Source organism: Natator depressus, chromosome 5 (genome assembly GCF_965152275.1).
Source record: "Natator depressus isolate rNatDep1 chromosome 5, rNatDep2.hap1, whole genome shotgun sequence".
NCBI classification, from domain to species: Eukaryota; Metazoa; Chordata; order Testudines; family Cheloniidae; genus Natator; species Natator depressus.
The window spans coordinates 110051813-110340170 of NC_134238.1; the positions used below are offsets into that span (position 1 = coordinate 110051813).

Sequence of the window (288358 nt, forward strand, 5' to 3'; positions counted from 1 at the left end):
TAATCCCCAACCCCAGCAGCAAGTGGGCAGGGAGGAGGTTCCATTCCCCAGCGAAAAGAGCTGTGGGGAAACTCTGTCAACCCACCAGTGCAGAGAACCCCCTCATGATGTGACCCACCGTTTCGGCAGTTCTGCCTAACTCCCTTCCTCAGAGCTCAGTGGTCTGGTATGGTGAGGACTTGAGCCTCCAAGTCAGGCAGTGCTGTATTTCCACCCCTTCTGGGGTAGGGACATTCGAAACAAGTAATGTCCAACGGAATAATGGTGACTAACATTTTCCACCCCACCTGGGCTCCTCTTCACACTCACTCTTCTTCCAGAAAAGCTGCTCCCACCAGGGCTGCTTCCCTGGAGTCCTTGCTCCTTTTTCAAGGCCCAGCACATGAGTCAGCACCACTCTTGTAGCTTTCCCACAATTTTCCTTCTGCCTGGCTCCACAAAGAAGGAACTGCAACCCACCTCTCTCCTGGGTCTCCTTCCTTTTAATTCCTCCCTGGGCCTGATCAGTGTCTCAAGGGAAAGCTAACAGAGCTCTCCAGCTGTAGTTAACTCCTTCTCGGTCAGTGGGGGTGGAAGTATGCCACACTCTGAAAACTATAACTTAAGCACAGTGCCTCTTGGGACTCCCTCTGGGTGGCATAGCATAGTAAGGTCCTGATTCACTGCACACGGGCACAGTGCCCCGCTGAATTCAGTGAGGCTCTATGTGGGCATATAACATTGCAGGATTGGGTCCTAAACTCCTCCTTAGCATGAGTAAGGGAGACAGAATCAGGCCCATGCTAATTATATCAATTAATGCCAGGGGTGAAAGTAACTTAAGGGACTTACCGGTATGCAGGGCCGGGGTCCTGAGTGGCGGGGGGGCCTCAACCAGAAGGGGGGGACCTCAGGCTGAAGGGGAAGGGCCTTTAAATCCCCAGGCCCTTTACATTGCCGCTGCTGCCCCGGGGCTCCGGCAGCAATTTAAAGGGCCCGGAGCTCCAGCTGTGGTAGCAGCAGCCGGGGCCCTTTAAATCACTGCCGGAACCCTGGGGCTCCCAGCTACCGCCGCCACCCCAGGGCTCTGGCAGTGGGGCTCTGGCGGCAATTTAAAGGGCCAGGGTCTCTGGCCGCTGCCAGGAGCCCAGGGCCCTTTTAAATTACCAGCCTGGGGAAGCTGCCCCCTGCTGGTACCGTTGGCTGTGTACCAGCTCTTGCCAGTACGCCATACCAGCTTACTTTCACCTCTGGTTCATGCAAGATTTTTTTTTTATATTTTGAAAGTGTCACAAATACATAGTTTGAAATGTAACTGAAGAAAAACTGGAATTCCTTGAGGAGTGAGTGAGTGTGTGTTAACATGTCATTTCATTCTGTTCCCAGGTCCTAAATATTTCCAATCCTTTTAAAATGACATTCTCTATTTGACCCATAGTCCATCAGTCCATGTTTCCTGCTTGGATACAGAGACTGTAACAGATATACAAAACTAAACCAGCCGATCGAAGAGTTCGAACAACCTTTTCTTGATCTGCGTGGGAATCTGAGCCAGCTGATGTCACTAAGTTCCTCTCTGCTTCTTGTCTCCCTGTTCCTAAATTGCAGCATGGCATTTATTCCCAGAAAGTGCACGCTTCTCTTTGCACTGGGTGAAGATGCCCTCACCCAAAGAAGGTGCACTTATAAGAGAGATTTAAGGATAAAGAAAGAAACTCGTGCCAGGTTTCTGCCACAGGGCGTCTTTCTTCATTTCAGTTCAAGAGCAGCAGACTGAGGAAGTGGCATGCGTGCGTGTGTGTGTGTGTGTGTGTGTGAGAGAGAGAGATAGACAGACACTCCTAGTCATTTAATGAAAGAGAGCAATGCCTCATAAAACACAATATGATGCCCCCAGGAAAGGGGCATCTGTAATCTGTCTAACAAGTGCTCATTTAGTACACTACACTATACTGTGTTCATTTTGTGTCATTTCCCAAATTGTGATGGACAAGGGTATATATTTCCTCTGAGGGAAAGGAATAATTCAACTTACAGGCGTTTAGTGTAAAGCACTCCAGAAACCAGAATAGAACAGCTGTCTGTTCTACCTGTACCAATTTGATTTAATCACATTTATTTAAAAAAGGGGGGGGCACTACAGAGAAAAATGTATAGAAAAGAGGAATGGCCATAAACACATGCATGTAGCTCTGTAGCTTTGTAAGACTATAGGTGCTTTATAACAGGGATGCAGCAAGTGTGTGTGTAATGGTTGGGCTGAGGGATAGTTTAGTTGGCTCTGATTAGACAGTCTTGCTCTTTGGCCTTCCTACTTTGCCCTCTCCTTTCAATTTGTCCAAAATACAGAGTCTCATACGCTGTCTGCCACTCCCTCTTTGAATCTGTCCAATAGTTTTCTCTTGCTTTCTGCCTCAAATTAAAGCTTGTTGTTCCAGTTTTCAAGGCTGTACCTATTCTAGCCATTTTTCAATCTGTAATTCGCTATCTGTGCAGCTCTGCTGGTGTTAGCAACAGTGGAAGCTGAATGTAGGCAGGACAGAGGAAACTAATATAAACTAGATGGAATGGTCATAAAAGCACACGATTCCTGTCTACGCTACAGCTCCCACCCTTGCTAACATCGGTGGTGAATTACAGTTATGAAGTTTGCTCGTGTGGAAAAGTTCCTACACCATGAACTGCACAAACTGGATCAGATACACTGAGAACCAGTTGGAACCTTTACCCATTTCGAGAATCAAATTTTGGCTGGAATCAATCATGTAAGAGGGTTGGTGCTCAGTGATGGAGGATATTTTCATATTGTTTTGAAACCAGAATTGGAAGTAGATGTGTTGGAAGTCTTGTGAATTTTACTCATGAAATATCCAGCCTAATTGTGCAGACTCTAGAGCCTTAGATAATTCGGATATCTTTGCAGAAGTATCTCAAATCTTTTGAGGGGTACCCATAAATAAATTTAAAATATATAAATCAGGGTGAAATCCTGACCCCACGCAGTTCAATGGCAAAACTCCCATTGATTTCAATGGGGCCAGAATCTCACCTTTAAATGAGGCTGTATCTGACATTACAATAAATTTAATCCTTGGTTAGGCATTGAGAAAGAATGTGCAATGCCAGCAAACAAAGGAAGTGCCATAGTGGATCAGAACAGTGGTCCATCCAATCTTGTATCTTGTTTCCAGCAGTGGCCAGTGCCGGGCACTTTAGGTGCAGGAAACCCTGCAATAGACAGCTATGGAATAACCTGTCCATAAAGAAAGTGTGACAGGATCCCCAGGGTGCAGCCTGGGATTCTGGGACCGCTGTGCCCCCTTAATTCTCCAGCCTGGGCTGTCTCTCACAATGCCTTGCTAGTGACAAGCAGCAAACCCCTGCAGGCGCTGTTATCACTCAGCACAACCACATGTGTAGCCCTACACCCAGCTAGATTGCATGAATGCTCCCAGAGCCACTCATGAATCACAGAGAAAGGCACCAGCCAAATCCCCCCAGCCTTGTACCTCAGGAATATACCGTCTTGCACTGCTCAAGACGAGCAGTGCAAGCTTCACCACTTCATCAATGGAAAGTGGACATACACTACCTTTTGTAAACCTGAGCAGATTTACCAAATATGTCAGGGAAACTCACTGGTAAAAATAAACAGTAAAACAAGTTTATTGACTATAAAAGATAGATTTTTAGTGATTATAAGTGCTAGGCAAAAAGTCAGAGTTTGCTACCAAAGAAAACAAAATAAGCGTACAATCTAAATCTTAAACCTGTAAGACACTAGGCAGTATTTAGATAAAGCAGTTTTCTCCCCCGACTGGATGTTACAGTTCATAATACACAGGTTTCACCCTTGAAACCTGGGCCAGTCTCTGTTGGAGTCTTCTGAGCATCCTTGTTGCTTGCAGCTTGGGGGATGGAGGGAGAGGAAAGGTGAAGCTGCATGGGGGCCACTGTGTTCTGTTTTATACCCTTAGTCTATGTGCTTGGAGAACACAAGTCCAAGCATGTCTGGTGGGCATTACTGAGTCACAAGGTGAAGCAATACCCCAGATGCATCTCCTGTGAGTGAGTCATTGAATTGTAACTCCTTGGCTGGACAATGGCTGGTGATGTCTGTTCAGCACCCACCTGAGTGTTGGTTACCTCCCTTGTCGTTGTCTCTGGAGAGCTAGTATCTGAGCACTTCCCAAACCCATAGTATATTTTAGTGAAAACCCTACAACACAATTCTTATAATTTCATATGCTTTGATGATATACATATTTAGATAGAACAATGGCTTTCAGCTGATCATAACCTTTCCCCTGGTTTACCTGACATGGTCTGGTTTAATGCAATATCACAATTATATGTACATGATGAATATGTGGGTTAAAGGGTGTACCCCAAAGGTAGAGTGCCACAGAAATTTTTCTTTTTAACCCTCATTAGTTAGACGTTGGCTTATACCCTGAAGCATGAAGGGTTTGTATTTCTTCTAAAATGGAGTGTTTTTTGTTGAAGTTCCTTGCTATTTTAACACTGTATATTGTCATCTATATAAATGCCCAGTTCTTTTTTTGAATCCTGCTAAGCTCTTGGCCTCAAAGATATCTTGTGGCAATGAGTTCAATAGGATAATTGTGTGATGTGTGGAAAAATATTTATTTTGTCAGTTTTATATTTCCTGCTTTTCATTTTCATTATTCTTGTATCATAATAAGTTAGTCTAGACATGCCCAAGTCTACTCTGTATCCTCAGACTGTAAAATGGCATTTCCTAGCTCATTGTTAATTATTCTTTTTTATTATATTTAAGACACTAAAATGCTTTTGCTCTGCTCTGTAATTAGATGCAGAGATTAGACAATCTTTTATACTGTACCGCAGTTTTCTTTTAAGAGTGTTAAGCCTTTGCATTTAAATAAGGAAATAATTCTCATGACTTTAACCACTTTTCTTTTTCTGTGTTTCTTCTTATTTAGTGCTAGAATTATTTATTATTATTTTCCCTTTTGGAAGCATGGATATTGTGTGAAGAATCATTGTATCTCGTATATGTGAATGATTATAATAAGAATCTAGAAACAATAGATATTACTGTGATGTAGTTAACTGCAAGGTTATGCAATTGAACATAAAATCAAGAGTTACAGCAGAGCTCAGATCTGGCTCCTGAGGATAGGGACTGTCCTCTTGTTCTGTGTTTGTATAGCGTCTAGCACAAAGGGGTCCTGGTCTGTGATTAGGGTCCCTTGGCACTACCACAATCCTCGATTGGCAACCTATATTGGCTTTGTGGCTGATTTGATGGAAACATTCCATGAAGAGCTTGTCTTTTTCTCTGTTCTTTATGTATTTGCCTTTCCTCAGTGAGTCTTCGAGTGAGTGGATGCATTTGTTCCTAGAAAATAAAATGAACCTCCTAATGGGACACTGTTTTTGGATTTTGTGGTCATGTGGCTTTGGCATCACGCGTGAATGCAGAACAGTGCACCTCTGATGCTTAGAAGACCCTGGACCTTGCAGTGTCCTAGAGAGTGATTGTACATAGTGTCTTCTAATGTTGGGGATCTAGGTAATTTATTTATCTAGGGGCCTATATGGATACCATAATATCTGGGTACCAAAGTACACAAGTGTCTGTAATAATATGACCCTCTAGTAGCTGGCCAATGTGGAGGATAAAAGCCCTAAATATTGGTGTCATCTAATGGAGCATCTCCTTTGCTATGGTGATGGTGGGCTATGTTTCTGGAACACAAGGTTTTGAGCTCCCGTGCAGCCATGAAGTTGTTATAACCCTTACCCTTTTCCCAGCATAAATCACTCAGCTCAGAGTGTGCACTACTGGAAAAGACAGCAAGCAATCCAGTGATACTGATGCTGTTGCTGTATGTGTGATGGGCATTCTGGGCATACTGTTTATCTAGACATGTCTCACCTTGTGGATCTAAAATACACAAAAGGCATCTCTTGCTTTCTCTCCAGGACCACAGCCAGAGCTGCCATGAAGAGATCCAGAATATGAGTATGAATATAGGGTCCTCGTCCAAGGACCAGAGATCATCCAGCACTCAATGTTTATTCCATGTCTGATGGACAGCGTACCACACAGTGGCAGTAACTAGGTGGAATTGGATAGGGTTCTTTTAAGCTTTTCATAGGCTTATTTCAAAAAGAGAGGTTACGTATGGGGAGGTAGTTTGTGAGATTATCTGCATCTAGCAATGGTTTCTTAAGCACCATTCAGACTATTGTATGTTTTAGGATGTGTGATAAACTTCCCCTCTTAAAAAGTGTTAATGATGTCTGTTACTAGCATCCCAGATGCTCTCAACTCTCCTCCATCAGACAGAAAGGACATGGATCATAGTCACAGGTGGTGGCTGGAATTCTTGCAGTGCTATGAATGCGACAAATTCTGAAATAAGAGGTATTGGGTTATTGGGCCTGGGTTTGGTATGTAGTCCCTGGTGTCCAGTCAGGCCCTCTTTGATGCAGGCCGTCATCTCTGTGAAGTAGACTGATCATTCTTTGCAGCAAGAGGTGCTAGGTTTTGGAGTCAAGTAGAGGTGTTCTGTGGAGCATGAATTAGCAGATGCTATGGCAGAAGAAAAGTAGACTTTCTTGGCCTCTTCCACTGTGTGGGTGTGCATGCCCAAGAGACAAGGATTAGGTCTGAGGTTCTGATGGAGGTCATTGGTTCTAATCCGGTTGTCTTTAGATTGATGAATTGCAAAAGTAGGCGGAAAAGGTCTGTGGTGCTGGAATGTTATAACTCATTTGCACTGAAGTTAATTCCTATATAGAGCATCTGTGTCTCCTCAGTTTGTCAGTCTGGGAGTTATTAAAAATCAACAGCAATAGAGTTTTCTAATTAGATTATTGATCAAAAAAAATCCTGTGCCGTCCCTGTTTGTGAGATACTTTATTTCTAATTACTTTATTTCACATGCCTTCAGTAAACAAACAATTAGATTTCCCTCTTTAAAACACTCACATCAGCCTTTTAAAGTGGAGTCAAGGAAAGTTTCCTGAAAGTAGGAAGCTGCTCAGTCCACTGTAGCCAAATTAAAATGGGATAACAAATAGGTATATAATAATTTACCCAGATCTTGTACCTTTTAAAAAAAATCTGTTCTTCTTTAAAACAAAACCAATTTCCCACCTCCCCCCCCCCCCCCCATGTATTCAGCTGCCACAATGATGCACATTGTATAAATATGTACACAGAGGTGGAGATAGTTACACGTACTGGACATTAAGGACTATTTTTCCACAGTGCAGAGGTTTCTTAGTTTCTCTCTCTTGGTAGGCTGATATACCTGGACTGGGTGCTTGAATTTCATACCTACTTTTCTTGTTTCTCCAAATTCACATTACTCCTGGGAAAATTCTGCACACAATATTTTAAAATTCAGTATATTTTATTTGTCAAAATAACACAATATAATCACACCAGTTTCAATTATTTTTGGTCATTTATTTCAAAATACCTGTCAGCAAGTATGTCTGTAACAATACAGACAACAAAAAAGATTCAGGAAATGTTTTTTGACAAATAGATTCCTTACTAGGCATATTAATACAGAACTCTGAGTAATAATTCATTTAAACTACAATACGGAACCGTATTTCCCGCATGCCTCAGAAGCACTGGAAAGGCTTGGGAGAGTCACGGATAATGGAGAAGGTGAGGGAGAGGGAAGTAAATTGCTGGGAAGGAACCTGGGTGTGAACGTGGAGAGTTGTTGGGTATGGGTGGGAAAAGTATGGAACAGGGCCAGGGAGGGATTGTTAAGGAGCTTCCCCCATGCAGACCCTGGCTGACCCCTTGCCTTTCCCATTCAGTCAGGCACATCTGCCACTGTCCTCATGTGTCCTTTCATCCCCTGTCCACATGTGTCCTTCCACCCCCACTCAGACACCCACTCCCCTGTATCCCTATGTGGCCCTTCACCCCTCCCCCGTCCCCAGGTGTCTCTGTGCCCCCACCCAGCCACTTCCCTGTACCTATGTAGCTCTACATCCTCTCCCCCATCACCATGTGTCCCTGGACCTTCCTCCCCCCTGTGACCCTGTGCCTCCACTCCCATTCAGCCCCTGCCCCAGTCTGTCCTCCCCCACTAGTCCTTATGAGGCCCTTTCTGACCCCCCAGCAGCCCCACGCTGTCTGTCTCCCCAAAGCCCCTGTCTCCTGATGTGGCCTGCTGCAAAGAAGGCAGGCTTTTTCTCTTCCCTCGATGGTCAGGAGCTGCTGCTGTGGTCTATTGCCACAGCACCCTCTGGTGTGGAAAAAGACAGAACTGCAGCAACATTTTGGCAGAAGCTTTTTTCTATGCAAAAAATTAAAGATATGCATGGCTCATTAATTATGTGCATGCACAGTAGTACAGAATTCCCCCAGGAGCATCACATCCTACATTTTTTTCTAGTTTTTGAGGAATGGGGTTGCCTATATGCCCAACCATTATCCCACATATGTTGCTGCATGGCCTAAAACTACACAGTTGGGCTCTATTCATTTTTTAAAAATTGGATCTGATTTTTTAAAGGGACCAGAGGTAATTGTGGGAGATTTGCATTAATTATTTATTAATAATCCAATTTTTTGTCTTTAAATGCACTGGATTGAGCAGCTTCATACTTTCGGGAAATGTCTTGATTCCTTTTAAAAAGGCTTATGTAACTGTTTTAATGTCAACAGTTATTACACGGCTGACTGCTACTTTTTGCTCACCTTGATAGATTGAATTTGAACAAGATATGCCTTTTGTTATATGGAGAACTATACATAGAGTTAAAATGCATAATTTTCAGGGATTGTGTATGCATGCATGTGTGTTCTCTTTTCCCCCCTCTGTATTAGTGGATTTGTCTTGCTTTCATTTCTTTAGATGCACTGTGGAAGTGGCCATACAATTGCAGGTGTCTCCCCTAAGATAAGAAACTGAGAAAGAGAGAGGGTGGAAGATCAAAGCAGCACAAAACTTGCAAGCACAGAGAGAAACTTTTCCTCTTTTTCTCTTCCACAATCCAAAGATTCCTAATACAATAATTCCTATAGGAGGATCATGCATCTGTGTGACATACACATATCTGTCTATGTGAGGATTTTGTCTTCCATATGAGGATGTTAACAGATTAAGCATCACAACACACCCTATGAGATTAGGAAGTATTATCATTGCAGATTGGAAGCTGAAGCACAGAGATATCAAGAATCAGCTTTTGAAATGAGGCCTGAGGTCTGGACACTCAAATATGTGTGCGCAATTACATGTGTAAATGGGGGTTTAGATACCTAAATAACTATTTGCATATGCTGTTGAGCTAACTGCACAGGCCAGGACCTCTACCCACTAAAACTTTGGCCCTGCATAACATATCCAAGGTCACACAGTGAAATGGTGGCAGAGTTTGAACTAGACCTCACATCTCCTAAGTCCCTGACCTACGCCTTAAACCAACAAGGCCTGACAATCCAAGCCAGACTTTTCAGATTCTTTAGCTAGCTGAGCTTAGGAAATGGCATTTTGGCTCTACAGACAGACCACTGGAAAGAAGGATGCGAGCCAAAGCTAGCTTATGCTCTCTCTTTAATGAAGAGTGCACTGCGCAGTGATGCAGCCCCCTCCTATCCCATACTCACTAAGGGTGTGTCGTGATCTTAGTATTTGTATTGGTGGTTTTCTCTGTCGCAGGATTTCTTTTCATGATCCACACGTTAACTTCCTCCAGAAACAACAAGGAGAGAATCTGCTGCAGTGGCTTCTTTATGTACATAAATAACTGACTCTTATCGGCACAAACTATAGTGATGATGCCAGTTCACATCTGACTTCTTTTGTGATACCACTTTATATCATGACATCTCACATAGTAACTCCTTTCAGCTTACTATCGGTGGGCCCAATCCTGCTCCTGTCAAAGCAGTGCGACAGGACCTTCAGAATCAGGACCTTCATAGCATGCCATGTTATCCTGTGCTATATATGGTGTTAGCTTGGAAGATGACTCATGTTGCATTGTAAAATTAAACCAACTGTCCCCACACAAAATCCAAGAGTGGTCAGTACAGAAGCCATGGTAGGGCGGGGAAAAAAGAGGACTAAAAGGGGGTAAGATGAAAGACCATTTCATACAGAAATAAAAATGCTCCCCCCTGAAATTGTGCAGTATTGTAACCATGGGATGAACACCACTACAGAGGTATTTCTGTGTTCTCTGTAACTTCGATCTGAGGGGTTTAAAGAATCCCGTCATCAGGCTCTGGTACCTCAACTTTCTCTCATTGTCCTTTTGACAAAACCATTGAAGGGAAACTGAATAAACATTTATTTAGTGCTGCTTAAGGGACTTTTTCCTGTGAGTCTCTGTACTTCTGGGCTTTAGCACTGCCTTTGACCCAGATAAGATCCCACACATAGCTCTTTCCAAACTAGTGAAGTCTGAGATTTTGTTTTCCTCACAGAGCCAAAAGAAATACCTTTTCCAGCCTCAGACCTTTAAAAAAGGAGCAGCTATAAGAATTCATAATGTATTTCTTCTGATAGGTTCTTGAGAGAGACAGATATAATTCACCAGGGCTCCTCTCTAATTGTCTTATAAGTAAACTAAAGTGGAATATAAAATGTGTTCTAACTATGTAACATTAATGAAGAGTAAATCAGATTTGTCTTAAACAGAAATATTTTATTATATCTCGAACATGTTTTAGCAGAGGAAATACATTTGTTTAATGGACATTTTATTGAAAAAGAAAGGTGCTCTAATTGAAATTATCAAGTAATTTTTAATGATTAACTTTTAAGTTTTGCCTTGATATGTGTCAAAGCTACAAACTGCTTTGTCCACAGTAGCATTTTACCACTTGTAGTTACCACATTGTTGAGATTCCCTCTGAGACCTTTTCTACTTGGCTTATCCAGACACCTTGCCCAGTTCTGGGAGAACACTTTATCCCGTTCTCAGGAGTCCAAAACACTCAGTTCGACTCTGAATTTTGTCATTCAGGTTCCTTTATTTTGCATATAGCAAAGCTACACCGAGTGGATCAGACTCAAGCATAGGGGGGTGGGTAAAGGGTGTACCACACATCCAAAGTTACATAGACAACCTCTTTCTTTATCTATACTTACACATTATTTTGCATTTGCTATACATTAAATCACACATTTTTGGCTTGGCTTGGTTACTTTGCAGGAACCAATCCTTGTACAGCATGCTCTGCCCATATGCTGTTCACGTGGAACCTGATTTTACATGCCAAATTTATCTTGTCCGTAGTCCCTAGCATGAGGGTGTTGCTGCTTAATTTAGCTAGCACAGACATCCTGACTCCAGCATACTGTTTATCAAGCCTCTGTTTATAACTTAACCTTCCATTCACCTTCCCAATTATGCTCACTGAGAAATGAGGCATGTTAGTTATGTCAAGACAGGCCTACTCACATTAGCTAACACCTGGTTTAAAAACAACAGAAAACCCTTTTTTCCTGATGAAGACAAGGCTTGTGAGTCCACTGAAGTTAAGGGACTAGATCCTTAACCTATTTAAATTGTCAATGGAGCTATAGCAGTTTACACCAGCTGAGGATCTGGCTACTCACCATGCATACAGTTAAGCATATGCATAAGTCTTTGCAGGGTTGGGATCTTGGTAAAAAAATTCATGACCGAGGCCTGGTTTTGTTGGCATAACTTTCAGGATGTGGGTTTGGTTGGTTTTTTTTTTGCTGACATAACTATGCTGGCAAAAGCCCTAGTATAGTTGCAGTTGCAGGTACACTGGCAAAACTGTCCTTTTGCTGGAATAGTTTATTTGGCTTAGGGAACTGGTATAGTATAAACTATACTGCCAAAAAGCCTTTATTTTTTTGTTGGTATAATTGTGTCTACACTAGGGCTTTTGCTTTTGCATATATAAAATGTAAAGAACTCAGAGAGTAAGTTTCCCAGACCTGAAGAAGAGCTCTGCGTAAACTCAAAAGCTTCTCTCTCACCAACAGAAGTTGGTCCAATAAAAAATATTACCTCCCCCACCTTGTCTCATCAACAAACATAGTTATAGCAGTAAAAGTTTTAAGTGTAAACCAGGCCTTGATGGCTGAACAAACTAAACATATAGTAAATGTAGTCCAACCTATAAAACATTGCATGTACAAAGAGCTCACATAAACCAGAAACAGCAATTTAGTTGAACCATATAATCTTTATATAAAATATTCAGTAATTTTGGCACTTTCAGTACTTTTCTATTCCATTGATATAATTTAGATATGAATTTTTAAAGGACATTGTAAAGTCAGGTTAAATCTGACCCTAAATTAAGGTTATGTAAAAACAAACGTCTATAAAACTGAAACCAATATAAATGTTTCCATCAACTACTTTTTTTTCCAGTGGAAACTATTTAATATAAACAAACCTTCCCCTGGGGTGTTGGCAACCCAAAGCAGAGTTGGACTGAGAATCTGAAAATGAAATTGACTGGAAATTGGCTAGAAATATAAATGCAATTAGAGCCAAGCAAAAAATGCACAAAGTAACCAGCATAGACAGTAAATTCTATTTTGAAAAATTCTTAATGAAATCCTGGCATAGCTGAAGTCTGGGAGTTTTGCTATTGACTTCAGTGAGGCCAGGATTACACCCATAAGCATTAGTAACTAAATGTTATTTATAGTATAGCTCTTGTCTATACAGAATTTGTGCACCTTAGAAACTAGTTAATTCAGTTAACAATGCTGTGGGGACACTCTTATGCCAGTTTGAATGCCTGAAATCAATGCATTTTAAGGTGTGTTTTTTTAAATCTAAATCAGTATAAAGCATTCTTAATCTGAAATTGTCTACTCGAGGGATTTGCTCCAATTTAACTACATCGGTTTTGATTTCATTATATTAGTTCATAAACTGTGTGTAGGCAAGGCCATCAATAAGGTAATTAAGAATGTTTATGTTTTTAGCCTGATAGCATCCCTTTAACATGTTTGTGTTTTGTGACTTGTTTAGGTAATTTTTGTGGAGAAAGATGAAGCCTCATAATCTCTTGGATTATATTTTCAATATTTTAAAATTTGCATGAGGAGAAATAGCTGAGATTTTGATCCTTCTTGACCCTGGTCCTTTCTGAAAAATTTTATTTTCCATTTCAGTATCCTGTGGTGGGTTTTGTTTTCTCAACTAAATCTGTCTTAAATCCGTATGTGTAATTCCCAAATGATGACTCACTATAAAGAAACTATTGTGCAAAGGTAATGGCATTGGATAGTCTGCATGTACTGATTTGCCTTTGTGGAAAATCCAGCTGAAACTGTCGGTATTAATTATTAATTAATTAATTAATGAATTACTGCAGTGCCTGGGAGCGCTAGTCATGGACCAGGACCCTATTTTGGTTACAGCTAGACAGCTAGATTTTGGAACAGAACAACACATCTGTTGGTCTGCTGACTCCTGAGGCTTCTGTTCCTCTAGCAAAAGTCCAGTAGAAACAGGCAGTTTGTCTAGACTAGAGTTGTTGGTTCTGTTTTAATGCCACTTAATGGACTGCCAGTTGACTGTTAAGTAACTAGAGTTAAAACAGGCCTCCAGCCTAAATATATGCGATTGGAATAACAGAAACTTGGTGGGGCAGTTCACATGACTGGAACGCTGTCATGGATGGGTTAAACTGTTCAGGAAGGACAGGTACGGGAGGAAAGGTGGAGGAGTTGCACTGTATGTAAGGGAGCAGTAGGATTGCTCAGAGCTCCAGTTTGAAACTGGAGAAAAACCCGTTGAGAGACTTTGGGTTAAGTTTAGAGGTGAGAGCAACAAGTGTGATGTCGTGGTGGGCGTGTGCTATAGACCACCAGATCAGAAGGATGAGGTAGACGAGGCTTTCTTCGGACAACTAACTGAAGTCTCCAGATCACAGGCCCTGGTTCTAATGGGGGACTTCAATCACCCTGACATCTGCTGGGAGAGCAACACAGTAGTGCACAGACAATCCAGGAAGTTTTTGGAGAGAACCGACTAGGGGGCGTGCTCCTCTTGACCTGCTGCTTACAAACAGGGAAGAATTGGTAGGGGAAGTAGAAGTGGGTGGTAACCTGGGCAGCAGTGACCATGAGATGTTCGAGTTCAGGATCCTGAAGAAAGGAGATTAGCAAAATATGGACTCTGGACTTCAGAAAAGCAGACTTTGACTCCCTAAGGGAACTGATGGGCAGGATCCTCTGGGAGGCTAATATGAGGGGGCAAGGAGTCCAGGAGAGGTGACTATATTTTAAAGAAGCCTTATCAAGGGTGCAGGGACAAACCATCACGAAGTGCAGAAAGAATAGCAAATATGGCAGGCGACCAGCTTGGTTTAACAGTGAAATCTTCGGTGATCTTAAACTCAAAAAGGAAACTTACAAGAAGTGGAAATTTGGACAAATGACTAGGGAGGAGTCTAAAAATACTGCTAGAGCATGCAGGGGAGTAATCAGGAAGGCCAAGGCACGATTGGAATTGCAGCTAGCAAGGGATGTGAAGGGTAACAAGAAGGGTTTCTACAGGTATGATAGCAACAAGAAGAAGGTCAGGGAAAGTGTGGGATCCTTAATGAATGGGGGAGGCAACCCAGTAACAGATGATGTGGAAAAAGCTGAAGTACTCAATCCTTTTTTTGCCTTGGTCTTCATAGAAAAGGTCAACTCCCAGACTGCTGGGCAACACAGCATGGGGAGGAGGTGAGCAGCCCTCAGTGGTGAAAGAACAGGTTAAGGACTATTTAGAAAAGCTGGATATGCACAAGTCCATGGGTCCAGATCTAATGCATCCAAGGGTGCTGAGGGAGTTGGCTGATGTGATTGCAGAGCCATTGGCCATTATCTTTGAAAATTCGTGGCGATTGGGGGAGGTCCCAGATGATTGGAAAAAGGCTAATGTAGTGCCCATCTTTAAAAAAGGGAAGAAGCAGAACCCGGGGATATCTTGGAGCAGGTCCTCAAGGAATCCATTTTGAAGCACTGGGAAGAGAGAAAGGTGATCAGGAACAGTCAACATGGATTCATCAAGGGCAAGTCATGCCTGACCAACCTGAGATTGCCTTCTATGATGAGATAACGGGCTCTGTGGATATGGGGAAAGCGGTGGATGTGATATATCTTGACTTTAGCAAAGCTTTTGATACGGTCTCCTGCAGTATTCTTGCCAGCAAGTTAAAAAAGTATGGATTGGATGAATGGACTATAAGGTGGATAGAAAGCTGGCTAGATTGTCAGGCTCAACAGGTAGTGATCAACGGCTCGATGTCTAGTTGGCATCTGCCAGTATCAAGCAGAGTGCCCCAGGGGTCAGTCCTGGGGCCAGTTTTGTTCAACATCTTTATTAATGATCTGGATGCTGGGATTAATTGCACCCTCAGCAAGTTTGCAGATGACACTAAGATGGAGGGAGAGGTAGATACTCTGGAGGGTAGGTATCGGGTCCAGAGTGACCTAAACAAATTGGAGGATTGGGACAAAAGAATTCTGTTGAGGTTCCACAAGGACAAGTGCAGAGTCCTGCACTTAGAAAGGAAGAATCCCATGCACCACTACAGGCTGGGGACCGACTGGCTAAGCAGCAGTTCTGCAGAAAAGGACCTGGGGATTACAGTGGACGAGAAGCTGGATATGAGTCAGCAGTGTGCCCTTATTGCCAAGAAGGCCAATGGCATATTGGGCTGTATTAGTAGGAGCATTGCCAGCAGATGGAGGGAAGTGATTATTCCCCTCTATTCGGCATTGGTGAGGCCACATCTGGAGTACTGTGTCCAGTTTTGGTCCCCCCACTACAGAAGGGATGTGGACAACTTGGAGAGAGTCCAGTGGAGGGCAACAAAAATGATTAGGGGACTGGGGCACATGACTTATGAGGAGAGGCTGAGGGAACTGGGGTTATATAGTCTGCAGAAGAGAGGAGTGAGGGGAGATTTGATAGCAGCCTTCAACTACCTGAAGTGGGGTTCCAAGGAGGATGGACCTCAGCTGTTCTCAGTGGTGGCAGATGACAAAACAAGAAGCAATGGTCTCAAGTTGCAGTGGGGGAGGTCTAGGTTGGATATTAGGAAACACTATTTCACTAGGAGAGTGGTGAAGCACTGGAATGGGTTACCTAGGGAGGTGGTGGAATCTCCATCCTTAGAGGTTTTTAAGACCCTGCTTGACAAAGCCTTGGCTGGGATGATTTAGTTGGTGTTGGTCCTGCTTTGAGCAGGGGATTGGACTAGGTGATCTCCTGAGATCTCTTCCAACCCTAATATTCTATGATTCTATACCCACATGAGGAAATCATAGTGTTGACAAGGACCAGCTCACATGTCTTTGAGCACCATTGTCATAAGGCTGCAATAGGTGCTAAATAGTGTTTAAAGGTGAACACATTTGCTAACCATGCCTACTTTTCCAAGGATAGATGAGGTCTCATTGGCTCTGTGGCTGGTTTACTATGGGTACGACACACACTAGCTCCACTCAAGCAAACGTGCTAAAAATAGCAATGTGGACATTGTAGCACAGGTGCCAGCACTGGCTAGCCACCCAAGTCCAAGCTCACCAACCCCCTGGGTGGCTAGTCTGTGTCGCTGCTATTTTTAGCATATTTGCTTGAGTAGAGCTAGTGTGTGTCTGTCTACCTGGGCTAGGAGGCATATTCCCAGCTGCAGTCTTGACATATTGTATGTGTCCTTGGGAAAGTCACTGTTGCCCATATTTTCCCAGTGCACCCAGTTTAGGCATGCAACTCCCTCAATGCATGCAAGTCAGGGTTTGCGTGCCTCTAACTAGGCCCTGGTCTACACTAGGACTTTAGGTCGAATTTAGCAGCATTAAATCGATGTAAACCTGCACCCGTCCACACGATGAAGCCCTTTATTTCGACTTAAAGGGCTCTTAAAATCGATTTCCTTACTCCACCCCTGACAAGTGGATTAGCACTTAAATCGGCCTTGCCGGGTCAAATTTGGGGTACTGTGGACACAATTCGACGGTATTGGCCTCCGGGAGCTATCCCAGAGTGCTCCATTTTGACTGCTCTGGACAGCACTCTCAACTCAGATGCACTGGCCAGGTAGACAGGAAAAGAACCGCGAACTTTTGAATCTCATTTCCTGTTTGGCCAGCGTGGCAAGCTGCAGGTGACCATGCAGAGCTCATCAGCAGAGGTGACCATGATGGAGTCCCAGAATTGCAAAAGAGCTCCAGCATGGACCGAACGGGAGGTACGGGATCTGATCGCTGTATGGCGAGAGGAATCCGTGCTATCAGAACTCCGTTCCAGTTTTCGAAATGCCAAAACCTTTGTCAAAATCTCCCAGGGCATGAAGGACAGAGGCCATAACAGGGACCCGAAGCAGTGCCGCGTGAAACTGAAGGAGCTGAGGCAAGCCTACCAGAAAACCAGAGAGGCGAACGGCCGCTCCGGGTCAGAGCCCCAAACATGTCGCTTCTATGATGAGCTGCATGCCATTTTAGGGGGTTCAGCCACCACTACCCCAGCCGTGTTGTTTGACTCCTTCGATGGAGGCAATACGGAAGCAGGTTTTGGGGACAAAGAAGATGATGATGATTGATGATGAGGTTGTAGATAGCTCACAGCAAGCAAGCGGAGAAACCGGTTTTCCCGACAGCCAGGAACTGTTTCTCACCCTGGACCTGGAGCCAGTACCCCCCGAACCCACCCAAGGCTGCCTCCTGGACCCGGCAGGCGGAGAAGGGACCTCCGGTGAGTGTACCTTTTAAAATACTATACATGGTTTAAAAGCAAGCATGTGAAAGGATTACTTTGCCCTGGCATTCGCGGCTCTCCTGGATATACTCCCAAAGCCTTTGCAAAAGGTTTCTGGGGAGGGCAGACTTATTGCGTCCTTCATGGTAGGACACTTTACCACTCCAGGCCAGTAACATGTACTCGGGAATCATTGTACAACAAAGCATTGCAGTGTATGTTTGCTGGCGTTCAAACAACATACGTTCTTTATCTCTCTGTGTTATCCTCAGGAGAGTGAGATATAATCCATGGTCACCTGGTTGAAATAGGGTGCTTTTCTTCAGGGGACACTCAGAGGAGCCCATTCCTGCTGGGCTATTTGCCTGCGGCTGAACAGAAATGTTCCCCGCTGTTAGCCACAGGGAGGGGGGAGGGTTGAGGGGGTAGCCATGCGGTGGGGGGAGGCAAAATGCGACCTTGTAACAAAAGCACATATGCTATGTATGTAATGTTAACAGCAAGGTTTACCCTGAAAGAGTGTAGCCAGTGTTTTATAAAATGTGCCTTTTTAAATACCGCTGTCCCTTTTCTTTTCTCCACCAGCTGCATGTGTTTCAATGATCACAGGATCTTCTCCTTCCCAGAGGCTAGTGAAGATTAGAAAGAAAAAAAAAATGCACTCGAGATGAAATGTTCTCCGAGCTCATGCTGTCCTCCCACAATGACAGAGCACAGACGAATGCGTGGAGGCAAATAATGTCAGAGTGCAGGAAAGCACAAAATGACCAGGAGGAGAGGTGGCGGGCTGAAGAGAGTAAGTGGTGGGCTGAAGAGAGGGCTGAAGCTGAAAGGTGGCGGCAGCGTGATGAGAGGAGGCAGGATTCAATGCTGAGGCTGCTGGAGGATCAAACCAGTATGCTCCAGTGTATGGTTGAGCTGCAGCAAAGGCAGCTGGAGCACAGACTGCCACTACAGCCCCTGTGTAACCAACCGCCCTCCTCCCCAAGTTCCATAGCCTCCACACCCAGACGCCCAAGAACGCGGTGGGGGGGCCACCGGCCAACCAGCCACTCCGCCACAGAGGATTGCCCCCAAAAAAAGAAGGCTGTCATTCAATAAATTTTAAAGTTGTAAACTTTTAAAGTGCTGTGTGGCATTTTCCTTCCCTCCTCCACCACCCCTCCTGGGCTACCTTGGTAGTCATCCCCCTATTTGTGTGATGAATGAATAAAGAATGCATGAATGTGAAGCAACAATGACTTTATTGCCTCTGCAAGTGGTGATCGAAGGGAGGAGGAGAGGGTGGTTAGCTTACAGGGAAGTAGAGTGAAGCAAGGTGGGGGGTTTCATCAAGGAGAAACAAACAGAACTTTCACACCGTAGCCTGGCCAGTCATGAAACTGGTTTTCAAAGCTTCTCTGATGCGTACCGCGCCCTCCTGTGCTCTTCTAACCGCCCTGGTGTCTGGCTGCGCGTAACCAGCAGCCAGGCGATTTGCCTCAACCTCCCACTCCACCATAAACGTCTCCCCCTTACTCTCACAGATATTGTGGAGCACACAGCAAGCAGTAATAACAGTGGGAATATTGGTTTCGCTGAGGTCTAAGCGAGTCAGTAAACTGCGCCAGCGCGCCTTTAAACATCCAAATGCACATTCTACCACCATTCTGCACTTGCTCAGCCTGTAGTTGAACAGCTCCTGACTACTGTCCAGGCTGCCTGTGTACGGCTTCATGAGCCATGGCATTAAGGGGTAGGCTGGGTCCCCAAGGATACATATAGGCATTTCAACATCCCCAACAGTTATTTTCTGGTCTGGGAATAAAGTCCCTTCTTGCAGCTTTTGAAACAGACCAGAGTTCCTGAAGATGCGAGCGTCATGTACCTTTCCCGGCCATCCCACGTTGATGTTGGTGAAACGTCCCTTGTGATCCACCAGAGCTTGCAGCACTATTGAAAAGTACCCCTTGCGGTTTATGTACTCGCCGGCTTGGTGCTCCAGTGCCAAGATAGGGATATGGGTTCCGTCTATGGCCCCACCACAGTTAGGGAAACCCATTGCAGCAAAGCCATCCACTATGACCTGCACATTTCCCAGGGTCACTACCCTTGATATCAGCATCACAGCAGCCCCAACAGTAGATTTGCCCACTCCAAATTGATTCCCGACTGACCGGTAGCTGTCTGGCGTTGCAAGCTTCCACAGGGCTATCGCCACTCGCTTCTCAACTGTGAGGGCTGCTCTCATCTTGGTATTCGTGCGCTTCAGGGCAGGGGAAAGCAAGTCACAAAGTTCCATGAAAGTGCCCTTATGCATGTGAAAGTTTCGCAGCCACTGGGAATCGTCCCAGACCTGCAACACTATGCGGTCCCACCAGTCTGTGCTTGTTTCCCGAGCCCAGAATCGGCGTTCCACAGCATGAACCTGCCCCATTAGCACCATGATGCATGCATAGGCAGGGCCCATGCTTTCAGAGAAATCTGTGTCCATGTCCTAATCACTCACATGACTGCGCTGACGTCGCCTCCTCGCCCGGTATCGCTTTGCCAGGTTCTGGTGCTGCATATACTGCTGGATAATGCGTGTGGTGTTTAATGTGCTCCTAATTGCCAAAGTGAGCTGAGTGGCCTCCATGCTTGCCTTGGTATGGCGTCTGCACAGGTAACTCAGGAAAAAAGGCGCGACAGGATTGTCTGCCCTTGCTTTCACAGAGGGAGGGAGGGAAGGGGGGCCTGACGATATGTACCCAGAACCACCCGCGACAATGTTTTAGCCCCATCAGGCATTGGGATCTGAACCCAGAATTCCAATGGGCAGCGGGAACTGTGGGATAGCTACCCACAGTGCAACGCTCCGGAAGTCAACGCTAGCCTCGGTACTGTGGAAGCACTCCGCCGAGTTAATGCACTTAGTGCACTTAGACCATTTTCTGTGGGGACACACACACTCGAATATATAAAACCGATTTCTAAAAAACCGACTTCCATAAATTCGACCTTATTCCGTAGTGTAGACATACCCTAGGCGTTTACATGCAACCCTGTACATGGTAACAGAGATAGAGAAGTTTCAGAGTAGCAGCCGTGTTAGTCTGTATTCGCAAAAAGAACAGGAGTACTTGTGGCACCTTAGAGACTAACAAATTTATTTGAGCATAAGCTTTCGAGAGCTACAGCTCACTTGAAAGCACTATAACCAGCCTGCCTGCTGCATTTATAAGGAGCTGAGCAGGCTGGTGTAGTTGTCTCCTAGCTTAGGGATTTTGCCATCTCCTTGTTTTCAGTAATTAGATCTCTTGCATGTGTCCATGAATGCACCTACTGCTAAGCATTTAGTTATTGACTTGATTCCAAAAAAGAGCGCCCCTGCAGCAGCTTTGCTGGTGCCATATATTAATCCCAGAGACGATAGCAGTTTGTGCGCAGTAAAGAGGTGACCTGCTGTAGCCGCCATGCCCTCTTTCTTGGCATCCTGAGATATTCAAGCCTCTCATAGAACTCATCTTGCCATGGATCTCCTTATGGGCAGTTTGTGTCCTATGGGGAAAGCTGGGTGTTGCTGGATTTTCCTTTTTTTGCTTCCAAGAAAAATCTGTTCACAGAGACCTTGTGTCAAGCTCTGTGTCACTAGCTTAGCTCAAGCTAAACCATGACAGATGTCAAAGCAGCCTTACTCTAATAAGATTTTTTTTCCCCCGGTGAGAGAGTTAGTTTGCCAGGGCCGACTTTCAGGTAGAGCAATGTGTGCTTTTGAGCAGTGTCACCTTTATTCTGGCACCCAAACTTCAGTGGAAACCAGAAGGAAACTGAGAATCTCTGATTTATACCAATTAAGCAAACTTTAGTCCCAGGATCACCGGTGGTCCAAAAAGAGCTGGCTCTCCTCCTTATTTCCAGATGCCTAACTTGCATTAAAGGCAGCTAAAAATATATATCCCAGGTTCGCAGCTGGGATAAATTGGCCTTAATCCATTGATTTGAATAGAGCTATGCCAAAGTACACCATCTGAGGCTCTGGCTCTTGTTATATACTTTCCTAATGTTGCTTTTCTGTGTAAGCAATTGCTCCAGTTGCCACAAGGATGTTACATGATTGCAAATGAGGACAGTAGAAAGAAAAGCAGTTTGTGCAATCAGGGTGGATTGATGTAAATCAAAGCAATTTTAAATTACCAATTTTAATCATGATTTAAATCATAAAGCAGGAAACATTGATTTAAATAGATTTTAATAGTGTTTTGCATTTGCACTTTAAGAAAATAACTAGTGCTGTCGATTAATCAGTTAATTCACACGATTAACTTAAAAATTAATCACGATTAATCACATTTTTAATCACACTGTTAAACAATAGAATACCAATTGATATTTATTAAATATTTTGGATGTTTTTCTACATTTTCAAATATAATGATTTTAATTACAACACAGCATACAAAGTGCTCACTTTATGTTATTTTTTTTTTATTACAAATATTAGCATAGTAAAAATGATAAAAGAAACAGTATTTTTCAATTCACCTCATACAAGTACTGTATGATGTACATACTCTTTTTATTGTGAAAGTGCAACTTTACAAATGTAGGGTTTTTATTTGTGACATAACTGCACTCAAAAAACAAAACTATGCAAAACTGTAGAGCCTACAAGTCCACTCAGTCTTACTTCTTGTTCAGCCAATCGCTAAGACAAACAAGTTTGTTTACATTTATGGGAGATAATGCTGCCCACTTCTTTTTTACAATGTCACCAAAAAGTGAGAACAGGTGTTCGCATGGGACTTTTGTAGCAAGCACTTACAAGGTATTTATGTACCAGATATGCTAAACGTTCGTGTGCCCCTTCATGCGTCGGCCACCATTCCAGAGAACATGCTTCCATACTGATGTCACTCATTAAAAAAAGAATGCATTAATTAAATTTGTGACTGAACTTCTTGGGAGAGAGTTGTATGTCTCTGGCTCTATTTTATCTGCATTCTGCCATATAGTTCATGTTATAAGAGTCTCGGATGATAACTCAGCACACATTGTTCGTTTTAAGAACACTTTTGCTGCAGATTTGACAAAACGCAAAAAAGATACCAATGTGAGATTTCTAAAGATAGCTACAGCACTCAATGCAAAGTTTAAGAATCTGAAGTGCCTTCCAAAATCTGAGAGGGATGAGATGTGGAGCTTACTTTCAGAAGTCTTAAAAGAGCTACATACCAATGTGGAAACTACAGAACCCGAACCACCAAAAAAGAAAATCAAGCTTCTGCTGGTGGTATCTGACTCAAATGATGAAAATGAACATGTGACGATCTGCACTGGTTTGGCTTGTTATCGAGCAGAGCCGGTCATCAGCATGGGCGCATATGCATGCGAACATCTGTTCTTACTTTCAGGTGATATTGTGAACAAGAAGCGGGCAGCATTCTCTCCTGCAAATGTAAACAAACTTGTTTGTCTTAGCGATTGGCTGAACAAGAAATAGGACTGAGTAAGCTCTAAAGTTTTACGTTGTTTTCTTTTTGAATGCAGTTTTTTTCATACATAATTCTACGTTTGGAAGTTCAACTTTCATGATAAAGAGATTGCACTACAGTACTTGTATTAGGTGAACAGAAAAATGCTATTTATTTTTTTTAAAGTGCAAATATTTGTAATCAAAAATAAAGTGAGCACTGTACACTTTTTATTCTGTTATAATTGAAATCAATATATTTGAAAATGTAGAAAACATCCATAAATATTTAAATAAATGGTATTCTATTATTATTTAACAGTGCGATTAATCGTGATAATTTTTTTTAATTGCTTGAGCGCCCTAAAAATAACTAAAGAAAGGTTGATTCTCATTGCTTGGTAACCATTAAAACATGTTGATTTGTAACTAAATATAGCCTTTACACTAAAACGTGTGTAAATATAGCAGCACCAAATTAAGAAATTATATAGCTTAATTTAGGTTTATTCAGATGGTTACATTTTTATATTCTTGTTAGCCAATGGTGAATGATTTACTAGATCAATTTTTTCTTGTAATTTGTGTCGAGCTCTATTTGGATGAAAATTTAAAATTCAATAAAAATACAAACAGCATTAGTGTTTATTTAAAAAAAACCTAATAGTAAATGTGCTTGATACTATCTTTTTTGTGTGTGAGAGACCATTCGTGTTGCCAATGCTCCCTAACTTATTGAGTAAAGTGATTTTTGACGCTGGCTGTAGGATCTCTCACCTCTACATCTGCCTGTTCCCCAGGCACCAATCAGTTTCCCCCACCCCATATTCAGCTCTGCTCCTCCTTCATCCCCCTCACCCAGGCCGGAGGGGCTGCAGCAGGCTCCCCTCTCCCTCTTCCAGACTGTCTTGTGAAAACTGAGTTAGCAGCTCCAAGCTGGGAGTTGCAACACCTAGATGCTATTTCTGGCTCTGCCATTGACTCACTTTGTGACCTTGGACACATCTATTGGTTTCGCTGTGCCTCAATTTAGGCATCTGTAAGTCAATTTCAATATTGTTTCCCTATCTAACAGGGATATTGTGAGACTTAATTGATTGGTTGTGTCACAGAACCGCAAAGCATTATTATGTGTTATTTGATATTTTGTTGACTTTAAAGTCTAGTTTAGAATTATTGCCCTCAGCTTCTTGAAACCTAAATTTATTTCAAGTGAAATTACCTTTTTTATATAATGTGTGTGTGTATATATTGCAGTTAACTTTCAGCCTTATGGGCAACTAGTTATTGGAACATAAGAGTCTCACACTCAATATTTTTGGCTTTGAAACTTTATAAATATAAATAAGTTGTTATGAAGTATTAATACACCTTCTCCAAGCTCAGGAAAAACAGACGCAATGGGTAAATTACGAGGAACCTGCCAGCATTTGTGCTCCTACACTTTGAAAAATGGGAGAATATATTAAAAAGAAAAACAACTCTCAGTTGTTGTTTTTTTTTAAATCGGAGACACAATTACCTTACAGAAAAAGAAAAGCTCAGTCACCACATAAATAACAAAATTTATTCATTGCGGGTGGGATTTTCCACTTATGTCATTGTTACACTGATGTACCATCATTGATTTTAACAGATGAATGCAATAGCTCCTATACCATTTTTTAAAAGGATTGTCTAAAGCATTTTAAAAATAGTTTATAAGTAACATACTTGACATTTACACAATACATGATGATATGATGTGGGGGTAAGAGTTTTTTATTGGTGCTCATTTGTATAATCTGCACCCACCTCATTATTGCAATGGCATCATTAATCATAATTAATGCAACTTTCTCAAACTCATGACAATAAATCTTTTAAATCAAACCTGCTAATCAAATATTCTTTTTTCTCTATCCAGCAAAGTGCTAAGCACCCCTGTCTTCTATAGATTGCAAAATAATGATTCCTCAGTCATTACATTATATTTTATTTACATTCCCCAGTTACAGCCATATGGTAATTCTCCATTTCCCTTATTACAGTTCCAGTCCCATTCTGGAAATCATATAGATCATATTATGCAACATACTATTTTTCGTAGAACATTTACTTCTCAATTAGATTTATAGTTTCCCAAATTCTACAATCACATGAAATGATGTGTATCTGGAGTGATTTTGTTCATCTCAGTGGAGTTACTCTGTATTTACACCAGTGTAGCTAAGAGCAGGATTTGGCCCATAATCATTAAACACTGCAGAAATATGTAGGTAACAAAAATAGCATGTCACCATTCGCCATTTTGGATATCACTCTGATGGGTCTTGGGTAAAGCACTGTGGCCTGTTCATTTTTTTGGCCGTTACTATTAGCCAATAACTAAATTACAGGATGTTGTTTTGTCTTGACACTTTTGAGACATGTATAACCTTCCTCCATAGCCACTCATTCAGGATGGACTGTTGGATTAATATGCAAAAACAATAGGGTAGATCCTCCACTGGTATAAATCTATTGGTATAAATCAGTGTAAATCTATTTAAATCTTTCTACTTTCAACCTTCCCTGGCATTATTTTCTACCTGCTAATGATAGCAATTGTGATTTACACAGCAAACGGAGGGAGTATGGTAATATGGGTGCTTTATACACAGATATACAGACAAGGCCTTTGAAGCAGGGCCGGCTCTAGTTTTTTTGCCACCCCAAGCTCCAAGAGCGCAACTGCTCAAGCAAAAATTAAAAAAAATAGGACGGCTGGAATGCTACCCCTGGAATTGTGCCGCCCCAAGCATGTGCTTGCTTTGCTGGTGCCTACAGCCGGTCCTGCTTTGAAGAGCTAACAGTCTAAAGAGGATGAAATCTATCCCTGCTGAGAGAGCCAACGTAGGGTCTATGCACCACTTAAGTCTCCCTTTAACCATACAAGTGGAATTTAGGTGCAGCATAGGCTGTGTGCTGGCTCTCTGCAGAGGAGCAAATGTCACCTATGATACCCAACAAAATTGTTCTCCAATTCCTTTTTTCAGAGGTACTCCAAAGCCTGAGAGCATGTGCAACGGATAATATAAAACCACAGAAGATTTAATTGTTGAATTCTGTTGCATGGACATTCATGCTTCTATGCAAAACAAAAACAAACAAACAGTTTCACTTATTTAAAGAGAACATTCCAAAGGCCCACAGATTGTTAGTAAGACATGTCTACTGATTAATCATTTTTCTGTGTCTGTGGGTATGTGGGGTGGGGTGGGGTGGGGTGGGGTGGGGGAAGTGGGAGTAGTAGTTTCTTATGTAGGATCTCACATCTTTCTCTTCCATGCAATATAATGTTGTTCCAGAGACATGAAATCTTGCTGTGGGCAATTTTGAAAAGTTGAATGCTGCTGAGGTTTCAGATCGATGCATTTGAATGCTGGCAAAATCTAAGCCCAACTGATTCCCCTCTGAGTAATTTCTACCTTGAATTTCAGACAAGGCCAGACACACTTAAATGCATGTTGAGACGACACCCCGACTCCACCTATTAAAGGTTCATTTGGCTTGAGAACATGTTTGTTCTTTTCCAGATGATTACAAATGGCAAGAAGGCTGAGTGCTTGCATAAAGATATACAGTGTGAGCTTAATGAGCTACCTGATAAGCATGACAAAATGAAAGCAATCCAGATTCCCATTTACATTTTATCACAGGCCTTTAGAGCAACTAGCATGTGAAGCAAGACAAACCAAACTGTCTTGTACTGGCAATACTTAACAACTGCTTTACAGTGACATGGTGTGCCCCTAAGAGCATCCCTATGCCAGAAGGCAAGGGACTTCCTGGTATTTAGCAGTGAATTTTAGCTGGCCTGACCATCTCAGTGTTCCCCAACTCACTATTGTTCATGATCGGTATCTAAAAGGTATCGTGTCCTATATCATTGGAAAATGAGTCACTCATGATCATTAATATTCTTACGTGGTGTATGTATGGTCAACCCACAAAGGATTACACAGATATGCTGGCATTATCAGTAAAATGTGTTGAAACAAGGCATATCAGGGGAGTTAATAAACAGGTTTTTTTCCTGACAAAGGAACATAGTTCTACCTGCATGAATGTGTCTCCCATGTACATTGAGTAAAGTGTGATCAAAGACAAAGAAAAGCACATTTGCATGCCAGGCAAACAAAGCCATCAGCAGAGCACATGGGAAAAAAGTGATCACTTGACAATCTCAACAGGGGATGGAGACTGCATACCCAGGAAGGCTTTCTGCCTCTTGAAGTAGAGCCAGTGAACTTAGAGAATATACATTTCAAAGGTAGACTAGACTATAGAGAGAGGGCAGAGAACCCCTAAGTTATCCTTTACCTGAAGAGACAAGGAAAACCAGTGCCTTAGACTTTGTGGAGATCCTGTCTAAGAGCTACTCAGCCATTGCTGGAAAAGGAAGATTGATGAGGAAACTGCCTTGAACAAGGACTGTAGCTTGTTAAATTAGATCTTAGTCATTAGAAAGCATATTTTAAATTTTGTTTGTAACACTTTCTACCTTTATCCCTTAAATTTGAACTCACTTAATACCCATCTTTTTGATTAAATAAATGTGTTTTACTTGTTATCTAACCCAACCCAGTGATTTGAGTGAATTGAAGTGAATATTAACTCCTGTCAAGATAACAAGCTGTCTCTTGAAAGAAGCAGCACGCTTAGTATGTTCTGTGAATGTGGGCTGTGCGTTGCAGAAAGATATCTCTGAAGAACTCGGAGGCTGGAATTCACTGATTGTTTCCTGCTAGGCGAAGTTTGGGCTGGGAGAGCCCTGAGGAGTTTACTGGCAAGACAGGCAAGTTGATATGTCAGGGAGTTGTCATACAGCTTAGCTGCAATAAAGCTTCTGCTTGCTGTGACTGAGCGGGGGAGCATGGTGCTTCACAGCTCGGGGTATCCCCAGCAGCTTGCCACACACAGGACTCAATATGCACCCACCTTCTTCTGAAATGAAGGATAACCTGAAGCTTGTCAGATCACTTTAATAGTCTCGTTATCCGTTTAAATCATCAGCAGGGGTGTCAGTCAATTCTCAGTACACAGGAGCAGCTCAACCAATTCAAACAAACCAATCCCTCAGGACTTTTGCATTTCATTTAATTTAACCAGGAGCTTGCAGGCCAAATGACTTTCATGGTTGTTTCATGTACCTTGTGCTGGGTCATAACTTGGGAGGACTATGGTTCTAAAACTAAAAACATAAAGTGGTTCTGTTTCCCACACCTGCTGCATCGTTATCAATTGGCTGGGCATTTTTCTTTCTGCTTTCCATGTTGCTTTCCACATTATATACACTATATTATATGATGCCTGCATTCTTGGTCAGTCTGTCTCTATCCTGCTTCCTGAGTTCCTTTAGCTTGAACATTTGTAAGTGTGCTGCACTAGTGACAAGCCATTGTTTAGACCTTTTTCCTGGACAGTTCGGCTGCCTTTCTGTTTGGAGGCATTGCTCCAGGGTCAGATCTGTTTCTCTCAGTGCTCTCTTCTGTAACACAGAATCACATGTGCCACAAGTGATTCCATCTCTAAATCAAGCATCTTTTATGTTGCCAAAGTTATATGTGGATGCTAGAGTTCTCAGTTCTGTAAGTATCTATTCCCTCTTCTGTTCTTGGTTTCAGGTAAAAAAACAGTGTCTTTCTACAGTCTCATTCTGTCTGGGATCACTATTCACCAAACACTTTTATCAGCTGTTCCAGTGTTTCAGTCATTTTGCCTCGTACCAAGCTTTACTCACTTCTCATCCTTTCCCTCAATAAAACAGTAAAAAAGCTTTCCTGCCTTTCCCCTGCCCCCCACTCTTTATCCCCCATGATCAGCTCTGTATACAGACTCAGCTTCGTGCTTGTGCAAGATTATTTTTTTTTAATCTGGAAATCCAGCTTTTCCAGTGGCCTGAGTCCCTCTGTGCTGTCTGTCTGCTCTGTTTCTAGGTGCTGTTTTGTTTTCCTGTTAATCACACTTTCTTCCTTGCTGGGGTTCTCACTAGATGTACTGCTGCCACCGTGTTTCAAATACCATGTTATTACCCAGCACATGACAGGACTTCATGTTTCTAAAAGTTAAACCAGCTCTTTATTATGAGAACAATTTACAGAAACCTTGCAACAACAGCTGGCATTCCAGCCATATGCAAACAGATTGCCTTCCTGGTGCCGTCTCTAAATTTTTCCCTCCTGCAACCTGTGCTCCTCGTTCCAAGTTCCATACAGGTTGCTACAATGCTGAAGGTTGAAGAAATTCTTCAGCCACTGGGGAGAGCAAGGGGTTGGGAGTCAGGAATCCTGGGTTCTATTTCCAGGCGTAGGAGAATGTGTATAGCATTAGGAGTGAAAAGCACCAGGCCTTTATGCATTAAATCCATCCTTGTGCAGAGAGCCATTAGCAGGTCTATGCACCATTTAAACCCTTCAAACACGGCATATGTGGTGTAAATGTCTTGTGCTGGCCTTATGCACAGGGGTGAATTTCATCCTGTGGGTCCAGTGGGACTGGGGCAGGCAGCTGTAGAGTTCAAATGGAATTAATTATGCCATTATCAAAATCATTCTTGATTTATGTGCATTTTCCAGTATTCAGGATTGGATTCTTCAGGCAGCCACGTTGCACTATCTAGTTGACACAAAATGAATTTCAGCCAACTAAGTTGCCCACAGGAGAATTCCTCCTGTGCAGGGGGAATTTCCATTGCTGTAAAGCTAGCACTGCAGAGGTGATGTAGTTGCCTCCTATGATTGATGTGCACCCTAATTCAATGTACGGGGAAGAACAGGGTGTGCTGGGGGTGGCAGGGAGCATGGTGGTGCTGAGCTCTACTACACTGATCCTCTGCTAGTGTGGACTCCTTATGGAGCTTATGCTACTAGCAGAAATTAGAGTCGGCCACCTGTTGCTTTAACTTCTGCCAGCGCTGGGCATCCAAGGTTCAGGGAGTCATAAGCAATTTCCTGCCTCTGCCATGGTCCATAACGTCTGCTCATACAAAGTGGAGAACCAGGGCCTCTGTCTTTGATAGAAACATATGCCTTGATAACGAACAAACATTTTGCATTCTTCCTGACGCAGTGATGCTTGCAGCCTGGCAAGTAATTATTTAGTCAATGTATTATAGTAAGGTATTACAGTCTTCTTTACTCACGCCTAATATGCAAAGTGATTTATAACCTTATCATCAAGGCAGAAATAAATAAATAAATACAAAATACAGCACAATGCTTTATTTACAGGGGGCTGTTGTGAAGGCCGAAATTATAACTGGGTTAAAAATGAGATAAATTCACGGAGGATAGGTCCATCAATAGCTGATACCCAAGATGATCAGGGATGCAACCCCAAGGTCTGGGTATCCTAAGCTTTGCCATCCTGTATCACCACAGGGCTTTATAATCTATAGATCATGTAATAATTTCATTTAGCAGCAGAATAAAAGTCAAATTAGTTGCACTAATTTGACAATTTATAGTAATCTGGATTACTGCAGCTTTCTACAGATTGTATTAGCATGATAATGTTATTTCTGCCACTGGGATTCTGGTGGTATTACTCTTTGTTTTGTTAGTTTACATTCATTGAATTATTATGAAAGTTGAGTACTTAAACCCCAAGAGAAATCGGTTTGTAAATATTTTAAGTAATGTGGAGGATTCATGGCCATAACATCAGATGCATTGCATTTCCTTTCCTGGCTCCTCCCCATTCAAGAGGACTTCAACTACTGTATTTTCAAAAGTATTCAGCTCACATACTCTGCTGCCTTCCCCAGACCTGTGTAGTTTGAAAGCCTGTACCTTCCACCAATAGAAGTTGGTCCAATAAATGATATTACCTCACTTACCTTGTCTCTCTTTGTTTAAGGGCTGGATGGACCTTTGGTCTGACCCAGTATGGCCGTTCTTATGTAGTGGTACAACCAAGAGAGGTAGAGTTGCTACCTGCTTTTCAGTTCCCTCTAGAGTTAGGCAGCGGCGGGTGGGTCGGGGACATGCTGAGAAGTTTGTTTATGTGCACAAGGATATCCCTTGAATCCTTCAGGGATGACACTTTCATGGAGGTACTCTACAATTCTCCATTGATGGTTTCTAAGCAGGACTGCCTTATTTCTTTTGCCAGGGTAGGATGCTTTCCCACACCACTCAGTGATAATTTCAGCAGAAACCATTACAGTACAGGTTTCAGAGTAACAGCCATGTTATTCGCAAAAAGAAAAGGAGTACTTGTGGCACCTTAGAGACTAACCAATTTATTTGAGCATAAGCTTTCGTGAGCTACAGCTCACTTCATCGGATGCATACTGTGGAAAATACAGAAGATGTTTGTTTTTATACACACAAACCATGAAAAAATGGGTGTTTATCACTACAAAAGGTTTTCTCTCCCCCCACCCCACTCTCTCCTGCTGGTAATAGCTTATGTCCAATTTATTTGAGCATAAGCTTTCGTGAGCTACATAAGCTATTACCAGCAGGAGAGAGTGGGGTGGGGGGAGAGAAAACCTTTTGTAGTGATAAACACCCATTTTTTCATGGTTTGTGTGTATAAAAACAAACATCTTCTGTATTTTCCACAGTATGCATCCGATGAAGTGAGCTGTAGCTCACGAAAGCTTATGCTCAAATAAATTGGTTAGTCTCTAAGGTGCCACAAGTCCTCCTTTTCTCATTACAGTACATAGGCTAGCAGCATATGGACCTGGGTGGCTTCAGGACGCCTGCAGCAGCTGTGTCGTCTTTGCCTTCTTACCTTATGGAGCATAGGCACCAACTTCTCCTGGTGCCGGTGCGTGCCCGCATCTCCCCACCCTGCCCCTGCCCTGCCCCCTCCCGCCCCTTCCCCGCCCCCTTCCGCAAAGTCCATGCCCCAAATCCACCCCCTCCCTGCCCCTATTGGATTCCTTCCCCAAATCCCTGCCCCAGCCCTGCCTCTTCCCCGCCTTCTCCCCTGAGTGCACCGCATTCCCGCTCCTCCCCCCTCCCTCCCACAGCTTTTTACACTGAGAAACAGCTGTTTCACGGCGGCAAGCGCTGGGAGGAGAAGCGGGGATGGAGTGCTCAGGGGAGGAGGCGGAGGTGAGCTGGGGTGGGGAGCTTGGCTGCTGGTGGGTGCAGAGCACCCACCAATTTTTCCCTATGGGTGCTCCAGCCCCAGAGCACCCACGGAGTCGGTGCCTGTGCTCTGGAGGGAGATCTCAACTACAATCATCACCACCTGTGGAAAACTGGGCCAATATTCAATGCCATTGCCCTATACTACTAGAATCATGCAACCGAGCAATTCCCTCACTTAGGAAAGGGATAGTTAATAAGATAGAAAATATCATAATGCCACTATATGAATCCATGGTACACCCACACCTTGACTATTGTATGCAGTTCTGGTCACCCCCATCTCAAAAAAGGTGTATTAGAATTGGAAAAGGTACAGAGAAGGGCAACAAAAATGATTAGAGGTATGGGAAGGCTGCTAGCTGAGGTGAGATTAAAAAGACTGGGACAAAAGAGATGACTAACGGGGTATATGATAGAAGTATGTAAAATCACGAATGGTGTGGAGAAAGTGAGTAAGGAAATATTATTTACCCCTTCACATAACACACTCAATTAAATTACGAGGCAGCAGATTTAAAACAAATAAAAGGAAGTACTGCTTCACACAAGGCACAGTCAACCTGTGGAATGCATTGCCAGGGGACGTTTTGAAGTCCAAAATTATAACTGGGTTAAAAAAAATGAGATAAGTTCACGGAGAATAGGTCCATCAATAAATGATCAGGGATGCAACCCCATGATCTAAGTATCCTAAACTTTTAACTGCCAGAAGCTGGGAGTGAACAACAGGGGATGGATCACTTAGTAATTGGCCCGTTCTGTTTATTCCTTCTGAAGCATCTGGCACTGGCCACAGTCAGAAAACAGGATACTGGGCTAGATGGACCATTGGTCTGACCCAGTTTGGCAGTTCTCATTTTCTTAATACATGATGAATGGGCAAGGGAGACAGTGGTGAGTCGTGCTCATCAGCTGCTGAACCATTTGCTCATGAATATAGGAGACTTTGCTCATATGCCACTCCCCTTTTCTCTGTAGGGGCCTTAAACCCAGCAGGTGTGTGACTGTGAGAAAAATCACAAAACATAGGGGAGGACTGCTTTGTGGTCCTACAAGGATGTGAAGCATTTTGGCTCAGATTGTGATTGGCCCTTGCACGGATATGCAAGGACAAAAGGACAAGCATGAAGGTGCACCCAGTCTCTCTACCCTTGTGTGGCTGTTCACAAGAGCTGCCCCCACCCTGAGGATGAAGCTGGTGAAAAGGGTAGTAAGAGTGAGGGTGGGGTTTTTGGGAGAATGTTCTAGGCCAACCTAATGGCTAACTGAGCTGCGTATCCCTTGTGTTCAGGGAGCAGTCCCGACAGGGATTGGGTTCTTGGAAGCACAGGTTTTCTGGTACTCCAGCTGAGCTATGTGATTCTCCATCTCTCCCTACTCAAGGCTGTGGGGTTAAAGCCACAATCTAGTCCTTCATAGGTTACTCTGACTTTTACGCCCAGGTGAAAAGAAGGCCCAAGCCTGTTATGTGACATCAGCCTGGACACCCTCCCCTGCTCCCAATACTAATGCACTTTCTAGGATTCCTCAAAATGCCAGGGAGTTCACCAAGTGTCCTGTGGTCTCTGTTCATCCACTGAACTACCCAAGAGCCTGTTGCATTATAGCTCCCAGAAGCTACTTCATCCTCGATGAACTTTATTTCAACTGGTTCTCACTATGGACTGTGCTAGAGATCTAAAGAGCTGGCAGCTGTCCAGAATTCCTACTCCACTGCCTCTCCCAGAGGAAGTCTGCCAGATGTCATCCTGCAAATAAATGAGCACTGTGCATTGCACAAGATAGAATGTTCAAAGTTGCTGCCATCCACTAGCTGGGTGTGGAAGTTTAATAGTCACACAAAGCATTAGAAGTTTGAGGTCTATAGAATTTGCAAGTGCATATTAAAAATTTGGAAAAAATTCAGCCTAAGGGCACTGAATCTATTAGCTTGCTAGTTCTCTGATCTTCTTTTGTAGAATAGGAGTGCCCAAGTACCTGTGCTCATTGCTCTATACAATAATACCACACCTCCACCTATATACCTATCTGTGCATTTTTCAGGTATAATTTAGGTCTGCACTTACCTGACGAAGGATGCTCTTTTGGCAAAGACATTGGACTGAGAGTCAAGAGACCTCGGTTGACTCCCACCTCCTGCCACAGATATCTTGTGGGATGCTGGGCAGGTCACTTAGGCTCTGATTCAACAAAATGTTTAAGTCTGTGTTAACTCCAAATTAATTAACTTTTCCCACTGACATCAGTGGGACTGGTCGTTAGTTGAAAGTGAGGCCCATGCTTAAATACCGTGCTGAATCTCGGTCTTGATCTCTGTGTGCCTCAATTCCTTATATGTAAAATGGGGATAATAATATCTCCTTACTATGACCCTTTGTCTGTATAGTCTACTTAGGTTTTAAGCTCTTTGGGGCATGGACTTTTGTTTACTCTGTGTATGCACAGAATGTATCACAATGGGGCTTCAGTCTCTGTTGAGGCAATGAGGTGCTATTGTAATGCAAATAATTAATAATTATCTATACTTATAATAGAAGTAATAGAAATGTAGGACTTGAGGAGACCTGGAGAGGTCATCGAATCCATCCCCCAATTCTGATATCATTATAAAGTAACAATAGATCATTTAAAATGTGTATTTTTCAGATCTGTAACGAGAATCAAGACAGAAAGAATACTAAAGAAAATGACATCCATTTAAGTCTTTTTTTTATATTTCACACTCAGAAGACTTAGTTACATAAAGTGACTTATATGAGGAGCTGATTATCAGTAGTACAAGGATGATACATTAGTGTGAAAGAGAGTACACAAGCACAGTGAAAAGTTCTGTAGTTATAGAGAAGTAATACATTTGACAGGAAGGGATTATTTCCAAGAGCCTATGTATAAATAAATATAGCTTTCATACTATGTACAAACTTGTATTCAGAGAATATATCAATGCAGAGTTATAGTACAGTTTCATTCAGTGAATAATGATCAATACATACACACCCACACACACACACACTCACAAGCTTGTAATTATCTCGGGGCTACATGAATCGGTTTTCCATGACAAAAGATTATTTTATATAAATAAATAAATAAGGCTAGGGCTCCAGATTTTTTTTCCTTTAAGTTAAAAATAAAGGAAGGAAGAGTTTGAAAACTGCTGCATTTAAAAAAAAATACTTTATTACAAAAATAACATCTAGTTGTCATTTATAACATACTACTAAAATTTTCAAGTGACAACATATGGGCCTGATCTTGCAAATTCTTACTAACATAAGTAGTTCTTACTCCTGTGAGTAGCCTCATTGGATTCAGGATTGCAGGAGGCTGCCCATTATGAGGAACTGAGACCAGATAATGAAAACAAAAAAGTAACATCTGCAATGCTTATTTTTGACAATAATTTCGAAGTTGTTGCGATGCAGCAGATAGTTTGACCCTGGAGAATTTAAGATACTCTAGGAATTATGTGATAGAAGTATCATAGTGTCTGTAAACTTAAAACACAAGGTGCTTATTTTACTGAGGTTTCATTTGGGGAATATATTAGAGTAGTGATGTGACTTAATTGCCATATTAGGCCTCAGGCTGAATTCTTTGCAAACCCAAAACATCCAGTTTTGGGTGTACAAGGACTGCAGGATTGCTGCAGGATTAAATGCCTTGCTGCAAAATAATGCATATCATTTTGTAAAGTCATGCTGCAAATATTAAGAATATGGGCAAATTCTGCTCTCTCGTACCTCATTGTCTTTAGTAAAGTTGTGCTTGTGTAACTGAGGGTAGAAGATGGACCAGCGTATATGTGTTATTCTACCTAGCTGAGGTCATTATGTTAATTACCACATTAACATTTGATTCCTGTTTTGTCTTTTTTTCATCAGAAGATAGGATTGTCTCATATTTGTAAGAAAGTGTCAGCATTTTGACAACATATGATGACTGACTTAACAAGATTTTATATTAAACATTATGTAACAGAGATGCATAATAGATTATTTATTTAAAAATTAATGCCCATATTCAGAAATCCAAAAATGAGCTGTCTTTTTTTAAATGGCTTTACTTTACACTAAGCAAATTATGCAACGTAAAATACTATAAAGTGCAATATCTTTAAACATACATACACATTTCATTTGGGTTACTCTGGTTTGATGATAGGGAGAATTCGCTGTAAATCTATACTCATGTACAGTAGCATTACCCACTCCTAACTCATATACACAGTGTGTGTGTGCGCATATATATGTGTTAGGAGTGGGTAAACCTACTGTACATGAGGTTTTATATATATAAACGTCTTATTCTGCAGGGCATCTTGTTTAGAGCTATTTAGTCTTCATGAAATCATGAATAAAAACACACAATAGGCCTAGTACGAGCTTTGTCTACATAAGGAGTATGGGACCATCTTATATATGGCATCTGTGTCGTATGGGTACAATGATTTGTATAACTTTGGTCTGGAAGATTTTGGTAGGCTACTTCTTGATTTCATTCATACAGGAAGTGATGAGACCGATACACTGACATTTCTGTACTTATGGTAACAAATTAAGAAGGATCATTTTGATGAGTGAAATTAACTCCTGTGCAGAAGGCCAGTGCAAAACCTATGCACAACTTGAATCCACCTTAAATGCTCAAATTAGGATAAAAAACTTCTAGGCTAAAGTTTCAAATTATTTTATACATTTGCAATACCTCAAGCTACCCATCTCATTAATATTAAGCTTCCCAGGAAACAGAAAAATATGAAACAGAACCAATTGGTCCAAGAAAAACACACACACTATCAATTTATTAACTGCTTCATCTTATTTACAAGGGAAGGAAAATAACTTCCCAAAATACAAGTGTTTAAACTATTACATCTATCTGTAATTAGTGTTGACTGTATGCTCTAAACTGTCCCTGTATATATTTTATGTTGTCTATTTTTCTCTTCAATAAAATGTACACAACTCCCATTACAATTACACCTATTTTGCCTGTGTGTCAAAACCACATAGATTCCAGGGGTAAAATCCAGGCCTCACACACGTCCATGGCAAAATTTCTGTTGATTTCAGTGGGACCTGGATTTCACACCCGGACATGGTGTGTCCTGATTCATACCCTCATGCAAATCCATTAGCTTCAATGAACTGACTAGTTAAGAGCAAGATAATATTAGGCCAAAAACAGACAATATTGAACTGGTCAGCATAGTAAGACTCAGTATCTAAAACCATTGGGGTCTAACTCTTCTTTCAGGGAGCATGCATAATTTGTTTACTCAACAAGATGATCTCAGTCTTTCCCAATTCCTTATAAAAATTTTTCACAATGTTTATATGGATAAACAGCATTTCTTAAAATAAATGTCACCCAAAATAATGACAGTCAAATATTTTATCTTTTTTGCTACATCCATTAGGTCCAATTCTTCTCTCATTTACACCTTTGAAACCCCAGTGATTTCAGCATGGGTGTAATGGAACAAAATTTGTCCCAGCCTGTTTATTTCTAATATCAAACAGCATATTAATGGAACTCCATGAAGTCAGAGCTCCAAGGTACTTAAATTTTTTTTTCTACTCCCATTAGCTTTGCACAGCCAATACAGTTATTAATGAGTGAGTTGGCTTCTGTTCCTTTCTGTGCATCAACAAGTGTTTACGACATTCCAATCCAACCTGTGTAAGGTAACATTACTGAAGGCAATGCGGTTGCCTAAATGTCACTGAAAGCCTAATTTGGCCTGCAGAAACTTTATTACAGGTTATGACATGTGAGAAAGAAAGAACTAAGCTTGAATCTTGGATCCTAGGCTGAGTTTTAAGGCTGACAGTTAGAAAATAAGCGTGATATAGAATCAATGACCCACAATAAATATGGAATGACATGATGCCATTTTTCAGAATCCCTGTTAAGCAGCCATATTTCCCATATTCCTTGAAAGATATAGTGGGGAAAAACGATAGCTGCATAAAATATCCCATTTAAAAAGATTTCTAGGTACGTCAAATCTTTATAGAATTCAGGGTAATCATATATGTAACTTATTTTCTGGTAGATCTTTACGTATAGTGATAACAGTAATACTGTATTAGTATAGTGACCACAAAATTCTTCAGAGTATGTGATGCAAGCTACATGGTAGGTGCATTACCATAACCGATATTATACATGACCTCTTGATAAGCATCTGAATAACTTGGTTCACCAGCGTATTTTAATTCTATGCTCTAGGAATATGTAGACAGTGAGATCAATTGAACAAACAAGCAGAATACAGACAGGCACACAGACACAGAAGGACTATCTGCATTTGGAAACTAAACTGGCTCACAGTAAAACATTACAGTTAATGTTGCCTGAAGTGTTTGTTCCTGTAAAGATTTTTGCATGTTGACACAGCAGTATCTCCAAGCACCACAGTTCAATGCATCCAAATTACCCACCCCAGAGTTCCCAGCACAGTTGTCTCCGCAACTGGTTTTTTTCTGTAACTAGCAAACGCTTGTAGGACCTAAGCAGAATTTTGCAAATATGGGGCCACAGCCTCAAATGGTAGAAACTGGCGTAGTTCCACTGAAGTTAGTGGAGCTATGCAGATTTGCATTATCTGGTAATCTGGCCCATGATACCATTTAAGTTCTATGGGAACTCAGGTGGTTTCTCGCAAGAATTGTGTCCATTTCTAGTAATGTCAAATGGAGTTGTGCTAAAGTAATGCATTTGGGTTATTCAACTTCACGTTTTAGGATCAGACTCTGATTTCACTTATACTAATATAAATCTGGAGTTGTTTGGGATTGACACTTCTAGAAATGAGAACAAAATTTGGGCCATAGTACCAACGTATATGTTAATTTATACTCAGACAGTCTCCATGAGGTAGCCAATGGGGTGTAAATCAGTGCAGAATTTTGGCTCTTTAGGCTTGATCCTGCAATTACTATGCAGGTTCAAATCCCCATAGAAGTCATTTAGAGTTTTACCTGCATGAGGCCTGCAGGAATCTATGTTTACTGTTCGGGGTAAAAAACTCAGAAATGTATATGGGAGTGATTAATTACCTTATTGATTGTATGATTGTTAATCATAATACATTACAGCCAGATTCTGAAACCCTTATGCACGAATAACAACTTACTCATTGAATAGAGTCATCGATTTCAATGGGACTGGTCACAGAATAAGGTGTGGCTTAATGTAAAGATATGAGAATTTGGCTCCTAGTAAATTTGCTACAGTTGTAAAACTGAGATTTCCTATCAGATATCATAAATTTTTCACAGAAATGAATCTGAAGCCTGGACTTATTTTGGATTTTCAATAAATTGAGTTACAGCAAATTTATGATGTCCTGTCAGCTCTCCAGTTTCAAGACTTTCAAACTCTTTCTCTGTGTGATGAAGAGACATGTTTCCCTTCCAATGCCAATTCTTTCCTTTCTGTACCAATAAAGCTATTGACTAATAATGGAAGAGAACATCACAGCCAGCTTCCATAAAACATTAGATTACTTCACAGAAAACACCCAGAGAGCAGAGCTGTCTCCTATTACCGCTGGACCAGAGCTGCCACCCACAGCACTATTATGCCATCCTTTGAATAATGATTTGCCTGATATACACAAGGCAGCAGAACCTGCGAGTTTTCTTGTTCTTGGGGCAGGGGCAGGGAATCACTTTTAATGCCTTCCAAGATGAATGTGTTGGCAGAGGCAATCTAACTCCACCAACTTCCTTGAAAGGGAAAGAATGAGTCAGATATTTTAACACAGCATACAAATGCCGTTACAGTATGCCAGTCACTAGGCCTCCTCAAAAACTCTCCTTAGAATTGTCTATGTGACCATTGGTCTGAAACATTTTCACTGAATACCATCTTGAAAAAATGATTGTTCTTTCTCTACCAGGCCCCAGTGCTGTACGATATTCAGCTGCTAATGACTTTACTCTCCAGAGCACGTCACAGCTCTCCTACTGCAACTCCTGTCGTAGATGTAAATCGGAATGGTGGCTTTTCCCCTTCTGTGTGTGGAACAGATTCTGATGGTAGTTGAACTAGTATAAATGTGGAGTAACTACACTGAGAGCTTTAGTGCACTGAACTGAGATCAAAATCTGGTCTTGTGTGTTTTATTGTTTTAAATGTCAAACAGGTGTCTTTGAATTTTTTTTTAAACTAAACAGCAAATGCCTTTGTAAGCCGGCTCCGTTGGTCACTTGGTATAGAACTGCCTGAACATTAAATACTTCCTGTCTTTATAAAATGATTTCTGTGCCATGCCTGAAAGATAATTTCCTATTAAATAGAAATCCATCATTACAATACATTACATTTACCTCTGTAGCCACTGCTTGCTTGTGAGTTTTTCTGCTAGTTTTGACCTGCATGATCCAGTTTATGCCTCATGTGGCTGTGCAAAGCCCCTTATCTGCATGTAAGCCATGCTTGGAAGGTCAGCCCGAATAAATATGTTTCACTAGTTTGTTTAATTATACTGGTCAATTCTAACTTTCTTTTGAATTAAAAATGTATTAATTTTTGTCAGATTTCTCTTCTCTCTCCTTCCTACCTCCCTGAATTTCTCCTTTCAGTGTTGTACCTGCACCAAGACCTCCTGGGTACTGGGGAAAAAGAGCTGCAGGAAACTGTTAGGCTTTTCAGGAGATGTGAGACATTGAACCTGGGGTATGTCCACCTGGACCAACAATTCAAGGTCAATGTCATTTTCTAACAGGGAAAGAATATCACTTGAAGGAGTGACTCACCTAGTCCAGTGTAAGAAGATTTTAAATCTCATTTGAAACATGATGTGTCTGCTTTAAAGTACAGTCTTGTGAGTTGTTTCATAGCATTGCAGAAAAGACTTTTTATCACAATGCACCTTGCTAGATGTTTCTGGTACTATTCAGATATGTTTTGTACCTTCAGCAAAATGCATGTCCTCTTGTGAGTTTGTGCAGCTCAGTATATTGTATATGATTACACACAGACACCTCACTTAAAGGTGCAACACACTCACAAAGTCCTGCACATACTCTTTGTGGTCACCAGCTCTTTTTATTCCTCTCATCTAAGGGAAGAAGCCCTGGGGCCACTTGAAACCTTTGTTTTTGTTAGATAAAGCTTCTGTGAGTATTGTCATCTAAGATATCACAAATGATTTGGTGGTTCCCTCAGGATACATACAAGAGTTGGGGCCAATTCTACCCTCACTTATACCTGAGAAAACCCTCTGAGATCAGTGGGATTTTAGTGGGATAACTGAGTTCAGAATTTGGGCCCTGCATTTTTTCCTCACAGGGACTTCCATTGCTTTCTGCTGAGGTCACTGTAAGTATGTACACCTGCTTTTACACAGGACTGTATCCATTTAAAAAATAGTGCATGGTGCCAGTGGCACCACTGTAGGTAAGACTGCAGCACAGATAAGGGGATTTCAGAGCAATAGGTGATATGAAATACACCGGGCAAACTTCTGCTCACCGTTACACAGGCACAAGTCCCACTGAAAATGCAAAGGGCACTGCAGGTGTATAATTAAGAGCAGAATCTGACTTTGTATGCAATTCTGTACCTTGGTATTAAATCCTAGGCACAAGAAGTGAGTAGCAGACTCTGTAGTAACTATAACTCCTAATTTTCTTGCTTTTGTTCATTAATATCTTAACTTTAATTATATAAACTTTTTAATTTTTATTATAAATATATATTTCTTACTATTTGATCCACTGTTGTTTTCTCCGTTTTTATGCTCTACGCAGATTTAGTTACGTAGAGATATAAACATACATACCAGGAATACAGTGAGGGGCAAAAGTGCTGAACGCATGGGATACAGAAAGAAAAGCCTGGCCATAACATCAAAACAATCAAAAAAACAAAATGTGCTGAACCTGCCATTTATAGTCTTGGGCATAATATTTCCACGGCGGGGGGGGGGATTTAAACCAGAAACAACTCTGAAATGGGTCACTTTTGGAAAACAGATACACAATGAAATTGCATCAACTCTAACCAAACACAGACCTTGGAAAAAACAAACAGGCATTACCTAAAATAATTTTTACTCAGGTTTCAAGTGTCCCGTTTTATATCCAACTATAGGAAATGTAAAATCTTTCTCTGTAGGAACACTGATTTCTCTCTCTTTCCTGGGCCCTTTTTGTTCTCGTTTTGGACCTACTTCTCCTCTCATGACTTCAATATGAGCAGGAATGGGCTCTCTTCTTTCATGAGCCCCCTTAGACCACCATAATTAAGACATGCTAACACTTCAGCGACTCTAGAAGATTCCTGCCTCGGTTTCAGACGGCAATCCCTCCATATTACAATTGTTAGATCCCCTGTGCTAAATTCTCAGACTTACAGGGGCAGATCCTCAGCTGGAATAAATTATCATAACTTCATTATGGAGCTGTGACAATTTACATGAGCTGAGGATCTGCCCCAAAGCTGATAAGAAAGTATGCAACAGTAAAGGACTTATTCACAGCAAATTATGGTGGAAAATAGTCTATAAAAGGATATTCAGTTCAGCAAGTAGGCAGCATCCCATCATGCAGCTGCATCTAAATTTTATATGAAATACTCCACACAAACAAATCCAGCCTTCTTTCTTATATGGAAAGGCAGGCTGATAGTGGTGATAGCATCAGAAAGACATTGGTACTCTTTACAGTAGTGCTGCACTATAGAAAAGTAGTGAATTCACTTAGCAGTTGTGTTTTCTACTCGCATGCTGGGATGGTGCTAGAAGAGGCCAGTTTGGGTTTCAAATCCCCAGTTTGGGTTTCACCTTTGACTATCATGAGTCAGCTTACAGTGCACAATCAGTGCTAGAACCAGAGTGTCTGGATGCTGCAGGGTTTAGCAGGATTCTATTGAAACATCATGTTCACTTTGCCAAGGGCTTCTGAAGGTCCGCAGTGTGGCTGTCCAAAACGTGTGCAAGCTCACAGCATATGAGTCCATCTGAATGAAGCGATGCGTAAGTCCTTTTCTATCTGTTACTCACGCAGATGCTGTTGGCTAACATCTTCCACTGATACATTCAACAGGTAACTAGATAAATCCCAAACTAGAGGTTTGTGTTTCCCCAAAATGGATACTAGCGTTCTCCTTGCAAGGTTATACCTGTATGTATATATTATTCTTTGTTTCCACATGTAGGCATATATTAATATAGACAAAGAGAGATACGGGGAAACATAGCATATGTGTAGTATATATAATAACTTGCATTGTTATAACACACATACAGGACCTCTGTCAGTGAACAGTGAGATCTTCCAAGTGACATGCAAAGAAGCCTAAAGGTAGCTGATCTCACCTCTTACATGTAACTGTTTTGTTCAGTAGCAAATGCATCAGCCGAATAATTTTTCCACTTCAAATCCAGCCCTTTTTATCCTCTGTATTTATTTATTTTTGTAAGGGTTGTGGATCCACTGTTTATTCTCAGGGGACGCTGTCCATTGCAGATATTTCTTTTGTTCGAGAAACGGCACTTCCTACTAGATGGAGACAGGGCACAAGATCACTTTGTCCTCCAGAAGGACACTGACGATCAGGAATATGAAATAGAGACCAAACATGGTGAAGCCCAAGAATTTATTCATCCTCCACTTGCAGAGCGCAATGGAGAGGATGACAAAAAGTAGCATAATGAAGAGGAGGACAATAGCACAGAACAATCCATTGCTGCTGACAGTCACTGGGGCGAAGCTGTTAATTGCAGCATACATGAGCCATGGAAAGGGAAGGCTGAAAAACACAAAGAGAGATTGGAAATGCCATAGAGAAACAAAAAGTGGTATTAAGAATGCTCTGGAGGCACTTCAACATAAAGCTGTTGATTTAAACATAACGAAGCCCATCTGATAGGCTAGTGCGGGGACACAATAAGAGCGGCATTAGGTAACATACTAAAAAGAACAATTCTGTACTGGGTCCTGGGGGAGGGACTAGACTGGGCTGAGCAGCAGGTGTGACTAGGCCGACACACACCCTGTTTCTCAGCAGCAACCTCCAGCAGAGGCCAAGGCACAAATTGGCAGGTTGCAGAAGACTGGGCCCAGTGTACAAAGTGGTGAGGAGAATGGGATTGCCTATTTTTTGTGCCTGCACAGCACCTAGCACAATGCAGCCCTTTGGGCACTTCCAAAATATAAATATTTACCACTACTTTTCTGCTGCCCTCTCCACTGTTGGGAGGTATGCAGCTGATGAGTGGGCAGGGAATTAAGGTAAATGAGTTCTCCATGCTCCCAAGTTATCCTATACTTTCTTGACTCTCTTTTCACATTTCCCCCAATCTTCTCTCTGATCTCTACTCAGGCTATTCCAATCACAAGTTTCCACAAAGGTGAAGGACCAGGCTCTCATAACTTGTGTGGAAGAAAACGGAGTCTTCACTCTTATTTTGGAAGCAACAAAATCAGAGACAGCTTTATCCGAGCGATTGCAAGGGAAGAATACAGCTGACAGAGAGCATCTCTGCTTCAGTTTCTCCGAAATACAAGCAATATCACACAAGCATTTATACTCTTTTGTGGCACGCATTAATTGAAAACATCTACATTTTGTTTATATTATGTCCTGTCTAATCCAGCATTTTCTCACTTTCACTTCTCAAAACATCGTTATCTCAAGGCTAGGTCACACTGACTCTGCACTGCTGTTTTCCCACCTGCTTCCTCCTGTGACAGGGTAATATTCTATCAGCCAAATACTCTCAGCCGCAGTATGCTGTTTGTCAGGAGTCTGACACACAGCACATTTAAGGGGACAAGGATCTGCCTAAAGAATTCCCAGAATTTTTTGGCAAAACACTTCACATGCCAGAAAGTGAGTGTGCAACAACATAGGAACGTCCCATTGAACTGCAAAAAGCAGAATTTGGCCTTTTATATGTACTCATCTGGAGGTGTGGGGAAGAGGATTGTGCCTCTTACCCTGCATTAACTATAATTTTACCCAAAACACTTAGTGGGGAATGGTGGTATATGTTTGTTCCTATGAGTCAGTACAGAAATGGAAGTTCTTGTATGGCGACGACTCAATCCCACGGTTTGTTTAGTCTCCACTCAAATACAATTTTAAGTTTCTCCCATGACAGCACTTTATCTTGTTAAAAGAAACTACACTTTATGGGTCATATTCTTTCCTCAGTAATGCTGGTGTAACTCAGTTGATATCAGTGATGTTGAACCGGAGGATGTCAATGAGAGGAGCATTTGGCTCAATAACCTGCTATTTTCACATTAGAATCTGATTATCAAAAATATAATGTGAAATCTCCTCCTGCTGACATCTGATGGCAAACAAATAACTTTGGGGATGGTGCTATTAGAGGTGGCCAGATTCTCAGTTCTTATTCTTAGGGCACAGATGGGGGGGCAAAGGTGACTTTAACCCCCTCCCCCACATCCTGTATTCTGAGGCAGCCAGGAACCTGCCTGGCCCTGATGTAAGTTAAAACAGCCTCAAGGAGCCTTTAACTTGTGCTCAGCTTTCTGTGGTCCTGATGGGGGCAAACAATGCATTACACCTGTCCATACCCCTGATCACCATTATACCAGGGGCTGGAAGCAGGGCTTTTGCTCTATAGGGACGCCCCCTGCACAGAGTGTATTCTCAGGGTGCCATTTCTGCCCACTTTAAGGCCTCCTTACACTGTCAGAACTATGTGAAGGGGCCTTAGAATAACAGAATCAGTGCCTGTATGTCTGGATTAGTCAGGACTTATCTGGAGGGTGGAACACCCAGTGGTACAGACTACAGCTGGGCAGGCACTGCAAGAACAAAAAAGCACTCATGATCACTGATCACACAGACAGCTGTAGTTTGGAAACAGTGAACAAAAGGGACCAAATCCCAAACTGCTGACTAAAGCAAAGCATGCTTTAAATACGACACCTGCAACAATATTCTTAAATATTTTTAAAATGTGAAATTTACCTGACTGAATGGTTCCTTAAACAAACAAAACAAAACAAACACACAAACAGCAAATTGGAGGCTCATCCAATTGATTTATAACAAGCTTATTTAACAAATATTCACTTTTGACCTGATTATACAGTAACCTTGATACAAATCAAGAAAAACAGTAAAGCATGTTGCACGTGTAAGATACTGTATTTTGAAATCTTCTATTTCTGTTACATGCAAAAGAACAGAAAGTAATGGTAGCCAACACTATGACAAAACAATGTAAGTTTTTATAACTTAGCCATAATTATCTTTGTGCAGTACTTACCCCACTGTGATGTCAAAGATGTTGCTTCCAACAGAGCTGGATACTGCCATATCACCTAGGCCTTTTCGTGCCACAATAACACTGGTAATTAGGTCAGGGATAGAGGTGCCTGCAGCTAACATAGTCAATCCCATGATTTCTTCACTAATGCCAATGGTCTCACCAACCTAAAAAGTATTGAGAAAAGTACAAAAGAATACAGAGAGGTCATGAGAGGAATGGGCGCTCTTTGCTGTAAATTTGGTTAAAATGGAAAATCACTTAGGGGTATATTCTAGCCTCAATCTTTGGTAGTATGCCAATGGAAAGAGAGTAGAATATGCTCCCAAGTTTTTGGAACATGACATTTTTTAGTTTTGGAATTAAATCATCAATATGACCCTACTGACGGAGTGACTTTCCTAACACTTACTGCTAGTAGGGAGAAAAAGAACATATTTGTATTATCAGTGAAGCAGTCAGTATGGGGAGAAGTGGTTGGTTGCTTCTTTAGGGCCAAATACTGCCCTGAGTCGCATGAGTATGTTCATGGGATGTAAGAGGAGAGGGGTCTGTAGGTAGCAGGGCATAAGATCTATGTGCTAACGACAGTACATTGCTATTGTGCCTGCTAGTGCCTCACAGCCCCAAGTGAGCATTTCCCGCCAGTATGGGCATGTGGTTAGACCCTCAGCTGGCTAACATGTTTTGCAGGGTCCTGGATGTGCTAGTAGGATATGCACACTGCTGTTTTTAAGGGCACAACAGAATGCATATCCTACTGCTTTATGCTACCCTGAGCCATCCTACCTTGTGCTGACAAGATGGCTCTAGGACCCACCACACAGCTAATAAAACTTTACTCCTCCTCCTTGACAACCATGGCTTAAGCAGCTAAGGGCAGCCCTTAGCTTCCAAGTTGTACAGGCAGGGACTTTGCTTTTAGTTGTGTGTAGCTTTACTGAAGTACAGTGGCATTTAAACCTACTGCATTAGATAAATAATAAGAAATTACTAGTGTGACCAATTCTTTATAAGTCTCATAAGGCAAACCATCCCCACTAATGGCAACATCAGGGTTTACAATAGAATTTCAACTGGAGCTTGCAGGGGTTGAATCAAGCTACATGGTTCAGCTGGTGAATCCCTCAGAAACCGAACACTGCATGATTTGCCGAGCTCTGGTTTTCAGACAAGAAGAAACACTTAAGAAAAATATGAGGCCAAGGAAAATGACACTAAACATTAGACAAACAATGCGGAAACAGGCAAAAAGACAGGAAAAAATGAATAAAAATCAGCACTATGGAAAAGCTATTTCGTTTTGTAGGTCACTTTTACAAGGATTCAACTCACTCAAATGTATTTCCATTAGCGCTGAATCCTACAAAAAGACAAAAATCTCCATTGAGTTCAATGGGAGTTTTGCCTGAGGAGGGACAGCAGGAACTGGGCTACTGTTAAGGATGAAATTCTCCCCAGCAAGCATGCAGGGCCCTTGGAAGACTCTTTGCTCCAAGTAAGCCCTATGATGTTACTGTCAGGTGAGAGGGGTCATGGACAGAGTGACTGAGGAAGGGGTCTACATGCTAAGCCCATATAGGCCTTTGCATCATAGTTCCAGGCTAAAGAGGAATAGCCCTTATAAGATTTTCAAAGATGCATTATTTACATAGCTATCAGTGAATGGTTGTTGCTGGTTCTAATGCGAACAGAATGATCAAATGTTTATCAGCAAAGTGTAAAGAATCCACCTCTTTCAGGGCCACCTTTCCAGACACTGAGTAGTACCTTACTCTGAGAATCATTCCAGCTTGCAGAATAAGGGGCTACTCAGTATGTGGTAGGATTGCAGAATCTGGCCCTAAATGACTAGTCACAAACTGAGACACATTGGAAAGCTTACATTTCACACCATTATCATTCTCTTACCTGATGTGCCCACCAGACCATTAAATAAGAAAAAACTGCTATCCAAGTGATTGCGCCAAAGAATGTGACAGGAAAAAATTTCCTAGAGGACTGAAAGAGAAATAAAACAGAAATAGTGGGCATTTATGTTAAATATTGACCAATGCATATATAGTCCCTAAACAAATTCAAAATGACAAACATAGTGATCTAAGAAAGTTAGAAGAGGGTTAAGTAGCTGAACCTCTGCATGCCCTAATCCTGCAGTTCTTATACAGGCAAACCTCCCACTGACTTCAATAGGAAAATAGCCTACGTCAGGATTGTAATATCAGACCTGGTCATACCGAATAGTGAATATCGGTTTGCCATTCATTTTGTATATTCTTAGGCTGAAATTTGCTTCAGTGCTTTACTGAATCATGGTCTTGGCTTTGAATTTACTAAAATAACTTTTATTCATAAAGAATCAGTTTGAAAGTGGAAAACAGCTGTAACAGGCTATGATATTCTTTAGAGCCATTTTCCACTTTTGAACTGATTCCTTGTGAATAAAAGTTATTCATATTCAAGCTAGTCCTTATCTTGAGGTCTCAAAGAATGAGTATCATTACCCCTGTTTTACAGATGGGGAAACGGAGGCACAGGGAGGTTAAGTGATTTGCCCAAAGTAATCCAGCAGGCTAGAGATGGGAATTGAAACTAGGTCTTCTGAATGCAGGCCAGTGCCCCATCCTCAAGGTCATGAGTACATACTCAAAATATGCAAGGTACAATTAATATAAAAGGTTACTTTTTGCCAATAAACTCTATAGTGAGAATGCATTTTTTGTACAGTCAGCACCACAAAAGTTGCTGCAGAGTCCAGAACGATAAAGAGGTACATTTTGAAATTTTTAGCTCGTCATATTTTGCTTGGAAAAATAACCCTTTTTATTTTCAATTAACGTGGTAGGATGCAATTAAGATGTACTCATTACTGTGGAACCCCTTTGCTTTGTTTTGTAGAGAGGTTTGTTACAAAAGAAAGGTAAGCCTGTACACACAATAATGTCTTTGAAGCCCATTAATGAGTTCCAAAAGCTGGATCACACCAAAGCAGATTCATTTTTAATTAGGATTTCTCCTTTACTAATGTCAAGCTTTGAATGACCAGAATTCTCATAACAAATTAATGGGTTATATTAAAATTCATGACCTATTTTGGTCTCTGTGCCTTTCAGTGTCATTCAACACCCCCACTGCCTTTTTAAGCCAGTTATACCTGTTTAAAAGGGAGAGCTTAAGTTAACTAGTTTGGCAGGGTTAATCTTGATTGTAATTCCGTTTGGAATAATCACAGTGTAAATCAAATTATGGCTTGAGACTAAATTTGTATTGTGAATGAATGCTTCAGCATTTGGTACTGCAGGCACAGCATGCTGAAAAATCAGAGAGGGCAGTGCAGAATGGGGAAGAACGCTGGCAACATGTGCCCTCAAGAAGAAGGAAGAGAAGAACCTATGTGCCCCCAATGCAGATAGAGGCAAGAAACCGTTTTCAGGCTCTCTGCACAGGTACTACAGTGGAGAATGGTTTGGAAGAGTCATCTGAGGGAAGGGATCAGGAGACCCCATCAACCGGAAGGCCTGAGATGCATTGTCCTACGGATGGGGGTTCCATGACCACCACTCCCAAGAGGAGGAGAAGGGTGGTGGTGGTCAGGGACTCCCTCTTAAGGGGGATGGAGTTATCCATCTTCCATCCAGACTGGGAAACTTGAGAAGTGTGCTGCTTGCCTGGAGCTAGAATTCAGGATGTGATGGAGTGTCTGCTGAGACTGATCAAGCCCTCGGACCGCTATCCCTTCCTACGTCTCCATGTGGGCACCAATGATCCTGCCAAGAATGACCTTGAGTGGGTCACTGCAGACTACGTGGCTCTGGGAAGAAGGATAAAGGAATTTGAGGTTCAAGTTGTGTTCTCGTCCATCCCCCCTGTTGAAGGAAAAGTCCCAGGTAGGGATCATTGAATTGTGGAGGTAAATGCGTGGTTGGGCAGGTGGTGTTGGGCTTTGGATTCTTTGACCGTGGGATGTTGTTCAAGGTAGAAGGAGTGCTAGGAAGAGAAGGGATCCACCTAATGAAGAGAGGGAAGAGCATCTTCTCAGGCAGGCTTGCTAACTTAGTGAGGAGGGCTTTAAACTGGGTTCGCTGGGGGATGGAGACCTAAGCCCTGTGGTAAGTGGGGAAGTGGGATACTGGGAGGAAACACAAGGAGGAGGGTGCAATAGGGGAGGCTGCCTGGTTCAAACTGAGAAAGTAGGGCAATCGGCTAGTTATCTTAGGTGCCTGTACACGAATGCAAGAAGCCTGGGAAACAAGCAGGAAGAATTGGAAGTCCTGGAACAGTCAATGAACTATGATGTGACTGGAAAAATAGAGTCTTGGTGGGGTAACTCACATGACTGGAGCACTGTCATGGATGGGTATAAACTGTTCAGGAAGGACTGGCAGGGGAGGAAAGGTGGAGGAGTTGCACTATATGTAAGAGAGCAGAATGATTGCTCAGAGCTCCAGTATGAAACTGGAGAAAAGCCTGTTGAGTGTCTTTGGGTTAAGTTTAGAGGTGAGAGCAACAAGGGAGATGTCATGGTGGCCACCTGCTATAGACCACCAGACCAGGAGGATGAGGTAGACGAGGCTTGCTCTGGACAACTAACAGAAGTTTCCAGATCACAGGCCCTCGTTCTCATGGGGGACTTTAATCACCCTGACATCTGCTGGAAGAGCAATACAGCAGTGTACAGACAATCCAGGAAGTTTCTGGAGAGTGTTGGGGACAACTTCCTGGTACAAGTATGGGAGGAACCAACTAGGGGCCATACTCCTCTTGACGTGCTGCTCACAAACAGGAAAGAATTGGTAGGGGAAATAGAATTGGATGGTAATCTGGGCAGCGGTGACCATGAGATGGTCGAGTTCAGGATCCTGACAAAAGGAAAAAGGAGAGCAGCAGAATATGGACCCTGGACTTCAGAAAAGCAGACTTAGACTCCTTCAGGGAACTGATAGGCAGGATCCCCTGGGAGGCTAATATGAGGGGGAAAGTAGTCCAGGAGAGTTGGCTGTATTTTAAAGAAGCCTAATTGAGGGCGCAGGAACAAACCACCCCGATGTGCAGAAAGAATAGCAAATGGCAGGTGACCAGCTTGGCTTAACAGAGAAACTTTCGGTGAGTTTAATCACAAAAAGGAAGCTTACAAGAAGTGGAAACTTGGACAGAGGAGTATGCAGGGGTGTAGTCAGGAAGGTCAAAGCACAATTGGAGCTGCAGCTAGCAAGGGATGTGAAGGGTAACAAGAAGGGTTTCTACAGGGATGTTAGCAACAAGAAGAAGGTCAGGGAAAGTGTGGAACCCTTACTGAATGGGGGAGGCAACCCAGTAACAGATGATGTGAAAAAGCTTAAGTACTCAGTGGTTTTTTTGCCTTGGTCTTCACAGAGAAGGTCAGCTCCCAGGCTGCTACACTGGGCAGCTTAGTATGGGGAGGAGGTGAGCAGCCCTCAGCGGTGAAAGAACAGGTTAAGGACTATCTAGAAAAGCTGGACATGCACAAGTCCACGGGTCCAGATCTAATGCATCCAAGGGTGCTGAGGGAGTTGGCTGATGAGATTGCAGAGCCATTGGCCATTATCTTTGAAAAATCGTGGTGATCGGGGGAGGTCCCGGACAATTGGAAAAAGGCAAATATAGTGCCCATCTTTAAAAAAGGGAAGAAGGAGAACCCGGGGAACTACACACCGGTCAGCCTCACCTCAGTCCCTTGAAAAATCTTGGAGCAGGTCCTCAAGGAATCCATTTTGAAGCACTGCAAGGAGAGGAAGGTGATCAGGAACAGTCAACATGGATTCACCAAGGGCAAGTCATGCCTGGCCAAACTGACTGCCTTCTATGATGAGATAACTGGCGCTGTGGATAGTGGTGGATGTGATATACCTTGACTTTAGCAAAGCTTTTGATATGGTCTCCCACAGTATTCTTGCCAGCAAGTTAAAGAAGTATGGATTGGATGAATGGACTATAAGGTGGATGGAAAGCTGGCTAGATCGTCGGGCTCAATGGGTAGTGATCAACGGCTCAATGTCTAGCTGGCAGCTGGTATCAAGCGGAGTGCTCCAGGGGTTGGTCCTGGGGCTGGTTTTGTTCAACAGCTTCATTCATGATCTGGATGATGGGATGGATTGCACCCTCAGCGAGTTCGTGGATGACGCTAAACTGGGCGGGGGGGGGGGGAGGTAGATACGCTGGAGGGTAGGGATAGGGTCCAGAGTGACCTTGACAAATTGGAGGATTGGGCCAAAAGATTGGGCCTGATGAGGTTCAACAAGGACAAGTGCAGAGTCCTGCACTTAGGATGGAAGAATCCCATGCACTGCTACAGGCTGGGGACCAACTGGCTAAGTGGCAGTTCTGCAGAAAAGGACCTAGGGGTTAACAGTGGACCAGAAGCTGGATATGAGTCAACAGTGTGCCCTTGTTGCCAAGAAGGCTAATGGCATATTGGGCTGCATTAGTAGGAGTGTTGCCAGCAGATGGAGGGAAGTGATTATTCCCCTCTATTCAGCACTGGTGAGGTCACATCTGGAGTACTGCATCCAGTTTTGGTCCCCCCACTACAGAAAGGATGTGGATAAATTGGAGAGAGTCCAGTGGAGGGGAACAAAAATTATTAGGGGGCTGGGGCACATGACTTATGAAGAAAGGCTGGGGGAACAGACTTATTTAGTCTCCAGAAGAGAAGAGTGTGTGTGTGCGGGGATTTGATAGTGGTCTACCTGAAGACAGGTTCCAAAGAGGATGGACCTCAGCTGTTCTCAGTGGTGGCAGATGACAGAACAAGGAGCAATGGTCTCAAGTTGCAGTGGGGGAGGTCTAGGTTGGATATTAGGAAAAAATATTTCACTAGGAGGATGGTGAAGCACTGGAATGGGTTACCACCTAGGGAGGTGGTGGAGTCTCCATCCTTAGAGGTTTCTAAGACCTGGCTTGATAATGCCCTGGCTGGGATGATTTAGTTGGGCTTGGTCCTGTTTTGAGCAGAGGGTTGGCCTAGATGACCTCCTGAAGTCTCTTCCAACCCTAATCTTCTATGATTCTATGAATCAGATTTTAAACAACAAACATTCCTTAAAGTCACTCGTTGTTTTGGCTCTCGCTCACGTCAGATTATTTTTAATGAGCCAGTGATAATGTTTTACAAGCTTATGTGAATGATCAATAGGACTGCTTGTGTGAGTAAGCGCTCTCCATTGGGAATACTGGTTCCACTGTCTAGTGTGTAATTGTGGCTTGACTCTATAGCACTTCTGTTTGTGAAAGTCCTTTTAACTTCACTTTTAATTTTTGGGCCCATGGACTACAGGTAAGGCTACGATTTAGTCATGGAGGTCACGGCAGTCACGGATTCTGTGACTTTACCAGACTTCCATGACTACTTTGGCTTCAACTGTCAGGGGCTGAAGCCAGGACTGGAGGTGAGACTGTCTGCCCCTGCTCTGCAACTGGGGCTGGAACCAGAACCTGGCAGCCCCTGCCCTGCAGTTTGTGGCAGGGGCTGCAGCTGGGGCCGTGCACCCCCCTCGTGGCTTCCCAGGGCAGTGGCCCCCTGGCTGCAGCTGGGGCTTGGTGGGGGTTAGAGCCGGGGCCGCGCACCTCTGTCCCGCAGCTGTGGCCAGCTCCAGAGCAAGGGCTGTGCGCTCCCATGGCTGCGCCCCACTCTGTGGCTGCTGGAGCCGGGGCTGTGCCCCCTGCCATGGTGGGGGGCTCAGCCTGTCAGTCCTCACCCCTATAGAACTCCATTCCTCTCCCCACCTATCCCTGGGCACCGGTTATTTTTGGTAAAGTCACGGACAGGTCACGGGCTCCCCTGTGAATATCTGTTTATTGTCTGGGACCTGTCCATGACTTTTACTAAAAATAACTGTGACAAAATCTTAGCCTTAACTACAGGCCATTCTCCTGCTTAGCAAAACTCTCCAAACAGTAACTTCCTCAGACAGTGCATTCAGATCAAACCATGAGATCCTAGGCGAATCCTGCAGCTTCCATTTGAACTATCATTTCAGAATGTAAAATGTCTAATACATGCAGCCTCTCTCTGTTCCTCCATTCTCTGGAACACAGTTCTCCCCACATAGGCATATGAGTAATTTCCAACTGCAGGGAGAAAATTAGGCTCAGAAATGTACTGAATGTTCCCATTAGTTTCCCTGAACATGGCTGCAATTAGAGTCAGAGAGCAATATTGTCAATTCAGCATGCTTAAGTCAGTCTAAAGATTTCTTTTTCAGGGAGCTCACAGAAATTCAAGGCCAGTTCTACTATACATTACTCCTCACAGACCAGCACCCACTCAACCCACCCACATTAGGCAGAACAGGCATTCTCCTGGGCCAGAACAATATTCAGGGACTGTTTTGTGTGGGTGACTGCAAGCTAAATGGAGTGCCTGTAGATGCTACTTGCACCAACAGGAGGTTTTCAACCTTTTTTAATTTGCAGACCCCTAAAACATTTTGAATGGAGGTGCGGATGCCTTTGGAAATTTTAGACATAGTGTGTGATGCCCCATGGGGCTGTGGACCAGAAATTGAAAACAACTATTCTATGGGAATGACAACCTTTCATGGACCCCCTGAGACATAGACTGTGGACCCTGGGTTGAAAACCACTGGTGTATGTAATCCATCTCCCTGAGAAGTGGTAGCTAAATTGACACAAGAATTTTTCCATCAACCTAGCGCTGGTCTACACCAGGGGTTAGGTCAGTAGAGCTGTCTCTCGGGGCCGGGGGGTGGGGGGGAGGTGGATTTTTCACACCCCTCAGAAACATAGCTATACCAAAGTACAGTCCCAATGCAGGCCAGGTCTGCATACCTTTCCCAGGCCTGAAGAAGAGCTTTGCATAGTTTGAAAGTTTGTTTCTTTCACCAGTGGAAGTTGGTCCAATGTATTACCTCACCTACCGTGTCTCTCTAATATCCTGGGACCAACACGGTCAAAACAACACTTCTGGCTGCTGCAGTGAGTATATGTAATTTTACTTCAGTGGGAGTAGGACTGAGCCTGAATGGGGCAAATGATTCAAAAGGATTTTTTTTTTTGTAAAGACATCCATTTCTTGTTCAGTATTTTCAACTTTTTGGATTATTTTCTTGTTTTGTGTAAGTTTGTAGTGTTTTCTTCAACTGAAGGCAGCAAGAAGATGAGGTGGTATGCGTGTTGTTGGCAATCAGCTTTAAAATTCTATTTTAAAATTTAAAATTTAAAAGGAGAGCCAATGAGAGCAGAGGGATTTGCATATTCTTGTTGTCAAAAATAAAAATACTGTGAATTATTCAATTTCTCGCTATTGGCCAATAATGGCTGTCAGTCAACCAGAGAACAGGGCTATCCATACCATATGGTTATTGTAAAATAATGATATAGTGTTTATGCAAATCAGACAAGGAATCAACCACAATGCAGGAAACTGCAGAGCTGAGAATTATGTCAGTAACTTTATAGCATACATGCACCCTGACTGTCTGAGCCAATTTTGTTCCATTATAATTAGCTGATAAGCAGTAGTTCAAGGCTATGTGAACTTTAACAGACTTTACAGTTTAATTATCTATTTTTAGAAGAGAAAACATTATAACTGAAAAAGTGCGAAACGTAAAACCTGTGCCAATTGTAGTAGCTGAAATCATGCACAAATCCAATAAATATGGTAATAATTTGCATACAGACAAATCTGAAAAAAAGAGTGGGAGTACTGTTTTTTCTGAGGCTGGATCTTCAAAAAAAATTAGATTGTAATTATTGTGAAAGTTTTGGATATTCATCCATGTGAGTAATTCACAAGCTCCTGGGAACGAGCAGAGCTGTCAGTTCTAAAAATTTTCCTGGAAGAAATAGTCAGAGCTGTCAGACAGCAATGTTTCTCAACATTTCTTTCCAGTGGAGTATGCAGCTGTTGGGATGGTTGCTTTATAAAGATACTAGCACCCAGTTTTATTACCAGTTGGCTCTGCTGTGGTCATGGTAACAGGACAAATCAAAAAAGCATGGTTCATACAGTAAATATGCCATTTCGACTTAGAGATGTCAACTGAATTTAGTTGCGTGAATCTAGATTTGTCGGACTGCTGTTGCTTCTGCATAGTGCCTTCTTTGCTCACATATTTTTCCTGCGGCACATATGTATAGAATTCCTAATGGTTTTTGAAAAATATCAGAGCTTAAAATGAATAGGATTATAATCAAAGAATGTTTTCAGCAAATGTGTTGTTTCTTAGAGCCTGATCCTGCAAGGTATTGAGCCTTTAATTGTTTGGCAAAAAAAATAAAGGATTTTTTTACCTTTGCCCACTTTTATTACTGTGCTTTTATTTTATATTTAATCTTAATACCTCATATATTTGTCCGAACTCTCTATTCTCTATTACTCTAGGCATTAGATATAGTTTATCATTCATCATATTTTGCTCATTTAGGCTCTAATCCTGAAATTGGGTCTGTGTGGGCACACCTTTGTCCTTGTCCAGAGTCCTGTAGATGATAATGGTTCTATTTGTTGAAGGAAATGTTCACTTATATGGAGTCTCATTGTAGTTAATGGGACTCTGCACGGCCACCAGGGGTGGATTAGGGTTTTGTGCGCCCCTGGGCCAGAGCAAATGGGGGCCCCTCCACAACCCTTTGGCCTGCAGTCTCCCCTGAATCCCCCCGATGCTTCTGCTGGGGAAATGGGGTCGGGGCGCGGGGGCTTGCCCCGGTCCACCCGCCCGGCACTCCAGCCGCCACGCCCCGACCCCACTCCCCAGCTGGAGTGCCAGAGAGGCAGAGCGGGGCAAGCCCCCACTCCCTGACCCTGCTCCCCGGCTGGAGTGCCCAGCGGGTGGAGCGGGTCAGGGTGCAGGGGCACCTATTTTTCTGGGCCCCCCAATTGGCCGGGGCCCCTGGGCACAGGCTCCATTGGCCCAGTGGCTAATCTGCCACTGATGGGCATAACGATTTGCCCCATGTTGGCACCATGGTAGAATTTGAGCCTTATTATTTGTTCTTTTTTCAGAGTGGAAAGGAGGGAGGCAGTTGGGGGCAGGGTCTAGTGGACTGAGCACTGGACTGGGATTCAAGATACCTGGTTTTATTCCTGGCCCTGCCTCTAGTTTGGTGAGTGACTCTGAGGCAGTCACTTCACCTCTCTGTCTCTCAATTTCCCCATCTGTAAAATGGGGATAATGATATTTATATCCTTTGTATAGCTCTTTGAGATCTATTGCTGAAAAGCACTGTACAAATATAAAAAGAAAAAAGAAAAGGAGTACTTGTGGCACCTTAGAGACTAAGTTTATTTGAGCATGAGCTTTCGTGAGCTACAGCTCACTTCATCGGATGCATAGCATATTGTGGAAACTGCAGAAGACATTATATACACACAGAGACCATGAAACAAAACTTCCTCCCACCCCACTGTCCTGCTCGTAACAGCTTATCTAAAGTGATCATCAAGGAGGGCCATTTCCAGCACAAATCCAGGTTTTCTCACCCTTCCCCCCCCCCCACAGACACACATACAAACTCACTCTCCTGCTGGTAATAGCCCATCCCTCTTTGAAACCTCTCTTTATAATGCGCATGATAATCAAGGTGGGTCATTTCCAGCACTAATCCAGGCACAAGATCAAATCCGCACAGACACACCCCTGGAACCCCGACCTGGGATATTCTATCTACTACCCAAGATCCATAAACCTGGAAATCCTGGGCGCCCCATCATCTCAGGCATTGGCACCCTGACAGCAGGATTGTCCGGCTATGTAGACTCACTCCTCAGGCCCTACGCTACCAGCACTCCCAGCTACCTTCGAGACACCACTGACTTCCTGAGGAAACTACAATCCATTGGTGATCTTCCTGATAACACCATCCTGGCCACTATGGATGTAGAAGCCCTCTACACCAACATTCCACACAAAGATGGACTACAAGCCATCAAGAACACTATCCCCGATAATGTCACGGCTAACCTGGTGGCTGAACTTTGTGACTTTGTCCTTACCCATAACTATTTTACATTTGGGGACAATGTATACCTTCAGATCAGCGGCACTGCTATGGGTACCCGCATGGCCCCACAGTATGCCAACATTTTTATGGCTGATTTAGAACAACGCTTCCTCAGCTCTCGTCCCCTAACGCCCCTACTTTACTTGCGCTATATTGATGACATCTTCATCATCTGGACCCATGGAAAAGAAGCCCTTGAGGAATTCCACCATGATTTCAACAATTTCCATCCCACCATCAACCTCAGCCTGGTCCAGTCCACACAAGAGATCCACTTCCTGGACACTACAGTGCTAATAAACGATGGTCACATCAACACCACCCTATACCGGAAACCTACTGACCGCTATTCCTACCTACATGCCTCCAGCTTTCACCCTGACCACACCACACGATCCATCGTCTACAGCCAAGCTCTGCGATACAACCGCATTTGCTCCAACCCCTCAGACAGAGACAAACACCTACAAGATCTCTATCAAGCATTCTTACAACTACAATACCCACCTGCGGAAGTGAAGAAACAGATTGATAGAGCCAGAAGAGTTCCCAGAAGTCACCTACTACAGGACAGGCCTAACAAAGAAAATAACAGAACGCCACTAGCCGTCACCTTCAGCCCCCAACTAAAACCCCTCCAACGCATTATTAAGGATCTACAACCTATCCTGAAGGATGACCCAACACTCTCACAAATCTTGGGAGAAAGGCCAGTCCTTGCCTACAGACAGCCCCCCAACCTGAAGCGAATACTCACCAACAACCACATACCACACAACAGAACCACTAACCCAGGAACCTATCCTTGCAACAAAGCCCGTTGCCAACTGTGCCCACATATCTATTCAGGGAACACCATCACAGGGCCTAACAACATCAGCCACACTATCAGAGGCTCGTTCACCTGCACATCCACCAATGTGATATATGCCATCATGTGCCAGCAATGCCCCTCTGCCATGTACATTGGTCAAACTGGACAGTCTCTACGTAAAAGAATAAATGGACACAAATCAGATGTTAAGAATTATAACATTCATAAACCAGTCGGAGAACACTTCAATCTCTCTGGTCACACAATCACAGACATGAGGGTCGCTATCTTAAAGCAAAAAAACTTCAAATCCAGACTCCAGCGAGAAACTGCTGAATTGGAATTCATTTGCAAATTGGATACTATTAATTTGGGCTTGAATAGAGACTGGGAGTGGCTAAGTCATTATGCAAGGTAGCCTATCTCCCCTTGTTTTTTTCCTACAACCCCCCCCCCCCCAAGACGTTCTGGTTAAACTTGGATTATTGCTGTGCACATTGTAAGATGAGCTATTGCCAGCAGGAGAGTGAATTTGTGTGTGTGGTTTTTGGAGGGGTGTGTGTGTGTGTGGGGGGGTGGTGGTGGTGAGAAAACCTGGATTAGTGCTGGAAATGACCCACCTTGATTATCATGCGCATTATAAAGAGAGGTTTCAAAGAGGGATGGGCTATTACCAGCAGGAGAGTGAGTTTGTATGTGTGTCTGTGGGGGGGGGGGGGAAGGGTGAGAAAACCTGGATTTGTGCTGGAAATGGCCCTCCTTGATGATCACTTTAGATAAGCTGTTACGAGCAGGACAGTGGGGTGGGAGGAAGTTTTGTTTCATGGTCTCTGTGTGTATATAATGTCTTCTGCAGTTTCCACAATATGCTATGCATCCGATGAAGTGAGCTGTAGCTCACGAAAGCTCATGCTCAAATAAACTGGTTAGTCTCTAAGGTGCCACAAGTACTCCTTTTCTTTTTTCTTTTTACGAATACAGACTAACACGGCTGTTACTCTGAAACCTGTACAAATATAAGTTACTATTACTACAACATCTAGCTATTATTAATTATTATTATTATTATTATTATTAATAAAGGCATTTGAACAAAAAGCCAACCACTAAATCCCCATGGAATAAATCAGTCCCTAGCATACTGCCAGTTACTTCAATAGCATTACAATGAGGATGGGTCTAGCTCCATAAGCGGTTTTCTTAAGTAAACAGTTTATTAAGCTAGCAAATGCTTATTAAAATGGGTCATTTATTGATTTAATTTATGGAGCTGCTTTTCAACTAATATACAGACCACTGTAGTTATATTTCTAAAAAAAAAATCATTATCTGTACACTGGATAAAATTCAGGAAAAACAAAAACAAAGACAGCAGGGATCCTACTGATTAAAAATTGTATATTTCATGTTAGAGAGTTTTGCTAAATTTGGCATTCATTAGACTATAAGGATTTATAGAACTGACTGTAGTTTGCTCTAGTGCTGGTAAACACTATTAATACTTCCCCCTTCAGCTCAGCTAAAATATATTTTAGAAAGGAAGGTAAAGGAGAAAAGGAAAAACACCCAGAAGAAAGGGGAGGACAATTTTCAGAAGTGGGAACCCACAGAGGACATACAAAGCTCTATATAGACTCTCAAATCTGCACTTAGCACACAAGTGCTCATTTTATGTGCCTAAGTGCCAACATGAGCCTCCAAATAGGGAATTCGAATTTCCTATTAAAATTATCATATTTGCAAATTGTGTCCAAAGTGTTTAGTTTGCCTTCAAAATCTATTTGAATGTTGCAGTAGGTTTGCTCAAATCTTTGACTCACACTGTACATGTAAATCTGAATTCTGAAGTGCTCTTTGAACCATCATAATCAACCATTATTTTGGGTGGCACGGGTGGTGGTGACAGGCAGGAGTAAGACAGAGAGTTTTAGACACAAACAAGCTAATGAAGCATCTGTGACAAGTTAGGCAGCTGGGCATAGAGAGTTTCTGCAACTGTCTGGTTAATTCTTTCGCAGTAATGTTCAATGTAAACAGTTTGTCACATTGATACATCCTGTTACCTCTCCAGTTATTACTACATGTGATTACAAACTGCATACAATATTAGCCTCCGTTTCCTGCTATTCGTGACAAGCCATTCCTTTCTGTGAATCAAATTCTTCTTTAGTTTCTGCCACCCTTTGACTTTCAGTATATACATTTATACTTCATCCTTTATGTTATGATATAGTATGTCCTACTGGAATCAATTCTTTTTTGTCAATGGGCCAGAACTGGCATGTGCACTTCTGATGCAAACCTTCACATGACTTTTACAGTCACTTGAATATTAATGAGATTTTTGATTTTCATTAAACATTTTTGTTAACAACTGGTTATACAATATAAATGTTTGAGGCAAATGAATAAAATGATTACAAGGAGTGCTTCGGGTAGTTTGAGATTTTTATTCAAAACAATGCACACCACTTCCCATGTCTAGGTGTAATTGAGAATAGAATTTGAAATCCTTTGTGAATAACTTTATACATCCTGATTCATATGAATAGTCAATGAGATTGCAAAACAAAGACCAATACAAAACTGAAACCTATATCATGCTGTATGCTGTTATGTTATTAAACAACACATTTTAACATAGTTGTCTGAACTCGAAAAGAAAAAACCATGAGAGCACAAACAGACGGGAAAACTGAAAATTTATGCCTTTTGAGAAATCTTTATCAAAGAACAATTTGACAGTCTTATTTTAGTTTGTGTTCTTTGCACTGAACCGAAGCTTTTCAGTGCATGGGAGGGGAAATGTGGTGGGAGGAAGAATTCAGAACACTGATTTAGACCCTTATAAACTTGTGCATCCCCTCTCTTTGAAGTTTTAAATATATTTTTGAACTGAGAAGAGGAGATTAAAACACTTACTGAGGCATTAATCCAGCTATTGATTTTTCAGCTTTGACGAGTCTATCAGCTATGACCGTTTCAATATGTAAATACAAGAGAGTGAGGACATGACAAACTATTACAGTCATTTTTATTAATATCCAACCTTCAGTGACTGCAAACACAAAGATCGGGATGAAATTAATGGATGGTCTGCATGTGGAAAGACTGCTGGATCTCATCCTAAAGTGATAACCAAAAGATTATAAATAATATAAATAACTGGGCCAACTCCTAAATCCACCTTATTCAGCTTTTACTTAGTCCTTACTCAGGCTAAACTTCTTTTTAATGAAAGTTTGCCTGAGTAAGGATGAATATAACTGCATTCAAGAGACAGTTATATTTAGGAATCAAACCTGTGTGTGAAAATGTTTAACAAGTAACAACTAAGATTAATGTTCCTGAAAAAGACTAGAGAAAACAATATATTTGAAAATATTTTTTACTCTTTTTTATTTCAGTGGGATGACTTGTACTTAACATAGGACATGTGCTTAACTCTCTCCTTAATCAGGGACATAACTGCCAAATGATGATGAAATTTATGCCGTAGGAGTAATTAATCTTTTGATATTGTTTTTTTCTGGTTATTTTTCTTCTTGCCTTAATAAAACATTTGAAACAAACAAGCCAAAATGACATAAAATAAAATAAAATAAAAGGCAAATGTGGGTTGTAAATTGCCTTGGGGGACTCAGGGGCAGATGTAATAACTGAAACGACTTTTAACTCATTTTTTGAAGCTGTCTAGATTTCACACTGATGGCATTCATGACCATTTTAAATTTAATTTTACTTGTGTTAAAACATCTTAAAAATAAAAAATGTTTTTTAAAAATTGATTTGTGTAGGCCTAATCCCTCTTTCAGTTAGACCTGTACAACTTGCCTGCACTGGTCTCAGAACTGAATTTGGCTTTATGTATTTAATCTTCCACTGTACTGTGTTGTAGGGCGAGCCCATGCTGTGCAGTGACCCTGTCAGATGTCACAAGCTAAGTAGGGTCAGATAAGCTAAGCAGGGTCAGTACTTGTGTGGAAAATCTAAGTGTTGCAGGCAGTGGTTTTAGGGATCCAATAGGTGGCAATCTTCCCTTTGAATCAATACTGCACATATACCTTAGCACGGTGTTCAGGGGCGAGGAGCCATCACTGGGATGGGATGTAAATCAAATGTTCTGATCACTTGTGGTCAAGAGCCATCTAATGGCCTTTTTAGTAAAAGTAAGCATGTTAACCCCTGTGTATTGGCTCTGATAATTATATTCTGCCTTCCTAAAACCCTTGAAGTGTTAATTAACTAAGAAGAGCTCTGTGTAGCTTGTAAAGCTTGAAAGCTTGTCTCTCTCACCAACAGAAGTCAGTCCAGTAAAACATATTACCTCATCTACCTTGTCTGTCTATAGTACTCTTCTTCAATTTGCCATAAACTGCTGTGCCCTGTTAAATCCAGGCGAGTGCTGCATTACATACCATTCCTCTCAGGGGTGTTGTGGGGCTTAATTAACTACACCCTTGGTATACACTTAAAATTTAGATCAACCTAGATATGTTTCTCAGGTGTGTGAAAAATTCATACCCCTGAACACCATAGTTATGTCGACCTAATCACAGCTAGGTTGAGGCAACAATTCTTCTGTCAACCTAGCTACCACCACTAGGTGAGTTGTAAGGAGTTTTAATGTCAATGTAGGTAACAGACGCCACTGTAGCACCTGTAGTGTAGACATGCCCTAAGGATCTGATTGTTCCCCTGACATTCGTGGGCAGACAGTATCATCTTAACATTACAATCCTCTTTTTTGATAGCGAGAGTCAGCTGTTTCCCTAGTATTGTGTCCCACATTCCCCTCTCCTGTGCATGTTTCTTGATAGGGTCCAAGATCTGAGACTGAGAAGTGGGTGGGCTGGGAGGGAAGAAGTAGGAGACTCAGAGACCAAGTCAGGAGGACATGCATCATCAATCTTTTAACTCACAGGGAATCAGCGCAGATAGTAATACTGGCTGAGGCTGCATTCATTTCTGATAGGTTTCAGAGTAGCAGCCATGTTAGTCTGTATCAGCAAAAAGAAAAGGAGTACTTGTGGCACCTTAGAGACTAACAAGTTTATTTGAGCATAAGCTTTCGTGGGCTACAGCTCACTTCATCGGATGCATAGAATGGAACATATAGTAAGAAGATATTTATACATACAGAGAACATGAAAAGATGGAAGTACAACCACTCTGAAGACTGAAGCGCCACTAGGGGTGGCTAAAGTATGTTTGTGGCATCGAATCAGAGAACGATGTGGGTCCTCAGGACGTTTGCTCTCAGGAGAAGCCCTGTTAGCACTTTGGCCATGTTGATGAGTTGCCAGAGGAAGCTGTGATGCAACATGGACCTTTGTTTGTAAAGTATTTTGAGCCTAAATTGAAAGGTGCCTCAGACGTGCAAAGTGGCACTGTTATATATAATCATTTTATTTGACTAAATCTGAATGTTTAATTCTTAAAGTGAGTATTTATATAAAGCACAGACTTTACTGCTGTTTCGGAGACACTAGGATACAGGAACTGTTAATGGTCTGTGCGTTCCTGAAAGGTAGACTTCCTATGGTGTTAAGTAATGCATAGTGGACATCAAGAAATGCAATTATCAAGGCCCACAAGAAAGAGTTTCTCTCTTTGTGCCATAAAATATTTATGCATATAATGGCAACACATTCACAACGATACCTCCCAGATTAATACTTGGTTTAAGGTTGATGTTTGCTTCAGAATTCTGGTGTTATATTTTCTCCACAAGTGAAACTGCTGAAAAATCACAAATTCTACTTTTACATTAATTCAGTAGGCTTTGTAAACTGCACAAAGTTCTTTATCACATCTTTGCCTTAAAATAGAGGGATCCTAAACTATATTAAAACTATGCCAAAGGGGGTTAAAAATGTTCAAGAAGATGGAGAAGTTTGAATCTGTTCAATGAAACCATCCCATTGTGGAAAACACATCAACTTATAACAACAGTGTGGTACTCACAGGCTTTCTGACATCTGGCAGGGTAATCCACAATGGAAAAACAATGGGGAAAACAGCAAGATACATGAGCTGTTTGCGTAGGGTGTCAGGCCAGGCCAGGCTGAGAGGCTGCTCTTCATCATCATCTTCTGAATTCTGTCATAAACATGGAAATGAATAGAAGGTAAATTGGGTGAATAAAGTCAGCGATCTCTTCGGAGAAAGTCATGCGAACTTCACGCCTTGAAGAAAGACTCATTAGCTCTAGCTATATTACAACTATTGGGCTTGAATTGCCAGTGTTGGTGCAGGAAGGTGCAAGCTGCACCAGCCTGTTCCCCAGAGGGTTCTACCCCTGAAGAGGGGCAGATTATGTTTACACTGCCAGGAGTCTACGCGATAGCAGCCAGGGCAGTGGAGCACTAAACTGCAGCTAGAGCGTCACATGAATCCTGCTGGCAAAGGTTGCCTGAGGATGCAATGAATCCGTGGCCCCTCCATTGCCAATGCTAGCCATTCTTTGGGATTGCACTGACCAGCTTCAGGCATCCTGGCAGAGTGGGGATGTAGCCCAGTGGGCTAGTTTACTTTATTATATTCACTGTTACTGTAGCCCAGTGGGCTAGCTCACCTTCATTATATTTACTGCTTTGCATTATATTCGGCAGTAATGCAAGAAACCTACAGGCCCGTATCCTGTAAGACATTAGCTTCAGCAAGTTAGCATACTTATGTCTGGGACTTTCACCTAGATAAATGGAGCTAAAGCATAAGGTCCATGTATAACTGCGACCTTTAACATATAGGATGCGTTACAGCAGGTCGGCATAGGGGCTTTCCTAACTTTCATACCCTTTTAAACTTAACAGGTACACCACAACTTAGAACTTGAAAAGAATCAAAATAACTAGTTAGGACAGAAATAACAAATGTGATACCTAACCACAAAAGGGCCATGGTAACAAAGTGATGTATATAATAAATTGAGATCATTGAAATACTAACCTATAGAAAAAAGACACTCCAACATTAGTGAGGTGAGGAAATACAAACAATAAGAAGGGAAAAATCCCCTACTGAATATGCATGGAACATAACGGCGTCAGTGTAACATAGTATAAAAGTGGCATCCCAGCCTAGGGGCAGTAGGAGAGAGAGATGTAGTCCTTGGGTAGTTCCAGAAAGATGGCCACTGGTGATGATGGGGAAGGTGATGCTAATGAGGAAGATGATGGCTAACATTGCAGGTTGTTCTACAAGGGATGATGTGAGTATACGGATGTGCAGATGTACGTTCTGTAGTATCTCTATCTTACTGAGTTGGGGTCTTTGTAACTGTGCTAAATGTATTAATAAACTGTATTTCCTCTATTAGTTCCTATATTGTGAGTGTTGCAACTGTGCACATCAGGGTTCCCAACTATATAATAATTTAAATTATACTGGGCCTGATCTTGGGGCAAGAACCTGTCAACCCTCAAAGTGATAACTGGAGATTCTTACGTAATCAATATAATTAATACATAATCTAAGATCAGGCTACTGGGATTGTATTCACTTTGTGCCTCTGACACATCTCCAAACAGACTTCCACCACTGTTTCCTCCATCCTGGGTTATACTGGGCAAAACCAGAGTAACCAAGGTCTGAATCAAGACCATCCATAATGTTTTGCCCTCTGACCTTCCAGTAGCACATCAATTTTTTAGCAACTAACCAGCAAAACCTTAGGGAAAAACTTTCACCCACATGATGGATCTTCACTCCAATATTTTAACCTCTCTACACACAAGTGTTTTTTGTTTGTTTTTACACCCTACTGTTAATTGGTTTTCAGCCACTTACCACAGGATAAGCTTGGAGGGATTTCTCCTGTGACATAGGACCTTTACGGCTGGCCACATCACTTTTCCTGTTTCTCTGCCCTCCTTTCACTCCTCAGCATGCAGGTGACGTAAGACCCTTTAGGACTGCCATAGAATGCCGCTAATGGGCATGACCTAGACTACTTTGACACTTACACCTGTTTTCTGGCCTTTTTGCCCAAGAGGCCAAATTCATCCCTGGTGTAACTCAAAGAGGCGATGTCAATGGGGTTACACCAGATCCAATTTACACTGCTGTGTAAGCCAACACAAAATTCAGCCTGAATGGTTCTGTCCCACAAAGGGCCTGATCCAACCCCCCTGAATTCACTGGAAAGTCTCCCATTGAGTTCAGTAAGAGAAAGCCCAAAGAGCAATACACAATATAAGTTGGATTTTCCTCAGAGCATGCAGGATGTGCCTACTTTTAAAAGTCATTTTAAAAAGAGATTATAATTGAGATCTCAAACCTTTCTGAAAATTACATACTATTCTTCCAATAAGTTTATACTGTGCTGAGGAACATTATCATCACCTTTCTATGAGTTAAAAGAAAAGGAGTACTTGTGGCACCTTAGAGACTAACCAATTTATTTGAGCATGAGCTTTCATGAGCTACAGCTCGCTTCATCGGATGCATGTGTATGCATCCGATGAAGTGAGCTGTAGCTCACGAAAGCTCATGCTCAAATAAATTGGTTAGTCTCTAAGGTGCCACAAGTACTCCTTTTCTTTTTGCGAATACAGACTAACACGGCTGTTACTCTGAAACCTTTCTATGAGTTAAGACCCTGTGTTAACAGTGCTTAGTTAAGGTTTTTAACAGTGCTGCAAGAGGCTGGTTTCAGAATCTACTTGATTTGGTTAGTTTATTGCATAGCTCTGTAATTTTGGGGGTTTATTAATAGTTCTGTTTCAAAATCCATTCCTAATTATTGACGAGAAAATCATCCGTTTGATTACTCTACAAGTAACTCAAGGTTGTCGTCTCTATAAAGTGATCATTTTAAATGTTCCTATCAACACTAAGGGACACAAAACCTGATTCTGACTGAATTTTTTCCAGTTTTATATCTGTATCACTCCATTGACTTCACTAGAGTTTTGCCAGATTTACAAAGATACAATCAAGCCAATATCCACAGTTCCCTCTTGATGTGTTCATAGATGCAGCTGCCTTACCAATTATACACACATGTTAAGAGAAGACCATATCTTGTTAGTCCCTATACTTCTAGAAATTCCCAACTAATCTGAGTGATTAAAAAATGACAGTGAACTGAAGAGTCACAGGTATTTATCATGACAAGATTTTACAAACAGATATGGATACAATTTGTCACACACTCGCCACAGAACGTTAAGCATCTGAAAGGTTTAAGAGATTGGCGTGCCCTTTTATCTTTCTGTACACTGCCAAAGTAGGCAGATGCTCAGCACTTCATTTCTATAATCTATGGCAGTTTGACCTCTTTAGAAAACGTATGCAGGTGCAAGACTACTTCCTTCAAACCAAATCTGTTCTCTCTGTCTCCAGATTCTGGCAGAAGCAACTAGGGGTGCAGATGAGGCTAGATACCTAGCTTTGAAATAATGATTATTGAGGTAAAATAGGAGCACAAAAGAAGCAATTGAAAGGTTGCCTAGGTAACTCTTTCTGAGTGGCCGGGTATATTTCAAGCAGCAGACTCAGCAGGAATAAACCTCCATAAACATTAGTTTCAAAAACAGCACTGAATGACTAAGTATTTTCTGAATTATCATATTTAGAGATTAGCTGAGATTAATAATCCTCTTTAATCATTGTAACTCTGTACATATATTGATATGTATATGGACACACACACACATTTGTAGAACATGCAGATGTTAAACACACAATTCGTGCATGCAGTACTGTCCATTCTGATCATATGCCTTTTGATTCTGATCTTTCTTCTGTGTAAATGAGGACTAACTCCACTGGCAATGCAATTACTCATGATTTACCCAAGTATTGATGAGTTCAGAATCAGACCCATTGTTGTCTTACATGGGCATAGAAAATATCACAAACTTTGAAACCTCAGAAGCTCACCACATAATTCTACAGAGGGATGGAAAGGAGGCTAATTATAGTGACAAATGTGGAGCTGGTGACATGAAGAGCAAGTTATCTGAACTAAATCAAAGTCTCTTCAATTCAGAACAAAAGCTTTTACTGTTTGCACACACTGGGAAAACAGTGTCATTTTATTCTCTGGTTTCTCTTCACCAGGTTTTAGGCACAAGTCTGCAGTTTATGTGGCAAAAAATTTAAAACTCACAGCTATAAAAAAATACAAAGAACCACAAGGCAACCACATGGCACTGTGAATGGCTATGGAATTAGGAGCAGGTGGCAGCTTCTGTAATTCTGCATGTGACTCTGGGTTCTAAGCAGAGATTTTGCAGATACCGTAGTAAAGAAAAAGGGAAGCATACACTTCAATTGGTTGCAGGTCTCTTATTCTGGTGAAAATACTTAGCAGAAAGATATTGTACACATCACAAGTAATTATTACCATTCTAGGTCTGAATTCTGCCCTTAGTCGTATACATACCAGTTCCACTGGCAATAATGGAAGCTGAGCATACATTATAGTAGGCACAATTTGGTTTTTAAGGTCTAATCTTTCATTTCTAACTTGCAAGAATAAAGGATGCAGAATCAGGGCTTGATTTGCAGGGTTAATGAGCTCCAAGAACTCACACTGAAATCAACAGAAGCTGAAGATGTTCAGCATCTTTGAAAATCTGACTAATGGGGAAAAGCAACACTGAGTTACCCACAAGAGGCTGGAAAAAAAAAAACACCACGCCTCTGAGACAGGATAAGTATGAGTGTTACACTCAGAGTCAACTCATCCAGGAGCAAACTAGGGAAATACAACCTAGACGGAGCTACTATAAGTTGGGTGCATAACTGGCTGGAAAACCATTCCAGAGAGTAGTTATCAGTGGTTCACAGTCATGCTGGAAGGACATAACAAGTGGGGTCCCGCAGGGATCAGTTCTGAGTCCAGTTCTGTTCAATATCTTCATCAATGATTAAGATAATGGCATAGAGAGTACACTTATAAAGTTTGCAGACGATACCAAGCTCGGAGGGGTTGCAAGTGCCTTGGAGGATAGGATTAAAACTCAACGTGAGCTGGACAAACTGGAGAAATGGTCTGAAATAAATAAGATGAAATTCAATAAGGACAAATGCCAAGTACTCCACGTAGGAAGGAACAATCAGTTGCACACATACAAAATGGGAAATGATTGCCTGGGAAGGAGAACTGTGGAAAGAGATCTTGGAGTCAGAGTGGATCACAAGCTAAATATGAGTCAACAGTGTAACGCTGTTTAAAAAAAAGGAAACATCATTCTGGGATGTATTAGCAGGAGCGTTCTAAGCAAGACACGAGAAGTCATTCTTCTGCTCTACTCCGGGCTGGTTAGGCCTCAGCTGAAGTATCGTGTCCAGTTCTGGGGGCCACATTTCAGGAAGGATGTGGACAAATTGGAGAAAGTCCAGAGAAGAGCAATAAGAATAATTAAAGGTCTAGAAAACATGAGGGAGGATTGAAAAAATTGGTTTTGTTTAGTCTGGAGAAAAGACGACTGGGGAGGGGACATGATAACAGTTTTCAAGTACATAAAAAGTTGTTACAAGGACAAGGGAGAAAATTTTTTATCTTTAGTCTCTGAGGATAGGGCAAGAAGCAATGGCCCAAATTGCAACATGGGCAGTTTAGGCTGGACAATAGGAAAAAAATTCCTAACTGTCAGGGTGGTTAAGCATTCGAATAAATTGCCTAGGGAGGTTGTGGAATCTCTGTCATTGTAGATTTTTAAGAGCAATGTAGACGAACACCTGTCAGGGATGATCTAGATAATACTTAGTCCTGCCTTGAGTGCAGGGGCTTGGCTAGATGACCTCCTGAGATCTCTTCCAGTCCTATGATTCTATTATTCAATGATTCTAGGAGTGAAATAACTCAAGCTAGACCAGTCAGAGATGTTGCAATATTTCTGAATTAAACCCATCTGTGGGATAAATTTTTGTGGGAGTATTTCAAGTGTAAATGGATTTCCGTGTCCTTACTAAAATTCCTGGTTTTTAATAATTAATGATGAAATGTCATTTTGATGATCCTTGGATGCCTGTATGATCAGAAGTCAATGTGCCAGTCTAACAATACTAGGTATATTTCCCTCATGAAACAACAAGAAAGAAAAAAAGCAAGTAGGACAAAAAGATTCATTGTCTGGTGAAATTTGGTTGAGAAAAATGTAAGCCGATACCAGTCTATCACAAAGGGCACTGCCAAGGAAGAATGCTAAAAAGATAAATTTGTGAGTGCTGTGAAGTACTTAGATATCTTCATTGCCTGGATTCCTAAACCCAGCCTAATAACAACTGCAGTCACACAGAGGTCAGGTTAAGGTTAGGTTGAAAATCAGGCCATACGTGTGTAAATGTCCATCTGTCCATACAAATATACATTTGTGTAAGCAGATGGATGTGCCCACAAATTTTGCAGGTGCATTTTAGAGGCCTCATTTGAAAATGTGGATCAGAATATGCCAAGGAAAATGTAACTATATATGTTATTCATGTTATGAATAGAACTAATTCTTTAGTATTCTAGATAACCATCAGAATATATTAATACTGTTCCTTTCAAATTGACTGCCTCAGTGAACTGTCAGTGAAGAGAATAACTTACCATTATATTCTTTATAGTCTTCCCCATTAAACTTATTATACTGCGACAGGTATTAAATAAGTGGGTTTTTTTATTAAGAAATGTGTGAACTTGCTACAGTTGTTCATAAAACAGTAACTGTACCAAAGATATTATATGAAAAGGTAATTTGCGTGGTTTACTTGCTACACTATTCTTAATTGTCTCACTATTCTCTTGTGCTAGGCTCCCTGCCCTCTCTGCCTGCATGCTATATTCACCTGTTTTCTCTCATCTTATACTTAGTAAGTTTTTTGGAGCAGGGACCATCTTTTTTTATGTGTGCACGAACAGGGCCTAATACAATGGGCCCAGATCCCTGACTGAGCCTCCAGGTCAGTGATCTCCAAACTGTGGGGCATGGAGAAACATTTGGGGGGGCATGGCAGGGCACTGCCCTGCCCCCATGGGGGACGGGGAGAGAGTGCTGGCCAGCCCCATTCTGCCCCCAGCTCTGCTCCGGCCCCATCCTCAGCTTGGGTCCCTGACCACAGGCCCCAGCTCGCGATGGCAGCTCTGGCCCCACTCCCAGCTGTGGCTCCTGATCACAGTTTTCTGGTGGGGGGGGCATACAGCTTCCATTATGGGTTAGGAGGGGGTGTGACGGAAAAAGTTGGGGGACCACTGCTATAAGTGCTACCGCATTACATATAAATAAATAAATAAATAAATAAAATGTAATAAGAACTACACTAGACAGATATCCCCTTTACATGTTACATTGTGGGTCAGTAGGGTATTTTTGGAACAAAAAATTCAAGTTTTTATTTTACAGAAATGAAGGTTGAGAAAATAATTTTGGAATGTGTCTCGTATTTTAATTTCCACAACAAATTTACTTTCAATACTGTCTTTTGAGATACTCTCTATAAAGTCTGAGTCTGGTTTTTCTACACTTCAGCTCTTGCATGTATCACATTACAATAAATGAAAATGACACTCTCCTCTAACTTCAGTAGTTTTTTCTTCCCTGTAACTTCTTAGACACCATCTCCTATTAGTTTACTCATAATCAGGCCATTTCTGAGAAAACTATACAGTAATAAGTAATGACTGTGTGACTCAGAGCATTTCAACAATGCCAACAGATGGTGACATTTCATCAGTAACTCTTTTGTTTATAACCAACAGATTATACCGATTCCCATCTGCCAAAATCATCGTGTATTCACTGCTTCTAGCAAACAGCAGAGAAGACTTGTCTGTTTAGAGGTTTATGCTCAAAATATATTACTCAGGAAAAACAGTTGTTCATCGAGGACTGCATCTGAAACTGCATTTTATTTTGGATGTAAAAAAGTCTGAAAAACAAATAAAATAACCCACCCCAAAATTTATCAGTGTTCCCAAGTGTGAAAATACTTATTAACTGCTTACAATAAATTGAGTACATCTTATAACAGGTATCTCATATGAGTTAAAAATATTAAGTTTTGAGGCTCATTATATTGCCCCAAATTAGACAAGGACTATATATTTTTCTTTTTGTGCTTTTCTCCTGTATACGGATTTCTGACACAGCTAATCAGCACAGAATTAGGATCAGGTTTCCAGTGAAAATGGCAAAGAGGCAGACAGGGACCATTTATGATTCCCTTTGATCATGCTGAAGGATAGATATCATACCATGTGTAAGAGTGTTCCTATCCATTTTCTGCTTCTTAGTGTTGCAAAAGACTGTCGTGGCTATTTGTTTCTAGACAGTGGACACCAGCCATCAACATGACCTTTCTTTATGAGGGAACTAAGATAAAAATAGAATGACATCTCAAAATGTTGCCTGCCTCAAATTGATATCTTATTGTTCAATGTTAAGATCTACTTTTGTTCTTCAAAAAAGCAAATCTCAGGCTATTTTATGTCCTCACCGAGACAGAGAGAGAGGACAGTTAAGTGGGTTAGAGTGCTAGTCTGGGTCTCAACCATAAACTTTCTGGATGACCTTGGGCAGGTTACTTAGCCTCTGTCCCCCAATTCCTCATCTGTAAAATGGGAGGATAATAATACTTCCCCCTACTTAACAGAGGTGTAGTAAGGCTAAATAAATTAAAGTTTGTGAGGTGCTGAGTTCCTACAGTAACTGTGGCCAAATAAATACCTAAGACAGAAAGAAGAGCAACCTTTCTTTGTGGAATCATGTGGCAAAAATTCAAGTTATGCTACCCTGCACCTATTTCTTCTTAGGATACATTCCATTTACATAGGTAACTCACATCAATGGCAAGGGTGTATGTAAATCCTCCATGTACTGTGAAACCACCAAGAAGAGGCTAGATTTCTTTGGTTGGATTTTATGCTGATAAGGAATATGTGGATGATTTTTAACCCATATGCCATTACTGCAATCTGTACAACTTCCGGGTCTACTGCTGGAATCCTGGGAAACTAGAAAATCCTGAATTTGTACCCATTTATTTCCCTCAAAGTTACGCTGCAGCATTCACTGGTGCGTATGGAAAGAGACACGTAGAGTGCTGTATTACAAACTATGCTCAGCAGGCCTGCAAATGGAAATAACAGTCATAGTGATCTGGAGATGCAACTGATGACTAAGCCCGTCTTGTAGCCTCTTTCCCACTGTCCTATTTTTCAAAAAAAGGGAAAAAGGTGTACAGCAGAAAAAATGTAGAACAGATCAGTAAATAGGCTTGGGAATACAATGGTCAATCCCATTTTATGGCAGTGCAATGATCTCTAAGTTACATAAAAGTTAAGTTTCAGAGTAACAGCCGTGTTAGTCTGTATTCGTAAAAAGAAAAAAGAAAAGGAGTACTTGTGGCACCTTAGAGACTAACCAGTTTATTTGAGCATGAGCTTTCGTGAGCTACAGCTCACTTCATCGGATGCATAGCATATCGTGGAAACTGCAGAAGACATTATATACACACAGAGACCATGAAATGTTTCATGGTCTCTGTGTGTATATAATGTCTTCTGCAGTTTCCACGATATGCTATGCATCCGATGAAGTGAGCTGTAGCTCACGAAAGCTCATGCTCAAATAAACTGGTTAGTCTCTAAGGTGCCACAAGTACTCCTTTTCTTTTTTCTTTTTATAAAAGTTAAGGTGACAAGAGAGATCTGTGCAATTATTTCAGGCTCAATGAAAAGGCAAAGAAGATTTTCAGGCAGCAGAAAATATATGCTTACTGATCAAAAGAATATCAGGCACTTTGGGATATATTATTACCTTTCAACAAAGGCTTTTGTCATCTCTTCCCCTTTCTTTCCCAAACTGAAGCATTTAAAATATTTTGGGAAACACATCTAGTGACTGAGAACATGCCTATACTTAGATTCAAATCACATTAATTTGATGAAAAGGATCACACGTTCCTTGGAAGGGAATAAATGCCGCAGACAAAAGCTTTGTCCTGAAATGCACTAACCATGTGCTGCTCTTTGGTGAAGAAAGCTAAATCCACTTTACCACAGTTGCTCAAGTAAGCTGTTTAGTAATCACACTGAAAACACTGGAGGCTTAGTGATGTGTTCTCATTGCATTCAAGGGGCCTTTTCTTTTCATGAAAAGTTATCTTTGAGATGGTTGGCATATATAAGTTTTCCAATTAGGTTTCCATGGAAACTGGTGAAAGGGTGTGTGTGTGTGTGTGGGAGGCGGGAGGAGAAAGTGTCAACTTGAAATTGGATGTTATTTTTAGGAAAGCCACAGGTTAGAATGATTACAGCTCAAGCAGCTTAATCAAATACTTGTTAAGGGGGGTGGGGAGGGAGAACTTTCAGAAAGATCATTTCTCTGTATGGTAACCTATAAATTATTTAATGAGATACCATCACTGTCCTTCTATTCCTCTTTGTATTTTGTCAGACATGCTCAGTACTAAGCTAGAAATATATCGTTTTATATAAAAGAACTTTCTCCTTCATGGAAACCTGTTAAAGGTCAAAAGGAAAGATACAATAACTAGGACTAAATCCAAACTAAGATGGAATACATTGCAAGAGGGAAGAAAGCACAGGTTGGCCAGGACAAAAAAAGGAACATTTACAGATTGGATTAGAAAAAAAATTATCCCAGTGTATTTTTTTCCCTCTCAAGAGGGCTGAACCAACAATCACTGAAGTCAATAGGAGTCATTCCTTTTGACTTCAGTGGGACTTGGATTGGACCCAACATTAATATAACTGGCTTGGATTGATGGACAGGGCTACAAGGGAAGGTCTCTCAAGACTCCTGCAAGCAGCGGCAGAATAAGCAGAGATCCGGGCTTATTCCATGGATTGGAGCCCTGGTCTGGCAAGAGGTCCAGCAGAAGTTAGATCCTCTGCTGGAGAAAACTGGGGTCAGGAGGTGAGAATTTGAAGACGGGCCTGGGAAGAAAGGAAGGAGCAAGAAACTGAGGATGGGGAAGAGAGAAAGATGAATGAGGAAGACAAGAGAGAGAAAGACGGTCTGAAGTAGGATGAAATTCATCTAGCCTTCTACATGTGGTTCATAGGCCTTGTGCTTGCACTCTTCATAGGAGTGAATTTCAGTCAGAGTGTACAACACTAAAAAAAAAAACAAGAGAGGGAAGGGAAGAGAAATTAGACTCAGGAAAAAATGTACCCAAACAAAAGAAAACAAAAAGAAAAGAAAAGGGGGAAAAAAAACTAGGGAGAAGGAAAAAGGAAAGGGAAAGAAGGAAGAAAAAACAGAGGGGTGTCAGACAGAGTTACCTTTTTAAAATAAAGTGTAATTTCAAAATGTTTTAAAATAAATTAAAAAAAATTTCTCTGCTCCTCCAGCTTTAGTCTCCGATCACCCTAAGAAGCCCCTCTTCTCTTCTTTGCTGGGAGACCTATGCTCATTGTTTTAATTTAAAAAAAGTATTTGTAAACAAGAAGAAAGAGCTTATCTATAGACACTTCTGGGGCTGGTATATGGAAAACGATAATTCCAGTATTTAGATTGTGGATGCATTTCACTTCAGATAAATGTGCATCAAATACAGAACTTCACAATATTATGTTTCTGATCTAGAGATTTAGATTGAGCTATCACAGTTTGGACTAATGAAGGCTAAAATTTCCAGAAATGGGACCCTGTGTATTCTTGACATGGGAACTGAATAACAGAAATATGATACAGTAGGCACAAGACAGAAGACAATTAGTTTCCCTTGCAGATCTTGCCGGTTCAGAATGCAAACAGGCTATGATACCGTTCCATAATCCAGTTTCTGGCAGTAAAATTATATCCTGAGCACACTTGTTCCCCAGCCATCAGTTTTCAGGATAGCGGCTTTCCCCTGAAGGCAAATGTGGGGCTTGATCCTTCAAGGTGGGAATGCCTCTGACACCCTCAGTTGCTGTACCAGATGACTGGCAGATAGCTAATGTAACACTCATTTTTTAAAATGGCGCCAGAGGCAGTCCTGGTAATTACAGGCTGGTAAGCATAAAGTACCAGGCAAACTGGTTGAAACTATAGTAAAGAAAAGACTTATCAGACACACAGATAAACACGATTTGTTGGGGAAGAGTCAACACGGCTTGTGTAAAGGGAAATCATGCCTCACCAATCTATTAGAATTCTTTGACAGGGTCAGCAAACATGTGGAAAAGGGTGATCCACTGGATATAGTGTACTAGGACTTTGAAAAGGTACCTCACCAATGGCTCTTAAGCAAAATAAGCTGTCATGGGATAAGAAGGCAGGTCGTCTCATGGATCAGTAACTGGTTAAATGACAGGAAACAAAGGGTAGGAATAAATGGTCAGTTTTCAGAATGGAGAGAGGTAAATAGGGGTGTCCGCAAGGGATCTGTATTGGGACCAGTGCTGTTCAGCATATTCACAAATGACCTGGAAAAAGGGGTAAACAGTGAGATGTCAAAGTTTGCAGATGATACAAAATTGCCCAAGATAGTTAAGTCCAAATCAGACAGCAAACTGTTATGAAGGGATGTCACAAAACTGGGTGTTTGGGCAACAAAATAGCAGCTGAAATTCAATGCCAATAAATGCATACTGGAAAATATAATCCGAACTACACATGCAAAATGATGGGGTTTATATGAGCTGTTACCACTCAAGAAAGAGATCTTGGAGTCATTGTGAATAGTTCTCTGAAAGTATCTCTGCTCAGTGTGCAGCACCAGTCAAAAAAGCTAACAATGTAAGGAACCATTAGGAAAGGGATAGATAATAAGACAAAAAAATCATAATGCCACTATAATAATCCGTGGAATGCTTACACCTGGAATACTGCATACAGTTCCGGTCGCCGAATTGGAAAAGGGCACAGAGAAGAGCAACAAAAATGATTAGGTGGATGGAAAAGCTTCCATATGAGGAGAGATTAAAAAGACTGGGACTGTTCATCTTAAAAAGGAGACGACTAAGGGGGGGATATGATGGAGGTCTATAAAACCACAAATGGTGTGGATAATGTGAATAAGTAAGTGATATTTACCCTTTCACATAGCACAAGAACCAGGGGTCACCCAATGAAATTAATAGGCAGCAAGTTTAAAACAAACATAAGGAAATACTTCACAGAAAGCACAGTCAACTTGTGGAACTCATTGCCATAGGCCAGAGTTGTATTGTGAAGGCCAGAATTATAACTGGATTTAAAAAGGACTTTGATAAATTCCTGGAAGTTAGGTCCATCAATGGCTATTAGCCAATGTGGTCAGAGACACAAATGAATGCTCTTGTCCTTAAACCTCTGACTGTCAGATGCTGGGTCTAGATGACAGGGGATGGATCATTCAATAATTGCTCTGTTCTGTTCATTCCCTCTGAAGCACCTGCACACTGTTGGAAGACAGAATACTGGCCTAGATGTAGCATTGGTTTGACCCAGTATGGCCATTTTTACATTCTTATCAAGATTCTTTGTGAGGGGCAATTGCCCCTTTTACATAAAATTGCACCTTAATTTTCACCCTGCCCCCCACTCTTTTTACTTCCCATATCCTTTTTTCTGCCTCTCCTCTTCATCATCTCCTACTCTTCACTGAGTTTTCCTTCCACTCTACTCAATGCCTGTCTTCCCCCCTTCTGTATGGTCTATGCTACTTTCCCAGCATTGACTGGGCACTTCAGGAAGGCCTGTTCCTTCTTCCTGCCCCTTAGCTTTAGGGTAGTACTGCAGTCAGGCCCAGCTAGGACAAATATTCCAACAGTGTTTGAGCCAAAGACAATCAGGGGTACCTTTGACAAAGGTCAATGTGCAAAAAAGATAATTAGTGTTTATCCGATTCTTACAGAAGCATTTTCATGTTATGATAATCATAGAAAAACAGAACAATTTTTTAAAATTCCAGTTTATATGGAATTTATATTTATACAAATATATTTTTATGGATAATTAAGCAGTGACTGTTTCAAGCGGCAATCACTAGAAAAGAAGAAAAGTAGAGAGACTGTGGAAATGGTGCCAGGAACGACTGCCTCAAAATGTAACTGGTAGTATTTATAGATTCATAAATTCAAGGCCAGAAGAGACCATTGTAATCATCTGATCTGACCTTGTAGCATATATCTTTTAGAAAAACATCTGATCTTGATTTAAAAATGGTCAGTGATGGAGAATTCACCACAATTCTCGGTAAATTGTTCCAACGGTTAATTACTCTTACTGGTAAAATTTTACACCTTATTTCCATTCTGAATTCGTCTATCTAGCTTCAACTTCCAGCTGTAGTCCAGCTGAGTGGTGACAAAGGCATGAATAACTGAGGCCAGGTCACATTCGAGTTGCTCTCTGCGCAAGTGAACCCCTAAAACTTTTCTTCAAGACTGATGGAGCTGAAGGTGCAGAATTACTCATGAATTCTTTAGGTTGTAAGATTCTCTACTCTTGGCTGGGATAAATAATGCATCCCACCTCTACTGCAGTACAGTACATTTTGAGTATACATTAATGCTTATTAGATCTGACATGAAAATTTCAAACATTGCCTTACTGAAAGTTTTAAGTGTTTAACAAAACAAAACAAAAACAAAAACAAAAACAAACCAAGCTTTGCTCAGTATTGTAACCTTGCAATATCTGCTTGTCCTGCAGTTATCTGAAATGAAACCATCAAATTTTCTGTCTTGGATGATGAGATTGCTTGACCCATTTTTGAACAGGCTTAGAATCCACTTCATTATAATGCAAAATGACAACATCTGAACCTTTCTATGAGATACAATTGTTCTCCCATTATTGTTTTTCCTGAATAATTTCTCAGGAGTTAGCTATAGGCAGGATCGATTCCCTTACTAAGTTATTGTAAACTGGATCCTTTAGAATATTCACTTGTGCCACAAAATTATTATTCATCCATACCACAATATTCAGTGCTATTCTAGGATAATAAAACCTAACAATGCACCAATGACTATATTAGCCTACTGGAATGGAATTATTAATATCACTCGCTGGATTTTTTTTCTTTTATTATACACATTTTTGCTTAATGTTAAAACCAGCCTCAACATTTATTTTGGTTCAGTAATGAACTGAGACTCTCAGATGAATGGGGCAGTTCACACCTTTCAGAGTTATTGTTCCAGGCTCTCTCCTCATCTCTGCAACTCAGTTACACTTAATTCACATATTTCAGGTTTTCTTCATCACCACAAGAGACTGCTTTAGTTTTAAAATAAAAGCTGAGATTCTGGGGAACATGATAATATCTTCAGAGAGGTGCTGGAATAGTGTATAGCTCTCAGATAAACCTTTAGGAAGGATGCCATTCTCTGCCATAAGAGGTCCTGTAAACTTTTATCCACATACTTAATTTTCACTGACTTTAATGGGACTACAAAAATGTGTGAAGTTAAACATTTGCAAGACTGAGGCCATGTAGGTATACTTCTCAAAAATAAACTCTTGAGCTGTGCTAAAATGGTTAAAACATTTATTAAGGATATTTTGTACCCTGACATTTTGCTTTTCATCAAAATCACTATTTTCATACTGCAATTGTGAACTGTATCGTATCTGTTATCACTGCAGAGATAATTTTTGCTTGAAAATAGGCCACTCTCTCTCAAAATGGTTCACGTTCAAAATTTAATTAATATTTTTTGTAAAATAAGACTTTTCCTATTTGTAAGGGAATGGAAAATGCTTTCAGATTTCAAGGAATTTAAGTTTCAGTGTGACTACTTTATAGAAATGTGCAAAACAGCTGCCAGAATGAGGCTGAAGTGGCTAGGGTGGGAAGCAGTAGCAGAGTAGTGTTGAAGAGTAGAGATCTAATGGATAATTTATAACAAAAAGCAAAACAAGGTAACAACAGGGATAGCATTTTCCTGCAGTTTGCCAATGTTGAACAACTTTTGCTAGAACTTACCTAAGGAAAATGCTAAGAATTTGTCTGTATAGTTTAAACTTAAAGGTTTCAGAGTAGCAGCCGTGTTAGTCTGTATCTGCAAAAAGAACAGGAGTACTTGTGGCACCTTAGAGACGAACAAATTTATTAGAGCATAAGCTTTCGTGAACTACAGCTCACTTCATCGGATGCATAGAATGGAACATATACTAAGATATATATATATATATTGTGACAAAGCTCTGTCCTTGCCTCCGTGGGTCCCGCATTTCCTGGCGGATTTCACTAGCCTCAGAGGCTCACTGTGACCCTCCACGTAACCCTTCTCTCTCTAGAGACAAGGGTCACAGTTTACTGAGCCATTTTCATCATAAGCCAGCGAGGGAGATGAGGAGAAGCTATCCTTCCTTGCACAGCCTCTGTTGTCTCCCAGTGTCAGTGATTAATCAGGGGGCAAAGGGGAGGGAACCCAGGCCCACCCTCTACTCCAGGCTCCAGCCCAGGGACCCTAATAGTATTAGCTATGGTAGCTGACCTTTTAGAAACATGACATGTACAATTCCCTGGGCTACTTCCTCCACAGCAGCCCTCACTTCCTCAAGCTCCACCTCAGGGCCTCCTTCCTTGTTCTTGATATGGTGTGTACTACTCAGTCTCTCCAACAGCACAACTTCCTCCCACAGCTCCTGAAATGCGCGCCCACCTGACTGGGAGCGCTTTTAACTGGGAGGCTTTTAACTAGTTTCAGCCAGCCCCTGATTGGCTTCAGGTGTCCCAATCAACCTAGCATTCTCCCTGCCTTCTGGAAAGTTCTTAATTGGCCCCAGGTGTCTTAATTGACCTGGAGCAGCTGTCATTTCACTTATCCTGGTACCAGGGATTTGTTTAGCCTGGAGCTAATATATCTATCTCCCACTACTTTTCTATAGCCATCTGGCCTTGCCCCGTCAGAATACATACAGATAAGTTGGAAGTTACTATACAAACTGTCAGGTTTCAGAGTAGCAGCCGTGTTAGTCTATGTTCAAAAAGAAAAGGAGTACTTGTGGCACCTTAGAGACTAACAAATTTATTTGAGCATAAGCTTTCGTGAGCATCCGATGAAGTGAGCTGTAGCTCACGAAAGCTTATGTTCAAATAAATTTGTTAGTCTCTAAGGTGCCACAGGTACTCCTTTTCTTCATACAAACTGTGAGAGGCTAATTAGTTAAGATGAGCTATTATCAGTAGGAGAAAAAAAACTTTTGTAGTGATAATCAAGATGGCCCATTTAGACAGTTGACAAGAAGGTGTGAGGATACTTAACTTGGGGAAATAGATTCAATATGTGTAATGACCCAGCCACTCCCAGTCTCTAGTCAAACCCAAGTTAAAGGTATCTAGTTTGCATATTAATTCAAGCTCAGCAGTTTCTCTTTGGAGTCTGTTTTTGAAGCTTTTCTGTTGCAAAATTGCCACCCTTAAATCTTTTACTGAGTGGCCACAGAGGTTGAAGTATTCTCCTACCGGTTTTTGAATGTTATGATTCCTGATGTCAGATTTGTGTCCATTTATTCTTTTGCCGAGAGACTGTCCGGTTTGGCCAATGTACATGGCAGAGGGGCATTGCTGGCACATGATGGCGTATATCACATTGGTAGATGTGCAGGTGAACGAGCCCCTGATGGCGTGATTTCCACCATGATTTCAACAATTTCCATCCTACCATCAACCTCAGCCTAGACCAATCCACAGAAGCAGTTCATTTCCTGGACACTACTGTGCTAATAAGCGATGGTCACATAAACACCACCCTATACCGGAAACCTTCAAAAGTTTTTTTTCTCCTGCTGATAATAGCTCATCTTAACTAATTAGCCTCTCACAGTTTGTATGGTAACTTCCAACTTATCTATCTATATGTTCCATTCTACGCATCTGATGAAGTGAGCTGTAGCTCACGAAAGCTAAAGGTCTAATAAATTTGTTTGTCCTCTAAGGTGCCACAAGTACTCCTGTTCTTTTTAAACTTAAAGTAAACCATGGTATGAACTTCAGTGCCAAGAATTGCTTTTTACGGGGTTTTCTCTCTCCATAGTGCCTTGAGCTGTAGGTTCAGGTCTAAGAGCATGAAACAGTAAGATCCTATTTGGTAAAAACCAACTCACTAGCTTTCCAAAATAGTAAAAACAGGCAGGAATATGTTTATAGGGTAAAGAGAAAGAAAGAAAATAAAAGACAGTAACCTCTTCAATTCCATGGACAATGTTTCCATTTTGCACTGGTCCTGAACCATCATTTGGTGGTGTTACTTCAACTTCCACTTTTGCAGTATTTGGGAGTTCAATTTTTTCTGTAACATCATCCATAAATGGAAAAAAACAGAACAAAGAAACAGATAACAAATCTGTTAGTGACGCTGCACTTACATTTCAGTCTATTTGAATTATCAAGTGTTACTAGTGAACTGTTTACCTTTATATACACACACACACACACACACACACACACACACACACAGTCACATATATAAAAAATAAAGACGAGAGAGAAATTCTGGCCTTGTTACACTGGTGCAAACCCATGGAAGCAGTAGATGTAATTTAGAGACAGATTTTGACCTTTGGGAGCTTTGCCTGAATAAGGATTGCAGGATCTATTAAAAAACTGATTGCGTTTTAGAAATGTTCTTTTTAATGTTTACGTTCTTAATTGCAACTTAAGGACTCCTTTACTTATGCAAAAATCTTACTAAACCCATGGGAAGTCTGACACTTTTGAGTCAAAACTGACACTAAACCATTTTATCAGCAAGTAACAAAATGTAGGATGCTGCACTGGCAGATAGACGGATGGATAAACTCATAAACAGATGCAGAAACTTAACTAATGAACTTTGTCCATCTGTTGTTAAGAAAGCTGGAGTTTTGTCACAGCTATCATGAAAGTCGCAGATTTTGTGACTGTTATGTGGTTTTTGAAATATATTTGTCTTCTGAATAATAGCTAATGATGGATGGTAAAATGTTACTAGACTACCAAGAGCTTCAAAGGTAAACCTTGGGCTGGTCAGCAACTGTGATGACACAAGGGCTAGATCAGTGGGCTTTTGGCAAAACCGTCATCTCCTCAATGGGTCATAATTTTGCTCGGAGGATAAAATAAGAAATAACTTTTCAAAATATGGAGACCATGGCTCAATTTCTAAATATTGTTTCTGGAGTGGCAATTCCTATCTTAAGAACTATTCACTTTTATCATCGGATATTCATATCCTTTTTATTTGCACTAAAAATGGAAAAAATAAAGATACAAAACAATGCTTTCAATACTGCTACAAAGTAAAGGCCTGATCCTGCAGTTGTTCATGGTGAGGTAAATGGGAGAGAGTAGGGACTGCAGGATCTGACCCTATTTTTGTGTAATGCAATTCCTTTCCCCATGATCATCCAAGGAATCTTCTAAACAATAGGCATGTCAAAATTTCAGCTGTTATTATTAGATAAAGATGGTAATGGCCAGAAATGCTTGAACAATCAGAAGTCATGAGGAAGTGCCTCTAACAACAGCTGACACAATAAGATGTATTTTATCTGATGTTGCTGTGCAAAGAAGTAAATATAGCTGTGTGGCTGCATTACTGCTGCACTCAGATTCTTCCTGAATTAAAATCTGAGATCACAGCAGCAGTGCAGAGTGCAGTATATCTGTGATTATTTAACTGCTTGCGGGGTATTTTCCTCAGCATTATGCTATATTAACAGAGTATTCCATCCAATTGCTTGACTCAGTGTCAAAGTGCATCTAGATGTAGAGTGAGGTCATGGAAGTGTCAAACTGATTCCATTTTTACCAGATACATTTGATCATTTTTTGTATTTTTTTCCCACTGCAATGAACATTAAGTGGTAAAGCAGTGGCTAAAAGAAACGAGAAGGTGACTTAAGTTGTTGTTGTTGTTTTAACAACGTACAAGTTTTGAGCTGAATATTCTTTGTGAAAAACAGAGTAAATGGGGTTTGTGTAGTGGGTATACACAGGGCTGGGAAGGATGGATTTTTTCCAATTCATAGTCCGGATATGAAGAAGCTGTGCAGCAACTCTGCGGCTGCCATTGCAGACTGCAGGTAACAGTAGCCCACTATACAACTAGTCCACGAACCTTTTGGAATAGTGGATCAGCAGTGTGTGCAAACCTACCGACCACAAGCCTGCTCCTCCTGTGGCCCAGCCCCAATACTTTCCACATAAGAAAGTTCCCTTGCAGCAGTTCTCTGCAGCAGGCTACTAGGAACCCTCATTGCAATCTCCCCCTTGCACAACAGAACCATTACTATCAAGGTTTGCGTGCCAATGCAAGATAGGCAGGATTTGCCTCTGACGGATCAAATCGCTCTCAGCAACAATCATAATACCTCTCTGAGGGCAAAATTTTGCTCTTAGATCCACACGGTAGATCTCAAATCCAATATTCTCTTCTCTTCTCCTGGGAAGTGTAGAGCTACATGTCCCACATAAAATGCACATTTATTTCAGGTATATGAAAAATGTAAGTAAGTGTCTAAACTGCACACCTGGTGGATCTCAGTGAGTATTCTCCACATACAGAGAGAACCCAGTACCAGACTTAAATGGCCTGGTAATGCTATAAATAAATAAAGCATCATTGTCAAAATTTGGCCCTCACTTACACCTGCCAAACATCAGTGAAGTCAATGGGGTTCCAGGGACATAACTGAGGACTGAATTTGTCTCCATGTTTCTATCAATCTTATTTTAGCACATTTCCAAAATTAGTGCTACATTCTTCTCTCCAACCTTGCACAACAGCTCTCTGGATGTTTTATTCTGCTTCCTCCTCATGCACAGAACTCTCATTCATGTCTATGGGGATTTCATGCACAATTCTTTAGGGAGTCAGAATAGAATACATGGATGAGAGAGGAAAATTTAGCCCTGTTTGGCTCACATGACTGACTCTAATGGCCTATCAGAAATGACTGGGCCAAAAATCCAGAGTAAATCTTGTAATGTCGTTGGAGTTATTCTGCATTTACACTTGAATAGCTTGAATCTGACCCACTGTATGAAATAGTTCATTGGGCAAACTGTGAGCCAAATTTTTCACTCAATTATACCAGTCCAACCCATTTGGAATTGCAGGTGCTACGCATCTCTGAAAATCAGGTTCCCATTTGGGAGTCCAGATATGGATTTAGAGGGCTAACTTCAGGCACTCAAGTCTGAAAAAATGTCGGTTTATTTATTTTCTTGGGTAAGTAAAGTAACACATAGCAAATATACCCCAAACAATAAGAAATAATTCTGTACTCCTATACTTACCAGCATGATTAGCAGCCCCGTTCCGTCTTTCACTGTCTTCCACCTGGCACTTCTTTTTGGCAATCTTATGGAGAATTGAGGCCTTCTCTTTGAACTTTCCTAAAAGAAAACATCGTCATTGTTCAAGTGCAGCCATTCTGAGATGCTACATTTCTCTGTAATAGCTTCCAGCTTTTGCTCTATAAATCAAAATCAAGAATTAATTTCTATCCATCCCAAATAGATAGTTAACTCATTGTTAAGAGTTAAGAATTTTAAAAGGTGTTTGTTCATTCCCTAAAACTCAAAGAGAATAAAAAAAATATTATTTTTCTGGTGATGCAGTCAACCAAGTTTGCATAACAAAAGTGCTAGTATAAAAAATTAAAGATGAATAGCAAATAAATTAAAATGCTGTAAATAAAAAACACAATTTCTGGTTTGCTATAGGAACATAAGAATTGCCATAATAGATGAGATCTCTGGTCCCTCTAGTCCAATATTTTGTCCCTAGTAGTGACCAATACCAGATACTTCTGAAAAACTCATAAGAATCCCCATAATGAACAATTTCTAAATAATTTCTAAATAGCTTCCCACAGGCTAATTTTATTCCCAACCCCTGGCAGTTAGTGCTACATTCTTCTCTCCAATCTATACAGTAGCTCTCTGCATGTCTTGCAATGGTTGGTTTATGCCCTGTGGTATCATAGTTTATGATCCTTGTATGTTTTTATCCTAATATATGTCTTTATGATTTCTCTCTTCACTCCCTTTCCTCCCTCATTGTAAATACTACTGATTAGGTAGAATGCAGGCTTAATTCAAAACAACCATATGACATGAAAATCCTAGCCTACAATTCTTGCTCTCCCTAAACTCCCACTGAAATCATTTGGAATTTTGGGGGCGCAAAGACTTGCATGGTTTAGGACAAAAAGGTATTTCATTAAAATCAAGCAATGCGACCCAAAGGACACATTCTGCCGATTAACTACAGAAAGTAAAGAGAAGCCATGCATAAACAGACTTTGATTTACATTACAATGTCACCACTTCCAAATGTAAGTCATAATTATAATAAAATCATATTCTATTGCTGTTTACATAAAATGGACAAATGAATCAGAGCTCGAAAATAAAATAAATACCGCCTCTGCTTTCCCCGTCCAAAAAAAAAAAAAAAAAGAATTGGGAATGTTTTGAAAGCTGGATACCATAACAGAATAATTAATGTGCCAAGAGGCCAGCGATAATCATTTATGTGGGAATGGAATAAATGGTCAACCACAATCCACCTGGTGGGAAAAAATAATAAAAGAACCTTATAAAAATTCATGCGCTTTGCCCTTTCAGTTGCACGTATTATTCCAAAAACATCTCACTGTAAAGTAACGTGTTCAGCCAGAAGAACAGTAGGGAATATCATAGGCAGTTTCTTTTTCAGTTGCTAAAAAAAAATGTATATTGGGGATTTTGAAATTCTTAGTTATATTGTGCACAAGGTGAAACAGAATCATCTGCAGAACAGAGCAGCAGTGAAAAGTAAGAGTGCAGGGTCTTCATTGTGCAGGGTCAATGCCAGAGAATATCATTCAAAGCGATAGAGGAAGAAGAGACAGAAAGTTGAATAAAGAAAAAAGGACAGAGAAAGGGAAGAGCCTGCAGTGTGAGATGAATTGAAGAGGGAAAGGAAAAGAAAAAAGGAGAGAACAGTCACACCAATTATTTTATAATGTAATGCCGAAAAGGTCAAGTATTTCTATTTACAACACAGGAGTTATCTTAAGTGTGTGTACAATTTTGTGCGTGCCTGACTTGAGTGAAAATCATGGTGTGCACAGAAGTTGTGGAGGATTGTGTGCTTGCACTCACACAGACATGGCAGTTTGCACATATGGATTGTGGGTCACAGTGTCCAAGATGGATGCATAAGCATTTTTCAAGATCTGGCCCATAATGTCCCAGGTGTGTTATTATATTCTTGGGAGCACGGGTAAATGAAAGAAAGAGTCTTTTTAAAAAGTCTCAGCTTGTATTTTGTGTGGAACATTTATTCTTCACTGGCATTTTAACTTGTGTTCTAAGACCCAGCATCCCTGCTGATGTTCATGCTATTTTATGATAGTTCCTTCAGCAAGAATCATAGAAATTGGTGATGGAAAAAGCCTATTAGACTATCATCTAGTCCAGCGGTATCCAATGGAAATTCGATGCTAGCCACACTGCTAGCCACACTTGTGGTTTTAAATTTTTCTTATTAGCCACATTATAAAAAAGCCACATTACGCCACATTCTAAAAAAGCCACATGCATTAGCCACAAATCAATAGCCTATTAGCCTCATGTGGCTAGTGGCGAACATATTGGACACTGCTGATCTAGTCCATAGGCCTAGCTATGTGAGAAGGCTGAATTGGTTTAATTTAAAGTGTGATTTTAAACCAGTTTAGTTAAACCAGGGCAAACATCTGCATAGAGGCTCTTATTTCAGTGCAAGAATGGCCTTGTGTGGTTTAGTTTCTGTCAGTTAGGAATGGATTTAAACCAAACCGAACTAAGTCACTCTTAAACTGAACTAAAGCTGTCCACACTTTTGAACTCGTTTGATATCAGTTTAAAAAACAATTTAAATTAAACCAGTGCAACTTTCTGCTGTAGACCAGGCCAATCTTTCTCCCAGTGCTGGGTTTTTCTCTCCAATACATTTTGTAACCTATTTTTAAATGCCCAAAGAGATGAAGTATCCATCACTTCCTTTGCAAAATCATTCTACATCCAGAGATCACTTCAAGGAAGTGCTTCTTAACATTAAAAGAAAATGTTATCTTTCTTACTTTTTGCCCAGAAATCCTAGTTATGACCATTATATCACTCTACCTCCTCCTTCTCCACCCTTGGGGCCACAATGTGACTGGCCTCGCATTGGTGCCCAAGGGGTGGGGAAGAGTTAGGCCTTTGTGGAGGGGCCAGCCAGCAAATACATAGCAGAGACACTATCCCAGATGAACACCTGTGCACTGAGGACGGGTGGGAGGAAGATGGGGCAATGCCTCCCCCAACACCAGTCTGGGAAGTTTGCTGGGCACAGGAGGAGTGCATGATGCACCCTTTCACAGGGAGACAGAGCCCCAACAAGGAATCCTGACTGAGCCAGAGTGTTTCTAATAATTTGCCCTTGGCAAAATGCTTAAAACTTAAAACTTTTCATTTCACATCTGGATTTTGTCACAGTTAACCATGCCTTTGTCACTTTAAGTCTGGATTAGTGCAGTACACTCTAAATGGGGCTTGTATTACACCTATGCTCCATGATTTGCATTGACCACCAAATTATTTCTGGGGGAGTTTAAGGTATGGGTTTTGCTCTATAAAGAGCTAGGTGCTGTGGGACTAATTATCTAAGACACTGCTCCTTCCCTCGTAAAATACTATGACAGCTGAGATCAGCCAAAATGCTTGAGTTCATAGACCCTTGGGAAGTGCAGGTGCCCTAGAAATTATTTCTCACCCTTTGGGTTAATATAATCCAGATCTAATGACCTACAAGAAAAGCTGCAGGGTTCATCTACTTTCTTAGGCTTTTTTCATGGGGTGAGGGATGTTGAATAGGATGGGAAGGGAGATAAAAGGAAGGAGGAAGAGGGGAAAGAAGTTCTAAGCAGTGCTCTACATTGATTATAATGTAGTTAGGGCTTGCCTACATATGAAAATTAATCCAGAGTAAGATAGTGTGTGAATTTAAAATGGATTAACTGTTCCCAATTAACACCACATATAGATGTCTTATTTCAGAATTAAAGCACCTTATTCTGAATTATCCTAATCAGTGGAATTCCAGAATAAGAGCAACCACATATGGTGTTAATCAGGAATATCTTTTCCAGAATAACTTCCCATGTAGACAAACTCTTAGATTACTTAGGTCTTGTAGTTTGTATAGCACCTAGCACAATGGGCTTGGAGTCTCCAGGTGCTACTGTAATACAAATAAATAATACCTAAGCACTGAGGGGTAACTCATGCTTTATTTCACTTTGGGTGCTATACAATTCTATTCAGATCCCGTCTTAGGGACATACATGATTTTCCCATGGCACCTTCTTGCCAGATGCGCCCCTTTAGCAGCAGAGTGCTGTGGATCTGAGTAGTTATGATGATGTACGCTTTTCTTCTTTAAACAGAAAATTAAAGAAGGGCTGAAATGTGCAGGAGTGTGCATGTGCATGCGTGTGTGAGAGACAGAAGATGAGTGACTAAAAATACAATTCCCCTACTAGGTGATGCCTGCATTCTTTCTAAAAATATGTAAAACTCAGTGACCACTTGGTGCCTTAGTACTGTAATTAGAATTCATTCTGAAGAACAAAAAGGGACAGGACACACATTTTTTCCGCATTCCTTTTTAGTGTAGACCAATGACTCTCAACTTTTAACAGCTGAAGAGTACTAGTTCATTAAACAAAGGGCCCAACTCTTCATTCCTTGTGAGCAAAAAACTCCCAGTGACTTCAGAAAGTCCCCAAAATAATTACACATCATACACCGCCCAGTCCTGCAAGGAGTCAATGGAGATTGTGCATGCTCCCCATCTCTTAGGAGGTGCCCAGGTTCAGGCCCACAATATACAAATGTATATGTAATGAGTATATCAGAAAGAAATTCTATCTCCTCTTAGTTTGCTATCACAGAGTAAATGTAGATTCGACCCTTCCATCTGTGTGTTTTCTGAGTGGTTGTGTTTCAGTTTCTGTATCTTTAAAAAACAAAGTAATTGCCATCCATGTTAGGACCTATTCATACATGAAAAAAGACCCGCATTCTAAGCTAGGCAGAAAAGCCACCTGCTTGAGCGCCATTGCTCTGGACATTTTGAGTAAACTCGCTGTTGGAGGGCAAGAGAACTGATTCAGTGAGGTGCTGAAGTCAATCAAAAGGATGGCTGGGCTAGCGAAGCATGTGAAGCAATTCATTTAGATCAAAGGTCCATACAGAACTACAGATCCATTCAAGACTTACTTGGTAAAATTATTGTAAAAAGAGAAAAAGCAGAACAGGCATTCTGTTGCTAATTTCCATCTGTGATCAGGAGAAGCCCAGGACTGAGTACAGTGTAACTGGGTTAAGAGAGCCATTAGTGAGACAGGTCAGACTGAGTTTGCATTAAGAGTTTGCATTAAGATGCATTAAGATGTACAATCAATATATTTGGCTTTCGAATGGCTGTTTTGATGATACATAAAGCAATATCCATTTTGATGAATTCTGTTTTTTTTAAAAAAATCAATAAATGTACCATTTATTTACCTTTCAACTTCCTTGTTCTCCATTAACCTCTGATAAAATGCAAAAAGCTGCATATATGCAGTGCTAAGTCTGCAGATAAGGACTCAAAGTCAGGAAATGACAAAGTTCAGGTTGTCCATACAACTTTAACTTTGTCCATTTGTGTTTATGCCTTATGATAGAATGTAATTACTGACTAAAGTCTCTGAGCTCTGCTTTGCAGTATTTCTCTTTCTTTTACTCCTATGCTATATCTCTTGAAACTTTGATCTTTTCACTCTTCTGGCAAAGGGGGTGAAATATTTTCTCTACTAAAGTCAATGGGAAAATTCCCATTGACTTTAATGGAGCTCAGGTTTCACCAAGAATGTTCAGACTTACAGCAAGTGTTTGTATGGGACCCTGCTAATCACAGACCTCCACTTTTGAAAACTTATGGTACCTCCTCTCTTCCAGATATGCACAAACTTTGGGGTGATTATCATTGCACACTGCACAAAGATTTGTTCAGTCATGTAGTGCAACATTCTTCACAGAGACAAACAGTCCTACAGACCTTACTGTTCTTTCATGGGAGTGGGTCACTGTCACCCCGGAATCATAAAAAGCTTGGAATATACTTTAGACACCTGCTACTGGCCAATTAGAGGGAAAATATATTGTCCAGTTTTGTAGTCAGTACACTATTTGCCTATCTAGCCCGTGAATCTTGGTTCAAAGAACTTATAAAACATATGTCTTCTACAGGACTCTTCCAAAGGTTCACTACAGATATCACTAAACCTGCATTGACTCCCAAAGGTAACAAGTGTATGTGTTTGCTACTGAGGATTGTTTTGACTAATTTGTTAATTTATATCCTATGCCTTATTAGAAAGCCTCCACCATCACCAAATATTTATTTAATTATTACAATCATGATCAAGGTGTGCTGGAATCCTTACATTAGTTGAATCTAAACCAATAGTTGCAATTGTAACTGAGTTTCTTTTGTAAGTCCAATTGTAGCACACCTCTAAAATATACCAAAAGTCACACTGGCCTCAAAATTGGTAAGCTAAATCTGGAACAGTTCTACAAAATCTGTTCTACAACATCTTAAATAGATACCTATTGTATATAGTGAAAAAATGTTTCTTCAATGAGCCATAAGTGAGCTGGCAAAGTGAACCAGAAAGACCAAAACCCAGAAACCATATTTTCTGATTCAAAAAACAAAGCAAAACAAAACACAAATAGGGTTAATGCCTAGAAAAAAGAGTGTGATACACAAAAAGCTACTTACAAAGCAGGTACCTTCCTGACAGCTTTGGAATTTAAAATGAATTTGGATTTGTTGCAAACCATTTGAGTTGTTAATCTCTCTCACCTTCCTCTGAATTCAGCAAGAGCTGAAGGTACACAGCTTCTATCAGGGTTTGGGTGCCAATAGAACACTCCCCAAAAATCTACTCACAGGCTCACAACTTTACAGCGAAAGCTATACGAGGGAGTGGAGTTACAAAAGGAATCCTGCAATGTGATAAGCCACATGCTGCTGTGTTTTATTTAGTGCACTAACCGATATAAGGCTCAGGCGAAAGAAAAAAAAAAAAGGACGACAAAAGGAGGTGTTATGTAAAATATAGCAAGTGGAGATTCTATTTTTTGAAAAATCCAGATGGAAAGCTCTAAAATACCATACTTTGATCTAAATTAAGTTTCTAGAACACTATCTCCTGTTTGGGTTTTTTGGGAAGTTATGCAGAAACAATGATGACAGATCTCTTTGGAAAGCTAAAGGGAATCAGAGGGTCTCGTCAGTATTAAATGTTGCTACAGAGAAACCAAACTAAGAACTCCTTACTTTCTTTATTGGTAGAAAATGTATAGTATGGTCTCAGATGATATATCTGTATTACCTACAGTAGATGAAGCTTTGGGATGGAAATTGCATTATGCCAATCCATAAAGGGTGCTTTCTAGGTTCTTTTAATACCAATAACACACTACATGCAACATATGTATGGTAATATGTAGCAGTTACCTCCTTTCTTCATAGCATATTTATAGGAATAAGTTGTCTCATGTATTTATACTTTATAACTGCAAGACTTAAGAAAAATCAGAGGGTAATGAACGTAGCAATTGTAGCATTTTTTCAAATGGTATATTTAATAAATATTTTAAAATTAAAAAAATCCCACCAACCTCTTCAACCCTCAGCCCATAATAAGAAATGAAATAAGTAACTTTATTGAAACAAATATCTAAGATGAGATTTTCTGCAAAAGGCTTAAATGTAAATACCATAGCTGAGTGGGTTGGGTTAATGAGCCACTGAAGGAAATTGGGTGGTGTATTTAAACAAATTAGCCACCAATTTATGTCAAGCAAAAGCTTCTTTCAAGCAAAATAGTTTATAATATTTGTTAGCTAGACAATCTCATACAAGCTAATTGCATCTGGATGCTAGCTTTGACTGGACACCTGGTTGAGCTGGCATCTTCAGTTGTAAAGAGTTTACTGGGTTTATCTAGACTGAGAAAACAAATCAGCTTTGTAAACACACACACACACACACACACACACACATTTTAACTAAGAAATTTGAACATGACTTTCCACCTAGCATAGATAGAAAGATCCACATTTAAAAATGTATTAGTTGGTCATTGTCTCGTCTAGGCCTGGGCTGACCATGAGCAGCAAACATGTTTCAAACAAATCCCAATCTGGACAAACTCTTTGGGGTGTTGGTTAAAACACATTGAGACACACCTCGTGAGGCACTGTGTCTATTCTTCATCTTTGTTCAAGGAGATCAGAATTACATACATAATGTGAATAAAAAGTACTGCCATATGCTGGTTCTTTGTCCACTCATTTCTCTTCCAGCAAGGAAAAGACTTTCTCCAGAAGCCCATATCCTTAATTAACTGTACAGAAGCTATGACAACATATTAAAAATGTGTTAGTAATCCATCTTGAGTGGAGCCTAATGACAACCGAACTTGTCTACATTAGTGCAACAAAAAGCCTTGGAAAAGCTTTCAAAATGTTTACAAATTGTGACAAAGTTCCTCCTCTACCTTGGTGGGTCCTGTGCTTATTGGCGGGTTTTGCTCGCCTCAGAGATTCACAGTAGCCCTCAGTTTGGCCACTTTCATGGCTCAAATCAGCCATTCACTCAGATAACCTCATCACTGGCCAGCATGGGGAAAAGAAAGGAGAACAATCCCCATGGTCTCTGCTGGTCCACCTCGTGGGTCGGGGGACAGGCCAGGGACCTTCCCCTCTGGTGGAACCCACAATCCAAGTCAACTCCTCCTGTATCCAATAGGGAGTTGAGGGGATAGGGGGAACCCAGGCCCGCCCTCTACTCCAGGTTCCAGGCCAGGGCCCTGTGGATCACAGCTGTCTATAGTGTTTTGTGTTACACCTGTGTGACAGCTACAACTCCCTGGGATACTTCCCCATGGCCTCCTCCCAACACCTTCTGTATCCTCTCCACAGGACCTTCCTCCTGATGCCAGATAGCGTTTGTACTCCTCAGTCCTCCAGCAGCACACCCTCTCATTCTCAGCTCCTTGCATGCACCTCACTAACTGGAGTGAGAGCCTTTTTAAACCAGGTGTCCTGATTAGCCTTAATTAATTCTAGCAGCTTCCCAATTGGCTACAGGTGTCCTAATTAGCCTGCCTGCCTGAATTAGTTCTAGAAAGTTCCTTAGTGTTTTGGAATAGTCCCTGTTATTTTACCCAGGGAAAGGGGACCTGCTTAACCTGGAATTAATGTATCTACCTTCGACCACTCTTTTGTAGCCATCTGGCCTGACCCTGTCACAAAATGCAAATATCATGCAAATTTTAAAGTTCTGAAGTAGGCAAACAGTACACGTACTTCCAAAAATCATCAGTTCCTCCTCAAATCCGCCATGTATCCTGATTATGGACATATAAATCCTCCCACACAAGTATATCAATTCTCTCTTTTCCCTCATAAATTTTCCCACTCCTTCCAACACATTACTTTTCTTTCCTCAGCTGTTCTTAACCATCAATTCTATTTCTCCCTGAAATTCATTACTGCACACACCTCCAGGCGCTCCCTTTCAGTTCCTCCTCCCTTCAGTGTACCCCTTCAATGAGGCTCCTGCCTTAGCAATTGCTGTTGTTATACCTGCAGCTCCCTCCCCTCTCTCCCTTCCCCAGCTGGCTACTCATCCCAAGGCCTGGTCAAAAGTTTTCCATCCAAGCATTTGTTCACTAGAAAACGGGGTTTTTCTACTCAATGAAAGTGTTTGCAGAAAGTATTTACTGTCCTCAAAAAAACCTCAATTTTTTCCCATCAGAAAGCCATTTTCCTTCAGTTTTGGTTGAAAATTTCAGTTTGCAGCAGTTTTGGGTTTTTCAATGGAAAGATGAAATTTTCATGGACAATTGCGATTCAAACTAAACATCTGTGGTTTTCATCTACATTTGGCACAGAACCGCCCCCACCCCCATTTTCTGATCAGCTCTTCTCTGGGCTCCTCCCCTAGTAGCTTCTGGGTGCCTGATGGAGGAGTGGGATAAAAACCAGTCAGCAACCAGATCACAGCAGTCAGTCCTGGCTATTCCCATGCTATCCAAAGCTGGAGACTCAGCAGGGCAGGTGGAGGAGCCAGAAAGTAGACTTTAAAGCTGAGATCTTATGATGAGTTGACATTTTCAGCCCTGAAAATACCACAGTAATTGTGGTATATATTTGATGTAAAAGGGAGACAGACAAAAGTAGAGAACTAGCTACTCTGCTGCAGAGCTGGGAGCATTCTAGAAACAACTTCATTTATTCACTCTCACTACAAACATTACATAGCAATAGCCTACTTACTGTGAGCAACAGCAGAAAGGGGTAAGTGCTAAACAGTCTGAATTTGTAAGGCCACTAGAGCAGTAACCGCTGGTTGTTACCATTCAGAATCCACTCCCATTAAGGCAAAGTGGCCACTCTAGCTTTTGGGCTATTTTGTACTGATTCTATAGATTTTGCTGCTAATTGCTTGTGTCATTTCTAAACAACTGTGGTGAAATGGAATCTGAAAAGCCTAGAATTGTACTTTCAATGACGCTGTTCATATCTCAGCGAAGAGACCAGTTTTAAATGGACCTTCCATCTGGGTACAAGCCACTCTGAAGAAGTGAAATGATAAATGAATAAAATACAGTATAGTTCAGTTCTAGTCAATGGGTTTGGGCACTTCAGTATGATTTCTTTCTGGTCCCTGGGTGTAGATTTGAAAATGAACTTGAGACTCCAGGCTCTGGTTCATGTGAGATTATGAAGAATACTGGTGATACGTCAGGCTATGTCTATACTAGAAATATTTTACTGATATAGGAATACTGGTTTACGATACCAGCAAAGCACTCCGAGTGTGACTGCAGCAATCCCAGCAAATCTGCGCTGTTTACTGGTATAGTAAACCACACCCACAAATAAAATAAGTACAGTTTTGCCAGTCTGAATATGTCTACACAAGGAGCTTCTGCTGGCAAAGAGATGACAGTCAGGGATTACACCTATTTACATCCCTGACTACCATAACTATGCTGACAGACATCTGTAGTGTAGACATAGCCTTAGATGTAAGAGAGACATAAGAGAGGGGAATCAGATATTCTGGGCAAGACTCCCTGTCATATTCTGCTACCTAGTTAGGAAACAGAATCGCTATCAAGTGTAGATATGCTCTCTGGATCTGGAAATGGGATCATGAGGAAGAAAAAGGCAGGAATATGCTCTGCCAGATGTCATGAAAATTACTAAAGGCTAGTGGAGTTTAAATGTTAAAATAATCTTTACAAAATTATCTTCTAATTTTTAAAGGATCATAGCAATGGCACAGCAATGAGACAATAGCACATTGAGTAGCCATGCAGAAGTTGTGGTTTCAGATATAATATTAGATTTGGGTTCTTGCCTGCTGATCTTCACTGGTCCCCAAAATTTCTGCCTTCATTGAAATCAGTTGGGTTAGATGGATGTAACTGAGGGCACAGTTTTTCTGAACTGGTACCTGAGGAAAGTATTTAAATTGCTCTGCTCTTCTAGTATTACCATTCAGATATGACCAGTCTAGACAATAGCCAGGATTCATCCATATTACTTTTCCTTCCAGCTTGAAGAAAAAATACTAAAAAGGAAGGATAGGAAGTGACTTAATAGTTTCACTGCTGCCTCAATGTAGTTGATATGTGATGGTCCATGTAACTTGCACAACACTTTGAAATGTATATATTCCCATATAACATTACAAAGGAAGATCAATGCATTCCTGTGCAGCATAGAAGCATCAGTGTGGATCAGTTGTCACGACATTAAAAATGGGAAAGTTCTTCCAGATAAAGAGATAACAGAACTCTCTTTTATACAAAAGTACAAGATTAATATTGAAATGGACAGACCATTTAATCACGTGTGCGTGTGTGTGTGTGTGTGCGTGTGTGTGAAGGAGTGAGAGGAGGGAGGGAATGTATATCCATTTATAAAAAGAAAAAAGAAAAGGAGTACTTGTGGCACCTTAGAGACTAACCAGTTTATTTGAGCATGAGCTTTCATGAGCTACAGCTCACTTCATCGGATGCTATGCATCCATAGCATATGCTATGCTATATTTTATGGCTATGACATAAGATCACTCTGACAACATGCAGCTATAGTTGGCAGTGGAATTTTTCTTTTGCTCTGTCTGTTGGAGCACTGCATAACACAGATGCGTGCAGTTTGGTCTCAATAGAACAAATATTACCTTCCCAGTTTATCTAGAGTACAAGCTAGGTAATTTCTGTTATGGTATCTAACTTCATGAAGGTGGAGAGGAGACTTATGAATGTCCCAGTCACAATTAAGTTATCCTGATTCTTCTACAAATGAAGTTAAATGTTCAAAAAGAATCAGGTACCATTAAGCTTAGAAGAATTGTTTAATATTCTTCTGCTTCTTTGAGTGATGGTATAGTGAAGAAGTAGGTTTTACTGCATGACCTGGAGATATAGAGGGAAGGATTTTTCTCAATATCCTTTGGGAGGATATTCCAGAGCCTTGAATCTGCTGTTGAGAAGGTTTGACCTCCAGCTTCATTGAATATATACCCAGGCTCTGCTAAGTGTAGTACAGATGATCACAGTGGCCATAGGAAGTCTTGGAAGGAGAGGCAGTCTTTGAGAACATGGACAGATTCCATTTAGGGCTTTGTAAATCAGAAACCTGAATGGGGAGGCAGCGTAAATTGTGAAGCATAATAGGTTGTCTTTGACTCATCCTTCATAGGAACCAAGCTGCCATATTTAGTAATAGTCATAGGTGGCAGGTATCGCAGGCCGGGGGAAGTGGAGCCTCCCCAAAGAGCCAGGGGTGGCCCCACCCAAGCTCTGTCCTGAGGCTCCTGCTTACTTTCTGCTCTTCCCCCGTGGCCCAGGTGGTTCACATGCCGCCTGGGGCCACAGTTTCTTCTTTAACTTCTTACCTAGGACCAGTTACAGAGCACGACATCAGTCTGAAGGTGATAAATTCATGAAGCATTGTAGCTTAGTCATTTTCTGAGAGAAATATATACAGCATTCTTACTAGCCTAAAGCGAAGAATTATGCTTTCAATAGCAAATGCTATTTGATTGTTCTGGGTCAGTAATGAGCCCGGGGTGCCATGCTTTTTCTGTTTCTGTCTAACCTATTTTTCAATGAAAAATTGGGTTCTCAATTTTTTGTTGAAAAACCAAACACCCAAAAATCCAAAAGTCTGAAAAGAAAAATCAACCCCCAAAATATATTATTCTGGAAATGGAAACTCCCAGGAGTTCTCTATGGGCCAGGCTCCACAGTTAGACTTTATCTCACATGATGCACTGCGTCTACTCATCAAGAGGTGGACCATGGTACATCATGGGAGATGTAGTTTGATTAGAGAGCCCAGCCTCTAGAGGAGAATGGGGACATGATGCACCACAGTGGCATTTCTGAATCAAAATATTTTAATTTGAAAAAGGCTATATAGAGCTGTGTGACAGCTTTTGATTAGTACAGTTCCACTGTATACTTATATTTGAAATCAGCAACTTTTTTCAAGCATTTTATTCGCTGGTGGAGGCGGCAGGGAAGAGGGGCTGTCAGAAAGTCAAATACTATGGCCGGGTAATGTACTGATCATTAATAAGCTAACATTTATAGTCATGCAAGATAAGGATAGTCCGATCTTATGCTCCAGGCCATAAAGTTGACTGCCACAAGGTAGGAAATGAAATTCCTCTCTCCTTATTTCACATTCAGGTACATCTGAGATACCAACAGAGGCAAGATATCAGACTAGATGGTACAACGTTTTGATTCTGTTGGGCAAATCCTTATGCTGCTAATGGCAGCTTGTAACTCGGTTAACGTAGCACATTATTTTATTTCATATGAAGTCTATGCTATTCTGACAAAATAGGAATAAAGCAGCTTGAATTCATACAACACATTGTATTAGGCTATGTCTACACTTAAAATGTGTAGGTGCAGCACTTCAATGTAATCCACCTCTCTGAGAGGCAGTCGCTAGGCAGACAGAAGAATTCTAGTACTGTCTACATCGGTGGTTAAGTTGGTTTAACTACATCTCTCAGGGATGTGGATTTTTCACACCCATGAGAGACACAGCTGTAGACTAGCCCTAAGCGTACCAGCTGGACAACCATGCAAAGTGCGGCAAAGCTTCAACTTTCATGGTCTTCCAAGCGAGTCGGCAGCCAGCCCCATCTAAGGAAGAGGCCAGCATCTTGCAGCATGGGAGGGGAAGCTTGTGAAAACTGAGAGTACTCACTGACTTGCAAGAGCAGGCCTTTGGGTATAAGATGCTACTTGTTTTATTTCTCTGAGGAACTAACGCATATACAAGAAACAAAAAGTTTTGAAGGCTTCTCTTCAAAAATCCTAAAATTCAGCTTGATTTTAGATACTGAAAATATCTCATTTTAACAAAAAAACCTGAGCTATTTGTCTCATATATGCAGCATTGGAAATGAATATGAACACATGGCCAATTTTTACGCAGCCTCAAGCTCGTCTTTGACTTTGAATGTGCCATTAATTACAAGTCCAAATGCTACTGTAACCACCCATTTGGCAGATGCAATCAGGTAGTTAGACAATAGTCTCTGATTCTGCAAACATTTACCCCTCAACTGAGGGAAACATCCCAATTAAGGAAACATTGACTGCACTAAGACTTAAACATAAGATTAAAGTTAAACATGTGTCTAAACGCTTTCCTGAGTCAGGGCTATAAGCATTGACCTTCTAAGTTAATCGCAAGACTCCCACTGGTTTCACTGGGCATTGGATAGGCCCTAAGTACTTCCTACTTATAAATGTTGGCAGGATTGGGATCTAATGCTAACATCTGTGTTGAAGTTAACTATGCCCTCAAAATTATGCCAGAAAAACTGGAGGGCATTTTAAAAAATCAGGTTAACTCATAGCTGTTGAATAATTCAGAAAGCTGAGGTCATTAAATAATTCTTCTCAGACTTTGTGGTTAGGTCATCCATAAATGAACATATCTTATTGAATGTGTTATGTCAAAACCACAGTATAAAAGATATAGATATAAGTATACATTATATATTAGTATATACTTACTAGTATATATGTATTATTTACTTTAGTGAAAACATTATCTGTTGTATGTCTTTATCTGAAAGAAACAAAACTGCAAATGCAAATGACAAAAATATGAAAAAGAATGATGACAGATCACACTGTCAGTGAAATCATGCAAAGAGGAAACACATAATCCCCCAAAAGAAGGAAGAAGAAAAAAAAGAAAAAGCAAACACGCCAAAGGCACTAAAAAAGACTTACAGAAAGCGAATACAAACAATTCTAAAATATTTCTTACCTTCTTCAGTCATTGTGTCATAATATTTTAGCTTTCCATATGATCCAAGCTCTACAACATCACAGTAAAAGACATAAAGATAAGGAACCAGCAGACATTCAAGAAATCTACACATTTGCACATGTGCTTAATAAAGTTCGGAGGGATTATGTAAAATTTCTGCAGAATTATAGGCATACATGGATTGTTGAAATGGTGAACCGTGAATTTTTTCACTGCAAATTTCAGAAGTCACTTGCTACAGTTAAGTGACTTGACTGGATGGGATTTGGGGACAAGCACTGTAGTTAAGGACTAAGACTATGTCTACACTAGAGACCTTACAGCAGCACAGCTGTACCGCTGCACCTGCACTGCTGTAAGGTGTCCTGTGTAGCTGCTCTGTGCTGGCGGGAGAGAGCTCTCCTGCCAGCATAATTAAATCACCACTATGAGCGGCGCTGTCCACACCGGTACTTTTGTCAGAGAAACTTATATTGGTCAGGGGTGTGTTTTTTCACACCCCTGACTGACAAAAGTTTTACTGACAAAAGTGCTAGTGTAAGACATAGCCTAACTTTCAGAGCGACAAGTGATTTGTGGTACCTTAATTTATTTTAGATACCTTAAAGAGGCCTGATTTGCAGAAGTGCTGTGAACCTGCCCTTTGAAAATCAAGTTCTTTTAATGTGTTTCAAGTTGGGCACCCAAAAATTGAGACATCCCAAATGACCAGTCACTTTTTGAAAATGTATGCCCTAATGAATGGGACTGGGTCTCCAGGTTTGGAATCTAAAAACAAAGGTTCTAATGGTGGTTCTGTTGCTGACTTGCTGTCTGAACATGGATACATAACTTAGACTTAGTTTTATCATCGGTAAAGCTAGAGAATTTATATTTACCTATCCCAGGGGATTCTGTGACGTCTACTTAAATAATGTTTGTAAAGTGCTATACAGGTACTTAGTATTTATTAAGACCAGTCAGTGGCAGAAGACAGACTAGAACTTAGGAGGACACTCCTCCTGACACTCAAGCCTTTGCTTATTCCGCTAGATAATTTGGCTTTTGTGAGGCATCACCTCCTCTTCATCCAGAAGTTTTTTAAAGTTCATTTTTTTCTGTGAAGCTGTTTCTTTCAAGTTTTGCATGATTCATTATGAATAATTTACAATCTTCCAAAATGTTATGTAAAATGATATTTGAGGGATTCAAAATCATGCAAAATGTACTGGAAAAAAATTTTGCACAAATGTGACATTTTTCATCAATTTCACTCAGTTCTACCTTTAATGTAAAACTTTAATAATTGCACTTCTGAGTATTCAACACTTAGCAGCAATAGCAATCTTAAGATTTATAGATATCTAACAAGTTGATGATGGGATTTTCAGATCAATTATTCTTTCCTCATATTCATGAACGCACTTAAGAAATTAATTATAAAAATGCTAGCTCATTATTTTGTTCTTAGCCCATTGTTTGGAGCTGATGTACTGCATGGTCTATTCAAAGAGTTTTCACTTGGGTAAATTTCAATAGACATCTTGAACTTAGTTTTCATTCTAAGGTATTGTGATGATATGCAAATCTGGTATTTAAAAAGATCCTTTGTTTATACTAACAATTTCAAACACTTGATTCTGTTAGATGAGCATTTCTGAGGCCACTTATGTGATACAGGGAAAACTATATGGCATAAAAACAAAGTCTACAGTCTTTTCTTTATCACTATGATTTTTAAAGTGCTGTACACTTATTCATTGTAAAAGATTGTGTTACATGAATAATCAACATATTAACAAAAATGATCATATGTAATATGTATTCATATTTGTACAGTCTCTTCTTTTCTCCATGAGTATGTAAATAGGCACACACACATATACATGTATATAAATGTTATCGTTAGTCTCATTTAGAGCAAAGACAGCAGTCTACTAAAGAAAGGATTTTATATAGTTTTGTAAAAAACTTTCTATAACAAAGGAAGTTCTAGTCTGTACATGCTGGTTTTAACCCTAAATAAATACAGGTGATGATTTAGCACCTGAATTCCTTACCCAAGCAAAACTCCCACTGATTTCAGTGTGGATTTTCCCTGAGTACGGAGCCCAGGACTGGATATATTGTTTAGTTAGAACTCTGGTTATCTTAACTACAGGGTTCAAATTAACTTTTAACAGTTCTTCCTCTTTTAAACTTGTGCTCCCTGATGACTGTCCCAGTTCCCCTGGGATCAGATGTACTGAAGACTGGGGAGAGAAGCCAGTGGAGGTTCTTGACAGAGAGAGGAGTGAAAGGATGCCCTAAAGGAAAGAGGAGCAGTGAAATTGGACCCGGAAGCAGATGCTTGGGAACAAGAGAGCTGATAAGGGGATGGATATAGTAATCAGGAAAGAAGGGTCCAATATGAGCGGGGAAATGGAGTAGGGGACAGGAAGGCAATACAGCACTGCGGGAAAGAAGGCATCTACCCAAGAGGGGTTGGGGAACTGACAAAACAATTGTGTGGAAGGGCATTAGTGTAAGACAGGGGACCTGCTGGGAAAGAGATGAGACACAGAGGAGATTCCAACAATGGAAGGGTGAAGAACGTAGACCCAAATACCCAGGCAGCAGAAAGCAAAATCACATTAGAAGGGCACGAGAGGAGATACAGTAGGGATCAGGTTTAGATCTGGGTTTGCTGCTGTCCCCACTGAAAGGAGGCACATAGAGAGACAGGAAGAAGAAAAAAAGACAAACTTAACACAAATAAGAGAGAAGGAAAGAAGACATTTACACAATAAGAATGCATGATGCTGGCACTGGTTGCGTTCCTGGATTTTAGATATAGCGAGTGTGCGGCCAAGACTAGTAATTTCAGACTAAAAGGATTTAAAATAGTTTAATTCCCACATTGTTAGAAAACCTACTGCCTGTGAAACTCAGACCTTGCAGGTGAGACTACATTCCCCAAAGCTTTTATAGCCCTGCTCATGCTTTGCAGAAGCAACAGGGTAGTGAGCACACTGCACACTGACCGCACTATTTTGCAGTCCCCTGTACTTACTGATGAGAATTATCCCATTGACTTGAATAAGACTACTTGGGTGAGTATGTGCTAGTCAACATCATTATAGGTAAAAGAATTGGATACTAAATAGATACAACAAAAATGACAGTAAAAATGTTAGCAACGTCCGTTCTGTCACACGTTGCCACTTGGTATGTCATCTCTGGAGTTCCATGGATGCAGGCATTTCCAAGACTACAGCTCTTGTATGGGAATTGCAGCAATGATGGGTCACAGTGAATAGAGCATGACACAGACCCCCTGAAATATCTGAGGATTAAAATCCAGTACACAGACAATGTAGGATGCAATATGATATAACTAACTTTAAGATTCCCTCCTCAGATTGAGCCTACTTTTTGAAGATTTAGGCCAAAATATTCAGACTTGGGTGCCAAAAATTAGGCACCAAAATCTATACATACAAATTTGTTGTTAAAATATTTCACATTAATATTAACCTGACATAAACCTTCCAACAGGTAGATTTTACTTAGTACATATTTTACACCTATTGTGCAAAAACTAGGCAGTCTTACTGCCACCCATGTCTCATCCCTGGAGTGCATCTGACCTTTGGGATTCATCTGTAATCTTCCCATTGTAATAGATTTTTCATTTTTATTATCTTGCCATTGTAAGATATTTTAATTAGGGAGGGAGTGAACTGGTTTGGATACAATAGGGACCTACACAAATGTTCATCCAAAATTCAAACTGAATTCGACTACCTTTTTTTTTTTTTTTTTTTTGAGGCTTAAAAAAAGATTGCATCTCTCTGAACCTCCTGATTTCAGTCAGAACTGGAAATGAAATATTGTGAAAAAAATTATTCTTGATGCTGTTTATGATTAGAGCTGGTTGGGATTGTGTGTCTGGGGATTGTTTGAGCCTTTGTTCCCTGGATCATCCTGGATCATCTTTGATCAGCCTCAATCAGCCTTGTGATCACCCTCCCCTGTGTGATTAATGAGGGGGTAGGGCTGACCTCGGAGAGAAGGCCTTAAAAGCCAGAGGCTAAGCGACCAAGGGGAGCTAGCAAACAGGGGACCACAAATAGGGGACCGCAAACAGGGGAGTTTGAGAGGGATTTTGTGGGAGGGAGTCATAATATAATTGCTATGGTTAGGAAGGGACGCATTGCAAGTGCCAACACTGTTCCTGTCTCCTCCACCTGCTCCTGTCTCCAGACAGAGAACCTAACCACAGATGCCTCTACCCAGATCCTGGTGTGGATTTGCAGAGACTGTGGCCTGCATTTCCCACTCTCAGAAAGCCAGGCTGTGAAAGGTGTGAAAGGTGCCTGCTGGTGGAATCTCTCAGGAAGCAGGTGGGAGAGCTACAGGAGGAGGTGGCTAGGCTGAGGAGCATCTGTGCACACAAGGAATTCATTGACAATATTCACGTGGAGACTTCCAAGGCTGAGGATGCTATCCAGCTACAGAGGATTGCTGTCATGCCACCGGAGGAAGAAGATAAGGCTCTGTCACAGGGAGGACACTGGCTACTGGTTACTTCTGGCAGCAGGCAATGCTCCACCCCTACTCCCAACCCACCCACCATGGTGATGGAAAACCGTTATGCTGCCCTGGCAGTGAGCGATGAGGAATCACCCCCGAAGGTGGAGGTGGAGAAGCCATGTAACTCCAAGGCTGGGAGGATCACAGCCACCACTCCCAGGAGGAAATGTAAAGTAGTGGTGGTTGGTGACTCTCTTCTGAGGGGGACGGAGGCACCCATCTGTCGCCCTGCCCTGGCATCCTGGGGGGTATGCTGCTTGCCAGGGGCCTGTATCCAAGATGTTATGGAGGAATTGTCAAGGATCATCCGTGCCTCTGACTACTACCCCATGCTAGTCATCCATGTGGGCACTAATGATACTGCAAGGTATAACCCTCAGATGAGATCAGATCAGATCAGAAGTGACTACAGTGTGTAGTCTGGGTGTAAGGGTGAAGGAGTTGGTAGTGCAGGTGGTGTTCTCTTCATCCTTCTGGTCAAGGGTAGGGGCCCAGGCAGACACAGATGCATCCTGGAGGTGAATGCCAGGAGGTCTTCGGCTTCTTTGATCACAGGATGCTATCCAAGGAAGAAAGACTGCTAAGCAGAGATGGGGTCCACCTATCAAGGAAGGGGAAGAGCATATTTGGATACAGACTGGCTAACCTCATGAGGAGGGCTTTAAACTAGGTTCAAAAGGGGCAGGTGACCAAAACCCACAGGTAAGTCGAAAACATGGAGACCTGAGAGAAGGGTCGGAATTTGAGGGGCTTATGGGCTGTTGTAGGAGGGATAAAGGAGAGACAAGCTAGAACTGTGGGGGGGGGGCGAAATCAAATCAGTATCTTAAATGTCTGTATACTAATGCAAGAAATATGGGGGATAAGCAGGAAGAACTCAAAATGCTAGTAAATAAACTCAACTATGACATAGTTAGCATCACAGAGGCTTGGTGGGATAATATCCATGACTGGAATATTGGTATAGAAAGGAAGAGCAATTGGTATTGCTCAGGAAGGACAGGTAGGGAAAATAAGAAGGAGGTGTTGCCTTGTATATGAAAATGTATATACTTGCACTGAGGTTGAGATGGAAATAGGAGACAGACTTGTTCAAAGTCTCTGGGTAAGGACAAAAGGGGTAAAAAACAAGGGTGATGTCATGGTAGGGTCTAGTATAGACCACCTAACGAGGAAGAAGAGGGGGATGAGGCTTTTTTAAGCAACTTACAAAATCATCCAAACCACAGGACTTGGTGGTAATGAGGGACATCAACTACTCAGACATCTGTTGAAAAAACAATACAGCTGGCACAGATTATCCAACAAATTCTTGGAATGTATTGGAGACAATTTTATTTTAGAAAGTGGAGAAAGCTACAGGGGAGAGGCTGTTCTAGATTTGATTTTGACAAATAGGGAGAAACTGGTTGAGATTTTGAAAGTGGAAGGTAGCCTGGGTAAAAGTGATTATGAAATGGTAGAGTTCATGATTTTAAGGAATGGTAGGAGGGAAAACAGCAAAATAAAGACAATGGATTTTAAGAAGGTGGACTTTAGAAAACTCAGGGAGTTGGTAGGTAAGATCCCGTGGAAAGCAAGTCTAAGGGGAAAAACAATTGAAGACAGTTGGCAGTTTTTCAAAAAGACCTTATTAAGGGCACACAAGCAAACTATTCCACTGCATAGGAAAGATAGAAAGTATGGCTCAACCAGGAGATTGTCAATGATCTGAAACTCAAAAAAGAGTCCTACAAACAGTGGAAACTAGATCAAATTACAAAGGATGAATATAAACAAATAACACAAGTATGTAGGGACAAAATTAGAAAGGTCAAGGCACAAAACAAGATCAAACTATCTAGAGACATAAAGGGTAACAAGAAAATATTCTACAAATACATTAGAAGCAAGAGGAAGACCAAGGACGGGGTAGTCCTGTTACTCAATGAGGGGGGGAAACAATAACAGAAAATGTGCAAATGGCAGAGGTGCATAATAACTTTTGTTTTGGTTTTCACCAAGAAGGTTGGTGGTGATTGGACATCTAACATAGCGAATGCCAGTGAAAATGAGATAGGATCAGAGCCTAAAATAGGGAAAGAACAAGTTAAAAATGACTTAGACAAGTTAGATGTCTTCAAGTCACCAGAGCCTGATGAAATGCATCCTAGAATACTCAAGGAGCTGACTGAGGTGATATCTGAGCCATTAGCAAATATCTTTGAAAAGTCATGGAAAACAGGAGAGATTCCAGAAGACTGGAAAAGGGCAAATACAGTACAAATCTATAAAAAGGGAAATAAGGACAATACAGGGAATTACAGACCAGTCAGCTTAACTTCTGTACCCGGAAAGATAATGGAGCAAATAATAAAACAATCAATTTGCAAACATCTAGAAGATAATAAGGTGATAAGTAACAATCAGCATGGATTTGTCAAGAACAAATCATGTCAAACCAACCTGATAGCTTTCTTTGACAGGGTAGCAAGGCTTGTGGATAGATGGGGAAGCAGTAGACGTGGTATATCTTGAATTTAATAAAGCTTTTGATACCGTCTCACATGACCTTCTCATAAACAAACTAGGGAAATGCAACCTAGATGGAGCTATTATAGGTTGGGTGCATAACTGGTTGGAAAACCATTTCTGGAGAGTAGTTATCAGTGGTTCACAGTCAAGCTGGAAGGGCATGTCAAGTAGTGTCTCACAGGGATCAGTTCTGGGTCCGGTTCCATTCAATATCTTCATCAGTGATTTAGATAATGGCATAGAGAATACACTTATAAAGTTTGCGGACGATACCAAGCTAGGAGAGGTTGCAAGTGCTTTGGAGGATAGGTTTAAAATTCAAAATAATCTGGACAAACTGGAGAAATGGTCTGAAGTAAATAGGATGAATTCAATAAGGACAAATGCAAAGTACTCCACTTAGGAAGGAACCATCAGTTGCACACATACAAAATGGGAAATGACTGCCAAGGAAGCAGTACTGCAGAAAGGGATCATAGTGGACCACAAGCTAAATATGAGTCAACAGTGTAACACTGGTGCAAAAAAACCAAACGTCATTCTGGGATGTATTAGCTGGAGTGTTACAAGCAAGACATGTTACAGTGGTGTAGCTGCGCCGCTATAGCACTTCTAGTGTAGACTTGCCCTTAGTCTTTTAGATTTTCTCCCTACATGCTTGTGCTATTCTTTTGTACTCCTCTTCAGAAATTTTTCCACATTTCCATTTTTTGTAGGATTCCTTTTTGATTTTCAGATAATTAAAGAACACCTGATGCAGCTATACTGACCTCTTACTAATCTGCCAATCCTTCCTTTGCATCAGGATAGTTTGCTCTTGTGCCTTAAATACTGTCTCTTTGAGAAACAGCCAAGTTCTCCTAACTCCTTTTTCCCTCAGATTTTCTTCCATGGAATCTTACCTAACCATTCTCAGAGTTTGTTAAAGTCTGCTTTTTAAAAGTCTATTGTCTTTATTCTGCTGCTCTGACTCCTCCTTTTCCTTAGAATCACATCATCTATCGCTTCACGATCACTTTCACCCAAATTGCCTTCCTCTTTCAGATTTGCCACCAATTCCTCCCTGCTAGTTAGAATCCAAGTCTAAAATGGCTGACCTTGGTTACATTTTGCACACTCTGAAACAAGACGTTGTCCTCAATACATTCAAAGAACTTTTTGGACAATGTGTGTTTTGACATATTACTTTTTCCAACAGATATCTGGATAGTTAAAGTGCCCCATTACTTATCAGGTCTTGGGTTTTGGATATTTCTGTTATTTGCTCTAGAAATGCTTCATCCACCTCATCCTCCTGATTTCATGGTCTATATTAGACCATGGTCTATATTAGACCCTCTACCACCATTTTGCCCATATTTCCCCCCCCCCCTTTTATCTTCACCCAGACACTTTGGACTGGTCTGTCTCTCACCTCCTTTTAGACATTGGAACAAGTGTATACATTCTTGATATACAATGCAGCTTATACTCCTTCCTATTTTCCCTGGCTGTCCTTCCTGGACAAGCTTTTCCCTTCTACAACCATATTCCAATCATGAGATTTATCCCACCAAGTCTCTGGTCATAATTTTCCTTGTGTACGAAGACTTTCAGTTCTTTCTGTTTAGTCCCATTTTGTGTATAGACATCCTATGACCCTATTGTAATTTTCTACTTTCCCCAAAACTTCCAGCCCTCTGTCAAGGTCACCATTTTTTATAATTATACTTTGTAAGTATACTTACTTTTGTAACCTGCCCCCTTTGAACTTAGTTTAAAGCCCTCCTCACTTGGAGAGTTAGTGTCCGAAGGTGTTGTTCCCCTTCTTCATCAGGTGGACCTCCATCATTTCCCAGCAGTCCTCCTTGATGGAATGGCATCCCAGGCTCAAAGAAGCCAATGCCCTTCTCTCAACACCATCTAGGCAGCCATGCATTCATCTCCATGTTGCATCTGTCTCTGCTTAGTTCCTTACCCTCAACTGGCAGAAAGGACAAAAACACCCCTACACCGCTGACTGCTTCACCCTTATTCCCAGAGTCCTGTAGTCACTACTGATCTGCTCAGAATCACAGAATCATTAACATAGATCTCTTCTTAATTTTCCTTCCAGCAGAATCCACCTTTGAACCAAAATACTGAGCCATTTGCACCACATCATTGTGAAATGGAGGGAAGAAAGGGGGTGGTGAAAGGAAAATATAGAAAGAAAATTGGTACATGATGGGAAAATGGTACATGACTCAGTTAGTGAAGTTGAAATAAGCATTCAGTTAATGAACCTCTAGCCCCTAAAACATCTGTGATTCTACTTTCTGGAGAACATAAACATTTCTGAAAAATGTTCATCTCCAGATTCTGGGCCTCCCTGCTGATATTGAGAAGTATGGCCCAAAGGCAAACATTTCACAAATAATTAATAAATACCCCTTAGAAAATGAAACTCAGTCTTGTATTAGAGACTGAAGAGATTTTTCATACAACAGGATATACCCACAACTCCACTGTGTGAGAATCAGCAAGTAGCTGCCATTGGTAACTTATGTGTATTCTCCTGTGCCCTCTTGACTGTACGTGGCTTAAAGCTTGCCATGGAAAAACAGAAGACCTAATATACCTAAAACCAAGAATCTTTATTTATCTTATCATTCTGGTCCACTCAAAGTCAAAGATATTCTCTGTACTGTCTTGGTGTTATTCAGCTGTGCAAAAGGGATGCCACAGAGAACTAACATAAGAGGTTCAGCATCACCTGTATGCTGCAGAGCTGTGCAACATGGGAGGGCTGGAGGGTCAGTGACAAACACAGATCTAACAGCTAAATTACCTCATGTATATGGAAGGAGGCTTGAAAGACAGGGATTGAAGGCACAGCAGTGGGCTATTGACAGTGTAGTATTGACAGAGCTCTGCTGGTGCTCCCTGATCTGTGGAAGGGAATTCCATTCCTCTGACCCCACAGATGAGAGAGGTCTACTGTATGTTCATTTACAGCTCTTAGGCCTTGTCTACATACAAAAGTACCATTTCAACTATCTTGGAATGAGAGAAGAAAAAGCTATACCAGTGGAAGGCACCTTTATATTGGTGTAATTGCATCCAGACCAGGGATTGTACAAGTATAACTATATTTTTGAGTGGGCGAAGAAGAGGGAAATGACACCTCTAACCAAAATAGCTATACTGGTGTAAAATCTGTGTGTATACCAGTCCTTAGGCTCTGTGCTCTAAGGTGCTGATTCATCAAGTAACTTTAAGAACCTAAGTAGTCCCACTGGCTTGGGCCTTGCCTAGCAGCTAACTTGACTGGCTAAAAATCAAGGTAAAGCTGTTAAACTGTGTCTACATTGGTGTTAACTGCGATTTTCAATTGAGGTAAAGTCTCTCTATTGAGCTAACTCAAAAACATCTTTTCTTCTAATCTAGACAAGTCTTAATGGAGTGGAGAATCAGGTTTATGTCAGTATAAATAAGATGAATCTAGCTCTATGACTGAGAAGACTGAGAATAGAGGCTAAGATCTATTGAGAGATCTGTAAAAAAGCCTGGAATGTATTTTCTGAACAACTTGAAACAATTTATTTTGATAACTGTGTTTTGATTACATTGTCTTGTAGTGAGAAGGTGGTGGGTTTGGCACATGAAATGTAAAGAGTTTTGCAAAAAGTCAGACTCCTGAATGGAAATTTTTGTGTGTGTCAATATCCTACAGTTTTTTTTTAAAGAAGTGTGTAACTGCATTTTGATTAACTGTATATTTGGAAGTGACTTTAAGGAAGTAGAGAACTATTTTTATCTTTGCACATTGTTTATGGATTGGTAATCAAGATTTGCGCATTCATAATAGTCAACTTCTTCTTGGTTATATTCTAAGGTGGATTTCCCAGTCCAATACAATCCAATACAATCCACCATACAGTTTTCCTATTTTGAGCATTTTTTCTCATTTATATCCTTAGTATTATAAGGTCTCATTTGTTTTTTAAAAATTTTTATATGCTTTATGGAGTCTTCTTTGCTTTTCATTCATGTCTCCTAAAAGAAGACAAAAGGTCAGAGAGGGAGGAGCAATAGAAAAAATTCATATCATGACAACAAAAGGGATTAGGTTCTCTCTCTCTTCCCAATCCCCTTTGCAGTCTCTGCTAGCCATTATTGCTTTTGAGGAAATTCAATTAGGTGATCAGAGATCTACCCCTAAACAAATGGTAATAGAGGCCACTTCAAAAGTTTTACTAAACACTATTCTAGCAGCTATTCAATCTAAATTTGAATCAAAGTTGGATTTGGTCTCATCAGAGATGTTAGATTTAGAACAAAGAACCACCACAGTTGAAAAAATGCTAAAGATCTAGCAGAGAAGATTAACAGAGCACAGGTGCAAAATGAGAGTTCTAAATCTCTAGCAGGGATTTAATAAAAGATAATACTTTTGTACATTGAAAGTCTATATAATCTACTAATAAAAGGATATTAGGCATTCTTGAATTTAAAGGGGAAAGAGTTATTTTGAAATAATTTCTTGTTTGTTCAATCTCACACCAAATTTGATCCCACTCCCCATCTTTAACATATTCCATAAACCTCTTAAGTCTTTCTTAGTTTATTCATTGTCTGTTTCATCTGTCTCAGATGGCATAATCACAATGACTCTGATATTGCTTTATGACTGGGAATGTATTATGACCACAGCATGCGGAAGAAAAGGGAACAATTTTTTTTAACAAAAAGATCTTATTTTTTTCCTGATATTTGCTGAAGTACTCAAAGCCAGAGAAGAAATGTATTGGTACAGAAGCCTAAATTCTTGTTAGACTTTCAAGCTTCCATGATGTTTCTTGCAAAACTTAGACTTTTCTACTGTGTTTATATAGCATCTATCACAATGTGGGGCACTGGTCCATGAGTGAAACTTGAAAGTGCTATTGCAATACAAATAATAAATAGTAATTGTAAAAGTACATCTTTTTTTGCATCGATGATGCCAATGTCATCTCATTAACACATTTAAGCAAAAGTATTTAAGGGTACTGAGGACAATATGCTCATCCTCTTTTTCTTTTATCACACCTTCTACTTCTTGTGTCATGTCATGAAGTACAGACCCATTATTCCTGGATGCAGAGCTTGCAGATGTGATCCTGCTCACATTGAAGTTAAAGGGAGCATCATCATTGTATTCAGTAGAAACAGGATCAGACCCCAACATTCTGAAGAGACATCACCCATGTGGCTCCTGCTTTTATGCTAAATAAACCAAGGAACCAATGATACTTTTTGACATTCTATTTTATTTCATAAATACTTTTAAAAAACAAAACAAAAATGGAACAAAACTAAAGCCCTCAGATGCAAATTGATAAATCAACTCAAAATATTACTTCAAAACAAAAATCTCTGCACTATTCTAAAATATCATTTGCCTTGCACCAAATGCACATATCTTTGCAGAAAGTTCAAACTCTCCAGCTGTCAAAATGAGATTTATTTCTGATATATACCACACGGAAAGCTAGAAATTCAATTTTCTATTATCTTTGGCTTTGAAATCCAAAGTAATGCTCTGAGATTCCCTGAGAAGAGCTATTTAGCTTGTTTCTTTCTCTGCTTTATGATAGGTATTAACAGGGCTATCTAAAATACCATCTGTAACTAGCCAAACACATTTGCATTTAGTTGCACACAATCCAAGATCTCTGTTTTTGCTACGTTGTTGCTCATCTTTTGGCTAAGCTAACCACAAACATTTTTCACATAGTCTTAGGGTTTTTTTTTTTTTAAGTTTAAGGTGAACTAAAAAGTGTCTGGGATCCTAAACCAGTAACATATTATTTCTAGAGGCAAAAATTTCCAATAATTCCCCATTGAAGAAAAATGTCTAGAATCTCATTCTCCTTTGCTTTCCTGAAAAGTCATGAGGTTTCTGTGTTCAGTCTACAAAAACACTGAAAGTAGGGCATTTTGCTGCTTTGAATATTTAGAAGATCAGGGTTGGAAGAGACCTCAGGAGGCCCTCTAGTCCAATCCCCTGCTCAAAGCAGGACCAACACCAACTAAATCATCCCAGCCAGGAGTTTGGCAAGCCAAGCCTCAAAAACCTCTAAGGATGAAGATTCCACCACCTCCCTAGATAACCCATTCCAGAGCTTCACCACCATCCTAGTGAAATAGTTCTTCCTAATACCCAACCTAAACCTCCCTCACTGCAACTGCAGACCACTGGCTTCTTTGCTTTAGATGCTAGAGATCTCTTCAGATCTTTGCGGAGGAATGACAAAATCCTCAACTCAGTGAGATCTCTCCTTTGTCAATAAAGATCCCTGGCACATTTTAAAAGTTATAGGGATGCTTGTCTCAATGGGAACAGCGGAAAGACATATGTGCAAGGTTCACCCTACGAATAGTTCTCCTCAACTCAGTTTTACGTATATGTAGCCATTAATTCTTTTACTAATAAAATGCAGGCACTTTTGTGATGGAAAAAAAAGCAAATTTAATAAATCACAGCCTTTCAGCACCAGTACATTATATAACAGGATATTTTGGAGGTGGAGTATAGAAGGAAACAATAACTCATCCAACTGAAGAGATGCAAGATATAAATCTGGGAATTTGTGCAAGACACTGGGTGCAATTGTGCCCCATGATTTTTCAGGCAGAGATTCCCCTCTGTGTATGGGTCACACCTTTCTCACATGGCAACAGGGGAGTCAGCCATATGTATAGGAGCATTCTTCCAATTGTCCAGACCCCAAGCAGAACCCTTTATTAGTCTGGGGATTCGTGAGTCTCAACAAGCTGGAAACGAGCGGACTGGGGAGGATGGAATTTGTCCTCCTAACAGCCCTGCAAAGATTCTGCAGGAAAATTAATATATCCTCAAGTTATATTAACTTTCTGAAGCCCCCACACCATGACTGAAATCCCTCTTTGAGTGGAGCACTTTGGACAGCCACCAGTAGGAGAAACCACAGCTACATTGCCAGGGAGTAGGAGGCAGAGCTGTCAAGACACAGAGCCTATGTGAGATGGTCCTGCCTCTCACTGTATCTGTAAGATGGTGGACAGGTTCTACAGCCTGTTCCATGTAGGGGTTGGGAGGGTAGACCTGGCACCTCAACACAACAAGTAGGGAGAAATATTCGGAGAGTGAGCCTTGCAGCTATTTCCTTCCCCTGCTCCCATTGAGACAAGCATCCCTATAACTTTTAAAATGTGACAGTGATCTTTATCAACAAAGGAGAGATCTCACCAAAAAGATGGTATCCTCAGTAACATAATGCCCATTAGTGGCAGGCAAGGGCATTGCTTCCATACTCATTTAGAACTACTGTTCGCATCATCAACACTGCTTTCGACATCTTCCTGGGTTTTCCTAATCCAGAAAAGTGTCATTCTAGATAAGGCTAGAACCTTATAGGATCTGAGGTTTGACATTCATAAGAGAAAAATTCAGTAAAGGTAATTGATTCTCATGTTGTTTGCTTGAGACCAACTGGTGCACATTTTATTGGGGGTTCCTTTTTCCTTGTGGAGCTGATTAGAAATAATAAATCATTTATATCCTTTAGAACATGTCTGGATCATTTAGGTTGCATTTGATGATGAACAATTCTGTATCATTTGCAGTTGGCCTGCCACCAAAATTACACTAAGTGCTTCTTTGTTTTTGTTGTGAGAGTCCTTGACAGAACAACAGTTTAAAAAGGTAGCCTTTTTCAATAAGGAAATAGAGATGCGGGGTAGGGATTTATATTCTTCATTAGCCTGACAAAGAAGGCTGAATCCTGATGGGCACACAGGCCCCTTACACCCTCAGAGTAACTGTAGCCACCCTAAATTATCCTGGGAATGGTCAGGTGGGCACAGTATGGAGCAGCTTCTTAGCCATGGAGCAGCCACTCATCCATCCAACGGGTGAGCACCGCTAAAGCAGAGATAAGCTTCCCACCACCCTGACAAGCCTTCCACAGGTTTCAGCCCCCAAGTCTCCCCTGCAGAATTCCTATAGAAGCTACTGTAACACTGGAGTTGCAATAAACAGGAGCAGCCTATACAGGGAGATGAGAGCCTCAAGGAATGTGTGGTCCCCAAAATGTTATCTGGTGGAAGTGGTGGGGATGGTATTGGAGGAGTCTATGGTTCTGGCCTCTGAACCCAGTTGCTTGTTGGTTGATGGGCTGTTTCCTGCCATTCAGAACTGTCAGCTGGTACTCAGGGAGAGGGCACCACTTGGTCCCCTCACTGTCTGTCCAATTTGGACCCTCCACTCTCAGTTAGCTGGAGCTCAGGGATGCAGGGGGAGGCATTTTTTCACTGCAGTGTCACTTCCTGGCAACCCCCTTGCAATATATAGCACAGGGAGAACAGAGTCTTGGATTCCACCTCCAGGGATGGAGAGAAGCAGCTGCTGACAGCATGCTGGCTGTTGGTGAGGAGGGCCCCCCTCCCACCTTATGATTGCATGCAATATTGCTCTGTGGGTACGAAGCCCGGGCAGGCTGCAGAGTTTTGGCAGGTCTCTGCAAATGCTGAGTGTGCATCAATCAGGTTTTTAGATGGTTAAAATGATGACCATGGATTTGATTTTGTGAGTTGCTGGATACCTCACAGGGCCAGCTCACAAGGTAGCTACCGTGGAATCAATTCAGGAAGGAGAGGTAAAAGGGAAGGGATTAGGAACACAAAAATAAATCATTCGGTCTGATCTTTTCTTTGGCTTGTGGAGGCAATTTTCAAAGAAACAGTTTGAATGGTAGAGGTTATACTCTTGGGTGTTACTAAATGTAATGCCTGCACAGACTTTCTGATGTTAAAATAAATAAGGCAAACAGGCTCACGCTTACTGAAAGATCTGAAGGATCCAGATTTATAGAAATAGCCTATAGAATGTAGTAGGGATGAAACCAATAAGGTTACTGAAATCATTCGAAGCATGCTATGGGATATAATAGAGAATGATATCCCTTCCACAGAATTTTAAAATCAATGTATAGAATTTAATAGAGAATTATATCTTTGTTATAGAATTATATGGGTTGGTTTAAAAATTCTATAGAAACATAACTTTCTCTTTCAAATCCTATTGGATTTTTTCATACAGCCTAGTGGTTTTTAGCTCTTTCTCTGGAGGAAAGATCAGCCTTCCTATTTTTTTTTTAATTTGATGTTCAAAGAAGACCCCTGCTTCCCTGTATTAAATTGGTGAAGGGTCAGAATTTAAAATACCTAAGGTTACTTTAGCATGAGATCTGTATTTCTAAATACAAAGTGTGAAAGGTAAGATAGAGGCACAATGAAATGCCCTTTTGTATATTACAAAAAAACCCATGAAAGGTCTTTGCAGACAGATCCTGAAAAGAGATTTGGCAGATTTTTATTTCCAAACATAAAAAACAACAGAAACAAAACCAAAACAAGTTTCTTAGAATAACGACTAAGCCATAGTAGTATGGTGTCCAGAAGATTAAGACACTCCATCTGTGAAGCACTTAGATACTACAGTGATGGGCGCAATAGAAAACCCCCAAAATAGATAGATATGGTAGATGGCTTGACCTGTGTAATCACTGTGATCATTTAACAGCAGTATTTGAACAAGAAAGAAACCGTAGAGACTGGCAAGAGGCTAGCACACAGGAGAAGAGGAGGGGTGGGATATTCATAGACCTATAAATTGCTCCTAATAAAAATAAATTGAGGGATTTTCTGCAGCTTCCCAGCAGTAAGGCCCTGATCTAAAGTCCTTTAAAATCAATAGGAATCTTTCCACAGACTTCAATGGCCTTTGGATCAGGACCTAATTATATATGAGTCAGTACACTGAGTCTGATCCTGCAGCCCTTGCTGTCATGAATAATATTGATACAAGTAATTCATCTGACTTCACCAAGACTATCAAGTGAGGAAGGGTTGCAAGATCAGCACTTAAGCAGTAACGAATTTGGCACAGGACATTTCCTAGAGATTAATGACTGGCTGGGAATAGTTAATGGCCTGAAGCATAGCCAATCATTAATCTTAATCCCCAGGAAATGTCCTGCTGCAAGGTCATTATTGCTATAATAAGATCAAAATGGGGAAAAAAATCAATGCCACATTGATTTTGTTTTAGTGATGCAATTTCAATTACTATGCAGAGATCATTTCTAGCTAATGAAAGTCCTGTACACTTGCCAGACAGAGTGGTTAAACTGATAGCAGTGAACATCTACACTATGGCCAAGATTTTCAAATGCAGAAGCCTAAATTAGGCTTTTAAATCCATATGTGGAAACCTGCCTGATTTTCAAAAGTGCAGAGCACTCAACTGCTCCCACAGATCTGAGTAGCTGTTATTAATTATTATCATTTGTATCAAACCCACATGTGTGTTTAGCACTTCGCAAAACAAAGAGTCGGACAAAATTCCTGCCCCCAAAGACCTTACGATCTAGAATTCAGACACGACACAACAAGCAAAGGTGACAACGAACTGGAAGGAAATGTTGTGAGGAAGGACAGGATAACATCAATAGAATCATGTGGTCGTGACTAATAATTCATGTATATTTTGTTGTGAGTAAAAACTGCTTTTGTTGTTTTTTTAAAATGTAATTTATTTCTTGTTTTCTTCCCAGAAGAAATGAAGTTTTAGGTGTCTGAACAGGTAATAGTGGTGGCTTGACAAGTGAATTATTCAAGAGTGAATACTATTAACTATTTTCACTTACGTACATTAGGTGCCAAGGCAAATATTAGGTCAAATAGGTCAAACTAACTTTTTTTACTTAATAGACCAACTCTGTGTGTGCATTCAGACCCACATCTGCTGACTTTAGTGACAAAAAATAAGATTTGACTTCTTTTCACTCTTGGTAGCCTTACAAAGCCATCAGATGTCTGGGAGAATGAGCTGGATTCTTTTCTGGCACATCCATTTTCTACACATTGTTTACTGAATTACAAGTGCAGAATTTTTATTACTGATGTTGATATATGAGCGAGAAAAATAAAATAAAAACATGTCTTGATTTTCTAGTTCCAGTGTGTCAATGTTGTAGAAGGTTTAGTAAAGATCTGTAGAACTCTCCATGTGTCTGTTTTACAAACCTCTTGGAATGCAGAAGATCTGAAGCCCTGAGACTGAAGTGTCTCTCTGAAGAAGTTTGAACATAAACTTGGGTAAGCCACAGCAACGGAATATGAAATCAGATAGTTATTTTCACATGCTTCTCCCAGACACAGGCTAAACAGCCATTACTATATTTATGGGCAAACCAGGGTTAAAATCCTTGTCCTATTGAAGTCAATGGGAGTTTGATATTTGCACATGCAGATAGTCATTATGGTGCCTAACTTGTCATCTGTACATTAAATTAGTGTGGTCTATCACAGTAATTACATTTGCAAATGTAGGCATGCACTTCGCAGACATTTTTGCTTGTGCCAGTAGGTTTCTACTTTTTGAAAATTTAGCCCACTGTGTCTCTATTAAATGAAACAAAAAGGTGAATAGACTTTCTAAGAAATCCAGTTGGAAGCCAAGAGACTGTTCAATTTCAATTTGTAAAGAAAAATCATGCCAGGATGGACATGAAGGCATGGAGGAAAACATGGGAAAGGTGACAGAGATGGTGGAACATTGAAGGAAGCTTCCTCGGATATAATTTCAGATTACTGCAATAACCACTAAGCAACGCTGTATTAAATAGTATTGACTAAATGCTTATTTTACTAACATAGATTAACTACTATATACAGCCAAACATTATTGAGTTATTTGCTATTACATGATCTGATTTTTAAAAGAGCTCAGCACCTACTACTCCCAAATTAGAACACAGATTTAGAAAGCTCTCCTTCTGAGACTATTCTAATGAGAGGATCCTAAGTTCTTCTTTGATACATGTTATATGGAGCAAGCCTTGCAATGGGGAAGAATCATGGACAATGGTATTGTCATAAATATAAAGGGAAGGGTAAACCCCTTTAAAATCCCTCCTGGCCAGAGGAAAAATCTTCTCACCTGTAAAGGGTTAAGAAGCTAAAGGTAACCTCGCTGGCACCTGACCAAAATGACCAATGAGGAGACAAGATACTTTCAAAAGCTGGGAGGAGGGAGAGAAACAAAGGGTCTGTGTCTGTCTGTATGCTGCTTTTGCCGGGGATAGAACAAGAATGGAGTCTTAGAACTTTTAGTAAGTAATCTAGCTAGGTATGTGTTAGATTATGATTTCTTTAAATGGCTGAGAAAGGAACTGTGCTGAATAGAATGACTGTTCCTGTCTGTGTGTCTTTTTTGTAACTTAAGGTTTTGCCTAGAGGGATTCTCTCTGTTTTGAATCTAATTACCCTGTAAGGTATCTACCATCCTGATTTTACAGAGGGGATTTCTTTACTTCTATTAAAAGTCTTCTTGTAAGAAAACTGAATGCTTTTTCATTGTTCTCAGATCCAAGGGTTTGGGTCTGTGGTCACCTATGCAAATTGTTGAGGATTTTTACTAAACCTTTCCCAGGAAGTGGGGTGCAAGGGTTGGGAGGATTTTGGGGGGAAAGACGTGTCCAAACTACGTTTCCCAGTAAACCCAGTTAGAGTTTGGTGGTGGCAGTGGAGATCCAGGGACAAAGGATAAAATTTAATTTGTACCTTGGGGAAGTTTTAACCTAAGCTGGTGAAAGTAAGCTTAGGAGGTTTTCATGCAGGTCCCCACATCTGTACCCTAGAGTTCAGAGTGGGGGAGGAACCTTGACAGGTATAAAGAGGAATCAGCTAGGCCTGGCAAACATATGAAGTAGGGCTAGGCAAACAGGTTGTAGATAAATAAAAACTGGATGATCATCAATCTTACTTCTGAATCTTTGTTGAGGCCTGTATTTGGGTTCAGTTAAGAAGTCCATGTGACTCCCTCTCCTGCCAGAACCTTCCAATTTTCCCTTGGTCTTCAGTCTCTCACTAAGGCCCTCCCCTGTTGACTGGCTCTCCCTAACCCACGTTTCTGCAGCAATCTATGTAGCCTCTGGTAACTCCTACCTTTAAAAATGAGTTCAGGAATCCCATTTGTCTCTAGTCCCAGGTGCCTCCACTTTGAATTTCTGTATGTTCTAGCATGTGATGTGATTGGAATAGTTAAATCAGAGTGTGCAGTAGCACAGATGCAGCTAGGGACCTACAAACTTATCTTTAGGATGGGAGAGGAAAACGGAGGGGTTGTGGGGAAAAAAAGAGAGTTTATAAGCTGTGGTAGTTGATATATCAAGTTTCTGGACGATGGAAGGCCTGCCTCACCGGTGGGTGGAGATAGGACCTGAGTTGGGATTGGGAAAGGAGTTGCAACATTGAGAATATCTGCTTGCTTTGATATTAATAGATTCATATCTATCCTCTTGTATGGTTATTCAGGTGAAGGATTCCAAGTGGGTTGCTCCAATATGTTTCCTATGAGCCAGTTTACTAGTTATGATAATAGGACTGGGCACAGTCTGGGACTGACTGTATGCTACTTAAAGGGGCAGACTTTGGCAGTTACATAACGCAGCATCTATTAAATGAAGAAGTGCAGCCTCAGTTACATCAACAGAGAGAACCATAGGGCTTCTCTAAGACCAAAAGCAGTAGAGGCTGCTTTCAGGTGGATAGGGTCATATGATTTGTGTTCTTAGTGTCCCTGTGGTAATGGTATAATTCTAACAAAAATCATAGCCATATTTTTTTCGCAGATTAAAGCAACAAAGGGTTTGGATTTGTACTATAAACCTTTCTGAGTGCAGAATTAATGGTGTGGATAACAGAGGAGCTAAAATATCACACTTTCATTTTGCATAATGAGTGTTAACTTGCATGTCTGGAGAGTGAAATGGAAAGGGAGATTTACTGCTTCAGAGAGATGCAGAGCTGGGTTTATTTTTTATTTTTTTTTTATTGTGTGAAAAATGTTTGCAATTTAAAGACATACCTAGTGAAATCTGATTTCTTGGTATGTATCATGAAAAGCAATTTAAATGTATTAGGGTACTTCATATATTTTATAATCACTCAAGTTTGGAAGTGATCAGGGCTTTCAATATTCTTAGAGATTTAGGACCATTTGAGCCATTCACATCTTTTAGGAGGAATTATAACTTTGAAAAACACATGATTGCAGAAGACATACCTTATTGCAGCAGGGAAAAGTCATGTAATCGGAACACACACTTCACAAATAAATACCTGGGTTTGGATTTTTGGAAATCCACCTGAAGGGAGTGGTGGACAAGGTGACACTCAGATTCAGACCAAACCATTATATAGTTATGTTTTCCATCTAGAGGATCACACAGTGTACACATTACTCGGCACTTTGATAATATCAGCAAAAGTAAGTGTGTGTGTGTGTGTGTGTGAGGGAGAGGGAGAGGGAGAGGGAGATGGGGTGGATGTGTGGGAGGGCTGGGGGGAGGAGAGAGTTGCAGATCAATAATGGTTCTGAGTTGATTGTGGATAATCGCATTCTATCTGGTCTCAGTGAATATCCATCCAAAGCCAAGATTGCAATGTTTCAAAGTTATCTACATTCCATATTACAAGTTAGTTTCATGTTTAGCTTCCCTGTGATATACTGACATCAAAGCTAGGAATGGAAAATTGACATCCCACACAAGTAGCAGTAAAAAACATCTTTCTAATTTTTACATCCCTGCCCAACATGAACTCTGTTCAAGCCCAAACTAGACAGAGAAAGAGAGAGAGAGAGAGTTAGTACTTACAGTGCATCCACCAGACAGTCATAATTATTATTGGTATCGCAGTGAAAGCAATCCCTATATGTCACAATCCTTCATGGGACTGTGTATACTTTGGCATTAGAGTGCAAGCCCTCTCTCAGAGATTGCAAACAACAAAAAAACCAAAACCAAGCAAACCAAAAGCAAAAAGAAAGTAGTTCAGGTACAAACAACATTTTTGTGAGTAAAGGGGAAAATCTTTTTTTGTTTTATACAGCAGAGAAAGAAAAAAAAGTTATTGGGATACCTTCGGCAAGTGGGTCAAGCGTGTGAATCATCAGCTGAAAAATGCTGTTTCTCATTAGACTGTTGTGGAGAGATGCAGAGCTCCCGCCTCGCTGGAGCCGTGGCTTGGTCTGAATGAAAAAAGAAAAGGAATTTAGCCTTTTCTTGAGAATGGATCCAGTTACACTACGAGTTGTACTCATCTCCGAGTGAAAACATTTCTGATTTCCACTGGTCACATTTTGTACTGAGCAATATCACTTATACACCCCCTTTCACCCCAAAGGATCCACTGGTCATTCATCAGTAGACTGGGACTCAGGAGATGTGAGTTCAATTCCTGGTTCTGCCACAGACTCCCCCTGACTTGTTGGGCAAATCAACTGACCCCTCTGACTTTGTCCAGCCTAGGATTTAAGGGCATGTTGTTAGAATGTGTAACTAATATGTTCTAAAAGTCTAACATAGACAAGGCAGTGTAGACGTTGTGTGCTAAATTTGTCAAGTTAAAACCTAGGGGGGATTCTTTTATGGGAGAGAAAGAGCAGCTGACAGTCATGGCAATCTTTAGTTTCACTGTGAAACCGTTTAGCTCTGTCCTGAAGTACACCAGCTTCTCATTTCAAATGCCTGCACTCCATTACAGACCATTAGATATCCTCAAAATGATGTAGAAAGGTAAAAAAAATCCCCATCTATATGATAGCATCTTAGACAGGCCTTAGGTCAGTTATAGTAACAATGTGTGCCTCTGCCTATGGTTTTCCATCAGATGCTGTTGGCAAGGTTGAAGAAAAAAAAAAAGGACTTTCAGAATGATGATAAATAATGTGCACACACAGACACACAAAATAATAGAGCGAAAAAATAAAAGATCTTCAATATGTTTTAACAGGCTTATAAACACCTAGAAGAGAGTTTCTTTCCTGTGCCGTTGTACAGCCATACGATTCTTAGAGAATACAGCCATTTTGTGGATGGCAATGTTCATAAAACATTCCATTTAGTTGGATAATAAATAACAATCAGGACCAACAATTTGTAAAAACTAACAAGCCCCTGCCAAACCGATTAAAAAAAAAACAGATGAAGGAAATAGTCTGTTTTCAGTTAAAGCGTCTACAGGGCACATACATTAATTCTTGGTGCCAAATGAAAAATTATAGAAACTGAATATCAGAATTAACTTGTCACTTTAACTTTGGAACTTAATTATTTTTAATTGTATAGCAGCATTGGGGGTGGGGGGGGGGAAGGATGATAGCTTATTAAAATGCTGAAGTGTGCCAAAGCAAAGTAAGATTTGTCTCGCCCACACCTTCCAGAAACAAATGCCCAGACATAAACATATAAACTGCTGCCTACCGTCAGTGTTTGGTCATCTTTGTCCCCAGCATTAGGTGGCTGCATGCATAGGAAAAAAAAAAAAGAAATGTTACATGGCGCCTGCATACATTTTCAAAGAAGAACATTAAACAATGGAAGACACAGTTAAACAGCATGTACTTGTGTACTGAGTGACATAGATTCTATGGGCTACAATGTGATTTCACAGGTCTCGAACTATGTGATGTTGAAGACCTTAAATATTCTGTAGGTACTAGGTAATAGGGGATTCTTTTGCAAGGTTCAGGCTGAAATGCTCCTGAAACCTCTTATCATTGGCTACATAATTTGCCTCTCACGTGTCACTGAATTTCAGGGTCTCAATTATAGCCAGTGGGCTAAATCTTGAAATCCTCATTTTTTTATACAGTCTTCAGTGAGGCAAACTCACATTGGCTTTGATGGGAGTTTGCCTGAATGTTGAGTGCAGTAAACACAGTAAGATCATCAGGGTTGGATCATTATTGATAATGATTCCAAGTGATGATCCTGATATCTTAAAAAAAAAAAAGATGTTTTGAGTCATTATATAAGCTTACTATTTTAAATACTCATCTTAACGGGACTCAGCAAAATGCCTTGTAGCCCTAATTGACAGGATCAAACAGTTAAGAGCAGACAACATGGCAGCAGAGTATTGATCTCCCATGTACAAGAATCAGACTCTGGGGTGGATTTTAAAGACATTGCAAACTACAAAATAGGTGACTTGTGTCCCATAGATATTCTTTCACTCTTTTGAGTACAATAATGGCAAGACAATGACATTTATAGGATGAAAAACTGGGGAGGACTTTGGGTTTCTTTGTTTCTATAAATGCTTTTGGGAGGATTGTGATAATGGACAATAAACAGAGTCATAATGGTTTCTCAAATCTGCTGAAGCCCACAATATAGTGTTAATTCACCAGAATATACACACAAAAGCACCAGTGAACTATGATTAATAAAACACTGCATACTCTACCTGTGTTACAGTCAACCTCATGTGATAATGCCCCTTCCCTCAAAAAGCAGTGCTGTAAACCATTTCCTCCATACCAAGCTTTCTTTCTTTCTATCAAACAGCTCAACAAATGGTGCTGTATTCTACAGCACAATCCCCAGGGGGAATTATCCAGTGCAATGAGCTCAGCTTTTTGACACACATCGAGATTAACTGTCAATACGCCTTTTCAGTTAGCGAATTTAACCTTGGGGGTTAAGTAGAAGAGAAATAATTATGAGCAAATACTGATACAGAAGCAGTTCATTTTTGTTCCACAGTGAGTAGAGGAAGAACAGGACTTAATTCTTTATGTCCAAAATGTCCCCAGCTGAGAACATCAATTTGAAGAAAAGATTATGTGAGAAACGACTATCTTTTGGTCTGTAATGGATTCCCCCCTATCTCTCAAGCCAGGCTGACTCAGTGCAAACAACGGGGAAATAGCACAAGGGGAAAGAGCTTTTATTAGAACTTAAAAAAAAGAAAAGAAAATTTCTGCAGTTAAAAAGGTCAACAAAATGTGCTCATTTATCTTTAGACAGTATTTTGATGGGTATTGTTTAATAATGGTGTGTACATATATGCATACATTTATACATTCTATAAATGTACACATATATTATTCACATATACTGTCAGGGGTTGCTTTTGTATTATTCCTTCCCCACAAATCTGATCTGTGTTCATACTGGGGAAAATTCACCCTAAGGTGAAATTTTCACCTGAACAGGGACCAGCCCAAGACCACTTAAGAAGCTCTTGAGTTCAGTGGGCCTAATCATGTGAGTCAAGTTACTCTTATGTGTAAGTGTTTGAAAGACTGGGTCCTTAATATGAATGATAAAAATTAGCAACAAAGGCTTTTGTATTTGAGGAGCTATGTGGTCCGGTCCATATCTTGAATTTTGAAAAAAGATACAATCAAGGATGAGAAAATATTACTGAGTTGTAGCCATTTATTGGACATGACCTTGCAAGGTGCAGAGCACCCTCGACTCCCATTAATGTCAATAAGAGCTGAGAGTGATCAGTACTTCTCAGAAGCACCTACCACTTCGTAGGATCAATACATAGTCCTATCCAACACCCCTTCAAGTCAGTGGAAAGACTGCCAATGACTTTAATGGGAGCTGGATCAGGCCAGGTAGGTATATTAAGATAAACAACTACCTTGCTTAAAAGAAAATGTATAGCCTGTACATTTTAATTTGTACAAGATAATCATTGAAGTAAACAGAAATACTGGATTGTGGCAATACATATTCTATTTACATTTTTTAAAAAGATTTCAATAGGATGGAAATACACTTCTGAAATGACCAAGGTATTCTCTCTTATTACTACTGCAACATGAAGTATAAAACTGTTAAATGGATATCTTTTCAAATGTGGTAAATAATATATTTGTTCCTGAGCTTAAACCTTGTATTTCAAGTTGCATTGCAGAAGAAATGTTCATGACAAAAATATAAATAGAGGTTTGGGAAGAAGATGCTCACACAAAACTTTAGCAGCAGCAATGCAAATAGTGGGCCCACATTTGAGTTACTGAGCACTATCAGTTTCCATGGACTTCAGCGGTAGGCAGGACATTTCACATCTTGCAGGACTGGATCAACAGTCTTGTACAGCTGAGCATACTCTTTGGGCCTGATCCTGCAAATACTTACACACGACTAACTTTATTCACATCAGTGCTCCCACTGAGCTCAGATATTTTTGTCAATTATTTTAAAACCTTTAAATTTATTTTATATTAATTATAAATTCTTTAATACTGCAGTGCAAGCACAATTAGTTCAATTTGATGACTGACATGAATAAAGCTTTTTATAAACTCCAAATGATACCAAACTGTATTTGTGTTGTACAGCGTATGAGCCAAAAAAAAAAAAACCTAGTGGAAAAAGACTAGACCAATACAACATTTCTGTTTGAAAAAAATACTTTTGAATTGCCTACTAGTGTTAATGTTAAAGAGACACTGTCAACTAAAAATCACATATTGCACAGAAGCAAATTGTATTATTTGTTATAATAATGTCTCAAAATCAAATATATTTGTCACTACTTATGCCCTAGTTTTATCTTTTTTTTTTTCCCCAGTTTGGACAACGAAAAATCTGCTAAGCCTATTTTTCTTTTGTTTCCAGCCAGTTTCCCAGTCAGGTTCTCAGTGCTGCAACATTTGGATTTTGAACACTTCAGGGGAATATTTACATTCAAAAATATGGTTTTCTTTGGGTTATCTTAACTGGAGAAGCCTATTTTTATTAGTCTTAGGTTTTATAAAAGCTTACTATTGAATATAAAATTTAAAATTTGGCCCAAATTTAAATTGATTATGTCCCTTTAAACCAACTGTGAATTCAGTTTTTTGTACATAGCTACAATGCTATTAATCTTTTATTTAGAAAACAAACGCTCTGTACAAGAATGTGTGCACTTGTATCACGACAATCACCACATATTAGCTCCTTTTTAAACGGCAGTTTCCATCCTTTTGTTTTGACTTTTTAATTTCTGCATTGCAGATAGTTCTAGAACAGATACTAGGAGATGAGCACCATATACTTTGCAATTCCACATCATAATTAACTTACAGCTGTTGATAGTTTTTATAGTAATGCAAAATACATACAATTGCATTCTGATATAGTATCTAGTGGACCATACCTTATTGTGCTTATACAATAGTATTCTTCTATCTTCATATCCATATGATGGTTAAATATGTAAGGTTTTTAATACCTTACCTTAGAGCCCCAAGCATTTATTTCAGGAACAATCCTATATCTTTCCTGCTTGCCATTAAGGCTGGAACATTTGATGCCCTCCCATACCTATCCCTATGTCTACACTACCACTTATGTTGGTATAACTTATGTTGCTTTGGGGTGTGAATAATCCACCCTTCCCCCCGCCGAGTGACATACTCACTGCCGGTGTGGACAGTGCCTTGTTGGTGGGAGAGCTTCTACCACTGACATAGCTACTGCCACTCATTGGGGGTGGATTAATTAAGTTGATGGGAGAGCTCTCTCCCATTGGCTTAGAGTGGCTACATATTTCATAGATAAAGCTTTATATCCGTTTTTCAATTTTTTTTGTTTAGCCTCTTACTTTAAAAACATCTAAACAAATATCCTTACATGATGACACCATAAACACCTTCACCATCTGTTATAACATTGTTTGACACATATCTGACAGGGTCCATGTAGATATTAAATCTAATACTCAGTGGGTAGAGCCTGTTCAGAATGCCTAACTGACTGAGATTATCCATCACCTCTCTCTCTGAAACTCCAACATCCAAAGAACTGACTCAAATTACATAGACTGTTAGCAAATACTTTCCCACAAAGGCACAAGGGAATGGGAAGAGCAAAAGCATGGCCTTGCTTCCACCTGCCCTTACTTACCTCCTTCTCATGCTCATGCATTAGGGTTAACCAGAACTTGTCTATAACAGTGACATAGTTTAGTTAGACCCAAAATTGACATTAAAGTCCATGCAATTCTTTCTTTAAAAAATTTTTGATTGTTCTAAACTACAGATAATAAAAATATAAATATTTATTGTACTTTCTCTCTAAATAAAACCAATGTCCACACACGAGTAACATGCTGGCTGGAAATCTGTGCAGTGAAAAATCTGTGTAATCCACAGATGGCATTGTTCCTCTCAGAAAATATTTTTCCCAAAGAATGCGCCAAATTTTGAAGAATTCTCACCAAACAGCTACATATTCTTGTATACATTATAATAAACTAAAAGAGATTAATGATTTACTGGATGAGCCATTACTGGAAGTAACGAAAGTACATTATGTGCATTGACCAGTAGAGTATAGTGCATTACGAACTGTATTTAAACTCTGTAATCTGGTTTCTCTGATTATTTTTCTGATATAGAATGTGGGACCAAGGTTAGGGGCTTTACAAAGATGCTATCCCAGGTATATTTTTATGGATGTCTTCTTGCATTGCTTTTCATAAGTAGCATATGGCTCATTGCAATTATACAGGTATCAGTAAGTCACTGTTTGTCGGCTCTGAAGAAAATTATAAAAGGCAGTTATTTTAGGATGGAAGGTACCCAAACCTTTTAAAGAGACTGAGGTTTGATTTGAAAATGGGCGAAATAAAAAACAACAACTGCATTTCTAAAGCACCCACTTTGAACATAGGAGCGTAACAACCGTAATGGAGCATAATGAAGAAAGTCCTACTGACTTCAATAGGAGGTGGATTGTCCTCTTAAAATGTAGGTTCCCAGGGAATGACAGTAATGTGCTACATATGCATGATGTACTAGGCATAAGACCATTATGCCATTTATCCCTAAAGTATACACCACAATGCATTCAATGCATTAATACATAGCTAAAATTCATTATGGGGAGGAAAAACATACAAATACAGCTGGCTAAATTCAGAAGCAATTCCAATTGACAGTCTAAGTTGAAGTAAATTACCAGGCCCCTCCAAGTGTATGTTTGCTTGTTACACCAACGTAGACGTCCTTTTAAGCTCCCTTAGACATACTCACTTATTTAGACTCCTTCAGACTCACAGACCACATTCAGAGGTGTTCTGTAATTGTGGGTGGGTATCTTCTCAATGATCCTCACATACCCACTCTTCTAATGCCAAAGGGAGTCTAAGTGAGTGTAGTTTACATGCCCAAAAGCTGGAAAGTGTAATTTATAATGATCCTAATCTACTTTAATTTAAACCTTCTGCTGAATGCTTAGGGTGAAATCCTGGCCCCACTGAAGTCGATGGAAGCTTGGCCACCCTCAATACGTAAATTACATAGGATTTCACTCTCAGTATGTAAATCACACTTCCTTAGACTGTTCCCTAATTCCCTTAGACTGAGAGTAATTGAGAGGGAGGCTGCGTATGAGGTGTTCTAACTTACATATCACCCCGTCTAAGTTAAACATCACCTGAACGTGGCCTGTTAGAATCCAAAGCAAAAGGCTTTGTAGATCTTATTAAGAAAAGAGCTGGAGAAGCTAAAGCTCCCCTTTTCACAGGAGGGCTTCCCAAGGGACAAAATATCGTTACTCTATGAACTAATTAAGTTTCACAAGAGCTGTTTCCTGAATTTAGTTGAGCTTGCAAACCTGCTTTACTCACCCACATCAAGAAATTTCTGAAGCGAATCCTGACCCTGAACAAATATTGAGAAAATTTTTCAAATTTGGGTGCATAATTGCATCTGCAAAATGTGTGTACACTTCTGTTTTGTCAGAAGTGCCAGTCCTATGCATATCTAAAGGGTTTTATGCCTTCAAATCAAGTATTTCCTAAATACCAGTTTGTTCCTGCAATTACCCAGTGTGCGTGCACAAATTGTATCTTATCATAGATATATTAAGGTATTGCATCTTTGTTAATTTGAGAATGACAAATAGGTGGCTTAGGGAGAAATCAGCTGTTAAATCACATCCTCATCTGAGGCCAGTTGCTTTAGATCCAAATTTTGAGACATTTACTCATGTGGAATAGTACCTTACTCCTTCAGTTGGTCAATGGGACCACTCCTGGAGTAAGTACCTATTCAAGAGGAGTAAGAGTCAAAAGCGGCTCACTTGTTTTAGCTGCTCTGAACTTACTAAAAATCAGGTATCCTTGATATTTGGTTTAGGAGAGCAATGTAATAGCACAATATTAAAGGCCCTGTGATTATTTAATTACCATAATGCCAATCATAACCATGTAGTTTTAAGATGTCATTTTAATCTTAAGGTTAAGACTTGTCATTGAAAGGTTTGTCTCTTTTTTCGCTTTAATTGCAATCTAATATTTTTAAAGACATTGTTACAATTGTTATTTAAGTCAATGTCATTTTTGGCAGTTTATAAGAAGGGGAAAAGGAGGCAATTTTTCAGAAATGGGAGACTAAACTTAAGCTCTTATACTGACACTTAGATATGTACCTACCCAAATTAGCTGCCTACGAGTGTCAGATTAAGTGCATAAATATAAATCTGTTTTGGCTAGCTTCAGGTGCCCAGATATGAAAACTAGGCTCATTACTTTTAAAGCATGTTTAATTAATATGCTGCTATTGTATTAATAATATGACAGGTTAAAAATACATTGGAAGAATGTCATTTAAATTGACAAGTGAAGCACTCAAAAATTAGGAAATGCCAGAATTAAGGTTCCCTGTGTAACCTTAATTTGGTCCCCTTGTGTTTTAATTACATGATCACATACTGTTTTTTCCATAGGACCCCTATCTCATTCAATGTACAGGATGGAGGTGCTCCGGGTGTAAGGCAGCTGTTCAATATTTCTTTTTAGCCCCATAATTTAATGTGTGGCCCTTGTTACTCACATGATCCAAAACTTGCAATTAATACAGAATTATGAATTTCTTCATGCTCTTTTCTATGGCACTCATCCCCATAGTATCCAAGTGCTTTATAAACATTCATGAATTTATCTTCACAGTTCCCATGCAAAATGAGAGAGGAGGACTATCACCATTTTACAGGCAGAGAGACTGAGGCAAGAGGACAAAGTAACTTCACTAAGCCCTGGTCTACACTAGGACTTTAGGTCGAATTTAGCAGCGTTAAATCGATGTAAACCTGCACCCGTCCACACGATGAAGCCCTTTATTTCGACTTAAAGGGCTCTTAAAATCAATTTCTTTACTCCACCCCTGACAAGTGGATTAGCGCTTAAATCGGCCTTGCCGGGTCGAATTTGGGGTACTGTGGACACAATTCGACGGTATTGGCCTCCGGGAGCTATCCCAGAGTGCTCCATTGTGACCGCTCTGGACAGTACTCTCAATTCAGATGCACTGGCCAGCTAGACAGGAAAAGAACTGCGAACTTTTGAATCTCATTTCCTGTTTGGCCAGCGTGGCAAGCTGCAGGTGACCATGCAGAGCTCATCAGCAGAGGTGACCATGATGGAGTCCCAGAATCGCAAAAGAGCTCCAGCATGGACTGAACAGGAGGTACGGGATCTGATCGCTGTATGGGGAGAGGAATCCGTGCTATCAGAACTCCGTTCCAGTTTTCGAAATGCCAAAACCTTTGTCAAAATCTCCCAGGGCATGAAGGACAGAGGCCATAACAGGGATCCGAAGCAGTGCCGCGTGAAATTTAAGGAGCTGAGGCAAGCCTACCAGAAAACCAGAGGGGCGAATGGCCGCTCCGGGTCAGAGCCCCAAACATGCCGCTTCTATGATGAGCTGCATGCCATTTTAGGGGGTTCAGCCACCACTACCCCAGCCATGTCATGAGGCTGCTGGAGGATCAAACCAGTATGCTCCAGTGTATGGTTGAGCTGCAGCAAAGGCAGCTGGAGCACAGACTGCCACTACAGCCGCTGTGTAACCAACCGCCCTCCTCCCCAAGTTCCATAGCCTCCACACCCAGACGCCCAAGAACGCGGCGGAGGGGCCACCGGCCAACCAGCCACTCCACCACAGAGGATTGCCCAAAAAAAGAAGGCTGGCATTCAATAAATTTTAAAGTTGTAAACTTTTAAAGTGCTGTGTGGCATTTTCCTTCCCTCCCCCACCACCCCTCCTGGGCTACCTTGGTAGTCATCCCCCTATTTGTGTGATGAATGAATAAAGAATGCATGAATGTGAAGCAACAATGACTTTATTGCCTCTGCAAGCAATGATTAAAGGGAGGAGAGGAGGGTGGTTAGCTTGCAGGGAAGTAGAGTGAACCAAGGGGCGGGGGGTTTCATCAAGGAGAAACAAACAGAACTTTCACACCGTAGCCTGGCCAGTCATGAAACTTGTTTTCAAAGCTTCTCTGATGCGTACCACGCCCTCCTGTGCTCTTCTAACCGCCCTGGTGTCTGGCTGTGCGTAACCAGCAGCCAGGCGATTTGCCTCAACCTCCCACCCCGCCATAAACGTCTCCCCCTTACTCTCACAGATATTGTGGAGCACACAGCAAGCAGTAATAACAGTGGGAATATTGGTTTCGCTGAGGTCTAAGTGAGTCAGTAAACTGCGCCAGCGTGCCTTTAAACGTCCAAATGCACATTCTACCACCATTCTGCACTTGCTCAGCCTGTAGTTGAACAGCTCCTGACTACTGTTTAGGCTGCCTGTGTACGGCTTCATGAGCCATGGCATTAAGGGGTAGGCTGGGTCCCCAAGGATACATATAGGCATTTCAACGTCCCCAACAGTTATTTTCTGGTCTGGGAATAAAGTCCCTTCCTGCAGCTTTTGAAACAAACCAGAGTTCCTGAAGATGCGAGCGTCATGTACCTTTCCCGGCCATCCCACGTTGATGTTGGTGAAACGTCCCTTGTGATCCACCAGAGCTTGCAGCACTATTGAAAAGTACCCCTTGCGGTTTATGTACTCGCCGGCTTGGTGCTCTGGTGCCAAGATAGGGATATGGGTTCTGTCTATGGCCCCACCACAGTTAGGGAATCCCATTGCAGCAAAGCCATCCACTATGACCTGCACATTTCCCAGGGTCACTACCCTTGATATCAGCAGATCTTTGATTGCGTGGGCTACTTGCATCACAGCAGCCCCAACAGTAGATTTGCCCACTCCAAATTGATTCCCAACTGACCGGTAGCTGTCTGGCGTTGCAAGCTTCCACAGGGCTATCGCCACTCGCTTCTCAACTGTGAGGGCTGCTCTCATCTTGGTATTCATGCGCTTCAGGGCAGGGGAAAGCAAGTCACAAAGTTCCATGAAAGTGCCCTTATGCATGCGAAAGTTTCGCAGCCACTGGGAATCGTCCCAGACCTGCAACACTATGCGGTCCCACCAGTCTGTGCTTGTTTCCCGAGCCCAGAATCGGCGTTCCACAGCATGAACCTGCCCCATTAGCACCATGATGCATGCATTGGCAGGGCCCATGCTTTCAGAGAAATCTGTGTCCATGTCCTGATCACTCACGTGACCGCGCTGACGTCGCCTCCTCGCCCGGTATCGCTCTGCTAGGTTCTGGTGCTGCATATACTGCTGGATAATGCGTGTGGTGTTTAATGTGCTCCTAATTGCCAAAGTGAGCTGAGCGGCCTCCATGCTTGCCTTGGTATGGTGTCCGCACAGAAAAAAGGCGCGGAACGATTGTCTGCCGTTGCTCTGACGGGGGGAGGGGCGACTGACAACATGGCTTACAGGGTTGGCTTCAGGGAGCTAAAATTAACAAAGGGGGTGGCTTTACATCAAGGAGTATTTCAGGCAGGACTTCACGGAGGGTTCCAATAAGAAATGGTGCACCGAAGTTATTGTTCTTATTGGAACAAGGAGGTTAGTCTGGCCTCTGATTGATACATGGCTAGATTTACCTCACTGCACCTTCTGTGTGAGTGACTGCAGTGTGACCTAGAGGAATGAGTCCCCTAGACGGGGGATGGGGGGGAAGCAAATGAGTACAAAACAAATCTGGTCTATTTCTTGTTTTGATCCACTCCATCTATCTTTTACATCTTTGGCTGGCAGCAGACGGTGCAGAAGGACTGCATGCCATCCACATCTCATGGCTGCCCAGCAGAAGATGATGCAATAGGACTGCTAGCAATCCGTATTGCCTGCCTGCTCACCATAAGACGGTTCAATAGGACTGACTGCAGGACTAAAGAGAATGACCTGGTCAACTCACTCCAAATGAGTTTGGGGGTTGGACTAGATGACCTTCTGGGGTCCCTTCCAACCCTGATATTCTATGATTCTATGAAATTTAGTCCCTGCGCCCATGTCTGCCCAGGCGCTCCTGGCCAACGTGGCCCGGAGCACCTCGGACATGACGATGACGGCTACCAGTCGTATTGCACCGTCTGCTGCAGAAGGCAATGGGTTGCTGCTACTGTGTAGCAATGCAGTACCGCATCTGCCAGCACCCTGGAGACATAGGGTGACGGTTACCTGAGCGGGCTCCATGCTTGCCGTGGTATGGCGTCTGCACAGGTAACTCAGGAAAAAAGGCGCAAAACGATTGTCTGCCCTTGCTTTCACGGAGGGAGGGAGGGAACGGGGGCCTGACGATATGTACCCAGAACCACCCGCGACAATGTTTTAGCCCCATCAGGCATTGGGATCTCAACCCAGAATTCCAGTGGGCAGCGGAGACTACGGGAACTGTGGGATAGCTACCCACAGTGCAACACTCTGGAAGTTGACACTAGCCTCAGTACTGTGGAAGCGCTCCGCCGAGTTAATGCACTTAATGCACTTAGAGCATTTTCTGTGGGGACAGAAAGCTTAATAAGGCTTGGTCTACACTAGTTATGTCGGTATAACTACATCACTCAGGGGTGTGGACATAATGACATAGTTACACCGGCACAGACAGTGCTATGTCGATGGGAGGGCTTCTCCTGTCAACATAGCTACAGCCTCTTGGGGAGGTGAGGTACCTGTGACAACAGGAGATGCTCTCCCATCAATGTAGGTAATGTGCTGTAAGTGGAGATAAGGCCTCAAATTAAGGGGATAGAGTTACTAGGGTAAGCCAAAAGTTGTAAGTCTGGAACTCATGGTCTCCTGGTTCCCAGAACAGGGCACCTTCCCCTGGGCTAAAGGATATTTTAATAGAGGGTAGGTGGCAGCTGCAGGAGGAGGAGGATGCAGATGATCCATTTTGTCTGTGCTCCATCTGGAGTTTGACCTCTGTGTGACATGCTGAAGTGAGACCTCCAGGTGGGTACACACAAAGTGCTGTAGAATGTGGATGGTTTTTGGGATGCTTCCAAGCACAAGGTGTATTGTGCCTACCACAGACAGGAGATGGTGATATTTGAATTTTCATAACCCAACCAAATCTGAATGGATTACCATAAATCTAGCAAGGAGGCATTAGAGCTCTTCAGAAAAACAGTAGCATCAATTGTTATAGCGGAAAGTGGTTACTCAACCTTAGTACAGGTTAATACTATAATGATTCACATTGATCTATTGATGATATATCTGCACCAGGAGAGACACTGAACTCTAAAGGTGATTCACCCCAAGGGTGGCCAGGCAGCAGTATCATGGTCTTTCTTCCTTCCGGATTGCTGATGTGGGAGGGCAGCTGTAATTTTTGCTGAGGACTGTATAGAAGCCCCACTAGCATACACTGCTGAATCACTGCACCCTCAGCTGCCCTGGTCGTGCCCCCTTTCTGGCTGGTAGTGTTCACGTCACCTCCTTTCCACTGCTGCATCCTTTCCACTGCACTAAACTTTTTGCCACTGGGGGCCCTGCACATTTCAACTGGTAGAAACCTAAACTCGATCTATCTGAGTCTGAAAGGAGAAAAATCAAATCAAATCAAATATGACAGAAGCATATAAAATAATGAATGAACGGAGAAAGCCAGCTGAGCACAGCTAACAATTATTGTTTTCCATAATATCAGAACAAAAGGGCACTCAAATGAAATTTAAAAGGCAACAATACTTACAGTGAATAAAAGGGAAAACTTTAATCATGCAATATATAATCAATGGGACTCACTGCCACAGGATATTGGCAAATAGTTTAGTAAGAGTTAAAAGAAAGATTTATCATATTTATACTAAAAAAGGAAAAAATTAAAGTAGTATCTGCCATTACATGACCTAGGATAAAACTTCAAGGGCTACCAATAAACATACTTCAAGAAGTACAGTGATCACTCTTTGGGATCAGTAGGAAATTTCCTTCCACTGCATAGCATTACACATTTAGATGCATGATGGGGTTTTAAGCCTTTCCCTGAAAATTCTAACACTGGCCACTGATAGTGACAGGATACTGGACAAGACAGCCCTTTGGTTTCCTGAGCTATGAAAGTTTCTACGTTCTTATTCTTTCTATGTTTGGGTTAGCATCTTCTACTCAGCACCACAGTGGAGATGGGGACTAATAAACCACAGGACAGCACTCCTCAGAGACTAGGACCTGAAAAGTGCAAGATCAAAATGCCCTGGCTGGCACATTTTGTGACTCACCAAACATCAGTCCCAGCTATATCTTGGGACTATCCACCTTCCTGATACAGATAAGAATTTTCAGTTCTGATATTAAGGCATATCAGACTATAAAGTCACTGAAACCAAGCCATACAAAATGCTTATACTTTTTTAGTCTGATAGGAAGTTAACCTAATTCTGAAACATTGTGAAAGGAAAATAGGAAGAGCAGAAGCAGTTTATTTAGTTTATGTAAGAACTGGAGCATATTATATTTTCTTACTTTTAAAATATCAACTTAAACATCAAGTTTAAATCTCAACAAAAAAGAATTGTTGACTCTTAATGCTAATTCTCAACTTCAGGCCCAATAATCTGGTTCCCTCTGTGACTGACACCCAATAGTTACTGTCCTTCCATTTCCTCTAAAGATAATTGCCCCCAACTACAGTTTCCTCTCTTGTGCCTAATCTCCTACTGTGTTTCCACTGCTTTCTGGCTACATGTGTTGGAGGAGGCGCACCCCATAAGACTTTCATTGTGTTCTGGCCAGGGCTTAAAACAATGGCTAACAGAGACAGTAGTGAAAAGAAACAGGATTTGAACTTTACTGAGGAACATGCAGACAAAATATAAGTAGTGTACTAACAAGGAATCTACTAGAGTCGCTAGAGCAAATAGGAAATTCACCAACCAACCAACCATTTCTTGGTTGCATGGATCCAGCTACATCAGCAAACGGAGTTGGCCTTAGTATTTTCTCCAGAACTGGAAAACATTTTGCCACCAATCCCATGCATCCCCACTCAAAAAAAAAAATTACAGACTCCTGTTTCACACTCCTAACCCCTCCCTCTTGACTCTTTCCCACCATGATCACAGCCCACTCTATACTAATGTGAATCAGCACCATATCATCAGTTTTTACGCATATCTAAAGTAAACCTGTGCCCTGGAAAATTGGGAATAGCCTAAAATAAACTGGGATTCTGGGCCCACCAGGTGGAGGATTAAATGTGCATTCCAAAGAGGTTTAGAATTTATATTTTTGCACTTTACAAATATTATCTATGTATTTCCTACAACCCCTGTGTGAGGTTGGTAAAGTATTATTAGCCCTATTTTGCAGAAGTGGAAGCTGAGACACCAGACAGTTATGGCCAACATTATCAAATGTGGGGGTATAAAATTAAGCACCTAAATCCAGATATCCATCTTTAGGCACCTCAATTTGAAAATTTTGGCCTATGTAACTTGACAAAGGCCACAGATGGAATCAGAGCTGTGATTGGACTCATCCCTTCCTGTGTGCAATTATGGTTTCCCTTAAGAAAGATGAATTCAAACTGGAACAGGTGCAGAGAAGGGCTACTAGGATGATCCAAGGAATGGGAACCAGCTTATGAGAGGAGACTCAAAGAGCTTGGCTTGTTTAGCCTAACCGAAAGAGGGCTGAGGGGAGATATGATTGCTCTCTATAAATACATCAGAGGGATAAATACCAAGGAGGGAGAGGAGTTATTTAAGTTAAGTGACAATGTGGACACAAGGACAAATGGATATAAACTGGCCATCAACAAGTTTAGGCTCAAAATTAGGTGAAGCTTTCTAACCATCAGAGGAGTGAAATTCTGGAATAGCCTTCCCAAGGGAGTGGTCATGGCAAAAAACTTAACTGCCTTCAAGACTGAGTTTGATAAGTTTATGGAGGGGATGGTATGATAGGACTGCCTACAATGGCACGTGGCCCATCGGTGACCGCCAGTAGCAAAAATCCCCAACGGCCGAAGACAGGACACTAGATGGGGAAGGCTCTGAGTTACTACAGAGAATTCCTTCCCAGGTATCTGCCTGGTGGGTCTTGCCCACATGCGCAGAATCTAACCAACTAACAGACTAATATTATTAAGTCTAATAGACATAAATGAACCGACTCATATGCAGACAGGTGGCTGATAGGGAACTTGTTGGTAAGGCCTATCAGTGGTAACATGGTCCTTTGTTGTAACGCATAACTCAGCTCTGCTAACAACCACCTAACACTAAACGTGTTATGACAGTTTTGGAGGAGAATTACCACTGTGACAAGAATAAAGCCCCAAGAATGAATTAACACCACTAGTGGGGGTTAAATAATTCATGGAACATAGAGAGGTTCTACAGTTCTGAAGGTTTGAGTAATACAGCAGGGAGTAGCAAATGAATACACAAGAACAGTCTATTAAGAAGTAAGGTCCTGTGTTTAGGTGTTAGGTTGGGACTTGGGAGACCCCTAATGAATTCTCTGCTGCACCACAGGCTTCCTGTGTGACCCTGGATAAGTCTTGTAGCATGGTCTCTCATACACTACATCCCTATAGCAGGAAAAATAATGGGGATGGGAAGTGTATAAAAACAAGCCTGAGAGCTGAAGAGTAGGCCAGAACCCACACTGAGATAGCTGGCAGTCTATTTAAAAGAAAGAATACTCTTTAATTTGCATTATGGACAAGCAAATACTTTGCAGTTGTTTGAATAATTGAACCCTGACTTCTGCAGCCTTGTTTTAGATGAATTTGTTATTGGTTCTGATCGCTTCCCAATATTTCAATATAAGTGCCTAGATTTTCTTGTAATGTACCATACTGTTGTACTGACAATTGTCTGGTCATTCCAGTTAAAAACCCCCTCTAGTTAGCTAAGAGAAACCTTTTGCCCTTGTTGAATTAATCATGCAAAGAAAGTGATAAGATAAGCACTCTGAAATCATTATGCTTTATGCAACTTTAATCTGTCTGGAACTATCCCATGAAAAAGTCTTTGGTTTTATTAAAAAAAAAACCAGTACTCCAATTTCTATTAATCATACATCCAGCTCTTAAATCACCTATTAAGGATGTAAAAGTAGTCATTGTAAATACATACAGCACAGACTATTCTCTTCACAATCTTCACCTACACTTTGGGAAAATGCAATCTCTATCTAGCTACATCATTATGAAAAGTGCTACTCTCATGTAAGAATTTCTGGGGCTCCAATCAAGTTTTGATGAGCATAAGCCACAACCTATGACACAGTGTTTCTAGACACAGAGTTTTTATATTAACCAGAGTCTGTGCTAAGCATGAAACAAATGTATTTGATTTTTGGAGCAGCACAGTCTATCCATGTGTAAAATAGTCTGCAGCTAATGTGAAGAATAAGCAGATTAAACTTCCTCTTGTTTCCATCCACCGGCCTCATAAATTTGTTTTATTGATAATTGTATAGGAAATACCTTTGTTTATATATGTTAGGTAAACACTGCAAAAATTATACTTGTGGTGTCTCTGTTTGGACTTCTTAAAAGACCAGGCAACATCTGAAAAGTGCTTTATTCTGGTTATTATTTTTCTTTTAATCAGAGACAGAGCTTATTAAATGGGAAAGAATCACCATGACTACTGGTAACTAATTTGTGTTCATAGTGTCCCCTTTGCATATTTGAACTCTTTTATATCTAGTCATGGAAATCTCCTCTTCATATCACACACATTCAGGATTTCAATTATTTTTCAGAATTCTGGTTAAGAGGAATTATTTATCAAAAGCTACTCTTTCTGGATCACAGAGGCTTAGCAATTACATGACAAAGGTAGGGAGGTCAGGTAAAATCTGGATCTGAACAGTAATGAAGAAATGAATAAAGAACTGGTTCTTGTTTTGGTAAAAACAAAGCTTAGCTCTGATTCTGACCCTCACACCCATGTAGCCCCATTGAAGTCCAAGGGGCTACACTGGTGCAAAACTAGTGTGGGATCAGAATCAGGCCCAGAATGTTTAGTGCCATCAGAACTGGGCACTTAAACAATGTGAAATACAGTTACATCAAAGATCATTTTTATTTTGCAGTATGTGTTTTCCTAAAATGTTATTTTTACATCTTCAACATGCTACAAGCTAATGGGTCATACACCACTGAAACAGCAGCTAACCTGTTGGCAATTCCTGCATCTCAAACTTTCTCTTGATGTTATTGGCCGGTGGTTATACTACAGTTTTCCTAGAGGAAATGCCCAGAGGCACCCTCAGGTGGAGTAGAACTGCCATAGCAGCTCTGAGGCCACCCCTCTTCTATCTCTTGGCACAGAGGCCATTCCCAGGAGAAAGGGGGTATGGTTAGGGTGTGGCAATGATCTGGAGAGCCTCAGGGCTGTCTCTGTCCCTTGGCAGCCTCAGCACCCAGAGATCTTAAAGTGTCTTAAAGCCACATTTGCCCCACCCCCAGGGTCTTGTACCAAATACAGCTCTGCTGGGCTGGAGGATCTAGGCCCAAGTCACTTTCTTTAAAACAATCCAACTAGGTTCAGGATGAGAATAGGTCAGTTGCTCTAACATGATCAAACTCTAGAACATTTTTAGAAAAAACAGTTAACGTTATGTTCCATCCATACCAGCCAACTGCATTATTAGTAGCCATTTAAAAACAAAACGTGCTCAAGACTGTTTCCTTACACTGAGGGAAATGACTGTAGATTAGCCCTTAGTATCATTCCCCACATTGGCTTCCACAGCATTGAAAGTCACAGAAAATAAGTTAATAAGAAAAGTACAAAAATCCAAAACTTTAAACTAAAACTATTAACTGGCCCCTTGAAAAAGAGGACAAAACAGAATTAATAATAGATGTCTTTCATTTCCAATCTGATCTCTGTCTAGTGCCTCGTGGAAATATTTCCTCAAAACAAAGGACACACCAGCTGGCACTATTTGGCATCCTTTTTGGCATAGCAGCAAAAAGGTACAAGACTGAGTGGGCCTGGAGACTGAGTGGGTCTCTCACCAACAGGGCAGAGACATCCTGTCTAACAGGATTCTGAGGAAGTTGTTGGCCATGCTGTACTTTTTTTTGTAGAAGAACAGATTTCAGTCTCCAGGGCCATCAGTTACACCAGCAATTCATCTGTACACAAATATTTTAAAATAACAAAGACACAAACAGCAGAGAGGCTCCTACGGCAGGAACTCATTACTACAAAACATTTGGCTACAGAATAAAACCAATTAGTGTGCAATGTTGCAAACATTTAAAAGTGAAAATTACTTTCTTCACTCTCAGAATCATTATTCTGGACTGAGTGGATATGACTAGAATTTTCTTTAAAAAAAAAAAAGTAGCGACGAGTAAGAAAGCAAAACACAACCCACCAATCTCTTTGACCATGGAGAAACTGAACATTGTATCCACAGAAGCAAAAGCTAACTTTGAATACATCCTTTTATCAAATAAGGGCAGACACTGAGAGACTGCAAAATTCATCTGTCAAAACTTCTCCTTTCTGTCCAAGAAAATGCCATAGTGGACAGAATTCTAAGCTTCAGAGGTTAGAGTTTGTGGAATGCACTCTAACTTACCCCATATAGACCGCAGAAACAGGGGGTTGAATTCTGTCATCAAAGGTAGACTTGGAAGCCATAGCTAACTTCTTGCAACAGTCACTTCACACAGAGAGATGATTATGAGTACTGGAACCCCTGTCTTTTCTCTAGGTAAAACTTCGAGCTCATGAAACATTAACAGAGTCACTCAGCCATGTCGTGGACCATGAAAGGAACCCACAGAAACGGGGTGACACAATGAAACCAATGGAAGTGTCAATAAATGGAATCCTTACGTCTGATAAGCAAACTGAAAATACAGGAAACCAGCTGAACAAAAGACGAAGATGACATATCCAAAAGAAACAAGGCAAAACAAAAACATATATATATATATATTAAACGTACACATGAAAACAAAGAGAAAGGGATTCTGCTGAACAAATCCTAGTTATACACAAACTTGTGGAAAATAATTTAGCAAACAGTCGGATATAGTAATACTTCAGATTTTGCTTACATAACATTTATGTAGAGAAAACAAACTTCTCTGGTATTATCGCTGCCAGGGGAACTTCCTGCAATGATAGTATGTTTACTATTAAATTGAAATGAAAGAATTAAAAGTCTTTACAGGAAATTCTTCATTATAAAGCGTATTGCTTCCAGTGGGGACTACAATACTACTTCATTTAATTATTTCTGGCATTTTATCTATCATACTATGAGCTTCTGAACAGAACAGAGAATTAATGTTGTATCTACTTTGTTCTTTTCATCAAGGACCTCACAGTTATTTTGATATTTGTGTTGGCTGGCTTCTTGATATGAATGTATATATTCTTTTCCTCTTAAGTTGTTTTTCTTTTTCATTAGCAAAACAAATCTGTGGTTTAAAGTCTACTAGGTGTGCCTCACCGATGATCTGACAAAGGATCATTTTACCAGCCTGATAATCTCTTTTCTCTGAAATACAGGCCAATTCAGCTTTCATGTAAATTAATGTGACTAAGAGCCAGCGTGTTGAGCTTATTACACCTGTGGCTATGGGATGTTCTGATTTTGGGGGAAACTAGAAATAGAAAGAAGTGTCCCAGCTTTCATTTATTTAAAAAAGTTTTGAGCCCTTTTCCTTGTGAAGATAGCCTTGAAAACACAAGTTTACATAAATTGATGTAAGCCAGTCACTAGGGTTAGAAAGAACAAGCAGCTGGACTTCATTTCTGCACCAGAACTTTGGGAGAGAAATAGAACACCCAAAGATCTTCTCCCACCCAGCAATCACACTTATGTAAAATGAGTTGGTTAAATTGAGGGTATATCCCGAAGAATCATCCTGCTGTCCTTTGTCCAAAAATCCTCAGGCATATTATTATTTGTATTGCGGTAGTACCTAGGAGCCCTAAACATGGATCAGAACTACATTGTGCTGGGTACTGTGTAAACACAGCACAAAAAGACAGTACAGACCTAGCCTAGTGGTGTGACCATGACGGAAAGTAATTGGTTATGTTTGGAGTATATGTATATGTGTGGGAGGAATGGGAAAAATATCATGTTCAAGCGCAGTTGTGATATTCACATAGTTAGTGCACATGCAAAATTTGTAGATATAATTCTGTCTACTGCTCTTGAAATGTGGCCCCTGGTATCAGATTAAGGTTCCAGATTAGATAATCAGATGGACACTTTATCAGTTTTATTGCTTTTTAAAAACATCACTATCTGAGAGTGAAAGATGGCAGATGTTCAGCTTTTAACAGTTATATCACAATCAACAGTCACCACCTCTTGAGGGTCTAACAAAAAATATCCTTTTAGGAATTGCAGAACATCCAAGATTTTACCTCTTCTAGTCTGGATTCACATCTTTATATAGAATTGTTTTAAATTTGGGCATAGCTTGATTTATATGGGGCTAGTCTCTCCTGATTGCCACAAATACAAGTAATCTTTCTTTCTCACAAACTATGTCTGTGTAAAGACTTATCAATGTTGACTTACAGAAGTACTTTCCACTGGAGCAAACATGAAAATTGAGAACACCAATACGAAAATAATTTTTAATCAGCAATTTTCTGTCATTCCTTTACTATTATTTCACATATATTGGTATGAACAAATACTCCCACGTAGTACAAATTCTCATTACCATTATGAATGTTATCGCACCAATACTAGTGTAGGCCTTGCTGGAGATGTCTGCATGGCTAGAAGTGAACCAAATTAGGCTTGTTAGAATAATAGAAGTAGGTATTAGCCAACCGAATAAACTCATTCCTGACCTAAGAAGATGGTCAGGTACACACAGCATTCTCAAGTAACTATGTAAACAAATTCCTAAGAGAGGGCACAGGGACAGACTTCTCATAAGATAAGAATGGAATAACAAAATGAGGATGTTTTCTTCGCACTTGCAGGTGCAAGGTAGGTGGTGGTAATTAACAACATCTGGAATGTAACACTAACTCGTTTGTATCAAAGTATAAATGGTGAAGTCTTAGGAGGGGCAACTTCATATCAGCCTGGGGACAGAATCCTGTTATGCTGATTGAGCCTTTACCTTGTCATGGACAGACATGTGTTAATGCCCATGACCCGTTGGATGGGGTGCTAGTACTGTGCTTTGCTGATAATAAACCTGGCCCAGTGCTTTCACCACCAATCTGAGCTTGTGGTCTTTCTTTATGAGTAACAAAGGTTGGAATCAGCAAGCTGCACTCTTTGCTAGTGGAGAGAACACCAGAGCTCCAAGAACAAGAGGTCAGAGTAGATGATCATAATGGTCCCTTCTGCCCCAAATTTCTATGAAAACAAGAACACTAGCAGCATTAACAACACTGCAGCACCAGCATCACTTAGTAACACTAACAACAAATATGTTTGGTGCTTTGAAAACAGGTAAAAAGGCAAGTTCCCTGCCTGGAAAAGTTTACAATCTAAATAGATGTAAAAAGAAAGGAAGGAGGACTAGCAGGCAACTGAAGTAATGTGAAGCAATGCTGAAATTAAGCAAGTCTTAGATTCATATTTTTTTTACTTTGGTTTGTTAAGTTTAGTGGCTAGGATTCTCAGTCATTTATTAATTATTGCTTCTGCTTGATCATGCAGCAAAGTCATAATATCATGTTTATGACATCACAATCTGTTGCCATAGAAGTGGATATCACAATATAAATTCTGCTTTATGGCTTCATTACAGGATCAATAAGGACTGATTGCAGACCAGTGGTGTCCAGTCTTTCCAACCTGAGGGCCAGACATATTAGTTCAAAAAAGTCAACTAGTCACAATCAATTCTTTGGTGCAGATTTTCTGTGCTGATGCTGCTCACAATTCCGATTTCAAGGATTATCTTGGAATGGGGATGGTCCTCAAAAAGCACAGAGCTGGCATAAGCTGGTTTGTGTGTCTTCCTTCCCTGCAACTTTTGGTGTTGGGATCATGTTGTGAGCAGAGTGGACAGTAGCTGAAGGGAACTATGCTAAGGCTATCCTGAGCTCATATGTGGACCCCTGGGAACCATAGCCAGCTGGTGCAAATTAGAGCAGTACCCATGCTGCTCTAGTGGCACCAGGGGTGGAGCAGAGAATCAGGGAGCTGCAAGTGGTTGGGCATTCTCAGCTTCTCATTTCCCTCCCTCTCCTGGGCTGCTGAGTCATAGAAAGTAGCAATTCTTTGAAAGGTGTTTCCTTAGGAGCCAGAAGAGCTAGTCGAGCTCCTATCCTGTTTTTCCTGGGGCTCCTACAGCCCAACAAGGAAAGAAACAATGGAGCAGCTAGAGATATGCATTATTCCTCCCCTGCCATGAAACAGCCAGCTAACAAGGGAGCTGTGGCAAGGGAGGGACAGCAGCTGCTGACAGCGCTCCCAGTATGCCATAGCTGCTCAAGTGGCTGCAGGGAGACAGATGTAGAGGCAACACCTCCTACATCCTCTATGTAGAGATTGTGCTGATTCAAAAGACTTCCATTTAAAAACTGCAAATGTGGCACAGGGAGCATGTTTTCAATTCATAATTAAACACATTTCTTCTTAAGAGTCACCTTCAAGAGCCACAATTTAGTGCCTCGAGGGACTCAAGTTGAACACTGCTGTAAGCAGACGGTGAGGGGGATAAACCATTTTATGCTTGTGTCTTATTTATTTAATAGTTTTCTCCAGGTAGGAGGTCACTCTTCAAGAAATTTCTCTTTCCCTGGATGTCAACATGACTTTTCACCAGTCACTGCACCAAGTTCAAATGCTCCTAAAAAAACAGGTGGGGGATACTGTTGTCTGCACAGCTGCTGCTGCTGCATAATTTCTTCTTAACAGTACCTCTATTTTTAGTCATAGGTGACTCATTCTTGCATGTAGGTTCTGAGAGAAAAACTTTCCCTGTGGCTTTTTAAACTCTTCCTAAACTGGTTGTAATTCCAGGGTCTTAATCATTCATTTGATGATTGTTATTTCAACGTATCCTGGCCAGAAAAGTAGAATGGCCACTGATGCATCCCCAGAATACCGGACATTTGAGTACTTCCCTCCTGTGAGACCCCCAACCCCACTGCATCATCCCACCCCCCCAGTTCGTGTGAGGTTATGCAGCACAGAGGATACAATTTTAAAGAGCACTCTATACCCACCAGCGTGACCTAGCACGCATGTCATGGCTGTGGGGGAGGAGTAGTGTGCTCTTCAAAATGGCATTCTCCATGCACAATACCAGACAAAACCATGTCCATTTTTATAACAGTACTGGACAGAGGACAAGCCACACAAAAACAGGACTGGCCAGCTTAGAACTGGATGAACGGCCTGCCTACGGAAAAGCATGATTCAGCTTTTGGGGTCAGATTCCTAAGTGCTTGATTTTCAGATCGCCATCCTCAGGTAAAGAATCCTCAGGAAGAGGGCTGTTTGGTGTTTTGAGTTTTTTTTGGTTTGTTCAGGTTTTTTTCTTTTACTTTTTCAATAAGTTTTTAATTAGACTTTCTGTTTTTATTAGGCTCTGGAGAACCAGAAAATGAACTGTCCTTTCTTGGAGCATGCTTTCAATTTGAGCTTTCTTTAGACCTCCTTATTTCCCAACAAGAATCAAGCTCTGTCAATGACTAAAAGTCATAAATGACCTTTTCTTTGGTTCTAAAGATTTTACAGGGTACAGCCCATATTATACAAATGTGAAATACTGACCTTTGCAAACTTCACTTCCTTAAAATAGCATACAGGGTTATCTTAAAAACCTTGATAGGAACATCTGCAGCAAACAGATTCAGTTATGACTAAATCATATATACATACAAGGAGATATAACTAGATCCCTGGCCTCCTTAACTTCAAATGCATAAGCCTTTTAGTACTTAAGCTAAAGGAGAACCCATTTAAGCTGATAGCCACAGCAAGCCCCTTTATCATCCCCATGGTCAACATCACTGTTGATGGGAAATTTTAAGGAAAAAAAGGCTATTCTAGAGTCACATAGTCTGTCAGTATGAAAATGGCAGATCCCCTTTGCTTTCATACAGCAAACATATTGTTCTCATTCTTCAGCAAAACTACACAAAGGGCCTGTACTGGCCCCCTCTCCGGCCTTTTTGTCTCTCTAGGACACAAAGGGAGCAAAAAGTTTCAGTTCCAAAGGTGGTATAGATTTGGCATAACCAGCTTTACATCAATTTTTCCCAGCTATCCCAACGAGAGTTGGAGGGGGAATGGCCATAAGACCTTATGTTTCAGCCATTTCTGGCTAAATAAATGCCCCTAAGGGGCCCATACAACTTGGATCAGCAGGGCATAAAGACAGACCCACAAGTATAAAAATAAATAAATGTTCTTAATGATGGGCAAAAAAGAGACAAATGACATCATGATGCTGTAGGATAAGAAACTTCTTTTCCCTCCATTGTCATCTGTTTGCAATAAAGATGTGTTTAAATACATTTTTAAAAAACCAATAAAATAGCAAACAGATATAACCTATTTGATCTTTGTTCAATTGCAATTTTAATGTGAAAAAGACCTTTAAATATTTTTGGATATGTGCCAAGAGAAATTGAAAATGATAGTCTTCAGAATTGAACTGAAAAACTAACAATTAGGGTTTTCTGCCCTTTAATTTTCTCTGCAACATGTTTGTAAATGTAGAATGCAATCCTACAAGCCTTACAGATCCACTGGGACTTCTTGTTTAAAGATTACTCAGATGAGTAAGATTTTCTGGGAATGGGCCTGTAGTTTCTATGAGCAAATACATTTGGGTTTTATAAGCGCAAAAGGGCTTGTCAGAGTAATAATCCCTAAAACCTATTAAGCTATTAAGGTAACCAAATAAAGCATCTGCATTTTGGTCTGACTCCAATCTAACTGTGCTGCATGACACTTTCTTACAGATATAAAGAAGACTGGAGAAATAGAGCTTTCCTCTCTGAAGAATATTACTTTTTATTTCAGTTTCACTTATAAGAGGACACATCACAAAACCTCAGCCATTTTACAACATTTGCTTTGTGGGGGTGGTATGCTTTCCATACACAAAGATTAACCATACACTTTCAGTCTGAATAACTTATTTTACAGGGAGAAAATAAAACAAGGAAGAACAAGGTCAAGTCAAGTGAAGGGATTTGGGGTAAACTTTTCAAACTTCTTTGGGCTGAGACAATGAATGGAAAATTTCAGTCCCACACGAGTTTTTCCTCAGACAGTTATGAATATAATACAAAAATTAACTACTACTTTAGTGCACTTTCAACTAAAATTTAACTCAGGGTCAAATTTCCAAAACTGGAGGCCTGAAGTCCATAGACAAACAACAGGCTCCCCAAAGTGTACTTTTGATCGGCAATTACGATAGCTGTGTGTGCACATTTCTAACTGCACACACATCAGAGTTTTAGGTTTGCCAGACCTAGAAACTGATCATGCAAATTCCAACTCATGAAATATTGTTATACATGCTGTGGCTCTTTTGGATTATGTAACTAATAAGCAATGTTATTGATCAGCAAAGAAAAAGTATAGAAGTATCTTCATTCATATTTGATATATCCCAAGTCAAACTAAGGTAATATGTAACACCCTTGAGCATTGTCTCCTTTAAATTAAACCCTACTTACACCTGTTTGCTGGGGGTGTAATTGGCATTATTTACAGAATAAGGAGTTGGAAGATGAGCTTAGTAAGCTACATTTTCTTGCTATGCTGTAAATTACACAAACTTCCATTCCTTTAGACTCTCTTATGCTCAACTAGTCTCTGCAGGCCAAATGTAGGTATGACGTATACAGTGACATATTAGTAAGTGGATATAATGAGTTCAACTCTAAGGGCTTGGCTACACTTGCGAGGTAGAGTGCATTAAAGCAGCCCCGGGCACCCTAGCTCACTCTCCATCCACACTGGCAAGGCATGTAGAGCGCTCTGACTCCATGGCTAGAGCATTCCTTGTACTCCACCTCGGTGAGAAAACTAACGCTTGTTACGTAGTGGCTGAAACGCCCGGGTGTCAGTGTGAATGAGGTGTTGCATTACTGTGCTCTGATCAGCATCCGGAAATGTCCCATAATCCCCTTAAATCAAGTGGTTACTCTTCTCATTGTTTTGAACGCGCCTAGGAATGCGGATATGCCCTTTGAAAGCTCCGTTTCTGAAGCTGGCTCCGAGACAAAGCAAGCCATTACTGTGGAATGCTGTGTGTGAGAGAGAGGGGCAGGGAGGAGGGGGAGGTCTGCTGGTGTCTGAACTTACAAAACCCCCCCAAGCCCCCCAAAACCCACTCTGTCTTCCCCCACATACACACAACACACTCCCTGTCACACTCACCCCCCCTCCCATTTGAAAAGCATGTTGCAGTCAATTACATGTTGGGATAGCTGCCCATAATGCACCACTCCCAATGCGGCTGCAAGTGCCGCAAATGTGGCCACACCAGTGCTTTTGTTCCTGTCAGTGTGGACAGACTGCAGTGCTTTCCCTATTGCACTCTCCAAAGGCTGGTTTAACTCAAAGCGCTCTACATCTGCAAGTGTAGCCATACCCTAAGAGAGTTTAGAGGTAATTTAAGTGTTGTGGGAAGGTGAAGGTGTATTTTACACCAAGTTTAAGACTTGCTCTAGACCCCTTTACGCTCACCTCTGAACTTGCCCCCCCCTTATATAAACAAATTAATTTTTCTTTACATCCTGGATCCAATCCAGCTCCCATTAAAGTGAATGGAAATCTTGCCACTGACTTCATGAGAGTTGAATCAGCCCGTATATAAATAAGAGACAATGGTTTGCCATAACAATAATTGAATAATGTAATTAATCAAACAAGAGATGAAAGAGACCCATCATATCATTCAGTCCATCACTTTGTCAATTAAAGATTGTTCCCTTCAGTATATTTTCTATTGTTTTATCTAGAATATTTTAAAAGTCCCCAAGCAATGGGTTTCCACCATTTCCCTTGGGCAATTCCACAAGCTAATGGATTTTACTGTCAGGAAGCTTCTTCTGATACTCTGCTTAAATTTTCCCTTTCTGAATTTCATCCCACTACCCCACATTGTCTGTCTATTTATCATACTAAATAATTCCTTTTGCATGTGGGAGTTTATGCCCTTTAAACATTAGTAGACTGTGATCACACCTTTACAACCTTTAGTCATCACTTAGCTGAGACATACATATCTTTTCATATTAAAGTCTTTTAATCTTCCATCATAACTCAATTACTGCAGCCAATTTTTGTAGTTGTTCGAGTTGAATTCCTTTCAATTTGTCAAGAAATGAATGCATGTCCAGTCAAACCAATTCCACATCCCTTCAAGCGATGACTGTATCTGGTCTAAATTCACTGGTTTATTTTATCTACATACCTTTTGCACAGTTTTACCTGTCACAAAGTAGTTGAACTGTGTCCACAGCCTACGCTTTAGACCTCATTTCTCAGAATGTTACAGCACCGTCACATGTACTCCACCAATGGTAGCAGCTTTGAAGTTCTGTTCATCTACTTCTTCCATAGGCATATCTGTGTCTTTTTCCATGCTTCCTGCTAAGTATGGAATGTCTTGCCATTTTGTGTCCATCAAGCCATGACCCTCCCTTAAATTCAAGATCAATTTAAGGACTCACTTCGGCATTGCCCACAAGAGATGAGTGGATAATATGACAATCAACTAACAATAAAACCTGTATTTGTATCCCCTATAGGCTTTGATTTCCTTCCTGTCTACTTTGTCTTGATTGGACTGTAAACGCTTCAGAGCAGGGCTTTTATGTCTCAAACAGTATCAAGCACACTGTTGGTGCTAACCAATAATAGCTGTATCAAGACTTTGATGGAACTCATTTGACTACATTATAACACATACGGGTTGGCTCTCAGGGTTCTGTTGCCCTACGCAAAACAGTGAATGTCCATATCTGATAGCCTCTAAGCACTGACACATTTGCTACCTTTGTAGCCACCTCTTTAGCTTGTGTGGTAGAACCAGCCTTCATTCTGCAACATGGAAATGCTTTACAATAATATTGATTAGGGGCCGTACTATAATCTTAGATGTGACAACTCACAAATTTATCTTGAAAAATCCATTACTATTCATGTGTGAACAAAAGCAGTAGTGGATTTACCACAGGAGGCAGCAGTGTATACTATGTTCCCATGATTACACTCTGAAAATATTTATTTTATAATTTTTGTGGTATCTGATTGCAAGAAAATATCATTTAAGAGGCACCATGTCTATTTGGTAAAGATGTAATCATAATCTAATTTGCTCTCTCTCCTTGAATGTGCAATCTCCATTTTTGTCAATTATTGCATTAAATGTTCTTCAGTGGTAGCCTTCTTTCCAATCCCAGCAACATACTTCTAATTATAATCCACAGGTAAAAACTGGAAATGCATTGCAGCTGAACCAACCAAACAACATTGGCTCCAATAAGGAGCAGAAAGGAAGGATCTGTTTCCATGGCAAAATATAACTGCGGCACAATGAATTCTGCAGGAATATAGAGAAACTGGGAAGAAGGCACCTTTCTTTAGAGGTCAACATCAGACCAGAATGTATGGCTGATTTTTTATTTTTCTGTTCCTCATTCTTTGATTTCAGCTTTTATGTTGGGTGATGTTCATTTACCATAAACTACATCAGATGCAGACATTTGTAAATAAGCAATAGATAATTAAATCTAAGGCTGAGATAGCAAATATTGAGGACCCACAAATATTCAGTTTACTGTGGATGCTTAAAAATACTTTATTTGGACCTGATTCTTCAACTGAATAGTGTTTACTTATGTGGGTAACTCCACTGGTACCAATCAGTTACTTGCATGAGTAAGCACTACTAAACATGAGTAAGATTGCAGAATTGGTCCTTTACCAATATATTGTTAGCACTTTTGTTATAGTACCATTGTATGGTTCTTATCTTTTCTAGCTGTATTATTGGCGCAGATTGCAAAGTGCCAATCCAGCTTTAAAAGTATTAGTAGCAACATTGATCAAAGTTAACTTCCATTGGTATTTTTGAGTTTGTTTTGTTTTGTTTCCATGTGTTCTTTTTAAAGATCTCAAAATAGCTGTATCCAGGGAAGCATTCAAGAAGATAAAAGCTAAATATATACCTATTGCTCATAGGTATATTCAGAAAAATACATTCCTCTACGTCATTTTGCATAAATTTGTTTGATTTAAAAAGGAATAAAATTAGAACCAGATGTAAATCGCATTTAAATATAAGATCATTAAACAGTCCAAATCACTCTTGCCAAAGATGCTTTATAGTCTGCTTAAACCAGCTGTGCTGTCCCTATGCAAATGAAAAAGATAAGCAGGATCTGGCATGCAATCAGACTAATCTCCTATCTCCATCTTCCTCATGATCTGCTACACAGCTGGGACATAACTGTCCCTGACAGTAGAACACAGTGAGATCAGACAACGTTCCTTGCCAACTTTCTTCTACTGGTCTTTGCTCCTGTCTAAGCACTCCCCGCTTACAAAGCAGTACCTTACTGAGCTCCTCATACATTATTTCCTATGTAGCTTCAGAAGTAGCTCAGAGTATTTTTCCTGTGAAATAGAGATTACAGACAGCATGGGAATATCTGTTCATAAAGCGTTGCTGATTTAGAGCTCTGTTATGATTATCAATAAAATGCCTTCCCATATTACTGAAGGGAAAACATTTTGTTTTCATCTTAAACTACAGCTTTGTGTATTACTAAATACTTTACAGCTTGCAATACAATGGGAGGGAACTTAACATCTAAGCCAATTTATTAAAAGGTGACTTTCACAGGAAGACATTGGGGTTCTTTTTAATTGTACAGTTTAAGAAATGGATGTGGAATGGCACAAATAACCAAGGTCAGAGGGGTATTTAGCACATCTTAGAGACGGTCCCTTCATGTCCAGTCTTGCAACAGCTTTCCGGAGCCATAGGTGATATCACTAGGCATGATATTCCACCTACCATAGAATCCTATTGTAGATGGGAGCCTAATCGCAGCAATGTAGTAAGGGAATTCCCTTCCCCTCAACACACACAATTTTGTTTAAACTATATTCATTCTCAGACTAAGTATATGGGCCTGTAACCATGGCAGCTGCCTCCCATGCACCCACTGTTGGCCTTGGATCACACTGCAGGCAGCCTGCCTTAGCTTCAAATAAACTTCACTTCAGGTTGTCTCTTGGTGACAAAATACCTCTGCATGGGGACGGGGTTTACTAATACAAAATAAACTGTAAATAAAACTCAAACCCCCAAAACAAAGTCCATTCATAACTCTACACCCAAAGTTTCTCTTCCTTTTCCCAGGCCCCCCTACCTTGAGAACTCTACAGTACCTCCCTTGCTTGTTCAGGTCTCTCTCAGACTTCCCTGCCTACCTAGAGAACTCTCTACTGTAGCTCCCTAAACTTCCACTCCTTCATTGCACCCTGCTGCTGCTCTTTATAGGGCGATCATCCTGATGTCTCCCAGGTGTAACTCATTCTGTAATCAGGGTCAGCTAGCTAGCCCCAGTGTTCCAGACCTTAAGGGGCAAGTGAGCCACCATTTTGCAGAGCCATATTCAGGTCTCCCATTCCTATGTGAACATTCAGAGTAACTCCATTCACATCAACAGAGCTACCCAGCTCCGATAACCAAGAACAGAATTTGACCCATTATACCAGACCTTATTAGGTTATTTTAAAGAAAATTCTGAGTCTGCTTATCTGTAGTGGATCTGTAGTATATCTATTTACTTCAGTGAGAGAGTTCCCTGAATAAAGACTGATTAAAGATTTCTGGATTTGGCTCACATATTGCACCCAAATAAAATAAGTGAAAACCAACTAAGCGTTCAATCCTGTCACCCTGACCCCATGAGTAATCCTTCTCTCATATGTAATCTCAACAATAGGGTGATTTGTGGGACTAAGTATTACTCATAATGGCAAGAGTTGCAGGCTTGGGGCCTAACAAATCATAAGGAAGAGAAGTAGTGCCATGGGCATGTACAGACTAGGACATAAATAATTCTAGGGTAGGGTAGAAATCCTTCAAACTTGTAAGCATCTGTTTCATTTTACACATATGAGTAGTCCCAACCAGGCACATGTAGGTTATGCTGCATACATTTAAGTGTTTATAGGAGTGAAACCTAAATTTTCAGTCAATCTGAGGCCTGCTTTCCTGTTTACAGGCGTAAACTGCACTTAAAAATTCTGGATTTAATTAGTGGCAGGGATGATGCTTCAAGACTTCTGCTGACAGTTTGCTCTAGTGCTCGGAGATGTTGTGGAAAGGAATGGTAGCCTCCCAGCACCGATTTCCTCTACTAGTAGGGAACTCCTTTATTTGGTGGTTGGTAATAATGCCATCTAAGGAGATAAGGGCTCCTGAGAAGTTCTACTGGCAGTAACCTCTTGAGTGGTACACAAAGTCAAAACGGACTAGGATGAGGTAAGAGATATACAGATCAGGTATCTCACTGCTATTTGTCCTTTTACCTGCATGCTGGTTATGCTCAGTAAGGGATTCTATTGAGGAAGCTGGTGAATTTGCGGAGATCTCGCCGAAGACATTGCCATTATTTATTTTTGGAGCATTGAGTAATGGACATTTCCTTGGCACCAAATAAGGCGTGAATTTAATTTTTTTAAAACAAGCTATAAACTGTTAATAAAGACCAAGTAATAGTCCGAACCAGGACAAGCAGTCTTAATGCAGTTTCAGGAAATGTAGTTAGAGGACATGCAGGGCCAGATCCAGCTGTGCACAAATACATGGGGAGGGCACGAGAAGCGACCCTTTGCAAAAGAGGCAGATACTTAACAGTTTTTATGATTTCTTGAGCACAAGGACTGCTTGCTGCTACTACCCCAAGTGGCATTGAGTACCCCAAACCAAAGATGAATACATGTTGCACCCTCTTACAGGGAACTGCAGTTAGCCCACTACCCCCGTAAGTAAGGGAGCTCCAGGAAGTACAGTGCCTCACGAGGCACAATGCCTTCAAGAGCTCCCCATTTGGCACTGAAGCTTCATGCTACTCTCAGTGCAGAATAGTGCATAATAGAGGACAATCTAGCCTAGAGCTACCAAGGAAAGTTGAAATACCTGAAAATAACTCCAGGATCAGAAATCTTTGGTTACTGGGTGAACAAAGGCTGGTGTCCCAGTTAATAGTATCATAGTGCATTTAGGAAGATTCTGGATGTGAAATTCAATCCACCTACCAGTTGGAGAAAGCATTTTGAGTCATGTGCTTCTCCAGTTAATCAAGGTGATAATGTGGAAAGAGACTACTGCTGCCCAGTAGTCATGTGTTCTTTTCCTTTGATTAACAAAAAAAACCCCCACACACAACCCCCCCTCCCCACTACCCCTGTTGCTATTTAAGAAAAAAATCCTATAAAAAGAATTTAGGAAAGCCTGTTCATGTATCCCTGATATATCTTGGGTATCTACCCTCAGGAGAGTCACATTTGAGGTATTAAAATTGAAATAATCAACTATTGGAATGTAATAGGTGTCAGATGAGAAGACCTTGTATAGAAAAATGCAGAGCTTTCTTGCTGAGTCACCACAGACTCAGCACTCAAACCCTACATTGAGAATCTGAGTAATGCTGCTGAGTCGTACCGGCAGGTGGGGTCTAATTGGCTTCAGCGAGGCTATGAAGTGGATGGTGGGGGTAACATTTTGAGCCAGAGGTGGCTAAGACAGAGGAGCTTTTCTGGGGAAACTGCAGGAACAACCAAGCTAGGGAGGAATGAAACTGAGGCTGAAATTTACGCAGAATTGAAGTTCAGCAATTCAGCAATTAACCGAGAATGGACAGTGTTGCTATGTGCTGTTAAACAGCTCCCAGGGCTCAATCCAGAAGTGTCAGCTTCTCAGTGATGGCTGAATTGGCACCTATGTATAATTTGTACATGAGTTTGTTAAGTTAGTAATGTTCTTTACAATAAGTGGGACACGTTATCAGTCTGATGAATGCTACTATTCGTACTATCATTAAACACCTAGAAAGACACTGTGGGGGATCAACACTTTGCTATTTGCAACATGCCACTAAATTGCATGTTTATAACTTTTTCAAGCTGCTTGGTCCGGCCTTTGCAAGGATAATGGTGTCCTAAACTATCAGGATCTTAGCTTCATTAAGTCAGATAAGACTTTGATCACCTTAGCAGTTCTAGCAGAGGTGTGGGAGGAGGGATCTCAAAGAAGCTTACAAGTACTTTTGATACATCATACCAATGTCAAGAGAAAACATATTTCTGTGACATGAATATTCCTTTAGGGCTAAATTCTGTCTCTGCAAGTTCTCTGCCAATGGGAGTTGTTGTGTGGGTATCCCAGGGTAGAATTTGGCCTTTAGCCCTGGATTCAGCAATAAGTATGTGCTAAACTCGAAGTATGTGCTGAAGTCCCATTGTCTTCACTGGTATATAAGTATGTGCTTAAGTGCTTTCCTGAATAGGGCCTTCAAATATAAAGGGAGCAGGCTCAGGTTTCAAATGTGTCCACTAAGTGTGGATACTACAGTCTTGGTGACCAGCTTGCAATTCCTGGGGCCAAATTTTCAAAAGTAATCTTTTTGCCTCATTTTTAGAAGGCTCAGTTTTAGACACCTACGGCCTAACTTTAGACACCCACAACTCCCATTGAAGTCAGTAGGCCCTGAGAGTGGGTTACTTACCTTTCCCTTGCTCTTTTTTCCTTCCACAGAAGGCTGCAATACAGCTGTACCTTCACTGCAATTTTTGGACTTTTGGGCAGGAATTATTAGGCCTGTTTGGAGCCTCAGACTTAACTACTTGAAGCTCTTTTCTGAGGTTACATGTTTAAAAAATTGAGATTAAAACAACAATTCTGTCGTGCCTCACCACATGGAAGCATAATGTTCTATGTATGCAGGAAAGATGCAGCCCTTAAGAGGGCTGTCTGTATAGGAAGTCAGCTGCCCTCTTAGAAAAGTATGAAGAATTGACAAACAAGATGACAACTTAGAATTTTTGTTTTTTGAATTATTGCAAAAGATAGTATCTATTCAGGAAAACTTTCCCCACCCACAGGCAGTGTTTTCATTGCAAACATTGCACAGCACAGGTGACAAAAACTGGACATTCAGTGGAATCGTTAGGTATAAAATAAAAGTTGTGAGGTGATTCATGGGTTGCAAGGCCTGTACTTAGATGCTTCCTGAAACCAAAATGAACAAAGCCCATAAACATTAAAATAAATGAATTACTTCAGCCAAACGTTTTTGGAGGCAGCGCCATGTAGCAGAAAGAGCACTGGACCGAAAACCATGAGGACTAAGATGTACTCCTGGCTCCATCACTAACCTACAGGCGCAAAAGATTAACTCTCTTTGCCTCTGTTTCCCCATCTACAAAATGAGGATAATGATACTACTTATCTTTCTTTGTAAAATTTTTTCAGGTTTACAGATGTTGGGGACACTGGGGCACGGCCACTAGGTAACTCGAGGGGATGGAAGACCACGAGTGTCGATGAAGCCCCCTCGCACTAGGCCCAGGTGTCCTTGGCCCTCCTGCCTGGAGGCACTCGCAGCAGCTCTGCGTACTAGGCCCAAGTGTCCTTGGCCCCCCCGCCTGGAGGCACACACAGCAGTTATGCTGAGAATCTGCAACAATATGCCGCAGAGTCAGACTGCCTGAAACTAAACAAGGCCAAACAGGGCAGATATGGAAGAACAATGCTGAATAAAGCAGCTTTATGTATAGTTTAACAAATGATACAGAAAACCAGGGAACTAGCTGGGAACTGGATTGGCTGGCTATATGGATACTTGGGGCAGCTTGCTATTGGATAAGTATGCTGGGAAAAAGAATGTATAAAAGCCTGTGTAACTTCCTGCTCTGTGTACAGGATTTGAGATTCAAATCTCCCTGTACCTATTTGAAGCTTCAAATAAACTTTTCTGCTTCTCCACCCCGTTGTGATTATTGGGTGTAGCACACCGGGTAACAAACCAACTCAAGCTGTTGTTCAGCCTCTCGGCACTGGGTGCCGGCAACACAGATGAAAAATAAAGGTTCTAAATATTATTAAGCTCAGTCACACAGTACCTTCATTACACTCTTGTCAATAAGTGCTTTGTTTCTATTTCCATCCACTTTTAGTGGCAGCACATCCATTTTGGGGACTCTTCTTTTTCGATGTGGCAGACATGCACATTTCAAGATCCACCCTTTTTAGTACCTGCTATTACAGATGCTCAAGGCTACTGTTTGTTCCTTAAATTCATAAATACATCCAAATTCCAAAGATCTGTGGCATAGATCTAAATTTATATGCAATATTTTCTGTTGATTCTATTATCTTCACAAAATTAAACTTTTCTTTTTTCAATACTTTAATGAAAGTCTTCTGGAATAAACACCATGAACAAACAGCTTGAGCTGTGAGGACACTATCTACAGGGACCTAATCAGTGTAACTAGAACTGTCAGAGTAAAATTTATAGCATGAGGATTTTCCATTAGTGTGAAATAAATGTGTAAAACCTTCCATTTATATTCTCTGGAGTTCTACTGCTATATTAGATAAACTTTCCATTTAATGCTCTAGCAACCTTGAGTTTTCTGAACAAAGCATATTGGAAAAGTATGTTATCTAATTAACTGAATGAGTTTCACCTGGAAATTGTTTTCTGATATACTTGGTTCCACCAATCTAGAGGGACTGATATTTCAGCGAGACTGTTGATCAGGCAGATAGTCACTTTGATGTGTCTGAAATGTATGCCCTCAGATCTTCTGGTTTATTCCCCTGTCCTTCAACTACAGTTGAAATTGTATTAATTATACAATGAGACTATCTGGGAAGGAATTAGCTACCCTACCCTGCCAAATGAAGCTGTGATCCTGCTGTCAGTAAGTCAATGGTAAAACTTCCATTGATTTCTATAAGATCCCAATCCTGGAGTTGAGTGTGCTTTGCACATTGCAGGAGTGGCTACACAACTTGCTGTTGATTAGGATGGTCTCTAAAGTAGTGGAACCAAATCAAGAAAATAAATTCCATGTAACCGTTACCCCTTTAAAAAGCTTTACTGATAACAATCTGGGATGAAAGATTCTGAAATTAAACAGACTAAAAGCACAGTTTTCAAAGCTTTGGAAATATGAGATATACAACCATGGGATATACAACCCATGTAGCTGTAAAATCAGGATTTTGTTCTTAATTTTTATAGGCAGTTAACGCTAATTAGTGAAATGTATTCACGGTACATACATCTGAGTTTCTTTACTCTGCACTCATAATTTCTCCCACCATGGGTCTAGAAATTGTGGTGATCATGGAAACTTAGTGTCTTATGAATTCTAAAAAATGCTTCAACACCTTGGCATGCATTACTGTAGGCCTCTCCCTTGGTGATTAAAACCAAATAGCAAAATATACATGTGATCTTCAATCCTTACACAGGCCTGTCTGTTTTTCACAGAGGCAAGGGACATTTAGTCGGATTCGGGACAGACTTATGCTGGTTGTGTTAATTGGAAATGGATTGTTCAATTATTCTTAGTTTTTGTACACAGGTGGAGAGATTATTTAATCAGCACATTTGGTAAATCTCAATGAATGAATCTACCCCTTCTGCTTTAGTTAAGCCTAATACCTAAATTTGATATTACTCCACCAGAGTTTTGTTTGCTTGTTATTTGAACAGAGAGCTATCCTCTCTCCAAGGTGAAATTTAGCCTAGCACAAAGGCCCCACTCACACCCTTAACCTATAGCTTGGGTGATTCATAGGGCTTTATGCAAGCAAATTGCACCCTATACAAAGTAAGGCCAGAATAGCATTAAGTCATTTGTCAGATCAGCATATCTGTAGGAATCCAAATCCTCCTTTCCCTGTTATGGGCCCTATACATTTTGTATCTGAAAAGACTCTAGGTGAAGTAAGTCAGTCCGTTTTTCAGCGCCAACCTTGGCTGTAACACTTATCTGAGTGAAATCACGTCCATTGTTATAGTTGCTTTTCTGCCCTGCAGACAAAGGCTAAAATTATATTTACTCACTCAGTGTAGTGTATTCCATCCTGTATGCAGAGGGCGAGATTGGTATGGACTTTGTATTACAGAGCAGTAATTAGTATCACCAGTCTTCTCTGTTCCCTTGTGTTAATGGTCATTGAGGCATGGCTATGCTAGCCTTACTGCAATACTATTAAATATATGATGAAGGAATTTATTCTTCTACATGTCTTAGTTAATATCTATCTCTGGGTAGTGCGCATGCTACAGAATGTTGATTGTTCTAAACATTCTGAAATTCTGTAACTATCATCAATCTTTGATATTCACAACTGCATGTGACAGAATAAAACACTTTCTCAATCATTAGTGGCTGACTAAATTGTCTTATTCTTATCAAATCCACAAGCTGAAACTTGCTCAAAAGAGTCCTTTTCTTGACATTGGTAGAAAGCCTGCCGTTCAATGTTCCCCTCTGACTCCAGCCCTTCTCACTGTGATTTTGAATGACACAGTAGCACCCTTATTTAAATGTGAGATTAATGAGATTTTTCTGAAGTTCACACACTCTACTCTCTCCTTATTTAAATAGCATAGGGCAGGCTGCTTTGCAAGTTTCTCACTCTTCTCCCTGTACTTCATATGCTTAACGGGGCTTAATGAGGAACACTGAAGGTTAAATTCTACGGATGACAATATTGGTGCATTGATTGTCTGAGGATGTCTGTGTATGAGCAAGGCATTGGAAATCAATCTGAATACCTGCCTGCATGAGACATAGCATGGCTCTGACTGTGTGGGATAAGGCAGCTGGTCTGACATTCACTGCAGTCTGTTCTTCCCTAATGACTGGTCCACCAAAATCTCTCCACTGCCAAGATGACAGCCATGCAGTCTCTGAACTCCAATCACCAGAGAGTGAGCAAACCAGCAGGCAAAGGGGGCACTACTGTAGGCCTCAACCATAATGACTATGTCAATGAGGCAAGCAACAACTCCCTGACACCAACCATTCAACAACCAACACTTTGTCCAAACCATGGGAAGAACCATGGGTATTAGGATGACTCCCTAATATGACAACCCGTTCATGGGCCACCTTGGGGAAAAATTTCTGGAAAAATGCACCACAAAACCAATGATAAACCCCAAATATATCAATAATATTTTCATCCTTTGGACAGATGACCTAAACTCCCTCATCGACTTACACCACAACCTTGACAACTGCCACTCGTTCATCAAACTCTCTAGAACACTCCCACACCAGCATGAACTTCCTGATCAGCTTCAACAATGGAACCCGATAGACAACCACATACAAGAAACCCCTGTATCACTATACTTGCCTTCACGGATCCAGTAATCATCCCCAACACACCAAAAAATCTGTTATCTACAGCCAGGCCCTCAGATACCACAGAATATGGTCCAGGAGAAAAAGTCTGAGATTAACACACTTAAAACCTCCTTGACCAAACAAGGATGCTCCACCAGAGAAGTACATCTCATCATGGAATGTCCAACCCAAATACCACAAGAGAACCTACCTCAATACAGAAAAAAAACCCCACCAACTGCGCACTCCCAGTTGTCATGTGCCACCCCACACTGGAACCCATAAAGGTATCGTCAAACAATTACAACCCATATATGATGGGGACCACAGCCTGAAAGAAATCTTTCCTGAGCCCCCTCTTCTGGCCTTCAAACAACACTCCAACCTTGCCAAGCTCATCATCCGAAGGACGTACCCCACAGACCTGGACACACCAACTCAAAGTGGCACCAGGCTCTGCCAGAACAACAGATGCAAAACCTGCAGATGTATCCCCACTGCTACAATGATCAACACTCTCCACAATACACTTTTCAAGATCCATCAGTCCTACATACACCTACTGCAAAATGTGGTTTACCTCATCCAGTGCATGAAATCTCCAGTAACAACTCTGTGGGTGAAAACAGACATTCGTTACACTAATCGAAGGAACACCACAGAAAAAATGATAAAAGCCAAAAACATTCTATCACCTGTGGGTGAACTCTTTTCACAGAGTGATCAGTCCATATCTGACCTCTCAGTCCTCATCCTCAAAGGAAACCTGCAACACACCTTCAAAAAATGAACTTGGGAGCTTACATACATAACTCTAATAGACACTAAAAATCATGGTCTTCGTATAGACACTGGTTTCATGGCTCATTATAACAATTTTTAACCTAACACTCTTTAGTACTATGACTGCAAAGGTATTAATCGTCCACTTCATTTTAAGTGACTTACTGCAACACGTATTAACCTTTTTCACTTAACAATCTGTCCAACCTTGTATTTAGCACTGACGCTCTGAGTACCATTCTCAGATCTGAAAAAGAGCTCTGTAAAGCTCAAACGCTTGTCTCTTCCACCAGCAGAAGTTGGTCCACCCACCTTGTCTCTTCTCTACCGATAGCAGTGTATGTAGGCGCCTTCTCCCTCGGAAATAAAAGCAGAAACTTTGAAGGTAGCGACTGAGGGACACCTTAGAGGATTCCAGGTTCTGCACCCAGATGTTATGGTGATTAGTATCATATAAACATGAAAGACAGAAGGAGCTAGCTGGCTATTTAATGAAGTGAAAAAATATAACTTCTGGTCTGATTCTTTGATGTATTTATTTTAATGGCCCAAGTAACAGCTAAGATAGTGACAGTGCAAAAAGTACCTATTGTTAAAAAATACACTTCAGAAAACAATCTTTGCTTTAGCCAGTATGTCTGGGCCTTTGAAAACTATGTTTCTTTATCAGACATGCTGTCTGCTGCTAGATACCTACAGCAACAGAAGAGATTGTATCTATGTTTTGTATCTACTGCTCTTTCTAGGCATCTATACTGCTCTCATTACTGTGATATCCAGGAGTGATATCTGTTCTTATCTATGAACTCAGTATCCATGCTATATTAAAATAAAGATTGTTCAAATTATCCTAGTTTAAAAAATGCTAAATGGAATTAATGTAGTCTCAACACTATATTACTTGATTACAGCAGAGTATTTTAACTCCTTATTAACATAAGAAAAAAAATTACATGGGTGTGTGTATTGCTTCTGATAATCATTTTCCTTCAGAGGTCATCTACTCTAAAAGAAGAACACCAACCTGTTGTATTGCTCTGCTGACCAAAGAATAATACATATATTCTGAACTGGTCTCCACAGATGTGTCCTTGAGACAGAGAGATGCATAACTAGATAAATCCCTACTCTAATACCTGCAGTCAGCTAAGATCTAGAAAACCACAGTTTAGGAATCTGACCCAAATTTCAAACCACTGAAAAGGTAGCAAGATGTCCAGAAAGATATTGTATTTTTTCATTAGAATTCAAGAGTTATGCAAAGGGTGGTCCCAATCCTATTCCTGCTAAATCAACAGGAGTTTCTTAGGTGGAGTATTTGCAGGATTGGGTTACGTGGGTTTTTTTGTCTTTTTTTTTTTAAATCTTTTTGTCTTTTTTTTTTAAATCACTAACCATATGCATTAGGCATAATTTGGCTAACAACAAAGGATACCTTGAGAAGATAGATGGGAATTAGCCAAACTGGGTACATACTCCAAACTTTTACCACAAATGTTTGTTTAAATTTGTAGAGAAATTTGCTTTGACAAGCAAGATTTGGAGATTTTTTTGATTTTATCCGTAGCCTACTGAGTTTAATGGTTTGCATGTGTTAAAAGGTGACACGGTTGTTGTGCTGACCCAGCAGCATGTTAGCAGGTGTCAGAACCTTGCAGGGAACTGCCCATGGATTCCTGCTGACTCATACATAGCTGGAGGGGGCTTCATGAGTTCTGCTTTGCAGGTAAGGGAGAAGGGGATGGCTCTTGGCCAAAAGCACCAACTCTGTGACTGCTCCGGGGCTGGAGCACATGGAAAAAATAGTGGGTGGGTACAGCCAGAGGTGAAAGTAAGCCGGTACGCCCCGGTACGGTGTAGCGGCAAGAGCTGGTGTGCCGTACCGGGACCGGCTTTCCCAGATGGCAATTTAAAGCCCTGGGGTAGTGGCGGCGGGGCTCCGGCGGAGATTTAAAGGGCCCTGGGGCTCCACTCCCTGCTACCGCCCCAGGGCCCTTTAAATCCCCGATAGAGCCCTGGGGCTGAAGCCCTGGGGTAGCGGCGGCAGGGCTCTGGAGAGGATTTAAAGGGCCAGGGCGGTAGCGGCGGCTGGAGCCCCGGGGCCCTTTAAATCCCTGATGAAGCCCAGCCGCCGCTACCCCAGGGCTCAGGCAGGAGGGCTCAGGCAGGGATTTAAAGGGCTCGGGGCTCCAGCAGCCGCTACCACAGAGGAGCCCCAAGCCCTTTAAAGCTCTCCCAGAGCCCAGAGCCCCAGGGTAGCGGTGGCAGCCAGGAGCCCCCAGGGCTCCTCAGTGCTTTAAAAGGCCCGGAGCTTCACTGTGGTAGTGACAGCTGGAGCCCTGGGCCCTTTAAATCACCCCTGAGCCCCAGGGCTCCCAGCTGCCTCTGCAGCTGGTAGCTCAGGGGTGATTTAAAGGGCCCGGGGCTCCCAGATGCCCCTACCGCAGCTGGGAGCCCCGGGCCCTTTAAATCAAGATTTAAAGAGTCCGGGGATTTAAGGCCCTGCCTCTTCTGGTTGAGGCCACGCCCCCTGCTCAGGACTCCAGCATACCAATAAGAACTTTAACTTAGTTTCACCCCTGGATACAGCTCCTTCCCCCCAGCGCCTCCCACCCATGACTGATCAGCTGGGAGAGGGGGGAGAATGGGGCAGGAAGAGGCGGGGTGAGGGTGGGGCCTTGGGAAAGGGGTGTAGTGGGGGCAGAGCTTGCAGGGAGCAGGGGTCGAGCATCCCCGGGAAATCAGAAAGTTGGCACCTGTGCTCTCAGCACAAAGGTGATCTACTATCTGAACAGTTTCTAGAGAGGAAACAAGGAGCAACCATGCCTGGGGAGAAGGTAGGGTTTGGAATTTATTATAATGTAATTAATTTCTATGTAAATGACCTGAGGAAGGAAGTGAATTTTGCCCCTCTACAATACATATGGACTGCTTTGGAGCAGGATGGAGGACAGCAGCTACCGGTTCTGATGTTGGCACCACAATAAGTTTCATGTTATTGGTTGCTGTGCCTGCATTGACTTAGCATCCCAAAGCAAACCTGCAGTTTTGAGGTAACATGAGCTATGGCTAGTTTGGGATATATTAACAATTATTTAAAATTAATTAGGGCTGTTTCTAAAGTGACGAACCCCAGATAAACCAAGGCTTATTTCCTACTCAATAGGTTTTTTAAAATGCTTGTTATTTCTTCTTACAAATTCCTAGAATCCCATATCTGGAGCTTAAACCATGGGGAGCTAGCGAACACCATCAAGAAAGAGTCAGCAGGGACTGTTTTTAAACCACAGCCCTCTGAACCCTCCTATCCTAACAAGTCCAGAGACTCATCCATGCTATGTCATGCAAGCATTTTAATCAAAATTAAGTTGAATACAGTTCCAAGTTCCACAGCTTTAATAGCATTCACTCCCTTGAAAATCATAGCATTGATTTATTATAAGCAAATATAATATATTTTATCAGAACCCATACCCCCTAATATCTCTAGGTGAATTAAATATCTACTGCTGTCTTTAACAAAATCACAGGGAAAAGTACAAGAGAATTCTATTGACTTAAAGAAACAGTAGATTCAAAATTTACTATGACATTTTTCATTGTTGGCACAGTAAAATCCATTCCATGTGCTTTGTGAACAGATTCCACGCAAGTAAGCTACAAGTTTTAATGATATGAGCCAAGACACACAGAAAGTTTAAATATTTGTTATGGCATGGATATTATGTCATATAACTGGATTTCACAGAAATCCATAAATTATCCTACTTTCATTTTAATAAAAGTAAATTTCTCTCATTCTTGCAAGAAATTTGCATATGCAATTAGAACATCTCTTTGTGCAAACCACACAAATGGGAAATTATGGTAACATGTGAACACAAGTACCTGATTTGTGCATGGAAGCTCAGTAACTGCAATTGAAAATTGTGTACAAATGAAAGTTTACATTGCTTAAAAAGAATGGACCCTATACAGTATGAGTGAGATTCCACGATTTGCCTCTTAGAGATGCAGCACAGAACTTGCAGTCCAAGGAGAGGGCTAATGGCTGACTTCCATATTTCCTGGAGCAGCAGAATCTTCCCTGTCTGATATGGGACTTTTAGGGCTCCTTTATGCCACTTCGGCCCTTGTATGTAGTGTGCTGGGGCCGGAGCTGAGGTGAGGATCGCACCCTATGTTTAATTACTATATGTCATTTGTTTTCTTCCTTTAAACCCCTCAATTACAAATGCATAGAATGTAAATCAAACCAATTAAAAATAGAATATCTAATCTGGATTAAACAAAAGCACGTAATTCTCATAATATTTTATGATAGTGTACAAGCATTCAATTTTATACAATTGGACACTTCAAAGATGATTGTACTGACCTGAAATAATAGTCTTCAAATCAGCATTAAGTAAAACCACAGAGGAGGAATTCTACCTTGAATATCTGTATCATACACATGAGAGAATTCAAGTAACCTTTCTTAGGGCTGGTAAAGTGTGTCATACAGGAACACACTGCTGTCCATGGTATTGAAAAGAGCTTTTATCAACAGAACTAAAAGCATTATTCCCAGAAAAGAAACTCTTAGTTCAAATGGAGGTCAGGTTGTAAGTATGTATCAATAATTTAAGAGAGAAATCCTTAGAACATGGCAATTTTAAAGTCTGCTAAGGTCTTGCTAAGAAAACCTAATCAAATGGGAGGTGTTCAGATACTACAATGATGGGCAAAAAAATCCAGTTAAAATACAAAAATTCAATTGTCTTAAATCTTCCACTTCCCCCTATTTTTCCCCCTTGCAAAAAAAGTTAGACTCATAGTTACAAAACTTCCCAAACACTGGAAAGTATTGAAATATAGTATTCAGTGACATGCCTCCCCAAGTCTATTGTGCTATTGAAGCCAATTGACATGTTAAACATTGTATATCATGCTGGTTCAGCAAAGCATCTGGGTGGCTGAGGACACCTTAAACCTCACATACTTTAGCATCTGCAGCCATCTTAAACCACTTCCACAGCAGTTTATATAGCCAACTAAACAGTAATAAGTCACCAGGACCAGATGAAATTCACCCACGAGTACTGAAGGGACTCAAATACGAAATTGCAGAACTATTAACTATGGTATGTAACCTATTCCTGAAATCAGCCTCTGTATCTGATGCCTTAAAGGTAGCTAATGTGATGCCAATTTTTAAAAAGGGCTCGAGTGGAGATCCTGGCAATTACAGATTGGTGAACCTAACTTCAGTAGCAGGCAAACTGGTGGAAACTATAGTAAAAAACAGAATTATCAGACATATAGATAAACATGATTTGTTGGGAAAGAGTCAACGTGGCAGCAGGTTTAATACAAACAAGAGGAAGTACCATTTTCCACAACACACAACTTACCTGTGGAACGCATTGCCATTAGATGTTGTGGCAGACAAAAGTATAACTTGCTTCAAAAAGGAACTGGATAAGTTCATGGAGGATAGGCTCATCAGTGGCTATTAGCCAAGAAGGTCAGGGATGCAATCCCATGCATGGGGCAACCCTAACCCTCTGACTACCAGAAGTCGGGAGCGAAAGATAGGGGTGAATCACTCCATAATTGTCCTGTTCTGTACACTCCTGCTGAAGCTCTGATATGGGCCACTGTCAGAGACAGGCTCCTGGGCAAGAGGGACCATCGTCTGACCCACTGTGGCAGCTCTTATGTTCTTATAACTATTTACACAGGTGCTGCAACTGCAGCTAGCATTCTAGCTCTGCACACGCAGAATGACTTCCTGGTGCCCCCTCCAAACTCTTCCCTCAGGCCACCTGTGCTCCTCCCTCTAAGTTCTAGGCAGGTTGTTACAGCCCCCATGCAATGGGACTCCACTCTATGCAGTGAGTATATATCCCCCGCCCACAGAGATGGCACCAGTTCCTTTGCCGGGGAACATGCTCAGCCATGGAGGAAGCGTAGGAGTTGCCTCTGTTCAAGTTAAAAGAATGCAATGAGAAGAATAAAGCATTTAAAATGTACTTTACTTATTTGACGACTATAGTTTAACACTAATCATTTATGATAATATTTCAAAATGTACTAACTACACTACAACAGATATAGTAAAAATACTGACTGACTATAGTCTTGACTATAGCAATCTGCTCTTAAATCTTTGCTGAGAAATGTGGAAACACTGCCAATTTTTGGATTAGTGACATATGGTTCAGTGGGGTTCTACTGTATTCTCACTTTAAATCAGATTATCATTTTTTAATTCTCTCCAAGATAATCCCCATGGCAAATAGCACCCAAAGGATATTTAATTAAAAATGTATAGCTGTCTTCAAAAATTCTGTAGTCTGCTTAATGTAGGTAATGAACTCATTTCATTAAGATCAGTTTTTAAGAACAGGTTGGACAAATATCTGTCAGGGATGGTCTAAGTTTCCTTGGTCCTGCCTCAGCACAAGAGGCTGGATTTGATGACTTTCCAAGGTCCCATCCAGCCCTACATTTCTGTCATTCTATGATTAAATGGTACATATGTTGAATAAGTAATTCTCCTCTTAATTATATTATTGCAACCCCACAGAAGACATTGGTATTGTACCAGTGTTAATGACAGGAAAATCTGATCTGTTATCTCTTTGATTTGTTATATTGAGGGACCTGTGTGTTCCATAATTCAGCAGCTGGGCAATTTACAAAGAAATCACCTTGCCAGAAAACTGTTCTCCAGAATCTAGGTATTCATTTACCCAAATAAATTAAATAAATAAATAAAAATAAAGCAATCCAGCCCTTAGGGTTGTGAATATAACATTCCAAACATAAACTGCTGCAACATTGTCTCTGAGTCTGCTGACAACCTGAAACTATACCTGAAAAATTTGTAATCTATTCTCATTCATGGGGTATTAATTCTGTAACATAAGGTTTACAAATTAAACATCAGAACTGCTAACACTGTTGACTTCATGAGAGCTTTGTATACAGAGGGCATGCAGGATCAGCCCATCGCCTGAAGATGATATTCCTTCTTTGAATATCATCAATTGCCACTAAATCAGGTATTTCTGCAATCCTTGTCTTCATGGTCTTCCTGCAGTAATAAAAAGAAATGGTACTTTTATTGAAAAACATGGGCATGTCAGTTAAGAGAAGGTTTTGATTTGAATCAGCAGGACCTTACTGACCTTTTCAGAATTCAACAGAGTGTGAAAAGTGATTTCTCTCCTTCACACTGATAATTGAGTACCTGCTGGCTAATAAAACACTTTGGCTCTACATATTCTCTAGTTCCCATGCTGATTACTCACTTAAGGTAATTACTGATTTCTAAGCTTTAAATAGAACACAGGAAGCATTATCACAGGTGCCTAGCTCACTTAAAAATCATTATTCACTGTTCATTGTTTTACTGAACATCTTTGCATAGATCCACTGAGATGGTTATTCTTGAATTGGTAAAATCATTTGGGGCTAGATTGTGACTTTATTCTTTGCAACTGAAGTTAGATGGCTGTTGTATTTCTCTTCTTGCAGTGCATGAGCAGTCTGCACACAGTTCTTAATAACTTACTACAGGAACCTAGGAAGATTAAGTCTGGAAGGGACTGATTGATCTACTGACGCATCCTATTATGTTCTTGTTTTGAATTTCCTTGTTTTATTATCATCTTCATTATCATACAGTACCGAAGATGATAGTGCACTGCATGTGTGGAGGAAAAGAATTATGACTTCTCTATAAGACTATCAGATATTCAGTCAATCTTATAACAACCTCCTTCAAAGATATTTTGAAAAGTTTCCACAGAAGGAAAGATAAGAAAAAGAAAAATAACTCCCAGCAAAATGTAGGTCTTGTTCAAGAATGCTCATCATTTCCCCGAAATGTTTTCAATCATGTACTACTTGGTCACAAATCTTCATCTTCCTTTGTATTGGGCTTAGTGAGACACGCATACAGAGTACCAGAAGCGATTTGAAAGCATACTGCTTCTGGGCAGGTTTCCCTAAAAGGAATTCCACTGTGCAACTTCACATTCACCAGAAGGGTGGAGAAGCATCTCTGCATCCCTTTTTCTGAGGCAATTGCTCTTGGCTGCAATAGAGCTGGTCTTGGTCAGAGTGTGGGTATGTAGACACTCTGCATTCTATATGATGATAATACTATGCCCATTGGCAGAAAATATACTCCAGGCATTGACTTAGTGTCAAAGGAAAATACACTAGAGATTGTTGTGCCCTCATCATCTCCTGTTAGGGTCTGAGGTCCACGTCAGAGGAAAATCCATCAGTCCTGTTTGGTAGATGGATGTAGAACACTTCCCACCAGAATAAACATAGGAAAGGCAATTATACCAGAGTGGTACCCAGCACTATGAAAGCTGTGTTTGGTCCCCATCTCCCACTTTCAGGACTTCCATTTGCTTGTTGCTCCTGTACATCCCAAGCAATGTGGGAGCAACATACTTGATACTACCCAGATGCAGAGATCTGGCAAAACACCACTGAATATCAGTCAGTGCATACGCACATTGCCATACGTGAACAGATGCATTTCAGCCGCCATCACAGAATAGGGGCCAGATATAAAGTAGCCCATTGTTGGGGTAGACCAGACTCCTTAGCCCTAGTAGGCAGGTGGTCAAGGAGAAGGTCTGTATTCAAACAGGGCTGTCTGGCCTGCTAGCCAATTCATGGCCCCTGGAGTTTTGTGGAGCAGCTCTTTCTGCTTCAGTCTACAAGCTTTGCCAATGCTTTACTTGATCACTTTGGCCTTCAAAGGGTTTGGCCTTCCAAAGGCATGCAATTTTCTCAATTATTTTGCCTGCACCTTGTGAAGTGCTGCCCCTTCGTTTTTCAGCCTGCTCATCGCAGCCTTCTGCACCAGCGGACAAAATGGCCAACAAAGCCAAGGGAGTGTGACTAGTCATGCACAGCCTAGTACCCCTTTAAACAAATCTTTTTGCAGGTCTACAGTCTTTATTCCTTGCTATCTCTTCACTTGTTCTGTTCTTTGAAAGCCCTGTGGCAGTGGGCAAATGGTGACAGGGACAGGCAGAGGATGCTGCTGGGGGTCCCTAATCACAAACCTGCATTCAGGTGGTGTGAGAATGATGGTCTTCCGTTGTTGATTGGAGTAACATTGCCATCTATATCCTTCTCATGCATCAGAGCAACCTCTTTAGGGATAGTGCTGCTCTCCCCAGTCTGGGGAAGGGGGAGAAAAGGATCCTTAAACATTGCTCACTCCATTATTGACTTGATAGTATGCTGTGACCAGCTGATCATCCAACTGTGCAGTAAAAGGCAGCATCACACACAAAGAACAATAAACTTTGCATCCTGGAATGTTCACGCTGTTTCTGATGACACTGGTGGGCTGGAAAGGTGCACAGCACTCACCAGAAGAGAACTTGCCAAATGTAACAGCAATATAGCTGCACAGAGTGAAACATGTCTCCCAGGTGAGTCCCAGCTTGAAGAGCCTGGTGTGGATACACGGTAGTAAGAGGATTTATTATATGGACCTTTGCGTTTGTGATTTGTACATGTTCACAAAGTATTGGGTAGGAAGATTTTAAAAATAAGTAACTACCTCAGTGAAAATGTATATTTCCATAAAGCTCTTATGAACAATTTCCTGTTTCTGCCTCTTCCTTTTGAATGCATTAGACCAATGATTAGTCCATCTTGATCATCCAGTTCAGGAAGCCACACCTTTTCTGGCACGATTTATTAGGGAAGACATGCTTTTATCATTAATACATGGCTGGCATTAAAACTGCATTGCTATACTGTCTCCCAGTTGATTTTTAATTTACAATTTACAGTGCATTTGGCAGTCACTTTTCCACAGTTTGGTTGTTTTATGATTTTCTGCTGCTGCTGCTACGCTAATGATGTGTTTACAGCTGATGTGGGGGTCAGGGAGATACACTTCATTAAAATGCTTTTGGCTCTGTAGGCTGGATTGCAGAGGAAAGCAGTGGCTTCTTTAAATAACCAAAACAAAATTTGCTGTGAGGCTGCATAGCTTTGCTCTTTTAATATCTGCCAGGCATTAGGGAGAAAAGCTTGTCCTACCTAGCACTGTTGCTAGCTATAGCAAGGATTTAAGGCTCCATGTCAGCGAGGTCAATCCTGTATTAGTAACATTAGTCATTTCCATGAGAACCATTTGTGATATCACATGTAAAGAATTATGATGGTGTCACTGCACAGAGAGGAACAAAAAGAAGAGAGGTTGTAAAAAAGACAACTTACATTATGCCTATCCCCACTAGCTGCTCTAAATATTTGTTTCCCATTAAGAGCTCTGGTTGATTAGTGACTGATTACGGACTTCAGGAGTGGGCTCAGTAACCAAAATAAAAGTAATTGATACTACAAGTTACAGGATTGCAGGTTCTAGGGCTCATTGGCTAAGTCATCTTAATGCCAGCCGATAGAAACCTACATAAATATGAGGAGTTATTTCTGCTGCCACTAGGTCACGTTAACTACAAATAGAATATAAGAAGGGTTGGAACCTCTCTCTGGGGCAGGGGGAGCTAAGGGCAAGGAAAAATCCTAGAAACAGCCAGGCTCAAGAGAAAGCTTAGGCTGAAGTTTGCTTAGGTTTTTTTTAAAATAAAAATTAATAAAGACAAAACCCAGGAAAGGATCATAGATATGGATGCTATGTTTAGAGCAGATTAGAAATGGAACCTACTTGTACTATACAATACAGTACTTGCATCAAAGAAACATTTTCAGTGGAGAAATTGTTGGTATATTCTTCAGGATTTTTTTAGCAGCCTATAAATACTCAATGAAAAATTCTGTGTTTAAGCTTCCCCCAGTTTTAAACAATTATAAGTTCAAAGGATACCTGCTTATGTCAGTTGATTTTCCACAACTGGTTAAAATGGTAAACCCATTTTTATATAGCCTTAAAATAATGCTGTCTTACTTTATTTCAAGAATTCTAGATTACAGTAAGATGGCCAGTCAGGGTATATTTCTTCCTGAAACAAGACAAGTAACATGACTGGTATGGTATGATACTTTGATGTACACGTTCACTAGTTTGCAGACTTCTCTGCACTATTGAAAGAACATTTGATTGGTTATATTATTGGAATATAGACAGAACAGCAGCAGTAGCCTGAAGGAAGACCCCAGATTAATTCAACAGGTTTGGCAGTTACTAAATAAGGGCTTGTCTACAGGGGGAAATAGACCAGAATAGGTATTGCAGAATAGCTAGTCTGCACTAGCCCCCTCATGTGGACATTCTTATTGCACACTAAAATTGCCTTTGTGTGGTTCAACTTAGTGCACTCTTCGAGAGCAGAATAAGAGTGTTTGCACACGCAGCTAGTGTTGAATAGCTATTGCTCTTTAAATTCACATCCTAGCTTATTTCACAATAGCTTTGCCATGTAGACAAGCCTTCATTGTAAATGAACATTGGCAGACATGACATTTAAGATACTCTTCAATGTCCCATGCAATTAAAAATATTACTACAGGCCGAAGAAAAACTTGAGTTTCAGTGTGTATATGGGATAGAGGGAAGAGGTGAGTTGGAGACTCAAATAACTCATAAAATAAGAATGATAATTCAAGCTAACTTTCCATCTATAAGCAAAAGAAACAAACTGATGAACTGAGGAGTGGTATGTATCACTGTTCACTGAGGCAGCACAGTGAGGTGACTGTGAATTTTAGCATACATGAATGAAAGTTAACTCTGAGTTTACCCACCATAAGGAAAATAAAGGCGGCCTAGAAATTAATTAGAAGTCATCTAGCACTACATAAAGCTTATAATGATTAGGCTGTAGAAAACTGAGACTCAGGAAAACAAAGGGATCAGGTCCGGAACAGCAATTATTATAAATTAGCTGGGAAGTCCTGGGTCTCAATGTAATGTCATTCCTATGGGAAAAGATTCATTCAGATATCTTAAGCTGACATCTGTTGAAGAAAGATTGCTCATGGAGTGTTTTTATTAGGTTTCATTGTTAAAAGTGAATGTTGCCAGCTCATTGTTATTTAAAATAGTCAGACTATTTCTCTTTATATTGCATATGTTCAAAAATCCAGCAGACATTAATTTGTCACTCTGCATGTTTTCAGAAACAAGGCAGCTCAAAATAAACCATCACATAAAAATAATACTGTAGTCAACTATTTGTTTAATCCCTTTCTTCTCTAGTCTAGTTGTTCTATGTACTAAGGTGTGATTCCACAAGCAAAGTGTCAATTGTCAGAGACTGCCTATATCATTTGCACTTGGGTATAAAACCTTTTCCAGAAGGTATTTAGTTATTGTTGTTAGAAAGCCATTTTATTATATTTTGTTAGAATCTACTATATTTAATCAGTTTAAAAAGTTATGTTTGTATGAAAAAATCCTGTGAAATATCATCATTGCTTTGCTCCTATCTCCCACCCAAGAGGTTAAGATTCAAGCATCAACAAAACCCAGTATGTCAGATCCACATGTTGCTACTATAAAAAGAGATTTCCACTGGAGGAGATCGGGGAACTGATTAACTGAGCCCACTTTAAGCAACAAGTATCAGGGGGTAGCTGTGTTGCTCTGTATCCACAAAAACAACAAGGAGTCCATCTGAAGAAGTGGTTTTTTTACCTACTTTAAGCAATGTTTCTGCTAGCTAATTACAAAGCTCTTACCATGGTGGAAGATGTGATTGTTTTGGGTGATGGTTTCACGTATTCAAAAATAACTTCCAATACACACCAACAATATATTTTTAAAATTATGCTAACTGAATGCTAGGCTTATTATTAAGAAGGGAAAAGTTAGGAAATACCACAGTTAATGTTGCCTGCATAAACTTAAGTCTGCCTTCTTGCATATATATGCATTATGCAACCAGTTTTGGAAATATAATAATGTACTAGTTCTTAAAAATACAATAGAATATAAAGTCTTTTTCTTTTTCTATTTCCTTTGTAGCCTTCTGATCCTGATACCAGCCTTGTGCCCCACCATAAATTAGAATGATCTGAGAACTACTTTAACTTATCCTGGCAGCCTGAAGGACCATTCCAACAGCTTGGAATTGCTGGGACACAGGGACACTGGCTATGCCTCCTTTCTCTCAGATATCCTGCTGTAGGGAGCCAGGGTGGCTTCCCTCCGAACCAGAGGGTAAAGAGCCACCCTCTCAACCTGAGTGAGCAGGGCCAGACCAAGCTTACGCCAGTCCCCGAAAGGGGAGGGGTGGGACAGGAAGTACAAAGGGCGGGGAGAGCACCAGGGAGGGAGACAGACACAGGCTGCTGGCTGCTCCCTTGCGATCCTGCTGCCAACCCAGGGGAGGCTCTGGGCCAGGAGGAACCTGACCGGGAGGAAGGCCTGGGGCGACCAGGACTGCCAGCCGCTGAGTACCCGGAGGACCTGGAGGGGCCCGGCTGTAGCCCGGGCCAGCGTGAGTCCGACACAGAGGGGGAGCTGGAGCTGCCCGCAGCGGAATACCCGGACGAGCTGGAGGGACCGGAGAGACCCGCTTGAGAGACCGGGTAGGAAGTAGCCCAGGGGCAGAACTGCACCGTGGGGTGGGTGTGTTTGGTCAGCGGGCGCGGATGGCCCCCCGCTGACCGAGCGGCGGGACCTTCGGCCCCCGCCACTGTCAGGGCCCTGGGCTGGAACGCAGTGGAGTTGGGTGGGCCTGCGTTCCCCTAGCCCAGCCAACCTGCCTTGGGTAGCAGAACTGTGCACTACCTACCCGTGCCAGCGCTCCCCCTGCCCGAGGGGCGCGCCGCAGGCTCAGGCCGGCGCTCCCCCTGCCCGAGGGGTGCGCCGCAGGCTCGGGCCGGCGCTCCCCCTGCCTGAGGGGCGCGCCGCAGGCTCCAGCCAGCACACCTTTCCCGCTAATTCCCCAGTGCCCGAAAGGTGTGACTAAGGCCTGCCAGTGGGACCATAGCTCTGCATCGCCCCCTAGGGGCTCGGAGGACCGATTGAAACCTGTCACACCTGCCTATAAGCTACTATGGCCTGTCTACACTTCCTGAAGATCTGCCAATGCAGATGGAATGGCCATTAATTTGATTGTAGTGTTGCTCTGTACAAAGCACCCAGAGCAGGACCAATGAGCTGGTCTGTGGTATGAAAAAAGTGACAAATATCTCAAACATTTTCAACAAATACCTCACATTTTGCACCAACAGAAATAATTTAAAGGTTTCCCCCCATGCAGCTTAAAATTTTCTTTTTGATTTTTTGCCCCTTCACTGGAATTTCTTACATAGGAGGCTTAGCCCTAGTCTACACTGAGGGTAGTGGGGGGTCGATCTAAGTTACGCAACTTTAGCTACGCGAATAACGTAGCTGAAGTCGATGTACTTAGATCGACTTACTGTGGTGTCTCCACCGCGGTGAGTCGACTGCTGTCGCTCCCCTGTCGACTCTGCCTGCGCCTCTCATGGCGGTGGAGTACAGAAGTCGACGGGAGAGCGCTCGGGGGTTGATTTATCGTGTCTAGACTAGACGTGATAAATCAATCCTCACTGGATTGATCGCTGCCTGCTGATCCGGCGGGTAGTGTACACATACCCTTAGAGTCCAGGCAGACAAATGACTGCAGAACCACTAAAGTAACTTCACATTTAGTTACCTCAGACATTCACATCAGAGGCTTGATTTAGTAATGCTGCATTGAGCATTTCGGAGCAGTTACTTAAGGTTATAATACACACGAGACAATTTCATCTGCAGTATCTAAAATATTTATTGAGAGGCATGTAATTTAAAATACATAGTAATATGTGATCAATGCCAATGAATATGTTTTGAATTATTCTCTCTCTCTCTCTTTCTTTTTTGGGCAACTGTTCAAACAAGCCTAAATGAAAAGGCAGTGAAAACTAGAATTTTGAATTTGAATGCATATGGGGCTGGATTGACACTTTGCTATCTATCCACCCTGACGAAGGGGATGTACATACTCCCAATGCCCCAGGAGCAGACCAGAGGCTGAATTGTAGCTCAGTCATCATTCAATACCTGATTCCCCCTTGCACTCGGTGGATGAAGAAAGCCATGCCATCTCCTGGACTGGTGCAGCTTTCTTCCCTTTCCATTCCAATTCAGCAGCACTGGCTGGCACATTTTGGGGTGAGGTCAGGGAAGAACCAAAGCTCCACCTATTCCCAACCAACTTCCTGCCCACCTACACAGAAGGGGAAATGGTTACTTCCCAGTCCTGATCCCGATTGCGACTCAAGAGGTTGGTAGATTGTGCAGGAGGGGAGTAAAAGTGTTCCTTATGTTTCTATATTCCCCTGCATGAGAGCATAAGCAGCTCACAATTGAGCACACTGTACATAAAAACCTATGTAAAATAGCCTTCCACTCATTCAGTATTGATCAGTGTTTCAATATGAGTGATGTTCTAAGTGTTAATTAAAAATAAAATGAGTCAGAGGGACTGCGTGCTTTGTAGGATTAGTAATGGGATACAACATGTTTCAACCCCGAGTCACTGGTTCAAATGCAGCCTAGGTTGGTAGGGTCTGAAATGTAATTTCCATCTGATGTTCAATGTGAAACGAGTTTGGTGAGTTTAGATCAGGACCCCGCAGCTCAGAAAAAATCCTCCACAACTGTCAACCTTGTTGGCAGTGTCCAAAGAGAGATTAAAATATTGAATAGGCATGTGGCCAAAACTACCCTTTTAACCTTAGAGGGTTAAGCAGCTTGCACTGCTTCTACCCTGGTTATGCTTGTTCTGTGTATCAATAGAGAATCTCAGAACCTCACAACTCAAAACCTATCCCAAACTCTAAAATTCATAAAAAAAAAATCGAATTTTTTTTACAATGCTACATGGCAGCTCCTTTGGAAGTCACCAGCAACTTCTGGTTCCAGAGTAAGCCATGTTCCCATCTGGAAGCATAAATTATATGTATCAAAGATTAGAACTCTATTAAAATATATGTATTAAAAATATTTGAATTCCTATGAATAAGCTCTCCTGTGGGTCTCTCTTTTGCCTTCTATGTACAGATGGAGTCTGTATATACCATCAAATTCCCTCAATAAAAGAGAAGCTGAAAAATAAAATTAAAAGAAGGCTTGTCTTTCAAGATGTCTAAATATACTTAATGAGCCTGAGTTTCAAAATGTTCAGTATGCAACAGCACGTACAAAATTATCATGCAATTTTATGTCTCTTTATACACACAATTAGTCTACCTGTACATGGAAATAATTGAATTTGTGAATGTAATCCATTATGTATCCACACTCATAATAACCTGTGTGTTCAAATTAGTTATTGAATGACACCCTCATATTTGTATATCCAGTTTTATTCAAATACATATGGCTGAAAACCAGGCCATATATATTTGAATAAACTCAATAGGAGTGCACACGATGACTGATCTCTGTCCTGACATTTATCTTCAGGAATGAAAAAAGGATGGATAACTAATTAGCTACACGGTCAGGAACATGTTATCTCTTCTCCTTACAAGTGAAAATAAATGTCATATAGGAAATAACATATAATGTTTTAGCATATATGCAATGTATATGTTTTAGTTCTCTGCCATTCAGGTCTCAAACTGCTTTAGATGGTGGGTAAAATTTCCAAGAGTGCCCAAGACCCAGATTTTAAAAGATATTTAGGCATTGCTCTACTCAGCATTGCAATGCCTAAATTACTTAGGAGCATAAATCTCATTTTCAAAAGTAACTTTGGGTATGTCGACACTGCAATAAAACACCAGTGGCTGGCCTTTGTCAGCTGACTTGGGCTCACAGGGATCAGGCTGCAGGGCTATAAAATTGCAATGTAGACATTCTGGCTTGGGTTGGAGTCCAGGCTCTGGGACCCCACTACACTGCAATTTTATAGCCCCGCAAGTCCTAGTTAGCTTACACCCAGCTGCAGGTGTTTCATTGCAATGTAGACAAACCCTTAGGCACTTAGGAGCTTAAGTCCAGTTGATTTTCAATGAGACTTAGGCTCCAAGGACACTTGGACTCTTTTAAAAATGTCACCCATTAGGTATGGAAAATTATAATGCATGAAATATATTACAGTAGATGCCAACTTATAAAATATTTGTAAATTGATGTTATCTAGGTAACAACACACTTATGTGTGGAAATAGCAAAAAGTATGAGCACGCTGTGTATGGATACATTCAATATATGTACTGTGTACATATACTTGGAGAATATAAACATTGCATGAGTCATTTTCTCACCATATGTATAAAACCAATAAAGCTTAGTATGCTTGGACAGTGTGGTTCCTTTCTCTGTCAGATATTTTACTCATATTCTAATGGTGTGCACTGTGCATGTGAGGTAAGACAACATAAAACTTTAGCTAAATCTTAAGTCTTAGCATTATAAAATGTGAAGCTGCCTCACATTCACCCTGTGGAGGACTAATTTTTTTCCCTACCCACACAGCAAATAGTAGTTAGCGGGAGTTTATTTTATACTTTTTATTTTTAATCCAATTACTCTTAAAAATCTGAAATGGTTCAATTTCTGGTATAACCACCTCTTCCAAACCAAACCTTGTTTTAGTATTCTTTAATCTGCACTGTATATTATACAGTTCCTTTTAACTAAACATTTTGTTAGTAATTAGCAGCACAGAACCTTTCAGCATTGGAAGATATTTTTTCTGTATGGGAAAGTACAATTTAACTACCTACTTCAGGTGAAACAACTGCTGCAAGCCAAATAAAATGGTATAAGCTAAATTTGATTCTGGAATCTATAAAAAGCAGTTTTGATGTCAAAAGGATGAAAAGGTCAAACGTAGACAACTAAATTGGATCCTACATTGCACAAATGAATGCTTCCAATACCAAAAAAAAAAAAAAAGTCTCGAGGCAAGATGGATAAGACAGTGGGAGTTTTGCCATTTACTTAAATGGGATCAGGAACTGGCCATAAAACCAAACTTTTCACACTTAGCTACCTAAAGTTAGGCACCTACAGCCATATTTAGACACCTATACCTAATCAGGAGAGCACTTACTCATATACTTAAATCCCACTGGTTTAGAGGCTATGCCTACACTTGGAACTCATAGACTCATAGATATTAAGTTCAGAAGGGACCATTATGATCATCTAGTCTGACCTCCTGCACAAGGCAGGCCACCGAATCTCACCCACCCACTCCTGCAATAAACCTCTCACCTATGTCTGAGCTATTGAAGTCCTCAAATCATGGTTTAAAGACTTCAAGGTGAAGAGAATCCTCCAGCAAGTGACCCATGCCCCATGCTGCAGAGGAAGGTGAAAAACCCCCAGGGCCTCTGCCAATCTGCCCTGGACGAAAATTCCTTCCCCAAATATGGCGATCAGCGGAACCCTGAGCATGTGGGCAAGACTCACCAGCCAGATACTCAGGAAAGAATTCTCTGTAGTAACTCAGACCCCACCCCATCTAACATTCCATCACAGGCTATTGGGCCTATTTACCATGAAAAGTTAAAGATCAATTAATAGCCAAAATCATGTTATCCCATCATACCACCTCCTCCATAAACTTATCAAGTTTAATCTTGAAGCCAGATAAGTCTTTTGCCCCCACTGCTTCCCTTGGAAGGCTGTTCCAGAACTTCACTCCTCTGATGGTTAGAAACCTTCATCTAATTTCAAGTCTAAACTTCCTGATAGCCAGTTTATATCCATTTGTTCTTGTGTCCATATTGGTACTGAGCTTAAATAATTCCTCTCCCGCTCTGGTATTTATCCGTCTGATATATTTACAGAGAGCCATCATACCTCCCCTCAGCCTTCTTTTGGTGAGGCTAAACAAGCCAAGCTCCTTAAGTCTCCTTTACTGAAGGTGTGATTCCCAGCATGAGCAGACATACTCACGCTAGCTCCCATCAAGCTAGCATGATAAAAACAGTAGTGTAGCTGTGGTAGCCTGAGAGTGGTGAGCGGCAACATGGACTATGTACCCCATGAGATCCAGGTGGGTTTGTATTCAGGGCAGCTAGCCTATGTTGCCACTTGCCACTGACCACGCACTACTATTTTTAGCACGCTAGCTCAATGAAAGCTAGCGTGAGTATGTGTATGTAAGCTGGGAATCACACTCTTAGCTCCAAGTGTAGATATAGCCTGAGAGTCAAGCATGTGCTTGAATGCTATCATAAATCAAGGCCTTAATATGGTCTGATATTCAGTGGTGCTGAATAGCTGCAACATCTCAAGTCCTTTGAACAGGTGATGTACTGTATAACAAACCAAGCATCTGTGAATAATGAAAATGGGATCTGCAGGTCACAGGAGACACTATCCCCTATGCCACATGAAAAGTGTTCTGATACACAAGTGAAATCCAATACAAATGAAACAATTCACTGAAGTTTTCACATTTTCAGGAGACCTTATAATTCTATCAGTTTTTGCAACAGACATTTTAAAATAGAGATGGGCCAAAGTCAAAACCACCAAAGATCTAAACATCCTCAACATTTGGGGAAATTCAGATCTGGATCAGAATTTTGGAACTGCTCCTCAATCATAATGAGTCAAACCAAAACCCTAGATCCAAATATCCCTAAATCTTGGGGGAAGGTTGGATCCAAGAACTTAGATGTAAGGCTAGTGCTGCTTTAAAAGCTGTTAATTTTTTTAAAATCATCATGCAATGTATATGGTGAATAATTTACATATATACTACATGTTATGGCAGCGGTTGCCAATGACACTGTTACATGTAGTGTGACAAAGTTCCTGCTCTACCTTGGTGGGTCTTGCGCTTATTGGCGGATTTGCTCGCCTTGGAGCTTCACGGCAGCCCTCAGCTTGGCTGTTTTTCCGAACCCCCAGTCCAGGTCGACTCCTCCTGTGTCTGACCAGGAGTTGGGAGGTTTGGGGGGAACCCGGGCCCGCCCTCTACTCCGGGTTCCAGACCAGGGCCCTGTGGAATGCAGCTGTCTAGAGTGCCTCCTGGAACAGCTGTGCGACAGCTACAACTCCCTGGGCTACTTCCCCATGGCCTCCTCCCAACACTTTCTTTATCCTCACCATAGGACCTTCCTCCTGGTGTCTGATAATGGTTGTACACCTCAGTCCTCCAACAGTCTGCGTTCTCACTCTCAGCTCCTAGTGCCTCTTACTCCCAGCTTCTCACACGCACACCACAAACTGAAGTGAGCTTCTTTTTAAAACCCAGGTGCCCTGATTAGCCTGCTTTAATTGATTCTAGCAGCTTCTTGATTGGCTGCAGGTGTTCTAATCAGCCTGTCTTAATTGTCTCCAGAAGGTTCGTGATTGTTCTGGAACCTTCCCTGTTACCTTACCCAGGGAAAAAGGGACCTACTTAGCCTGGGGCTAATATATCTGCCTTCTATTACTCTCGGATAGCCATCTGGCCTGACCCTGTCACAGTAGTCTTATAAGTTCTTTTTCTTATGGTTCAGGCATAGTTCTAGTCCTGGTGGTGTTGTCGGTTTTGTGATGGTTTTAGTGGGAGCTGAGGCAAGCCACAAGGGATTTGTTTTCTGCTTTAACATTTCTAACCAGAGTAAATTCTTGATGCTGAGTTTTTCCCTAGGAACTGGCCTCTGGTCTTTGGACCGAGACTCTTGAAAAAGGGGATTGCCTGTGTGCTGTTTGTGGACACCTCTGTTCAAGGACTGGTGTATATCTGTAATTAAAATAAGTCACACTAAGAATATAACCACATTCCCAACACTGATTTCTTTTCCAGTGGGAAGCTGACCTGCAAGGTCCCATCTCCGACCACTCAACAGAGAGACAACACTCCACACATGCTGCAAATACGCAGTTTCCTAGAGCCATCCTCAATTTTGCTGTTGTATATACAGAATACCTGAATTGAAACTTTAACAAGAGTTTTAAAAGCATCTGCAAATCATTGCACATTAATGTAAATTAATCTGATAGTTAAAATGAAAAACATTTTCACTGGTCTTTTCTCTTGATCACTCTCTACAGTTCTCTTGACAATAGTGACAACATAAACCTCAAGTCTCTTGCTGACACGGAAGAGACAAAAATTTGTTCCACTCTCAACATCAGCACAAGTCATCTTATTAATGCAACAGCTACCAGTGAATTGGATAATTGCCGATGTGTCCATTTAATAGTGTCAATGAATTTCTCACTTCTGCCACTGATAATGTCAGATCCACTAATTTGTAATTCCTCCCATATTAGAACTAACACAGACTTAGAGTAGAACAATAACTTAGACTTCCTAATAGTGTTGGGTTGTGTATTCTTTATTTATTTGAATAGTGTCTTACTGAAACCTTGCATACATTAAACTCAGTTTTTTTTCTGATTTAAAGTATGCAGAAGTAGACTTAGCGAATTATTCTTTTAAATTCCATGTACCCCTTTCATATGGCTTCTTCTGAGACTATTTGCAAAAAGTGTTGTTCAGCATGCAGAAAACAACTGCACAAAAAGAAAAAGAGCTGGGGCAGGTGAGAAAATATAGTATCCTCTGGTATCAGTACTACATTCCCTACTATCTTACACACATTTTATACTGATGTGACTCCAGTGGAATTACCAGTCAGCACATACAGCAAGCTAGAACTGTCTAGGGTGACTAATTTGAATCACTGATATCTGGGATGTGATTTATGTAACAGCAGCATTCAATAAAAAGTTCACTAATGATGACAAGCATATCATCTGCATATGCTACTTCTGACATATAGCAAATCTTATTAGAGAAACTGATTGGAAAGGACATCTAGAAACATGTCTTCACTATTTCAGTTGCACATCTAACCTTATTTCTTGAGCCCATCAATTTATCTTATTTCTCCTAAATTATATACTAAGGGTCACATAGTGCCATTGGTCTACTCACATAACTGCCACTGATGCCAACAGGAACTCTGTCACAGATCAAGGGAAGCATATTTCTATTAGTTTTAATGATGCCCATTACCAGCACACAGACTCCTAACATAGATATTTTCTGAAATAATAAGTTCTCTGATGTAGCCTGCATATTTGCAGGATGTAAATGTACATGTTTGATGTGCAACTTTGCCCACAATAACAATATATTTGGAAAGCACAGTGCCATATGTTATGAAGCAAATCTCACAGGGCAATATACAAACACAAAAACGTATATAAAAGCCAGCTGAAACTAAACAATGCTTATAAAGTGCTAGAAATATTTCAGTACACACTTGAAGAAACAATTTCCACTCACTTTAATGCTGTATCGAAACCTTAGAACATTTTAAGTAAATTCCTTTTTGGAAAAATTGTACAGAATTTAATAGAAATGAAGCCAATGGGGTTCTATAGAAATCAGTCTAAATGCCAGTAGAATTTGATGGAGAATGATATTTTTTCTAAAAAAATTCAGAATCTATTTTCTATATGGAAAAGAATAACTTGTGTATAACTTGTTCGATGCCACAACAATTTCAATAACATTAGTTTAAATATTCTGGAAACTTTACTGTAATGACATAAATGTTTAGGAGTGTAGAGTTATCCTGAGCACTGGATGACTGGCACACTAGTAAACATGCATGCTTTCACCCAATTAGAGAGCCCTAGCGTGCCAAACAACTCTTTCATGCTCATCTCTTTTTCCACAGAATATGTTGCAGTACAATCACAGTTTCTCTTTTCCTGGCCTGATCCAAAACCCATTGTACTCAATGGAAAGACTCCCATTGGCTTTGGCTCAAACCCTATGCATTGGGACTTTTGAATGGAAGCTTGTAGCTTTTCTTTTATGTTCAAACAAGATAGTGCACAAGGTGCAGAACACCTCACCTTATGCATGAGAAATTCAACCTTAAAACAACAGATGCCATAATTGCCAACTTTTCCTTGCGGCAGGGCATTCGTTCCCCAAACATTTAATATATGTTTCCTGTCTCTCTCACTTTTGAATAGTTAAGTCACACTTAGGCAGCTGAAACAAGAAACCTGCCCTGCAGAACAGAACAGTGGTCACAAATGTTTTATTAGCACGGATTTCACCTTAATAGAAAAACTGTCTCATGCTCTACCTTCCCTCCCATTCACAATCCTGTAACATCTGTGGCAACCATAGCAATTGCCCACATGAGCAAGTAATATTAGAAAACTGTTTCTGTGTTTTAGCTTTCCTTACCACCATGGAGCAGCTAGAAACAGGGAGAGCCAGCACCCATGATACCAGTCAGTTCATTGTAGTGCAATCCCCAGCTTATATGTGGAATGGATGGAGTGCTCGCTCCTAGCCCTTTTCCCTGTTCCAAAAAATACATTTAAGATACTGTCCTTTGCAGACTGCCAGGAAGTGTTTCATGGTCTACAGTCTGAGAAACCAGCAAAGTAGACCCACTGACAGCAGCAGCAGCAGAGGAAAACAGAAAACAAAAAAACACAAGAGCTTAGGAAAATTTGGAAAAGTTAGTTCTCCTTGTTCATAGGATCATCTGTTTTCTTTTCTCTTCTCCCCCACTGCTTTCAGTGAAGTGCTGTACAAACTAAAATCTAAGGAAGCCCAAGAACATGTCATCTGGTTCCAGCCAAGGTTTAACTCCCAACTACTCCCTGCAATTTCACCCTTACTTCAGTGAAAATGTTTGGTTGCTCAGACCCATCTCTCTCAGCTCCGGAAACTGAAAAATTGGCAATGTTTGAATTTCAGGTTTTTGTGTCAACTTCATATATTCTACAAAATCCATGACGGCCATGAAATAACATATGATTAAGAATGAGGTCTGAGACCAAAATCAGCCCTGGTGCAGGCAAATGGAGTTCCTTTTTTGATACCCTCCCCCTATTTCCAAAAGCTTTTATAATAAAATTAGTAGCTTAAAGCCCGTACTATTGCATGGATGTAATTCAGTGGTTCTCAGTCTTTCCAGACTACTGTACCCTGCCAGGAGTCTGATTTGTCTTGCGTACCCCAAGTTTCACCTCACTTAAAAACTACTGGCTTACAAAATGAGACATAAAAATACAAAAGTGTCACAGCACACTGTTACTGAAAAATTGCTTTCTTTCTCATTTTTACCGTATAATTATAAAATAAATTGATTGGAATATAAATATTGTACTTACATTTCAGTGTATTGTATATAGAGCAGTATAAACAACTCATTGTCTGTATGAAATTTTAGTTTGTATTGACTTTGCTAGTGCTTTTTATGTAGCCTGTTGTAAAACTAGGCAAATACGTTGATCAGTTGATGTACCCCCTGGAAGACCTCTGCATACCCCCAGAGATACACGTAGCCCTGGTTGAGAACCACTGGTGTAATTCACAAAGTTGTGAGCGTAAAAAAAGCCAAAAATGGCTCAGAACTTAAAAAGTGGATGGTGATAAATGGCAATATTCTAATAAAAAAGAGCTCTCAAGCTTATTTGTAGCTGTTTCCATTGCTTCATACTGAATCCCCATTTTAGGCTTCAGAGTGATGTTTGGGGTTATATGTATGCTTGTTGTGTTGGGAGATTTGTGTTGATTTGTGTAGGTGGCAAATGAGGGGTGTGAGTTGTGGAGAGGGTCTATTTGGGGTTACTGTGTATGCCAGTTGTGTTGATTTGTGTGGGGGTAGTGTTGTGCTGGAAGATTTGTGTTGATTTGTATAGGTGGCATATGAGGGATATGTGCTGCAATGAGGGGCTGTGTGTGTTTGGGGTTACTGTGTATGCTACTTGTGTGGTTGTGGGATGGTCGTGTTGATTTGTATCTGAGGTGATGTGCTGGGAGATTTGTGTGGCTCACAGTTGGGCCAAGTAATCCACCATCTATGCAGTCCCCCTCATACAATCAGTTATGCTGTTGCATGTAAATTAGCTGTGGAGTAAGGGCAGCAGTTCGTTGAACTGCCCGAGATATCACAATGTTTTAGGACTCTTGGAATGGTATAGATACATGCCTTATTGTAGCTGTACACCGCACAAGTATAATTCATAACATCAAAATGGCTGAGAACTGAAAAATGGTTTGGTAACAGACTGTAAATCTCAGTGATGATTCAGCCTGGTGATATTCTGAAAAAAAGAGCTCTCAGCCATGCTTCTTGCTGTTTCTGTCATGTCACACTAACTCAACAGACATTTTCAGTTCAAGAGAGTGACATTCCTGTATTACATAGATAGCAATAATGATTATTTTTCACTTTAATTGGGCCATCCATCTAAGGATGTCAAAGTGTTTTACAAACATAATTAAGGTAGGCATTATCACCATTTCACAGATGAGGAAACTGAGGCACCTGGAAGTGAAATCACTCGCCCAAGTTCAAACAGCAAGTGTGAATAAGCCCTGAATAGAACCCTGATGATTCTCTTATTTCCCAGTATTGGGATTTAAGCACCACACATACAGACCATGCTTCTTCTATATACCACAAGTTATTTGAAAACAAGAATGTTAGTTAGTTGTGGAGCACTAGATTTGCCAATGCCACTGAGTCTGCATAACTGTATGCTAGTTTTTCCTTTGGGTTTAGAATTGCTAAATACTGCTAATAAGTACTTCCCATTGTTATTTTAGGAGCTGTATACAAATTAACTCAGCCATTATAAATCCTCAGTCTTTTGCATTAAAAGCTAATCAAAGCAATGAACAGAGAATCCAGTCAATAACGTAATTCTCTGAAAGTAATAGAGAAATGATTATCTAAGTTTAGCAGACATGAATTCTTATTGAATTTGTCTAATGTGTTTTTACAATGAGTAGTCTCCATGTACACACTGAACTTAACTTTTATATGTACTAATGCTACTCCACCAGTAGCTTATTAGTTATATGCAACTCTTTGTGGAGTTACATGCAGTGCTTGTGACCTGGTCAGAATATTTGTGGAGCAGTCTTTCCATAGGCTTGACGCACATATTAAAATGTATTTTAATTTACTTAGTGGCAGCACGAGGCAATGAGTTTGCATCATCCTACCATGTTACATCAATACAAAATGTCACCATATAGCTAACACAGAGAACTGATGCAGTCTTGGGAATGATATACTTGGAGATAGGTATGATCAAGAGAGGAAGTACCTGGAGGTGTGAATTCCCACGCCATCAAAACTGGCTGTGCCTCTGAAGCCCCGATTGGCAGAGGGACGAACAAACAGGAACTGGACAGTGAGATGAAAGGAAATTCCACCTCAATTTCCTGTGGCAAAGTCACCTTGAAAGGGGAAGGAGGAGGACATGGCAGCATAAGCAGCGGGTGGCTGTACCTACTGTTTCTGCAGGAACACAGCAGGAGAAAGGCCAGCCGTAGGCTGGGGGACAGGTCCAGAGAGCAGCCTGACCACATGGCCCCAGTTAGTGTGCACTGCACGGCAGCTGAGAATCAGCTGGAGGCAGAGCCCCAAACGGAAGGACATCCTGAAGTAGTGACTGAACAGGGTGGTGCAGTGCGGCTGTGCAATGCATGTTGTGTCCTTGGGAGTGCACAGTGCTGCAGCTACTAGAGAGATAGCAGGGAGCAGAACTGCCAGAACCCACAGGTGAGGGGCTGACCCAGGGACCAGACGCAGGGCAGCCGAGACTCAGCAGAGAAATCTGGGCCAATACTAGGACCACGGCAGCAGATACTAAATGCAGAGACCCAGACTTGACATGCGCACTGTACAGAGGCTCAAGCTGGGGTAGTTTGGATTTGGACTAATCAAGGTGACTGTTACTGATAAAAGGAGTGTTTGTACTGAGATGGCTCTGGTGTGATTCCTGGGTGAATCACATAAAAAATGAAATAAAAGAATGAGCCAGTAGCAACTCTCAACCCCAAACCAGAAAACAGTTAGAAAAACATTAGATTAATTTAACCACAAACACTTTCTCTTGGTAGAGAGATGGGCCTTGCAGATGGCCTAAAGCTCGACAGACTAGCACAATTCCAAACCAAGGGAGGGAGGTAGTTTCCAAAGTTGAGGGTCCCCAGTGGAGAACATCTGCCTATAGGTCCCTCTCTCTTGTACCAAGAGGGCTCCAGCTAAAGTGTGTTTACTGATTACAGCTGTGGCAGTATCAGCACAGCAGTATTTAGGTATGTTTCCCTGTTCTAATAGGTACTAATAAGATTCCTCATTATTATCTGTCAAATTATTAATGTAAAGAAAAAGTTAATCAGCTCTCTCCATTTTCTAGATATAAAGGCTGATTTTTTTAAAAACCTAAATTATCTAAGGTGTCCACTTATATATTTGTAAGAATATATATCAAATTTCATTTAATAAGTCAATCTTTCAAGCCACTTTGTTATGGATACAGATGTACAAATGACATTACCAGAAACATTTTAATGGTCCTATAACTGTATATTTTATCATTCTAAAATATTTTGTCTACAATGAATCCTGAGCATATTTGATAGCAATATTTAGAAATGATTTTTCTTCACCAACTGATGCCTATTATATAATGTCATTTTCCTTGCTATTACTTTAATAAACAATTTAACTGCATTTTTTATAACAGTAGAAAACACTGACAATTGTTTTGAGTGTTTAGTATCTAATTTGACGAAAAAGGTTTCCTGTTCACTTTGCCAAGGAGCAGTCGTTTTAAAAGGCAAAATAAGAAATGTTAGGTTACTGTAACATTAATGTCCTGCTCTGTCCCCTTAGCAATACTTTATTTCTGAAAACATTTCCTCCAACGAAAATACCATTTACTGGTCTGTTCCAATTCTGTGTTTTCAAATAATGCTATCCATTCTGTCAAAATAGGCCCAGGAAAGTAGAATAAAAGATAACAGTTCTATGTCTTGATATTCTATCACTCACAGACTAGACTACTAGAGTACCCCACCAACAATACAGTAGTCACTTTGGTTTTGAGATTCATAACTTTTCTCCAAAAACTACATTTTGGCTGGAAATGATTGAGCCTGATCACGTGAGGGTGCTGGGGTCCCTTCTTTCCAACTTATGTCAATGGGAGCAGAAAGTGCTCAGTACTTTCAAATGAAGCCCTTTGTGCCTGTTTTCAGCCCAGAAGTGGTGTCTTGGTGCATGTGTGGGTTTGTTTGTGAAAGTCTGAAGAAAATCAGTGCAGCCACTTGGAAATTATGAGATAACTGGGCGTGGAGGGAGGAAACAGAATCATAACTCTGAATGTCCTGACTTTTGGTCCCAATTCTGCTTCCACTGAAATCAATGACAAAATTCTGACTTGCTTCAACAAGTGCACAATCAAGCCTTTTTTGTAGTTCACACATAATAGTAATGTAACATTTTTCTTTAGCAGAAAAGAATTGTGGTCCCTATTTTGTTTGAATATCATGCATTACTCTGAAAGACATAATCTGTGGAAAAAAATGCTGTTAATCACAAAAAATATTCTTGCACAGGAAAATTATTGAGAATTAAGAAATGTTTTCCTGTCCTTCCCTATATATACTGGTGTCTTTGGCAATAACTGAGTACTCTGTGCAAGTTCAAAAGCTTGTCTCTCAGACCAACGGAAGTTGGTCCAATAAAAGATATTACCTCACCCATCTTGTCTATCTGGATTAGTAGCATTTGAAAAAGAGCAGCATTAGTAGCATTTGAAAAACAGCCTCTCATTCAAATGAGCATCTCCTGTTCTTGTAGGCATTTCTTTGCTAGTCCCTACTATGCTGCACCATTACCATGTCTCCCACCTTCTTTGAAATGCCATGGCTGCTACCTTGTGTCAAGATTATTTTGCAGTCAAGATGCTGCCCATTGATTTACTTTCAGACATTAATCCAATCAGGCAAGCAGAAATAAAGCTTCCTACAGCACATTGTAAAATGTTCTACCAGGCTTGAAAGCCACTGGTTTCTAAGAAGTTTAAATGAGAGAGATAACCACATCTAGACTCTTAAATCCAAACTAAAGCATGAGTTTGCAATTTGGTTCTTGCTTGTTACTGTACATACACATCTAACTGCTGTCATCTGCTATTTTAAGACTAAAGGTCTACCTTCGTTTCTGTATTTATGCATCAACATTTTTTCACCATGGTCATCAATATAGCAGAAAAGGTTGCATGGCTTTTGTCAAACAAAAGCCACCCCTCATAAATGTGCAACTGTAGACTAGCACAACCATAAGATTTAATGAAACAAAATGATTTTTTTCTGTCTGGGGTAATCTATCTGGGGCTCACTGTGGCAATGGGAGCCCTAACCTAGCTTCCCAAGCTTCTTCAGGGGATGGCTGTCCCAAAATCCAGTCCATTTGGGGTTTGTCAGGGAACTGGACTCTTTATGGAACAAGTATCTGCACTGGACACATGCCACCTGCTCAATTACAACTTGAACTGTACATGCTCTCCTATCCCACTGATCCCTGAACTGCTGTGGAGAAGGTGAAACCCTCCCACGCCCCCCAGGCCAATATGGTAGTGAGGGAAAAATTTCTTCCCTGTGCCAAAAAAGGTGTGTGTGTGGGGGGAAGGGCTCAAGCTGGAGAACAGGGTTTATATACAGGGTTTATATAGCCCTGCCCCTTCTTGCTCCAACCCCCTTCCCTCCATCACTCACTCTCCCCCACCCTCACTCACTTTCACCGGGCTGGGGCAGGGGGTTGGGATGTGGGAGGGGGTGAGGGCTCTGGCTGGGGGTGCAGGCTCTGGGGTGGGGCTGGGGATAAGGGGTTTAGGGTGCAGAAGAGGGATCTGGGCTGGCTCAGGGGATTGGGGTGCAGGGGGTATGGGTTCTGGACTGGGGGTGCGGGCTTCAGGTGGGGCCAGAAATGAGGGGTTCAGAGTGCGGGAGAGGGTTCCTGGCTGGGGCAGGGGGTTCTGTGTGTGGGAGGGGGTGCGAGCTCCATCTGAGGGTGTGGGCTCTGGGGTGGGGCTAGGGATGAGGGGTTTGGGGTGCAGGAGGGGGCTCTGAGCTGGGGCAGGAGGTTGGGGAGCAGGGGGTGAGGGCTCTGGCTGGGGGTGTGGGCTCTGGGGTGGGGCCAGGGATGAGGGGTTTGGGGTGCAGGAGGAGGCTCCGAGCTGGGCCAGGAGGTTGGGGTGCAGGGGGGTGTGGGCTCTGGGGTGGGGTCAGGGATGAGGGGTTTGGGGAGCAGGAGGAGCCTCAGGGCTGCGGTGTGTGGGAGAGTGGAGGCTCCGGGAGGGAGTTTGGGTGCGGGACGGGACTCGGGGGGTTGGGGTGCAGAAAGGAGTGCGGGGTCCCAGCAGCACTTACCTCAGCTCCCAGGAACTGGCTGCCAGATCCTTGCGGCTCCTAGGCACATGGGTGACCAGGGAGGCTCCATGCGCTGCCCTTGCACCCGCAGGCACCCCTCCTGCAGGTTCCATTGGTCATGGTTCCTGGCTAATGAGAGCTGCGGAACTGGCACTCGGGGTGAGGGCATCACGCGGAGCCTCCCTGGCTGCCCAGGAGCCTAGGGGCCGCAGGGACCTGGTGACTGCTTCTGGGAGCCGTGCGGAGCTAGGGCAGGCAGGGAGCCTGCCTTATCCCTGGGCCCCCACTACGCCACTGACTGGACTTTTAACGGCCCGGTCAGCAGTGCCGACCGGAGCTGCCAGGGTCCCTTTTCGACCAGGCATTCCAGTCAAAAACCGGATGCCTGGAAACTGTAGGTCTTGATCATTCTCCCATTATTTTGCCACAGGAATTTTGCCATTGACTTCAATGGGAGTAGGTACCACCTGTGTATCTATAAATTCAGCCAGGCTGGTTTCATTATTCCTCATTCCCAAAACAATCTTGCTTTGGATTTGCATCTTGAGTTGGTGGATTTAATTCCTACAGAGACCATTTTTTCTGGTATCCAATATATAGGGAAGAGAATCATTTGTTTAATTAATTCATGCTTTTCAGATTATTATTTTCATGATTCATTACTATTTGTATTGCTTTAGCACCCAACACAGCCAAGATCAAGGTCTCGATTTGCCAGGCACTGTACAGACATATATGAACACGTGCCCCCTACCTCAAAGAGTATACACAACAAATTGAAACAAGACACTACAAGTGGGTATAATAAACATTAAGGAGGACTAGGGTAATATTAATAACATCATGCAGATATGTGAGTTAGCTATTGCACAACATGATGCTTTCAAATTATTTGAGAGGTTTATCTTGTAATGGATACCTGGATAATATGAATTATTTCCAACTATCCCACGCCCTACTTTTAAGCATCTACAGAGTAGATTGATTGAATAACAAAATTATCGTAATATCAAATATCAACCCTAAAGAAAGTTCAGACTCACACCCCCAGTCCCTGCCAACACAGAGAATCTCAGATTCCTCCCACACAGTTCTTCAAGCAAAAGCCTGTGTTTGTAGATAGGCCTTGAAGCCCAAATACAGGGTCTGTCAGCAAACCCTCCACTTCCTTAAAGGGTGTTCTACATTAGCTAGAGCTGTTCTACAACAATGTAAAAGGGTGAAATGTTGACACTAGGTGGTTATGCAATAAATGTCGCTGGTAATACCATTTACTTTAGGCTAGTCTCACAGCAGTAAGCAGTTAAGAGGTGATAAAGCAGGATTAATTCCTGAGCATAATTTATGATTAAATTGCCAGTGCAGCTTGCAGTAATATTTCCTGATGTGTTCATTTCTCCTACAACATTAAACAATTCTACACTGTTCTATTTTTTCTTTAAGTGTTAGCACTTTTTAGAGCTGTTAATACCATCAAGCATATGTCTTTTAAGCCTGTTCCCGCACCTCACCTTAAAAACCAGTCAAGGTCATAGATATTTATGGCTATCCACATAAATGAATATATTTGTAACTGGGTGGAGAAGAGTAGATCAATGCATAATATCTTAACTGAAGAAATAATTCTTCTCTGAATTTCATTGATAAAATTGGCTCTCTTTGCGCATACAGTGGGACTGTAAAAATTGCCAAAGTAAACTTTCAGTTACAGCTGATTCCAGAACAGTAGTGGATTTTTTTCTAAGCTGCTTTGGAAGCAATGTGAGCTCTTAACCTTGCACCTGCTGTTGTACCAAACACAATCAAAAAGAATAACTCCTCATTGATCACTGAAGACCTGTTCCTGCTCCAGTTTAAATCAATAGGTGTTTTGCCAATGACTTCAATGGGGTCAAACAGGGACCATTTTATATTGGCTGTAGAGCTGGCTGGAAACATTTAGACAAAACATTGCTTCATTGGAATTCGATGATTTGGCAAAAACAAAATATTTCACAGAGACAATCTGATTAAGTTCTGCTGGAACCCCTGCAATATTCCATCAGAAATCTGCCCACTTTCCTGCCTGGCTCTTCAGCAACCCACCTGATGTGCTGTTGATGTTTCCAGGCTTCCAGGGTCTGTGGCTCTGGGATAGCCAGACACATGAACTGCCCTGGGGCCAGGAAACCCAGGCCATCCAGGACCCACAGTTTCAGGACAGCCCCGCCATGTGGACTGCTTGGGGATGGGGACCATTCCCTTTTGTAGAGAATTTTGAAAGTTTTGGTTTTTGTTCCTAATTGAAACAAAACCAAATTCTGAAATATCAAAATCCATCCACACAATAGAATTACCTTTCTCTGCCCAGCTCTAACTGGCAGCAAAATAACTGGTCATTTCCCCCATGGTAATAGATATTATAGACTCATAGACGTTAAGGTCAGAAGGGACCATCCTGATCATCTAGTCGGACCTCCTGCACACGGTAGGCCACAGAACCTCATCACCCACTCCTGTAATAAACTCTAAATTCCGGCTGAGTTACTGAAGTCCTCAAATCATGATTTAAAGATTTCAAGTCACAGAGAAACCACCATTTATTCTAGTTTAAACTTGCAAGTGACACATGCCCCATGCAGCAGAGGAAAGCAACTCCCCCGCCGGTCTCCTCTTCCCCCGCAGGGATTCTTCCAATCTGACCCAGCGAAAAATTCCTTCCTGACTCCAAATATGGTGTTTAGTTAGACCCTGAGCACAGGTGCGAGACCCACCAGCCAGCCACCTGGGAAAGAATTCTCTGTAGTAACTCAGAGCCCTCCCCATCTAGTGTCCCATCAGGTCCTCTGTCTTCAGAGGTTAATGAAGAGTTGTTAGTTGATTGTGCTTGGTTCTACAGCAGGTGCATGTAAAATTCATGCATAGTGTCATACAATATTTTTCCTATCAAATGGAGCTACTTTTCTAGCAGCACCAATTAGCGCTGATGTAATTAAGGGTATTTCAGCTGATTTTGACTGACTAACTTTGACTTACCCATAATAAATTACTCTTAGTTAAAATTTAGCACAAAGGATTAAAGTCTAGGAGCATTTTCAAAAAAAATATCTCTTGAGCTATTTCCAAGCGCAGCCATGCAAATTAAAATAGAGTGCTAGTTCCATTGCGAGTTTTAGTTCCTGTTGTACAAGAGAAGATTACCTTTTATTAAATTAAGTATTGGAGGACATCAGCCTCCTGCTACGTAACACAGAAATTCATAACAATTCCTTCAGATTTTTCCTGAAGATCTACTTCTGCCACAAGAAAAAAAGAAATCAGCTACACAATAATAACTAGGTTGCAGAACAGATGAAGACAGTTGGCACTTGATCTATTTATAATAATAAAAATAAGTAAATGTATAGAAGTATATGAAAATTGTATACATTGGATCACATCTCATTCCCCAAACCCATCACATGCCCCTTGTCTTCTACTATAAGCTCTTTAGGGCAGGGACTGTGATTTCACATGTGTTTGTACAAAACCTTAAGAAGAGCTCTGTGTAAGCTCAAAAGCTTGTCTCTCTCACCAACAGAAGATGGGCTAATAAAAGATATTACCTCACCCACCTTGTACAGAACCTAGCACAATGGGGTCTTGATCCAGCCTGGGGCCTCTGGATGCTACAGTAACAAAACTGACAATAAAACTATAAAAAGCTATTTGCGAATGTGCAAAGATGATACAATATGGGGCAAAAGCATTTTGTAACATGGAGTCATAGAGGAATGCATGCTGTTTTCAATGGTTCCAATTATGAAACTCTTAACAACACATGTACACGTTAAGTTACGATGCCATTACTATGGCTTTAAGAAATATTAACCTGACTTGTTTTTAATGCATGGTTGTTTTAATAAGATGATGGATCCATTCTGACCAAAGGTGTTAAATCTTCAGTCTTCCTTTCCCTTTTGTAATTAACACTGGTTATGTGATCAAAAACTTTGTGGGTGGCCATGATGTAAGAGCATTTAATTTGTCTCACATTTTCATGCTGCCACATTTAGCCTTCTAACCTGGGGGAATACATACAAAAACAAGATAATCTGAAGGTGAAAATCACTATAATCATTACTCCTCTGAGGATCAATTAATGGTAGATGCTAGGAAAAACTGAGAATATCTACATAATGGTTCCAACTGCTGCCTAGAAACAGCTAGTAAGAATCATGTACATCAGTGAGAATCGTAAGGTTTAGCACCACTCCATAGTCTTTAGTATCTTTAGTAGCACCATATATCGCTCTCTGAGCTACCGCAGTGATTTACATAGAAGTTTCCCCAATTTTTTTAAGACAAATACAAGCAAATAAGGTGTAAACGCAATGACTAAGTCTTGATCAGGCCGGAATTTGGCCCACTAATTTTAATGATGCGATATTTGCAAACTGTGAGGAAACGCCAATCTCCTCATTCAGTAGGCATGCAAGGTCCCAAATGCAGCGGGACTGCTGTGTGTGGAGGGGGAAAGAGGCGGGCTGTCCAGCTGTGGAAAGGCTGAGGAAGGGAGATTCCGAACTCCTTATGAACCACAAAACAGTGCTTCACAAACTCTCTCTCCATTGTCGCTCTAGAGGGAAGAGATAGGGTAGGTTCATGGCTAGAAGGTCTACAAACTATGTGGATTCACTGGTGAAAAGTCCGGAGTAAAGTAAGCTCAGCAGACCACAACAGGTACTTAAACACAAGGCTTTAGTAGGTGCCACATTTACTCTGGCTGTGCATGGTGACTAAGATTTTACCGTAAGCAATTATATATTGGATCCAACCTGGTAATATTGAATAGGGTAATTGTTTTCTATTATAATTATCTGAAAGTAGGGCACTGCCTAAAGATATCTGAAAGTTTCACTTGTTAATTGCATGTCACTTATAGTGCAATTTACTGTAATGTGCCAAGTCTTTTAAATCTGTATAGAGTACTGCACCTCTTAAAGTAGCATATGTGACACTGAATGTAACCTATTAAGACATTTCGAAACAAGAAAGTCAGCAATAAGATAATTTCAAACCATGTCTCACTGGTAAAAATAATTTATATTTTAAAGATAATTTCTCTTAATATGCAGACACTTATTTAAAACAGGCTAGTACATAACTTTAAGCCTATTTGTCAAGAATGTTATTCTCTCTGAAACAGATGCCATTTCATAACATTTCTGTGCCACCCACATACCGTTTTAGTTGCCAAACGGAGCTGGTTTTGGATATTTACCAGGTGATGAGATTTGAGTCTTTCAGCAACAATGAATATCCTTGTCACAAAATCTTGTACAAAAAACCTGAAACATAGCCCTCCGCAAAATGGTCCGTTACCTAAAATGACGTGCTTTACTTATGCTGTTTTAACTGGACTTAAAACTGAAAACAAAAGAGTACTGAGAGAAATTCCAGTTTGAACTAAGGAACAGATTTGAGGCATTGCCAGAGGCAGAAGATGGCAAGACACAGACTGTACCTGTAGAAAAATGGGCACTGCTCAGAGACCATGTGATTCAACCTGCAGCTTGGATATCGCAGCTTGGATATCACAGGTGGATATCAAAATAGACAGACAAAGAATTGGATAAGCCAAGAGACCTGGTGTCTCATCAAGGAAAGAAAAGAACTAAAAGAAAAAGTCCCAAATGCTAAGACCAACGAAATACTGAAAAAAGCAAAGGAGGATACCATAGGGCTGTTTACCAAGTGACTAAACCCTGTGTGGAAATTTCAAAACAGGAAATGGACCAATAAAAAGCAAAGATGGAAAAATGCTTGGAACTGAGATAGAACAGATGGGCAGAGCATTTCAAAGATGTCCTCAACAGACGCAGCTCCACTCCAGTACCAAATTTTGAAACGTGAACCTGATCAACTTGACATTAACAATGGTCCAATGTAGATGTCACAAGTGGGCTGCAGTCAAGAAGCTGATAATAACAAAGCAGCAGGAGATGACCAAATCACAGCAAAAATGCTAAAAGCACCTGTTACCAACACCCAAATGAAACTGACATAGCTGTTCAATTAAGTTTGGGAAAAAAGAGATCCCTCCGGATCAGTGGAAACACTGAATCATTGCTAGAATACCACAAAAAATGTGATTGTACTGACTGGAATAACTGGAGAGGAGTTACACTACTGTCTGTTATAGAGAGAAAGCTTTTTACAGTCTGATACTACACAGGATGCAAGTGACAGTGGATGTGAAGCTTAGAGAAGAACAGGCTGGATTCAGGTCCAAGAAATGTGTAGATCAGATATTCACACTAAGAAACATCATAAAAGAACATATAGAATGGCAAGTTCCCCATATCATCAATTACATTGATTTTCAAAAGGCATTTGATAGTCTGCACCGATGTACATTGTGGAATATTCTTCAGTCCTACAGAATCCCAGCTAAAGTCATCAACATTATCCTAGCCACATACAGAAAGGCAATGTGCTCTGTAACGGTGAATAACCAAGCAACAGACTGGCATGAAACAGGACTGAATTTTATCGCTGCTATTGTTTGGCATTTCCACTGACTAAATCATGAAGAATCATAGAACTGGAAGGGACCTCAAGAGGTCATCTAGTCCAGTTAGGGTGATGAGATGTCCTGATTTTATGGGGACAGTCCCGATTTTGGGGTCTCTTTCTTATATAGGCTCCTATTACCCCCCACCCCCATCCATATTTTTCACATTTGCTGTCTGGTCACCCTAAGTCCAGTCCCCTGCACTCATGGCAGGACTAATTATCTAGACCATTCCTGGCAGGTGTTTGTCTAATCTGCTCTTACAAAATCTCCAGTGATGGAGATTCCACAACCTCCCTAGGCAATTTATTTCAGTGCCTAACCACCCTGACAGTTAGGAAGTTTTCCCTAATGTCCAACCTAAACCTCCCTTGCTACAATTTAAGCCGATTGCTTCTTGTCCTATCCTCAGAGGTTAAGAAAAACAATTTTTCTTCCTCCTCCTTGTAACAATCTTTTACATATTTGAAAACTGTTATGTCCCCTCTCACTCTTCTCTTTTCCAGACTAAACAAACCCAACTATTTCAATCTGCCCTCATAGGTCATGTTTTCTAGACCTTTAATCATTTTTGTTGCTCTTCTCTGGACTCTCTCCAATTTGTCCACATCCTTCCTGAAATGTGGCACCCAGAACTGGACAGAATACTCCAGTTGATGCCTAATCAGAGAGGAGTAGAGCAGAAAAATTACTTCTTCTGTCTTGCTTATAACACTCCTGCTAATACATCCCAGAATGATGTTTGCTTTTTTTGTAACAGCATTACACTGTTGACTCTCATTTAGCTTGTGGTTCACTATGACCAGCACATCCCTTTCCGCAGTACTCCCATTTCGTATGTGTGCAACTGATTATTCTTTCCTAAATAGAGTATTTTGCATTTGTCCTTATTAAATTTCATCCTGTTTACTTCAGACCATTTCTCCAGTTTATCCAGATCATTTTTAATTTTAATCCTATCCCCCAAAGCACTTGCAACCCCTCCCACCTTGGTATTGTCCACAAACTTTATAACGGTACTCTGCATGCCATTATCTAAATCATTGATGAAGATACTGAACAGAACCAGACCCAGAACCGATCCCTGCGGGACCCCACTCGTTATGCCCTTCCAGCATGACTGTGAACGACTGATAACTGCTCTCTGGGAATGGTTTTCCAACGAGTTTTGCACCCACCTTACAGTAGCTCCATCTAGGTTGCATTTGCCTAGTTTGTTTATGAGAAGGTCATGCGAGACAGTATCAAAAGCTTTACTAAAGTCAAGATATACCACGTCTACTGCTTCCCCCCATCCACAAAGCTTGTTACCCTGTCAAAGAGAGCTGCAAAAGGTTTTTTCCCCCCGCTCTCCTGCTGGTAATAGCTCACCTTAAGTGATCACTCTCGTTACAGTGTGTATGGTAACACCCATTGTTTCATAGTCTCTATGTATATAAATCTCCCCACTGTATTTTCCACTGAATGCATCCAATGAAGTGAGCTGTAGCTCATGAAAGCTTATGCTCAAATAAATTTGTTAGTCTCTAAGTGCCACAAATGCTCCTTTTCTTTTTGTGAATACAGACTAACATGGCTGCTACTCTGAAACCTATCAGGTTGGTTTGACATGATTTGTTTTTGAGAAATCCATGCTAACTGTTACTTATCACCTTATTATCTTCTAGATGTTTGTAAATTGATTGCTTAATTATTTGCTCCATTATCTTTCCAGGTACAGAAGTTAAGCTGACTGGCCTGTAATTCTCTAGGTTGTCCTTATTTTCCTTTTTATAGATGGGTACTATATTTCCCCTTTTCCAGTCTTCTGGAATCTCTTCTGTCTTCCATGACTTCTCAAAGATAATCGCTAATGGCTCAGATATCTCCTCAGTCAGTTCCTTGAGTATTCTAGGATACATTTCATTGGGCCCTGGTGACTTCAAGACATCTAACTTGTCTAAGTAATTTTTAACTTGTGCAATAGTGCAACTGTAACAGAAACACTGGTATAGGATGGGGAGATGGAAAATGTCTAGAAGACCAGACTTTGCTGATAATATTGCGCTACTGAGCAACAACTCAAAAAAGTTACAAAGATAAACAAACCAGCAAAAACAACAGGCCAAGAAGGGCTCAAAATTAATTATGCAAAAACAAACATTATTGAAACCCAGACACTAACCACTAACATTTCATTAGAAGGCAAACATATCAAGAAAGTAGAACTGTCTACCTACTTTGGAAGCATATTGGCCAATGAAGACCCCAAGAGGGAAGTGAAATCAAGGGTAGGAAAGGCACCCCATCCACAGCATTTACTAAACCCAGCAACATATGGAAATGAAAGATTTACAGCACCAGAACAAAACTGAGAATTTTCAATTCAACCATAAGCTCAGAACTAACATATGGCTGCAAGAACTGGAGATCTACTAAAACTAGAAAACTAGATACCTTCTAAAGAAAGTGCCTAGGAAAGATTCTGGGCATTTGTTGGAAAGATTTCATCATCGATGAAGAAACCTGAGAAATCTCCAACCAGCAGCTAATTTCCAGTAGCATCAGATAGAAAGGCTGGACACATTTGGGGCATCTACTCCAGATGCCAACACACAGAGTCCCAAGCTGTCAAGTGGAAGCTAATTTGTGTGAGGAAACAAGGGTGCCCATAAAAAACCTTAAGAAGAACCTTTAGTAGGGAGAGCAGAACAGTTGATTTCAACAATATAGAGCAGATAGAAGCAGCAGCAAATGACAGAGGAATGGAAGAGACTAGTTTCTGCCCTATGCGCCAACATTGGTGCAGGAAGACTGTAATGTAATAATATAATTGTACTTAATGAGGTGGAAGTTGCCATCTCAAGAACAGATTGAAGCCTTCTATCTACAGAAAAGGTTCAACATTTTCAGTGTCAGAGTAGACTACCCAGCTATTGCACCTCAGCTAAAGCAAGATCCGCTAATAGGGATGGCATGATAAATTCAATTTTCATTCCCTTGCATTGGCTTTCCAATCTTTTGTTTCTCTGCTGAGGCAACCAATAAAACTGCTATAATTCTTGTTTCCACTACCTTCAAAGTTATTCCTTTCTCATTTTCTCTTTCCTCTCCTTCATCCTTTCTCTGTCCACATCTCTCTCTCCTTAGATTTTGTACAGTTGTATGATTATCTGTACCTCTCCACTTTTACCCCCAGGCTGGTTTTTGTTTTACTCTCCCCATCCTTTATTTCAATCCTTACCTCTTTCCTTTTATCCCCTCCATCCAACTATGTGGTTCTTTCTAAAAGCTCTTCCATGCTACTCCTGTATAGGGTCACTAGTCAGAAACTTAAGGCTTCCATGCCAGGCTGTGTGTCATCCATTCACAGCACTTCCAGCCCCTTGCTGTCCTGGAAAGCAAAGACCAAGGTTGGTTCTGAATTATGATGTGCTGCTACTACACTACCAGGTTTGCCCTTATGTTCATAATTTAATCATCCCACTGTACCTCCCCATCTGTCTGTCCACTTTTGTTCTGTGTCTCTTCTCTGACCTCTTCCCCCTTTTATCTGTCCTCCTTCCTTCCCCTCCTGTTTGTACACCTCTGCAGACCTCACCTGCAGAAGATGATCACCATGCTGCTCAGCATGTTGTGCTTACCCCAAAGGCAGAATGGAACTGAGGAGGAGGATTATCACAGTTTTTCACTGAGCACTGTCAATACGTTTGGTGTTGTAGAAAACGCTAAGGACCACATAGGCTCCACCCCCAAGGAGCTTGCAATCTGTACCATTCTCATCCATTTCACTAAATTGTTGTTAGCATGCCTTTGGCCACGTCAACTTCTGCCAGATTTTCTTAACCTGTACTTTTTGTAAAGGGGATAGGGATATTTAAAGAACAAGAGCTTGAAAACATGGGATTAAAGTGAACCCACATTAAATTTAAACCCCTCAGTATGCAGATGCTCCTGACTAGATGCACAGGCATTTACACAGATAATTCATACAACAAGAGAAGACTACACCACAAAAAATGGCTTTCTGTTTGTGCTTCAGTGCTCACAATCTACTGGTGCCAACTATACTTCTCAGATCTATGTGAAACTCAAGAGGCACCTAGACACAACTGGGGACACAAGCATTAGAAATATCCTTGAGAAAGACTAACAGGCAGACAGACAGACGATTTCATATGTAATTAAGACCTATTTTTAATTTGATAGGAGATATTAATATTGATTTATATTTAAACACAGACAGGGTGATTTACACCATGGACAAACAAAATGATTTAAGCCTAAAAATACACCAGAAGACTCAGAAGATTGTTCTTTATGGGATGAAATTCACCCTGTGCTATATACACTACTTACGCCCTGCTTTAGCCTTAATTATGAGGGCTCCCACAATGGGGTGAATTTCCCTCTTAGAGCATAGCAAGTTTCTTCCAGACTTTTACTGAAAGGGACTGATAATCAAAGTATTGCCATATACTTCAACAGGACTTTTAACCGTTTCAAATGTTTTTCATCTATCTCTATGAGTATCTCGGTTTTTTACTCTTTGAGGTTGAGATTTGTTGCTAAGCCACTTAACCCTTCAGCTATCCAGCTTTATGTTTCTTTATTTAGACCTCTCAGAACTCTGTTGACCTGCTGTCAGATTACAACAAAGTCTTAAAGTTAAACACCATAGACAACAGTTTCCTTGGCTGACCACTTTCCAGCTTACCCATGGTAGAGCTGGTACTGCACATTTAGAAGAAGCAACAAAAAGGAACAGGAGAATTTTCTACTGAGTCTTGCAAAACCCAAAAGCATGAAACAGCTTTGCAGTAAGAGTCCCTGAGAACACCCTTAGTCACTATCTAGTGATTGCAAAGAGCTGTCTCACTATTCCATGCCTCACAGAAAAACATCAAACAAAAGCCAATTTTGCATTAGGAACAATTACATTTGTTGCTTTTGAATATAAATATGCTAATTTTATAACATACAATATTATTTTGCCTTGGATACCTTGCCTTGGCACTTTCCCTGTGGAGGAAGGGATAGTATGGAAGTAAGGCAGTTCTGCCTTCAAAGATCAAGAATACCAACTCTGCAGCTCTTCTAATCTCCATTGGTTGGGAAGTAAGCATCCATGTGCCACTGAGATTAACCACTCAATAAGTATTTTTATTCTCTGCTTTAGGAAATGATTGTACAAAGTGAACCCTTTAACATTTCTATAGGAGAGACTGCTGTGTTTTCCAGTTTTTTTCATTTAAAAAGCAATACAACGCAATTATCTAACACTTTAGATTCATGATAAATAAATGAATGCAGAATAACAACAGGATTCTTATTGAAGCACTTACTATATGACATCCCCATTATAACCAAATATAATGATAATCCTGATCATTTTTTTCATATGAATACTAAAGGAATTGATAATGAATAGATTATTATTTCAAAGTTTTAATAGAAGTTTCCAAAATCTTTTACAGCCTAACTCATATATATATATATATATATATATATGTAACTATTCTCTCAGAGTCCACTTTCCCAGTCTTTTCACAAATATGGTGCAAAGCTAATTTCTCTAGAAAAAAGTTGACAATTTTATGATTCTTTAATACCCATTTTACTTTAGCTATACACGCACATGAGTGAACCACTGATGGAATGCACAAGCTGAAATGGGTATGGAGTCAGCTTTAAGAAAATGAATGAACTATTCAAATATAGTAAATGAGTGAACTTTGCAAAATGGCTTTTTCCTAATTAGTCAAATCTATCAAGAGTACTTTAGTGTGCATTCAGAACATTTCATTTGGCTTTCAAATATTTTATTCTTCAGTTGAGTAAAGAATAAATAAATCCTTATCATGATATGCGTACAACACACTATGTTACTTTATAGACTGAAATAGACCGACCTGGATAATCCAAATCAGTTGACAGATTCCATTTTTATTTGGATGAGAGAAAAACTTCAAATAGTATATCATATGTCTTGTATGAGAAGATTAATAGATAAAGTAATTATGGACTGATCAATTAGGAGTACTCTATATACTGCAGCCGCTTCCTACAGAAACACATTTAATATAAAATGTGATTGTCTTTACAATTCCTTACCAGAGATTTCATTCTTAAGAAGCAGACATATTTATACAACTTTTGAAAGACCCTTTATTATTTAAGGCAAATAGCTGTTTGCTATTTTCCTTCTTGTTTCATTTTCAAACAGAGATGTTGCGACAGAAAAAGTTGACAGTTCTGTTTTGGGAAAATGGATGGAATACAAAGGCCAAAAGGAATCTCTTTATTTATAAACATTATTATATATATATGCTAAAGCTCGTCAGAAAATGAAAAACATTTCACTCCCCGCCCCTATTTTCATTTGAATGTTGTTTTGATGGAAATTTTTCTGATCATTTTCTGTGTCTCCATCCCACAACTAATAGCACCTAGGTGTACTGCACTACCATGTGAAGCCCCATTAACTTAGTTGGCATTCTGCATGGGTGCACCAGTCTGACTGTATGCTATCAGCAGCAGGATTGGAGCCCATATGTATATCTATCTGTGTCTATACAATACACACACACACATATACATATACAGAGACACAGAGAGATCAAGATCATCATTTTTATTCTGTTCCACCATTTTGTGGCTGCTGCAGACACACACAAAATGGTGGCTAATTCTATCATACTTTACTGAACAACAATTTTAACTCATGAAAAAATCTGACTGTATCATCCATATGTAAATAATCTCCCTATGCCAACATCTCATATTCATATGCAATTAGGCTCTTGACTAAACCCCACCTAGATGACAACATGCAAAGTTTGCACAAGTATTCTAAAGCCCTGAGACAAAATTCCACGCTGCCTACATGCAGTATTTATGAATTCAGCTTTCTAATTAGCTTAAATACCTCCTTTCTAAAGAAACTCTCTCTTTATAGTTATCTTCACCAAGTTGATGATAACCAGATCCATTGAATGCCATTGCAAACATCCCCACCTTTCATCACAAGGCCCAAGTATGAGGCTTATAACTGTAGTATGTTCAGCTGAGAGATAATGTGCAATAAAGATATTTGTTTAAATTAAAGGCCCAGCCCTATACCAATGTAATCATTGAGATGTTGCAAAGAAAAATGAAAAGTTAATTCATATAAAAATTCTTTAAAAGTGATGAAATAGTGTAAATCCAAATAACTGGAAAAATAACAGGATCCTCTCTGTTGCTTCTACAGATAAATTTACAAAAGATGTACTTTTGTATATTGTTCCAAATTTGTTTACTTGTTCCTGGTGAAGAAAGTGCTGTGGTAGCCATAAAAAAGACAGCATTTGCCAAGAGATACTAAAGCTACTGTCTAATTTAAGAGTATAGGGGATATCCGTAGTATCTCAAACACCATGATATGGTAAATGCTGACTTTTGAATGGTTACCCATGTGGCTTAGACTATTATGGAGTAAAAAACTACTGGGAGTAAATAAGCTTCAAAAAGCTATTTCATGCCTTATTTGCCAGTTGACTGGTACAGTGGACTATATGGTATGGTAATCACAGAAATATTTGGTAAAACCTAGAAACCTCCATGTCACATATATTTACCACATCGAGGACCCTTAAGACACAGAAGCATTTCAGATTTATATACGTATTAAAAAATAACCAACCTTCTGTTCAGAATCTGCTGTTGTTACCTTCTCAACTTTGTTCCTGTTTAAAAATTTTTTCACACATTCTTCTACTTGAACGTTGAATTTCATGAAAGTCACATAACAAAAATAAGCTGTCAGTAGTGTTAAGCTCTCCCACCACATGATTAAATTATCCAAAAAAAAGATTATTAGCAAGATCAAGTCCATGATATAAAAGGACACATCCCTAAAGAGTGGCCACCAGGTAAGGTTCAAGATCTCTCTAGAAAATAAAGCACACATTCCAATAACAAACAGGATATTGAATACTGCAGATCCTACTATTGTTCCAATGCCAACATTGCTGTGAGATATAAAGACTCCTATCAAAGATGTGAAGAGTTCTGGAGCTGAGCCACCCGCAGCCATGAATGTTGCCCCAGCCACATCATCAGATATGGCTAGCTTCTCAGTGATGGCAGTCAGTGAAGGAACAAAGAACTCATCACAGACTATGGCTAAGGCTATGAACATGTAAATCATTCCCAGGATATGGAGGATTACTGCCCCCCTTCTTCTTTCCGCAAGAGAAAAAAGGTCTTCTGGGTACTCTCCCTTGGAGTGTTCTCCTTTTGCGTTATTGTGTTCAGTTTCATATTTCATAGAAATAGGTGGATCTGGAGTGCCATTTTGATTCTGTTCCTTGACATCCAGCAGAGTTCTTTGATGCCCATGCATTGACTTTTGGCTACCTAGACTGCTGGTCATCTCTGTGCTATGTGGCTCCATCTTGAAAAAGGCACTAATTGAAAGAGAGAAAGTGCTAATGGCCATTATACTCATGAAAAGACCTATTATTCTTATCAGTCTCAGTTTTTTCCTGACATTCTGTTGCCTTCTACACCTAAACAGTGGTTCCTCCAAACACCATTCTTCAAGGATACTTGCAACAATGTTTTTAGAAAGAGCCATTTTTTGTTCTCTGCAAGATGTTGTGGCCCAGAAATTCAGTATCAGACAGACTGTTCTTTCATACTTCTTCCTGATTTTAACGCTAAAGGTGTTTTCACGTGCTTTTCCAGAATCAAGTACTTTTATGCTTCAGATGGAGTATATTCGTCATTCATGCTTAAAAGGAAAAACAACTTTTATTAATATTATAACACGTGATTAGAAACCTGACTTTTTAAAAGATGTTTTACTGTACATGATTAAACAAAGCGTTTAATACAGAATATTAAACATTTTCCTGTGACTGTAGAGGTTTTAATTGCCCACTTCCTTTTAAGTAATCTTCTGCAACATGTGTTAACACCTTACACTTATCAATCTATCCCACACATTTAGCTGTGACACGCTGGTTACCTTTTCCAGAACTGAAAAAAAGCTGTGTAAGCTTGAAAGCTTGTCTCTTCCACCAACAGAAGTTGGTCCAATATAAGATATTACCTCACCCACTTTGTCTCTCTCAGAGGCTGGAACCAACACGGCTACAACACTGCAAACAAAAATTGTAATGTACTGTCATGTTGCATCCAATCAAAACTAAGCTTTCCAGCAGACACAGCAACAAAATGTTTGTTTTAATACAAAAATAAATTCTGCACAGGAGGAAAATCCAGTGGATAAAAATCCATCAGTAATCAGACCATTTCATGCCATTCATAACTAAGTCGCTTCTCAGCAGATGACAAATAATTCCAGCGGAGACTAAAAGCTGTCCCCAAAGTATATGTAAAAATGCATAAATGATTGTGTTAGTGGATACTACTAAAAGCATTCCTTTTCTTCATTATTTATCACTCTGATTACACAATGCCTAATTCCCAAATGTTGTGGGAATATCTATATTAAATATTAACCTAAGGGCAAATACGGTCCTATTCAGACCTATTTGCAACTCAAGCAGTTTTAATTTAAACGTTAAATTTAAATTAAACAATCCTGCAACAGTCATTGAATTTTAAGTAGGAATAACTCTGGTGACAATAGGATTGAAATAAAGATCAAATACATCTATGTCTTCTTTATGTCCCATTAAGACATGGACTTAAAGTTCCCTGAATTCAAGACCAAGACTCCCGTTGACTTCAGCCTGCTTTGGATCAGGCCCTGAAACATCATAAAGTGTATGGACAACCAAAGACAAAAATATCATTTATCAATATTTTTTCTTTGTTTTTTGAAAAGTAAAAGCACACGTGACATATATCCTCTAAAAACTTAAGTGCCCAATCCTGCAAACCCTTAAGCAAATAGTCTTGACTAACACAAATATTGCCATTGAAGTATATGGGCGAGTAAGAACATAAGAAAGAGTCTGGCGTATTGGCCCATTAGTGTGCTTTGTTAACACAGAACAACTACTGTGAATAATGGCTGTATGATTAATGAATTTAAACTTTTTTCAAAGACATATCTTAATACAGAAAATGATGTATACAATCATTAGATCTTTTATGCTGTAAGCAATAAAAATAATTACTATTACTACTGTATACTGAATATGCACATAGAAAGACTTTATATCATGCCAATTATTCAGGACATTAAGGTATTAACATGTCTGATTATTACAGATTATATGAAATGTTAAAAATAAATTAAAAAATACGTTTAAAACCAGTGATTACAGTCTTGTTAAATACAGAATTTCAAATATTATCCACATTTGTGCACACAGCAGTTGCACAGTCAGATCCCTTTTCTTGATTTTATTAAAAAAATTGTTCCCATTTCCAGATGATGCCAGGGGTATAAAAAATTTTTTTACAGCCCATAGGGGAGATATTTCGTTTTCCATCTTAGATTGACTCCCTACCAGTCTGCCACAAATAATATTAAACAGTCAAGATAAAGAAACATATTATTAGTGGCTGTGCTTGCAATTTACACAACCAATGATCCAAATAGCTCTCTCTTGAGATGTTTATAAAGGGAAATCAGAAATATAATTCTAGATGTGTGAACTGAATGACAAAATACACCCTGTACCTCCCCAGTTTCGATAATTCTACAACATACTGATTAGATAGATGGACAGCCACACACACTCAAGAGATTTGAGCCCGTAGGATAACACATATCTGCACTTAACACGTATCTAGGAATATGAAGGGGAAAACTCCTTTTCACTGACTTTCTTTTTTAATATATACCCTTCCTCTGGGTCATTGCAAAGATGCCTCAGACACACAAATAGGTACCACTAACTCAGCTCCAACTTTGCAAAACTTTTCCTTTCTCCAACCCCCCGCCAACACCCAATCTCAGAACAACACTTCATATAAAGGTGAGGTACTTGGGGAGGGGGAACTATTTCCTGATTTCTCCCCCACCTCCAGCTTCAGCTTCACGGCTGTGCACCTGCACCGTCTCCTTACATCTCATGTGACATCACAGAGAACCCCATGGTGGGGGCTGTGGGTTGGGAAATATCTTGTCCCCTAAGGGGAGGGGGGCAGCCCCATTTAGGGCAGGAAAAGCATTTGGGGTGGGTTTGTCTGCTATGAGGAGGTGGGTGCTCCCTCCATTTGCTTAATTTAGATGGGTAACCAAATGGGGGGGGTAGGGAGTGGGGCCCCACAAAGAAACCACTTCAAAGGAATGGGGGGATTAGATACCAAACGATCAGTGTGGGGGGCACTCCTACCCCCTTCCCCCCACCCCCATTCCCTACCCCTGCCAAGGGCCAACGGGGGGGGGCTGAGGGGATTAACCCGGAGCCCTCCCCACTCGCCTTCCCGCCCGTGCCCCTTCCTCCCCGCAGCTGCCGCCGCCACAGCCCCAGCCCCAGCGCGGGGCCCAGCACTTACCGGGGTGCAGCGCTCTCCCCCGCCGGGCTGGGGCAGAAGGTGGTTTGCATGAGTGCAGCCCGCACGGCGCCGCCGGTGTGACCAGCCGGGACCGGTCCCCTGCCCTCCGCCTTCCCCTCCTCCTGGAAGTGATGTGCAAACAAGGGACTAGTTGGTGCAGGATGCTGCTGTCAGCCGGCCGCCGCCTCTTACCCGCCTAAGTGAGAGGCTGAGCTCCGGGTGAGACTGACCTGTGCCAGCCGCACAGCATCCACTGCCGGCCCTTTCTCCACCCTGCTCCGCTCTCCTCTGCCTCGGCCACTCCCTCCCTCCCCTCTGCCTATCCGCTCTGCCTCCCTCGCTCTGGCACAGAGGACACTGTAAGTCAAGGAGCGGGAGGCTCCCCTCCCACATCAGTCTGTAGCTGCAAGCAGGTGAACATGTGCCTAGCTGCATGTGCCAGCTGAAGGTTATGACACAAAGTCACAGGGACCCACCGAAGCCTGGCAGCTCAGTGGGTGATATACATCGCTGCACTATGGAATGAGATTTCCCTGCCTATCAGCCTCTCCTATTTTCTTTCCCTCTCCTGCCTCCCCCTTCATACAGTGAAGTTAGGGATGGTGAAAGACAGGGCCAGGGCGACTTTCCCAGACCTGAAGAAGAGCTCTGTGTGGTTTGAAAGCTTGTCCCTCTCCCCAGGAGAAGTTGGTCCAATACAAGATATCACCTCACTCATCTTTTTCTCTCTAATATCCTGGGATCAACAGGGCTAAAACTACTCTGCATACAGCCACAGAGACTGATGTCTTTCCCCAACCTGCAAAAAATTTTCCCTTCCCATCCTGAACTGGGAGGAAAAGTCAGAATCTCAAAAATTTTCAAGACCCAAAAATATGAAGAACATTTTGGTTTGGGTCAGTCAAAAGATTTCATTTTAATAATTCTGTAACCTTTCATTTGTTTTTGATCTTTCCCCCTTTCACCATGTTTTAATCTAAATTTACTAAAATTTCAAAACAAAGTGCATTTTGACTGGAAAAACTGAAACTTTCAGTTTTAAAATGTCAAAATAAGATGTTTTAACAATTAACAAATATTCCAATGGGGGTGGGGGGGTCTGGAGAGTTCTTGAAACCCCCTGTTTTGCATATCATTTCCACTTTGACAAATTGGGGGGTGGGGCACAAAAAATGGCCTGTCAAAAAATTCCCAGCCAGACTGAAGATCTCCGTCCGAAGAACAGGTCAAGCACAAATAGTGGCAACATGAGCCATCCCACCCCATCAACAGTACTTTAATTCTATGTTATAAATTGTTCCTATTACAAATTAAAATAATAATAATAAATACAGACGGTCATCCGTACACACACACACAAAATCTCTTCCTAGATATGTATTGTACTGCTACTCTATGCAGTGAATGGTAAAGGCTAAATGTCACCTGGACTGAGCAAAACATTAAAAAAAACAACCTGACCCAGTTACTTCAAGATCCCCCACCCCCCATCCCACTCATATTATTCTGGAGTGAGTGTGGAGGAGTCAGGATGTAAAGGGTCATTTGGAAATGCCAAGATTCAGTCTACTCATATTTTCTGATCTATTAAATCTTCCAATTTGTGCGAGACTCCTGGGCTCCTTGAGCAGTAGCATAATTCTCCTGAATGGGAACACTACACAGCCAAAGGGGAGAAACTCAAAGGACAGGATGTGGAGAGTCAGAGGTAGAGGGATACGGTGGGACAGTTGGATGAAGGGAGGGGGAGGAATTTGAGTGAAGGACCCAGAGGGAGGGAGTCAAGACAGGGAGGGAAATTTGAAAGGAAGAATGGGGGTAGGGGAGATACACAAAGGACATATCGGGGATGGAGGAGCAACTTGAATGAGGAAATTATGGGTTTGAAAGGGACAATTTACTGATTTGACAAGGGGGAGGAGCAAGGAATTGAGATATTTGATGGAAGAAACAACGAGGAGTCCGGTGGCACCTTAAAGACTAACAGATTTATTTGGGCATAAGCTTTCCTGGGTGAAAAACCCACTTCTTTGGATACATGGAATGAATATTACAGAAATAGGCATAAATATATATTGGCACATGGAGAGAAGGGAGTTACCTTATAAGTGGAGAACCAATGTTGAAGGCCAAGAAGGCTTGACACCTCGTCATCAATTATTGGGAGTGGACCACATCCACCCTGACTAAATTGGCCTTCAACATTGGTTCTAACAAACTGGTAATGTGTGTCAGCAGTGTCCACATGGACAGTTAGTCTGTGGCAGGCTAGTGTGGGTTAGATTCACGTCCCAGCTTGCTGTGAACTAACTGTTCTTGCAGACAAGCCCTGAGAAATATTTGGAAATGGCTTCAGATTTCAATTGCTCACTAACATAACTCTATTTTCTGAATAAGTTTACAATGAAACTCAAGTTAACAAATATTGTTAGTTTCAGAGTAACAGCTGTGTTAGTCTGTATTCGCAAAAAGAAAAGGAGTACTTGTGGCACCTTAGAGACTAACCAAATGAAGTGAGCTGTAGCTCACGAAAGCTTATGCTCAAATAAACTGGTTAGTCTCTAAGGTGCCACAAGTACTCCTTTTCTTTTTGCAAATATTGTTAGTGTTCGCTTAGAGCTAAAGAACAGCTCTGTAAGTATGTCTGCTTGTTCTGCTTTCCTTTCATTCTGCTGTCCATCACACTGAATATTCATTCCACTGGACTGTTAGTTCCTGCCAAACAGAGAGCAAATTCTACTCAGCATAGCAATACATCTTGAACAAACATAAAAATACCAATGTTTTGATTGATTTAATGAAAAGCCAGGACATTTCAAGCATCCCAAAAGTAGTTATTGGGACACTGGGACATCAAAATAAAAATAGGACTATCTCGGTAGAACTGGGACATAACGTCACCTTACATATCCAGTAGTGGCATTTGCAATGTTTTTAAGTCTACTGCCATTTCAGCAGATGACAGCAGCTATGGTCTCAGTGGGGTGCTATGGAAATGACTGGAAGACTATAGGATATTTGTCTAGATGGATATCAGAGGCCAAGACCAGGTGCACCAACCAGGGTAGGAATGTTAGAATGATTAGAAAAGAGGAGAAAGGATTTACTATATTTAATTACTGTACCACATGTAGACACCAGCTGAAGTCATCCAAGAGATAAATCATCCTTCTTCATCAGTTTCTATCTCCAGAAAGATTCATGCAGTGGTGCTTGTAAGTATTCTTTTTTTACATTTTTATTTTGTCTCCTTTCTTGTTGTTATGCAGCTTAGACTTTGCAAGGGCAGGTGTATGTCTTTTGTGCATGAGGAGAAGGTAGGAGGGAAACAAGTGAAAAAACCTGAATGGTAGTGTCTAGAAGTATTGTGGCAGCACATTCTGAAGCTGGAAGATACTGATGAGGGAGGTTACCATGACTACCAAAGGCGGCATATTTGAATAAAAATGTATGTTAAGTCTTTTAAATGCTAATTGTAACTGGGGAATGGGTGACATCTAAAATTGCAGACACTTTTTCAATACTTTACAACTTATAATTAATGTAAGGAGAGGACTAAAAAAGGATGACAAATGTAAACACTGTGAAGTTGACATAGTTTACATCTTTAAAGTATATTATGTTATTTACTTGTTCAAAATCATAAATTGGATAGTTACCTGTTAAATGTAAGCCAAAAAGCATATGAAACACAATATCTATAAACTGGTAATTATATTATAGGATGGTATGCAAAGAAAAATTTAAAAAGCTTTTATAATCCGGCAACTAACGGAAGTTACTAGATCGCAGGCCCTGGTTCTCATGGGAGACGTCAATCACCCTGATATCTGCTGGGAGAGCAATACAGCGGTGCACAGACAATCCAGGAAATTTTTGGAAAGTGTAGGGGACAATTTCCTGGTGCAAGTGCTGGAGGAACCAACTAGGGGCAGAGCTCTTCTTGACCTGCTGCTCACAAACTGGGAAGAATTAGTAGGGGAAGCAAAAGTGGAGGGGAACCTGGGAGACAGTGACCATGAGATGGTCGGGTTCAGGATCCTGACACAAGGAAGAAAGGAGAGCAGCGGAATACGGACCCTGGACTTCAGAAAAGCAGACTTTGACTCCCTCAGGGAACTATTGGGCAGGATCCCCTGGGAGAATAACATGAGGGGGAAAGGAGTCCAGGAGAGCTGGCTGTATTTTAAAGACTCCTTATTGAGGTTACAGAGACAAACCATCTCGATGTGTAGAAAGAATAGTAAAGATGGCAGGCCACCAACTTGGCTTAACAGTGAAATCCTTGCTGATCTTAAACACAGAAAAGAAGCTTACAAGAAGTGGAAGATCAGACAAATGACCAGGGAAGAGTATAAAAATATTGCTCAGGCATGCAGGAGTGAAATCAGGAAGGCCAAATCACACTTGGAATTCCAGCTAGCAAGAGATGTTAAGAGTAACAAAAAGGGTTTCTTCAGGTATGTTAGCAACAAGAAGAAAGTCAAGGAAAGCGTGGGCCCCTTACTGAATGAGGGAGGCAACATAGTGACAGAGGATGTGGAAAAAGCTAATGTACTCAATGCTTTTTTTGCCTCTGTCTTCACGAACAAGGTCAGCTCCCAGACTACTGCATGGGGCAGCACAGCACAAGGAGGAGGTGACCAGCGCTCTGTGGAGAAAGAAATGGTTCGGTACTATTTAGAAAAGCTGGACAAACACAAGTCCATGGGGCCGGATGCGCTGTATCCGAGAGTGCTAAAGGAGTTGGCGGATGTGATTGCAGAGCCATTGACCATTATCCTTGAAAACACATGGCGATCGGGGGAGGTCCCGGACGACTGGAAAAAGGGTAATGTAGTGCCCATCTTTAAAAAAGGGAAGAAGGAGGATCCTGGGAACTACAGGTCAGTCAGCCTCATCTCAGTCCCTGGAAAAATCATGGAGCAGGTCCTCAAGGAATCCATTCTGAAGCACTTAGAGGAGAGGAAAGTGATCAGGAACAGTCAGCATGGATTCACCAAGGGCAAGTCATGCCTGACTAATCTAATTGCCTTCTATGACTAGGTAAATGGCTCTGTGGATGAGGGGAAAGCAGTGGACGTGTTATTCCTTGACTTTAGCAAAGCTTTTGACACAGTCTCCCACAGTATTCTTGCCAGCAAGTTAAAGAAGTATGGGCTGGATGAATGGACTATAAGGTGGATAGAAAGCTGGCTAGATTGTCGGGCTTAACGGGTAGTGATCAATGGCTCCATGTCTAGTTGGCAGCTAGTATCAAGTGGAGTGCCCTAAGGGTTGGTCCTGGGGCCAGTTTTGTTCAATATCTTCATTAATGATCTGGAGGATGGCGTGGATTGCACCCTCAGCAAGTTTGCAGATGACACTAACCTGGGAGGAGAGGTAGATATGCTGGAGGGTAGGGATAGGGTCCGGAGTGACCTAGACAAATTGGAGGATTGGGCCAAAAGAAATCTGATGAGGTTCAACAAGGACAAGTGCAGAGTCCTGCACTTAGGACGGAAGAATCCCATGCACCGCTACAGACTAGGGACCGAATGGCTCGGCAGCAGTTCTGCAGAAAAGGACCTAAGGGTTACAGTGGACAAGAAGCTGGATATGAGTCAACAGTGTGCCCTTGTTGCCAAGAAGGCCAATGGCATTCTGGGATGTATAAGTAGGCGCATTGCCAGCAGATCGAGGGACGTGAGCATTTCCCTCTATTCGACATTGGTGAGGCCTCATCTGGAGTACTGTGTCCAGTTTTGGTCCCCACACTACAAGAAGGATGTGGAAAAATTGGAAAACGTCCAGCGGAGGGCAACAAAAATAATTAGGGGGCTGGAACACATGACTTAGGAGGAGAGGCTGAGGGAACTGGGATTGTTTAGTCTTCAGAAGAGAAGAATGAGGGGGGATTTGATAACTGCTTTCAATTACCTGAAAGGGGGTTCCAAAGAGGATGGATCTAGACTGTTCTCAGTGGTAGCAGACGACAGAACAAGGAGTAATGGTCTCAAGTTGCAGTGGGGGAGATTTAGGTTGGATATTAGGAAAAACTTTTTCACTAGGAGGATGGTGAAACACTGGAATGCGTTACCTAAGGATGTGGTGGAATCTCCTTCCTTAGAAGTTTTTAGGGTCAGGCTTGACAAAGCCCTGGCTGGGATGATTTAGTTGGGGATTGGTCCTGCTTTGAGCAGGGGGTTGGGCTAGATGAGGACCTCCTGAGGTCCCTTCCAACCCTGATATTCTATGATTCTATGAATCTAAAATAATTGCTATTTAACAGCAGTTTTCAATAGACTACATGCTAGAGACTCTTAAAATTTGAATTTTAGACTTCAAGCAATGGACTGAAACTCTTCCTTCCGGAGATCCCATGATGTTTCACAAACACTGAGTAAACCTCATCACCTACTCCAGATTAGGAGGGTAGATATTATTTCTATTTTGTAGGTAGGGAAGCCAAGATGAAATGATATGAAGTAAAAAAACGTTACTGTCAGTGTCAAGATTAGAATCCAAGTGTCCACAGAGCCAGTCCTGTGCTCTAACCACTAGACAACTTTGCCTTCATGGCAGCAGCCACAGGATCAAACCAAAAAGTGTTTATCTACAAGTTGCATTCCATTGTGGGTTCTAAGCACTTGGGGTAAATATTGTTTTTAACATTACACACAATTCTCATAACAACATTTTAGGCTTAAGCTATAAAGAACTAATTTCTACTTACAATTATACCCTCCATGCAGCCGCAACTGATGTCAAATATTATAATAATTTACTACCGGGTGCAATGCTAGCAGTAATGTTTTGGTATAGGTTAGTAGTCAGTGTGTCAAACTATTTAAGCACACCAAGAGGGGATCCTTATATAAGGATCAGTAGTGATTTAGCATTAACATTTTTGTTCCTGTTGTTATTCTCTTTGGGTTATACTGAGCCCTTTCTGTACAATGTCAGAATAATCAGGTTTTGTGAAGGGAACTAACTGGGAATTAGGAGGAAGGAATTGTCCAAGGGAATTGAGATCATATAGTGCTCATGGTACACACATTGAATCTTGTGTGAATAGATAGTACTATGTTGGATTCAATCTTTCCATTCAGACAGAACCCAGAGAGTAGTGAGGGGCTGAATACTCTCTCCTCGCCTTTTGACACCTACATGAGACTGCTCAGAGAGACAGACATGCTACAGATTCAGGTGCTGACAATATGCAGATGAAACTCAACACAATTTTATATCACCTTCTCCACTGATGTAGCCTCCATCATCACCAAGATATCCCAATACCTAGAAGAAATCAGCAGAAAAATGAAGATGACTCTGACCTCAGCCCAGAAAAGCCAGAAGTGATATAGATAGGAAGGGGAAAACACTTTGAGGAACTTATCAATATACTACCTTTACCCCTGAGAGAGAGACCCTGAGACTACAGATCATCAAGGTGGTGTGAAGATTTGGGGGTGCTGCTATACATCTCAGTGTTCTGAACACACATTGCAAGTGGTGAAAAACTTCTTCTACCATCTTTGCCTTGTAGGCTTCAAACCTTCCTCACAAATGAGAACCTAGCAACTGTGATCCACGTTATCAATGCTTTCAAGCCAGGCTGTTTTATTTCACTCTCAAATCTCTAATCAAAGGCCATTAAGGGTATGTCTACACTGTAATTAAAAACCTGTGGCTGGCTTGTGCCAGCTGACTTGGGTTAAGGTGGGAGGGTCCGAGAGCAAAGGCTCCTACCTGAGCCCAAATGTCTACACTGTAATTAAATGGCTCCTTAGCCCAGGCCCAAGTCAGCTGGCACAGGCCAGTCATGACTGTCTAGTTGTAGTGTAGATGTACTCGAAGTGGCTTGCAGATCAGGACCAGTACTTTGAACTCTGCTGTGAAGAGAATGGGGTGCCAACAAAGTTTGCAAACTGCTGATGAGATGTGTTCACTTTGGCCTTCATTGCTAATGAGGAAACTTGTCAGTGTCATTCTGTTGGCCTGATCTGCAATTGGTCCAAAGCAGCGTAGCTCAATATAACTATGTCACTTTACACAAGCTAAGGAACTGGATGTTTGTGTTCTGGAATAGTGAGATATTGAGCAATACCTTGAGTCTTCACACACGTTTAAAGCCATGTAATGAGCTGTGCTGGGCACACACAGACCAGAAACAAGCATCTGGCACTTAGCATGTATTTATTGAATTCTCAGAGGACATAGAGATCAGGCCTACGAGTCTGTCCTCCTCCTCCTTTTTGTACAGGGTGAACAAGCAGCAACAGACACATTATTTCCTTTGAGTTTAAGGCACAAAAGGCCATTTATGTTCTCCTTTATACCAGTGTAAAACTGGTATAAGTCCATTATGTAGGTTACATGGAGTCCTAAGATCACAGGATCAAACTAAGCCGAGTTATACCTGCTAACCCCTAATCTAACTTTGGATCACTACCTTAAAAGATATAATGGTTAATTAACTCTACCAGATACAAAAGTCTGTCCTTCCAGCTGAAGGAAGAGTACGCTGATACCATTAGAGTTTGTATTCAACTGAAGGGATTATGCAATTAGTGCCCTATAGTTATTTATTGATTTGGTAGTTCAGCACCATTATTTATTTCCTGCTCTTGCAATCAGAATGCTCCCTGCAATTTACTACATTTATCTGAATGATACTTTGACTGAGTTTACATTTTTGTAAAAAATAAATAAATAAATTCTTTATTATTGCTCCAGCTAGATTTTCAAGCATGGTAGGTCATTAATAACCATTAAAGTACTTAATCATAGAATCATAGAATATCATGGTTGGAAGGGACCTCAGGAGGTCATCTAGTCCAACCCCCTGCTCAAAGCAGGACCAATCCCCAACTAAATCATCCCAGCCAGGGCTTTGTCAAGCCTGACCTTAAAAACTTCTAAGGAAGGAGATTCCACCACCTCCCTAGGTAACGCATTCCAGTGTTTTACCACCCTCCTAGTGAAAAAGTTTTTCCTAATATCCAACCTAAATCTCCCCCACTGCAACTTGAGACCATTACTTCTTGTTCTGTCATCTGCTACCACTGAGAACAGTCTAGATCCATCCTCTTTGGAACCCCCTTTCAGGTAATTGAAAGCAGTTATCAAATCCCCCCTCATTCTTCTCTTCTGAAGACTAAACATCCCCAGTTCCCTCAGCCTCTCCTCATACGTCATGTGTTCCAGTCCCCTAATCATTTTTGTTGCCCTCCGCTGGACGCTTTCCAATTTTTCCACATCCTTCTTGTAGTGTGGGGCCCAAAACTGGACACAGTACTCCAGATGAGGCCTCACCAATGTCGAATAGAGGGAAATGCTCACGTCCCTCGATCTGCTGGCAATGCCCCTACTTATACATCCCAAAATGCCATTGGCCTTCTTGGCAACAAGGGCACACTGTTGACTCATATCCTACTTCTCGTCCACTGTAACCCCTAGGTTCTTTTCTGCAGAACTGCTGCCGAGCCATTCGGTCCCTAGTCTGTAGCGATGCATTGGATTCTTCTATCCTAAGTGCAAGACTCTGCACTTGTCCTTGTTGAACCTCATCAGAATTCTTTTGGCCCAATCCTCCAATTTGTCTAGGTCCCTCTGTATCCTACCCCTACCCTCCAGCGTATCTACCACTCCTCCCAGTTTCCTGTCAGTTTACTTTAAGTGAGACAGATTTATAGTAATTTTTCTACTGTCAAAAACAGAATCTTCTAAAAATTATGCCGTTATGGTTATATCAGTGGAAATGTGATTATATTTTTCTTGTTCATCTGCACTTAAATTTTAAGTACACTTAAGTCACTACAACTGTGCAACTATCCCCAAAAAATGCTTTATAAATATGAATTCACATTTATAAGTTAATTTGATTTAACTGTGTTTGAGCCCCTTTTGTGTTTGATTTCAGTGAGCATTTAGCAAACTTGTTAACTGTCTTCAGGAGCAGTTGCTGTTTTAATGAATAAACTGCAATACTCTCATCAGTAGCTTGGCCACTTTACATTTTATTTCATTCAGAAGTCTTGGTTGGAACCCCTCTCTTTTGGGTGTTCACAACGCCAGTTCCTCATTGTAGGCTGCAATCTTACTGCAATCTTACACTTGGATTTCTCATAAAAATCACGTTTGGACTGAAATAAGCATTTCCTTGGTCAGCGTGCAGAGCAAAGCTGGATCAAACTCCAACCCCCTGAACAAATCCATTTACCTTCACTGCTGTTCCGTTATACATTAATTTCCCTCTTCTTCTTTGTTGGTCTGCAATAAACACATTCAGATGTACGGACTTCTTGCATTCCTTATATTTAATGTTTTTTGAACTATTTATTTTGATCTGTCTGGTGATCTGTTCTTCATAACATCTTTCAGTTTCCTCTGAAACAAAATAGCCTTGTAATAGTATAACTCAAGATTAATGATTGTCCTGATTAGCTAATTAATTATAAACAAAAATTGCCCTCAAAGGGACAGAAGTTAAGAAAAACTGGTGAGCAAAGCATCATGGGCACTGAGTGAGTGCCAAGCTGACTGGACCTCTAGCAGTGAGAAGGAACTGAGAGGTGATTGGGGCCACTCCTCTTTTAGATTGGTATAGCCCTATATGATGTGGGGGCGCCGGGGTAAGCAACCCTAATGGGCACTGATGAGTACAAGATTCTGAGCTTGTGCCCTGTTGACCACAAGTGGAAATATGCAGAGGTCAAGCTGAACAAGAATCCGTGGTTGTCAGCAGAATTTGCAAACATTTACTTAAGAAATGGGAGAAACCAGGAAATCTCAAAGCAGAGAAATTAAAGACCCTGCTATAAACTTAATGGTGTTCTTGATGGAGATTTTATGACCTCTTGTAATAATGGTTCATTTGGTCCCCAGCCTTACAAAAAAATGATCAGGCATAACGCATGCTACTGTGAACTATTAATATTGTTAAATACTATGCCTAGTAGTAAGTGTTTCCCAGCCAGGCCCCAAGATAATATTGATCAGTGGTAAAACATGGTATTTTTTAATATTGTACATACAACATGTGTGACACATGAAATTAATCCTAAGGACCATAAAAACTAACAAATGCAAACTAGTAACAGGAAATTCATGGTACACACAAACAGAATATAAAGAGAGATTTTGGGTGCAAATAAAACAATATTTACAAGGTATATTCAAATGACAAGTTGTCATATATCCAGGTTTTTTATAAATGACAAACCAAATTACTGGGGGGGTACTTTCAATAGTTAGCTGTATAGCAGTGCATTGAATTTTCTTGTATTTATTCAGTGCCTTTTATCCAAATATAAACCAACTCCCTTCAAAATTTTACTAACTTACAAATTCTACATAGAGAAATTTTGCCCACCACTGACATACACCATCCCTGGGGTGAATCTCAGTAATTGTTTTAACAAAACAAAACAACATTACACAAGAGTTCAAGACAAAATGTGGAAAATAACTTCTCCAATTGAAATTACAGAGGAAATACAATAGCTAAATCCATGCATACTTTATCCAACTCCAACATTATTACACTGTAATTCAGTTTTTGCTCAGACAGGAATGAATGAACAAACAAGTGAGAAATCTTTTGGAAGGTGGGTCCAACATGTCCAAAAGCTCAGATGCATTACCCATTTGATACTCTAAAGGTCACTACAACAAGTTAATTACATTAGGGGCAATTTATGAAGGCAGAATGTAATTATCTCAGTTGGAATTTGGCCAGAGATGAAAGTTACTCGCGTGATCTTTAATGATCAGGACCTCCGTTTTGTGTCATATCTTAAAGATGTCAATTTCAGCAGTCCGGTTCCTATAACACCAGGTTTGAATGCTGGTTTGGTACTGACTCAGAGGAACAATCGCCACTTACTGAATCACTACCATTACTTTCTGCCCTAAAAAATCTCCCTTTTAGGCACTGACCTTGCCCAGTGCTATTTTGCTTGAGATCTGATGTCATTACAGCTTGATGTAGTACAAGTGGAGGGAATCAGTCTAAGGACACAATATTGTCAGTAACACAATGGAGGAAAAGAACTGGCAGATGTATCTATATGGTGAAAAATATACAGAACCCAAGGCAATTTCAGTATTTGAAAATGTATGATATGTATGTTTTAACTATGTCTTGACTTACAGAACAATGCTCAGAAGACTCTTAAGGTCCTTAAAGGATAACTGAATACACGTGGATTTAAGAAGCTTTACAGTCTTTTATTTGAACTCCTCGCAATTCAGTTGAGACCTGATCTTACTCCCATTAAAGCATGTTAGTGTTTCCTTTGACTTAAGTTGCAGCTGAATTGAGCCATTGCATGGGATAAATGAATGCGCTTGATTTGTGAATTTGAAAATATTTTTCTTTATCTCTAAAGAATGTGTAGGACACAAGGGATTAGAAATTGTTAATACAAAGAATTTTACAAAATACAGAAAGGCTAAAAAGTTACATTGAGGTTAGCTTTATCTTAATGCCAAAAATTAGTGAAACATATCACCGTGTTTCCTCTGCAATATCATTTGCTTTTAAGAATTATTTATTCGTTTGATCTGAGTTATCCCCTTTTGTGTACCCAACAGATAATGCCATGTGCCACCTCACTACTAAAATAAGAGGATAATTATTCACCAGACACACACACAAAAATTAAATGAAATCAAGTAGCATAATCATGGTATTAAATATTGCTAAGTTCTCAATTACATTTGATACACAAGTACTTTGTATTTCTCAAAGCGGCAGTGGTAAAAGTAATTTCCAGTTAGGAATGATGCAATAATATAAAATCTTAAATTGCACAACAGCTCTTTAGATAAAGAGATAACAAAGGATCTTTCTGGAGGCTTGTGAAATCTTTATCATAGGCATACACAAAAAGCTAATTTAGCTATAAAAGTAAATCAATAATTTCTAAGTGTGGAAAAACTTTTGGAAGAAATATAGTCTGCAGTGTCTGACTATCGGGTACATTTTCAGATGAGTTTAGCACAGAATTTATGCTTAATATGGGAGTACAATCATTTTAAGCAGATTTTTCAATGCATTCTGCACATCGAAATTCCAAATAGTCTAGAATGATGAAAATGTAAGTTTTTCAATTATATGGTTATAATGATTTGGCTACAGCCCCATTGTTTGTCACCCTCACTCATCATGCCACATCTATAGCTCTTTGGAAAAGGGACTGTGTCTTTTTAGACGTTCACACTTTTGGGAGCTATGAAAATAATCAGCAACAACAACATAAAATACTCTAGGGCTAGGGTCAAATGCTCCCCCCTGCTTCTGCAAACAGAGAAGAATCTGTGCCCATAGATCCTGTCTGAGGCATGAGGGCAGCATGAAAAAGGGAGTGCAGCCTCCAAGGTACATTCTTTCTTTCCCTCCAGCCCCCCCACATTCCTCCAGCCAGAGCTCTGTGGGCTTCAATCTCTGTGGGTATAGACAGGGTAGATCAAGAAAGGAGGGCCAGTCAGGCTTTCCCCAGTCTCTTCCCTCACCCCCAAACCTCCAGTTAAGTTACTGCAGATGTGTGGCCAAAATCTCTGCTGGGCTGATGTTGCTGTAATGAGCGCACTGGAGTTATGGCAGCAGAAAATATGGCCCAAAGTCTGCAACAACCTATTAAGATCCCCAGACGATCTTGGGAGAAGGGTACATTTAGGAGATGGAAGCCACAACTTCTTGCTAAAGGAAGAATTAAAAGGAAAGCCAGTGTTTCCTCACTCTTAGACAGCAATAGCTAAGGCCCTATCAAACTCATGGTCCATTTTGGTCAATTTCACAGTCAAAGGATTTTAAAAATTGTAAATTTCATTATTTCAGATATTTAAATCTGAAATTTCATGGTGTTGTAACTGTAGGGGTCCTGACCTAGCTGTGAAGTCAGCAGTGCAAAAGTAAGGGTGGCATGGTATGGTATTGCCACCCTTACTTTGCATTGCTGCTGGCAGAGTGCTACCAGCAGAGCTGGGCGCCTGACAAGCAGCTGCCACTCTCTGGCCTTCCAGTTCTGAAGACAGCGCAGAAGTAAGGGTGGCAATACCGCAAGCCTCCTATAATAACCGTACAATCTCCCCCCCACCCATGACCCTCTTTTGGGTTGGGACCCCCAGTTTGAGAAACACTGGTCTCCCCCGTAAAATCTGTATAGTACAGGGTAAAAGTAGACAAAAGATCAGATTTCACAGTCCGTGATACGTTTTCCACAGCCATGAATTTGGTAGGGCCCTAGCAATAACCCACAGAAGATTTTTAGCCCTTATTAGGAAAGATGGACCAATAAAATGTATAATATGGTATATATCCTTTTTAATAAAGCATTATTGCTCCATGATGATTATTATGAAGCTGTCTGCAGGCCAGAGATATGCATAAGATTTTGTCATGGATATTTTTAGTAAAAGGTCACAGGCAAAACAGAAAAATTCACAGAAGCCGTGACCTGTCCCTAGCTTTTACTAAAAGTATCCCTGACAAAATGGGGCAGGGGTTCCCCACAGCTTCCTGTCCCAGTGGGCGACGGGGGACCCTGCAGCTCCCAACCCCCACAGTCTGAAGTCATGGAGGCCCCTGGAAGTCATGGATTCCATGACTTCTGAGACCTCCGTGACTAAATCGCAGCCTTATGCATAACTTATACTCGGGTAATCATATGACTTTTGCCAGCAGTCAATTCTATTAGCAGATATTCTTGGTAGAACAGTGGATGGACACCAGAATAGATTAAAGTTCTGTAGGAATCTGGAAAGATAATGGCAGTGGATTAACAAAGATAGTGTACTAAAAACTTAATTGCAAACACTGGATGTCTACTGAGTCTTCACTAACAAAAGATTGACATTCACAGATGACGAAGAAAGCAATTAATCAATGTCTTATCTACTTATTAGAGGTCAAATCCCACTCTCTCCATTCTGGGTACATGAAGCCCGACAAGTATAGTGTGGAGATAGGTCACAGACAGGGCTTGGTCACATCAGTGCAGAGAGTGTGCTGGCGTAGGGACAGAGTCAATGGATCTGTGACTACTTGCACTTGCTGGTCAGAACCCACTGTGGAGGCAGTAGCTATACTAGGACCCCAGCAAAACCTGCTGTGAATGGCAACCTCAGTTTCCCCTCCTGGTTAATCAATAAACTCAAAAGCACTTTTGTCCATTTCCATCCCTTCTTGGCCTCTACTTTATTAAATTAACTGTGATTGATATGAACAAAAGTATTGTCAAGATTAAAATGGACAAAGGTATTGTCAATGTTAGGCCTCAAACTTCTGGAAGCTTCAAAAAGCAAGCTTTGCAGAATTAAACTGAAACTTGTGGTCAGGATGCGTTGCAACCAGAGAACACTTTAGGCTGACTCATATGTATTGAGATAATCTATGTGCTCATACATGGATTATTGACACACATTGACCACATTTGAGATAATTGGCTACATGGAGATAAGCTATGCACCCGCGCATAGCTTATAAAATCAAAGCAACCACACTAACCACACTAAGAATTTGGCCTGCCCTGTTTGGTTGGTCTGTTTTAAAACACGGCTGACAGATAAGATAAAAAGTACGAAGGCACAGGACTAAAGGTGTGTGTTTTGGTCATAAGGGGACCACTCTTTGATTGGGAAACCTGACCCACACCCCGTGGACCAAAAGGATGTGCACTTCTCGACTGTCCGTACCTGGCCAGTGCGGAAAACGGCCAACTGAAGGGTAACGTATTTTCGGACGAATGCGGGGTAAGCTTATGGAGTGAAGAAGTCTGGTTGCTCGAGCTGAATTGATCTCAAGTTCATATCAATACGATAGTGTTCAGAATAGTAGTAAGTAGTTAATAAATAATAACTTTACATGTACTTGTGCTTGTCTTCGGTATAACTTGCCATTTATATTAATCCTTATTCAGTGCTGGTCTTTAATCTTTCTTTTCTTATTTTGTCTGTGTTGCTTTTATAGCCAGAAGCCATTAAAAACCTTTTTTGAAGAATAATTAGTAGTTTTAATTTCTCTTATACAGGCACTACTCAACCTCATTACATCTGTGTTGGGTGGTGGGAAGTAGCGATCACCCAGGGCACAATTAGGGCCCTGATGCGTATCCCCTTCTTCCTTCATCTCCGCATTAACAAACATTCAGAATAACATTTTCAAGTCCACCCATTCTCCCAGGCCTTTCCTGCCAGTTGCCTCACTCCCCAGGTTTTAGGTTTCTCTGCTGGAGTCCACTTGCTCCCAGCAGCCTCCATATTTCACTCTGCTCTAAGTCACAAGTTCTTCACTGGAGCCTATTCACCATAAGCAGTCTCTCTGCATCCTAAGAATTCTCTCTGCAGGGTCAGCAGCCTGCCTTCCTCCTCATAGACTTCAAGGCCAGAAGGGACCATCATGATCATCTATTCTGACCTCCTGCACATCACTGGCCATAGAACCTCACCCACCCACTCCTGTAATAGACCCATAACCTCTGGCTCAGTTACTGAAGACCGCAAATCTTGATGTGAAGATTTCAAGTTACAGAGAATCCAGACCAGATAGTGACCCGTGCCTCATGCTGCAGAAGAAGGTGAAACCCCCCTAGGTTCTCTGCCAATCTGACCTGGGGGGGGGGGGGGAATTCGTTCCCAACTACAAATATGGCAATCAGGCCCTGAGCATGTGGGTGAGACCCACCAGTCAGATACTTGGGAAAGAACTCTCTGTAGTAACTCAGAGTCCTGCTGCTCTTATAGGGAAATCAGTTGGTTCCTGATCAGATATGCCTCCTTAGTAATCAGTGTAGGCTGGACCCAGACCTCTAGTCCTTAAGGGGCAAGCCACCCTGTTATACTGCATTGGTGTTTCATGGTATGGGAGAGGTATGGTATCCTACTCCTCTCAATCCTATGAAGGTCCTCTACATAAAGCCAGTTTACTCAATCTGTTAACTTTGTGGTTTCTGGCCCACCCATGAAGAAAGGTTTACCGGCTGGTTTGGGCCTTGTTTATAAAAACCTGTCTGCAATTAAAGGAACACTTAAGTAGATGATACAAACTGTGAAATATCAGCTTCTGTTGTTTCTATACAGGCTTGCAAGTCATGCATATCAGATAAATATAGGCTCCAATTCAGTAAATCAAACAGTTTTTAAAAAGTGCCTGCCATACAAGACTGGTGAAACTCAGTTAAAATGGCTTCTGTGGGCTTAAAAAATGTGCAAGCCAAACATATTTTTGGTAAATTGCACCCTTTATGAATGATTTGCATAACATCCAAACAGACCCATGAGATATATTTTAAATGTTATTCAATCTGTGGCCTAGTTAATCCAGGAGATCAAATGGATGAAACAGTCATGGGATTTGCACAAGTTGCCCATTTTTTGTGTGTGTTTGAAGTACTACCAGCCTAATTAGAACTAGCAGCTTTATCCCAGCTTTGTGTTTTATTGTTTCAGGGATTTTGTTGGCTGGGATGCTGCTTTTGAAATAGAAGGCCTCATCTGGCAATAGAAACTGTGACAAAGCTCTGTCCTTGCCTCCCTGGGTCCCACATTTCCTGGCAGATTTCACTAGCCTCAGAGGCTCACTGTGACCCTCCACATAACCCTTCTTTCTCTAGAGAAGAGTGTCACAGTCTACTGAGCCATTTTCATCATAAGCCAACAAGGGAGGTGAGAAGAAGTTATCCTTCCTTGCACAGTCTCTGTTGTCTCCCAATCTCAATGATTAATCAGGGGGCAAAGGTGGCAGGGGGGAGCCCGGGCCCACCCTCTACTCCAGGCTCCAGCCCAGGGACCCTAATAGTATCAGCTATGGTAGCTGACCTTTTAGAAACATGACATGTACAATTCCCTGGGCTACTTCCCCCCACAGCAGCCCTCACTTCCTCAAGCTCCACTTCACCTTTACCTCAGGGCCTCCTTCCTTGTGCCTGATATGGTGTGTACTACTCAGCCTCTCCAACAGCACAACTTCCTTCCACAGCTCCTGACATGCACACCCACCTGACTGGCTGGGAGGCTTTTAACTAGTTTCAGCCAGCCCCCGATTGGCTTCAGGTGTCCCAATCAACCTAGCATTCTCCCTGCCTTCTGGAAAGTTCTTAATTGGCCCCAGGTGTCTTAATTGACTTGGAGCAGCTGTCATTTCACTTAACCTGGTACCAGGGATTTGTTTAGCCTGGAGCTAATATATCTATCTCCCACTACTTTTCTATAGCCATCTGGCCTTGCCCCGTCACAAAACTGAAAGTGTTTCCTTAATGCAAACACTAATTATTAATTGGATTTGTTTCCACACAATTCACATTTTTTCAGTTTTTTAACAAATACAATAATTTTACTAAGCTGCTGATAATACAGTCACCTTTATTATTTATTTCCAGCCTTTGTTACAAACAGGGATCAGGGTTGTCTTTTATTAAATCAACACAGTTTAATGCTCCACTCCACTATTTCTCTCTGCTCTGCAACAAGTCTTAGTTTTCCCATAGTAAATTATATAGGACCATATGCTGCATGGCAAAGAAGTGAGCAAAAATCTGCAGCAAATGGGTCAGCAGGTCTGCAAGGAAGGGAAAAGCGGGTAGAGGGAATCTTTCCCTCTTCACAGCCCATACCACATGTTCATGTACATGGGGAAAGGAAGCAGGTCCAGCTGGACTGGAGGAGGAACATGGGAAACATACTGGTCTACATGCCAGGTTTCCCTTGGAAACCGGTGCATATAATACGAGTCAAAGTTACATATGTTTTCTTGTACAGGACAGTGTACATCATACAAACCCATTCAGAGAGATCACAGGGGTGCACATGGCAGCCAAAAGGAAGATGGTAACTGCTGATATTATACTGCAGATTGTCAGCTTTCATACATTCCACAGGCTATGTCCCCTATGATACCTGCCTATTCTCTAGCCTTGCCACCATAAAAGGAGGGCATGTGGCAGAAATGTAGTCCTCTCCCCTCCTTACATTTTTTTATGAGGGAGAGGAATGATACAGCTTATTTTCCCAAACACTGAATTACTGTTGTCAGGGCATAGATGATGAATGGGCATGGCTCAGTCTTCCCCTACTTCCGCTTCTGTTGCTGCAAGAGCTTCTCCTGGGGAGTCAGGTCCTTATCTATTTATAGAAAATAATATCAATTACTATTAATAATAAATATCATTTAATTCAAAACCTTCCTAAAGATTTACTTAAGTGATGCTCAGGAGTGAGAAAAGTACACTGTCGCTCATCTGGATTACCCAATCTATTATGTGTTCTTGACTAAAAGCAGTCTGGGGTGAAGCCTGTCTCTGCCTTCCTATTATATTGTGGGTACCCAGTCGAAAACATCTTGTGCCAAAAATTCCCATCTGGCGCTGAACAGTTTGAATTCTGCTACAGTTTACTGGGGCCCATAGTCTCAGCATAGTGTATCAGGTATGACATACCTTACGAAATGCACCTTCAGTTTCCAGATCATAGTTCTTGTCTGAGTGTTCGCTAGATAGAGAAGGTGGGTGAGGTAATATCTTTTTATTAGACCAACTTCTGTTGGTGAGGGAGATAAGCTTTCGAGCCACACAGAACTCTTCCTCTGGTCTCTAGATAGGCCACTTCCCTGAAATTGAAGTAGTAATCTACTCTCTCGCATAGTCCATCATTTCAACAATGACATTTTCATGCTCTCTCTTTTTGTGGATTCTGGAGTGACTCTGAAGTCCAAAGCGTGACACGCATGCTCGTGAGCAGATTGGGCAAAGCCATTAGTGAGCATCTTGGTAGCTATAGCAGGGGTATGACGCTTTTCCCTTACAGCAAACAGTCAATTATTTCTGTCCTCTTCAAAGGCTTGGAAAGCTCTGGATGTGGTATGTTGCCATGCTGATCTATTTGACATAACCTTCTTGAGCTCATCCAGTTTTATTGCACCAAAGTGTATGCTGTCCTTGATGCTGTCCTTGTAGTGCTTTCTGGGGTGGCCTTGATTCCGATGTCCTTGTGCCAAGTCTCCACAGAAAATTTTTCTGGGGAGTCAATGTTCAGGCATCCTAATGATGTGTCCAACTCAGCGTAGTTGGGCTTTTATCAGCATGGCCTCGATGCTTGTGGCATTTGACTTTTGGAGAACCTCCAGGTTAGTAATTTTGTCTTGCCAGCGAATCCCCATAACGGCACGCAGAGACGGCATGTGGAAGGCCCCTAGCTGTTTGATATGCCATTTGTATGGTGTCCAGGTCTCACAGCCGTAGAAGAGAGATGTGAGCAGAAACACATTGTAAAGTTTTATTTTTGTTGAGAGGGTTATGTTGTGGGATTTCAGGACTTTGTTGTGTAGCTTTTTCTACTGTGACAATGTAAATCCTCTCATTAACAGTGAACACGTCTGTTCTGACTTTTTCCCAATGTCAGGTTGGGATTTCGTGAAACTGTAGCATCTCCTGTTGTCAATCACCATATTCTCTACACACCTTGCAGGAGTCTGGCTATACTCTCAATTAGACATTCATGCTTGGACAGTAGATATACTCTGTGGCTCATCTCAGACATCCCTCTGTCCTCAGGTGTGAGACATATATCCGCCTCATGGTGTCAGCTCTTAAATCTTCTGTGATTACCACATCTATTTTTCCAAAACCGATTTCAACCAGTTTAGGGCTTTCCCAAATACAGACCAAACTGGAAACTATTGTGTGCTGTATATTTGAGATCAGTGTGTGTTCATGCTCTCAATTTTCTGGCCAAAAATAAATAATTAAAATCGTACCTTTAAGTAACGCAGAATGCTGCATTAACACAAAGTTGTACTGTCAGATATTGGGAGGGGGTATTCTTTTAAAACACATTGTGACATTAAAAACAAGCATTAAAATCCTGGCCCCTTTGAAGTTAATGAAAGTTTTGCCATTGACTTCAAGGGGGCCAGAATTTCCCTAGTCCTTAATGAAGCCCAAAATTACTTTTTCTACCTGCGGAGCAGATAGAGAGGCATTTTCACCTCAGTTGTAGCTGTGTAAAGCCAACTGTGGCTGCCCAAACACATATCTTTCCCAGGTAGTGTTTGATGCTACCCACCTTGACTGCAAGCATGGCATTTATATGGGAGAGTAAATGTAGCTGGGCAGTTACCCGGCTCCTGAGAGAAAAAGCAAGGCTGATTGGGGAAGCAGCCACAGCTGGGGCCATGCCCCAATCAGGCCACACCTGGCCCTGTTATAAGAGCTCAGGGAGAAGCTAGGTCAGTCTCTCTCTAGCTGTGGAGAAAGAAGGACTTGGCTGCCTGGGAGAAAAAGGTACCTGGAGCAGAGCAGAGCAGAGCAGAGCAGAGCGGAGCGGAGCGGGGCTGGGGAAAGGCCAGAGGAGCTGGGGAGACCCAGTCTGAGGCCTTGGTAAAGAACTATGCAGGTACTGGGGCTGGGAGGTGCAGCCCAGAGATAGGCAGAGGCAGCTGGTCCAACCTCTTTGCCAATGATGAGTGGCCAAGACAGACTGCAGTTTGCCCCAGTGAGTGGGGGCTAGATGATGACTGGCAGTAGCCACTGAGGCAAGGTGGGTGAGAGGGCTGGGGGTTCTGCTGGGAGGAGAGACCCAGAGTGGGGATACTACAGAGGGCAGAACCCAGGGTAAGGGGCACCAGTGCCTGTGAGGGACACCGGGCCTGAGGCAGGTGAGACACTGGCCAAGAGGAAGCGCTCCATATGCTGGAGAGCTAATTCCCAAGACGACCAGCAGGACATACCATGCCAGTGAGTTTTTGCTTCGTTACAGTAAACGCTAACCATGTTTTCCAAGTTGGAGTGGCAGAGTTTCATATTTTTCTTCTGGCTGACTGATTTGCACAGACCTATATGGAAAAGAAAAAACAACCAAGAATTGGAAGTAGTAGTTGTTCAGAGGTAATTTCAGAAACATGAGCTCTCTACTCTCTGAGCAGTTCCACAACTCCTGACCACAAAGTTGGTGGTTGTTTTGGCCTTTCCCCTAAACACAGTAGATTGGCCCAATTTACATATGCCCTAAACAGCTTTCCTGGGAGTGCAAGAAAAGCCATGTAAGATTTTAGTTCCAACACAGCCCCAAGAAAGCAAACTTATGTTTAGATCAAGTGTACAGAAAGACCAAACGAAGTCATTCTGAGTTTTTTCCTAGTAGAGCTACAGTCATACGTATTTGAAGCTCAAAAGTAAATTAGCAATCACAATATTTGTGAAAAATTCCAATGAGAACTCTTGGCATGGCTAGGATAATATGAAAATTTAGCAACAAAATTACCTTATCAAGTTGCAGTCCCATTTTCAGCCATTAAATTTAGATGAGGAACTAATCAATGCTCATTTTGCTGAGCAATTTAGGACCCAAAATAGTGTAGTATTATATTAAACTACTGCCAGAAAAAAAATGGAACACATTATCTATACAGCCTGTAAATTGTTCATTATAAGATGAGTACAGTTGAGCACCATGGCATTAAAATGCTGTTTGCTATTCAATAGCAGTATTTATCATTATCAAACAAACCGTGATTCCAATCTGACTGAGTAGGTGAAGATTTCAGTGTAGGATGAGAATTTTTCTGTAATGAAATGGAAAGTAGTGACCTAACAGGTTCTTATTTCAACCAGAGTGAAAATGTATGTCTGCATTCATTAACATGCTGAAATGTTGTTGTAGACCTGAAGATGTAATATAAAATATTGAAGTTCTTTAGAAAAAACTCTACACACAATATAGCCATTAAAATGGAATTTGTTTTATTGTGCTTTTAGCTGAAGGGGGAAACTTATATAACTTTTGGGGGGGGCAAGGAGTGGTTATTGCAGTGAACTGGTAACTTGAGTGTTACTATTGCTTCAGAATTTTGTAATTGCAAAATCATTTGTTTCAATTTTTAAAGGATTATCTTGCCAATATAAAACTTGTGGACAAGATCATGACATCATTGTTCATTCATTCAGTGAAAAACACCCATTTCCTTCAGTGAGAGTTTTGCCTGTGCAAGAACTGAGTAAGGATTTCAGGATTTGGCCCCATGTATTTAGGAAAATGTAATTAACCAGGCCACTAAAAGCACTTAAGTTTACTAAAACTTAGAAAAATCCAATAGGCCCTCTCAGCATCCACAGATTTTATTTTTGGAACACATTAATCTTAGAAAGTGAAGCAAAATGGGTCAGTTTGACTTTTGTTTCTTAATACTTAGCTCCTATACTGCACTTTACATATTCTAATCTCTGTCCAGTAGTTAACAAATGAATCTACATGACACCTATGTGAGGTAGGTAAAAGTACAGAAATTCTTTCCTCTGTCTGCATTATAAAACAGCATTGCACGATCGATGAGTGTTCTTGTTTCCTTCTGGACTGGCAGCCAGAGAAAGCAAGCACCATGGATAGAATTTTGGTGCTATTCCTCATCAACTCCTCCCCTTCTGCAGCTCCTGTTTCTTCTCAGTCTCCTCTTCTGGGGCAAGGATCCAATTCACTGATGATTAAAATGTAGTTATCAGCAACTCAATAATATGCCACCAAAACAAACTAAGAGCATTTGCCACTTCTCAGTCAGGCACTGCCTCCATGGGGATCAGCAGACAGGGTCAGATATGCTTGACAGTTCCAGATAATAAGGTAGATGGAAATTCTTCACAGTGAGAAAGATCTGACTCTTCCAGAGGGGAGGCATTCTGGATTTATCGCCCTGAGCAGTTCTGCTGGTCAAATCTTCAGCACTGCTGTAGGCAAAAATGATTTGTTATCCTTCACTGCTGCACCAGCATGAGGATGAAAATCCTCTGTACCACACTTACTCAGATTCAGATAAAATCTTTTGCTATTGGTTCTCTAATCTCCTGCCCAGGGCCGGCTCTAGGCACCAGCTAAGGAAGCTGGTGCCTGGGGCGGCAAATCAGAAAGGGCGGCACTCCGGTGGCAGCTTTTCCATTTTTTTCTTCGGAGGCCTTTTTTTTTTGCTTCGCTGCTTGGGGCAGCATAAAAGGTAGATCCGGCCCTGCTCCTGCCCTGCCACTTCAGTGATCGCAGGTCATCTGTAAACCAGGTATGATGGGGCAGATCCTCTCCTCAGTCAGGATAGGGTTAGAGTTCCTCTAGGCACAATCGGCCCCAACCCAGCACTCCTGGGAGGCTTGTCAAGCCTAGAGATGGGTGTAGGGTGACGAGATGTCCCCATATTTGGGGCTTTTTCTTATATAGACTCCTATTACCCCCCCAGCCCGATTTTTCTCACTTGCTGTCTAGTCACCCTAGATGGGTGGGTCCTTAAAATGGAGGACCCCAGCTCAGTGCAGAGTGGTACTCTGAAGGAGCAGGACTGCAGTTCAGAGCTCCTTGGCCCCTGGAAACAAGTGTTGCTGACCAGGAAAATGGCTTGAGAGCCTTCACTGCCCAGGCCCTCTCAGAAATGACATGGGCTGGAACTTTTCTGTTTGACTCGGCAAAGACCTAGGACTCTGCATTTTGTGGTCTGTGGAAGCATATTTACTTTTTGTTTGGACGACTAAAACACCCCCAGCAAAGGGGCCGATGCCAGAGGGCTGTATGCTTGCCTCAGCCAGGAGCAGTGCCCAACCTCTTCCTAAGGGGGTGATAGAGCAGTATAGCCTAACACAGCCTGGGGTCCTGGAAAAACGGTGCAGGGTAATATCTCACTAAGCTATCAGCAGAATGGTCTAGCAACTGAGAATATAATCTCCCAAAGTCTGGAATCCTTCAGCCTTCAAGATCATGTCTTCAAATCAGTTTGATCATCCTAACAAGAACAGAGAACTGGAGAAGGTAAAGATCAGATCATAACTATTTGATTTGCAGACACTTATTATTATCCAGTGTCATCTGGAAGATAAGATCCAAAGGATTCCCACTTGTACGTGCAGAATCTGAAAACATCATCCCATATCTGAGAAACTCTGAAGTTCCAAGCCAATGAATGCTAGCATCATCATCAAAATGGAGAGTGCAGTTATCAAGGATAATACTCCTGATTCTCTTCTTACAAAAATCAGTTTTTTCACTCCTGATGTATGCCCACTGCAGTGAGATCAGACCCAGTATGTACTCATGACTCCAGTATCAGGTGCAGCATGAGCTCAGCTCAGGCAGGAATCCAGGGGAATAGATGAGTGGTCTGTCTGTACACCAACAGCACATGCACAGGAGTCCTCTCTCTCTCTCTCATATATATATAAACGTCCTTCCCTGGGGACTGCAGCTTGGTACAATGGGATGGCTACACAGGGTGGGAGTTTTAACTATTGGTAGGGCCACTAGCTAGACAAGTCAAAGGGTGGGGACCAGATGAAAAGCAGGCTATGGGTCCTCTAGGTTGTGGGTTGAGCGATAGCCCAACTACTATTCTTGTTTTGCCTTTTTTTTCTTTTAACAAAACTTAAGTTCTAGAAACACAACAAGGTAGCCATTCTAGCAAACAGCATGAGAGCCAGGCATGGCAGAAGGTTGATTGTGCCTCAAGCTACATCTGAAGGTGTGGGAGGGATTGAGATTCATGTGTATATATATAATTTCTTTACCTACTGTACATTACCAATTACACTTTGCATTATACTTTAACACTGATTATGTTTTACATTTTTGCGCATTAGGTGCATTTTGAACAATAAAAACACATTAATCACTTTCATTCCTTTCAGTTTTGTTTCTGGTCTTTCACCTTCAGGTTCTCTCTCTTACACTGACCCAAAGTTACAAAGTTTGGGTTCGAACCACTATTCCTACTGAAATTATTAGGAAATAAAACCCATCAAAACATTGCTACTAGTTTTAGATTTTGTAAAAGCTTATTTTTTTCACAATTTAAATGATTGTTTGGCATATCATAGGTCTGGGTTGACGCATACGGATAGGATAGCGTTGAGAAATTTGTGTTGCTGGTGCCTATGTTGTAGCTGTTGTTGGGAGGGGAGGTGTGTGGAAATGGTAGTTTTCAGTCGTGAGCTTTAAGTCCAGCACCATCCACAAGTACTAATCTTCACTTTAAAGAAGATACAGTATTTGTAGAAAAATAAATGTCTGCTCTCTGCCAATGGGGTAAATTTTTCAAGTTGAGTAAACATATGGTTGCACGGTCTCCACTGATATACCTTTATGGTGTAGCTTAGCTTTATCAATATATAGATCTTTAAAAATGTAAAGATGGTCGGGGGGAAAAACATTCTGGTATTAATATTGATGGTGCGATTTAGGATCAGATTTAGCATAACTGATGTCCAGGGGAAAAAGAATCACCGTGACCAAAGAAAATAAAAACCTTGTGTGTATAAGGGAATATGATTAATGGCCCATGAACCTATCCACATGCAGGGCACTATTTCAGCTAGTAGTGTTTGTAAAGAACAGTGAAAGATTTCATATACAGATGTTGTTCTCACCGTCTGAGCCCTAATCTCATTTTAATCTCAGTGGGCTATATTAAACAAAAGCAGAAGGTTGGATTTTGAAACAGATTAGCCTTGACCTCACAGAGATCAGACTAAGTAATCAGGTGTACTTAAATTGCTGCTGAGCAATGTTTCTAACTGGTAGCATCAGGAGAAAAAATTATTCACTGGTTTTATGGAGAAAAATAAAGATATGCAAAACTATAGAAATCATTGTTGTTTGTTATATTGGGTTGCAGTTCATGTACTTTAAATTTAAGCATGAAGGGGATACTGTCAGCCTATCTCCAAATATTCATTGTACCTTGTTAAAGAAAGTAACTCTCAGGCAGCATTGCTGAAGGATGATATACAAGTACTCTAAGTTTGGGTTGCCAAGGTCATGCAGTTTTAAAAATTTATATGTCTTTAAAATAACTCCATTATAATGCACAAGATCCCAGAATGCTGCATGAGTGTGAATAAAGTGAATAACTGTCTTGTCAAGCTTAAACGAAATAGAAGTATTGCAAGTGTTAGGCCTCAGACTTCCGTAGACTGCAAAATGCAAGCCTTGCAAAAATAAAGCTTAAGCTTGTGACTTGTGCTCAGAAACCGAGGCGACCAGATAGCAATTTATGCTGACTCCTATGTACTTTCAAGATCTAATTGGCCACAGAAAATAGGCCTCAACTATATGAACAACTAACAATTGGACATAAAAATTAAATACGCATCAATTATACAATTAGGGCAACCACATAAGCAATGTGGGCCACCCTGATTGGTTGGTCTGTTCTAAAACACGGCCGTCAGACCAGATAAAAAGGACGAAGGCATGGGGGTGTGTGTGTGTTTTCAGTCATACCTGACCCACACCCTCTGAACTGAAGGGATGTGCACTTCTCGACTGTCTGTACCTGGCCAGTGCGGAAAACGGCCAACTGAAGGGTAACGTGTTTTTTCGGACGAATGCAGGGTAAGTCTATGGAGTAAAGAAGTCTGGTCGCTCGAGCCGAATTGATCATAGTCGTATCGATACTGTAGTACAAAATCAATAGTAACTGGCTGATGCATAATAGCTTTGCATGTATTATTGCTTGTCTCTTACATAGTCCTAGCAAATGCATGTAGCGCTGTTCATCAGCTTTATGTTGCCTCTAACACCAGGAATATAGAGCTGGTGAATAATAGCTTTACTTATGCTTGTCTTCGGGGCTTTTATTATAACCTGCCAGTACCAGCATATGTAGAGTCACTGTTCAGGAGCTTGCAAATGGTCCACAATATTACATGTACTTGTGCTTGTCTTCAATATAATCTGCGTTTTGTATTAATCCTTATTCAGTGCTGGTCTTCGGTTTTCCTTTTCTTGTTTTGTTTAGACTGTTGTTATAGTCAAAAATCATTAAAAGCCTTTCTTGAGGAAAAATTAGTAGTTCTTACCTATTTTATACGGACACCACTTAACCTCATTACATCTGTGTTGGGTGGTGGGAAGTAGCGAACACCCCGGGTTTTTTAACCTAGACAAGTTGACAATGACTTTCAAGTTAGACAAAAAACCCAACATCTGTTTGCATTACTTCTCTATTGCTGCAACATTTGCGTGTGTTGTAAGGTGGCAAGCTAAAGTCTGGGTGACTTTGGACACCTAACATGGAAATGTCTAGACCAGTGATTACACTACAGTGTGGGGAGCCACATAACTCCCTAGGTAGATGGATAGATATTTAGGTATGATTAAACCGATCTGGAACAAAACAAACTTTCATGACTGTGGAACAGAGCTCAAACTCCTCCTTTTCTTACCCACCCCCAGTATGGATAAGAAAAAAAACCCTCCCTTTCTGAAGGGACTCATCCCAACTGATTCCATTGCTTTCACTAACCTAGCTGCCTCCTCATATGTGGCCATTAATCCTCTTTCCAAGGCACTGCTTCCAAAATGCTTTCTTTCCATTCCCTCCAGTCACACTGCTTTCTAGACCTGTGTCACTGTCTTGTCAACTGGTAACAACTGTACCAAACCTGGTACCTCTTCTTTGGAGAGACAGGATTTAAGCAATAGTTTACAATTAAAATCCAGCCTTTTGGGTTTTCTCTGCGTCTTTAAGAACCCCAAAGCACATGACAGTTTCCTCCTCATTACAGATGTTTTATTCAAAATGATCTTTTGGTTAAATATTGTTAGTTATTTGTTGAGCTCTGACTCAGCCTTACACAGAGTATAGAGCAAGACCTAGACTCCTAGATTTTTAAGGTCAGAGGGGGACACCATGTTCATCTAATCTGACCTCCTGCACATTGCAGGCCACAGAACCTCATCCATCCACTTCTGTAACAGACCCCGTAACCTGTGGTTGAGTTACTGAAGTCCTCAAATCATGATGTAAAGACATTAAATTACAGAGAATCCACCACTTACACTCATTTTAACCCCCAAGTGACCCATGCCCCCTGCTGCAAAAGACGACAATCCTCCCAGGGTTTCTGCCAATCTGACCCGTGGGCAAATTCCGTCCCAACCCCAGTTAGCATAGTACCTGCTTCAATGACTATAGTGTCTAAAGGCCCCTTATTCTGTAACACTTGTTACCAGGCAGCATGCTTATTACTGTGAGTAGTCCCATGGACTTCAATAGGATTACGGACTTCGGTGAGACTGTTCCAGGGTCGATTGAGTTAAACCATGATTTAAATCACCAAGTGAAAAGCCTCAATTTAAATTTAAATCAACTTTTCTGTTTATACTCTTTATTTTTGAAAGAAAGGTGCATTCATATTTGTTGAGATAACCATTAAAACATGTTGATTTACAACTAAATAGAGCTTTTAAGCTAGATTTGGTACACCTTTTTGCTTCCTAGATGGGTACGCTATAACTATATACATTTATTTAAGCAATTATATAGATATTTTTAGCTTATTAATTACTTGCACATTTTTAGCATGTTAGAAAAATGGTAAATGTTATATTGCTTATTTACTAGATAATTAAATATTTGCTGATAATTCGTGTTAAGCTGGTACTGGAAATTAAACAAACACACAACAGCATATAGAATTTATTTTTATTAAATGAAACAAGCCCTTAATACAGTACATGACGTATTGTGCCCTATTTATAAAGATTGACCTCAAGTTAATTGTTTTCCCCAATTCATTCTTTATATAGAAGAGCAGTCTTTAACTCAATGTGTACAGAGGCTCCTGGATTCATCATATTTATTTTTTTATTTAAATGTTTAAGAGATTATAATAAATGTAGGCCTTAACATATTTTGTATTCAGATTTCATTTTAAAGCATTTATTTTTAAAAAGAAAAACATTATAAATTTAAATAACAATTTTAAAAAGTCCAATTTAAATACAAAAATCATCAATTTGTATCCACCTTGGACTGTTCATAGCTGTAAGTACTACACTCAGTGGCAAGTAATTGCAGGTTTGGGCTCTAAGAGATGAAAACAACAGGACCAGAAGAGTAGCAAATGGATCACCACACAGAGATACAGCTTTTCCCTCCTATCAGTGGTGGATTAATACATGGGCCAGTGGGGACTGTGCCCAGGGGCCCTGGCCAATTTGGGGGCCCCCACAGGAGCAATGGAATTGGGTAGAAGTGGGGTGCCACTGGTGACAGAACTGCTCCTCCTCTTCTCCATGGGCCCCCAACCCCCTGGCTGAGCCAGGGTAAGAGCCACCCAGGGAGCCTGGGCTGCTGTGGGGAGCCCCAGACCTTCCACCTTCCCTGGGCAGGAGCTGGGGTGCCTGAGAGCAGCCCCCAGCCTATGTTCCTACCCCCTGGGGTGCACTGCCCAGGGCAGGTGGAAGGTGCTGTGCTCCCTGCAGCAGCCTGGGCTCCCTGGGCAGCTCTTTCCAGGGCCCGGCATCTGGTGCTCAGAAGAGGAGCAGGGGGCAGGTCCCTGTGATGAGTGGGAGCAATAGCCCACCTCAGCCCCCACCGGGAAGAGGCTGGTGGCACTGCTAGCAGGGACTGTGCTTCGCGGCTGGGGAGCCTTACCCTGTCGCTGCCATCGCTCCATGCCTGCCTGAGGCTACTATGCCCATGCTAAAAAAGTGGGTGACCATGGCCCGCCTGCCCTCCCCAGTTCTGGTGCCCCAGGACCTCCAGGGTGTGGGGGGCCCAAATGGTCTTTGTGCCCAAGGCCCCAATAAATCTTAATTCACCTCTGCCTCCTATCATGTGTTTTAAAGTAAGTGAATAATAAATTACTAGTTTATTTGTGGTTGGGTTCCCTGTGTATGTGGTTAATTCTGAACTCTGTCTCTGTACCACTTATTAATTATTGATATTGCAGTAGCAATGTATTCAGCCTCAGTTATTGGGCTAGATGTAGGGTTGCCAGGCATCCGGTTTTCGACTGGAACACCTGGTTGAAAAGGGACGCTAGCGGCTCCAGTCAGCATTGCTGATGGGGCCATAAAAGTCTGGTCGGCTGCCTGCCTGCCCTAGCTCCGCACAGCTCCCAGAAGCGGTCAGTATGTCCCTGCGGCTCTAGGCACTGGGGCAGCCAGGGAGACCCCTTGCGCTGCCCCCGTCCCGAGTACTGGCTCTACAGCTCCCACTGGCCGTGGCCAATGGGAGCTGCAGGGACGGCACCTGTGGGCTAGGGCAGTGCATGGAGCCCCCTGGCTGCCCCAGGGACATACCGGCCACTTCCAGGAGCCATCTGAGGTAAGTGCCACTCAGTTGGAGCCCGCACCCCAGCCCTGAGCCTCCCCCTGGAGCCAGCATCCTACACCCCCTCCCACACCCTAACCCCAGCACTGAGCCCCCTCCCACAGCAAAACTCCATCCCAGAACCCACACCCCATCCCCCTCCTGCACTCCAAACCCCTCATCCCAAGCCTTGAGCCCCCTCCTGCATGCCAAACCCCTCATCCCCAGCTCCACCCCAGAACCCACACCTACAGTGAGAGCCCCCCCCCCCAACCCCCTGCTGCAGCCTGATGAAAATGAGCGAGGGTGGAGGAAAGTGAGTGATGGAGGGAGTGGGGATAGAGTGAGAGGGGAAGGGGCATGGCAAGGGTATTTGGCTTTCTGAAATCAGAAAGTTGGCAACCCTAGCTAGATGTTGATGTTATACTAAACATTAATAAATCAAATATTAAAGAATTGTATGTAGTGTAGTTGCAGCAGTGTCAGACCCAGGATATTAGTTTATGGCAGAAATGAGAATCAGCTACTGACATTGTATTTCTTTTTTGCCCTTAGTTTTTGAAGTACTGAGTGTTCCTTACTGGGAATTTTTATTGGTGGCTGTTGCTGCTTGCTTTATATAGTATAAAAAAATAAGGAGAGAGCTGCTTCTTCCTTGTCATGAAATATTAATGGAACTGCTTACCCTTCCACTCAGTGAAACTTATCATGCTATCAGGCACTGATCAGAGACTGGAGTCTGTCTGCAATGGGACACAGAGGCATAGAGATCTCTCTATCAAACGTCTTGTTTTTAAATAGACTCTGGCACAAATCCTGAAATTTAATACCTCTTGACAATTTGTTTCATATAAAGGAAGATATGAGATAAGCCCACTATAACTAACACACTTAAACATATATAGGTGAAAAAATAATGGTAGAGATTCAGAATGCAGCAGTCACAGAGGCTTTGATTTAGAAATTTCCAGTCAATACTTCCAAACTTTTATCTGGTCGTGTGTGTGGGGTGTTGTGGGTTTTTTTGGGGGGGGGGGTTTGGCATCAGGTATGTTTTTAAAAATGGCTTCATAGCTAAGTAGAAGGAAATCTCCTTTTTACTGTACATCAAATTTTCAAAAGTACCTAAGTCAGCCTATGTCTGATTTACAAAAGTGACTTGGGCACTAACAAACTTAGGTCATACTGAAAGTCAAGAAGAGTTAGGTTCCTAATTGATCCAGTCCTCATCTGGGATCTGAGAATCAAGCTGGTTTCTTTCCTAATGAAGGCTTTACAGGCCAAATTAGGCCCTTTATTATACTTATGCAACTGCATTGGCTTCACTGAATTTGCACAGAAGTGTAACTAATTGTTCCCACAACTAAACTTGGTGAACTTTCTGCTGATGAATAAGGAGAAGGGATAAGGTTACGTTCTTCTAGCTGCATTGGCACTGAAAGACCAAGGGGGATAAAAAGTATTTAGTATTTTTGTCACTAAAATCAGTTGATGAGACTGAGTTTACACAATGAAAAGATCTGTGAAGTAAGAAGATGCTTGTCAAAGCTGAATCCCCACTCTGTCACTTTGACTACAGAAGGTGGGGGCCTGCAAGGATTTAAAAAATTAATACTGGCCACTTCAGGCTTGTATTGAACTCCCAAGGTTACAGCTTTTCTCTGACCTTGGCTTGGTAAATGCTACCACCACGCAAATGCAAAAAACCCCCTTGGACCCAGGAAGGAGCACTTGGGAATTCCTCTCTGATGGGTACCCTCAAGCCCTTTCACTGCCCCCCCTCCAAAGAAGAGCTGGCAAAGAAAATAAAGGAAATTAGCTGTTGCTACTAGCTAATCAAACAACATGCACAAACCTCTTAGGACACCAAAAATCCAATCCTGTTCTTAAAAATGGTAAATTTTATTAAAAACAAAAAGGAAGAAAATACATCTGGAACTTAGGCTTTTGCTAGATTTTAAAAGAGCAATTCCAAAAATTAAGCACCCAAAATAACTTTCTTGGGGATTAGCTTAAGAGTTACAAGCAAACAAAAGCATCTGGGGTTAGCGGAAGCAGGGGCGGCTCTACCAATTTTGCTGCCCCAAGCAGTCGCCGCTGAATTGCCGCCGCACCCCAAAGAGCGGTGGAGCTGCTGCCAAATTGCCGCCGTGGGATATAGACTGCTGCCCCATTCTCAATGCCGCCCCAAGCACCTGCTTCGAAAGCTGGTGCCTGGAGCCGGCCCTGAGCGGAAGGCTCAACAGGCAGCAGAACCAGAGTGGCTCGCCCAAACAGATGTTTGAGATGGAGGATGTGGGTACTTAGAATCACAGAATATCAGGGCTGGAAGGGACCTCAGGAGGTCATCTCGCCCAACCCCCTGCTCAAAGCAGGAACAATCCCCAACTAAATCATCCCAGCCAGGGCTTTGTCAAGCCTGACCTTAAAAACTTCTAAGGAAGGAGATTCCACCACCTCCCTAGGTAACGCATTCCAGTGTTTCACCACCCTCCTAGTGAAAAAGTTTTTCCTAATATCCAACCTAAACCTCCCCCACTGCAACTTGAGACCATTACTCCTTGTTCTGTCATCTGCTACCACTGAAAACAGTCTAGATCCATCCTCTTTGGAACCCCCTTTCAGGTAGTTGAAAGCAGCTATCAAACCCCCCCTTATTCTTCTCTTCCGCAGACTAAACAATCCCAGTTCCCTCAGCCTCTCCTCATACGTCATGTGTTCCAGTCCCCTAATCATTTTTGTTGCCCTCCGCTGGACGCTTTCCAATTTTTCCACATCCTTCTTGTAGTGTGGGGCCCAAAACTGGACACAGCACTCCAGATGAAGCCTCACCAATGTCGAATAGAGGGGAATGATCACATCCCTCGATCTGCTGTCAATGCGCCTACTTATACATCCCAGAATGCTATTGGCCTTCTTGGCAACAAGGGCACACTGTTGACTCATATCCAGCTTCTTGTCCACTGTAACCCCTAGGTCCTTTTTTGCAGAACTGCTGCCGAGCCATTCGGTCCCTAGTCTGTAGCGGTGCATGGGATTCTTCTGTCCTAAGTGCAGGACTCTGCACTTGTCCTTGTTGAACCTCATCAGATTGCTTTTGGCCCAATCCTCCAATTTGTCTAGGGCACTCTGTATCCTATCCCTACCCTCCAGCGTATCTACCTCTCCTCCCAGTTTAGTGTCATCTGCAAACTTGCTGAGGGTGCAATCCACGCCATCCTCCAGATCATTAATGAAGATATTGAACCCTTGGGGCACTCCACTTGATACTGGCTGCCAACTAGACATGGAGCCATTGATCGCTACCTGTTGAGCCCGACAATCTAGCCAGCTTTCTATCCACCTTATAGTCCATTCATCCAGCCCATACTTCTTTAACTTGCTGGCAAGAATACTGTGGGAGACTGTCAAAAGCTTTGCTAAAGTCAAAGAATAACATGTCCTCTGCTTTCCCCTCATCCACAGAGCCAGTTATCTGGTTATAGAAGGCAATTAGATTAGTCAGGCATGACTTGTCCTTGGTGAATCCATGCTGACTGTTTCTGATCACTTTCCTCTCCTGTAAGTGCTTCAGAATGGATTCCTTGAGGACCTGCTCCATGATTTTTCCAGGGACTGAGATGAGGCTGACTGGCCTGTAGTTCCCAGGATCCTCCTCCTTCCCTTTTTAAAAGATGGGCACTACATTACCCTTTTTCCAGTCGTCCGGGACCTCCCCCGATCACCATGAGTTTTCAAAGATAATGGCCAATGGCTCTGCAATCACACCCCCCAACTCCTTTAGCATTCTCAGATGCAGCGCATCCAGCCCCATGGACTTGTACTTGTCCAGCTTTTCTAAATAGTCCCAAACCACTTCTTTCTCCACAGAGGGCTGGTCACCTCCTCCCCGTGCTGCGCTGCCCAGTGCAGTAGTCTGGGAGCTGACCTTGTTCATGAAGACAGAGGCAAAAAAAGCATTGAGTACAATAGCTTTTTCCACATCCTCTGTCACTAGGTTGCCTCCCTCATTCAGTAAGGGGCCCACACTTTCCTTGACTTTCTTCTTGTTGCCAACATACCTGAAGAAACCCTTCTTGTTACTCTTAACATCTCTCGGTACAGTGATTTACATGCCTTGCATACCATACAGATTTACTCCACAGGACTCCCTCTGCTGCAGTGCAGAGGGTGTTTTTTTGGGGGGGGGTCTAAATGTGAATGCTGGATCAGCAACCCCACACATCTACTTATCCTCTGCTCTGCATAAGGAAGCTGTGGCTGCAAAGGCTAGTGTAGCCCTGCAGCTGCTGCCAGAATGTGGCTTCACACGTACTCCACAACCCTGAAGGATTTCCTTCCTCTGCAGGGAACCCTTGCCTGAAGCCTATTCACTTAGGCTTGCCACAGGAAATATGATTTGACCCTTGTGGAAATGTAAAGAACCATGAAGTAAGTCGTCAGCTGGCACAAACTATATCTACAATGGAGCTAAGACATTTTACACCAGTTGGGAAATTGCCCCACGTGAACTGTATTAAAAAGAGAGAGAGAGACCGAGCAATTTGCTCCATGTCAGGAAAAGGGAGCTTATATAATTGGTCCTCTTTTGTTGTACAGATAGATTCACAAAGCCTTTGTATAATTCATGGACCCTCTCACATGCATAAGCTCAACATTGACATGATACAGCAGTTTTAAAAAGAAGTTACATAAGGTACTGTAGGTTAATTAAATATGAGCTTGGCAGTCAGAACTGTTTTTTTAAATTGCCAGTAACATTCAAATGATTTCTGATCACATTAAAAATGCTGATTAGCTATTATATTGCATGGGGGCTGCCCATGAGTCATCAAAATCTACTAAAATAAATTTCACTATTTGAACAGAACCACCATCAAGGCTGAACACCCATTGCTTTGAAATTTGAGCATGTAAATGTCTGAATCATTTATTTGTACAGATCTTTGCTATGTGCTTCGCACCTCATTCCATCTGCTCTGCTCCCTGATCCTACCTATTATTGGATGCTGCTGCCCATCTTACCTCAATGCTACCAGGCCTTATCCTTATGAAGGATGCTTCACTCCACACTTTTGCAGAGAATCAGAGTGCTAATCAACAGGTGATAACCATAATGGACCTGGTAGTGTGGGAGCTGCATGAGCAGCACTCCCACACTACATGCATCATAAGGAGACAAGAAGATTGCTGGAGAGAGGAAAGGAAATTGAGGGATCCTAGGATCTTGTGAGGTTTGGGGATCTGAGTCCTGAAAAAACAAACCCATTGAGCCTCTGGTTCCACTTCATGCCATCCTTGAACCAGATCAGTTGGGGGTCAACACATTATCAAATAATTTACTTCTCTTACCCCCCACTTTGTCCCTCTGAAAAAAAACTCTGCGTGGCCCTGATTTTCCTCCCCAAAATGGTCCCTGTTCATAGTTCTCAATTTATGGCACCTGTGGGATCTGCAAAATAAAGGCCCTTTGAAGCCAGTGAAAATTTTCTGAGGAGGGCAGAATCTCCCCCTAAATTATACATGTTAGAACCCCTCCCACTTCCCTCAGTTTATCAGTCTTGTTGGAACAAAGAGACATTAAACACTTCTGCTACATCAATTTTAAATACATTTAACTGAATTGTGAAAGTTCTTTGTAGACATTCAAAACTCAAAACATACAGTTTTTCAGGGTGCATCAGGAGGGCTGGGGACAGAAATTTAATGAGTTGATATGAGACTGCAGTTGGGATTAGGTTTGTTCGACTTCATGAGTGAAAGCAGGGCTCACCTGATCATTTGTATATCCCCAAACTGTAGGTAAGGGCAGGAGAGGATGGTCACGAATCACTTCCCTGTCTGCCGAAATGGGAAATCAGGAAGGAGGGCAAGTTGTTCCTCTCACCACACCAGTAATGAGGGAGTAGACAAGGATAGGGCCATCTTACAATTTGCAATGGCAATGTAGGATTCTAAGGTCCCCAACAAGGGCAGGGGACGACAACATGGGGCTTTTTGCTTTGCTGGCTTAGTTCTCTCCCTAGTTGGCCACACTAAGAAATATGATTTTTCTAAAAGCTGGGTTTTTTTTAAACTTCCCAACTTTTCACCAGTAATAACCCTAAAACCTGTTATTGAAATGACCACTCTTTAAGGCATTGGGCTCAAGCCTTCTTTCTCTTACACAAGGGTAAATCTGGAATAACTCTTCTGTGGTCATCAATAGGGTCACAAGTTTAAGTGACAGAAGAATCAGGCCCATTATCTCTTCCATGCCCTGGATGAGAGTTAAAGATGAATGAACTTTACATTTTAGATGAATCTCTTATAATTTAGAAAGACAATGTGGGTGAGTAATATCTTTTACTGGAACAACTTCTGTTGGTGAGAGAGACAAACTTTCAATGGAAAGGTGACAGAAGGTGATCCAATAAAAGATATTACATCACCCACCTTGCCTTGCTAATATCCTGGGATCAACACCTCTACAACTACACTACAGCTTACATTTTAGAGAGAAAGTGGCTAAAATGGAGACTTCTTCTCTTGGCATATGCAATTCAGACTATCATTTCCCCCACCACCCCAAAACAGATTATCACGAGACAAGACAGCCTTTTATTTAGATTTAAGGCTGTGTCTACCCTTAAGAACAACAAAAACAAAAAAGTACCTGTCTGTCCCTTTCCTCCTTCTCTCCACTGAAATTTGATCTTTTCATTTATAAGCATTTTCTTAGTTGTTTTTGCTCTTGTTAAAGGCCTGATACAGTATGTTCAATAATTCAAGACTGAGCTAAAAATGGCTTTAAATCCATTTTCTTCGAATATCCTCTGGGACTGAATTCAGGAGAATGTCAGGAACAACAGTTCCATGCTCCAGCTGTACATTTAAATGTTTTCTTTTTCACAAAAACCCCCATCTACCAGCCAAGGTAATTGAAGTATTTTAGGGTATCATTGAATACTGGGATCCCGTTACCATGGTATCCTGCATACTCACTTAGCTCCATGTTCATGACATACTGCAAAACTCCATCCTAGGATTTATTGCTATGGATATTTCACGTGAAAGTTGTGAGATGGCAATGTTTGTTCTGAACAGATAGTCCACTAGCTCCATCTTATAGTTTTCTTGGATTCATTAACTAATAATGCTTTCCATTCTGCATCTTTTGAGATTGCAAAGTGCTTTACAAACATTAAAACGAGAAACAAACCTGTGAAGTACCCATTTTAAATATGAGTTAGTTGAGGCACAGAGAAGCTAAGTGATTTGCCCAAGATCATGCAGCATGTCAATTGCTAAGTCAAGACCACAACCCAGCCATCATGATGACAGTCTGCTGTGAAATGTTGGATTCTCCAGCTGGTATACAACTGCTTCCTCTCAGTCAACATTCTCATCTGGGAATTTGCAAATAAATCACAAGTTGTATTGTTTGCCTCCTTGCATTCCCTGCCTTACAATGAGCTGGTGGGGTAACTCTGCAGAAATAAAACAGCAGTAATCATCATCAGCAAATCTATAGCAGCATAAATCAAACAAAATACAATAAGCAAGACATTACATGTGAAGTAGATGAATCTAACATGGGGAGCACCCAGTGCTCAGCACATCCATATGGAGCCCTTCCTTCTCACAGGCATTCTTCTGTCCCTTCAGCAACCCTTTCCCTGATCACCAATACAAAGAAAGGAGAAAGGGAAGCTTCGCTCCATTGCACACCTACAAAGTGCCACAGAGGTGCATTTAACCACTAAAAGAATCAACGTATGCAAGAAAGATAAGGGAACAGCTGCTGTAAGTTGTCATCATTCCATTGAGGCCAACAAGCATAATTGAAAGCATTGATTTCAGTGGAGCTGTTACAATTTACACCAGCTGAGGATCTGCCCCTTAATGTATAAAGGGTTTGTCCATATTCTATACATAACAGAGTGAACCTGTGTGTGTGTCCCCTCTGCTGGATAAAATCAGAACTGTTCAGATGGTCAGGACCTCAGTACTTTTAGAGCAGAAGGACCTGATCTGATTCTATCTCCACTGCCTCCATGAAGTTCCATGTGCATTATATCTCTGTGATATCCCTAAGGGCTGTCAAATCAACATAGTAAAGCTGAGAAAATTAAGACAATATTCTCTCCCCCTCCCCACCCCAGCTATCTCCTTTGATTATTGGGATCTCAGCTGTTAGTTGTAAGAATACAAGTGGATACAACATCAGCTAGAAGTTTGATGTTTAGTTGACTGTATCTCTTCGAGATCTAGCTGTAGGACTCTCCGGAGTGCTGGTATTAAGGGGACAATGGTATGTAGGATGAGGTTTCTGAATTCAAAATCCCTGCTCCCTTTTCACCAGGAGGTAGAGTGATGATTTTAGATTTTACTGCATAGATTTGTAATTATATTTTTATGAACATTACTAATAAGTAATATCATAAAATAATGATTGTAGGTGGTAATCTATGTACCCTAAGCTTTTAAACTATTGCGAAAGGTAGAGAGCCTCCAGCTCTTATTTCTAGTTCAGTGTCTCAGCTTTATCTGATAAAGCATCAATCCTTTTTACATCACTCCTGTATCACTATTTTAAACCCCTGAAACATATTGTAATAGAACAACCCTGTCAGACGAGGCCCCCCCTCAGCACCATGACACAACAGGTAGGACACAGCCAGCATGCCTGCTTCAATTTCCCTTTTCAGTGTCCCCAGGAAATCCACTTCAGGCTCTCTTGCTTAAATAATATCCCTCCTTGGGGCAGGTTTATTCTCAAAGCGGAGTTCATTGAATCCCTAAAACACATTCTCAACATAATCCAGTTCCCACACCCTCTCTGCTAGGAGTCCTTCCATACCACACTCTGGTGTCTTCCCCACACCTAGGCTCATCTCTTCTGTCCCTCTGACAGGACAGCCCTACCAGATGGAGTGCAACCCTGTTCTTCGCAGCAGGAACCCACACAGCCTCTCTGGTGGAGGAGCATCTCTCACACCTCCTGGCCCTTTTACTGTTCCCCTGGGCCCGGCTTGCATGTCAGCAGATTCAGTGCATCAAAGTACTTACAATGGATGATGACAGAACTACACAGGTATGACATACAGATCAAGTATTGCCCAGACAAAGACTTGGTGTTGGCAGACACCTTGAGCCATGTATACCTGCCAGAACCCAGTCATGAGGTATTTATCTGTAGAGGCAGAGGTGAAGACAATAAATATGGTACAGTACTTACCTATCTCAGAAGAAAGGCTGAGAAAGATACAGAGGTACAGAGCAAAACAGAATGCTGCAGATATTGAAACTCATGATGCTACAAGGATGGCCAGCGACAGAAAACCAATTACCTAAAGAGAGCACTATTCTTTCAGATAAGAGACAAGTTATGTGAACAGAATGGCATTATATTTTGGGGAGAAAGCACAGTAATTCCAACAGCTCTTAGAAATGAGATTATGCACAAATTTCATTTGTCTCATCTGGGAACTGAAGGTTGCTTAAGGTAAACCAGAGAGACTATATACTGGCCAGGAATGAATGAGCAATTATGGACATTCATGGAAAAGTGTGATTATAGAGATTCTGGGAAGACTATCAATTGAAAGAGACTCTGTGGCAATACAAAGTTCCAGAAAGACCATGGGAAAAGATGGAAGTGGATTTGTATACCTTTGGAGACAAAGGATATGTGATCATTGTAGGCTTTTTTTTCCCAATTTCTGGGAGATAAGACTATTTACCAGACAGCATCCAAAACAGTCATATAGAAGATAAAAGCACACATTGCCTGGTATGGGATACCGGATATCTTGTGTTCCAATAACAAGATTTGTTTCAGGAGATTCCAGAAGTTTAGTAAGGACTCAGATTTTGATTACATAACATCTTCATCGGGGTATCCTCAAAACAATGGCAAAGTGGAATCAGTAGTAAAAGCTACTAAGAAATTGTTGAAAAAAGTGAAAACTGCAGAGGCTGACCCATACTTAGTACTACTGGATCACAGGAATACTTCCTCACAAGGCCTAAATTCTAGTCTGGCCCAAAGATTGATGAGCCAGAGAATGAAGACACTTGCCAACAAAGGGAAGGTTTTTAGAGCCTGGTTACTCAGGAGCTTCACTTGGTGAACTATGGAGAAACAAACAAAAAAGACAAGCATTTTACTACAACAGATCCACAAGAGATTTGCCAGATGGGGATTTCAAAGTGTATATACAACCATTAACCAAACAGGATAAGTTCTGGCACAAAGCTACAGTGGCAAGAAGTAAACCAAAGATCATATCAAGTGCAAATAGACAATGGACAGATAGTGAGGCGAAACTATAGGTAGCTCAGGAAAATAAAAGAAACTCTAAGGACAGTACAGACGACACACATTTTAGGATTCTGCAGCAGGAGAATCCTGAGCCAGAGTTGTAAAAGCGGACAATGTCAGGGGTGTACCAGAGGAAAGACAGGAGGAAGAGGGTGTTTCAACAGAGACTCCAGCAACACCCAGTCTAGAAACAGTTGTTGACCAGATAGGAGGAAGACAGCACCAGGGACTATACCATACTAGAGGAGGGTAGATTGTTAAAAGACCTGCTCAACTGAGGTATTTTGTGCAATGGATTTACAAGTTTTACAGGTATATAGCTAGACAAACTGATAAGGTGATGAATAAAGTAACCGCAAGAATGGTCAGCATCTGAAAGGAATATGTTAGATTATGCCTTCAGTTATTTCTGGTGTGTTTAACAATTTTCTTTAAAAGAGAAGGGATGTAACAATATGAAAGTGCTAGCAGATACTTTCAGGTAGCATACTATTTCCTGGGGGGAACAGTTTAGAAGCAGCACCTCCTGAGGACTTGTCTGAGAAACCATGAGGCTGAAGAAGCCATGGTGTAAGCAGTCACAATAAAGCTCGACTTTGTTAATTGACCCTATGTCAGAGTGAGATCTTATATGGCAGAAAACCCAGACACATAAAACTAACTAGTGACTGATCTGAGACCACTCATTTGTTCCACACAGGCAATCAAAAAGCTATCCGATGGTAATGACGTAATGAAGCAATCTGGAGATGAAAGACTTGCTAGTCTGTTACCAAGCCTGGGACATCCAGTTCTACTATATGGAATACTAATGTAACTAATTGTCCTATTTTATTTTTAACAACTGGACTAACTTTCAGGGAATTCCAGCACACTGCTAACACATCAGATCAGGTACACCTCTTCCCCTCTTCTGTGCTTCTTCATGTCCCTCAACCATCTAATCCGAACAGGGTGTGGTCCCGAGTCCACTGAAGTAAGTGGCAGATCTTGCATTAACTTCAATGGGTGCAGGATAGGGTTCCTAGTTAGTAATCATTTATCTGTTCCTCAGTTATGTACTTCAAGTAATAATGATTCTGATCAACAATTTATAAAATCATGGATTTGAGGGGGGAGGGTTGTGTCTTCTTTGAATATAAATGAACCCAGAACAGAACCTACCTACATTACCTCAGCAGGATGAGTTGGGTTCCATATTCATTGAGAAGTACAAATTGGGAATTTGTGACAATGTAAATGTTAAAGAATGTGATGCTTCAGACACAAAGTGAATTTAATAATTACCTGAACTTAAGTGAAAAACACTTTAAAAATGAAAAAGTCTCTCATAATAAAAGATAACTATCATATTTGCACTGATTTCTCATTTTAATTCCTGTTTCCTCACTGGATTTGTAGCCTTAGATATCTCCACTGTTGATGTATAATCCTTAGAACCATTTCTTTGGCTGCGGGGTGGGGTCGAGGGAGCAGCTATATCCAGTGTTGCTGGCAACATAACTTTCTTCGGTTGGCTCACTCTTAAGGTTAAGATTTTATCAAGGTTATTGTTAGTAAAAGTCATGGGGAGGTCACTGGCAATAAACAAAAACTCACAGAAGCCCATGATCTGTCTGACTTTTACTAAAAATAGGGGGGGAAAAGGGGACGATTGAAGCCCGAGATCCAAGGAGGGATGAGAACATGAGCCCTGGTGAGGTAGGTGGCAAACATTCTTAAAAAGAAATGGGTCTGAACCAAAACTACATCCAAACACCTCTAGACCTTGGGGAAGCTCAGATACAGATCTGATATATATCAGTCTATCTTGGCCCCATTCTATAAAGAGCAGCACAAACCACCTCAATTTAACTCTTCGTCTCCCCCCAGATGATTCTTGCTCAGGATCACCTCTCACATTTTAAAAGCCTTTCTTTGGACATAAGGCTGGGGGTCTGCTAATATACTGGGCAGTATCTCAGCCATTGCATCATTCCCATCTTTACTAAGATTGTACAGTAGGAAGCCAGCTCTATTTTAAACGCACTATGGCACAGCCAGTGAGCAAATTCTTCATTGCACAAGCAGCAGACGTAGTTGCCACTTGGCTGTTTTGGCTTGGCATCTAAGGCACAAAGGAGAGGCAATCTTGAAAACCATTTATACTTAGTGCACTTTGTTTTTTTTTTTTTTTTTTTTTTTTTTTGAAAGAGGCTGCAAGCATTTACAATGTGTATGTGGGGGGCAGATTTGCTCCTGAGAAAAATGGCCTAAATCCACCAGGGGTTGTCATGTCTCTACTGTACATGAAACAGGCAGGGCCTATCATCAGGGAACTAGTCAGCTGGAAGAGACTACTTCATTGGGAAAATGTACTACATCAATGGAATCCTGTTCTCTTATTTATGAGCTGCAGCTCAGAGATACAGTGAAGCAGCTGGTATCTGTAGTGCTTTGCCACCACCCAGTGGGTAGAAATGTGGACTCACTTTCAACTAGTTTTAGGGATTTATTCTCCCCTTTCGGTGTATTATGTGCAGGTGTAATTCCTGGTAATATTAATAGGACTTACGCACTTGCACTGAGGAGAATAGGGCTCACATTAAACAATGAATATCCTATGCTACCTTTCCACATGCAGAAGCCCATGGAACAAAGTCTTTTATGAACCTTGTCAAACTGTCTCAAGTGGCTCAGAACCGCAAGTGCCAACCCCAGGGCAGATTGTTAAGAAACAGGACACAAACTCCAAACTGGTTGTGTGTTTTATACTTAGATTACACCAACCAAGTGTCAGGTGTGAACTCCCCAGGCACTACAACAGCCTTAACTTGGAGTCAGACAGTCCCCTGGGGTACTCTGGTGTTTCTTGCCTTTGTGATAGATGGTCCCTGACACCAAAAATCACAACAATATTCAGCTTACTCTCAGTCCCAAAGGACCAATCACTTACCCCAGGTCAGTTGTACCTTAGATCTCTCACCAAAGACGACGCGTGTAGTCAATCCTATAATAAACTACAGATTTCAGTGTGGTAGCCATGTTAGTCTGTATCAGCAAAAACAGTGAGGAGTACTTGTGGTACCTTAGAGACGAACAAATTTATTTGGACATAAGCTTTCATGGGCTAAAACCCACTTCACCAGATGCATGGAGTGGAAAATACAGTAGGCAGGTATATATACACAGTACATGAAAAGATGGGAGTTGCCTTACCAAGTGGGGGGTCAATGCTAATGAGACAATTCAATTAAAGTGGAAGTAGGCTATTCTCAACAGTAGAATACCAAGGGAGAAAAAAAACACTTTTTTTTGTACATTAACTAAGAAAAAGACATGAGAGTTATTTACAAAGTTAAAGCAGGTAAACATACACACACAAATGAGTTACAGTCTTAGGTTTCAAAGTGTAATAGTAGCTGCTGTAATATGCAAGATTTATATGTCCTTTAGGTCTAACCCTAAAATAAATTTAAGATTAAGATTAAAAATATATTGCCCTCTCCAAATTCCAAGCAGATTAGTAATCCAGTTCCTTCTGGTCAAGGATTTTTATTCCCTTCCCACAAAATTCAAACAGATGGAACAAGTGTCAGTGCGCGTCTCCTCTTCATGGGGGAGGGAAGGTAATCAACAAAGTCTTTGTCCTTTGATGTTTCATAATGGCTCATTTGGTTTCAATGAACCTTCTTGTGTGCAGGACCAGCACTTTACATTAATTAATGTTTCATCCCTGTTGAGTTACACAGTTACAGAGCTTTACAATGCACACACTTAATATACATAAGAATGGCCATATTGGGTCAGACCAAAGGTCCATCTAGCCCAGTATCCTGTCTTCCGACACTGGCCAATGCTAGGTGCCCCAGAGGGAATGAACAGAACAGGTAATCATCAAGTGATCCATTCCCTGTCGCCCATTCCCAGCTTCTGGCAAACAGAAGCCAGAGATATATAACCGGCAAATATAACTTTATACCATGGGCTACGGATGTTATAACTAAAATCAATATATGCAGTTTCCTATAAGTATTTCACTGAGTCTAAATACACTATCCTTAACATCTCTTTTAAAATTCTAACACACAGGTGAGCCAGACTGATTTCCACCTATGCATTTGTCAGTGTTCAGTGATGCTTAGGGGCCTTGGCATGAGCTGGCACATGGTCTGCCAGCATCACAAATCTATTTCCAGGAAATGTGACCGGGCTATGGAAATTGGCCTTGGGCTAGATTTCTGAAATTTGCTGGATTTCAGCACTGAGTTAAATTAGGAATTGCCCATTCCCTTTCCTCTAGTTGTGGAAATGTACACTCAGCAATCACTTCAATAATCCTGTCTGGGAACCATGTCCCGAACATCCATTCTTGATGCAACCATTACCATAGTCTCTTGGCAGTTGTGCTCATATTTATCTGTTTAAAATGGCATGGTGCCCATTCACAATGACAATGTGATCAGTTACGTACCCCATGGTGAAGTGAAAAGCGGTGATGGGTTCAGATAGCCATCCTGCACAATGCTCCTATAACCTTTCTTCTGCAGATTCCCTTCCTCTGAAGTATCACTATTGCATCAGTAATATCTGTTCCTTACAACAGATTGCACACAGTGGATGTCTCCTGGCCCATTTAAAATCTTTAAATCATCATCAATAAAAGCTATGGCTTGCCAAACAGCACTTCAAAACTTCCCCTGAGGCACCAGGAAGTTAACCAGGATCCTACTGTACAAACACTTGAGGTGCTGATTTCAAAGTATACTCTTAAGATCCAGGCCTCTTTCCATCATAGCCCCTTAATAATACTCTAAAAAGCCCGTACAGAATATGCCCTGGGTAAATTAGAGTCTAGTGCCAGCAGAACTGCTCTACATTGCCCATCCTAGCACCTCCTGGAGCCGGAGGTATATTGCGGTTGAGTTTGGCAGTGCAAGGAGAAAAGGGGCATGACAGGGGAGTGCTGTGTTTCAGCTATTCTTAGCCATTGACCAGAAGTTGTTGCAGCCCAGTGTAAGTTAGAACAACCCTGGTGCTGCTTTAACTTATTCTGAGTGCCAGGATCCCAGTGGGATTTACAATATGGGAAACATAAAGATGGCTTCATTTAATGTAGCTCAGGAGAAACACAGAATCTGGCCCACAGTAAAAACATGGCATCTTTGGGACTTTTTAAAGCTATTTATTTATGTTTCATAGGGATTTTACAGATAAGTGTGCAGGTAAAATACAGAGGGAAAAGCAATGTTTAAGGGGTGATATTTTTATATAGAGGCCGGGATATGATTTACAGGTGTGTGGCATAGCATTGTTCTACAAAGGGATTAGATACAGACAGGTCCAAAGAAGCTGGTGGAGGGTTTTTAATACAGGCAGAACAGAGTATTTGACACAGAATTGTCATTCTGAGGTAAGTATGTAAGAGTTAATAACAATAGAACCTCAGAGTTATGAACAACTCGGAAATGGAGGTTGTTCGTAACTCTAAAATGTTCATAACCCTGAACAAAACATTGTGGCTGTTCTTTCAAGGGTTACACGTGCACATTGACTTAATGCAGATTTGAAACTTTACTATGCAGAACAAAAATGCTGCTTTCCCTTTTTTTTTTGAGTAATTTACGTTTAACACAGTACTGTATTGTACTTTTTTTTTTGCCGCCCCTCCCCTCCCCTCCCCTCCCCCCCTTCTTTTTTTTTTGGTCTCTGCTGCTGCCTGATTGTGTACATCCGGTTCCAAATGAGGTGTGTGGTTGACTGGTCAGTTCGTAACTCTGGTGTTTGTAACTCTGAGGTTCTACTGTATTTGTTATCTAATATGAGTGAAATACATCTTTCTAGACAGTGCAGTGCACTATTAGTTTCACGTTGACTTGCTGACGTGGGTTGTTTTATATGTAGATAAAAATTTCTTCATGGCTAATAGAGATAGCATCCTATAGGTGGCCCTCTGACTGTATCTGTAATATATGTGTCATGATGTGTGATGAGACCATCTGTAGAAAGTGGTTCTTCCGGGATATTGAAAAAAACATGTGTTGTACACAGGACACTTTTTATATAAAGCAAATGTTTACAGGGAGCAGAGGCTAGAACTATGGTTCTCTGTTCCTAACAAACAGGCCTCGACCATGTGAGCTAATAGAATGATCTTTGGGGCCCTGCTTCAGAAAAAACCTTAAGCATCTTAACTTGGGCTTTACAAACTTGCTTAACATTAAGCAGGAGCTTAGGTGCTGTCCTAAATAGCAATGCTCCCCAGAATCGGGGCATTTACTAATAGCAATAGCAGGCTCTCTGTTGGGCAGCCACAAGAGGGAACCACCATTTACTCATTCTTACACACAAAGTCAGTGCTTTATGGAAGGCTGTTACAGCATCCAATCAACACTAATTTTTCCACTGAGAAATGTTTGGTACTGGAGAACATCATTATTTTCTTCTCTTAATCCTAGGAACAGTAGATCAAGCTGTTCCAAGTGGTATCCTTGTGTGAAGCAGCCCACCCAGTATATAAGTATAAAACCAGAATAAATTTGAGCTCAAAAAGTTAATGATATCTCTCTCTTCTAGGACATTGTTCAAATAAACTAACAAAGGCCTGAAGCATTGGGATTGGCAGGATTCTAAGTGGTTTCAAAGGAAACAGATAGCTAATGTCAAGGAAAAAAGCAGATATAAAACTATGTTGAAATCAAAACATTGCAACAAAGAAGAAGCATGAGACCCACCACAAAAAGCTATTTCAGGAAAATAGATTGGGATCTGATAGTGAGTTAGACAATAAAAACGGCCTTAATGTCACATGCAAGGTCAGGACTAACTGAGGTCTAATACACAGCTGTAATTTCAACTGGCAGGATTTTCAAGACAAGGGCAATATATTATCAGAGCTCTTGTCTCACAACAGAGTCAACTTAATTTTTTTTAAATGTCTATGCCCAACGAATAAGGTTTCAAAAGGATTTGAGACTGTGTGGAAACGCTGACTCCTTTTCTACGGGTCTCTGTAAAATGGTCCTTTCATTTGGTTCTTTAAAAACAAAGCAAGATTCTTTTAAAAAGATGACATTAAACTGCTGCAGGCCAGATTGTGCTCAGCCCTATAGGAGAACACAGGTGGGGAGACTGTGCAGCCTTAACCAATCTTGCATCCCTGGGGTGGGTCAGGCACAGCCAGTCCAAGGATTCTCCACCTGTGTTAGCAGTGTTTGTGGTAGGCCCATGGCTTGGGATGGTGAGCATATGCTGGCTCCCATTCAGAGGCCTTGACCATACACCCCGGTCTCTGCTTGAAATACTGTCCTCACTGTGGCCAGTGGTTTTAGAGTTTGGCTCCCTGACTTGCAATAGAAGTTCTAGCAGAAAATTCTGCCCTATATTTTGTCCCACACAACCCAAATGACATCAGTGGGGTTGCATATGGTTTAAATGGGGGGAAGCAGAAGGTTTTAAGCTCCTTGGAACAGGGACTGTGCTTTCTTTTGTGTTTGCAGAGTGCCTAGCACATTGGGGACACTACTGGAAACAAACAAATACTAATAAAGGATATAGATGAACTAGGGACTGGGATCTAGGGGTATTTCTCAGATCACAATGGGTGGCACCTAGAATTAGTCATTCCTTGACCTCTATATAATGGGAATTTCAAGCTAGCACAGGAATCAGTACAGAATTAGTACTCGGCTTCTTTCAGTGTCTATCTCTGTGAATGGAAAGCATCTAGCATAATTTGGGGATTTTGCAAACTAAATACTAAAACATAATAATATTCCATCACACCTGGTTCATCACAAGTATGAGCCACCAGTCAATATGACAGCAATCTGACTAATTCTCACTGTAATTGTTATGAGGATGCAATGAATGCTGAGTCCAAGGCCAGAAAATTGCATATCCTAACTATTTTAAGAGGTGATTTCCCTTGGAGATTTCAGTCAACTCTTTAGCATCCTGTTACACTGCAGTTCCTGGAGACTCTTCAAAAGGATGTGTCCTTTCAAAAATCAGAATGCAATAGTTCTACACAGCATCCTGTGGATTGTTAACACACTGATGATGAGATAGTGTTACCAGAGCCTCCCAAACAAATCAATGAGGAGTCCTTGTGGCACCTTAGAAACTAACAAATTTATTTGGGCATAAGCTTTTGTCGGCTAAAACCCACTTCATCAGATGCATGCAGTGGAAAATACAGTAGGCAGGTATATATACAAAGTACATGAAAAGATGGGAGTTGCCTTACCAAGTGGGGGGGTCAATGCTAATGAGACAATTCAATTAAAGTAGAAGTGGGCTATTCTCAACAGTAGAATACCAAGGAAGTAAAAATCACTTTTGTAGTGGTAATGAGGCCAATGTAATCAGAGTGGCCCATTTCAAACAGTTGACAAGAAGGAGTTTATTTTTGAAGTTATTTTGTTGAAGAATTGCGACTTTTAAGTCTGTTATTGAGTCTCCAGGGAGATTGAAGTGTTCTCTGACTGGTTTTGGAATGTTATAATTCTTGATGTCTGATTTGTGTCCATTTATTCTTTTGCATAGAGACTGTCCGGTTTGGCCAATGTTTGAGCCTTGCAGTACAGGTGTGAAGGCTAACGTAAAAATATGCATAATAGCTTTCATACCATCAGGTCCCTGCTCTTGTGATCCAAGTAGAGAAGCTGCTCAGGCATCTAAAGAGGAAATGCTGAAGAGAAGCAGTTGCTGCTGGAGAGGAGGCATTCCATTTGGGGCAGTGCAATAGGGACAAACTAATTAAATTTCATTCCTGTGGTTACAGACACTACTAGAATCCCTGGCATCACAGTAACATTCCTGAAGTTGAAACAGTTTAAGCAGCTCTAATATAGAAAGAAAATGAAAATCTAATATACTAGTCTCAGTTCCTGCATATCTACTAGTATGTAGAATAGGGTACAGCAAATTAGATTTTCATTTTCTTTATGTATTAGAGCTGTTCAAAATGCTGCAAATTTCACATTTTTTAAATTAAAAAATGGGAAGAAATTACTAATTTTGCAAAATTTCTTATGTTTTTCTGCCAGCTTGAGAGCTGGTTGAAATATTTTGATTTTCAAAATTTCAAATTTTTATAATTAAAATAAAAGTATAAAGATTGAAAAAAATTGCAAATCCCCCCATTTTTGACTATTTCTATTATATTTTATCTAGATATGTGTAATACTAATTTAGGTCTTTCTCTATCTACAGATAGCTATGGAGATATTCAGACAGATAGATAGTAACTAGTTCTGCTCTCTATTCCACCAGTTTTAAATTGATGTAACTCCAGTGAAGTTGCTCCTGATTTATGCTGGTGTAAATGAGAGCAAAATCAGGCATATATGTATATATAAGTGAGAATTAAAAAGCATCTTTTTCATTTTGCTTTCATTTCATCATGTTTTTCATTTTGTAAACCACACTGTTGTGATAATAATTCCACTGCAGACTGTCCTCTCATTTATCCTCTATAAAAGCAATATTTTTCTGGGAAGGTACGTGCCTTATGTTATGGCAATAACATTTTTTGGCTTTTAAATTTTTAGGAATTAGACTCTCTATTATCTATTTTTATTGCAGCAGCGTCAAGAGGCCCCGGATTAAATCAGGTCCCCACTGCAGCATGTACTGCGTAAGCACATATTAACAGACACCCATATTCCAAAGAGCTGACAGTCTAACCATAAATGACCTACTCATGGCTTCCTTCAGCCCAGCCTCTCAAGGATTCCATGATCAATCCTTAAGTCTACAACAATCTATTCTAATATGTGTTCCACTGGCCACCATCAATGTATTGTTTCTCTGTACTGTACTAATGGGATGAACAGAAGTTTAATTTTACTGAGAACAGCTCCTACATATCAAAAGCAGGATGGATATACTGCCTGATTAGAAGGTGCCAATGAATCTCTGGGAAGGAGAAGGAAGGAGGGAGAAAGAAACTAGTTCCAACGTTGTAGCTGGTATAGTGTTTAAATTGTTGAAGATGTAGCAGTGTGTGTATTTTGCAAATGCATTGTAGTAACCATCTCACAGTGAATCTTAACTTACAGAGTGATATCTCTTTAGGTGTTCTGCATGATATTACTAGCTGATCTGTGTAACCTGTGGTATGCCATTGCTTACTCACAAAAGAGTGCCATTCAGTACAGTAATGTTCAAGTTATATATTCTGCAAATGGCAATTTTATTCAGGCAGAACTTCAATAAAAATACTGTCTATTCATTCCCAAATGTGTTGTGAAGCAATGCACGGTTCAAATTGTTGCCTAATGAGCATGTTGATCCCATATGTTATCCTCTTGTGAAGCTCAGCATTGCAAGAGAAAATGGGACAGTAGCTTCAGGTTTTATTGTGTTCCTGGTCATTCTGAGAGCCATTTCCTTTTCTTTCAGGGAGATAAAGAGACATATATTATGTGGGCAGAAGATGCTATGTTCTGGTCAATAACACAGGGCACAGAGGTCAACGGCTTTAAGCCAAGCCTGTCTGAAAGCCCCTATAAATGTTCAAAGGTGGGGGAGAAAGATTTAGAGACTGATGTGCACTGTCTGAGCAGAAGGAGAGATAGTAGACATAAAATGCTACTCTGTAAAGGAGAACAGCATATTAAGTCCCATAAAAATCTACAACAGGCTTTACTGTCTCCGCAACATGGGAAGAATTTTGCCCACCCAAGCTTTATTGTACAGCAGGGACAAATAAAAGAAGGTCTGAAATGAAAGCAGTGAGGTCAACCTATTCTGAGAATCAAAAAGCGAAGCTTCATATCCTCTTTCTTCTTTTTCACCCCAATTGTTTTTTTTTAATCACCTGTTTTGATTCAGCACCTTCAGAACAGACAGTTTGTCATTGACACAGTGATGCAAAACCTCTATTCTCCCTGCTCTCCAAACATTTTCCACTTTCTTTTTCAAGGTCAAAATCGGGCACCAGGCCAAGGAAACATATATTCAGACTGCTTGAGAATAAGTGCGTAACTCTACAAGTTCTGGAATCCAATTCAAGTTTTTCAGTGCACTTTGTGAAAATCATTCCAATCAGAAAACTCTTTGGAACCTTCTTCTCGTGTTCTCTATCTACAGAAACATCATCAACTTAATTTCTATACATATTTGTTTTATGTTGATTAAGTAAAGGGACAGACTGACAAAGAGTAAAATCAAGTGCTTCCTTTTATAGATGATAGTAATAAACACTGCCCAATTTATCATTGCTATAACACAATAAAATAGTAATACTTTGCACCTCTATAGATGGAAAGCCTGCCACTGACTTCAGTGGGCTTTGGATGAGTCCCATGCCACCTTTCATCCAAAGACAAAAAGCACTTTATGAACGTGGATATTAATTATTTTCATGTTTCAGATGTGAAACTGAGCAACAGAGAGTTTAAGAAAGTTCCTGAAAATTACACAGACAGTGGCAGAGTAGGGAACAAAACCTAGATCTTCAGAATCCCAATCAATTGCACTAACCACTGGTCAGAGCCTCATACTTCAATGATTTGGGCCTCTGTTGTCCTCCTGTGGCCCACACATAGATATCATCCTTCATGTGAGGAGAAGGTGGACTCTTTGGGTTTGTACTGAGGAATGGGGTGGCAGAATTTAGACAGAAAAGTTCCTGGATTGGTGCTTTGACCTGGGCATCAGAATTGGGGATCTAACAGGTTTAGGGGGAAGCTCCCATAGCTTTTTCTGTGGAGGACAAACCCTGCTACTGAGGGGAAGGATCTTTTCAGAGGGATTTTTGTCAAGATTTCATCCTCATGGACTCCCCCTGCAATGTCCTGTTATTTGTATGAAAAAATACTATTCATATAAGAGACGGAAAACAATGTGAGATTTGTCAATCTCCACATCTATTGCTAATTCAAAATTATGTTGTCCAATATTTCTGATTTTGTCCATCAGGGCACATCTGTCTAAAGCTAGCCTCATCTGTTACATGGAACTAGCGCCAATTTACACCAGGTGAGGACCAGATCTGTGGTTTGCATGCATCTCTGTGGACCACATTTGTGGGATATGCATAGGATTTTAGCACAATTCACAAACTAAGTAGTGTCCAATTCTCCCGTGCCCAGAGGTAGTGGGGTAAATAAGCAGAAAACAGCAGGCATACTATTGCGAAAGTAGTATTCACACATCATCTCTTATTGTATTAGGAAGAACAAATATACATTGCTTTTTTAGATTTTTTTTCATCTCTACTTTCTACCCTGAATGAATTCCTTATCACCAGACAGTACTCTTCTTGCTGCTTTTGATGCATGTTGATGTTACTTTCCTCTGGGTGTGGGCTAGGGGAAGAGAAACTATTTTCTTTACATTCTTTTTTCAGTAGAGATTTTTTGCTAATGTTTAGATCTATTCTCTGCTGCTGAATAAAAGTTATGTTCATGAGATCTGTATTAAATACAATATCCAATACTAGCTTGGACGCCAACCCTGTAATCTTTACTCACATGATCAGCCCTGTTATAATCAATGAGAGCTGATGGAGTGACACAACTCAGGAGATGCCCAGGAGTATTTAGGATCCAGCCCATACGTGATACTGAAATACACTGTTTCAGAGAAGCAGCCGTGTTAGTCTGTATCTGCAAAAAGAAAAGGAGTACTTGTGGCACCTTAGAGACTAACAAATTTATTTGAGCATAAGCTTTCATGAGCTACAGCTCACTTCATCCGATGCATGCAGTGAAAAATACAGTAGGGGGATTTTATATATACAGAGAACATGAAACAATGGGTGTTACCATACACACTGTAATGAGATTCTGTGCCTCTTGTGTGAAACTGGCTAGTACAAAACTCATACTGTCTTTAGTGAGAGCAGAAGCATGTCCTTCTGAATGAATATCCTATCCATTGTTATACTGTGTTCACCAAATACATAAGAACAACATACCAGCTTTTTCAGTAATAATCTAGATACACTAGGCCAGCTCATGGTCCCTGCACTGTGTTTCTTCAGCAGCAGAAAAGTGGCTTAAAATATTGTTGATTCTCCTGCTATAAGAGAATCTGCAGGTGGGCTAGAGATGGCTATGCCAGCTCTGCAACACCAGCTCAGCCCAGCTCCAGCACAGGGATGTGTCCAGAGTATTGCTGCACTCCAGTGATCTGCAGCAGCCAGAACAGAGCATGGTAGCTGGGCTGCTCTAACTTGTACCCAGGGTTGGACCTGAGCCTGACTAACCCCAGGAAAAAGGACATGTAAAGTGGACCATTTATCCCTCTTCACCAGGCCCTATGTAACAAACTAGAGAATATATGTTACAGAACCCCCTCTGTGCCAATCCAGAGAGGATATGTTGAGTCTGTTTTACCCCTTTTCTCCCATGAGATAGCTTTAGCTCAAGCTGTAGAAACTCATGCTTTTAGCTCTGGGGCTCTTCGCTTGGTGTATTGGCCAAGATAACACCTATCACACCTGCCCAGCATGGACAGACCCCAGGACCTAGCCCACTGATGGGATAAGGAGTGGGAAGCTTTAATTTTCCAAATGTTACTGAATAACTGGCATTCCTGTTCACTGGAATTTGAAAATTGCTTAATCATGAACAGTTTTACTGAGAATTACTAAGGAGCACAATTTTGGAGAGGATTCAACCTGCATTCTCTGTTTGCACACACATTTTGAGACTGGTTTTGAATATGACCCAAAATTTCTATATTTATAGAAAACCTGCATGTACTGCATCAGTATTAGAGACAAGAAAAATAGATCTTTTCATTTGTAACTACCTATAAATAAATCAGTTTAGTAGGATAAATGCCCTAATTAGGAACAAATATAAAGTTAGTCAAAATATAGGGAAATTCTTCACTTTTTTTCTAATAAAAAATGACAAAGTTAAGTTAGTTAAGTCTAATTTTCAATGAAATGTTGCAAGTACACATTTACATGTGTAAATTCAGGATCTATGTTCATGTCAATTTTGTAGGCGTCACATGAGGCCAAACTTTGCTGAATGTGTTTTCTTTCTAATGGTTTTATAAATGTGAAATATTTTCATAAGAAAATTTATATGCTATAGCCTAGCTGCTTTTCTTTGACTCAAAGAATCAAAATGCCACCAGAAGTGCATGGTCTTCAACCTAGCAAATAGTTGTCAAAAACAAGCAAAAAGGACAGTAAATTGCAGTGCCAGGGTAGAACAATTTTGCTTGCAATTTCACTGAATAGGTGACAAAATATCTTTGCTTTATAAAAGGAAAGATGAAAGGACCCTTCCTCCTCTAGAATAATAATAGAAAGAGCTTCAGACAACAGTATCACCTTTGTGAAAATGAGCTGTCCACAAATAAGAACTATTACCCAGTTCCTCAAAAAGAACATGAGTACTTGTGGCACCTTAGAGACTAACAAATTTATTTGAGCATAAGCTTTGGTGGGCTACAGCCCACTTCATCAGATGGTCACTCAATTACAGACCTAAAAGTGGCAATTCTTCAACAAAAGAACTTCAGAAACAGACTCCAATGACTGCTGAATTGGAATTAATTTGCAAACTGGATACAATTAACTTAGGCTTGGATAAAGACTGGGAGTGGATGTGTCATTACACAAAGTAAAACTATTTCCCCATGTTTATTCCCCCCCCCCCCCCCCCGTTCCTCACATGTTCTTGTCAACTGCTGGAAATGGCCTATCTTGATTATCACTACAAAAGCCCACCCCCCACCCCCGCTCTCCCGCTGGTAATAGCTCACCTTATCTGATCACTCTCGTTACAGTGTATATGGTAACACCCATTGTTTCATGTTCTCTGTATATATAAATCTCCCCACTGTATTTTCCACTGCATGAATCCGATGAAGTGAGCTGTAGCTCATGAAAGCTTATGCTCAAATAAATTTGCTAGTCTCTAAGGTGCCACAAGTACTCCTTTTCTTTTTGCGGATACAGACTAACACGGCTGCTACTCTGAAACCATAGAATGGAACATATAGTAAGATAGATAGATAGATAGGTAGACAGACAGACAGAGAACATGAAAAAGTGGAGTAAGAGGCTAATTAGTTAAGATGAGCTATTATCAGCAGGAGAAAAAAAACTTTTGTAGTGATAATCAAGATGGCCCATTTAGACAGTTGACAAGAAGGTGTGACGATACTTAACATACTTACCCAATTCCTGTGGATATTCCAGGTGTTAAAGTAATAGTAAAAGTTTTAAATACAGGGACCATATTAGGAGGTGATTCTTAGGAGTCTAAGCTAATTTAATTTACACTTTTCTTCCACTCCCTTTAGCCAGTACATTATGCCAATTTATTCTGCCTTGGACTTACACTCCTTTACTGATGTCAAGCTTGCACTGTCTTGCACTCCCTTTCTCACCCCCTCTGAATATTGCATACTGAGTCTTTGTGTTAAAAATAGCTGGAAAATGTTCAATGAAAATAATTTCATGAGCAATCTTACAGCGATGCTAAATTAATTCTGCTATAATGGAAACCATGCAATCGATTATTTGTTAGAAAAATACCTGAATGTAGTGTTGATTAATCTGGCCATGTTTTACACTTGTAATATTTTCCATCCTCTTTTTCTTATACTGTAAATCTTATACTCTTCAATAATGTATACCGTAAAATACATAGGATATACAGGATTGCCAAGTTAAGATTGTTAAGAAATTCCAAAAGGTAAGATTACTTTAACTTTTCATTGCTTGCTCTCGCCGTCTTAAATTCATCTATCTAAAAGATCTACAGCTTTTCACTTAATGGAATATTCCTATCTCACATGAAAAACCTGAAAATGCATGCAAATTGATGTTTTTCTAAAACACCATGCCATTAAAGGCTGGCCTTGAGGCTTAGTGTTAGTGGAGTCCTTTCAGCCTTGTAAACTATAGCCACTGAACGAATCTCTGATAGCATACTAACAGCCCCACTCCTTTGGAATCTAAACACAGGGGTTTACAATCTAAGCAATCAGATTGAGCCTAATTTGGTGAGTTACTTTAACATACATGTAATTAAAACATTCTGTTAGTTTTTTTCTTTTTGCATCTCTCTCTCTTTCCCCATACCTCCTCAATTTTGATTCCCCTAGATTCCTGGGCCCAAATTCAGACACAGTGTTTAAAGGCATTCAGATTCCAAGCTTGTAAGTGAAGATTTTAAGGGAATCTGAATAGAGACTGAACAAGTAAGCTACACCAGCTCAAACTTTCTGAGATACGGTTAGACCCACCCCTGTTTTTGGCACAAGATCTCCATAAGGGATTGGGACCTTTTTTTGTAATAAAAACCTGATGAAGGTCTTGTATGTTTTGGGGTCACCATAATGATTCAGCATGAGCAGCAGCACCAACATGATTTCTTTAGTGCAAATGTTACAAACAGCCACCATTCAAAGGCTACACAGCCCAAGATTTTCAAGGACTGATGGATAGAATGGTGGTTAGAGTATCTCTTGCTCCATCTTTTGCCTCAAACTGATTAGGCCCACAAGTCATAGAGAAGAGAGGAACTAATTTGTTTTCATAAAGCGGTATTTTGAATTTTGTGAAGGGTGATATCAGAAATGGGACTAAGCAATACCATCGGTTTATATTTTTAATAAGTTTTATGCATTTTCTATTAAAGATGTCAACACAGATAGCCTAGGGCTACACTTTCAAAAACTTGATTTTGATATCTGCTTACCAGAAAACCATACAATTACAGTGGATAATTACATGACAGCTATTTTTAAGATAAATTAATAGAATGAGAAACCTTTGCCAAAAAAAGCACAAAACAAGGATAAACTTGCCTGATTCTGGAGTTTGTAAAAAACTAGAAACGCATGCCAGGTTGGCTTAGGTTTATGAACCATCCAGCAAATGTTAACCTAGTAAGGAACCATGCTAGGCCAGTTCATAGTTTCAGACAGAAAACACGCAAAACTCAATGTCCCACACAGACACTCACCTGAACCCAAACACTGGATCTGAACATACTTGTACTTTGAAACAGGTTGAAATCCAGATCCAAATTTTCCAGTTCAAACTTTTCACTGGTTCCACATGGCATGGAATGAAAACCAAGCAAAACCTAGAAGCATCTGATGAAGAGAGCTGTAGCTCACGAAAGCTTATGCTCAAATAAACTGGTTAGTCTCTAAGGTGCCACAAGTACTCCTTTTCTTTTTGCGGATACAGACTAACACGGCTGCTACTCTGAAACTAGTAACAGAAGTGGCTGAATAGTGGCTAAACATATTTCTGAATAAACTGATGGCAAAAGAAAGTCATTGAATAGATGTTATTTGTATAATATTATTGAAATCAAGGGGCCAACTCAAGTGTTTGAAGTTAAGCATGTGCATAAAGGATTTTATGGATTTGGGGCCTTAGATATTAGGAATGTTGCAAACTGATAAATGGTATTGGTCTTAAACAATACAAGCACAAGAACTAACAAAAAAGAAAAACAATTGGCAATAACTTTGCTTCCTACGTATATATGATTATATACACCGCTATTCTCCTTGCATTAGGACATGATTTAGTTGGTTTTGGTCCTGCTTTGAGTAGGGTATTGGACTAGATGACCTCCTGTGGTCTCTTCCAACCGTAATATTCTATGATTCTATGTGCCTCTTCTATTGAAGAAAATTTTTGTTCCACTCTATTGATAGCAATTTAAATTTTAAAATAATTAATAAAGCCGTGTCACCCTTTCCCACATCCCCTTGCACATTTCAGTGACCTTGGTGTGGGAGATCACATATCTCAAGGAACCAGCAGTCAGAGTGGCCCTGGATTCTCGTTTCCAGACCGTTGACTTACAGTAAAAAGCCCAAGAAAACATTCCCTGGCTTTACCAGCAGATGGCACCACTTTGTCATCTTAAATAGGAACAGCTGCCTTGGCAATCATTAGGATTTCCTTTCTGCATCAGTAACACCTTCTCTACTTTTCAGAGATTTTAAAATAAAGGAATTCAGTGAGATGATCTCTTTCTACACCCTCCACTCTTAGCTATTCCTTTTTGATACAAGTAATGTGAATATTAGACAACTATCTGCCTTTCAGTCAATGCGAGGAAAACAAGAAACATCCTTAGTGTAACTCTATTAGAGTTATATCAGGGATTAATTTGACCCATTAATATTATAAGAACATGTTCCCCCTTCCACACACACACACACATATATATATATGTATATATATATATATTTCCTGCCTGAATTTAGGGCTTTGAAAGGTGCCAAACAGATTACCCTTGGGTCCGATCTCTTTATTCTCAGAGCAGGTGCAACATGGGCCACAGTGTCTATGATTTGACCAATTTTGAGAACATTGATTGTTATCACTATTGTTTTTATCTATGGGTCTGATTCTGTATAGTGCTCAGCACTACTGTGAAGGGCTGAAATCTTGAACCCCCATTGACCTCAGTGGGGGAGATGAGCATGCCTAGCAAATTACAGAGTCCAAACATATTTGTATAGTTATAGCAATGTTTTAATTCTTCATTTTTTTGTACTTAAAATTTGCATATACTGATGTGTGACAATGAACTTTATCCTATCTGGCTTAGGTACTTATATGACTCCCATCACCACAGCATTGGAGGACCTCACGATCTTTAATGTATTTTTCCTTATAATTCCCCCTTCTGAGGTAGGGCCGTACTATTATCCCATTTTTCAGATGATGAACTGACGCCAGAGAGACTAAGTGACTTGTCCAAAGTCACACAGGAAGTCTGTGGCAGAACAGGAAATTGAACCTAGCTCTCCCAAGTTCCAGGCTAGCACCTGACCATTAAATCAACTATCCCCTCTCCTTAATAATTGCCTATGATACTTGCCAGTATTTGTCATCCCTAGAAAGATAATTGTTAAGAAAATCTGTCCTTCAAAATAACTAGAACAACGAAGTTTCTATTTTTGCAAATAGAACTGAATAATCGGAGAACACTTCACAAACAAACAATGCACAATGAAAATTCCTGGAAAATTCATTAAAAATAATTCTGTGATCAATCTAACAACTCTTCTGAGATTGTCCACTCATTACTCAAATTAAACTCTTTGACTTCATTATGGGTTTTATATGAATAAAGAGTTCAGAACAGAGATCTATAAGGGAAATCAGATAAGAAAGTGGAATTACCTTCCCTCCCCCCCACCCCATCTGAATATACAGTATTTTAAATAAATTTTGTCCTTGTGAACGATGTTGAATTTACATATCCGGAGACTGATATTTTCTCTATAGCCATAGAACAGGTACAAACAGATTAATACCAGTCTTTCCACAACTTTTAATGTACCTCAACCCTGATGTGGAGAGTTCACCAGGGTCATTCAATCTTTGTTCACTCTGCTGAGACTGCCAGCAGAGGTGCCAATTAGTTACAATTGTGGTGATGGGTTTTTTGTGATTAAGGTATTCATTCACTAAGAAGTGGACTGAGACCAAACTCCATTCCCATAGGTAATTTTACAGGCATCAAATGGCAACAACCTTGCTGGGCTGGATTCAAACCAGCAATCTAGAAATGAAAGGCTCTACGTCCTATTGCCAGTCTCCTTAGCTATGCAGCCGCCTTCTTTAAAAAAAAAAAAGTTTCATTAACAAAGGCTAGGAGAACTTGTTTTTTAATTTTTGTAAATAGAATTGTAAAATGAGGGGGGAGGAGGTTGGAGATTTTACAAACAATTTGCATTGAAAATATCTGGAAATACATCACTGAAAGTACCTAATGAACAATCTTAAAGAGACAGGGATTATTAGCAGGAGTGTTTTAAGCAAGACACAAGAAGTAATTCTTCCGGTCTAACTTGGTGCTGGTTAGGCCTCAACTGGAGTATAGTGTCCAGTTCTGGGCACCACATTTCAGGAAAAATGTGGACAAATTGGAGAAAGTCCAGAGAAGAGCAACAGAAGTGGTTAAAAGTCTAGAAAACATGACCTATGAGGGAGGATTGAAACAAATGGGTTTGTTTAGTCTGGAAAAGAGAAGACTGAGAGGGGACATGATAACAGTTTTCAAGTACATAAAAGGTTGTTACAAGGAGGAGGGAGAAAAATTGTTCTTCTTAGCCACTGAGGATAGGACAAGAAGCAATTGACTTAAATTGCAGAAAGGGAGGTTTAGGTTGGACATCAGGAAAAACTTCCTAACTGTCAGCGTGGTTAAGCACTGGAATAAATTGCCTAGGGAGGTTGTGGAATCTCCATCATTGGGGATTTTTAAGAGCAGGTTAGAAATACACCTGTCAGGGATGGTCTAGATAATTCTTAGTCCTGCCATGAATGCAGGGGACTGGACAGGATGACCTCTCGAGGTCCCTTCCAGTCCTATGATTCTATGACAACCTGTGTATTTCTAAAACACCAGGCCATTATGGCTGGTCTAGTGGCGTAATATTAGTGGGTTTCTTTCAGTGGGGTAACTAACACCCTGTATCCCACTCAAAGAACCTCACAGTAACATTAAAACAGTTCCCTCCTCTTAACCATCTATGTGTATATCCACTGCTTAGTAAAATGTTGGAAAATAATATGACCTACTGCAGTGATTCTTTAGATGTAGTCAATATTTGTTTCTCACTTGCCCTTTTAATTCCAGCCAATCAAGAACCGCTGGTAGGACTATAATACTGTATATACTTAAAATAATGAAAGAGCTACCTTTGTGTTCACATGAGCTACAACAGTAGAAATAGGAGGGAAGATGGCTTATGCACTACGGATAGACATCTAGCTCTGTCTGACCCATCACAGTGTAAGGAGTGTTTGAATTGCACACTGTGATTGTAGGCACTTCTTTGCCTTCACCATAGCATTTGTAAAGTTTAAATTAGCACTACTGTGGTGGTTTGCATACCACCTGGCTAATCACCATTGTTTGCGTCGGGGATGGAGTTCAATATTTCTCACTGTGGGGAATTTTCAAATTATTTTGCTGATAAAAATCAGTCCAATCCAGACTGAGCTGTTTGTCTCTGTGGTAGCTGAGCTGTGCCTAAAGGGAATAATATACTGAGTTTTCCCTGCTTGAATTGAAGCTAGTGCCATTGTATGAGGTTTTGGAGATATGCAGCTTCAACCTGTGTGTTAGAACTGTGCCCACCTTGGCTAATGAAGCCCAACAAAGAGCTGTTAGGGTCATTTGTAGAGTTGATTTTCAAGAGGCCATCCCCTCTTAAAGAAGTTATTTTTCAATTCTTGCTCAAGAAACAGGGAATTGGTCGTGATAATGTCTCTGGTAATTGCTCTGTCCTGACTCTTCCTTTTCGGAAGATGATTATGGAGATGACAGTCTGATGCAAATCCAGCAATATCTGGAGACCTTAGCTCTTTTTGACCCCGATCAGTTTGTTTAGAGGCCTGTGGTAAAGAGACTATACTGATTTTGTTGACTGATTATTGCTGATCTCCTTCTGGTGAAAGATGAAAATCAAGTGCCCACGTCTTTTAGATTTGTCAGCTGCCTTCAAAGTCATCAGTTGGAAGATCCTGTTGACTCACCTACATCCACTAGCAAAAGCAGACAGTGGATCCATTCCTTTCTTTCTGAAAGATACCATAAGTTAGCATTGGACAAGTGGTTTTCTGCCCCAAGTGTGACAGTTCTTGGGGCACCCAGGACTGTGAGTCACCTTGTTACCCACTGTCTCCAGCATGAGGGAGTCTTGCTTATGCTGAAGTAGACGTCAGGCTGACACCTGACACCATCACTCCCACACTCTCCTCTGGGCCTTGCCAGCCCTTATGTGGCCTTGCAGGTTAACAGTAGTTATACCCCAGTCCCCAAGTCCCATTGAAGCATTCCCCTGAAGCATCCAACCCCTTTTTCACTGAACACTCACAGAAATACCAGGTCAGCTGTCCCCAAAGGAATAGCGTACACATCAGCTTGTATGATTCAAATCAAGATCAGCACCTAGCTTAATATCACAACACTTCAATATATTTATAGTGAAAAAAGGGATATCTTTACTATTAAATATTCAAGAATCAAGTGACAGCGAGTAAGAATACTGGAAACAAATGGTTATATCAGGAGTTGGCAACCTTCAGCACACGGCGCATCTGGGTAATCTGCTGGCGGGCTGCAAGACATTTTGTTTACGTTGACCGTCCACAGGCACGGCCTTCCTGCAGCTCCCAGTGCCCACGGTTCGCCGTTACCGGCCAATGGGAGCTGCAGGAGGTCATGGGCCACAGGGATATGCTGTCCACCGCTTCCCACAGCTCCCATTGGCCTATGATTCTATGATTCAGTGGAGATAACTTGGAGCTCTATGGCATTGATTCAGCAAAGCACTTCCGTATGTGATTAACTTTAAGCATGTAAGTAGTTCCTAAAGAAAACAATGTATATAATATTCATAATCAATTCAATAGAACTGCTCTCATGCTTAAAGTGAAAAATGTGCATAAGTGTTTTGCTGGATGGGAGCCTAAATCTCCTCCATTTCATCCAACTCATTATGACTTGATAGTGGTTAGATAAGAGCTGGCTGCTTGAGACTCAGCCCAGGTAAGGCTGAGATATGAATGGATAGGAAAGCAAAGAGAAGAAATGCAGAGTTTATATTGGTTCCCCGGCTGAGGTATCTTTTCATCCCCAGAGGAGTTTGGAAGATTTTGGAGAATCTTCAGGTTTTGGACATTGGTCCAATATAAATGCATCATCATAATAGTCAAAGTAATTTTTAATAAATTGCCATTAATTAATAAATTAAACAGAATTAATTCTAGAAGTGGATCAGATGATTCAGATCAAATAAGAACAGCCCTGAACTTTTAGCCAAATCTTCAACCAAACCTCCTAAAAATATTCTCATGAGATGTCCAGGCCTACTTTGTATTTGTGAGGCTTGGATAAGATTCAAAGCAGCATCTAAACTTTGGGGTACTCATCTGGATGGAAGTGAACAGCCAAACCTTTAGAGGTGCGCTATTAAGTATATAAGGAATTATCAACACACTGCATTTAACCTAGTCAGTATCAGGATTTGCAGAAAAACTACTTTTGAGTATTTAGCACAAAACAATTAATATACCACTAATACGGCACTTACATAGCACTTTTCATCTGAGGATCTCAAAGCTCTTTACACACTCAGGTAAGCATTACTACTATTATTTTAGAGATGTGTAAACTGAAGCACCGCAAAGTTAAATGGCTTGCCCAAGGCTACCTAACAAATGAGTTGCACTCTCAGGAACAGAACAAAGGCCTTTGGGCTCCCAATCCTATAGTCTAAGTGCTATATAATGCTGCTTCCTGAACAATGACATGCCAAAAAAACATAAACAATCATTATTAAAATGTTAGTTTGTTTTTTGCAGTGTCGTCAAGCCAGCCTTCTTCTGTTTGGCCATTGACATCTTCTTTAACATGAAACTAAGAACATCGAGCAACTGTCAACAAACAGCAGCAGTTTAGGTAAAAAATGAACCAAACTGTTGGTAAGATGATCATTTTCAGGATTTTTCAAGGAATGGAAGATTAACTGATTCTGCAAACAGACAGAATAATTTGACTTTTGTTCCATCCATATGGCACTGAAGTTCGTCTGCTCTCAGATTGAAGTGCGGTGTGGACAATGTGATGAAATGAAGTGAAATTCATTGGAGACTCCTAAACTAACAAAAGTTGAAACAAAATAGCCTTGTTCTTGAGTGTTGGAAACAGATAATTACAATGGCTGATTGCAAGGAGGTTCATTCATTCATCCGATGAGAGATTCAAGACCCCTTGGAATTTTCCATATAATCAGAGATTAGAAGTGACAGTGAAATGTTAAATGTAGTGGGCCAAATCCTGAGGTCTTTACTTTGTGTTTATTAAGTTCTCGCTTCAGGCAAACTCTCACTGAAGAGAACTACTCAAATTGACTTCAGTGGCTGTTTGCCTAAGTAGGAATTGAGTAAGAATGGTAAAAGGACCTCAGGATTTGACCTACTCTTCCCCCACACCTGGCAAAGTGATAAACAATTTCTTTTTTTTAAATACAGGTGTGAAGAGCACTAATTTAACAGAATGATTCAGATGTAGAAGTGAAATAGTTTTCTACATGACAGCCTTCCAGCAGATGAGCCTACTTAACATGATTTGACTGGCCCCTCAACCCCTGGGGGAATTCTTGTGGGGTACACATATAAACACACACACAGAGGAAGAGAGCTGTCTCTTCTCTGACTGAACTTTGGAAACAGATCAGTTCCTCTGTTTAAAGATGCCCTCCTCCTTCCCTCAGGCCACTTTTATAGTCTCTAGCCAACTCTATGCAACATCACTGTACACTCTCAAACAGAAATACAAGGTTTACAGGTTCCTCTGTATCATTAATATAGTTATTTGTATGGAGAGTGTTTCTGTTTCAACCCCCTGCAGACATATTGCTGATGCCAACACTGTATTAAAGTTGGTCTGGCTTTTCTGGCTGTTAATTATACTTCAGGATGGATGAGATTGTTTTTGTCTAATTTTGAATGTCTCTTGCACATCATGAATTGAAAGATTTACTCAGATTTGAATGTTATTGAGTTCATGCACCACTTAGGATAGATCATGAAAAAAAAGAGACAGAGAGTAAAAAGTCCAATGAAAAACTGGGGTGAAACAGAGCAGGAAGGAGGCAGAGTGAAAAACAAATACAAAGGAGCAATGAGAATAATGGAACAGAGAAGAGTAGGGACAGATTGTAATGTCGACATATATAGTACTGTACAGCTGGTCATGAATTTTCCATCACAGTGATTTTGTGAAAGAAAATGCTATTTCCACAAAATGGAAATTTTCTTTGGGAAAATTTTGTTATTGCTGAATTTTTCTGTCAGGAAAATCTAAGCAAAATATTTTATTTCAGATTGGCTTGACCCAAATCAAAACATTTAGGTTTGTTGAACTGAACCAAACCATTTTGTTTTGAGCCAGTTCAACATCAAAATATGTTGCCATGGTGCCTCATGTAATTATTTACCACTCCACCAATTGTTGTGTCATGTGCAAACTTTACCAGCATTGAGGTTGTATTTTCTTCCACATCATTTAGAAAGATATTGAATAACTTTAGGCCAGGAACAGATCCCTATGGGTCCGCAGTAGAAACTTGTCCTCTGGATGATGTTTTGCCATTTACAATTAGTTTTTGTGATCTACCACTTTTTAATCTATTTAATGTGCTGCATTGATTTTGAAATGTTGTGTGATACTAAGTCAATGCCTTACAGAAGTCTAAATATACTATGTCAACCTTTGTCAACGCAGCATAATCTCATCAAAAACTGATACTGAGTTTCTTGGACAAGACCTATTTTCCATAAGGCTGTGTTCATTGGCATTAATTCAGCTACTAACTTTTAATTCTTTATTGATCGCATCCAGTGTCACTATTTCCATGATTTTGCACAAGATCAGTGTCAAGCTAACTGGCCTATCATTACCCCAAGGCATCCCATTTACTCTTTTAAATATTGGTGCAACATCAGCTTTTTCCCAGTCCTCTGAAACTTCCCTAGTGTTCCAAGATTTGTTAAACACACCGATGGCTAAATGAGCTCGTCCGTTAATTCCTTTAAAACTAATGGGTGTCAACTACCCCAGTCCTCCAGATATAAAAAACGTTGAACTTTAGTGTTCCCTGTTTAACATCTTCCCAAGCTACTGTAGGAATAGGAAGTATTTCATTACCACTGTAAGATGTGACTACATCACCAAGTGTCTTTTGCAGAACACAGAATTTCACACATCCTGAAGTCTCCGTGTCCCACTCAACCAAACCCTCGGTCTCGCCATGGAGCACCTATGCTGTACACTAGACTTGAAATCTAAGGGAATGCTGTTACTCCACTTAAATTACTAGTGCTACAAATAGACCAAGAGATGAGGAATAGCTATTGGACTCATTGGATTTCCAATCATTTTTATAATTACTTTTTTCTTCTTCTTGATATTATGGTCATTGGGTTGACTTTGGAAAGAGTAAGAAATAGAGAGAAAGAGTGCTATATGCAGCAGCAAAGTGATATTAATTCACATTTAGGAGCTATATAACTCTCCTTTTTCCAACCCCCCCACTGCCCACACACAAACCGCTTTTCCAGGGACCTTCAATGATCAGAAAAATCAGCTACTGGAAAAGTTCTCCCTCTTCTAATTTAATTATTTCCCCCTGTTTTCCCTTTTTGGTTGATTTAGTGCCATACAGTGTCCCAGATGGTCAGTCTGGGAAGCAGACACAGGCTTTTTCAAAGAGACAATGTTGATTCCCTTCAGACCCACAATGACCCCCCCTCCCCTTTTTTTTACACCAATTCACAGATTTTAATCCTCACTAAACACAACATTTAAATACGGGTAGGAGGAAGGGCTGCAACTTGAAACCAACTAAGCAGATACAAGGAACCATGTTTGGCACTGGCAGAATATCATTAAGCAGAGTCTGGTACCATTGTTTGCTGCGAGGCTATAACCAGCTGGCCATGTTATGCTTGACTAAGAATTAGACAAAGGAGAGAGGATTGGGTCTGAATAGGAAGAGATATTAGAGCTGGTTTAAAAAAAAAGGTGACATGCTCAAGACAAGCTTGAAAGAACAGTGAAATAATGATGGTCTTCTTGGATTTTTTTTTTATTCCTGGTCAGGAGGAACAGACTGAATCAGTTGAGGAATCTAAATACACAGTACACCTCTCTGCCATCACACAGAGTACAGAAACAATGTTAAAGGGCCCACTTACACCCCCAAAAGCAAGGAAACTCCGATGCTCTGGATTTAAAACTGAAAGTGCAGTGTGATCAGCACAATTGTACATAAAGGTTTCCTGCACATACTGCTTACATAACATTGTACACACCCTTGGGGAAGGTCCCCTGCTATATCTCAGCACAATCAAGTTGCTACCTAAATTCAGAATTTTCTGAGTTTCTGTTAGAACCTTAAAATAACTCAATTATGTTCCAGTGTGCTTTCTTTCTGTTCCAGGACTGCACCAAAAGCTCAGTGCTTAGTGGTCTGAAGGGATAGTACCCTGATTTTGCACAGCCTGCAGTGCATTTTCCTGCCCTGAGGGAAAGAAAAAAATTGTATCCCCATATAGTACTGTTTCTATAGGAAATTTACTGATACAGGGATCACTCTGTGGTAATTCGTGGACAAGAACTGCTAAAAATCTTACTAAATAACACTGCAGCAGAGAGCCCAGGTTCTTAAAGAAGCTACAGAGTTGAAAATACAAGGATTGTTTTTCAGTACAGTTTTGAAAGAGTTTGTACAATGCATCTAAATAGCATGAGGTGAATCTTGGAAAAATATTTATTTATTGTCCAATATAGTGCAAGCTAATTTTCTCATTTATAGCTACCCCACAGAAGCTTTTCACTGTTGTGAAATAAAATCATTCCCAAGCAGAAATGGTAAAAAACGAAACAAAAATAATAAATAAAATAAATCACCATTTCTTCCAAGAGTGGAACATTTTCACAGTCCTGTTTCCAATTTAAGGCAGGCAAAACAATGCTGAACATTTCAGTAAAGGAAGTCAATCAAATAATAATAATAAATATTATTACAAAACGCCATCAATAGTGACCCTGTTGGCGCTTGTTAATTTTTCTTATATGCTTTGAAAGATAAAGAGAAAATCAACTCTCTTAAGGAAGCACATCAAAGGTGACACAATTAGGGTGATGGTGGGAAAACTACTTAAGCCCTCATCTCCACTTAACAGTTTTATTGTGATAACTATGTTGGTTGGGTGTTATTTTTTTTTCTTTTTACAGACATGGTTATACTGTTAAAAGTCCTAGTGTGGATGCAAGTATACTAGAATAAAAGTGATTTATACAGGTACAATTATTCCCCTTTCTGTGCAGAAATAAGCTACACCAGTATAAGCTCTTTTATAATGATATAATTGTGTCTACATTGCGGGGTGGGTGGGATTGTATAGCTTTAGCTGTATTGATATAGTTAAAGTGGTACACCTTTTGTGGGTACACAAGATCTCAGGTTTTTCATGAAATGAGTGTGATATCCATTGATCCCGCATACCTCACAAAATGTTACCACACCTAGGTTTGGTTTAAGAAGTCACAGTGAATCTCACCCTTAACAAAGGCATATGAAAAGGTCCACTGAAGTGGCAAACTCTAAGACAACCAGACTCAACAGCTTGTGTCCTGTGTCACCCCCGTGCAAATGGGACCAGCACACTACCCCATGAACCTACTGTATGTATCCAGCACTCGCAGTGAAGCTCCTGAAGCTGATCAAATACCAAATGCAGCTGCCAACCCAGTAAGTCCTCTGCCACATGTTGGTGAGCTCACCTGGAATGCCTTGAACGAAACTGCAGCAGTTAATCACATTGCAGAAACACAGTCACTCAAAAGAGCAAATGCGCTTTATAAACCCCAGATGTACGAGACAGGGGAAAGGGCTGCTTCTCGGAAAAGAGGAAGCAGGGGCCACCACCAGCAAAGTTCTTTTGCTGTCTGTCAGAGAGGCCAACTGACACAAACTTGAAAAATGCTGGGGCTGCTGTGGCAAGTGCAGGGAAAGGTCGATGAGCACTAAAATAACAATACGCCTACACAACAGGCTTGGTGTTGGAGTCAGAGCCCCTCATTCTTTCCTCATAACTCTTGGCTATTTCTCAGCTCCTCCAGTTTTCGCTGCAAACCAGTGACCTGTCGTTTGCTTTGGAATTTTAAGTGCACCTTTGTTTTTGTTCACTCTAGGACAGGTCTTTGCCATGGTTTTTTAACCATGCACTCAGTGGATGAAGAGGAGTAAAGGGAAAAGGTGAGGGGGGCTTTGATGTTGCGCAAAAGAACACAGGTTTTCTCTAAAAATGATCAACCTCTGCTCACAGGCCCTTACCCTGTCCCCCAAACTTTGGGAAAAGTTCAAACTCTGAACCTTGTTCCAGATCCATATTTCACAAATGGTCCAGTTATCATTATGGGCCAAACTAACATTCTAAATCCAAACACTCTCAAATTTTGGGTTATTAAAGGTCCAGCTCTGGATTTCGTGGCTTAGGAACTTCTCTTGTTTTCCTGTATTGGCAATTGATGGTTTGTTCACATGGGTGTGCTCATGTAAATGGTATAAATAGGCCCAAAGTGGTTCCTTTCCAGGGCTCAGTATGGTAGGATACATGCAGATAACTGGATACATCTGTTGTAAAAAGCTGGGGAAAGTGTGAAAGAATCAGCCTTATTCTGGGAATCTTGGAACAAATATAAAACACGGGCACTCTAGCAGGAAATCCAAAGATATTCAGATAAGCACTTGGTGAGTAAATCAAGGCATTTATGTGCCTGAATACTTATTTGTGCCTCCTAACATGGGACTAGGATGCCCTAATAATTATTTGAAACTTGGGAAGAGTCAGTTGAGTTCTGTATAACCCATCCCCTTTTGTGAAGGAAAAGGATGTAAGACAGCTAGTGCTAGGACTAAGGGGAAAAGGCAGCAGAGCCGCAGTCTCCTATTATTACTGTGTAACATTCTCTATACTGAAGGAGAATTCCTTGTCTTGGTTTATCCTGAGACAAATTGTCAGTTGGTGAGACTTCATTGACTTAGCTGCAGTTCAGACAGCAGGGCATTTGGCACTAGGTATCTGATCTTAATTAAGTGGGAACTGACAAAAACGTAGGGCAGCTCGAGAGTTCATGATGAACCTCCACGCATTAGTGGTGATTCAGTACACAAAGATGCTCTTCCCCTTTTTGGTCAGGTGGACCCTATCTCTTCTCAGCAGAAATGCCCAGTTTTTGTATCTTTGTGGTCACATATCTACCTCAGTTAAACTGAGAGTATGAACCAAACTTCTTTGCCTGCAACCACAGTCTCAATAAACTGTTGACTTTCACAAAATGCATGGTTTTCATTATTCAAGCATGCTATGGGACGGGAGAGGGGTCGAGCTGGTGGCTGCACCGGGCTGCCAGCCACCATTTTGAACAGGTGAGTGCAGGGTGGTGGGTCAGCTGGGCAGGGTAGAAGTGGCAAGTGGATGAGAAAAAAAGTGGCTGGGTATGTGCCCACTGTGCCATGGGCTTATAAACAGTTGATGGTCATGAGGATTAGCATGAGATGGAAGCCAATTGCCCGGCTGGAGCAGCTGCAATTTTAAAATCATGTGTGAGGTGTGGGTGGGGGGCTGAATGAACAGAGAGGCACAGTGTGGGCCAAGAGAAAGAGGCAGAGACATAGACAGGAGACAGAAAGGCTCCTAGTTCACATCACCCAAAAATGGCTGCAACCGTGGGGACCCCAGAACAGACGTTAGCACAGCAGTATAGTATAATGATAAATTGTAAAGACAGATACTTACGTGCAGATCCATAGGATCTGCCTTCTGAGTCCTGGGCTGGGTTTCTGGCTGAGAATATGGCTTGCTTCCTACATGGCCACCCCCAGAGTCCTGTGTCCCAAACTGACCCTGACTTTCTAGGGAGAGCTCTTCACTGGCCTCCTCATGTTCCTCTTCCAGTGACTCTTGCTGTTTATCCTTGTGAGGGTTGGGGAGAGGCAGGGGGGCGACAGGGTCCACAACCTCTTTGGATTCAGTAGTGGAGTAATTGCTCAAAATCCCTGTCCAGCGCCTCAAAAAATGGACAGGTTATATTTCCATGACCAAACTGTTTCCTGGCATCCCTAGTTCTAATGTAAGCCCCCCCTGAGCTGTTTGCTCAACCACCAGTTGATTTAAGAATCAAATCTCTTGTAGCTCATTGCCAGTAAGATGAAATATATAATTTACACTGACTTTTTATCACTGAAGTATTTATTGGAAATCATTACTTACGTTGGGTTACCCCCTATCTATCAAATGGTTGCTTGCAAGGCTCCTGGAGCTAATCTTCTTCTCTGGATTTCCCCAGAAAGTATTTTCTAAGAATATAATTACCATATAATTTTGCACATATTTTTATGTAGGAAAGTTCAGGTACATGAAGACCACAGACAGCCAATTAACCCATAAGATGTTCAACGTAGCATTTCATAAGAGAATCACGGGCTGATCTAGTAAGCTTGTCAGCACAAGCTACAAATGGAGCATTGTTAGACAGAAGAGCCCCACCATTTCAATTAGCTCTGATAGCTTCATGTCTTAAGCCCCAAATGTATTATCTGTACCTGCTACAGTAACTTGAAACTAAAGGGAGGTGAAACTAGGCATGTCTTTTCTAATTCTCTTTCCTCCAGCATCTCTGAGGAGGTATGAATTCTCTCTCTCACCACATCAGACTCATAGCCACAGCTAACTGAATAATGTGATTGTGGGCTGCAGATCACATGGCTGGCTTTAAGTTACAAATATAATCTTTGAGGTTACAAAAGAACAGCATTTTTGCTGATAAACAAGAAGAGATGAAAGTCACTATGTAAAAGCAAATGTTTTCATCTCACCACCAACACGGATCAAGCACACGGAATGTGAATTCTCAGGCAGGAGGCAAAAGGAGAGGGGCTTTCCATTCTGTCTGGAAATGTAGATCAATGTGGTAAAGCAATTAGTGTAAACTAGCTCTTAAATAAAACTTAAAAAAATAAAAGTCTCACTTATCATAGAAGTTATTGTATGTGATTTATAAAATATGATATTTTATAATATATTGTATGGTATATAATATATACACACACAAGAAGGTAGAGGTCAGGAGGTACTTTTTTTGGCTCTACTTTAAAAATATCTAATCTATGCAAGCCTTGTTGCATCACGTCAGTGGATCAGTTTTATTGTGGAGTACTTTTCCTACTGAACAAAAGTCTCATATAAAGAAAAATCTTGGAAGCTAAGAAAACTTGTACCTATCATACCAGTCAATAATTCAAAGTTTTCAAAGCATAGGTGATCAAAACTAGATGAAAAGTAAGGAGGCTAAGGACCCAGACCCAGTGGATGCAGACCCATTGAAACCCATGGGATTTTTGTCCCTGACTTCAAAGGGAACAGAAGTTTGCTCAGAGTATGAGTTTACATGTTGTCAGTGCATATTAATAGCTGAGATAAGCGTTGAGTGCAGTGGGAAACCACTGTTTTATTTCACATTCACAACAGCTTTGCCTGGTAATTACCTACTGCCTTAGAAACCCAGGTGTGTATTTCACAGCTGCATGAAAATGGCCTTTTCTCAACATTGTTTCAGTGGGAAACTTGTGATATAGATTTTGCAAATTACTCCTAAAACATGGGGAAACTAGACTGATCAGAAAATTATTTATGTTCCCTGTAGCTTTATTTATGGTAGCCTTTTTTCTGATAAATTTCCTACTATTGCTTCTCCACCATGGGTAGCAACACTAGGAGTGTTAGTGTAGATATGGCTGGTCTTACGTCAACTCAGAGCGACCTACCTCTCCCCCTCCATGTAGACAAAGCCTTAATATTGTCTAAAGAACTGGGTTTTCTTGTTTAAGGGATTAATCCTGAAGACTTCAATCTTGCAGACTTGTCACGCTGTCTGGAGTGGCTATCGACCATGAATGCCTACCTCCCAGCAGACTGTCAAAAACAGGGCAGACACCCCAAATTATAATAAATGAGTTATAATAGGTGAATTCTATAATAAGATTTCACCAACCCAGTAACAAATGTGAACTCCTGGATCACTAGATCAGTCTTACCATGGAGTCACAGACAGTCCCCTTAGGCTCTCCAGTCTACTTTGCCACCCAAGCAAACTGGACTTAGTGATAAATGGTTGCTTACACCAAAAATCACAAAATATTCAGGTTGCTTCCAGTCCCATGTAGCCTGATCTACTGTATATTAATTATATTGATTACTTAAGAATTCCCAGTTATCACTTTGAGGACTGACAGATTCTTGTCCCAAGATCAGGCCCAATATTATGCAAATTATTATATAGCTGGGAACCCCAATGTGCATAGGTGAAACACACACACTAGCGGAACACTTCTATATTTACATTTATTTATTAATACATTTAGCAAAGCCACAAACACTCCATCTCAGTAAGGTAAATAGAAATAATACAGAAAGTTCATTTAAACATCCATACTCACGCCAACCCTTGGAGAACAACCTGAAATGTTAGCCATTATCTTCCTCATCACCCTCACCTTCCTCATCATCACCAGTGGCCATCATTCTGGCACCTCCCAAGGGCCACATCTCTCTCTCCCACTACCCACAGGCTGGGATGCCACTTTTATAATATGTTACATTGACACCACTATATCTAATGCATATTCAGTAGGGTTTTTTCCCTTTTCCTTATTTGTATTTCCTCAATCTACTAATGTTGAGGTGTTGTTCTATAGGTTAGAATATTGATACGTGTAACTACCATTTCAGCTCATTGTCATACCTGTCATCCCTTGCTTAAGTGGATTTGTGATTATTACTTCCATGTTCCTTGTGGTTGCACTTACTGGAACATTCTAACTCCGAACATTGAGGAAGCTCTTCTTAGTTCCCAAACTCTAAAGGTAACTGTTAATCTATGCCAAGGATTACGGCCTACTTAATCACACTCGTGCTAATTTATACTTCAGCTAATATCTTACTGGATACAGGCCTGTAGGTTTCTTGAATATATTATATATTCAATATAGTCAATATTTCTTGAATATATTATATTCGTCTGAATATAATGAAAGCAGCTAAATAGAATGAAAGCAAGGCAGTGAATATAATAAAGGCAAACTAGCTTTATTGGGCTACACCCAAGAGACCAGTCACTTACACCAGATGAATTTGTACTTTAGATCTTACACCAAAGACAACGCCCATAGCCAATCATGTAATAAACTATCTAAAGGTTTATTAACTAGGAAAAAGAAATAAGAGAGATATTTACAGGTGAAAGTAAGCAATCACATGCATACAAATGAGTTCTCATCAATGATTCCTAAAGATGACAGATGTGTAGTAATCTGTCAATTCAAAATGTCTTTCAGGGCAGCCCCAGGGTAGCCCGTGGGGATCTCTGCCTTAGTTTAGTATCTCTGGCCCTGCGAGAGTTCAAACAGCAAAGATTAACAAAATCTCATGACCCTGTTTTTTTTTTTTACATTTAATCTTCCAGTCTATGAGATGAGCTTCCTTTCATGTAGCATTTCCAAAATGTGATAGGGCCATTCTCCAATCCTTTGTATTGCGATATTACTTAGTGGCCCATTTAATCTTGATAAACCTCCTTACCAGGAAGGGAGGTCAATTCTTGTGCCTGGGTTTACAGGTTCAGAGCAAACATTTTTTAAGTTATAAAGCAAAACTTACGTATTTCCTTATAGCATGGAACACAGAAATTACAAGTGAGGTTAATGCGTGCACCAACTTACAAGCATTTCATAGAGTCTAAACACTAAATACTTTCTTATAAGACTAATACCTACTTTGAACAAAAAAGTATGCATGCATCTGATAAAGTGGGTTCTAGCCCACAAAAGCTTATGCCCAAATAAATTTGCTACTCTCTAAGGTGCCACAAGAAGTCCTTGTTTTTTTTACTAGGTAACAAATTCCATAGTCATCAGTGGGAATATTCATGGAGTAAAGGTCTTCTCCTCATGACCAAAGGCCCAGAGGATTTTGCATAATTTGGTGCATAAAATACACAGGAATTGCCATACGGGATAAGACACAAGGTCCATCTCATCCAATATCCTGTCCCTGGTAGTGGCCAGCACCAGAAGCCTTAGAGGCAGATACGAGACATTTTGTAGATAATTGTGGCTTAGTCTGTTCATAGGTGAAGTTTTCTCTTATTTCCCATCAATGATTGATTTATACCTTGGAGCATCAAGGCTTCTATCTCTTTGTATTTTCTAAATACATAGATACACACAAATATTTCCTATCTAATGTAGCGGAGGATGTTCTTGTTATCTTTTGGATGCTACTGTGTGCTTGCCCTCAGTGATAGCTTGCTGCAGTGAGTTGCACAGGTTAATTATACATAACGCAAAAGAGAAAACATATTTTTAGCAGTTTTAAACTATCATACCACACTGAATACTGCACATAAAATGCCTCT

The 288358-nt window shown here is 40.9% G+C and overlaps 1 protein-coding gene and 1 long non-coding RNA gene across 3 annotated transcripts in view; one reads left to right on the forward strand and one right to left on the reverse strand.

Moving 5' to 3' along the window:
* LOC141988273 (uncharacterized) overlaps window positions 1–18775 on the forward strand; it is a 20128-nt gene extending 1353 nt beyond the window's left edge. Inside the window, exons 2-3 of the long non-coding RNA XR_012639721.1 lie at window positions 17297–17703; window positions 18292–18775. This is a non-coding gene — a long non-coding RNA (uncharacterized LOC141988273). The remainder of the gene's footprint in view (window positions 1–17296; window positions 17704–18291) is intronic.
* Window positions 18776–42016: 23241 nt separating this feature from the next.
* On the reverse strand, window positions 42017–212292 carry SLC24A2 (solute carrier family 24 member 2). Of its 2 annotated transcripts, XM_074953454.1 has the most exons (11): window positions 212017–212291; window positions 208238–209329; window positions 125051–125089; window positions 123708–123816; window positions 101664–101714; window positions 86502–86600; window positions 83405–83511; window positions 65301–65435; window positions 48446–48535; window positions 46535–46701; window positions 42019–44037 (listed from the first exon to the last, which is right to left on the reverse strand). In XM_074953454.1, the coding sequence occupies exons 2-11, from the start codon at window positions 209171–209173 to the stop codon at window positions 43788–43790; spliced, it is 1983 nt and encodes a 660-aa protein (XP_074809555.1). In that variant the 5' UTR covers window positions 209174–209329; window positions 212017–212291; the 3' UTR covers window positions 42019–43787. The 2 variants fall into 2 exon arrangements, with proteins under 2 accessions (XP_074809556.1, XP_074809555.1); XM_074953455.1 differs by lacking the exon at window positions 101664–101714 and having other exon boundaries at window positions 42017–44037; window positions 212017–212292.
* Window positions 212293–288358: the final 76066 nt, after the last annotated feature.

Bases quoted from the DNA above. Each gene is read 5' to 3' on its own strand.
- SLC24A2 (XM_074953454.1), bottom strand. From the start codon at position 209,173: ATGGCTCTTTCTAAAAACATTGTTGCAAGTATCCTTGAAGAATGGTGT. The intron at 48,536-65,300 runs GTGAGTACCACA...TTTCTCTTTCAG, and splicing joins TGCCAGATGTCAGAAAGCCT to TCCTCTAGGAAATTTTTTCC. The intron at 44,038-46,534 runs GTAAGTACTGCA...TGTGTTTTTCAG, and splicing joins ATCTTTGACATCACAGTGGG to CCTTCCCTTTCCATGGCTCA.